Source organism: Trichosurus vulpecula, chromosome 1 (genome assembly GCF_011100635.1).
Source record: "Trichosurus vulpecula isolate mTriVul1 chromosome 1, mTriVul1.pri, whole genome shotgun sequence".
NCBI classification, from domain to species: Eukaryota; Metazoa; Chordata; class Mammalia; order Diprotodontia; family Phalangeridae; genus Trichosurus; species Trichosurus vulpecula.
Window position 1 is genome coordinate 415,834,736 of NC_050573.1, and position 247,211 is coordinate 416,081,946.

General features: G+C 38.4%; 3 protein-coding genes across 3 annotated transcripts; all 3 read left to right on the forward strand.

Annotated features, from left to right (window-relative positions):
* The first annotated feature begins 5,916 nt into the window (after window positions 1–5,916).
* Window positions 5,917–205,319, forward strand: ITGA1 (integrin subunit alpha 1). The gene is made up of 29 exons (XM_036760530.1): window positions 5,917–6,430; window positions 70,483–70,603; window positions 95,309–95,421; window positions 97,945–98,033; window positions 98,124–98,238; window positions 98,796–98,923; window positions 114,217–114,365; window positions 118,887–119,037; window positions 127,056–127,221; window positions 133,129–133,202; window positions 134,734–134,878; window positions 142,078–142,220; window positions 145,432–145,575; window positions 147,618–147,875; window positions 151,903–152,033; window positions 157,596–157,762; window positions 161,824–161,960; window positions 165,757–165,867; window positions 169,299–169,508; window positions 173,649–173,729; window positions 175,172–175,248; window positions 179,379–179,468; window positions 181,146–181,248; window positions 183,111–183,224; window positions 188,323–188,424; window positions 188,618–188,722; window positions 191,179–191,271; window positions 195,434–195,550; window positions 202,123–205,319. Exons 1-29 carry the CDS (start codon window positions 6,373–6,375, stop codon window positions 202,165–202,167), a joined length of 3,537 nt encoding a protein of 1,178 aa, XP_036616425.1. The 5' UTR covers window positions 5,917–6,372; the 3' UTR covers window positions 202,168–205,319.
* PELO (pelota mRNA surveillance and ribosome rescue factor) lies at window positions 24,645–29,467 on the forward strand. The gene is made up of 2 exons (XM_036760532.1): window positions 24,645–25,810; window positions 26,265–29,467. The coding sequence occupies exons 1-2, from the start codon at window positions 25,085–25,087 to the stop codon at window positions 26,694–26,696; spliced, it is 1,158 nt and encodes a 385-aa protein (XP_036616427.1). The 5' UTR covers window positions 24,645–25,084; the 3' UTR covers window positions 26,697–29,467.
* A 12,990-nt stretch (window positions 205,320–218,309) lies between the features above and the next one.
* Window positions 218,310–218,657, forward strand: LOC118834949 (macrophage migration inhibitory factor-like). Its single transcript, XM_036742383.1, has one exon. It carries the CDS (start codon window positions 218,310–218,312, stop codon window positions 218,643–218,645), a length of 336 nt encoding a protein of 111 aa, XP_036598278.1. The 3' UTR covers window positions 218,646–218,657.
* The last annotated feature ends 28,554 nt before the right edge of the window (window positions 218,658–247,211 follow it).

Sequence of the window (247,211 nt, forward strand, 5' to 3'; positions counted from 1 at the left end):
AGATCTCTAGTCTTATGTATCCAATTGTTTATTATACATCTCAAATCGGATGTCCCAGAGACATCTTAAACTCAACATGTCCAAAACTGAAGTAACTTCCCCCCAAAATCTTCTTCCCCTCTTCCTAACTTCCTTATTACTCTTAAGGGTACCACTATCCTCCCAGGCACCCAGGGAGGACAGCATCAGTTGCCAAGTCTTGCTTCTAACCTTTGTAACATCCCTTATATACATATATGACACTTTCTCTCCTCTGGGAGAATAGGGAACATCTGGCAACCATCCTGATGCAGGTCTTCATCACCTCACACCTGGACTATTGCAGTATTCTTCTGGTGGTCTCCCTGCCTCAAGCCTCTCCCCACTTCTGTCCATAGGCCATTCAGCTCTCAAATTGATCTTCTTTAAGCATAAATCTGACCATATTACTCCTCTCCCACCTTCAGTAAACTTCAATAGTTGCTTATTACATTCAGAATAAGTATAAAATCCTCATAATCTGATCCCTTCCTAACTTTCTAGTTTCTTATACCTTCTTCACATCCACATTTTCTTCAGGCTAGCGACACTGGCCTCCTTGCTATTTCTTAAATGAGATACTTCATCTCCTGACTCTGTGTATTTTCACCAACTGTTTACCAAGAAACATATAAACATGTGGTTTTCTAAGTCAATATGTGGCCCACAGAGATCCTTACGTATAGTTTAGTGGCTTTTCTACTTGACACCACTGATCTAGATAAATTTTTTTTCCTCTTTATATAAGTATGTAGATTCATAAAGCATCTTTCTGTTCCCCTAATATCCTGTTACATTTTTTTTAAAACAAAAGTAGGAGATAAACTTAATAATATAACCTGGTACATTGAAATTAGCATCGTAATAGGAAAAAAGGAAGACTCGGGAAGAGGACATCTAAAGGATTTGCTGTCAAGCTGTCAGTTTCTTTGACTCATTGAAACAACAATGTTGCTAGCAGCTGCTGTGGAGGTGAAAAACCAACAACGAGACCAACAACAAGAGCATACAGGAAGGTTGCTAGCACAGGTCCTTGATCTACTTTTCTAAGGAAAGCAACTTTAAGGGGTTAACAAACCTACTTCAATTAAACATACATATACTATTCACTTAGTTCAGGGGGAAAAGTCAGCATCCTGAACTTCAGAACAAATAAAAACAGAAATTACAAACAGATCAACAAACAGGCTTTTATCTGTCTGACCAAATCACAATACATACATAGTTACCAGAGAGAAGCACCAATATCTGGGTTTTCAAAGCCAGGGGTGGGGCTGCTTCAGTGGCTACCTAGAGTCTCATCACCAACACTCTTTCAATGAGTGTAACCCTGTAAGGCCAATCAGTAAGTGAAAGATCTTTTCTGCCCATTGAATAGGCCTAAGGTGGCACCAACAAAGGGAGGTCTGATTAGAGGCAAGCCCACATCCTTTCACTAACTAGGTGTGAGGCCCACATCTTTTGTTAGTTAAGCCAATGTGGGCATGAAGCCCTCAGGGCCCTAAGGGGAGTTGCTAAGGCCAGAGCCAATGGTATGTGCACTGAGTCCAAAAGAGAACCCAGAATTGAGAGCAGCAGAACTGGGAGTAGCGGAACTGAGAGTGTGAGGATTCAGAAGCAGACGTCGAGAAGACACTGAGGCAGCAGACATTGAGGGAGAGCCAGCATCGAGAGAGACTGAAGATGGGAGAGTGCAGAAGAAGAGAGAGTTGCAGAGATCAAGGAACTTGGGGTCAGCAGAGCTGCAGGAGAGAGTGCTGAGCAGAGAGTTAGGATTCATGAGTGGTTATTTACAGGAAGGCCCTAACAAGGGGTGGGGGGGTGGGCAAAGAGGTTACAGGATGTCGTGGCTTCTTGCTATAATACTGTGTTATAATTTCCTTGTTGCTACATTGAAGTGGACTTACTGGTTTTGGAATATCATTGCTACTATATAGAATTGGAATTATTGGTCCTAGGATTGGATTCTCATGTGTCTAAATAAATATTGTACTTCCTCTGCCTTCTACCTAGAGAATTTCTTATACTTTGTGATTCCAGACCATTCAGGCATGTTCATGGTCATTCTTGAGGTCATGAATCTTGTCTTACTGAATAGCCCCCAAAACAAAATGCCAACCTAGAGTTTATATATATTTCTTCAGGGTCATGGGGTGTCACAACCATGTCACTCAAACCCATGTGAACTAGGCCTTCCGTTGAGGTAAGCAGGTCATCAAAGAGTCCCAATTCAATCAAAGATTCCTTAGTGATGAGAAGCACTCCAAAACAAAGACAACAAAAAATCCACTTTGCTTTTCATTACATTTGAAGGGCAAAATTCATCAAAGGTTCTTGATTACCTCAGCATTCTAAAAGAGCAAACAGTAAAAAAAAAAAAAAAGTCCCACCCTAATTACCATAACAACCTCCCATTTTCTGTGGCTTCCTTCAGGTCCCAGATAAAATCCTATCTTCTACAAGAAGCCTTACCTGATCCCCCTTAAAGTTAGTCACTTCCTTCTGTTGATTATCTCCAATTTGCCCTGCACACATGTTATTTGTGTGCTATTTATACATTGTTTGCATGCTGTCTATCCCATTAGACTGTGAGGTCCTTGAGACCAGAGACTGTTTTTGTTTGTTAGTTGATTGTTTTTTGCCTTTCTTTGCATCCCAGCACTTAGCACCATGCCTGACGCATAGTAGAAGCTTAATGAAAGCCTATTCACTTGATTTGTGTTGTTTTTCCAGAACTAGAAACAATGGGTAGAAATTGAAAATAAGTAACTTTAAACTCAATATAAGGAGCAATTTTCTAATAGTTAGCATAGTGTAAAAGGGAACAGGCTGATTCATTAGGTAGTAAGTTCCACTTAACTGGAAATCTTCAGGTGGAGGCTGAATGATCCAACTGGTCATTAATACAGAAGAGATTCCTATTCAAGTACAAGTTAAATTAAATGACCTCTAATGTCTCTTTTAAGTCTGAGGTGCTATGATGTTATTATTGACTGGTTTGGCTGAAACAATATACTCAAATAAGGGAAAAGTTGAGGATAAGGTTAAAAAGATTATAGTGGTTTTTGAATGTCAGGCTGAAGAACATAAATAATGATTATTAGACTGAGTTGGAATGTGATATCATGTAATATGATTTTTGCTGGAATTTACTTCTAAAAATCCAGAAGGTAGAGAAGGATCTGAAAAGCTATGGATAGAGTTTTTCATACATCTAAAAACTGTCATCCCAAGCTAAATGAAATATATTTTAAAAAATTATTTCCCTTACAGAATAGATAATCCAGATTTAAATCTGTGATTCAATGATCCTGTATGGTCCACAGGAAGAAAACCCCTGGGTATAGTGGTGTACCCTTGCCTATAAATCCTACTATTGGGAAGACTAAGACTAGTGGAACTCTTGAAGGAGTTTTAAGCTTCATTAGGGCTAAAAAACCATTTGGGTGTCCACACTAAGTCTGGTACTATTATAATTAACAGCTGGATGGGAAGGCAGGGGCTAGGCTCAAGGAGGGACAAACCAGCCCAATCTGAAAATAAACAGGTCCAAGTATCCACATGGATTAGCAGTGGGAAAAGGCTCTGGAGCCATTGTACTTCCAATCTAGGAGAGAAAAGCAAGCAAGAAAGAAAGAAGAGAAAGAAAGCGGGGGGAGGAAGGAAGGAAGGAAGGAAGGAAGGAAGGAAGGAAGGAAGGAAGGAAGGAAGGAAGGAAGGAAGGAAGGAAGGAAGGAAGGAAAGAAGGAAGGAAGGAAGGAAAGAAGGAAGGAAGGAAGGAAGGAAAGAAGGAAGGAAGGAAGGAAGGAAAGAAGGAAACCTTCCCTGTTCATCCATCTGTAAGTCAACAATTTTCCTTTATTAACTAGCTTCATGATTCCCCAGGTGATTCTTTTCCCAGTATTCATATAAAGTCTGGGGTGTGCTGCTAAATGTTTAACAACCAGCTTGGGGCGGGGGGAGGGAGGATGTACTCCCATAGCACACTTCCAAGTTTCATCTGCATTATTAACATTTTTTAAAGTCTAGACAATCAACAAAACAATAAATCAAGCCCTGATTTATAGTAATTGCCAATTTCCAAGGTGCAAATGCTCACACTGAAAATGTAATAATCAGCTCAAGTTAGTTCCAGTTCACCCCTGCATAAAAGTGAATCTTGAGCTGGAAATAAGCTTTCTTACACAAATGTGTACATACAGGTACACACACACACACACACACACACACACACACACACACACACACACACACCTGTCTAATCCATGGCTCAAGTCCCCAGTTGGAGATCTGGTTTATCTCATCTAGCCAGAGCTCCAAGTAATCGAAACATTTTTGAGCACCCTTCAGAGGCAACAAATGTTTTGGACCAGCAGTAATGCGCAACTACCTTAGGCTCATTTATTTGATTCTGCAGCAACATATCTTGTGCCTTATATCTTCCAAGCCAACCTCACATGCTTATTTCATTTCCCCTCTTTGAAAGAAAACAGACCAAATAAAGGATCTAGTGCCCATTTGACCACTATACAGAAATAATAAAAGTGATGTAGAAGCAAAGCTCTGTATTGCCCTCAGAAATCATCCATAAAATCTTTAACAAAGTTCATCATGCCAATGATCCAATGCAAAACTTTCCCTAGCTTCCATCCTTTAAAACTCCAATTCAGTAGACTAGGAGACAATCTATCATGGCTAGAATGTTGGAATCTCAAATGCTTCTTAGCTGTGTGACCACAATTAAGTCACTAAACCTCCTCAGTTTCCTCATCTGCAGAACAAGAATGATTCTTGCAGTCCTTATCTCATAGATTTATTGTGAGAATCTAATACAATAAAATATGTAAAGCACTTTACAAACCTTAAAGTGCCATGAAAATGCCAGCAATTATTTTTTTTAATATCTTTCCTCTCTTTGAGAATCTCCAGTCTATTTTGACACAATGGCTGTAAAAAATGAGGTCTAAGAAAATTCACTGCATCATTCACTGAATAAGCAACAAACAAGTTGGTGTCTTGAGTTCCGGAGTTTCTAACCCAAGTTTAATACCTAAATTCTTGTTCCCCAATCTTCGGCTGATTTGGTCAAAGCTATATAGTCTTGGACTTGTCAGTTGAATTTCCTCGGGCTTCAGTTCCTCAAAGGGAGGCTGTGAGGACTCTACTAAAGCCCGTTTAAAGTACTTTGCATTTATAAAGTTTTATAGAAAAGCCCTTAGTACATTTCTTCAGAAAGGTTAAGTAAGTACCTTAAGATTTAGAACAGATACAGTTCCAGTATACAAACTGGGCAACGTATCTTAAACAAAAAAGCCCACACACATTCTTCTTCTAAGGAATTTGTTTTCCTTTCTTCCTTCCCTTTTGCCTTCCTCTTTCTTTACTCTTTCTCCTTTCCTCGAACACACTCTTCCTACTCTTCTGTTTTTCCTTTCGCCCCTTCCCTCTTTGTCTTCCTTTCTAAAGAAAAATATGTCTTGAGCACCCACTCACCTCCCTTTCTCTTTAACCACCACTGCGTAAGCAAACTCATAAAAACAAAGAAAATCACTCTTTGGGGAATCAGCAGCCAGGGCAGGAAGCCTCCATTTGGGGGAGACAAGAGGGGATTTGCTTTACAATTTACCCTACATAGAGACAGTGACGAAAATGATTCGGGGGAGAGTGGCAAAATGTTATTTACTTTGCCGATGCGAAGAGTGCTTCTGATCTCTTTGACAGCAGCGACCAGAAGTGAGTCTCACCTCTAAGAGTGAGACTGCGAAAAAACGGACTTTCAAAGAAAGTCTCACTGTAATTGTCCTGAATAGGAGAGGCTGTGAAGGCGGAGCTAGATAGTAAACCCGCGTCACCCTGAAGTTTCAGTGAGTTTCCTCAACTTCTAGCTCTCACTAGCGTTTGTACGACCCTGGGGAGGTGGGTGGCACGGGGAGAGGGATCGCCCATTCAATGGAATGCAGATGTCCCTTTAAGGTTTGCCTCTCTCTCTGTGGACTTTAGCCTAAACACGGACTGGAAGCTTGCTTTATTTGTACATGAGCACAGACTCTGGGAATCAGCCAGTTGCAATTTCAAAGACCGAGAAGGGAGGGGCGATGTGGCAATTCATCTTGGATGTGAAAAGCGTGGAGAAGACTTAGAGGCATTTGCCGAAAACACAGGAAATCACCCCTCGGCTGCTGCTGCCGCTGCCGCCGCTGCTGCTGCCACTGCTGCTGCCTCCGCTGCTGCAAGAGCTCAAGGGCAGCGAGCGCTCCGGCCACAGTTTGTTCTGGGCAGCCTGCAGTGTGTCCCAGCTGAGACTCCGAGCCCTAGGGAGCCTGCCCTGCCTCTCCTGCCAGTGCCAGGCTGGTCATGGCCCGCCAGCGCTGCACCAGCCCAGGTGTCGCTGTCGCATGCTGGTTGCTTACCGGTGAGAAATCCCATCTTCTTTTAAGCATCGTCCCCCCAGCTTTTGCTTAAGTATTGAAGTAAAGAATAAAGGTGTGAGGCTAGGATTCAGGATAAATAAAACTGTAGAGAAAAAAAAGGGACAGAAGAGCAATAAAAACGCTTTAGGTTTTGGAGCCAGTATGGGCAGGTTAGAGGGCAAAAGGAGTGTTTTGTGTTTGGTTTGACTAAGAATTTGTTCTGATTTTTCACCCTGGGGTTAGAGGATAAGGGAGGACTGTTTGGAATTATAAACAGTAGGTGAAAATAGGATTTTAAATTAAAGCCCTCTCACGATGGAAAATAACTTAGTGTTTCTATGTTAGGAGTTTAGCGGCTGACTTCTGTTTGCGGGTGGAGGGACTGTGCTGAGCTGGGGGAGGAAGGTGGGCAGCAGCAATCTATGCCAAATTCAAATCTCTATACTCAGGTTGCTCATGAATCGAAATATTGTATGTCTTTGGCATCCGGGTTTCAAAACTATCTCTGCTTCAGGACTAGGGAAAGAGACATATGCAAATGTTTTCCTGATACTGAGGTGATGTTTTCGGGTCAGTCTGGTGAGGGGAATGTTGTGGAAGGGGCGGAGGACACAGGAAAAGTTTGAAAGTGAGAAGGAGCTGTGAACGTTTAACTCTGTTAACTCCAAAAAGGAATTAGGCAAATAAGCAATAAGTTATCTATAGTATTTTTTACTTTGTTTTCTCCAACACTTCCCCAGAAAGTGATATATAAGAATCTACATATGAAGTGCCAGGGACGTAGAAGAGTTGGGAGGGGGGTGGCTCTCATAGACTATTCTACTAGAGTTACTAAAGGCTTACATATATAGTATTTTCTAAGATGTATCACCAAAATTGTCTAACTTATTAGTATATAGTCTATTTTTAGATTTTTATTAAAGCTGCTATTCTGTGAGCACATTTCCTTTTGATGGAAAAGGAAAGAGACATTGCCAACTTTTAAAAAGAGACTATATAGATGAATGAAATTATTAATAAGCAGATAACTTGGCTTTTCATGAGGTGGTTGAAAGGGGGAAGGAAAAGACTCTTATGGAACTATTGTGGCGGGCCCTTCACGCTCACACTTAACAACTCACAGGCAGTTTCCAGTAATATAAACAGTGGTCACACAAGAACAGCATTGCAAGTCAGTGAGCTCTTTAATTTACCAGCTACTGTCATTACACACAGACACATATTTGGAAATACTTAGCTGGATCTGAGTTGCTTAAGACCAGGATAATCTTTAACACTGACAAAATTGTTCCTTATCATTTTGTAAAATGAATCACAGCGGCCAAGAACCACTTTACTATTACCTACATGATAGGTAAAGTTGAAATTTAAAAGAATAGAAAAAGTAGAAAGGTGATATTATTCTTATAAAATGTCAAAGGCCTATAATATCTTCAAGATCAATAATTCTATTTTCCTTATATTTAAGTTACCATTTGGTTGTAAAGAAGTCATTTAAGAGAATACATTAACTCTTTCATGACCAATGAACCCAGACACAGCAGAGATGGCAGTCTGGGTAGGAAGTTAACTTTCTTTACAAATATACACATGCCCACATATATATACATGTGCATATATATACATATATTAGGGTACATATATTGTGTATATACAATAGCTGAATTAAAATAAGAATGACAGATCATAGGACCATAGATTTAGATCTGGAAGGGAACTCAAAGGCCATCTAGGCCAACCCCCTCGTTTTATAGATGGGGTAACCTTTTCTCCATATTCAAACAAGTACAAAAGGAAAATATTTGTTAGACCTAATTCTTTCCCTAAGAAGTTTTGTACATTTAATTAAAGCTTTTAAAATTGCTATAATCAAGGCAATAATATTATGCCTAATCCTATGATAAGCCAAGATACAAAAATACTTGGTCGTCGACAGGTTCCCTAAATGAAGACACAACAATTATTTTGAATCCCCAAAGGTTTAGTTCATTTCATTCCTCATCTGACTTCTCCATTTTCTTCATCCCCTACACCTAATCAGTCACTAAATTTCATCAATTCTTCCTCAGCCATATCTAATTCATTCCTTCCTCTCCACTGCAATGATTATTTCTCTAGCATAGACTCTCATCAATATACATCTATATTAGTACAGTAATTTATTTCTGCCTCTAAATTGTACACTCACTTCTACTCTATCCTGCATGCTTTTGTCAGGCAAATCTTCCTAAAAATTACTCTCATCATAATAGGTCCTTACCCAAGAACCTATAATAGTTCCCTATTGCTATTAGAGGGAGCTCAAATTGTTCATTATAACATTCCAGGCCCTGTGTGGTCTTATCTCACATTATCTATCTCACATTTCTCTCTCTCGTATATAGAAAGTTCATAGAATTCGGAGCTGGAAAGAATTTTAGAAATCCCTTATTCCTAATCCTCGCATTTTAAAGAAGGCAAAACCAAGGCACAGTGATTTTGTCTTGGTTTGCCTCATTTCGCACAAGGTAATAAACCCCCATGCCAGTTAGGCCGATAATCTTATCTTCCTCTCCCCCCATCCTCCTGAAAGCATCATTCTCTTTTCTTCCACCATGTAGGTACTTTATATTCTATTCATCTCCTTCCTGCCTCTTCACCTCTCAACAGGTTGGCTATCCTTCAGAGTCTAAAAGCTTTCCCTAGGATCTTCAGTTCCCATTCTTCTCTTCTTTTTATGAATTATCATTGTTATTATTTTCATACTCGTAGTTTATTATATAGACTCTTAATTCATTTGGTTTCTCACTAAGTCATATCCCATCCTCAACAAGACAGCCAACTCATTGAGAGCAGGTGCTATACTTTATATTTCTTTTGTATTGAGTTGCGTCAAACTCAAAAAGTGGGTTCCCTATGTGGTATATTGACTTAAAAACCACAAATTAACATTAGCTATACTATATTGTATTTTTATTTATTTTTTAAAACATTTCCAATGACATTTTAATGTGGTTGGGCAACCTTCTGGAGTCTTGTCGGCCACTTGCAGCCCTGGGCTCTGAGCCTAGTATGAAGCACTCAAAGACTCAAGAGATCATCTGATGTAAGAAGAAAGGAGAATGATTAAATCTTACTGGAGAGTTTTATTTGCTGTTCTAGTACAGTGGAGAGAGGACTAGGCTTTTGCTACTTACTATCTAAATGATCTTGGAAAAGTCACCTACCTTCATGGGCCTAGGATTTCTCATCTGTAAAATGAAGGGTTCCATTAAGCCCTGCACAGCAAACCTATTGTGACTACCTTCAGAGAATTGTAGATTTAGAGCTGGAAGGGACCCTGGAAGTCAACAAGAAGTTCTAGATCCATTATCTATGATCTTATCATTTGAGTTTTGCAACCACTACAAGTTTTCTTAATAGCCTAATCTACTGTTAATCATTTTGTTGCTCAAGAAGTTATTCCTTATATTCCACACAACTATTTTCCACTTTAACTCACTCTTTCCATGAAGACCTCTAGATATGAAGCACTACCAAGTTAGATACTCTACTTTCATAATTTTGTGACCAGTGAAGAATCATTTCAATGGTCGATTATATCTTTGCCTAATATTGTCAAAATATAAAGGGGGGCATCTGACTTTTAAAAATGTGAATATAGTTTTAACATCAAATCATTCTATATATAGCTCACAGATATGTCTTAGGCAAGGTTTTAAGTAAGTTCTACACACAAGATTTCCTGTTCAAAATGAAGCTGGCAGGTAGTCAAGATACTTCCTCAAAATGATACAGGAGCCAAAATGATAGAGGGGCTGATAAAAATGGCAAAAAAAATGTAAATGCTTTAATATCCTTATTCAAAAAGTGTGTATTAATCGAGTGTTATTAACTTGGAGGGAGAGGGGAGCCTCTGTCTGTCCAGAGACCTCTTCTATTCTAAGAGCATTATCAGTAATTCTGGCGAACGCAAAAATAGCAACCTTAGTAAATTTGTAGATAATTGAAAGACGGGAGAATTTTCTAATGCACTGATTGATACAACTAGAATTGCAGAAGATAATCACAGGCTGGAAGGAAGGGCTGCAAACAAACAAAAAGCCATAAAATTTAATAGGAATAAATGTGAATTCCTACACTTAGGCTCAAAAAATGTTGTGTAAAGGTACAGGATGAGGATGAATATCCAGAAAGTAGGTAAAGTGAAAAAGATCTGGATGTTTTAGTTGGCTACAATCTTAAAAGAAGCAGGCAGCATAATGTGGCTGCCCCTCCCCCTCCAGATTAATGCAAACTTGTTGAGTAGTTTCTCACTCTCTATGACCGCATTTGGGGTTTTCTTGGCAAAGATACTAGAGTGGTTTGCCGTTTCCTTCTCCAGCTTACAGAAGAGGAAACTGAGGCAAACAGGGTTAAGTGACTTGCCCAGAGTCACACAGCTAGTAAGTGTCTGAGACTGAATTTGAATATAGGTCCTCCTGATTCCGGGGCCAGTGCTCTATCCACTTAGATGAAGTACTCTGTGCTGGTCAAATTACATCTGAAGTACTGGGTTTAGTATTGGACACTACCTTTTAACAGAGACATTGATAAACTAGAGCATGTCTAGAAAAAGGCAATCAGGATGGTCAAATGATCCTGAACAATGTGAGAATCAGTTGAATAAACAACAAAAAATATATAAATATATATGTAAAAATATGTGTGTATGTATGTGTGTATATGTATACATATGTGTATGTGTGTGCATATAGACATACATCTATATGGATATTTGAAAGGTTGTCTGGAAGAGTAATTATATTTACTTGACTCTAAGGTACGAAGTAGAAGGAGGCAAATTTCAGTTTAATGGGAAGTGTTCAAAAACGGAATGGGCTAGCTCTTGAAATAATGAATTCCCCGTCATTGATAGCATTCAGGGACAGACTGAATGTCAGCTTGTCTGAGATTTTATAGAAGGGTTATTCATTCAAGTTTGGCTAAATGGTCTCCAACTTCACTTCCTAAGATCCCATTCCTAAAATCTTCACTCCAAGATCGCACGGTTCTATGAAATTTAACGCTTCAAATAATTTATCAGGAGAAGCAATTAGAATGGTCTCAATCAAGTGGTAGATTCACAAAATGTTCAGTGCAGAGGCAAGAAGAATAACAGAGACAAAACAACCAACTTTACTTTGTTTCCTGCCTAACAACATTACAAATAAAGCTATTTCTGGTACCCCACAAATGCTCATGAAAGCTCATCATTGTCCATCTCTCTTGCCTCTTCTATGATTTCTTTCCAATTGGCCAAATCTTTAGCTCTTCCCTCCTCCTCCCACTTGTTTTTCTTTGCCATAAGTAATTCTGTTTTCAGGTTTACAACTTGTCAAATTTTAATGTAATTTTGTGAAATTAAGTCAAAGTCAAAAAATGGCTAGGTGACTGGTTTGAAATCTTTGTCAAAACCAAAACAGTATTATTTAGTTCCTTGTGAAGAAATTGAATTTAACAATATTTTGGAAATCAACATTGCAGTTCTAAAATCAGAATAGATTGTCTATTCATTATAATGTGTGACTAGGAAAACTGTAGTCACTGTCAAAGAAAGTTCAATAGGGAATTAAGAAATGTCAATGAATTTAACTGGTTCATCACAGTTCCTGGGGAAAAAAATAGTACAGACTTTCAGAGAAACTTAGGAGTTACTCATCTCTACATCCTTGTAATCATTGTGCCATCGTCCTTTTATATTTTTTAAATCTATTATCAGAGCAATTTTGATGCTGATAATCTGGGATATAGAGGTTGGAAGATTATATCTCTAACTCCCTCATAGATTTCCAGAGCCAAACTTATAATTGACTCAAGGAGATAATTGTTTCTTTTACTAGTAGCCCATCCAAAACCTGTTTCCTTTAAAAGTAGCATATGAAATTTTCCAGAAAGGCTCATGCAATGATGACTTCCATGGAGCATGATCCCAACTTTAGTATAGCCTGGCCGCATCTGAGGCTTACTGTCCACTAGGGCTATTTATGTATCAGTTAATTAATTCATCATCCAACTTGGCTTATCTTTCTAACAAATTTGTAGAGAGTCTAAATTGGAATTTGTACTTTATTTAGTAGGCAATGGGGAGCTATGAATGGTTTGTGAGGATCAGAACTATATACTGGGAAACCATTCACTCAGTATAATGTATAAGCAGATCATGTTTCTCTTTAGGTTCATCCTCTAGTCCCTTGGTGCTCACGTGCAGGAATTACATGCTTCCAACTTATACAATATGATCATAGCTAGCATTTATTTAGGATTTACTATTGCCAGGAACTTTCTAAGTACTTTTCAAATTTTATCTCATTTGATCCTTACTATGACCCTGGGAAGTAGGTATTATTAATCTCTTCATTTTACAGTTGAGGAAATAGAGGCAATCAGAGGTTAAGTGACTTGCCCAAGGTCACATAGTTAAGTATCTGAGAATTAATTTGAACTTAGGTCTTCCAGGCTCAACCAGGCCTTTATTTATTGCACCCCCTAGCTGCAAATTAAGAAACCTAGTGCCTCAGAAGTTTCTTTTTATCAGGAAGCTAGCTGGCATAATGGACATAGTAATAGACAAGTAGCTGAGAAGACCTGATTTCAAATCCAGCCTCAGACACTTATTAGCTGATGTGACCCCAGGCTAGTCACTTAATCTTGGCCTGCACCAGTTCCCTTATCTGTAAAACAGGAATAATAATAGCACCTTCCACCCAGGGTGGCTGTAAGGAAAAAATTATATTAACATTTGTTAAAAGCTTCACAATCTTTAGGAAGGCATATAAACACTAGCTATTATTATTTCAAAACAATATTTGTCATCTGTTCCTTAAAAACTTGTGCTTAAGTTGATTGTTTCTTGTCCAACTACCCCTAACACCTTAAAACAGGCTTCTAAATAACAATGGGGGAAGCTATGTGGCACAGTGGATAGTGTCCTGGATCTGAGGTCAGGAAAACTCATCTTTCTGAGTTCAAATCTGACGTCAGACACTTACTAGATGTGTGACCCTGGGCAGGGACCCTGTTTGTCCCAGTTTCCACATCTGAAAAATGAGCTGGAGAAGGAAATGGCAAACCACTACAGTATCTTTGCCAAGAAAACCCCAAATGGGGTCATGGAGAGTCAGACACAACTGAACAACAACAAGAGGTAACATTCATACAGTGCCTACCGTGTACCAGGCTCTGTGCTAAGCGCTTTACAGGCATTATCTCATTTAATTGTCACAACAGCCCTTCCAGGGAGGTCCTGTTATTATGCCCATTTACAGATGAAGCAAACAGAGGTTGAGGGACTTGCCCAGGGTCACACAGTGTCTAAGACTGCATTTGAGTTGAGGTCTTCCTGACTCCAGCACAGACACTCTATCTAATGTGCCACCTAGCTGACCCCCCTAACTAGAGATTTTTAGATTCATCTATTCTGTTTGGTTTTAATAACTAATAGACCAGCATATTGTGATTTTCTAGTGTTTTGGTGGCCATGATAGACAAACCCAAGTCTCTCTCTGAACTCAAAAGGAGCCAATTTATGCATAGGTATGCATAAAAACTCCTACAATATCCTTACAGCAGGAAAGATTGTTCCTCTACAGAATAAGCACAGTAGTAGATGGACTATTATACTTGGACTTGGAAAAACCTGAGTTAGAATCATGCCTCAGACACCATGATGGGGTTTGGATTTGATGACCTCTAAAATCCATTCCACCTCTAACTCTCTGATCCTATACTCATATGAACATATTAGCTGTAGGACCCTGGACAAGTCATGTAACCTCTCAGTCTCAGTTCCCTCACCTTTAAAGGGAGGGGATTAGACTCAATGGTCTCTAAGGTCCCTTCCAATAATTTATCATTCTATGAATACTAAGTGACAGTGCTCCACTCTATATACCCAGTGAAGCCCAGAAAAGGGCAATGAAGAGAGAAGCCAGGAACAGATTAGCTGTCAAGACTCTTTCCTTCAATCAGCCACACCAGCGGCAACTTTTTCAAAGAATAACCAGGATTATTTCAAAGTGACCAATTTGGCTGGTTGCCATAGCTGCTCCAACATTCTGACTCCCAGCCAAGAATACATACATATGTAAACTTTCTATTTCTAGAGCGTTTTATATGTTTACAAAGCACTTTCAGATATATTAGTTTCCTTTGTCCTTCACAACAATCCCATGAAGCAGGCATTAAAGGTATTATAATACCCATGTTTACACAAGAGAAACTGAGGCACAGTTGCTTAAAGTTACACAGCTAGTAAATGGCAAGCCCAGAACTACACTAGGTCTGGTCCAGTGCTTAATCCTCAAGTTGAATATCATGGCATTTTAGAACTGAAAAGAATTTTGGAAATTATCTAATCTAACTTATTTTCTCTTTTAATCATATTTTATTGGTAGCTTTTGTCTTTATATTGTCTTTATCTCATAATATTTCCCTTGCCTAACCATCAGCCATCCCTTGAAAGAAACATTTAAAAAATACAGAAAAAGCAGTTTGACAAAACCAACCAAAATATCAACTGTGTCTGACAATAGATGTAGAATTCCACCCCCTAAGTCTCCCATTGCTACAAAAGGGGAGGATGGTGCATTTTCTCAACTCTCCTCCAGTGCCAAATTTGGTCATGTTAATTAATTAATCAACCAAGCTATCAACAAACAGTTACTAAAAGCCCTGTGCTCGGAGCTGGGCATATACATATATACATACATTCATACATACATATACATACATATATGTATAAAGCTTTACTCAGGAGCTGATATTCTATTGGTGGAAATAACACAAATGAGAATATATGCATATATATATATGTATAGAATAAATGCAAAATGAACTAGAGGTAGTACGTGAAGGAGGACTCTAGCGATTGGTGAGATCAGGAAAGACTTTGTGTAGAAAGTCATGCTTGAGTTATGTCCTGAAAGAAGAGAGGGATTCTATGAGGCAGAGGTGAGGAGCAAATGCATTCCAGGTGTAAAGGATAGCCAGTGCAAAAGCACAGCGATGGGAGATGAAGGACCACATGAGAAGACTAGAGAAAGGGCCAGTTTGTCTGGAACCTATAATGTGGGAAAGGAAGTAATGTATAATGAGGCTGCAAAGATATGTTTGGCCAACTTGTTTGTTTGTTTGTTCTTAAACAGTGTAGTTTTTAAAAACCTGGAGAGGAGATTATACTTTATCTGAGAGAAAATAGAGAGCCACTGAAGTTTATTGAATAGGACAGTGACATGGTCATATATTGGTCAGATTGATACAGCATTTTGTTTGAGTTTTTTGTTCTTTCCATGTTCATTCTAACCCCCTTATCATAGTAAAGTATCTGCCGACATGGGACTAGGACCTTGAGTTTCCTAACTCCTAGTGCATTGCTCCTTATGCTACATCAGTGTCAGTTTTGAATGTTGTGTAATGGAAATTCCTAGAGGTTACATCACAAAACTTTTTATAGTCAGCTTTCATGCAGATAAAACTCCAAAATAAGATTGATTTTAGAATAAGCAACAGATATAATTAAAATTACTGGCAAGAAAAAAGGACTAGGTTGACAAAAGACTGAATCAGAATCCAATTTAAATTTAAACAACAAAACGGAGACCTGGTGTTTCTCAAATTTTTTATTTTAAGAAAGTATACGGGCAGCTAGGTGGCACAGTGAGTAGAGCACTGGCCCTGGACTCAGGAGGACCTGAGTTCAAATCCTGACTCAGACACGTGACACATTTACTAGCTGTGTGACCTTGGGCAAGTCACTTAACCCCAATTGCCCTGCCTTCCCCTGTGCCCCCCCCCAAAAAAAAACAGAAAAGAAAGTACAAAAATGCATCTATGTTAAATAGAGCTATTTTTAAAGTAATAAACTTAAGGAATCTCACAATTAACAATCTTAATAAAATTATCAATAGGTTCATTAACAAAGTCTATATATGGCAACCTTGACATATTTTTCACTAGAATAACACTTCAAGAATTAAGCTTAGTTGAATTTTAAAACAAATAACATGATGCGGATTCTCTTACATCCTCTATAGCAAGTGTTAAACTCCTAGAAAGAATATGTTCCAAATTGTTGCAGATATTTTAGATCAAATGATATTTCTAAAGGAAATTTGTATAGGATGTTTAACTGACGAACCAGTTAATCTAAAGAGACAGTTCAATGGGTTTGCATCATTTAAAGAAAAAGATCTGTGTGATATAGTATATGCATGGTGTTTTCACATGTTTCTAAATATTTAGTTATATATTTTTCTAAAGCAGCATTTTAGATCATTCTCAAAGATACTACTGGTCTGTACAGCTGGATGGAGAGCTAACAGGAGGAGGGGACCTTGAAGGGCGTTATAAAGTTAATGGAACTATGGGCAGGGGCATTAGCCTTTCAAGTTCTCCAAATATACTACCATTTACTAAGAAAATGTTTGATCCTCTGGCTCATTAGCTAAAGAACTTATCTCTAAACAGATTATAGCATTATACTAGAATAAACTATTTTCATGCCCCTAGCTTGTCTCCTGGCTGCATTCCATAAGTAGGCAGTATGAAACGTTATTCAGAAAAAGTTTCTTGCTTAGTTCCTAAACCCTGAGACCACGGGGCCTGAAAGTATTAACTTTGACAAGTGAAGGGAGTGCAGGACTTCCCTGTGCACATCTGAAAACAAATCTGCTGTAGCTATGAGGCCTTGCATCTGTTCAAAGTCATTTTTAAATACAAATACTCAAAATTGCCAATGACATAGCTTCAGGACCCTAGTCCCACACTGTGTGATGGAATAGCATACCCTTGTCAGTAAGTCAATCCAAAAATATTTATGAAGCACATACTATCTGCCTTCCCTATGATAAAGTGCTGCTAGATTACATATGTGCATACATAGGTATGCATAAATTATGCGTGTATGTGACAAATATGTGCATATAAATAGATACAAAATAAACACCATGGAATGTTGGTAGGGGAGAGCACTATTGGGTGAGGAGGAGGGTCAGGAAAGGTCGCACAAAGAAGATGGTGCTTAAGGTGAGTACTGAAGGAAATTTGAGATTTTAAGAATTGGAGGTGAGGAGGAAGGACTTTTTAGAAATGGGGGACAACTAATGCAAAATCACAGAGATAGAAGGTAAAGGGTCATGCATGAAAAATACTAAGAAGGGAAGTACTGCTGAACAATGAAGTATATGAAGGGTAGTAATGTATAATAAGGCTGGAAAAGTAGGATTAGACTAAGTTTCAGAAGAGCTTCATTTTTACAAAAATTTATTTATTTTATTCTGAACTTAAGAAATAAAGCAAGCATTTCCAGAACAAAATGGGATAGAAAAACAGAGGATTGTACCTGAAATTGCAGATCCATTATGTGCAACTTGCTATTCCCTTCAAATATACAACAAAATTAAAATCATGTAACTTTCTTTTTCTTCCCCTTCCCCTCACCCCAAACTTTGAGATAGCAACCATTAGAAATAAATCTTTATGTATATAAATGTAAAACATGTATACCAACATATATATGTGTGTGTGTGTGTGTGTGTGTGTGTGCGCGTATACATATGTCAGTTCTTCTTCTGGATTCAAACAGTTATCTTCCTTCATAGGATCTTTCTGGTTAATCTGAATCTTTATAACAGAATGACTTGGTTTCTCAAAGTTGTTGTTAAACAATACTTCTGTTACTGTATACAGTGTTCTCTTGGTTCTGCTCATTCTGTTCTTCATTATTTCATGGAGGTCTCTCCATGCTTTTCTAAAGTCATTGAGCTCATCATTTCTTATAACAGAGTAATATTCCATCAGAACATGTAGCACAATGTGTTTAGCCATTCCCTAATTGATGGACATCTTCACAATTTCCAGTTCTTTGCCACCACAAAGAGAACTGCTACAAATATTTTAGAACATGTAGGCTCTTTTCCATTTTCCCTAATCATCTTGAGAAACAGACCTAAGAATGGTATTGCTAGGTCAAAGTGTATAGGCAATTTAATAAGTCTTTGGACACAATTCCAAATCTCTCTCCAAAATGGATCAGTTTACAGGTCTACCAACAATGAATTAAGGTCCTAATTTTTCCACACCCCCTCCAACATTTGTCACTTTCTCCTATCATTTTAGCCAATCTAGTAGGTATAAAATGATATCTCAAGGTTGTTTTAATTTTCATTTTTCTTATCAATATTGATTTAGAGCATTTTTTCACATGACTATAAATTGTTTTGATTTCTTCATCAAAAAATTGCCTGTTCATATCCTTTGACCATTTATCAATTGGGGAATGACTCACATTCTTTTGTAGATTTAACAAAGTTCTTTATATATATTGAGATATGAGACCTTTATCTGAGGAACTGTCTATAAAATTTTTTTCCCCAGTTTTCTGCTTTCTTCTGATTTTGGCTACATTTGTTTTATTTGTACAAAACCTTTTTAATTTAATGTAATCAAAATTTTCTATTTTACATCTTACAACACTATCTCTTGTTTTTTCATAAATTGTTCACCTATCCATGAGTCTTATAGGTAATATGGCCCATATTCTTCAAATTTTATTGTAATATTTCCCTTTGTGTCTAGGTCATATATCCATTTTGCCCTTATTTGGCAAATGGTGTAAGATACTAGTCTATACCCAATTTCTGCCAGGCTGTTTTCCAGCTTTCTCAACAATTTTTACCAAATAATGAATTCTTATCCCAAAAACTTAAGTTATCACACTTGTCAAGTACTGGGTTACTATATTCATTTGCTTCTGTAGATTGTATGTCTACTCTGTTCCACTGATCCACTTTTCTATTTCTTAGCCAGTACCAGACAGTTACTGTCTCGTGATATAGCTTAAGATCTATTACTGCTAAACCTCTTTCCTTTACCTTTTCCATTAGTTCCTTTTATATTCTTGACCTTTTGTTCTTCCAAATGAGTTTTGTTAGTATTTTTCCTAGCTCCATAAAATACTTTTTTGGTAATTTAATTGGCATGGCATTGAATATATAAATTTTGGTAAAATTGTCATTTTTATTATATTGATCCTGCCTACCCCATGAACAATTCATATTTCTTTATTTATTTAAATCTGATTTTATTTGTGTACTAAGTTTTTTATGGGTTTGTTCATATAGATCCTGAGTTTATTTTAGTAGGTGTATTCCCAGTTTGTTTTAGTAGGTGTTATCTCTAGCTATCTCTTCCTCCAGGACCCTGCTGGTGATATATAGGAATGCTGATGATTTATGTGGGTTTACTTTATATTCTGCTACTTTGCTGAAATTATTATTTCAATTAACTTTTTAATTGAATCTTTAGGATTTTCCAAGTATATCATCATATCTTCTGCAAAGAGATAAGTTTTATTATCTCATTCCATATTCTGATTCCTTCTATGTCTTTTTCTTCTCTTATTACTATTGCTAGGATTTCCAATACTGAATAATATTGGTGACAGTGGGCATCCTTGTTTCATGCCTTATCTTACTAGGAAGGCTTCTAACTTAGCCCATTACAAATAATGCTTGCTAATGGTTTTAGGTAAATGCTTCTTATCAATTTAAGGAATAGTCCATTTATGCCTATACGTTCAAGTATTTTTAATAGAAATTGGTGGTGTACTTTCTGCATCTAGTGATAATATCATATGATTTCTGTTACTTTTATTATCAATATAATCAATTATGTTAATAGTTTTCCTTACATTCCTGGTATGAATCCTGCATTGCCATAATGTATAATCTTTGTAACATATTATTGTAATCTTTTAGCTAGTATTTCATTTAGGATTTGTGCATCCATATTCATTAATGAAATTAGTCTATAATTTTCTTTGTTTTTACTTTTCCTGTTTTAGGAATCAATATCATGTTTGTTTCATAAACAGAGTTTGGTACGACCCCTTCTTTGCCTATTATCAGAAGAACTTTAAATGTCAAACAAGGGTGTTTATAGTTCATCTTAGAGGTCATAAGGAGACATAAGGGTTTACTGAGAAGGGGACTGATGCGTTCAGATCTGTGCTTTAAGAAAATCCCTTTGGCTACTGTTCAAGGGTGGATTGGACCTTTAGGCAAGAAGACCAATTAGGAGGCTACTGCAATAGTCAAGGTAAGACTGATAAGGACCTGGGGTTACTGGGTGAGTAGAAAGGAGACTTACATGAGAGGTGTGGAGATTTAAAAAATAAAAGCAAGATTTAAGAACAGATGAAATATGTGGTTGTGAAAGAATGAGGGGTTACTGTGGAAACTGAGGTTAAGAACCTGTCTAGACCGAAAGTAGTGCAGTGGGTAGAAACAGTGAAATTGGGAGGAGAGTGAGTTTGGATGTGCTGAGTCAGTTTGATGTTTGTTGTGATAGCACAGCTCTATCCCTAATTATTAACTCACTGTAATACTGAGATCTGTGGGATGGGATGAGGGGACACAGAAGAACCATGTAACTGCATTTCATATTGTATTACCTTAGGATTGAAGTAGGGAAAAAGGAATTAGTTTAGGAAGAGTAAGAGTAGATAAGGAACACTTAAAGACTCCCTAGTTCAAAAATGTGTCTATCCCTTCGTTATGAGGCACTGGCACATGCAGAGAGCCTAGGGAGGCTGATTGTGGGAGAGTCACAATGACATGTAATGGAAATGCCTCAAAGAGATCTTGGAATGCATTTAGACATTCTATAACTGGTTCTGCTAAATTTCTCTACCAAAGAGTATTATGCAAAAGTTCCAGGCTTTAGACCTGAGTTACAACTAGTTGTTGTTGAATCATGTCTGACTCTTCATGACCCCATTTGGGGTTTTCTTGGCAGAGATACTGGAGTGGTTTGCCCTTTCCTTCTCCAGCTCATTTTACAGATGACGAACTGAGGCAAACAGAGTTAAGTGACTTGCCCAGGGTCACACAGCTAGTAAGTGTCTGAGACCAAATTTGAACTCAGGAAGATGAGTCTTCTGACTCCAGGCTCAGCACTCTATCCACTCTACCGCCTAGTTGCTCCAGGTTACAACACATTTACCAATTAGAAACTTTTTTGGGGGGGGGAGAGGGGGAAGGAAATCAAATCATAGCTGGAAAATATTGTTTCACACCTTAGAAGAAATTACTTTAGTCAGATATTTAGACTAACACCTGGACCAGATTTCGTAACCTTTTTTAAAGTCACGGACACATCTGACCATCTGGTAAAACCTATGGACCCCTCATCATTAAATAAAATACACAGGATTACAAAGGAAATCAACTATACATGTAACACAGCAGCCCTGACCCCTACCACCTGAAAGCCAGGTGTGTTAGATTTTAACCATTTCACCCCTTCCTCAGGGGTCTCTGGTATCCTTAAAAGGACTGAGGTGTGTGGGCTCTTTGCTACTGGCTCCAGCTCCCACTGTTGGTATTCCCTCATACATAGGGGGTGTGGTTCCCTGCACCCTAGTTCCCATTAGCCAGTAACAGCCATATTAGTTTTTACACAGAAATCTTTACTTCAAAAGGTAGAATCACAAACACACAAATTTACTCCCCCATCATGTAGGAGACATACTCTTCCTCTTCTTTGCACCACCTCAGTCCCTGCAGAGGGGAAAGGGATTAGGTTCACAGCTTAGCTCAGTTACTATAGAGCATACATAGTCTCAGTTCCAAGTCCAAAATCCTTCTAGGGCTGGAGTCCCCATGCACCCTGGTTTCTCCCACTTTCCACGCCATGCTGGCTGGATGCACTACCCTGCCTGCAATCCTGGCCCCATGTTTGCCAGGGTTCAAACTCCCAAGTCTAGGGGGATCATTTGTGAAGCTGAGGAAAAACAACATAGAGCAAAAAACAAGTACCACCAAGCCCATTTCTCATGGTCAAAGGGAGAGGAAATAGTCCTTTCCCTTTCACCAGTTCAGTTACAGGAACCCCCTACTGTGGGTAAACTGGGTAGATGCAGCACATAAGGGTTGCCAAAGAGATAATAACAGAAAGAGATCAACCCACTCAGTCTCACCAGTTTTAAAGATACAGGTAGCCTTGTGGTAGGGGAACTAGTGGACTCCAGGTTAGGCAAACTGGGCATGACCCAACAAATTCGAGTCATAGACAAATATAACTATCAAAATATTTTTTTTAAAAAACAAGTTTATATACTCCAGTTTATATGGATGAATGTTGCTGGGCATTTAGAGTGAGACTTTTGAATGGGAAAAAGTAGAGAAGAAGAAGTATTCTTGGCAAGAAAAGGGAATTTGGATAGTCAAAGTCACTGTTATTACCTTAACTTAGAGACTAATGTGCAATAAGCCATTTTCTGATGAAACCAGGTAGTGTAAGCAGTTGATCTGGATAATTCACGGCCAAAACAATCTTGGTTGAAAACTTTTTTGCCTGATTTATCCAATTTCTCCCCCTCTTTTTTTTCTTGATTTTGGCCAGTAACATTTGGCCGCAGTCTACTGTGAAGAGAACTGTCTCCAAATCCAGCATTATACAAAGGCTACTGATCTGCAGAAAGTGCACATTGAGAGCTTTGGATTCTGCAATTCCCAGGACACTGGGTCAAGTAACTGCAAGGCTTTCTAAATGGTGAATTCCACAAATACTTTCTGGCTCTGGAATCAGTGCTTTGTAACTATTAGTTGAAACTAGGTCATGCAAGGACAGTTAGAAAGATCAGAAAGACAACCTGGTTGGTTGGGCATGCAAAGCTGTAATCCCACTTATTTTGGAAACCTATGACACACAAACCCCACATGTATGCCCAGCTCAAAGTGGTAATCTGCTGAGTATGTACATGGGAGCCTAGGGAAATGGTGGGTCGTAGTGGTCTGTCAGGGCTAATGTCACCCAGCCTCCTGACAGCAATGGCTTTTGCGCTTGGTCCTTTCTATGTTAAGAGCTCTGGATGTGGAGTCAAAGGGTCCCAGTTTGAAACCCGCCACTTACTACCTCCCTGACCTTGGGCAAGTCACTTAACCTCATTGGGCCCAATTCCTCATGTCTAAAAAGAAGGAAAGCAGGGGGAGGGGAAAAAGGATGGACTCCATAGTAAATTACTAAAATCACTGACCCTTTAGACCAGAGATTCTTTTTTTTTTTTGTGTATCATGGAGTATGCGGGTAAATGTTTAGCACCCAGCTTTCTGAAGACAAAAAAATATTCACAATACACTTTAAAGCTTAACCTGCATTATTAACATTTTAACATCAGTAAATTTAACACTCACATTTTAACATTATGTCACTTTCTTTAGTAGAGACAATCAATCAAACAATAAATCATGCCCTGATTTGCAGTTTGCCAATTGGAGGTGTAAATGCTCGCACTGAAAATTTAACAGTTTACCACTGTCTCCAGCAAGCCCCTGCACGTACCCCTTTGCCAATCTAGGGAAATCTATGGACTCTTCTCAGAATAACGTTTTTAAATGCATAAAAATAAAATTCACAGGATTACAAAGGAATCAATAATCAATCAGTAAGCATTTATCAAGCACCTACTATGTGCCAGGTACTGTGCCAACTACTGGGGATACAAAATAATAGCTAACACTGAACACTTATATGGCACTTATTATGTACCAGGTATCATACAATTATCTCCTTTGATCCTCACATTCCTGGAGGTGGTGTGTGTGTGTGTGTGTGTGTGTGTGTGTGTGTGTACATATATACACATATATACCCATTTTACAGATGAGAAAACTGAAGCAGAGGTTAGGTGACTTGTCTAGGATCACACAGCTAGTTAAGTGTCTGAGGCCACATTTGAACTCTGGTTTCTTCCTGATTCCAGGCCCAGAACTATCAACCTCCTGACCTAACTGTAAAAAAATAAATAAAAAATAAAAAGAAAATAAATTACACTTACATAGACATATACAAAAATTTTAAGACATATGTACAGATCCCTCTCTGCCTTAGATCTAATAGACTATTAGCTCTCTGTGTACATGATCTGTTTCAGTTTTATGGGTTATCTCCTGAGATTGGTACACAGTGGGCGTCTAATAAATGTCTGTTGAATGTTAAACAAATGAATGAATCCCTTCCAGTTCGAAGGCAATGAGGCTCCGTGTGCTGCTGCTGTTGCTGGTACAGGAGAAGCAGAGCAGGCGCCGCTGAGAGGCTTCTGGGCCGCCCCTGGGCTCCTCCTGGGCCTCGCCCGCCCCGAGAAGCCCACACAGCTGCAGTCCCAGGAGAAGAGCCGTAGCGGACCCATTGCCTCTTACGGATACAGCCAGCATCAGGGAACTCAAGTTTAGCGCTCAGTGAGCCTGCGCATGCCGCATGCGCCGTCCACCGCTTCCGTAGCTTTACGTACGCCAGTAGAGACGTGGCTAGGGAGGCGGTGTCTGTTGCGCAGGCGCACTAAGTCGCCGCCGTTGAGTCCGTGTTGCCGGCCGGCCTGAGAAAGGGGCGCGCGGGGCTGAGAGGCTCCGGGTCTTGATCGCGGCTCCCTCCCACCCGGGGTGGCGGGGTCCTGAGCGCCGCGCGCGGCCGGAGAGAGGTTCTCCGGGCCATTCTTTTCCCCCTTCCACGAGGCAAGTACCCGCCCGGCGGGGCGGCGGCGGCGGCGGCTGCGGCCGGAGCCAGGCCGGAGGCTGCGGAGCCCGGCCCCTTTCCCCCTCTCCGGCCTTCCCCCTCCCCGGCCGTCCCCCGCCGCCAGCATGAAGCTGGTGAGGAAGGATATCGAGAAGGACAACGCGGGCCAGGTGACCCTGGTGCCCGAGGAGCCCGAAGACATGTGGCACACGTACAACCTGGTGCAGGTGGGCGACAGTCTGCGCGCCTCCACCATCCGCAAGGTGCAGACCGAGTCGTCCACGGGCAGCGTGGGCAGCAACCGCGTGCGCACCACGCTCACCCTGTGCGTGGAGACCATCGACTTCGACTCTCAGGCATGCCAGCTGCGGGTCAAGGGCACCAACATCCAGGAGAACGAGTACGTCAAGATGGGCGCCTACCACACCATCGAGCTGGAGCCCAACCGCCAGTTCACGCTGGCCAAGAAGCAGTGGGACAGCGTGGTCCTGGAGCGCATCGAGCAGGCGTGCGACCCGGCGTGGAGCGCCGACGTGGCCGCCGTGGTCATGCAGGAGGGCCTGGCCCACATCTGCCTCGTCACGCCCAGCATGACCCTCACCCGCGCCAAGGTGGAGGTGAACATCCCCCGCAAGCGCCGGGGCAACTGCACGCAGCACGACCGGGCCCTGGAGCGCTTCTACGAGCAGGTGGTGCAGGCCATCCAGCGCCACATCCACTTCGACGTGGTCAAGTGCGTCCTGGTGGCCAGCCCCGGCTTTGTCCGGGAGCAGTTCTGCGACTACATGTTCCAGCAGGCCGTGAAGACGGACAACAAGCTGCTGCTAGAAAACCGGTCGAAATTCCTTCAGGTACAGTAATCGATCCAGCTAAAGGGAGGACCCAAATTAGAGCTGAGGGGTTGGCATAAATTTTAATAAATAGAGTAGGGGTGAGGATGGGGAAGTGGCTTCCTTCTTAATCATATCCAGTTATCCTTAAAATGTAAGCTTGGCATTAAGAGAAAATTAGTCTCCTTTTTTCCATATTCACGTTCCTTATTCACTTTTAGGGCAAAAAGTGGTTTAGATATACTTCACAATAGGCATTTTGATGCTAAGAGAGTTAAAAGTCTGATAAATCTGTAACATGAACTCCTTATGAAACATTTCTGCATAAGTAAAGCAAGGTTAATGCTGAGCATGTTTTGACCCTTCTGTTAGGGTTGACCTATTTAACATTAATTGGACAAGTGTGAGTTAACTTTGTAAAGGTAGAATATGTGCTCTAAAAGATTTCATCTAACTTCTGTAATTGTGATTCCAGGTACACGCCTCTTCTGGGCACAAATACTCATTGAAAGAGGCCCTTTGTGATCCTACTGTGGCCAGTCGCCTCTCCGACACCAAGGCTGCTGGTGAAGTAAAAGCCCTAGATGACTTCTATAAGATGCTACAACATGAACCTGACCGAGCTTTCTACGGACTGAAGCAGGTGGAGAAGGCCAATGAGGCCTTGGCAATTGACACACTGCTCATTAGTGATGAGCTCTTCAGACACCAGGATGTAGCCACCCGTAGCAGATATGTGAAACTGGTGGACAGTGTCAGAGAGAACGCAGGCACAGTTCGGATATTTTCTAGTCTGCATGTATCTGGGGAGCAGCTTAGCCAGTTGACTGGAGTTGCTGCCATTCTACGCTTCCCTGTCCCTGATCTTTCTGACCAGGAGTCTGATTCAAGTTCTGAAGAGGATTAATGATTGGCACTTGTAAAAAGACACCATTTACTGCCCAACTCCTTCACCTACATAAACTAATATATAAAACAGATGTTCTCAGATCCAGTATGAAAGCTGCTAGGGAGATTCAGTTTCATTTACATGAGTGGGTGTTACTTATCAGGCTAGTCTCTTTCTGTTGGAAGACCTATACAACTAGAAAATAAATTAAGAGAAAAGTAATGTCTAATTTATCCTTATTCACGTTGGCATTTACGTTTAGGAAAAAATTGTTTAGAGATACTTATAATAATCAATTTGATACTTGGAAAAATAGTTGTTACATCAGCTGCATTCAGTGTGTACTGTACTAGGGATAAACTACTGTTTTTATTTCTTCTTTGTATTTTCATAGTGCATTGCAGTAATTTTACTTAGTCCTTACAGATGGCTAAACTGACAGTGTTTTTTGGAAGCTGGATAGAAAATTCACCAAAGAAAACCTAAAAACTGACATTGTTAAGGAAATTACAGGAATTGAATTAGATCCTTTCTAACATGACAAGAAGCCATTGTACTTATCCTTAAAAGTTAACCTCATGCTATACTGTACACTACTTAGTCTGCTATCCATGGAGTTTTAGAGCAGGAAAGAACCTTTGTAAATATAACACTTTTATTTTACAAATGATAAACTCGGGTCCAGAGAGGTTCAAGTGACTTCCCTGAGGTCAAGCAGCTAATTATTAGCAAAGGTCACAGAGGAATCCAACTTTGACTTCATGTACAGTGGTCGTTCTTTTTATACCATGTACTTATTTTGAATTGTCAGATTTATTAATAGTTGTATTATTAGGATTTCAAGTTGTCTGGGAGCTTTAAAGCAATATTCTCTATATTCTAAACAATTTTGATTTAGTCATTCAAGTGCATCATGATTGAATTGAGCCCATATGCAGCAAAATAAGACATGTTTGACTTGTTTTATAATTGAAAAAGGTTGCTAGGTAATTCTCTAGTTCACTACAGTGTCAAAAAAACAGTATCCCTGTTTGAAGTGGTAGGTTATATTTTGCTCATGGTCTGTGGCTATCAAGTGGAAAGTTTTAGACATTCATTAACTCCTTATCAATCGGAAATGATATAATTTATTTCCTGTTCTGACAGCTGACACGTGTAAATGAAGTCTACTGATAATCCTAACCACCATTTTAGCCAGTATTTTACATGTGCCTTCCCAGCAAATCTCTTATTTCTAAATCCAGGCCTCTCCTCCACCCTGAAATGTTTCCTCCACGAACACTTTAAATAAGCTTATATCATATTTGACAAAATGAATAACATTAAGCTGTATAACAAATGGGATGATACATTAATCTCTAGAACACTTCATTTTCAAATGCAGCAAAGCAATAGGATGCTACCTGTGTCATTACCTCATGCTAACTAACTGAATATGGCAGATCATTAACATAGATTTGATAGTTTGACATTGCGCACATATTAATCATTTTCAGTTTTGTAGACCTTGATTTGAACTTCGTTTATAGTGAAAAATCCAAAAATTTTGACCATTGTTTCATACTTCCCAAGAAGACGTCCCGTAGTCCAGAAAATTCCGCCTTAAGCCAAAATATTTTCTGTTGCCAAATGGCCAACAATGTGCTCACATGTAGGCCATGCTTTGTACAAAATTAAATCTTTTAAAGATCCCCATAACAATATTAAGATAATTTACATCATTGTAATTATGAGGAGCCACCTGGAAGTCAGAAAGACTTGGGTTCAAGTGCGGTTTCTGATGTGGAGTTCTGAGCCTGTCATTTCATCTCTGGCAACTATTTCAGACTAAGTTGCTGATGAGTTTCCAGTCTGCTTTTGTCCACAGAATTTCCTCTCTAAGAATTCTCTATATCTAGCTGTGTGACCTTGGGCAAGTCACTTAACCCCAATTGCCCTGCCTTCCCCCCTCCAAAAAAAAAAATTATATCAGTGAAATAACAGATCAATAAGGCCTGCTTGTGTTCAGATTTTAATTCTTTTCTCCTCATAGTAATCCAATAACATCTGAAAAAGTTCTCTAATATTTAATAACTTCCGTACCAGATAATAAAATTAGTGTAAAGATCTTTATTTCCAAATCTCCCTTTAAAAACAGCAGTGTTTTAGGAGTGACCTAATTTTCTTTTAAATCTGAGCAAACAAGACTATTAAATGTTTTGTGTGAATAGCGTCTGTGGAATTTGCAGGATTCCAAAAAGGAGGGGGATTCTGCGAATAGCTTAGTGGAAGATCTCTTTGGGAGCCTTGAATTTAAACACACCATTAGTTAAGAATAAAATATTTCAAGTAATACAATGGTTCCTTGTATGCTCTTAAAATTCTTGCTGCCTTTAATAACTTAAAAACGTGCCATGGCTTATACCTTTCAGGAATATACTGGTGTACAAATATTTATTATTTTTCAGTTGGAACAGTTTGAAACTTGTTTTGGTTTGCCTTATCTTGGATATCTGCAGTGCAATGGTGCTTTACTTCAGTATACTCAATTTGAAAAAAAAAAGACAAATTTAGGAAAGTTTTTGAAATAAAAATATTTTTAGCCCTTAAAATGCTTAATCTTAGACTCTTAAAAAGTATGTTGGAGTATCTTCTCCTTTCAGTACTACTTGTTGTTCAGTTATTTCTGACCTTGTGGGCCATGCTGTGCATGGGGTTTTCTTGGCAAAGACTGAAGTGGTTTGCCATTTCCTTCTGCAGTGGATTATGTCAGTCAAAGATTAAGTGACTTGTCCAAGGTCTCAAAGCTAATATGTATCTGAGGTCGTATCTGAACTCAGATCTTCCTGACTCCAGGCCCACTGCTTTATCCGCTGAGCCATCTTGCTGCCTCCTTTGATACTAAGTAGTCTTTAAGGATCTTTTTCTGTAAAATTATCCTTCATCTGTACCCTTTAATATCATCAGTTCTGATTGACTCCGCTGTTGAGACAGCTTAGTGCTTATTTTTTAATCATTCGGAAATCTTTTGGATAGAATTTTTTTTCTGGACAATGAAAAAACTTTTAATTACATCTAAATGAAAAATGGCAATGTGGATGTAGTTCACTTCCTCCAGTAGTGTATCAATTTGTTGGTACAGTAATTGGATAAAAATTACTCATTTAGACCGTTTATTATAATCTGGAAGCCATGATTATTAGTGCCTTTGATTGTGTTTCTCGCCCTCTGCCCTGTTGCTGCAGAAGGGGCTTTACAGTACTGAAAACCATCTTCTATTTTCCTCTAACAGGTAACTGTGGCCAAAGAATTTGTCACTTCTAGCTATAAGGTGCTAAGTATGATGAGTAACTTTTGACTGGTCCTTGTTTAGCTGATCATCTGTACCATGACTATATTTGAAACATTTCCTTCATGATAGCACCTGCCAAGAGTTTACTCTGCTGATACCATCTTTAATAACCCATTGTCCCCTCCTATGCCATGAAGAAGCATCAACATTGGAATGTTTTTTAATTGCTCCTTAAAGGAATCTGTGCATGTGCCTGTTTTATGTAAGGGTGCCACCCTTGTCCTATTGCATTGAAAAAATGTCATGATTTACATAAAATTTTACAGGAACATAGGCATTATGGCATTGTTACTATTTGTCTAAACTCAGAACTAAAATGACATCACGATGTCCAGCTGTGACTGATCATACTGATAGGTCAGACATAAATAGTGTATATGACCATTTGGGAGGGAGATGTCTCTAAATTTCTGTTATTTTACATATACGCATATGTGTATGTATACACATACATATACACATACAGAAATCTACAAAACGCAGTTTTTTATATGTGTTCCTGAGAAATGAGACTCTTACAGTTTACTATTTGTTTTTGGAAGGTTTTGTCCCCCAGTTATTTTGAATGTGTAATCACAACACATGCTGCACAACAAATAGTTGTGTGATCGCAATACATTTACAAAGTAAAGTACGAATATATTCTTTTCATTTGATCTTCACAAAAAACCCTGTATTCCTACTTTTCAGGTGAGAAAACTGATAGGTTAGGAGACTTCCCCATAGTCAAAATTAGTTTAGGTAGTGGGATTCAAACCCAGATCTCTTGACTCTAGGTTCAGGGACCTTACCATCCTGACTCACAGCTCTAACTGAAATGGAAAAAATATTCCTTCATATAAATTTCAGTGGCTCTGAACCTAGTTCTATGTCTTAAATGACAGTGTTTTAGCATTTAAAAAATGTAGGTTTCAGATAACGGAAATTAAATCAGCATTTTCAGAATCAGATACCAGGAATGATTAATTTTATATTAAATATTATAATTCATGTATAGCATCTTTGTATATTAAGGATGTAAGTCATTATTTGAAAGATTCAGAGGAGAGCTAGACAATTACAAAATGTTCTGTAAGAATAGGATCTATAAGAAAAAGTTTAAAGGATTTAGAATTAACACGTAAAAAGGTTTAATTGTTTTTTATTTATACAAAGGATTCACACAACCTATAAAACCACAGTCTAAAATTGGCAAAGAAAACCTAAAAAAAGAAAATGTTATTGAAAAAAAAAAGTTTAAGGGCTAGCACACTGTTTTGCCTATATTGTTACTCATTAGATTTATTGGATAAATGAATGAATATGTAAGGAGGGAAGGACTGAATCATAAATTCAAAACCACAACCCTTTAATTACCCTCAAGAGCCCTGAAGGGAGAAGTGGTGGAACGAGTAGTACAAATGAATGAGCGATGGTTGTTAAATTAGAGTTAAAACAATCTACTTAACTATAGTTCTTCATTTGTTAGGTTATGTATATACTGGACAGGATGGGTGGCTTAGTGAGAGCTGACTTTGGGGCCAGGAAGACCTAGGTTACAGTCCCATCACCACACATACTGCCGAGGTGACCCTGGGAAAGTCAACCTCTCCTAGAACTCCCTCTCCTCTCTCCTCTCTTCATTTCACCTTACTCATGTCTCCCCGCTGCTGTCTTCTTCAACCCTTCACCTCACCCATGAGAGAACATGATAAGATGGCCCGTCACCTTAGCAAGGCAAACCTTTCTTTGTACACCCTTCACCCCATTCCTTTCTTCTCCAGCACATTGCCCCTTCTGTTATGCCCACTCTTTCACTAATCTTCACTTTTATCCTCTCTTGACTGCTTTCCTTCTTCCTGCAAATGTGGCCATGTCTTTCCCAGCCCTAAAAAACCCTTACTTATCCAACCATCCTTGTTAGTTATCATTTGTTGTTGTTTCACCACTTTGTAACTAAACTTGAGAAAGTGGTCTGTGTTAGAGTGGCTTCACTTCTCTTCTGAACCCTCTGTAGTCTTTCTTCTGACCTTATTATTCAACTGAAACTGCCCTCTCCAAAGCTGCGCGTGTTATCGTGATTGCCAGATCAAATAGCCATTTCTCAATTCTTATCCTTGACCTCTTGCAGGCTCTAACACCATTCTCTCCTTGCTTAAGTTTTCATATCTGATGTTCGATGATTCAGGAAGAGAGAGTGAGGCTGACAGCTTTACACAATTCTGCCTCAACTTCAATTCATCCACAAGTCAAGACATCACTCATGATAACATTAGTCCTCTTTAGAAATGAAGGACCAACAACAACAACACAAGTTTTCCTAACTGCTCATTTCTGCTTCTATATAACTTTCTATTTCTTCTCATTCTCCTTTACCAGATCTTCATCCCAGTTGCATCCAATAACGATGCATGTTTCCAAAGGATCTATACTGGACTTGCTTTCCCTCTATACTTTCTCACTTGTCATCTCATCACCTCAGTTATCAGATGATTCCAGATCTACACATCCATCCCTACAAAACCTTTCTTCTGAGTTTGTCTCATATCACCAACTGCTTTTTGGATATTCAAACTTAGACATTTGAAACTCAATACTTCCCAAACAGATTTCATTATCTTTACTCCCTCAACCCTTGCCTCTGTCTAACTTCCTTCTTACATCAAAGGCACCACCATCCTTTCCATCATCTAGGCTTGCAAACTAGGTATCATCCTCAATTCCTTACCTACCCCACATATCTGTCCTATGGTCAAGTCTTGTTTTATGGTTCTCATATGTGTCTCTTCTCACTCTATCAGCTGCTGCCTTTGTACCCGCCCTCATCACTTCACACTGGAACAATAGCTTTTTGGTTGGTCCTCCTGCTCCCAGGCCCTCCCTATTCCAATCCATCCTCTGCTCATCTGTCAAAGTGATTTTCCTAAAGCTAAGGTTTGACCATGCTATCACCCTACTTAATAAATTCCAATGGCTTCCTGTTATCTCTCAGATAAAATATATAATTATCCGTATGGCTTTTAAAGCCATCTGGCCCCTTCTTACCTTTCTAGTCTATTTGCTCTTTGCTCTCCTCCATGTACTCTACCATCCAGGGAAACTGACATCTTTTGCCGTTCCTCACACAAGAAGTTCCGTTTCCAGACTCCAGACTCTGAACCTTTTCACAGGGTGTCTGTTCCCCATTCCTAAAATGCTTTCTTTCCTCATTTTCATCCAGCCTCCCCAACTTCCTCTAAGACAGCTTAAATTCCACCTTCTTCAAAAGGCCTCTCCTACTCCCAATTCCCTAGTGTCTTCCTTCTGAGATTGCCTTCAATCTACATAGTATGTATCTTATCTTTATCTAATAATTAATTCACTGCCACATTAGAATGTGAGCTCCTTAATAGCAGGAATAATGTTTTGTTTTATTTTTTGATTTTTTTTTCTATCCCTATTGCTTAGCACAGTGCCTGCCCGGTACATTGTGCTAATAAGTGTTTATTGACTGACTCATTATCAGAAAAACATTCCCCCTGGGGAATTCTGTATACCAATGAAATCATAGTTCTGTCCCTAACCTTGTTTCTTTTGGGGAACCTTTAGATAAAGTAGCCATCATCATCATCAAAACTACTTGATACTCTCTTCTCTACTGTGATGCTTTTGTTAGTGCAAAAGCTTCTCAATTTCATCTAACCTAAATGCTGTGGTCTTTTGTGGTAATCTCCATCCCTTCTGTAATGTTAATGGAATAGGAAGATCTTCCCTGCCCATTAGTGGAGCCCATTGGTGGAGGGACTTGCCTAAGGAGGAGCTTGGTTAGGGCAAGGGTTGCTTGTAGGTACTAAATTAATTAGGCACTGAGTCATGAGGGTTGTGATGCCTTCTGGCTCTGAGAAGTGTATATATGCTCTGAGTTGGTATTTTGCTTTGGGGGTTTGCTTATGAGAAGGACCTTTTGATTCTCTGGTCAAGACTCTGAGTAGCCTAATGTTTAGGATCCCCGCCCCCAACACTGCTCCCCTCAGATGTAAAGGCTCTCTAGATCCAGTGGTGTATGTAAATTGTATAGCAATATTGCTTTGATTCAGGCAGTCAGAGCCTTGTCTGTTGGTCTAATTTCTCTGCTTATATTTTCTCTGACATTCAGGGGGCTGACATTTTTCCCCTGAACTAGTGAATGTAATTAAAGAAGATTGTTGACCTCTTTAAAGTTGCTTTCCTTTAAAAGCAGATCGAAGAACCTTGTTGCTACATCTTCCAACCCCTTCATTTTACAAATAAGGAAAATGAAGACCAGAAAGAATGTGGGATTCGCCTATGTTGCTATAGGCAGGTAGTAGCATAGTCCTCCTAGACCATGAGTCTCTGGAAATACACCTCATGCTTTTCCCAGCTTAAAGATGCTGAGATTATTTGCATTAGATGTGAATTACTGTGTATTGATAGTTTTGATTATTATTTTGATCAAGCTTTTAGTTTCAAAGAAATTTTTAAATATTTCACCAGGGCTTTTCTAATTTGAGGATTGAATTTAATCTTTTTTTTTTGTTTTGTTTTGTTTTTTTTTTGCTTTTTGGCAGGGCAATTGGGGTTAAGTGACTTGCCCAAGGTCACACAGCTAGTACAAGTGTCAAGTGTCTGAGGCCGGATTTGAACTCAGGTCCTCCTGACTCCAGGGCCGGTGCTCTACTCACTGCGCCACCTAGCTGCCCCTAATCTTTTTTTTTTTTAAAGATCTGCAGTATATTCACTTTTCTCTGTGGGCTATGTTCATTAAAATTCTCTTAACCTAAAGAAATTACTTAAAAATTGACCTGTACTCTTAAATTTGTTCATATCATAATAATCACAAAGTCTTAAAAAATTATTTTGTATTTCACAGGAGTGTAACCCTTTTAGGAAAGCTAATAGGTATAATTATTGTAATGCAGTAAACACAGCTGTTCTTTAGAGTATTTACTGCTACTGGAATAGTTGTTTGTTTCCTGCATTAGACCTTGTAGGCCACAGCTGACTAAAGGAAGTTAAAGAGCTTCCTGTTTTAAAAAGTAATTAATCCTTGATTTAATTTTTTAATGGAAGTTTCTTCTGTTGCTTTTTTTTAATCTTAAAAAGAAATGGGTTTCCCTGCTAATGACCCTCCAGACCATTCCAGAAAACCTATAATATAAATAAATTATGATCAATATTGTATTTATTGGACTTAACTCTAACTCATGTGATCCTTCACATTAGTAGGAATGAGTAAAATCTCTTAAGTGAAGTAAAATTATTTTTAAAAGTATATATTTCAGCCTTTTGTTCTTAGTAATGCCAATTAAATTCTGAGTCAGTCAGTCTATAAACAATTATTAAGCATCTATCATGTGCCAAGAACTGTACAAGCACTTGGGATGCAGAGAAAGACAAATGATAATCCTTGCTGTCAAGGAACTCTCGGTCTGATGGAGGAAACAATATGCAAACAACTAATGTATGAACAAGATATAGACAGGATCAATTAGGGATGCTTAACAGAGAGAAAACACAAGAATTAAGGAGAATCAGAAAAAGATGGGATTTTAGCTGTGACTTGAAGGAACCCAGGGAAACTAGAAAGCAAAGATGAGGAAGGAGAAAATTTCAGAATGCCAAAATTCCAAATTTCTAAAATTCTGGGAAAGTCAAAATTCCAAAAATCCAAAAAGCCAGAAAAAATGCCGGGAGATGGAGATAAGAATGTCTTGTACAAGAAGTGTCTAAGAGTAAAGGGAAAATAAGGTGTAAGAAGACAGTAGAGGTGGAAATGAGTGGGGAAGATAGGTGATGGAGGACTCTGAATGCCAGAGGATTTTATATTTGATTCTGGAAGGGATAGGGAACCACTGAAGTTTATTGAATAGGGAGTGACATGGTCAGACCTGCCTTTTTGGAAGATCACTTTGGTAGCTGACTAGAAAGAACATAGTCTGGGGTGGGGAGAGACTTGTAGCAGGCAGACAAACCAGCAAGTTGTTGCAATAGCCCATGTGTAAGGTAATGAGAGCCTTCTCCAAAGTGGTGACAGTGTCAAAAAAAAGGGGGGGGCATATATGAGAGACAAAATTAAATTTTCTTGTGACAAAATTAAAAAAGAAGCATTTTGGAGAATTGTTTTGAAAAGAAACAGTTCTTCAGGCTAGTGTATAAATTGTATGTTAAGACTTTTTGAGGAAATAAAATCAGATGTGGAAATGAACATATTTGTCTTCTTGGTTTTAAAATAGGTGTTTCTGTTATCTCCTGTGCATATCTGTTCAAGGGGAGAGGGTTCCCTCAGAATAGAAACAGGTATTTTTATTTCTATTCAAATTCATTATTTTAAAAATTTTTATTAACCTAACTATATATTATTACTTAAACTAAATAATAGTGCTTAAAAAAACAGAAAAGGATACAGATGCCATTTTTGTTGTCTAAATCTTGACATCTGTGAAAAAAATCATTTTTTTAAGTGTAGGTGTATTTTTTTAAAGCTGTCTTACAATTAGCTAACATTTGGAAACCAAGAATAAGTAGTTTATGAACATGTCGCCCATTAGAAATATGAAATTTGAGAATGATGGAGTTGAACAACCTAGTTAGAAAAATTCATACTCATAATTAAATACTGTTACAGTAGCTTGAAAATAGCCATGCAAGTGGTGTCATGAACCATCATTAGCCATGGTAATTGGGCGAGTGTGGTAATGAAATGTAACTATAATGAGGCTATTCCAACCGTATGTGAAAATCAATTCTTTTTAAGAACCATGACCCATATTATAAAATCAAGCATGTGGCCAGCAACAGAAATTTCATGTGGTAAACCTGAACTTATTCAGGCCAAGTTGATTCAGTTGTATAGTACGTTTTTAATAATTTGCCAGCCCAGTGATGTATAGTAACACAGCACCTATCTGGAATTCAGCTACCCAGCAACTTCCTTTATCTGAAATATACTTATGAACCTAAAAAAAGGCAAAAAATACCACCAAGCAGCCAAAGCAGATATTGCAAAGCCCAAACACTAAAATCTTTGCACTTTACTCATAGGAGAATGCCTTGATGACATTGCTTATGTTTTGTATACAGTTATAACAAATTATCTGATATGCAAATCTACAATAAGTTAAAGATAGCAAATCAAGAAAGGAAGCTCATACTGTCAGGCATACTAACATCACTGAGAAATGACAACTGACATCTTGACAATAAGGACTGAAAAAATGTTATTCAAAAAATATGTACTTCTGAGAGAAGAAGAAAGAAGGAAGGAAGGAAGAATTCTAAGAGTCTGGGACCATTTAGTGGAATGAGAAATAGCCACCTCAATAGCATCTATGGGCAGTGTTATAGCACAGAACATCACTGATGTTCACCGTGATGATCCTGAGTCATCTAGAATAGGCTGACTTATGTTTAATGTTGTTTGAAACGACAAAGAATTATGCAGTATATTTTAGACGTATGTCCATACAAAATAGTCAAGATTTAAAAAGTAACGTACGGATGTTTAAAGGTGGTAAATGTATTCTTAAAACTCAACTATCCAGAATACTTTCTGAAGTTCTAATTAAAGAAACATGCACAATAAATCATAATGAATGAATTCTTGCTAAAGGAAAAAATTCCCAAATTAATTGTACTTGTAGAGGGTTGGGGTTTTTTGTTTTTTTAAAGAAATGCTAAGCCAAAAACTGTAGGTCCTCTGAGTTCTTCATGCAAATCATGTTCCAGAATTTTTATGTCTGGAATTTTTCAGCAAGGCTAAGTGTAAACATTGACTAGAACTTTTTGTTTGACACTTTCCTGATAAATTACTCTATGAATGTAAAATGTACTTTAACCCCATCCTTCGGCTCATTTGATCCAAAGAGGTCAGTTTATATTCTGTTCTTCCTTACCAAGTATGTTGCTGACAGAAAACTACTAGGAGTCTGTTGAAAATAAGGTCAAGTATCTTATAGCATGGGTCATTTAGATCATCTAAGAATCCTCATGAAATTACAGAATCTCAGAGCTGGAAGGAGGTATCTCTGAAGGCATCTAGTCTAACCTGTACATAACCAAAAACTTACTGCTACATTGCCGACAATTACTCTTCCAGCATCCACTTGAGAGTCTCCAGTGAATGGGAACCTGGGACCTTCAGAAGCAACTCGTTTCACTTTTTAAGCTCTAATTATTAAGAAGTTTCTCTCTACTTTCCACCAGTTGCTTCTGGTGGTACCTCATTGAGCCAAGCCAAACAATCCTTTTTTTTTTTCCATTTTGTTTCTTCCTCTATTTAGAATCCTGCTTCTGTAACTGGTTTGTTTGGGGATAAGGACTGGGGGGCAGGGCAGGGAGAGAGAAAGGGCAAAAAATACTTTAAGGCAATTTGTTCATCACTTCCATGTTCATTGTTCTGTTAATTTATTATTCTTCCAAGTATAGGAAGACTGTCTTCCAGAATCCGCTTCAAACCTGCTCCCTGGCTCTGGAGTCTTCCTGCCTCTTTGTTCATCATTTCATTTTCCATTTCGTCCCTCAGGAGCTTGTCCTCAACAAATCATGAGAACTTCTGTCCCCTATGATTCAATGATATTTGTAATGAAATTACCAGTGGGGCTTAGGATGTGGTGGGAGGAAAGGCGAGTTTATGTAAAAGTTAGAGAGGAAATACACAGGATCTTGTGGTGAGGAAAGTACTGTGGGAACAAGCTTCCGATCCTCAGCATCTAAATGGCATCCTTAGTAAGAAAGGGAAGGAAAGAGAGGCAACGGGGCTGCGAGAAGATATGAGGTAAAATGAAGGGCACGTTCAAGGACATGTTGTTATTTGTCCTTCGTTCTCAAAGAGGACCATGACATCAGGAAGGTGATGCCATGACTTGCAAGTGAATTGGATTTAAGTGAGGAGGGCTGTACAAAGTCACCAGCCTCACTTTCTCCTCTGTAGCCTTCTGGATCCAGTGGCCAGATACGCATCAGGATGACTGTGGCCTTTTAAAGATAGGATCAGGACAACTAGAGATGGTTCCAGATGCAGTGAGAGACCTTGACCTTTTTAACCTAAGGTCTTTCCCAGGTCTCAGTTTGACTGAGGCAATTGCCATTCAGTGATGAAGGCTAAGTAAGAAATGAGGCAAAGAATATCCTCTCTTACCCAGCCGGAAAAAAAAATCAATCTGGGAGCAGAAGACCCTCAAGGTTTTTGGCCAGAACAAAAATAGTTGTTATTTACGTTCATTGTGGGCCATCAAGGTCCATCAGGTGGGGCTTGGACTGGGACCTATTGTTGGCCAGTCAATGAGAGCCAGAGTGATTTCAGTTTAGCGCATGGTCCTTAAGAAAGAAATCTAGCTCATAAACCCCAAGATATCTTGCCAGGTTTCAGGGATCAAAATTTACATTCCTTTGGGCAGAGCATCCTCAGGTGAGGGTATTATACCTTCTGTGGACAGAGGGAGGAGGAGGAAAGAGAAAGGAAGGAAGAACGCGTAGTTTTATGGTGAAAATGCCATAGTAACATTAAGCCAAAATCATCTTTCGTGCTGCGCCATCTGTGCTCTAGGCAGGAGCAGCATCACCTGTGCCTTCACCCTCCTGCTTATTGGACATTGTATAATGAACCTGCTGGGGATGCTTGGGAAGTTTGGGGGTATTTTTGGTTGTTGTTTTTTCAGTTTCTTTAATGAATCTGTAATTTTATCCTCCAGTGGTGCAAATCACGGTTGGGAGGCAGCATACTGCAGCAGAAAATATACTCGGTTTACAGTCAGAGGCCCTTGTCAGATCTTTTCCCCCTTAGTACCTATGTGACTGTAAGGAAGTGACAACATTTCTGGATGTCATGCTCCTCAGCTGTAAAAATGAGGGAGCTAATCTAGATGGACTCCTATATTTCCCTCTGAGGCTCTCTGATATGCTATCTCATCCTAGACTATTTCCATCCAAAGATTTTAATAAGTCTTCCATAAAGGATACACTGAACAGCAGAGGCCTTCTAATCACTTTATTGGGAGGAAGGGATTGGGAGGCATCCAAACTTGTGATTTCATCCATAGGGAGCTTTAATCGAGAAAACACCCTCTACCATTACAAATTAGCAACTATTCTGTCCCTTTATAATTTCAGAGAGTTACCTGGGGCACTGAGAAATAAATTGACTTACCCAGGCTAACCCAGTCGGTATATACCAGAGGTGGAAGCTGGAGATGTATCTTCCTGGCTGAGGATGGTTCTCTATACACTATTCTCTGCTGCCTCTCATGATTCTTTTACTGTCAGGACCATTTCAGACAACCATTACATTGTGTCTCATTCTTGCTACATGTCCCTTTCTGGACATACATAGTTAATCAATAACATACTTTATGCCACATCTCATTAATCATTGGTGACGTGCTATAGCCTCCTTCTAACACTGTAGTGTTACAGGATTTGCAGCTGTATCACCATGATTCCTGGGAGACTATGGAAATCACTTATTTAAAACTAAATGAAGCTACTTGTTTTAAGATTTCCAATTAAATTAGTATTATGATCACTGACCTTACAACTTGCCTCTACTGATAAATTTTTAAAACTTTTTTTAACTTAAAAAAATGACAGAACAAGAAATTTCATGGGCATCATAAATACCTAAGAAGTTACACACAAAAGCAAGTCAATCAACAAGCAGTTACTAGGCACCTACTTTGTGCTAGGCATTTGGTTATGTGCTAGGAATACAAATGTCTCCCTTCTATTGGGAGAGACAAGATGTATATAAATAGTTGTATAGATAAGATATGCAAAATAAATCTGAGGTCATTTTGGGAGAATTAAATTATTTTTAAAATTGGGTAACAAATCTACTTGGAAAATAATTCCCTTATTATTTTCCCTTATTATTATTATTTATTGTTCCATTATTATATAAATTTGCAGAAGTTTTCAAGTCCAAGAATATACAGGAATGTTGAAATTAGCAATAGCCAGATATCATAAAATCTGGCCACAGAATAAACTGTTCTCTTTCATATTTTTGCACCACTGCCTGTTTGTTTTTTTTTTAGGCCTATCTTTCCGACATAGTAAATCAGTAATGACTGCTACATTAAAAAAAAAATAGTGATTTGTACCATGTTCCAAAAAGCTGCCAGGTTCTGGTTTTGGCAGACAGACTATAGGAAAGAGCAGACTGCTGGAGGGAGCAGATTCCAGAGCAGAAGGTCATTTGTTTTGAATGTTTTGCCCTCTAGGGCCAGGTTTTTAAAGTTGTTAGGAGGCTTTCAGCTTGCAGCATTAGGGAAAAGATGATATTTAAACAGCTTTGCTGGTAGGTGCAAAAAAACATCTCTAGGCTTGCAAATATTTTCATTAGCTTGCCAACTTTCACTTGGTCTGCCAAATTGCATACTCCTACCTCATTTGTCTTCATTATTAGAGGCAGGTCACATGGTGGGTAGGATGCTGGGCCTAGAGTTAGGAAGACCTGAGTTCAAATATGATCTCAGATACTTACTAGCTGAGTGACCCTGAGAAAGTCATTTAACCTCAGTTTCCTCCGCTCTAAAACAGGGATAATAATAGCACCTATCTCCCAGAATGATTGTGAGCATCAAATGAGAAAAATATTTGTAAAGCACGAGTGATTTTAAGGATATTACAAATGCTATTGGTGCCTGGCATATAGTAGTAGGTACTTAATAAATATTCTCCTTCTCCACCCTTCTAATTCCCTTACCACCACCACCACCAACTTGCCTACCCTTAGTCTTGCTGACTTACTAGTCCCAGTGTTATCCACAGACTCTTGGAAAGTAAGTGCTGAAAGGGACCACTTCTAACCTGGCTCAGTGGGAAATATGCTGAACATAAGCTCTCTTCAATTTTGTTTTCCCATATTAGAATGTAAAGTCCTCGCACGGTGGTAGTGATTATGTTGTTTTCTTATATTTCTGTTCCCATAGCTTAATGCAGTGTGTGTCATAGAGTAAATGCTTAATAAATGTTTTATCTATTTGAATTTAGAGTCTGAAGACCTAGATTCAAATCCTAGCTTTACTGCATGCTCTCAGTTTAATCTTGGGCAAGCCATATGACCTCTTTTAGGCTTCAGTTTCAGCTTCTGTAGAATAAGGGAAGTGAACTAGGTGACTACTGGGTTAAATTTAAGCCCTAATCTATGATCCAGGGAGCATCCCCTATTTTATAGATGAGATGATGGAGGCTCCAAGAAAACAACTATCTGGAGCAGCTCAGTAATGCAGTGGATAGAGCACTGGTCCTGAGGCCAGATGTGGCCTCAGACACTTACTAGCTGTGTGACCCTGAGCAAGTCACTTAACCCCCTACTGCTTCCAGAAAAAAAGAAAAAGAAAACAACTATCTACCTACAGTAGTTAGATACTTGCTAGCTCATTTGGCTAATGAAATGAAGATAACCTAGGACTGTTATTGTTCTTTGCTTAGACTTCAGACTGTGCCTCCAACCTCAGTCAACTGGATTCCTCTGATCACAAGGGAAATTCTGAGACCACCCCCAATGCTTCCTGTATGTCCAAACATAATTGTTTGCATAGTGTCTCCCCCATTAGACTGAGCTCCTTAAGGACAGGGCTTGCTTTTTGTTTGTTTTGTTTTGCTCTCTCTTGCTTTGTATCCCTAGTGCTTAGCACGGTGACTGGCACATAGTAAGCATTTAATAAATGCTTGTTCAATGATTGATTGAATGAGTGTGGAAGGATCAACAAATTAGAAGCAAGCAATTCAGGAGCATAACAGTGGAAGAGTAACCTCAACTTTTTATACAAAGGACAACATATTATCATTAAATATACACAGGTTTCCCCCCCGACACAAATTCCTAATAATGACCATCAAAAAAGAGGTGGAGTTTATGTGCACTTAAAATATTCTCCAGATATTCATAAAACAGGGTAATCGTAATCAATCAAAAAACATTTATTAAATGCCTATTATTTGCACACAGCACTAGATAGCTTGAGTGATACAAAGAAACACAGGACTCAACACCAACCCTCAAGAAGCTTGTAGTAGCATTTGAAAGATGGAATAACTAATTGCTGACACTGATATAGTTTATAGTTTATGAAGGAGTCTTTATCCCATAATGGAGAGAAAGCCGGCCTCTGCCTTAGGAAGAAACAGGTTCCGGAACCATCTCTGACACATCCTGGCAATACCCTGGGCATGTTATTAGTTCCTTAGTGTTCCAGGTGACTAAGATCCAAGCTGCAGAAGGTTTACCGATCTGCATAGGTGGAAGGATCTTCCACACGTGGGTTTCCCTACATCAATGAAATCAAAGGTTCCTTCTGGTTCCATGATGGCTTGCAAAGGGCTTTACATTTGTCATGTCATTTGACCTCCCTGATAGCCTACAAGGTAGACAATGCAAGTGTTATTATGTTCCTAAGACCTATAGAAAGCAGGGAACAAGATTGCTAAACAGGATATGTGCAACATTGTGTCCTGTTGAGTGTATTGGATTTGGAGTCAGAGGCTGTAGTTTCAAATCCCAGCTCTGTCACTAACTGTGAAGCTAGGGCAAGTCACTTTCTCCTTTGGGCTCAGTTTCCTCACCTACAAAGGGAATTCGAGTAGATGGCCTCTAAGGCCCCTTCTGACTCTAAATATGGGATCCTATGAATGGTAGCCTCCCTTCCCCCTCAAGATGCTATAATGAAATTCTTTGTGTGTCAGTGAATCAATAAGCATTTATTAAGTGCCTGACATGTGTCATATTGTCTGCTAGGCTCTGGAGATACAAAGACCAAAATGAAACATCTCCAGCCCTCAAGGAGTTTATACTCTATTGAACGAAATGACAGAGGAAACTTGGCTTAGTGCAAATGGTACTGGACTTAGAAGTAGAATGACTTGGGTTCAGATCCAGACTACAATACTTACTTGCTCTGTAACCTTGGGCAAATTACTTAACATGCCTGAGACTCAGTTTCCTCATCTGTAAAGTGAGAGGGTTGGAATAGATGGCATCTAAGAATCCTTATAGTTCTAAATCTATGATCTTTTATCAACATAAAGAAATGTATATAAGGTAATTTCAGGAAGAAGAGCACTAGGAGCTTTAGGATCAGGGAAGGCTTCATGTAGAAAATGGTACATTAGCTGAGTTTTAAAGGGTACAAAGGATTCTAATAGGCTGAAGTAGGAAGGGAGTGCATTTGAGGAATGGATGCCATATACCACCTGGAAATACCTGTTAATCTTCATGTACAAAGAAAGGGGATCCTAGCTTAACCTGGAAGGTCTCTCACCAAGAGTTTCAAGTACACTCAAGACCTCAATACTTGAAAATCGTACATATTAGCACCCCCTGCCACTCTCAAGGTCTCCCTAGAGCCCTTACCTTGTTCACCCGTGCTTCTTTCCAATCAGTCTTTGATCTTGATCTATGAGTGAGAAAGAGGAGGTCAGTGCTAACCTGCTTCTCCTTGGAACTATATTTGTCTCCAGGTCTAGACCTAGAACTCCAGGCATAAATTTGGAGAGGTTCCTGTTTGGAAAGCACTGATACTTTTCCAGGAAATACACCAAGGGCATTTGTCAGTTGTCAACTACTCAACACTCAAATGGATTTATGAGCTCGTCAATTTGGGAATCCCATCCAATCATATTTGTTATAATAAGCTTGCCCATTCTGGGTGATTCTTGTCCAAAAGTTCATCATAAGGAGTCAATCCAATGTACTAGAGGCCTTTCTCAATTCTTCCTGGCATTTTGAGGGTATTAGTAGACCACTCTGTCTATCACTCTAATTATTGCCACTTAACCAGCCCGTCTCTTACCATCATACAATTTTTTCATGATACCTTTTACTTCTGTTTTTGCAGTGTTTTTTGAGAGGGGAAATTCTTTGTTAGTTATATGTTATGGCCTGCTCACATATAGCACAGATCTATCCTTTGCTCTCTGCATTATACTCATTTTTAATTCTTAAGAGTCAGTTGAATTCCAGGTCTCTCTGACATCTACCATCACCAGTACAATATTACTATTGAAAAGATGGGCTTTTGCTTTCATGGGAAGCTTGGAGTCAATAGAGAAGCAATTTCCTAAAAGCAATCCAGGCCACTCTCCTCCTCCTCCCCAGCTCTTGAGTCCATCTCATTGTCCATCTGTATGGTCTGTCCCAGACACACAAGCTCAATATGGTGTCTGTCCAAATGCATGTTGGAATCTGGGAAATAGACATTCTTCATCCACTTTGTCTTTTCTGTACAGCTGGACAGGCCAAATTCTTTTGAGGGATTACAGATCCTTTCTAGGAGAATCTGCAGTATTCAAGACTTGATGTAATCAGTGCATCATCCATAAATAGGACCATCTGGAGGACCTCAGTGTTCTTTGACCTAGTCTATGCATTAGATCTTCTCTGTATCTATAATGGTGTTTCTGGATTAAGATGCTATCTGTCTGGGCTCTTTTGGTCTTCTTTTGTGGCAATTAGTTTACATCTGTTAAATTCCTGGGTACAACTATTATATTCCATGTCAATGTCATTTCTGTTGTCCAGTCTCGACTTTTGATATTGACTTGTTTAAATAGCTCATGATTGCGGTTTTTCATTTGTAAGCTATATCTTTTCTTAAATTTTTTTTACTCATTTTCCTCTTAATTCCAATGTATTGATCATCTGCACATAAACAGATGATTCAGGGATAACACCCAAATCAATAATCTTTTGCTTCCCATTAAAATGCAACATATTTCATGCTTTATAGTGTTATTTTGTACATGCTATGTCCATTTTACTACCAATAGTTCTTTTTTTTTCAAAGAAAGGTTCATGATATAAATGTCTGAGGCTTCTGTATAATCTACAAGTCCTTGCTCTCTCCCATTCCTTCTTCTTTGGCCATGCTATCCCACATATTTCTCCCCACCCTCACATTTTCCTGTCTTTATAATGCAGTCACCAAGGGTAGGTAGGGGGTATAGTGGATAGAAAGCCAAGGCTGGAGTCAGGAAGATTCCTTTTCCTGAGTTCAAATCTGTCCTCAGACACTTACTAAATGTGTGACCCTCAGCAAATCACTTAATTTTGTTTGCCTCAGTTTCCTCATCTGTAAAATGAACTGGAGAAAGAAATGGCAAACTAAACTCCAAATGGGGTCAAAAAAGTTGGACACAACTCAGTAACATTATCTAAAGTTAATGTAACAGCTGACACTTTAAGGTTTGCAAAGTCCCTTCTATACATTAGCTCAATTCATCTTACACAGCAACTCTGTGAGTAGGGTATAAAGAAGATGAAATCGAGACAAGAAAGGTTTATCGACATGCCTGTCATCACACAGCTAGTAAGTATCTGAGGAGTTCTTAACACCAAGATGAACACTCTTGCCACTACACTACCCCAGAATGCCTTTCCTTATAGGCAACCCAAACCAGAGTAAAAATATCATGACCAAACATAGGCTGATAGCAATTTTTTAAGTTTGCCCACATAACATTTGTCTCCCAATTTTAGGATGCTTCAGATTCTGCCATATGTATGGAAGGAATAGGTTTAGAGCTACACCAAGAGAAGAGACGGATTGCATTCCTCCTTATAATTTGACCAGCATTTTGTTCTGGTGATAGCTATAGGACTGATATTAGGACATATGTGGGATGGGACTATTTCTCATCTATTCCGTTTCTAATGGTTCAAAGCCAGCAATCTAAACCTTGCAATAATAACTCTACATATAAATAAGAAAAATCTGTCAACCTGTCCATTAAAGATATGATATATGAGTCCAAATGAATTAAATTATCATTGCTTAATACTCACCATTGTTTCCTTAGGGGAGGTGTTAGTTGCAAAGATTCTTTATGGTGCTATTTTGGGATGTAGTTTGAGGCACAAATTCAATTCTGGTTAAAGTCAATTCTTTTACAAAATAAAATGGGGGTTCCTAAGGATAACTGAGATTTCAGGTGGTGTTAGGAGCTTGATGCAGCAGAGTATCCTCACTGATATTTGTCATCAAGCATGTTTTATAATTTAGAAAAAATTAAGTAGCAAAGCTCCTTAAAGGCAGAGCCCATGTGTTATCTATGCTATACAATATTCTCTTGATGCTCAATAAGTAGTTATGGATTCTGAGTACATTTGCTATTGTGAAAAGAAAACCAAGCTGATGACAAAACCAGAATACCCTTCATATTCTGTACCAGTAATGACTCTCTTCATTTTAATGATTGAAAATACAAAAAATGCCATGTCAATTGCTTTGAACAGCCAGCTGCTAGAACTATTGGGGCAGGTGATTGCCAAATCATCTGGATTGACTCTGTAACCCAAACTAAAAAATGAACTTCGTAAACAGGTGAAGGTAAAGTATGATGAGTCCGATTCATGTTAATGTTCTGATAGCCATGTGCCTAGGCCACCAATGCCCATCTGCTAATATTTCTGGGCATTCAAAGAAGTGAAATTTACTCTTGTGATGGCCAGCTGGAGGTGGAGGTTTTCTTTTGAATAGAAAAATGTCCATGAAAAATATCTCTTAGCAGCTTGATTCCTTTGCCAGGAAGAAATAGAGACCTAAAATCAGAGAAGCAGTAGCATTAATGTTGACAAACTTGTGTCAATTTACAATCAATTTAGAAGAGTTCTAAACCCTTCAAACTTGATGCTTTCTTAATTCCAAGAGGTTTATATGTTTTCCATTAAGAAATTATAGCAAAGGTACTTTCACTTTAAAATTTTAGAACTTTGGTTTAAACTTAATGATGCTTATCTTTAAAAAAAAATGTTTTTCATTGTGAGCCGTAGTGGTTTCTCTTTATAAAGGTCAGTGAGAGTTTAATATTACAAAACCTTTTATGGCTTCCCTCTTTCTTTAGTGAGCAAATATATATTGAAAGGCAATGTTAGGCTTCTAATTCCCTGACATGGCATTACAGAGACCATCTCTTTCCTAAAGAAACTAAAACATGTTAAAAGTAAATATCTTTGGTTTTAAGTTAAGTGGTGAAATTTGCAGGAGTAAACAGAGCTGGGTTTAGCACCTAAAGCTAAAAACAGTATGACAGGTTTGCATGTTTATCTTCTCTGCCAGAACTTTCCCCTCTAGTCCTTATGTTTCATATTTTAAAATACAGGCTTTTAAGACTTTCCTATAAAGATCCTCAGCTATTTGCCTCTACACCTGTAAGAATTGCAATGCATATATTATTTTGTACAGTATAATAACAGCTAGCATCTATATGGTACTTCGAAGTTTGCAAAGTGCTTTACAAATATTTCATTTGATCCTCACAACCTTGGGAGGTAGGTGTTATTTATCTCTATTTCATAAATGAGGAAACTGAGGCAGACAAAAGTTAAAGTGATTTGCCAAGGGTCACATAGCTGCTAAATATCTGAGATCAACTCCAGATCCAAAGATCTCTCTCTTGTGCCATCTTGACACCTCTGTTTCATTTCTGGTGCCATGCTGAGCACTGTTGTTGTTGTTTGATTGTTTTCAGTCGTGTCCAACTCTTCATGACCCCATTTTGGGGTTTTCTTGGCAAAGATACTAGAGTGGTTTGCCATTCCCTTCTCCAGCTCATTTTACAGATGAGGAAACTGAAGCAGATAGGGTTAAGCGACTTGCCCTGGGTCTCACAGCTAGGAAGTATCTGAGGCTGGATTTGAACACTCAAAGATGAGTCTTCCTGACTCCAGCCCTAGCTCTCTATCCTCTGCACTCTGTAGCACTAGCTAGACCCTGTTGGAGGCTTAGGAAGAGGAAACGGAGATTGAGACTCTGCTTATCTATCTGCAGTAGTTACTTAATAATATATTGGAGCTGAGAAGAAAAAATGTGGACATATAATTTCATAAGCAGCCTGGTTGCTCCTTGCTCCTGGGGACTCTCCATATTGGTGTCAGACTTAGTGCAGACAACCAGTAAGATTTAGCTTTACTTCAGTTGTATAATAATGTTCCTTACAATCATATCCTCTCTCATTCTGGATGACCAATGATAAAAGTAATTAGTCTGACTCTTTCATTAAACTTTTACAGAGCAACCATGTAAATCTTACACCATAATGGGCCTGCCTTTAATCACAGGTTTGCCAGGACATCTTGGACTTCTAGGCCAAGCCCACATTTGTTTGTCTGTTCCTCTGAGCTCTTCCTTCCGTGTTTGGCATGTATCAGAACTCAACAAAGTCCTGTTTGGTGAACATTCAAGGGAGGATTTCCTCCTGCTCCCCCAAAGAATCCTTTACAAAACCCTGGGGTAATACACCCAAGGGATATCTCATTTGGCAGAATCTGAGCCATTGTCTTGTGTGGGATTTGTCAGTGTGAGCATGCCTTTTGTACTGAGACCTGTGTTCTCAATTGACTTAAATCATGCCTTTCAAGAATTTGTTAGATGACTCTTTTTTTCCGGGAAGAACTTTTAAGCAATGAAATGCCTAGCATTCTGTGTGCTGGTACATCATTTTCCTGCTATATTAGTGCAGGGGCTAACTTTTAAAGTCCATGGTCTCCTGCCAAAGTATTCAGCATCCATGTTGACATTAGAATGGCTGGACTGTTTGGCATTACTCTTGCCTTTTTGGTCATGCTCATAGTACTCTTACAAGTTTAAAATACTTGGAAATATGGGGGCCTAAAAAAGGCCGGGGTGTTTTGTTTTGTTTTGAGACTGAGTCTCCCTATCCATCCCACGCTGGAAGTGCAGAAGCCTCTATTGGATGATCTCACTGCCGAGACCCAACTTTCCAACTTGGGCCAGTTTGCCCTTTTTTAGGCCCTTTTTAGCTTGATGGTTCTCTGCTCTTAGGGGCTCACCGTATTGGTGCAGACATCTAATCAGCTTAACACACAGCAGTTCAGAAGTCCCAATCTTAAGGGCCCCACCAGCCTCAGCCTCTGCTTGTAGAATGAATCAAAGGACTACAGAGCACCACATCCAGCTAACGAAGCTATCACAGAGAATATGAAGCTGCTAGTTCATGAGTACAAGGCCCCAGAAAGAACCAGAAAGAACTGGTTGTTAGTATTATTTCTCTTCATTATTTATTGTTATTTCTCTTTTCCCTAATGTTGGTTGAGTTTTGCAAGCATCTGTACTGGTGGAAAGCTCCAAGTATATTTTCTTCAAACCCATAATATTTATTAGAGGGGTAGCTAAGTGGCATAGTGGCTAAAGCCTGGGCCTTGAGCCAGGAAGACCTAAGTTCAAACTTCTCCTTGGGCTGTGTGACCCTGGGCAAATCATTTAACCTCTATTTGCCTCATTTTCTCCATCTGTAAAAAGGGGATAATAATAGCACCAACCTCACACAATTGTTATAAAAGATCAAATTTGTCAAGTGCTTAGCACAGTGCCTGACACATAGTAAGCTCTACTATATCATACTCTACTATATAGAGTTGGCTCTATTATTATTATTTTTATTTTTCTAGTGGTAAACTGAACTTGTCTACAATATTTAATCCTGAGCCTTTTACTAAGGGCAGTTTCTCCTATACATACAATATACAGTTATCTCTCCTTGACTATACTTATTATTATCTGTATTACTAATCTGCCAAGTATATCTTGCTTCCCAAACTAGATTATAAGCTCCTTGAGAGTAATGACTGGGGTTCTACTTCTTTGTATCCTCTGTATAATGATCACAATTTGTGGACCATTCTTTTAAAATTATCATTTTATCAACAAGCATTTATTAGGTGCCTGCTGTGTGATAGGACCTGGGAATACACAGGCAAAAATGAAGTGGTCAGTCCTTGCCTTGGAGGAATTACATTCTAACAGGAGAACAGCTAGTTAGTACATTGGATAGAGCACTGGGCCTGAATTCAGGAAGATTCATCATCTTCCTGAGTTCAAATCTGGCCTCAGACAATTACTAGCTGTGTGACGCTGGGCAAGTCACTGAACCCTGTCTGCCTCGATTTCCGTCATCTGTAAAATGATCTTGAGAAGGAAATGGAAATCCACTCCAATATCTTTGACAAGAAAACCCCAAAAGGGGCCCTGAAGAGTCAGACTTGACTGAACAACAACAAAAGAGATACAAAATGAATACAGCATAATTTCTGTATAAATCATATATGAAAGCAAATTATTTCCCAAAGCACAATAAAGCAAGTCATTTTAAAATGCCATTTATTAAAATACAACAATCTGTCACCAGACGAGGCAGGAATTATTTGATTAAGGATTTAAGCAGCACACATAAAACATAAGTTTGCCTCTATTGATGGTGACTGAATTTAAAGACTGCCTTATTCAGATATCCTTCATTCCCTTATTCTTTTCTGCTTTGGTAATATGGAGATTAGAAAACCCTAACCACCTTCCAAGCTGTGGTTTGGCTGCATGATCCTGCTGTATTCTGAAACTACCCTCCGTTAAATGTTTACTTATTTGGTCAATGTTTAGCTTTTGGTTGGGCATTGAAACATCCCCAGTGTGACTGGAAAGAATTCTGTGTGGTGGAAGGGAAGGGAGGAGAGAAGAAGAAACAACTGGAAATTTGGAGAAAAAAGATAGAGAGAGGGGAACTTTAATTCCTCTGCCAATTCTGTGTTTGCTTCCATGTGCTTGCAATATAGAAGATGTGTGGATTCATCAGCCTTCTGAATAGATTCAACATGCCCTCATGACTGGAAAGTCATTTTTTTACCAGTATGCAAATTTCTTAGTGGCCCTTTCCACCACATTAATTGACGGGGTATCAGAGGGCTCTGAACAATAGCAATTAGAAAATGCAAGCCAAGTCATGGGTATTTTACATGAAACGTCTTAATTGTTTATAGTCAGATTTCCTGCAGACTCTAAACCTATGTTTCTTTGCTTTTCTACTTAATGGATGAAGTGGCTTTCTATCCCTGACCAACCTAAACAACTATATAAATTGAGTATTCATGATTTCATCAGTGTCGGCAACCCAACAGATTACAATCCTTCCACACAACTTACTAGACTGTTTCATGAGCTGCTGTGGCCAAAACAATCTGTCACCTGGTGGCCAACCCTCTGCTGACCAATGAATCTCTTCTGGGCTGGTTTCTGGACCGCAGACATATGGGTCCATACTCTGGTGGTATTACCTTCATGGTCCCAATGATTAAAATTTAGAAAATAAATTTAAATTAAATTTTAATTTAAACACTGAAGTTTAGAAAATAAATTGGAATCTGTAAGTTAAGGCTTCAGAACTCTAATGCTTCTTTGTTTAGATTCCTTTTGTCTCCCATGAAATACAACCAGCTTGAGAGAATGTTCTTTACTAGCAGGGCTGATAAGTAACCAAGTAAAACATACTGTACTTTTACCCAATGTCAGTGGCAAGAGGCCCAACTTGCACAAGGGCCCAGTTACACAATCCTATATCAGGCATAAAAGTTAAAGGTATTTTCTCCAACTTCATCTTAGCATTTTAATCAAGCCAAAAACAAAACACTGCAAGGTCTTGTGATACATAAAAGTATGTTAATTAACACAAAGGCAGCCAATTTGCATTGTTTTCCTTGTCTAGAACAGATAGAAAGAATTGTGAAAGGACAAGCAAGTCTAGTATTTGCAGAGTAAGAAGTTCAATGATTTGAAAGAGATGGAGTAGACCAGCATGCATGAGAACTGCCGTTTTCACCCTGCAGGTACCCAAGAGAGCTGTGGAGTTCTTGCAAAGGGCCCACAAATCCATAAATAAGGAATTATGCCTCATGTAGACTGAATGATTTGCTTGACTCCTTTTTCAAATGTGAATAGATGTTGTGCTTAATAAAATGCAAAATTAATTTTAAAACATTACTAAATTCATAATTAACTTTTGTCATATCTTTTCTCCAACAATCTACACAAATAATATGACTACCATTGTGTGAAGGTCTGAGAAGTTTTTTGAGATTAAAAAAGGTCCTCATGCAAAAATTAGAATAAAAAGCAAGAGTATTGTTTTTTACACTTACCGATGGGGGGTTTTGTATATATTAGACCAGGCATGGGGAACCTGCAGCCTTGAGGCTACATGTGGCCTTCTAGGTCCTTGGGTGCTATCTTTTGACTGAGTCCAAGTTTTACAGAACAAATTCTTTTATGAAGGGGATTTGTTCTGTGAAGTTTGGATTCAGTCAAAGGGCCGCACTTGAGGACCTAAAGGGTCACATGTGGCCTTGAGGCCACAGGTTCCCCACCCTTATATTAAACTCTACCCATTATAACTGTCAAATGATACACTTTATAGTTACCATTGTGTTCTTTTATAAGCTACGATAAATTATTTGTAATAGATTTATGTAGTGCTTGGTGGTTTATGAAGGGCTTTCTTTACAGTGCCCTTGTGAGGGCCACAGTGCCAATATTTTTATTCCCATTTTAAAGATGAGGAAGCTGAGGGTCTTCAAGGTAGAATTGAACTCTTTGTACTAACAGCCAGAAGTGTGTTGGAGTAGAAGCCAGGTCTCTTATCTCCAAGTCCAACATTCTTTCTACTCTTTCAAGTTGAATTCTCACTCTGACTTGTTCTTCTCCTTTAGATTTTTCCCATAAATCACCACTTCTCATGGGTCATATGCACTCTGACGTGTAGCTCAGTAGCTAACCACAAGTCTGGCTTAGCTCAAGGTGTCAGCAAATATAAATGACAAAAGGATGGGTTATAATTAGATGCTTGCCTTCAGTAAGTGTTGGCACCCATATGTATTACAACGTGACATGGCACAGATTTTTAATTTCTCTGAGGCTTGCTTCACACCCAGTAATCCATCTATTGACTTCCAAAGATAACACATTAATTTCCTATCTGAGAATTAACTTTGAGTTCTTGTGGGTAAGGAAAAGCTATTTGAATACCAATAGTAGACATACATAGTGCTAACTACATACCAGGCACTATGCTAAGTGCTTTATGATAATTATCTCGTTTGATCCTCACAACAACACTGGGAGGTAGGTACTATTACTGTCCACATTTTACAGATGAGGAAACTGAGTCAAATAGAGACTAGGCAATTTGCCCAGAGTATCTGAGTTCAGATTTGAACTCAGGCCTAGCACTCTATCCACTGTACGGCCTAGCTGCCCTAGAATAAAAAATAGTATTGTTAGGTTCAGTATGAGAATATACAAATTTAATGATTAGGAATCAATGATCTCATTCAGAAGACTGAAGTCCAGTAAGGGATGTTCTGGAAGTCTAGTGCTATTTTAGAATAGGTTTCCCTCGTAGGCTGTGTAATCCATTCAGAGACAGATGACAAAGCCTTCATTCACAGCCTCCTCAGGGTCCCTCTTGTAACAAGACGATGTTCTTCTATGAACACAAGTTTAGAATGCTTTCATATGCTATTCATAGTCTGGGTTGTATGGGGGTTTTGAACAAGTAAGTCTTGATTTTTTTTTTCACCAGAGACTGCTCTCAAGAAGCTCAGCCTTGCTTTATTTGACAATTAGATATGTTAAAAAAAATAATGAACAGTTATTTCTCAGTAGATTGGACTTTATCCAGAAAGCCAGTTTCTTGTTGGCGAAAGGTTAAAGGTTAGGGGAGACCAATTTCTGACAACAATTCACAAAGCTCCTTTTGTACCTTCAAAGAAATAAAAGACCTGTTAGGTTTTAAGCAGAAAAAAGAATGTTTTTAACTGAAATGTTTTATAGTGTTGACACAACTACTGTTGCTGTTCTTTGATCATTGCATCCAGTAGGTAGAACACAAAGCAGCGGAATGAAAAAAATGCCATGTGGCTTAGCCGGGACGTGACTGAAGTGAAGACACATCACTCAGTTGTGCATTTTAAATGTCCATGGCATCAACGAGCAAGGCAGAAAATATGTGACTGACTATGCTGTTCTCTCCCAGGCAGACCAGTCTGACAACACAATGCCATACTTCTTCAGTGGCATCACCATCATTCTTGACTGGAATTTAGGCTACAGCATTCTTACATAGTGCCCAGAGCTTGGCACAGAATCTAGTCCATGAAGATGCTTAATAAATGATGATTGGATTAATTGAATTGAATCACAGTGCAGAATGGAAGTATCTACATTCTTCCTCAGGGAGGTGGTATGGTATGGTAGAAAGAATGGTGACTCTAGAATCAGAGGACCTGTGTTCAAATCTCAGCTTTAACAGTAGGAGGACTAGGTACATCGATTCATGTAATTTTCAAAAAAGATATTTTATTGCATTGTACTCTAACTTTTCCTCTTTGGGAACATGTATTTTAAATACAAATAATCATAAGTAGATATTATAACTTTACTTTAAAATAAAAATTTACATCCTTCTTTCTCTACTTTCTTTGTCTCATGAATTTCAGGCAAGGTAAAGCAGAGGAGAGAGATGATACCTTAGCCTATGGGTGGGGAACCTGTGGCCCCAAAGCCACATGTGGCCCTCTGGGTCCTCAAGTGCAGCCCTTTTACTGAATCCAAACTTCACAGTCTTAGGCCAACCAAGGGCATTTGTGCTTCAGACTTAAAATATATAAAGAAATGCAAAGTTGACTGAGTTACAATGGATAGAGGTCACTGTGGCTAGAAGTCTGAAAATTAAGGTAATTGAGGTAAAATGAGATAATCTTTTGAATAAAAAAGTGAAAATGACTTACTTGACCAATAAATTTGTCACAAAGAAGATATGCACCAGTGATAGTTACAGTGACTTCCTTGCATGTGATAGATGCTTAATACACAATTGTTGATTTTGGTTATTCCAGAAACTACCAAAATTACATCCTATTAACTTTTCTGAAAGCATTTTTCCACAGGTAGGGCTTGGAAGAAGAGGAGGTTATTGTCTATTTTAGGCAAATTGCCCAAAGCTTTGAATATGTCTTTTTCCTGTATCAGTAATGGAAAAGGCCATCTTTTGCAAAGCAGTAACCTGGTCCCTTTAGTGTTATAAAATCACTACGTAGAGCACTCAGGATCTGGATTATTGCCTCATAAAGTAATGCATCCAGCCTGATGCCACTTAATTATCAGCACATTTTTAAAAGACACACTCTTTCTGTAACTCCATGGATCTTAAAAATACCCATATAGCATGCTGTGATGTATTATTTGCTCTGAAACGCATTAAGTGTATATCTTTTCTGGGAAAAGGTTTCAAAGTGAACATGCATATTCTCAGCAACATTTTTACCTTTGTCGTAAATTATCTTCATCTTCTTTTATTACCAACAACTCTTGGATATAGTTAAGTTTTCTGACTATTCCTTCAGTATCTACTAACGCTACTTTTCATTTTTTTGTGTGTATGTGTCTAGTGTGTTAAGGATTTTTATGTGATTGTAGAATTAACATTTTTGGTTAAAGTCACTTGTTTCTATGTCTTTGGGACTTTTAATTTGGATGGGAAAAGCTAAAATTGTTTATTGAAACTAAAGTATGACTTGAACCTAAATGAACATAAAATGACAGTTAAGAAGGTAGGTACAAATCAACTTCAGGACAGAACTATCCTATTCTCTAGGATTTTCCTTACTTTTGAACTAAAATGCAGCCTTAATACCAAAACTATCTGTATTATATTTTCCTTCTCTCCTTGGACTCCTTCGATGCCCTCCCCCACCCCTACCTGCTTAAGATATAACTAAAACTTGAATTATTGTTCTTGACTAGGAAACACTAACAAGAGATGGATGTTTCAGAAAGGCATATTTGGGCTCCAAAAAAAACTTCCTAACATTTAGAACAATAAAAAGTAAAAGGAGCTGTTTCTGGGGGATCATAGGTCCAACCCATTCCTTTTTCAGATGAGGAAACTGAGAGATTCAGTGATTAATCCAAGGTTACACAAAAGGAATTTATCAGAGGCAGGATCTAAGTGCACACCCTCTGACTTCAGAGCCATAGCTCATTCCACTGGACCATGCACAAAATTCCAATCTGAACTGAAATATTTAAAGAATATTATCTTAATCAAGATTTTGATATGCAGAATATTATGTAATGCATCAAACTATGATGGTGCTAGAAACACATTTTCAAAAGGAATTTCCAGGTATTAGGTGGGTTGTGACAAAATGTGGTAAAGCAATGCCCACACCAATGCACACTTAGGCAAAAGAAATATTATTTTTTGGTGTGCTATATGGCTTTGACAATTTCAGTTTCCTGAAGGACATTAAGTGATGAATACCCTTTCACAAAAAGTGTTCAATCAGTGATCAGATGACCACTTATTGGGACAACGTAAGAAGGATTTATTCTTCAGGTGTGACAAGTTCTTCTAAAGCCCCTTTAGTTTACAACTTTGTGTGCTGTTGTTTGGTCCTTCATTCTCTTTTTTTATTTTTTTAATTCTTTTTTTTTGAGGGGAGAAGGCAAGGCAATTGGGGTTAAGTGACTTGCCCAAGGTCACACAGCTAGTAAGTGTGTCAAGTGTCTGAGGCCGGATTTGAACTCAGGTCCTCCTGACTCCAGGGCCAGTGCTCTACTCACTGCACCACCCAGTTGCTCCCAGTCCTTCATTCTCAAAGAGAACCAATGACATCAGGATGGTGATTTCTTGACTTGCAAGTGAATTGGATTGAATTGAGGCAGAGCTGCAAGTCATCAGCCTCACTGTCCCTTCCAGGGACATCAGGGTCCAATGGCAAGACATAGGTCAAGATGTCTCTGGATGCAGTGGGAGACTATCATGTAGCAAGGAAGATTGCTAGAAATCCATAATTAAAGAGGTAAAGGGAGAGACTGTCAACTAAAATTAGCATTTTCTAGTCAAGAACAATAATTCAAGTTTCAGTATATCCTAATCTGAGAGAAGTATCAAAGGAGTTCATGGTAAAGTATAATAGAAAAAGGTAGCTTTAGTGTTAAGTTCAGCGTTTTAGTTTAAAAGCAGCTAGCTCATTAAAGAAAATCTTAAAGAACAGTCTTCTTCCATTTGAATAGGTTCAAATGCAAAAGGGTAGCTCAGGATTTTGATCAAAGTATACAGAAAATATTGGGCTTGGCATTAAGAAATAGGGGTTTTCCTCTTAGCATCCTTATCTCTTAATAGCTTTAAACTTTCGCGAAACATTTGGAACACTATTGAGACAGATACCAAACAAATAGCTAATTGTAAATCTAAGCAAACCTTAGAACATAGTAACAACAGCAGCAGAACCTGAATGGACAACCCAAGAAAATCATCTCCTCCCCTCTTTCTTTAGATTATCTGTTGTTGGTGATAGTTTGTTGTGGAATTGAATGGATTCAAGATAATTGTTTGAAGAAAGGAGAATGGACCAATTAACTTCCCAAGTCTTTCCAGGCCTTTGATTTAATATAGAAGTGCCCACTTCAAATGTATGAAGTATAAAAATGAGACTATAAAGGAATCTTGAAAAGGTCATAATAATTTATAGTCCCCAATCTTCCCTCTGGGAGACAAGGATAAAGTAAGCCTGAGAAGTATATTAACCCATGCTGAGACCCTAAGCTTAGGTAAGACTTAGAGACTCCTACTTTTATCTCTGACATATTAAGGGGACCCTCTTCATGTGAAGTTTTAAACTGTAGCTTAGTTAGCTGGTCCTTAAATCTGGTCCTGCCTAGCAGAAGTTAATAAATTTGTGTTGCATATTCATGGCATTTCCAACTCAGAACTTCACTTTGGCTAGAAATTTAAGTATACTAAAAGCCAAAGTCACGTTTGATTTATTTATAAGTTCCTACCACATCCACCAAAAAGCTATAACAGATTTGAAAGTGTCTTAATTTCAGTAAGAAGTGAGCAGCTCAAAACAAGAACAATCCAAATGAAGAGTGCTGGATTTGGAATCCTAGCCCCTGAGCTCCAACCTCTTCTCTGCCTCTTATGACCTGTGACATTGGACAGGTTACCACCCCTCTCAGAGGGGAGAGTTAAAATGAGGAGGTTTGGCTTGATGGCATTTGAGGTCTTTTCCAACTTTAAGTCTGTGATCTGATGATCTTATGACCTCAAGGACATTGTAAGATAATTAAAAACCTCTAGCATGATAATTGGGAAATTATCACACATTATTCTTGGGAATATTAGCAATTGTTGTCCACACTGGGCAAGACAATGGATTTGTTTGTGCTTTATTTTTTTTTTTTAGGTTTCAGAAACAAAAGCAACATATACGTCTATTTGAGGAAGGAAATTGTGATGTCATGCTTGTAAGACAAAAGTTAAAATAATCATGAATTTAATTGTTTAAAAGTTCAATCTTCTTTTGTTATTTGGACTCAGCTATAAATGTAACCAATAAATTATTTCTGTGAAAAGACTAAGTGGAATAGGAAAGCGAAATCTATTAATTGTCATTAGTCAGCTTTCTCTTTGCGCCTCTCTCTTCCTCTCTCTCTCTCTCTCTCTCTCTCTCTCACACACACACACACACACACACACACACACACACACACACACACATTTTTAAACTACTACATTCATGGGAACAATTTTCAAATCTTTATCTCCAAACCCAGCCTTTCACCAATAATGCCAGCTATCATCATTATCAGTCACCCAGTTTAGATGCCACCTCCTCCATGAAGTTTTCCCTCTTCCCTCTGCTCTTCCACTCTGTCTTCCATCCTCCTAACTTCCACTGTACTTTCTCTGTATCTTTCTTATACATGTCTTCTCATTCTACCTATTTGACGATGACTGGTGTATAGGTTTTTTGTCATTGTTGTTGGGTTTTATTTTTATTTTTTTTAACTCCTCTATTAGGTTGTAAGCCCTTAAGGGTAAAATGCAGATATAAATAATGCAGATAAAATACCCAGCAAATCATCATTGCTCCATACAAATTTGTCAAGTGAACATTGCCCTTTGTAACTATGAAATAATAAGAATGGAGATAGCACTACTACTTTCAAAATCCTTTTGGGTATACACAATCTACATATGGATGGCTAGCATTATAATTCTAAGTAGCAGAGTACTTCCTTTTAAGGAAAAGTCAAACCAGTTAGTACTAGTAGACATTGACTATAACAATTGTATTTTCTCCAACTCTAAGATGCTCAAGATAAGTGGAAAGAATTTAAAAGATCATGATGATAACGAGAAATCATGCACTTGAGTTCCAAGGATATTACTGTTCAATTAATGTTCTGAGTGTGAAAAGATATTCATGGTCTTAGCCATGACAACAACAAAAAACAAACCAAATTTAGACTTTTTCTAATGGTGCAGGAAGCCCACTGAATTAAATTTTTCCCTTAAAAAAGTATTCTTTGTGACATTTGTTTTCTAGGTTATTTCAACAACATTCCATACTACAAAGATTGTTGCTTCTCTCTCTCTCTCTCTCCCCTCCTCTCTCTCTCCCCCCTCCCTCCCTCCTTCTCTCCCTCTCTCTGTTTGTCTGTGTCTCTCTCCTATTTATTTTCTGTCTCCCTTTTGCTTCTCTTTCTTTCTTAGCATTCCACCCCCTCCCCACCCCACCCCACCCCCACCCCCATGGAAAATAAAAAGCAATGACCTTAAAATTCTAATTTATTGAAGATATCATTTCAGATGACTACCAAATTGCATTTCTTTGACCTATTCAAATTATTTCCTTTGGATAAATTAGATGATTTTGAGATGAAGAAAGATACCTTAAAAAGCTGTGCAAGTGGAATGAAGTTGTTTAGTTGTAAATGAGACAATGGAAAATAGCTTTAGTGAGTGGCTAAAGAAGGAAGAAAAATGATACACCATCAAGCGTTGGTTTAAATGGTAGTATATTATTAACGGCAAAACAAAGTCATCCAGAAAAATTAGTCTACTGGGATTATGGGAGAAACAATGAGGACAGCTTTTAATATTTGGAATTTAGAATTGCTTAGAAAAAGCTAGCTAGCAGAATTAGGTAACTCTGGGGTATGATGGATTATTTTGTTTGTTCAGTTTTCAAAATAGCCTGGCATTTCTTCTAAGCCTATACAGTATTTGACTTTGCCAGTTAGCTTCATGAAGCACTAAATTCATTAAAGTAAATGATGAATTGCTTGTGTGGTGAGCCAGAAGCTATTTACACTATTTCATTCCACTGAAAAAGACATGCTACTAACCTATCTGCATTCTCTTTCTGAGCAATGAGGCAAATGGAAAGGAAAACTCAACAGGAGTTAAATTTGTTTTTGTCCTCTACTCAAATGCCTCATCACAGGGTGAATGTAACCCTGACTTCCTGAAGGCTATATGAGCAGGCATTCTGGCAAGTGCTACCAAGCTGGATAGGCTTCGAGTAGAAGCTCAGGCCATCACAAGAAGTCTGGCACTAGACGATACATTTTTTTTTGACCACAGCAATTCATGAAGACTGACAATTAAGGCGTGGAAGGGTCATGATCTGCATCAAGAGGAGAGAATAGCCACACCTATGCAATATTTTGAAGTGTTGAGGAATTAGACATCATAACAATATGTGCAGGCATACTTCACTTTATGTAACAGATGTGTTCCTGTAAATTGAACTGCATGATGAACAGAACCAACCCCAAGGTTGTTGTAAGCACAAAACCAGAAAATGTATATAGAGCACTTGTAATGATAAACCACTTTATAAGTGTGGGATACCATAGTAATGATAATGATAGTATTACATAGCTAGAGAAACTTGCTCTTTCACGTAATATTGTAGTTAACATTTCCATAATGTGAATAAGTAACCACTCCCTAAGTTATTTGTCTGATATGTTTTGATATCAACAAGTTTTCACCCAGTATAGTACCTTATGGACTAATATGACAGATTATAGTATTAGTAATCACAAGAGTTTGGAAACTTCAGTCTTTAGAGCATATGCTATGTAAAATTTGATTAGGTTAAATAAATTAGATGTACTGATGTATTACTATATATGTTCAAATAAATAAAATAAAGGCTTATTATCTCTGATTACCTTTTCTATTTTCCATCATATCAAGTTACATTTTTCTTTTTATATCTTTTAATAATAGCTTAATAATAACCACTTATTTTTACATGGCATGTTATAGTTTTCAATGTACTTTAAACACATTATCTTATTTAATGCTCATGAAACACTTTAAAGTAGGTACTATATGTTCTGTTATCCCATTTGATAGATGAGATATGGTATAATAGGAAGAGCACAGGCTCTGGAATTAGAAGACCTGGATTCAAATCCAGATTCTGATGTTTACTAACCTGTATGACTTAGACTATGTCACTTGAGCTCTCTCTGCATCGATTTCTGCATCTGGAGCAGATGTCCTCTCAGGTCCTTTCCACCTCAAAATCTATTATGTTCTAGTGTTCTAACCTCTCCAAGAACACACAGAAAAGAGAAATGTAAACCTTACTCTTTGACTCCAAGTTCAGTGTGCCTTTCACTGTTTGCTAATTCATTCAATATTTATTAATCACTTTAAAGAAGCCAGTGTAGTGCAGTAGTTAGAGTGTTAGACTTGGAGACAGGAAGACCTGGGTTCAAATCTTACTTTTGGTCATTTCTAGCTGTGTGACCATGGGCAAATTCTTTGTGAGACTGGTGTCTTTATCTGTAAGACAGGGTTAATAATACCTGTGATAGCTAGATAAATGTATGTAAAGATCTTTACAAACTTTAAAGTGATCCACAAATGTCAGTAGTTATTATTATCATTACTATATGCAGAACACTGTGTTAAGATTAAAAAAAACCATTTAGATAAGCAACGGCTGCTGCCCTTAGGAAAGCTTACAATTTCCTGTGCAGCTAGGTGAAATAGTGGACAGAGCCCAAGACTTGTGATCAGAAGACCTGAGTTCAGACCTGATCTCAGACGCTTACTAGCTGTGCAGTGCTGGGCAAATTACTTAACCTCTCTGTACACAGATTTCTTCATCTATAAGATGGGAAATGATAGTACCTGCCTCTAGTTGTGAATATCAAGTATGTTCACTTATGTAAAGTATTTTGCAGCCCTTAAAGTGTGATATAAGTTCTAGATACTACTATTATTATTAAACTATTTATCATAAAACCTATTAAGTCAGTAATAAATAACTCATAGTAAAAATCGATATTTATTATCAATTGAGGCATCTCAGAAATACTATGTAATTGACTTGACTCCTCTAAGGTTGATGACAGAAGTCATCATAGGTCAGGGAAGGGACTCTTTTACGTCTCATATCTACTGCAACAAAAGCTTTTGCCCATAATCTCAGCATCATGACATTCATCCACTACCACTACCTTGAAAAGTTTGAAAGGAAGTAAGAAAACAGATTAAAATTTTTCCTTTGCTAAACTGGTTCTCCTCAATAAATTTCATTGAACCATTTATAATTTTTGTCTCTGTACCACCTCCTAAGCTAAAGTCATTATTTTTATTGTTATTGTTCAGTTGTGTGCAACTTTTCATGACCCCATGGATCATAGCACATCAATACTGTCTGTGGGATTTTCTTGATTTACCATTTTCTTCTTCAGTGGATTAAGGCAAACAGAAGTGCCCAGGTTCGCACAGCTACTAAGTGTCTGAGATGACATTTGAACTCAGGTTTTCCTGACTCCAGGCCCAGCACTCTGTCCACTGAGTCACCTAGCTGCCTCATTTTTATTGTTAGCCAAGCACACACAATAAGGTCTTCAAGCTAGGGAAAGGAAAGAAAGCCATCTCTGGCCATCCTTACTCATTATGAGAGTTTTAGTTTCCATGAGCCCTGGAGTAAGGGGTAGAAAAATTCAAAAGTCCTAGTAAAGAAGTGGCAAGTGTCTGGCCTCACCGCGCCCCCAACTACTGCTGACATTCTTACCCACACATTTGCAAACTTAACCTTCACTAGGCAGAGCTCTGTGCCAAGCCCTGTTAGGCATTGGGGATACAAAGATAATAATGACACGGAGATCTTTCTCTGAAGGAGCCTATGGTCTAATTGTGTGATAAGAGATATGTGTTAATATTGATCATCATCTCAGAACATGAAAAGTGCAAAGAAGTCTGGATGAAATGCACTGAAAAATCCAAACAGAGAGATGGGGATGGGGAAGGGATGGGTGCAGAGATCAGGGAATACTTTGTGGAAATGATTGAAGGTCAGTTAGGTGTTGATAAAGTGTGTACGTGGGGAGGGGGAGGAGTCACCAGGCAGAGATGGGAATGAGGCGGCCAGTCAGGTATTTTTTATTGTTGAATACCTTAAGTCATGTCTAATTCTTCATGAGTCCATTTGGGCTTTTCTTACCAAAGATGCTGAAGTGGTTTGCCATATCCTTCTCCAGTGTTTCTATTTTACAGATGAGAAATTGAGCAAACGGTTTAGTGAATTGCCTAGGGACACACAGTTAGTAAGTATCTGAGGCTGCTTTGAACTCATGAAGATGAGTCTTCCTGATCCAAGCCCAGTGATCTAACTCTTGAGCTACCTAGCGACCCTAGCCAATCAGGTATGCAGGACCACAAAAGCAGAGGCTTGAAAGTGAGAGAAAGTAGGACGAGAATTCCAACTCTTTTTGTTGGTTTTTTTTTCTTTCCATTCCCTGCTTCCAAGAATTGTCATCAAGAACTCTCAGACATTCCATTTGTTTTTCTCTCTATTTATAGACATTATCTGGTTCTGACTATAATCAATGCACTTGTGAAATAGCTTTGCAACTATCTGTTGGACTGTTACTCTCCTGGTAGTCCAATTTTATTTAACAAACATCGATTGTGAGCAAAGCACTGTGCCAGGTGCTAAAGATATAGTAGGCACTTAATAAATGTTGTGTTGAACTGAATTGAAAAAGCAATGCAATCTCTACCCTCCGGGAGCTTCCGGTCCACTAGAAGGGATGTGAGATATGCACATTTAAATAATAATTCAAGGTAGAGTGTGATAGAGTCTGGGAGAAATCCAGATAAAGTAAACTAGGGAAATTTAAGGTGGAGAGATCACTTTCAGTGACCTCAGGGACAGGGATATATCCTTTTTGAATTCATAGTGGAGGGAAGGCAGAATAAAATCAGGATTTGCAACCAGAAAGTGTGTTGAAACCAAATTGTGGAGATTTTGAATTCTAGATAGGATCATAGGTTTGTATTTTATTCAGCAGATGACTGGGAAGCCACTGAAGGTTTTGGACAGAAAAGCAATATGGTCAAGATGGTATATTATAACATGGACTTTGAAAAGCTTCTGGGTGTCCAGACTTCAGCTGCCTAACTTTCTGGTAAATACTGAATAGAGTGGTAACTCAATTGGAGTTTAATGCTGACTATGCCTTTAAGAATGAAGAATTCCAAACTGAGCATTCACATAACCTAATGAGTCCCTCTCTCAGGATATGCCAGGGCAGCTGTGTAGTGCAGTCCTGTTTGCATGCTGTTTTCACAAATACTAGGTCAGCGATTCCCACAGTGGGAGTGAGGGACCCCTGTTGTTCCATCTTTGTTTAAATGTATGTGATACATACATCCAGAAGATGTTGGGGGAGGGGTAGCTGGGAAGAGAATACTGTATAGACTAAATTCAAGGACTAGACGATTTGGGAGTAAGGATATTCTGAGGGGAGTCTGAGAGCAGGCAATTATTTGTGGTGGGAGGATATGGGAAAAGATCAGATGCCTGTAGATACTGAAAGTCAAATAAACACTGTAGAAGAGCAAACTTACAGAGAAAAAAATGTTTAAAAGGTTCACAAAATACCAAGGTTGTTATCGTTGTTTTAAAAAACGGGAAACACTAAGCTTTACTTTAGCAATCTGATAGCGTATATGTGTGTATGCATAGTATATATGGGTGTGTATGTGTATTCAGATATATGTTTGTGTATATTTTTGTTGTTCCATTGTTTTCAGTTGTGTCTGATTCTTCAAGTTTGGGAATTTCTTGTCAAAGATATTAGAGTGGTTTGCTATTTCCTTTTCTAGCTCATTTTGCAGATGAGAAAACTGAGACAAACAGGGTTAAGTGACTTGCTCAGGGTTACACAGCTAGTAAGTATCTGAGGCAGGATTTGAACTCATGAAGATGAATGTTCCTGACTCCAGGCCCAGTGCTCTATCCACTCTGCCCCCAGCAGTGTGTATGTGTATATGTGTGTGTGTGTGTGTGTGTGTGTTTGTGTGTGTGAGTACATATATATATGTGTGTGTGTGTGTGTGTGTGTGTGTGTATGTATGCACATACATATACATAAATGTATGTATGTATTTGTGTGTATATGGAGGTGTGGGGTTGGATGAGTGGGCTTTACAAGCCAAATCATACATTATAGGAAACCTCTCTATTGTTCTATACTTTCCTCAATGTGTGGGTGTCTCACAATATAGGATAATGTGTATTATATCTGGAAAGCCTCCAGAAAGATTAGTGTTAAAAGAAAAACCTTCATGGTTCCCAGAGCAGGCTGAGGTTGAGAGTCCTTTCCCATGCCAAAATGAATCCAGTACTATATACAGAGTGTCCCAAAAGTATTACTGTAGTTTACACCTTGTAGAGATACTCAAAAATGGAGGCGTTTATTAAATTGGCTTTCCTGAATGTACTGATGGAAGAGGTCTTTGTGAAAACTGGCATCATCTTTGACAAAAAAAAATCTGAATGGTGAAAATTACCAATTCTCTTCTTACACAGCTTTGAGAAAGTGCTAGGAGCTTGAAGGAGAGACAGCCAGGAGGAATAAGATGTTTCTTTTCGAATAAATGGAGATTTACCTTTTTTCAGAATATTTAATCCCTCCTCCAAATAAGTGGTGATTTATAACCTATTCTTCGTGAAATTGTTAGCTTGAAATGAGCGTGAAATCCTTGACAGTTAATACTTTATCCTAATTATCCTCTTCTATTTCCTCATCTTTATTCCCTGCTTAATTCCAATTTATTTTTCTCTTCCTCCCAACCCCAGTCTCTGCAAACCCTACCACTGTTCCAGGTGCTCTTGTCTCTTGCTTGCTATAAAAGTAGATGCAGTAAAAGGAAAGATTTCACTTTTTAAAAACACCTGAGCCCCATAAAATAATGTGGCTTGGCCACAACACATCATAACCCAGACTGAGACATACTCATGAGCCTCCCAGACAACTGAAAATCTGTAGTAAAAGCTGAATCCAATATGGATAGCCCATAAAATAGGTTTTAATTCAATCCCAAGACACCAATTATATAATGTTCCACTGTGTATCTGTATCATAGTTTCAGTTTGGAAAAAAATACTTCCAATTTCCTCCTGCTGTGGTGAACACCACTTGTTCTCCTAATCTTTCAAGTGAGCCTCTAGGTAGAATACATATTACCAGAATTGTAGGTTGGTGAGAAGGTAAGTAGAGCATTTTGATAAATTGGAAGGAGTGAAGAAGAGAAATCTTGAAGCTCTGATTAAACCAGGGTTAATGATAATGACACCCTCCTATACCATGGCCCAATAAATTCAGGTCCAGGCCTGGCCTGGATCCTGGACCAATGCTCCAGGCAAGTTGGAGCTTCCTATGGCGATATTTTCCATCATCTCAATGGATCAGAATCACGTTTCAGCTTCCAGGTGTAGTCCTAGACAGGAGGAACCTAGCTTTAGATAATGGCCCACCAAATACATTCTTGGATTTGTTTAAATGAGGGATAGTGGAAGTACCACTAAGATTAAGGAATACCTCTCTTCGGACCCCATAATCAATGGACACAATGTATTCACATGTTGAAATGTTCATACACCTGACTTCGATATCACTACCCGAAGTAACTAAAACCAGAACACAAGAGATCCAATATAATATGACAATGTATATTAATCTATAGGCATTTATTAAGCACCTACCATATGATAGATGGGCAGCGAGTTGGATAGAGTGCTGGGCCTGGAATCAGGAAGACCTGAGTTTAAATCTAGCCTCAGACACTAGCTGTGTGAACCTGAGCAAGTCACTTAACCCTGTTTCCTCAGTTTCCCCATCTGCAAATGAGCTGCAGAAGGAAATGGCAAACGATCACCATCTTTGCCAAGAAAATCCCAAATGGGGTCGCAAAGAAATGCTAGAACAACATGAGAAGTATTAGGCTCTGCCCTAGGGTGGTCGTGAATAAGTAGATACAAAGGGACAGATGGGGGAAATGTTTAGTATTTAGAATAAACAAGGTCTGGTAACTGATTGGATGTGAGGAGTGAGGGAGAATGAAATATCAGGGATGATTCCTAGGTTGCAAAACCAGCTGACTGGAAGAATGACAGCAATAGGAAAGTGACAAGAAGAGGCAGATATAGAAGAAAAGATGATGAGTTCTGTTTTGGAAATGTTGAGTTTGAGCTGCAGGCAGTGGAAGAGATGGAATTAGCATAGGATTTGTGGTTAAAGGATCTGGGTGTGAATCCTGGCTCTCCCTGTCACTACTTGTGTGACCTTAAGCAAGTCATCCTTCTGGGCTTTATTGTCCTCATCTGTAAAATGATAGGGTTGAGGTAGATGACCCCCAAGTTCCCTTGAAACTCTAAATCCTTGATTCCACAGTCCTATAATTTGTCTAGGACCTGTCCTGACCACGAAGTTCCCTTCGCCACACACACAACACTGCTTCAGCTCCATCAGAGCCTAGTGCCCATTTGGGGATTTCCCATCTTAAGAACAGTGTGGGAGGGAGTAGATAACAGCAATAAAAAAAATGATCAAAGGGAACTGGAACCTCTGAGGAAAGGGTGAAGGAACTGTTCTTATTTAGTTTGGAGAAGAGAGAAAGAGGAGTGTCTTTAAACTGTCTTATAATATAGGAAGGGTTATAATACAGAAGATGGTAAGCAGCTGTTCCCCATCTCTTTTGAGGACTGCACAGGAAATGCTTCCATGGGTCTACACTACCCGTCCACTTGATCTGTACCCTCACCTCCCACCAGGCAAAACTCCTGATGGTCTGCCAAATGTAGTTCTTCCTTCCTCTGCTTTATATTTACACAGACACTCCCAAATACTTGGGAGAGCATTTTTTTCTCACCTGACATATGCACGTTCCTTCTGTCCCTTCAAAACTAACTCTAAACTCACCTCTTCTGTATGGCATTCCCTGGCTAGGCAGAACTAGGTGATGATGCTTTATCTGTAATTGACACCTCCTTTTGTGTGTGTTTGTTCATTCATTCATTCATTCAGTTAATATTTTCTGATTGTTGTTTGTCCTTCATTCTTAAAGAGGACCAATGACATCAGGAAGATGATGTCATGACTTTCAAGTGCATGGGATTTCAGCGAGGGAGGGATGTGCAAAGTCACCAGTCTCACTCTCTCCTCCAGAGCCATCTAGGTCCAGTGGCGAGATATAGATAAGGACAACTGGACCAAGGCCAAGGTCTCCCATTGCATCGGAGGCCATCTCCAGTTACCCTGATTTACCCTGATTTTACCCTGATATTATGTAAAATCTTGCCAAGCATTTAATAAATGTTAATTGCTTTTTATAATAATGAATTACAATAATCTGGCTTCGAGTTCCATTTAAGGAACTTGTAAGCTGCAAAGGTTACAAACTGTGTGCATTAGTCAGCCTCTGAAACCCTTTCCTTAGACATCTTTAATAACTGGGAAAAGAAACTGACAGGGTTGGTTTAGCCATAGCTTGGTTGAGATAGGTGGGGTGAGGGAGTAAAAGGGGGCATCATTCAAGGGTCAGAGGGACAATACAATGCCACATGTATTAAATACTTACTATACACAATGCACTATACCAAGCACTGAGGATAAAAACCTCTGAAAATACATAACTTTCCAATTGCTTAATCAGTACTTTTTGAGGAAGCAAAATGCAGTACTCACTTTAAAAAAAAAAAGATAATTTTGAAATGTTGCTATTATGGCATAGAACATTAGGAAAACAGTGGAAAGTCAAAATAAGGCTGTTTCTATTTGGATACAATGCCAATCTTGGGAATTACTCTGGAACCAAAAGTACCTCAGTCATTATGAGACCTACATAGGGTTTCTTTGTCATGAACCCCAAGATAGCTCACAATTTTTGTTCATCTTTACTAATTGCCAAAGTACTAGCTTCATAGCCTGACTCTTCCATCTAAAAAGTTGATCATAAGAAAGGCATAGACCTGCATGAAGAAATCTCCCATTAGTTCACACAAGACTGGGAGCAAGTAGCAACTTTCTACAAGAACAGATGGAAAGCTCTCCCTCCTGCCAGAAACTTTGGAAGACAATATTCTCCCATATGATATACTTGAAATGGGAAAAGCTGGATGTTTACATTCCATTCGTGGCTATAATTTGTTGGAGGAGTCCCCAGTGCAAAATTAATCTCCTACCATTGTTTCAGTCTTGGGGTCATATTAGCTTCCACCAACTAGTTCTCATATCTTTTAAAATCTATATATTAGGAATGGTATAGATGCCAAGTTACTATGGTTTCTACTTAGAATATGAATCCTTCATTTGTATTCAGTAAAAAGCTTTGCATTGACTTTGAGTTAATATAAAAGGGAGCCAAAGCCAAGTTCACATAGACTGCCTTTCTTGGAGTTGTCAGATTTTAAGTGTCAAAATTGCCCTTTTTAACAAAAACAATATTTTCAGTTGCAACCACAAGAACACTATGTTTAATTCAAAACACGAGGAAAACGTGTTGTTCATTTTGTCACTGAATCTTTCATTTTTCTTCTTAAAGTGGTCTTGGACTTCTGTGTATCCTTCAATGTGGATGTGAAAAATGCAATGACTTTTAGTGGCCCAGTGGAGGACATGTTTGGATACACAGTTCAGCAATATGAAAATGAAGAAGGCAAATGGTAAGTTTGTGGGCTGTTGTTTTCTGTTTTTGTATCTATTAATTTAAAAAAAAAACCATTCACTGAAATTGTACTGTTTCCTGCCTTTTAAATACATTGCTTTGGAATGAACCATTTCTGAGCAGAACATACTTTCTAATAAATTCTGTTGTGGAGAGATAGATTTAAAGTCTTTTTTAAAAAATTCCCTGGCAGTAGGCCTTAAAGGATGTGGTCAGTGATTTCTGTTGTAGTCTGGCTTCACCTCAAAGGCCCCTGACTAAAACCGTTTAGCAATTAAGCTGCTGTGGGGAGAGTTCAACATTTAAGAAACATTTATTAAGTTCCTGCTGTGCTGTGTGAAATAGTATGAAGAAGAGATACAGAGTTAATTAAAGTTGTCTCTCTACAACATATTTGACAAAGCTGTCTAAATTTTTTCTGGCAGTGTGATTAGTGCCTATGTGAATCACCTCAAAGTCAGATCCTGGTCTCCTTGGAGTTAGGATATGCCCCAATTTTGGATATTACTGAACTATAGCATGCTGCCTTCTATGAAGGAACACAAGTCATGGTAAGGGTACAGAGTAGTTTAGTGTGAATGAGAGGATAGATAAGGTGGAAGAACAGAGGTTGTGGTCAGAGTCAAATTGTCAAATTTCAGACCCTTGACCATGGTATAATCTTGAAAGATAGTGAGGTTAAAAGTGTTGGCGTGTTGGTATATGGCTAAAGTAGGGGTCAGAAGGAGGTCAGTGGTGTTGAAGAATTAGAGGAACTCTATAGGTGTGGTGGGAGGGGTGTCAGATGGTCAGTGAAGTCATTGAAGATGATGAACAGGGTTGCCAAGGGAGAAGACCTTAAACCTGGTGCTAAAATTATTGAAAAAATTAGGTGAATGGCTTCAAGAGTTCTATAGTTGTTCTTATTTTTTAATTTGAATGAGAAAGTGAGGGGCTAGGTGAGATCATTCTTTAAAATAGCTAATTCTTAGATTGGATCTCTGATTTCATTGGTCACAGGAACTCTCAATGAGGAAACTTTCTACCAACGAACATCCGTTGATAGCCTTAGAAATTTGCCACCTGTACTGGGAGATTAAGTTACTTGCCCAGGGTCACACAGCCTCTTAAATCTTGAACTTAAACCTTGGTCCTCCTGACTTCCATTTTAGTCCATTAGCCCTGCCTGCTGCCTCTCAAAAGTGTCAACATACCTTCCATGATTTCCCCTCAACCACCCAAGGAATGCTTTGTTCATCTCTTAGGTTTGGCTTCTAAATGTTTCCTAATTTAGAAAAACAGCACTAGAAATCAGAACCTGGCCCTGAAGAATTTATTAGAGTGAGTGAGTGAGTGTGTGTGTGTGTGTGTGTGTGTGTTTCTCCAGTGGTTTCTTGACTTTTTGAACAAATAACATATACTGGGTGTAAAATTTTTATGGATGTGTAAACACTCCATTGATTAGTATTCAATATAGTTAATACAAAGCATAGGGTTTTGTAGGGAAAAGGGCAGAAGTTTTATTGAACTATACTTCAGTTTGAATACCCAAACTAAGCAAACCTTTTTCTCAGGTAATGACACTAATAAACAAAGCAGAGGCAGTAACATCTATTTGCATAAAAGAGTTCCATTAATCTACCATTATCCTCTCCTAGAGGAGAAGGGCCACTGAGTGCTTCTCTATTGCACTATGAACTTTAACCTTGATTAACATAGTAGGTGACAGCTGTCAGAGCATACAAAGAGCCTGAGGACCTGAGTTCTAAATATGGAAGACATTTTTGCATCTACACCTGCTCCAAATGCTGGTAATATGGCAGATATATATCCCAAATATTGATGAAGGGCATCCATTTTCCCTAATGTTTTCTTGAATGAATGAATGCATGATTAATGAATAAAAAAAGCATTTAAATGCCCACTATGTGCTAGGCACTATACTAGGCTTTGGGGGATACAAATACAATTTTTACCTTCGAGACCTCATAATTGGAGATCTAGGGCAGTAGTGGCCAGGGAAGAGGGCATGGGAGAGGATACAGAGAGCCAGGGGCTAAGATGGACAATGGCTTGCCAAATTCGTGTCAGAGAACTCACACTGTGTATATAATTTAAATTTCCTCATTTCTCCCCCTTTCTTGTAACTTTTGACACCACTTTTTAAGTTGCTAGATCCCAGCATCTTGTTTTTTTTCCTTCTATCTACAATGTCTCTTTTCTCCTGCACACCATCTGGCAGATAGTAGCCAGTTAATAACCATCTGTTGAATTGAATTATGCCTGAAATTCAAGAAGCTGACACCAGGTAAATAGGTTATGGAAAAGAAGAGGAAAACTCAAGAGAAATCTGGAAAAATTGACAGGACTTGATCATAGCTGGGATGTAAAGGTTGAAGTTATCAGAGAAAATTGAGCAGAACACAAGTTTGGTTTGTCAGAAGGGAGGAGGGGCCTCCCATCCCTGGTATAAGCAGACACTACAGCAGCCCCTCCGAAAGAAAGGGGTCAGTCTGTTCCTGCCCCTGCTCCAATCCCACTAGCTTTCCTAGAGCCCAGCTTCTACCCACACCTTGGCTTTTACTCCTAGATCTGCCCTAGACTGCAGTCACCTCACTACAATCAGTTTTCCTGCTGTTGAGGTTGATAGAGGCCTGGGCTTGGAGTTGGGAAGACCGAAGTTCAAATCTTGCCTAAGATACTGATTGGCTAAGTGTGTGAACCTGGACAAGGCACTCAAACCCTTTCAGACTCAGTTTCATAATGGGGATAATATGAGCATTTACTTCCCAAGATTGTTATAAGGATCAACATAATAGATATGATAATAGCTATAGAGATAATAATCAATATTCAATAATTATTACCTAGAAAATATTTATCTATATCCTATATATAGGCATGTATCTTCATATGCCAAAACATAATATATATTTATCTGCAATATGATCTATAATAATATGGTAATAGATATAGACATAATAATAGAAAATAGATATAAAATGCTTTGCAAATCTTAAAGCAGTCAGTCAATAAGTGTTTATTAAGTGCTTGCTATTTTCCAGGCACTGTGCTAAGCACTAGCAATACAAGGAAAGGTAAAAAATAGCCCCTGTCCTCAAGGAGCTCACGATCTAATCGAGGAGACAAGATGAAAACAACTATGCACAAACAAACTATATACAGAATAAATTGGAAATAATCAACAGATAGAAAACACTGGAGTTGGAAAGGGCTTCTCGGAGATCAGTTTTTAACTGGACTTGAAGGAAGCCAAGAGATAGAAATGAGGAGGAAGAGCATTCCAGGCATAGAAGACAGCCAATGGAAATTCCCAGAGTTCAGAGATGGAGTATCTTGTTCTAAAAACAGCCAAGAGGCTAATGTCATTACATCACAGAGTACATGGTGGAGAGCAAAGTGTTAGAACGCTGGAAAGTTGTGTTTTTGTTTTTGTTTTGTTTTGTTTTGGGGGCAAGTTATAAAGGACTTTGAACACCAAACAGAAGATTTTATATTTGATTCTGGAAGTGATTGGGAACCATCGGAGTTAAATCACTATATAAATGTTGGTTATCATCATTAAGAATGAAAATAAAGTATCCAGAGACCTAAAGTCCTACCTATTTACCTATCCTCATCCAAGACCATCTCATTGTGCCTCTAAAAGTCCCAGGATCTGACCTTCTTCTCCACCATAATACTACAATTGAAACTTGCTCCCCTTCTCTGTCTTTCTTGTTTCTTAGATGCTTCTTCACCCAAATTGGGGCTTACAGTCTTCTGAATGCTAGAGCTAGAACCACACTAATGCCTCCTCTCAGGACCACCCTGAGAGAAGGGATCTGGGCAGAAAAGGTCAAAGATTTGTGGAACGATGCTAAGGGTGCTGGAGCTGTATTCAGAGGACCTGGAGTCGAATCCTTGTTCTACCACTTAATACCTGAATGACCTTGGGCCCCTGAAATGGGGCCTCAGTTGCCTCATCTATAAGCTAAGGAAACAAAACTAATTGATCTCTAACTATCCTTACAACTTCTAACTCTAAATCTGTGACCTTAAACTGCCATGACTCCAAAGGTTTTGGCCTGGGTGGTTGGAAAAAAACAATAGTTGTCTGCACTTGTTTTCTTAAATATTTCCCAATTATATTTTAATCTAGTTCAGGCCATACTCAGAAGTGTTGTGTGTTTGACATCTCTGTTATAGGTAACCGAAAAAAGCTCCCCTTTCTCCTCTCAATTTCCAAGCCAAGGTGCATGTATGGTAGCAGCATATAGTATTTAGACTGGTAACAAAAAAGAAAACGGAGAAACATTTTTTAATATGCTATAAATGTTTATAAAACTAGAAAAGCAGCAAAATGACCTAAAGGGACATTTGTTTTCTAGGGAGCTTTTCAGGGGTCTGTTTGGCACAATGCTAATTACTTACTTCCTCAATTAATGTTAAACAGTATTAGTTTTTAAAGTTTGTCAGCAAGTGAGATTGGCTTCCCTTCATCATTCTGTAGTGGAAGGAGTGCTGGGTGAGAAGCCAGAGGCCCTGGGTTCTAATGCTGGCTCTGCCTCTTATTTGGATGAGTCACTCTTTCTGGATCTCAATTTCTTCATCTGTAAAAATTATACTGATCTGTCCAGAGGTCAGGTGACCTACTATGTGCCTGGGTTCTGCCTCTAACTAGTGCTATAACTTTGAGCAAGTTATTTAACCTGGATTAGATGACCCCAGAGGTTCCTTTTAGGTCTTAAATCTATGATCCTGTGTGATGCAGGCAAGATCTAAATCCAAATCCCTAAATCTCGCTGATGTCTCCCTGAATGACCTCAGGGGCCGTTTAGTCTGTTGCCCTCATTTCTACAATTGAGGAAACCAAAGCCTCACTGACTTGCCTAAGGTCACACAATTAGCTAGGGACAGAGCAAAAATATGAACCTAGAGCTTTTGAGTCCCTATTCAGTTCTCTCTGAATCTTCAAGGGACCTCACACTTTCTAATTTATCATTTAGTGAATATCTAACTTACTAATAGCTAATTGGGCATATCTATCTTCTGCTAAAACCACTGTGGTTTGCCTACAGAAGATGAACTTAAAAAACGTGAGACAGTCCATAAGGTTGAGAGAGGCACTTGTCCCTGTCATTTTTAAAAAACTGAAAGTGATTAGAAAGGGAGCACTTGGCTGTGTAGTTTCCAGCATTTCACTCTGTAGCTTCCTTTACATAGAATCTCTGACTCCAAAATCACATGGTTTCTCAGTAGCAAGATACAGTCTATTTCTGATTAAGGTCAGCTGTTTTTCATTGGGTTTACCATGAGCTAAAGTACTCAGAGCTTTCACTATGGGGCTCAGGAAGATTTTGAAACAATAAAATTTAAGTAATCACTTTTATTTAAAGAGAAGATATAATATGTTCTACATCATCCAGATCCCTTGAATCTAGGGGTAATTATTAGCAGGGCTGACCCTAGGAAAAACTTTGAAGGTAGGTGAGGCTTGCCCTGGGCTTTCCTACTTCTTAGGACTGCTCCCTTCAGCCTATATTGCACCTGTCAACTTCAAGCAGCGTCCTGTGCCCTAATGCTTTTCCAGCTCAAAACCTAGTGGTCCTGTATCCTATCCTCAGAAAGTCCTGTTTTACACTAAAGAAATGCTAATCAATCTGGTTAATTTATTTGCTCTCTCTTTTCCTGAATAGTCTTCTCAGGTAACCTGTGTACATTATTATGGTGGATTTCTCAAGGCAGTTATTTAACTCACAGGTTAGAGTTATACCATAGGGACCTTTGGACACAAAGGAAGCATAGGCAGCTGGGGGCTCAGTGGATAGAGGTCTGGGCCAGGACTCAAGAAGACCTGAGGTCAAATCTGGCCTCAAACACTTTCTAGCTGTGTAACACTGGGCAAGTCATTTAACCTCAGTTTGCTTTTAATCCACTGGAGAAGGAAATGGTAAACCACTATAGTATCTTTGCCAAGAAAACCCCATGGACAGTATTGGTGTGCTGTTGTCTATGGGGTTACGAAGAGTTAGACAGGACTGAACAATGAGAGACTTCGGAAGGCCTCTCAAATTAAGCTGCGTATGCTTATTTAACTGCTAATCCATATATTGCTAGAAACTAACTGGCTCCGGCTCCTATTCATCAGAAAGGATCTGGCCCTGGAAAGCCTCCTGCTCACCCTGCTGGTTTTGCTCTCCACCCTAGGAAATGCACAATTAACGATCATAATCCTGAATGTGAATAGGATGAACTGACCCATAAGTAAGTCAAATGAACAAGCATTTATTTGGTACCTACTATGAGTTTAGTACTGACTGACGCTAAGTAGAAAGACTTAGAATGGATTAGGAAAGAGAATCCAACAATAGATTGTTTATAACTAACACACTTGGGGGCAGAGCCAACATGGCTGCTGGAAAGCAGGGTCTTGCGTGAACTCCCTGCCAAGTCCCTCTAAAAACCTATAAAAAATGGCTCTGAACAAATTCTAGAACTGCAGAACCCACAAAACAGCAGAGGGAGGCAGGGCTCCAGCCTAGGACAGCCTGGATGGTCGCTGGGTGAGGTCTTTCGCGAATGGAGCTGGGAGCAGAGGGGAGCAGAGCCCAGTGTGGGCCGCGCGGATCAACCAGACCGGGAGCCGGGTGGAGCAGGCCCTATCGCCCTGAATCAGTGAGCTGTGGCAGTTACCAGACTTCTCAACCCAAAAACCAAAGACAACAGAGAAGGTTAGTGGGAAAAGCTGTAGGAGACAGAGATGGGAGTTCACGGTTCAGCCACTGCCCCGAGGACAACGGAGGTGGTGTAGCTACAGAACTACAGCTACAGTTGCTTCTGGCCCCAGGCCCACCTGGTGGGAGGAATTAAGTGGCAATCAGAGCAGGAGTGCAGAGCCTGCTTAAGATCTGAGTCCAGTCCTGGTTGGGGGTTCTTGGGGAAGGAGGAGTGCTGGTGTGGCAGAGCTGGCTGTAACAGCTCTGAAAACAACAGTGCATCCCCTCAAGCTTGGAACAAAGTACTCTTTACTCTATAAGCAGTCATACCCCAATGAAAAACTCAAGAGTCAAGTAAGTTGACTGGGAACATGGCCAGGCAGCGAAAACACACTCAGATTCAGTCTCAGACTTTGGAATCCTTCTTTGGTGACAAAGAAGACCAAAACATACAGCCAAAAGAAGTTAACAAAGTCAAAGCCTCTAAGAAAAACATGAACTGGTCTCAGGCCATGGAAGAGCTCAAAAAGGAGTTGTAAAAGCAAGTTAGAGAAGTAGAGGAAAAATTGGGATGAGAAATGAGAATGATGCAAGAAAACCATGAAAAACAAATCAATGACTTGTTAAAGGAGACCCAAAAAATACTGAAGAAAACAACACCTTAAAAAATAGACTAACTCAAATGTCAAAAGAGCCCCAAAAAGCCAATGAGGAGAAGAATGCCTTGAAAGGCAAAATTAGCCAAATGGAAAAGGAGGTCCAAAAGACCACTGAAGAAAATACTACCTTAAAAATTAAATTGGAGCAAGTGGAAGCTAGTGACTTTATGAGAAATCAAGATATTATAAAACAGAACCAGAGGAATGAAAAAGTGGAAGACAATGTGAAATATCTCATTAGAAAAACCACTGACCTGGAAAATAGATCCAGGAGAGATAATTTAAAAATTATTGAACTACCTGAAAGCCATGATCAAAAAAAGAACCTAGGCCAAGATGGCAGCTGGTAAGCACGGACTAGAGTGAGCTCCGTACCCGAGTCCCTCCAAAAACCTATAAAAAATGGCTCTGAACCAATTCTAGAACGGCAGAACCCACAGAACACCAGAGGGAAGCAGGGCTCCAGCCCAGGACAGCCTGGATCGTCTCTGGGTGAGGTCTATTCCACACGGAGCTGGGAGCTGGGAACGGAGTGGAGCAGAGCCCAGCCTGAGAGGCGTGGACGATCCAGACCAGAAGCCGGGCGGAGGGGGACCTAGCGCCCTGAATATGTGAGCTGCGGCAGTTACCAGACCCCTCGACCCACAAACACCAAAGACTGCGGAGAAGGTTAGTGAGAAAAGCTGTGGGAGTGGAAGGAGTTCACGGTTTGGCTTCCAGCCCCGGGGGCAGCGGAGGTGGGGCAGCTACAGCTGTTGTTACTTCCGGCTCCAGGCCCACCTGGTGGGAGGAATTAAGTGGCGGATCAGAGCAGGAGTGCAACAGCCTGCTGAAGATCTAAGCCCAGCCTGGACTGGGGGTCCTTGGGGAAGGAGGACTGCGGCACTGACAGAGCTGGCACCTCCCCCCCAAACGTAGAACATAGAACTTGTTAGTCTACAAGCAGTCATACCCCACTGAAAAACTCAAGGGTCAAGTTAGTTGGTTGGGAATATGGCCAGGCAGCGAAAACGCGCCCAGATTCAGTCTCAGACTTTGGATTCTTTCTTTGGTGACAAAGAAGACCAAAACATACAGCCTAAAGAAGACAACAAAGTCATAGAGCCTACAACCAAAGCCTCCAAGAAAAACATGAACTGGCCCCAGGCCATAGAAGAACTCAAAAAGGATTTGGAAAAGCAAGTTAGAGAAGTAGAGGAAAAATTGGGAAGAGAAATGAGAAGGATGCGAGAAAACCATGAAAAACAAGTCAATGACTTGCTAAAGGAGACCCAAAAAAATACTGAAAAATACACTGAAGAAAACAACACCTTAAAAAACAGACTAACTCAAATGGCAAAAGAGCTCCAAAAAGCCAATGAGGAGAAGAATGCCTTGAAAGGCAGAATTAGCCAAATGGAAAAGGAGGTCCAAAAGACCACTGAAGAAAATACTACTTTAAAAATTAGATTGGAGCAAGTGGAAGCTAGTGACTTTATGAGAAATCAGGATATTATAAAACAGAACCAGAGGAATGAAAAAATGGAAGACAATGTGAAATATCTCCTTGGAAAAACCACTGACCTGGAAAATAGATCCAGGAGAGATAATTTAAAAATTATTGAACTACCTGAAAGCCATGATCAAAAAAAGAGCCTAGATACCATCTTTCAGGAAATTATCAAGGAGAACTGCCCTGCTATTCTAGAGCCACAGGGCAAAATAGAAATTGAAAGAATCCATCGATCACCTCCTCAAATAGATCCCAAAAAGAAATCTCCTAGGAATATTGTTGCCAAATTCCAGAGCTCCCAGATCAAGGAGAGAATACTGCAAGCAGCCAGAAAGAAACAATTTGAGTATTGTGGAAACCCAATCAGAATAACCCAAGATCTGGCAGCTTCTACATTAAGAGATCGAAGGGCTTAGAATGCGATATTCTGGAGGTCAATGGAGCTAGGATTAAAACTTAGAATCACCTACCCAGCAAAACTGAGTATCATGTTCCAAGGCAAAATATGGATTTTCAATAAAATAGAGGAATTTCAAGCTTTCTCAGTGAAAAGACCAGAACTGAATAGAAAATTTGACTTTCAAACACAAGAATCAAGAGAAGCATGAAAAAGTAATCAAGAAACGGAAATTGCAAGGGACTTACTAAAGTTGAACTGTTTTGTTTACATTCCTACATGGAAAGATGATGAGTATGATTCATGAGACCTCAGTATTAGGGTAGTTGAAGGGAATATCCATATATATATATATATATATATATATATATATATATATATATATATATATATATATATATGTTTATGTATATATATAAGTGAATGTGTATGTATGTATATATCTATGTGTATATGTATGTATGTGTGTATATATATATGTGTTTATATATATATATATATATATATATATGTAAAAGAGAGAGAGCAGACACAGGGTGAGTTGAAGATGAAGGGAAGATATCTAAAAGAAATAAAATGAAATTAAGGGATGAGAGAGTAACATACTGAGAGAGGGAGATAGGGAGAGATAGAATGGGGTGGATTATCTCGCATAAAGGTGGCAAGAGGAAGCAGTTCTATGGGAGGAGGGGAGAGGGCAGGTGAGGGGGGAATGAGTGAACCTTGCTCTCATCAGATTTGGCCCGAGGGGGAATACCATACATACTCAGATGGGTATCTTACCCCACAGGAAAGAAGAGGGAGGAAGATTAAAAAAAAAAATAAAAGGCGGGGAGATGACGGAGGGGAGGGCAGATGGGGGTGGAGGTAATCAAAACAAACACTTTGGAAAGGGGACAGGGTCAAGGGAGAAAATTCAATAAAGCGGGATGGGTTGGGAAGGAGCAAAATGTAGTTAGCCTTTCACAACATGAGTATTGTGGAAGGGTTATACATAATAATACATGTGTGGCCTAGGTTGAATTGCTCAACTTCTTAGGGAGGGTGGGTGGGAAGGGAAGAGGGAAGAGAATTTGGAACTCAAAGTTTTAAAATCAGATGTTCAAAAACAAAAAAAGTTTTTGTATGCAACTAAAAAATAAGATACACAGGCAATGGGGCGTAGAAATTTATCTTGCCCTACAAGAAAGGAAGGGAAAAGGGGATGAGAGGGGAGGGAGATGATAAAGAGGAGGGCTGACTGGGGAACAGGGCAACCAGAATATATGCCATCTTGGAGTGGGGGGGAGGGTAGAAATGGGGAGAAAATTTGTAATTCAAAATGTTGTGAAAATCAATGCTGAAAACCAAATATGTTAAATAAATAAATTGCATTTAAAAAAAAAAAGAACCTAGATATCATCTTTCAAGAAATTATCAAGGAGAACTGCCCTGATATTCTAGAAGCAGAAGGTAAAATAGAAATTGAAAGAATCCACAGATCGCCTCCTCAAATAGATCCCAAAAAGAAAACTCTAGGAATATTGTCGCCAAATTCCGGAGCTCCCAGATCAAGGAGAAAATATTGCCAGCAGCCAGAAAGAAACAATTTGAGCATTGTGGAAACACAATCATAATAATCCAAGATCTAGCAGCTTCTACATTAAGAGATCGAAGTGCTTGGAATACAATATTCCAGAGATCAGTGGAGCTAGGATTAAAACCAAGAATCACCTACCCAGCAAAACTGAGTATCATGCTCTAAGGCAAAATATGGATTTTCAATAAAATAGAGGACTTTTAACCTTTCTCAGTGAAAAGACCAGAGCTGAATAGAAAATTTGACTTTCGAACACAAGAATCAAGAGATGCATGAAAAGGTAATCAAGAAAAAGAACAAGAAAAAGAAATCGCAAGGGACTTACTAAAGTTGAACTGTTTTGTTTACATTCCTACATGGAAAGATGATGTGTATGATTCATGAGACCTCAGTATTAGGGCAGCTGAAGGGAATATGCATATAGATAGATAGATAGATAGATAGATAGATAGATAGATAGATAGATATGTGTATGTATATATATATATATATGTGAGTGCATGTATATATATGTATGTGTGTGTATATATATATATATATATGTATGTATATATATATATAGACAGAGGTCACAGGGTGAGTTGAATATGAAGGGATGATATCTAAAAAAAATAAAATCAAATTAAGGGATGAGAGAGGAATATATTGAGAGAGGGAGAAAGAGAGAGATAGAATGGGGTAAATTATCTCACATAAAAGTGGCAAGAAAAAGCAGTTCTGTAGGAAGGGAAAAGGAGGCAGGTGAGGGGGAATGAGTGAATCTTGCTCTCCTCAGATTTGACCCAAGGAGGGACTACCATACACACTCAATTGGGTATCTTACTCCATAGGTAAGAAGGAGGAAGAAGATAAAAAAAGGGGTGATGATAGAAGGGAGGGCAGATGGGGGAGGAGGTAATCAAAAACAAACACTTTCAAAAAGGGACAGAGTCAAGGAAGAAAACTGGATAAAGGTGGATAGGTTAGGAAGGAGCAAAATATAGTTAGTCTTTCACAACATGAGTATTGTGGAAGGGTTTTACATAATGATACATATGTAGCCTATGTTGAATTGCTTGACTTCTTAGGGAGGGTGGGTGGGAAGGGAAGAGGGGAGAGAATTTGGAATTCAAAATTTTAAAAACTGATGTTCAAAAACAAAAAAAAAAAAGTTTTTGAATGCAACTAGAAAATAAGATACACAGGCAATGGGGCATAGACATTTATCTTGCCCTACAAGAAAGGAAGGGAAAAGGGGATGGGAGGGGAGTGGGGTGACAGAAGGATAGGCTGACTGGGGAATGGGGCAACCAGAATATATGCCATCTTGGAGTGGGTGGGAGGGTAGAAATGGGGAGAAAATTTGTAATTCAAACTCTTGTGAAAATCAATGTTGAAAACTAAATATATTAAATAAATAAAATAAAAAAATAACTAACACACTTGAAACATAAATATTCATACATAATTAAAGTGAGAGGCTAAAGCAGAATCTATTGTGCTTCAACTAAACCCAAAAAAAGCAGAGGTAGCACTCTTGATTTCAGATAAAGCTAGAGTAAATACAGATGTGATTAAGAAGAGAGAGAAGCAGGAAAATTACTTTATGCTTAAAGGCACATAGCACCACAGGAAGAGGCCTACTCACTGAATGGTCATTACCTCACTCAAAATGTGAACCTGAAAAGTCTTTAGCCTAAAAGGGCCAGGGCTTCCCATTGCATCCTGGATCATCTCCAGTCATCCTGACAAATATCAGGCCACTGGACCCAGATGGCTCTGGAGGAGAAAGTGAGGCTGGTGACTCTGCACAGCCCTCCCTCACTCAAATCAAAGTCAACTGTAAGTCATGTCGTCATTTACCTGATGTCATGGTTTTCTACGAAAACGAAGAACAAACACACAACATAGCACCATAGATATCGATACTTAATATGTATGCACAAAATAGCATGGTATCTAATTAATTAAAGGAAAAGCTAATGGAATTGGAGGGAGAAATAGTAAAACTATAATCGGGGTGGAGATGGTCCACCCCTTATGGATCTAGATAAAGATAAACAAGGAATAAATTAGGTATTTGAATAGAATTTTAGAAAAATTAGAGATGATAGATCTTTGGTATTAACTGAATGAGTATAATAAGGAACTTGGAGGCAGCTAGTGGCTCAGTAGGTAGAGCACTGGGTCTGGAGTCAGGAAAACCTGAGTTCAAATCTAGCCTTACACACTTCTTAGCTGTGAGATCCGGGGCAAGGCACTTAACTTCTGATTGCCTGACAAAGTGGATCCACTGGAGAACGAAATGGCAAGCCACTCCAGTATCTTTTCCAAGAAAACCCCAAAGGGGTTGGACACAACTGAAATAGCTGAACAACAATAACAATAACAATAAGGAGCTTGTGTATTTCCACACTGAATATAGCAACTTTGGAAAAATTCACCACGTATTGGGGCATAAAGACCTCACCAAAAATGTAGAAAAGGAAAAATATTAAACATATCATTTACTCATCACAATGCAATAAAAATATATTTAATAAAGTTCCCTTGAAGAAAGTTAGAGGGTGCAGCTAGCTGGTGCAGTGAGTAGAGCACTGGCCCTGGAGTCAGGAGGACCTGAGTTCAAATCCAGTCTCAGACCCTTGACACACTTACTAGCTGTGTGACCTTGGGCAAGTCACTTAACCCCAAATGCCCTGCCTTCTCCCCTCCAAAAAAATTAAGAAAAAAAAAGGTTGGGATTAGGATGCAGGGAAATACACAGTTATCTAACCTAACTAGGATTGCAAATACCACAAATTAACCTATGAAACCAAAGAGGAAAACAAAATGGATTAGAAAGGAGAGTGCAACAATATGTTCTTTACAAGAAACTACTTGAAACAAAGATTCACACAGAATAAAAATAAGTAAATTCAAATTAAAGCAACTTGAGGTTCCACCTTACACCATCAGATTAGCAAAGTTGTCAAAATGGAAAATGACAGCTGTTGGGGGCTATTGGAAAACTAGCATATTAATATACTGCTAATGGAAACGTGAATTAGTCCAACCATTTTAGAAAGCAATTTGGAATTATGCCTCCAAAAAAAGTTGTTAAATTATGCAAACCCTTTGACCTAGCATTCAAATTCTACTGCAGAGAGTGCAACTCTGATGGGCAAGCCATGTTATTCGAATGCAAAACATATGCTTACCTAAAAGAATATTTTATGGAGAACTCACACAAGGTTTACATGGTGATCAGAAGAAGCAATACCAGGACACTCTGAAGGTCTCTCTTAAGAACTTTGGAATTGATTTGTGACAAGAGAGACAGTAGCACAGGACCATCCACCATGGCGTGCCCATGTCAGAGAAGGTGCTATGCTCTATGAGCGAAGCAGAATTGAAGTAGCTCAAAAGAAACATGAGATACACAAATTTAGAGTATTCAACCCAAATTTTTGCATGGATTATTTGTGCTTGACCTGTGGTCGAGCATTCCAATCTCTTATTGGTCTGATCAGCCACAGTTGGACGCACTGTAACTTGACTTTCACATAGTGATGTCATCTTGGTCCTCTTCAAGAATGAAGGATAACAACCAACCACTAGTAGATCTACACCCCAAAGAAACCAAAGAAAAAGGAAAAAGAAGCATATGAACAAAAACATCTATAGCAACTCTTTGTGTGGTGGCAAAGAACTGGAAACTAAATGGGTGACCATCAATTGGGAAACAGCTGAACAAATTATCATATATAAATGTAATGGGTTACTACTGTGCCATGCAAAATGATGAAAGATAGTTTTGGGGAATCCTTGGAACACTTACATGAACTGATGCAGAATGAAGAGAGCAGAATATGGAGAAAAATTAATACATCAACAACACTGTGAAAACAAAAACCTCAAAAGCCTTATGGCCTCAGGGTACAGAATGGGACATATTTTTTTTTAGCATAGCCAATGCAGGAATTTGTTTTACTTGACTCTGAGTATTCATTAAAAGGGTTTTTCACCCCTTTTTGTTTTTGATGGGGGTGGATGGGAGAGAAAGAAAAGAGTTTTTTTGTTCATTAAAAAAAAGAAAATTAAAAAACAACATAGTTTCTGACTGGTGCTTAACTCAATATCCAAGCAAAATTGCTAGATGAATAAGCAAGGAATTCTTTATCTTCTTGCTGTGCCAGGGATATTGACTTGTGAGAAGGTAGATGTTCCTGCTGCCAGTGCTTTTCCTCCCTTGAAAGCAGGGACTGATTCATTTCTGGTTTTGTGTCCCCAACACCTGGCCCAGTGCCTGGTACATATTAAGTACCTAATAAATGTCTGTTGATTGATTTACATGTCCTGTCCCTGGAAAGACAGACACCTTCATCTGCCTCTTCCTGTGGCTGGTTTGTCACTAAGTAGAATGGATTTAAAAGAAAGGCCAGATGTAGAGACCAAACTGACCCCCTTACTTCTTCTTTCCTTCTGAATCCTTCACTTGTCCATGGCACTTCCTTCTTGACTGAAAGATTTCCTCTCTTCCGGTACTCTTTTCTTACTCCTCACTGGGCAACCAAAGCCAAGTCCCTATAAAGAAGGAGAGGGGACCAAAATATGAGCATGGTGGTACATAGGGATAGTAGGGATAGTCCTAACAACTGTTTTCTTTCATGCTGTAGCTAGAGAGTTTATTTGTAAAGCTATAAATAAGCAGGTGTTTAGGCTAACAAAAACTGGGAAAAGTTGAGTTGTTTATGATGATTAAATCCCTGAATAGTCTGAGTCAATTTTTATCAGTCTGTTTAGATAACTGGATTAAGTTCTTATCCCGTGAATTTCCACCTTCAGCACCACACCTTTCCCAGGCCTTCGGAATCTCATGGTCTTCCCTCTGAGATTGTCCTCAATTTATCTTGTGTGTATATCTTATTTGTGCATAGTTGTTTGTATGTTGTCTCACCTATTAGACTGTGAACTCTTTGAGGGCAGGGTCCTTTTTTTTTTTTGTCTTTGTTTGCATCCTCAGCATTTAGCACAGTGTCTGGCATATGCTGTTGTTATTGTTGAGTTGTTTCAGTCCTGCCTGACTCTTCATGACCCCATTTGGGATTTTGTTGGCAAAGATACTGGAGTGGTTTGCCATTTCCTTCTCCAGTTCATTTTACAGATGAGGGACTGAGGCAAACAGGGTTGAGTGACTTTCCCAGGGATACACAGCTAGTAAGAGTCTGAGACATACCCTAAACACTTGAGCCTAAAAAAATCAGTGGAAAAAAAAGATAGACATTCGATAAAAGAAAGACATTTAAAATATTCCTGAGGAGGGGAAAAAGATGTGAACAGATTATTTGACCTGCCAACAGTCCAAACAATAGTCTGAATCAGGTCTTCCTAACTCCAGACCTGGTGCTCTATCCAGTGTGCCACCTAGCTGCCCCACAGAGGCATACATGTTGTTAATTTTGCAACCCAGAGTTTACAGATGAGGAAACTGAGGCAAGCAGTGACTTTCCCAGGGTCACACAGCTAGTAAGTATCTGAGGTCTGATTTGAATTTAGGTCTTCCTGACTATAGGTCCAGTGCTTTATGCGCTGTACCACCTAGCTGCCCAAGCTGGCGTATAGTAAGCGCTTAATAAATACTGACTTGGCTTGACTATGCAACTCTAGAGGCATTCATTCTTCTCTAAAGTTATGGAGAAAAAGAGGATGATATATTTAAGGAGCAGATCTAACTTCCCTTGGGTTTGCAGTCATTGTAAAGTAATTGGGTTTGTGTACTTAAAAAACCAACAGCACCCTATTTCAACAAGGGGGAAGGTTTTTTTTTTTAAATCTGGGTCAAATCTTCTTTTCCCAATTTTAATATGATGTTTATTTTGTATTGTTTTTGATGTTCTCTTTGAAGTCTAAATTCCTCCTTTGGCAAATTGTCATTTCTTTGACTTCTCATTTCTACCCACATCCCCTCGCCTGGCATTTTCCATGGTCCTTCAGTTTGTGGGGCTGCTATATTCATTTCTCTTCTAAAAGGGACACTGGTTGATGCTTATACATTTATATAGCATAATATAAGAGGTTTTGCACGTGGGTAGTGAGTTTGATTTTAACTACAGATTCAAAAGCAGAAAAGGTAGAGAGTAGATTGGAAAATATTAAAGAATACAAGTGTGGAACACCATGCCAGGGAAAGCTACCAAATGGACAAGGCTGTAATAAACAGCTCTTTAAACAAGTCAGATCAAGTCATCAAACATCTACTAAGCATTTACTCCGTGTAAGGCACAATGTTAGGTTGCTGGGGCTATACAGACAAAAATGAAACATCCCTAGCTTTCAAGGAGCTCACAATCATTGATGGGAGGAAGTTAGCCAAAGTATAGGAGACTAAAAAGTCTCAGAATCATAGTATCGGGAGGGAACGATAATCTTCTGCAACTTACACAGTATATTTTAGTGGAAAGAATAACAGATTTTGAATCAGAAATTTGGATTCGATTCCTGATTTCTTCCACTTTCAAACAGTGTGACTTTGGGCAAGTCACTTATATTCTCTGAGCCTCAGATGCAAAATGTGAGATTGGACTAGGTGACCTTGAATATCCCTTGGATCTCAAAATCTATGATCCTATACCTGAACACAAATCCCACTTCTAGCCACCCAGCCTCTGCTTAAAGAGTGTGGGAAACCTACCAGTTTCCAACATAGCCCATTCCACTTCAGGATGGTTAATTATTAGTAAGACTTTCTTCATCTTGAATCATATTTACAAATATAGACAGTTCTGGCTTGATGTAAATGGACTGCTCTGTAGGCATCTATGTAAAGAGATTTTTATGTAATATGAATTTGCTCATGACATGGGAAAGGGAAGGAGGGAGGGAGACAGGAAGGGGGCCACATGCCACGGAAGAGGAGGCCAAAATACCATTCAAGGATTTGTAGGGGTCAGAAGGGGAGAATGGTAGGGGGGAGAGTGGGGCAAAGGTCTTTTCTATCAGTGCCAAAGGTCTCAAGCCAAGTCTCCAATCTGGTGGCTATCAAGGTCTCTTCACTCATCCACTCTTCTGTTCTACTTTAATTTGGAGGGTTTTTTTTATGGGGGATGAGATTTAGGGTTTTGTTTTTGTTTTGTTTTGGTAGGAGGGACAAGAGTGGAGACAGAGGGTACAGTACTGTGTTGTAAAGTTAGCATAGGTTTTTGGGGGGAATGAAAATTTCTTTCAGAATTCTTTACAGAAAATCAAATTTGTGTAATGCAAATTTACATAAAATGAGAACTACTTATATATTTTTTCACCATCCTCTTCTATGCTCACCTTCATATTAAAATCATTAGGTACTAAGGTTAGGTAGTCCTCAATTGACATTTAATGAGCATCGTAGTATGGTTCCAGCCTACTTTCAAATCTTATTTCATATCACTCCCCTTCACACCTAAAATATTTTAGCTAAACTGGTTTACTTTCTGATACTCAAATTTGACAATCGACCTCCTGTATTTGTGCCTTTGCACACACTATCTGGCATATCTGGCTTGAGCTCACTCCTCTTCTCGTCTCCTGGAATCCTCAGCTTCTTTCAGGACTCAGTTCATGTGCCCCCCACCCCCACCCATGGGAAGCCTTTATTCCTCTAGCTGTCAGTGCTCCTTCTCAACTTACCTTTCATTTATTTATATGTAAACATGTTTTATCCCTTAAGTGGAATGTGAGTTCCTTGAGAGAAGATCTGTTCATTTTTTTCTTTGTACTCCCAGCACCCAGCACATAGTGGACATTTAATCAATTAATGAACCAATGGTTGATTAATAAATACTTGTTGAATTAAAAATGGAATTGAATATTGACTTCCTTTGAAGGATTTTTGTTAATTTCTTCATCTAACTTCTGTACTCCTTCATCATTGCAATAGAAGTTGGCATGTATGAAGTTAGGTCTACATGTTGGTCTTTCTGTTTAAATTATTTTTCTTTTTGTTCTTGACTTCAAAACAAAACTCTCACATCCTAAAACATGGATCTGATTAAGCCATTCCTCTCAGGAAGTTTTACTGTCTCATTGTCTCCTCCAGGATAAAATACAAAGTTCTCAATCTATCATTTAAAGACCTTCAATGTGTGGCTTCAACCTTTCTTTCTGGAATTGTATGTAACTTCTTCTCACATAGCCTAGGTTCTAAGAAACTGCCCTAGTATGTAACATTCTATTTCTCACCTCCAGGCCTTCGTATGGCTTGTCCCCCTCCAATATCCCCTCCAAGAATCTTTTGATTTCCTCACATCTGCCTCTTACAACACCCCCCTCCATTTATACTATGCGTTTCCTAATCTCCCTAATTGATAGAGCTCACTCCCTCCTCAGATTATTTTGTACTTACTTCTCTGTATATGTAGTGCATTCCTTAGGGACCATATGAGGCAGCTGAGCCCCAGCATCCCATTAAATTATAGTGTTTAGGACTAGAATAGTCCTTAGAGATTATCTAGTCCAACTGCATTCTAAGGAAACCCTAAAAGGTTCTGCATTTAGAACTCTGTAGCCCAAACCTTGAAGATCAAGTCACAGTCACATAGCTTCTAAGTGACTGAACTACATTCAAATTTAAATTCTCTGACTTCATATCCCCCATTCATTCCTCTATAGCACATTTCCCTCCTAGGACTTTAAATCAGGGATTCTTAATCTGGAAGGAGTCCATGGATAACTTTCAAAGGGTCTGAGTACTTGGATGGAAAAAAAATCACATCTTAATTTTTACTAATTGAAATTTAAAATTTCTTTCAATTATTTAAAAACATCATTCAGAGAAAGGCCTCATAGACTTCATCAGACTTCCAGAATCCATGACACAAAAAAAGGTTAAGAACTCCTGATACATAAACACACACAATCTATATATAAGCACGTACACATACATACATACATACATACATACATACATACATACACTATCATTCTACAGTGCTCTCTAGGGTGGCACTACCATTTTTTTGTAGCCATACCACACTATTTACCCATATTGAATTTGTGGTGAAATAAAGCTCCCAAAGCTTTTTCATTTGAACTGCCATTAAATCTGTTCTCTCACATCCTGTACTTATGCAGGATTTTTTTTTAACCAAACTAGAGATTTTTCCACCACAAAAGTCTTACTTCAGTTGTATGCTGACCTTGAATTCTCAAAAGCTGTAGCGGGAAAGCTTAAATTCTGGCAGGTTTTATGATGTTAGAAAGGGTTTGATTACAGACTGGTGACGGACTATGGCCTATTGTACAAGAGTTAAGTACAGAGAGGTTACCCACAAGAAGTTGGCCACTGGAGAATTTCTTTGCCTGCTTCCATAGTGAAAGTAACAGAATGGTGGAAAGGGGTTGCATGATTCACTCAGTGTTAAGATTATTTAGAAATATTCATTTAATTTTTGGTACTGTTAGTGCTATGTTATGTTACCCATCAAAAAGTTGATACACTGAGGGGCAGCTAGGTGGTGCAGTGGATAGAGCACTGCTCCTTGGGTCAGGAAGACTGGAGTCCAAATTTGCCTTCAGACACTAGTTGTGAGACCCTTGGTAAGTCACTTTACCCTGATTGCCTCAAAAAATCCAAATAACCAAACAAAAAGTTGATACACAGAGTTCAAATTCCAGCTCTACCACATGGTACCTGTTGATCACCTTGCTATGTCTCCATTTCCTCATCTATAAAACAGCAACATTAGACACAATCATCTGTAAGGTCTCTTCTGACTCTAAATCTGTCTCAGTTTATTGAGGAACTGAAGCACTTCCATGTTGATTTTTGTTTTTCTAAAAATGAAAACAGAAGATAAAGAAAGAACATCTAGATGGAAGAATGCTTTATAGGTTTGCCTCAGAGGAATGGGTGAAAGAATTGGCACCCCAATTTGTCAGTGCTTCACATGGCTTCACATTTAGGCCAGCTTTAGTAATGACTCATTTTATTCCTGACTCATCTTCCCATACCATTCACCCTACTCTCTCATCCTCCCACTTTCCAGTTCTGGAACTATAATTAAATCAAAACTAGAATTACTACCAGAAAAGTTGTGTCAATCTAGTCCCCTACATTCACCATTCCAATAATTCAAGCCAAAATAACCCTACCTGGTCACCATTCTTTATGTGTTGTTTCTCCCATTAGAATATCAGTCAGTCATTATCATTACTAATTGGTAAACATTTGTTAAGCATCCACTATGTGCCAGGCATTGTGCCAAGTGCTGAGGATACAAAGAAAAGCAAATGAGAGTCCCTACCCTTGAGGAGTTTGAGGAGAGGGAGAGAGTTTCTTAAGGAATATGTACAAACAAGTTTTATACTGGATAAATTGGAGATAGTTGAAGATAATACTTGGAGATAACAGAAAGAAGGTGATGGAATTAAGAGGGATTGGGAACCTGTCAAAAAATGTAGGCTCCTTCAAGGGAGAGGCTAGCCCTACCTTTTATTTACAAATAAATTTATTACATATTATAAATTACATAAATTTACCATTATCAAATTTATTTGTAAAAGTCTTATCATAATAGTACTTAATAAATGCTAAATGCTTATTTTTTTTCATTTAAATGGTGGAATTGGGTTCATCACAATCCCCAAAGTAATAAGAAAAATCATTTTAAGGAATACCTAGTGAGCTAGCCATGCAGGAGGAAGACAAACAAATAGAGAAACATGAAGGTAATTGCAGTCTTCTTTGAAAAATCTATTACAGTATTTGAAGTAGAGAAATTTTGTGAAGGATTTGGCGAGATACTCCAAAACATGTCCACATATACATAAATCCTTGGTGACTTCAATGTGAAAGTGGGAATGGAAGAACAGTGAAAATGACACATGAAAATTTGGTTCAGGATCAAGAAATTAAAGAGACCGAAGATCTGCAGAAGGCATGTTCCTGTACAACACAAATATAGTCTTCAGAAAAAGTCGAATAGTGCTGTAGTGGTGATCTTCAAACATTAAAAAGAGAACTTGCTTATATTTCAATAGACAAGGAATAATAGAGAAGTCACTTCAGAATTGGTTCTCCATGTTCAGTTGGATCAACTAATTGGTGAAAAGGTCAAGGCAAACATTAAATTAGAAGAAAGAAAAAAAGATTAGAAGATAAGAATGAGACTATAACAATAAAAATAAACAAAAGGCATCCTACCAAATGCCTTTCACAAGACAAGTATAATACCAATGTCCATTTTAGGAAGAGATAAAGTAAAGTGTAGGTCTAATGAATGCCAAACCAAAAATATTAAACAAAATATTAGCAAAAAGGCTATATTTAACATATTTAAAAGAGAATGCATTATGACCAAGTTAAATTTTCACCAAGAATTCAAGGTTAGTTCTGCATGAGAAAAACCATAAACATAATAGATCATACTAATAATAAAATGAAAATATGATTGTACCAATAGATTGAGAAAAGGCTTTTCACAAAATATAACATTTATTTATCTTAAAAAATATATAAGAAAACATAGAAATAATGAACCTAAAATGATAAGCAGTATTACCCAAAATCAAGAGTTTGAATTAGCTATAACGGAGAAACACTAGAGCCCCCTTCCAATATAAGCAGGGATAAAGCAAAGATGTCCATTGTTACTATTATTATTTTATATAGTTCTAAAAATTCTAGCTACTAGGCTAATACAAATTAAGGGAATTGAGTGAATAAGCATAGGCCAAGAAGAAACAAAATTATTGTTATTTGCCGATGATATGATAGTTTACTTAAAGAACTCTGGAGATGAAAATAAAAATTAATTGAAATATTTACCTCAACAGAATAGCAGGCTATAAATAAGCCCACAAAATGGCATCAGCCTTTCTGTATATTTTCTTTCTATATATTATCTTGGTTTTACTGAGTCATCTCACTCCCAGGGAGGGAACTCCTTCACTCTGTATTGTCTTGTATCTATGTTCTTTGTATAATTTCTCTGATTTCTGTTTTGCTCTGATTTGGATAAATTAGTTTCTTTTCTATTTGCTACATGTGTTCATTCTGGGACTGGCATTAGGTGAGAAAAGAAGTCAAGGCTTGGATATAGAGCTTGGGGTTCCGCTACTGTGCAAAAATGATAAAGTTATCAGAATTTAGTTGGAACCAGATCATATGCCCTAGATGATCAGAATGGAAAAGAGTGGGTGTTTATATATATATATATACCCCCCACACACATATCTATCTACATGTGTATGTGCGTATATATGTATGTGTGTATGTATGTATATATGTGTACATGTATGTATATATGCATACACACATACATAAACACACATATACACACGTGTATATGTACATGTACAAAAATATACATATACATATAGCAGTACCCCATCTCTTTGAGGAAAGCAGAGTAGCCTTTGGCCCCAACTTCCTGAATGAACAGTCTCTGTTGGAGAAGGGTCAGGGAAGAAGAGTCTAGAGATGTCTGTTCTGCCTCCCTTTGAGCCACACACAAAGACAGCTCTCTTCCTTACTTCCTTACAAATAAAAATTCCCTAAATTAATTTGCAGATTTAGTGCCTTAAACTACCAAGCAGTTATTTATAAGACTAGAAAAAATAACAAAATTCATATATAGAAATAAAAATGTTCAAGAATATCAAGAGAAATAATGAAAAAGTAGGAATAAATAGAACCTAATAGCATGAGATCTCACATTATCCTATAATGCAGAAATCATTAAAACTATCTGGTACCAGTTTAAAAATTAGAAAAGTTGATCAACTGAGCAATTAAGTGAAGATCTAGAAGCAACCAAACATTGCAGCATAATGTCAGCTAACACAAGGATACTAGCTATTAGGATGAGTACTTCTTCAACAAAAACTGCTGGGAAAACTGGAAAGTAGACTGTCAGAAATCAGATACAGGCCAACATATCATACAGATAGCACAGTAACCTTGAATCTAGTCATTCATCATAACTTCACTTTTATAAAGTGTCATTTAGGAATGAATACATGACTTAAATAGAAAAGGTCATATCATAAACAGTTTAGAAGTGAATGGAAGGGGGTGCCTTTCACAACTATGGCTAGGGGGAGAATTCTTAACCAAATAAGACAGAAGTAGTCACTAAAAAAATGGAGAGTTTCAGTTACAAAAAAAAAAAATGAAAACCAAAAAAGCTTTGCTGGCAGCAAAGTTAATTTAGTTAGAATAAGAAAAAAGACTGTTAACTGGGAAAAATCTTTGCAGCACATTTCTCTGATAAAAGGCTGACAGTCAAAATATGCAGGAAATTGAAACAAATATATAAGAGAAAGAGAAATTACCTTATAGATAAGTTGTCAAAGAATATGAACATCTAATTTTCAAATGAATAAACGCAAGCTATCACCAATCATGTTTATGCTGGTCCCACTATTTGTATCTCTTGCTTTACCCATGAAGTTTTAAATTCCATGTGTACAGAACCTGCTCATAAATACAAGAATCCCAAGCACCAAGTACATTGTCATGCTTCCTATAGTTCCCTGATTAGTGTTTGATTAACTTATTATCTCAGATATTACACTTGAGACTCTGGAGAAATTAAAAACACCATCCGGTTGAAGAATGGAAGTGAAAATAAGTATACTAACTCCTATTATAGGGCAAAAATATGGTTTTTATTTATTTTTCTACATTTTTTATCATTTATCTTTTGATGTGTGTGGAAGTTTTGGGTGAATTTTTTTGTGTGGGAGGTATTTTAAGTCATTTTTCATTTGAGAGAATATTCTCTGCCTTAATCAGATGCCTTTAGAATACTGACCATTGACTGAACTTGTCTGTGGGAAACAATTTGGTTGTTGTTAATATTCTTAAGATTAGCCATGAACTAACTAAAATAAAGGACTCTTTATTACTTTAAATACTGATTCATATTATTTAATTTTCAGGGTGCTCATTGGTTCTCCACTGGTTGGCCAACCCAAGAACAGAACTGGTGATGTTTATAAGTGTCCAGTAGGGCGAGGAGAGTCATCACCGTGCATAAAATTGGATCTCCCAGGTAAGGTAAAAGAGAGAATTCTATTCCTACAATACATTCAGGGCACTCAGAAAATGAATCTGTAACAGTAATATAGACAGTAATTTTTAGGTCTGAAGGGATCAAATTCTGAGAGTGGAAGGACATTTTTAAGTCCTGGATCCCCACTTTGTTGCTCTCACATAGGTATTTGTACTGCAGAATTTAAACAACTCAGAACTACCTGGGATTTTTAATACAATGTACTAGTAGTGTAGGGACAGCTTTAACTTCCTCCTTCATCCAGTAGTTCTTGGAATTTCACAGGAGTAGCATGAAATAGCCTCCGCAGACCAGTTCCTATTCTCCCACTCAAAGCAACAAAAAGAAGGGGACCAGTTCAACAAATGATCTACCCACAGTTTGAATTTTTTTCATAATTTATATTAAATTAACAAACATTGACAAAAACACATACGTACATACGTGTGTATATATATGTACACACACACACACACACATTACACTTCCAGGATCAAATATGCATTCTTGTTTGTCATTCAAAGCCCTTCATAACCTCCTCCAACCCTACCTTTCTAGTCTTCTTACGCCTTACTTCTCCTTCCCCCTACCCACCTATGTATTCTATAATCAGATGACACCGGCCTCCTTTCTATTCCTTGAACAAGACGCTCCATCTCCAGACTCTGGGCATTTTCACTGTCTGTCCTCCATGCTTGCAATGCTTTCTGCCCTCACCTCTACCTTCTAGCTTCCCTGGCTTCCTTCAAGTCCCAGCTAAAATCCTACTTTCTGAAGCAACGTCCATTCAGTGATTAAGACTAGTGACAACAACAACAACAACAAAATCCTACCTTCTACTAGAAGCTTTTCCTGATCCCCCTTACTACAAGTCTGGGGATTATCTCTATATTATCCTGAATTTATCTTATGTGTGCATAGTTGTTTCCCTGTTGTCTCCTCTTTTAGACTGTGAACTCCTTAAGAGTAGGGACTGGCTTTTTGCCTTTTTTTACATCATCGGCACTTAGCACAGTGCCTGGCACATAGTAGGTGCTTAACAAATACTCATTAACTCACACACACACACACACACACATACACACATCCATCCATCTATATGTATATACATTGACATGTACATATGTGTGTGTATATATTATATATATGCATCTTTGTATCTCTTAGAAATTTCAAGAAGTATCATATGTACTAAAAATAAGAGTATATTATATATACGCATCTTTGTATCTTATAAATTTCAAGCAGTATCATAACATGTACTAAAAATAAGAGTAAGGTTCACTGACAGCTACTAAAAAGAGATGCACTAAATACAATGAAATAGAATCCTTTGGTTCACTGAGGTTTGAAGAAGTCTCCAAATAGAATTTCCTCTGAAACCCTAGGGGGATGGAACATCGAATTGGAATTATTCAGTGATGCAACAAGCACAATGAAAAATGCTACTTTTCCCCAGTAGTGGGAAGGGCCAAGAGTAACTGTCTCCAGTGTGACATGGTCCTATGGGATCTTGTCTGACCCTGAGTCATCCCCAAGCCAAAGGGTCTCTGGGAGTTCAGGGCCATTCCAGGACTAATTGAAGGCCAAAACAGACCAGTTGTTTAGGGGGAAACCTAACCCCTTGGATTAGGAAAGCATCTAGGTTTCCTAGGTTAAGAAACAAACTATCCAGGAATCCAAACTCCTTGTTGGGATGTCAGACCACTGAAAGAATGTCAGGCTGACAGCTGGCAACAGCGATGCCCCATCTCCCCTTGTGAGAGGTACAGATTAACTGGGCAGCAGCAGCATCTGCTTCCAAATCCTGCTCACCCAAGTGTCACCATGATGGGAATTGGTATAATTCATGCCCAGAGAAAGATTTGTCTCTGCTCTGATGGCAGTTAGTCCAGTCCTAAGTGGTCTGATGTTCTGGAATCAGCTTGAGACCAAAACACTTATATCAAATATGTCCTAATCACTACACTTCTTTCACTAAAATTTCATGCCTACTGCTCTAATCCTGTGCCACATTTTTCTTAGTAAGCCCAACTATATTCATCAGGATATTGACATAGAGATAAAGAACTTGCATTTGAGTTTCCCATTCCGGTTTCCCACCCAATTTTAGCACATATCTTGTTAGAAATTTTTGACACATTCCTGACCATGTTGTGAAGCATACAAAGCTACTTTATATATACATAAAAATTTCATATGAAGCCGAATATTTTATCTGTTTCTATTAGCAAAACTGTGTGAGAGGCAGCAGTTCCACACTCTCACTGCCTTGCTATTTCTGCACTTTTTTTCAGTTCAGTAAAACTATTTGAGACAGTGACCCGGACAAAGATTCTGGGACCTAAGCCAGTTTTTCAACTTTAACTGCTTCATTTTATTCCTAATAGTAATTTGAAGAACACTTGGTTGCGCCCCGCCCCCCGCCTCCCACCCCCCGCTGCAGTACAAGGACTAGAATATTTCAAACTTATAGACACTGCATTCTGTTTCTACCAATTTACATTTTTCTTCTATTTTTAGTTTACACATCAATTCCCAATGTCACGGAAGTAAAGGAGAACATGACGTTTGGATCCACTTTAGTCACTAACCCAAAAGGCGGGTTTCTGGTAAGAAAGGAAAGAGCAATATTTTTAATGACCCTAGGAAAGTGATCATTGTAAATCTTCAAGGTTTTTAATTCTTTCTTTCTTTTCAAGGCTTGTGGGCCTTTGTATGCTTACAGATGTGGACACTCACATTATACAACTGGCATCTGTTCGGATGTTGATTCCAAATTTCAGGTTGTGAACTCCATTGCACCATCTGTTCAAGGTATGCGTACCCTTGGAATATTTTGGTGTGTTTGAAAAGTAGGCAGCAATGAATGAGGAAATATATACACGGAGGCATGCCAAAAGCATGAAGCATTTATCTCAGCTACCAGCATTTCCAATTTAGGTCAATGTTTGCTTTGCTGGTATAAAACCAAACGTTGGTGCTATTTGGAGAATTGATCTTAGTGTAAACAATTTTTAGAAAGGCATGAAGCACCCCATTGGAAAAATGTCAAGTCACTTTTATTCCAACAACGGAAACCTCTTTAGATAAAGAAGCCATGTATTCTAAGATACAAAGTAAAAAAGAAATTTACAACTGTCCTTTAAAATACTCATTGAAGAAAAGTGAGAGCAGTTCTACAACATGAGAAGTTGAGGAGAAATGTTTCTCCTTGATGGGATATAAAAAGTAATTTTATTGGTTGCCATCAATGTCTCATAATGGTTAAGAACTGATTTTTTTAATGAGCCTTTCAGAAGGCATTTCAATTGTCTACAAAAAGAGGGTAACTGCAGAGTCCATGGTTGCCAATTTGCCTCTTTGTGTTGTAGGATGCAGTACCCAACTGGACATTGTCATCGTGCTGGATGGTTCTAACAGTATCTACCCGTGGACAAGTGTTATAGATTTTTTAAATAGTTTACTTGGGAAAATGGATATTGGTCCCAAGCAGACACAGGTAAGGGAGTTCTGCATTTTTGTTCTTGCTTTTTTGGATCAGAAAAAAAATATAGCAAACAATGGAAATGTGTTCATTAATGAAGCTAAATATCAGAAGTGAATTTATAACCCACCTCTCTGTGCTCATTCCTAGCAAAGATGACATGTCTTCCTTTTTGAAGTTTTTTAAGCAGAAAATATTGCATGGCCACCATTTAAAAAGTTGTCTTGATATCTTTTGTTTTTATATCACGTTCATTTGTGAATATATTCTTCCCCTGCTCCTCCAACCAGCCTGTTAGCAAATAATAAAAAGAAAAAGAAATAAAACAAACAGTTCAGCAAAAAAAAAAAAAAAAAAAAACTCATATCCACTGTGATTGACATCACATGCAAATCTTCACACTTTAATCTCCTACCTCTTCAAACAAGGGACAGAGGTACATTTTTCTCTCCTCTTCTCTGGGGTCAAACTTGGTCATTTTAATTATGCAGCATTCAACTTTTGTTTTGTTGTTGTTGTTTACATTTATGTTGCTGTAGACATAGTACGTATTGCTCTCTTGATACTTCAATCTACATCGGATCCTATAAGTCTTCTCTTACTTCTATGAATTCTTCATATTTACTATTTCTTGTGGCAAAGCAATGTTCCATATTATTCATTATTCAATGTTATTCCATATTATTCCATACTACAATTTACTTAGCCATTCTCCAATTAATGGGCACCTGCTTTGTTTACAATTCTTTGCTGCCACAAAAAGGACTACTATGAATATTCTGGTAGATTTAGAATTTTTCTTTCAATTGGGGTATACACATTAGGATCTCTGAGTCAAAGATTATGAACATTTTAATCAGTTGTTTGTTTGGATTTGTGGTTTTTTTTTAACATAATTCTAAAATTGTCTTTCAAATTCTTTGTACCAGTTCAAAACTCCATTGTATTTGTATATCTTTCATTTTACTGCCTTCCCCATTTACTTTTTTTTCTGTCACCATTTTTGCCAATTTGCGAGCTACCATTTTCAAGGACAGTGAGGAACATCCTTTATAAATGTGGAGGACCTATCATTTAATAGCAAGTTTAATATAAACTTGGCCATCCCTGCTCACAACAAATCTGTCTCAATGTGCTTAGAAACTGTGATATGACCTCCCCAGAGCACTATATTTACATTGTGGTTTCCGTTCTCATGTTGCATAAATGAAAGGGTAATGAAATACAGGATATTGCTGCAAAAATCTGTTTTCCCTTATTGTTTAATGATTTTTTCCCCTTCAGTAGTAAGTGCCCCAGGGTTGAGCTGCAAAAAGTCACTGTCCAGAGCATTTTTATCCCAAGAGCATCCATTTCTCAGCAGATCCCCCTGTTGGCCCCTAAAGAGAGCAAAGCCTACACATAGTCTAAATTTCTGGTAAACTTTACTTCAGACACTAGATTTATGCTTCCTTCCTTCATTTTTAATCTACTTAATTCCCAGTAGGTATCTGACATACTGGGTTTGTACACTAGATTTGACATGATCTATGGATTCAGACAATTTATATGGGAAAGACAGGACAGATGGCTAAAGTGGTAGTATCTGAAGTAAACTTACAAAATAAAGGCAATCCCTCAAGGAGAGAGAGTAATCTTATAAGTATTATCTATCCCTCAAGCTAAGACTGGTGGACTTCCCCTGTAGGAAGGGGTATTCATGGATAGAGGAGGGCTATCTTGTATGTTCTGGTGCTCCTATGAGTCCTTTCTATGTATTGCATACTTGTGGGGAAAAAAATAAAGATTATTCTATATCAGATATATTGTTAGTGTATAAGCTTGAGAATCAGTATAGTATGGTAGATAGAGAGGTAGAAGAATTGGCCTTGAAGGCAGGAAGACCTGGTTTCAGGTATGTTTCTGACTCATCTATAGACTGTATGACCTTGGGCTAGTCACTTAACCAACCACTCACTGCTTTAGGCAACTCTTTAAGATTATAAGTTGGGGAAGCAGTAGCTGATATACATTGGTGGAAAGAACTTCCTCGTTTGGGAGTTCCATAAATTGCTAAAATCACAGGCCCAGTCACTAATTCATTCAATAGCCATTCATTAGACATCTGTAAGGTGTAGGAATTGCTGTTTATGTGATTTTTTTTTTCCATGCTGTAGTTCAAGAGAAAAAAAGAATGAAAAAATCTGGTTTACTTTGTGATATCAAGAGAACCATAGAATGTTTGGGCTAGGCAGGACCTTAAAGATCACTTTATCCAACCCCTACAGATGAGAACCAAAGGGTAAGTGATTTGGGCACGTTACACTGGTAGCTAGCAGGAGCAGACCTGGGGTTAGAATTCAGTACTTCTCTGGTTAAATCCAGGACTCTTTACATTATAGTACTAAACTACCTAGAATCTAGAGAGGAAAAATAAATTTGTACTTTTCTACCAAAGCAATGATCAGAAGAAAATGTACAAATAATTGACTAATGAGCTTCATTCTACCATTCATTTTCTAGAGGTCAAAGTGCCTGCCTGAAATGCTGAGGGAAAAGTACTTTCTTTTTTCCCTTTCCACAAAATTAATCGCTTGGCTGCTGCTATTGCTTTGTTCTGGGTTCTGTCGCCAACTAAGATGCCCTTTCTACAAACTTCATTATGTAAAAAGTTCAGTGTCTGGAAAGGATGACTCAGGTTTAATGAATACCCCCTACTTCTTGTGTCAGGGATCCATGTGATCAGCCCCTTCCCCTTTGGCAGGGCCTCAGATTACCAATAAGCCTTCAGATCACTTACAAACATATGGTCTCTCCCCATTCCAATCCCTCTTCCATTCAGCCACTAACATGATATTCCAAAAGCACAGGTCTGATCATATCACACCTCTACTAAATAAACTCCAGGGCTCTCTATTGCTCCAAGGATCAAATACAAAATGCTCTGTCTGGCCTTCAAAGTCCTTCATAACCTAGCACCCTCCTACCTTTCAAGCCCTCTTACAAGTTACTCCCTACCATGTACTCCTCAGTCTGGTGACCCTAGCCTTCTGGCTGTTCCATGAACAATATACTCCATCTCTCAGCTTCTAGCATTTTCTCTGGTATCCCCCAGGCCTATAATGTTCCCCCTTCTCTGCTCTGACTACTGACTTCTCTGGTTTCCTCTAAATCCCAACCCCTCTTAATTCCAGTACCTTCCCTCTGTTAATTATCTCTTATTATCCTATTTTATCCTTGCTTTGTATACATTTATTAGCATGTTGTCTCCCCATTAGACTGTAAGCTCCTTGAGGTCAGGGACTGTTTTTTGCCTCTCTTTATCTCCCCAATGCTTAGCACAGTGCCTGCCACATAACAGGCCCTTAATAAATTTTTATTGATTGATATATGGACTACGGAACCAGGAAACCTACAAAAATAAAGTTTTGCCTCTGCCACTTGCTACTTAACTTCGGTGGGCCCCACTTTCCTCATCATGAAGGTGATGTATTAGAAGAGTCTTTGCAGCAATAGAACTATAATCCAAGAGATACGTTTGTACTTTTATTGTAAAAGGAATTCTTATGGTGATTTTCTTTGAAGAGAGGCATAATAGGATCAGAGTTTCCCCTTCTTACCCCACCTCCCTCAGCCCTTTTTCCCTGAACAGTGACAAAGCTGTACACAGGAATTGATTGGACATCAGGATATCTATCAGGATAACTTCCTGATAGCCTCTGGATATTTTGAGATGGTTTCCTAGTTACCTAAGGACAGACAAAGATCCATCCTGATGGAGTTCAGGCCCTTCAGAATTGTCTGATTTCTCAAGATTCTGCAAATTACCCTGCCTCTGCAGACTAGACAGGGCTATGTCTACCCTAGCTAAGTGCTGGAATGGCCCTATTGAATATCCTTTCTATGCTATGACTAAGTAAACCTCACTTTGTTAACTATCAGATTACCTACCAATGGGTGCCTCATTTCAGCTCAACAATGAATCTGAACTGCTAGGGACAGGCCTCATTCAAGCCTGTCTTTAACAAATGATAGATTTTCCTATCTTTCTTAATTTTTTGAAAAATTTTCATCAAGGACTGGTTTTAAAAATCCTTTCTTGATAGAAAAATGATTTGAAGAACCTGGCTCATTATTCTCTAAATCCTTACTTTTAAAAATAAATCCATGATTCCACTTTAAAAATAGGTGACATAGACAGAATAATAACAAATACTCTAATTTGTCTTCCTTCTGTGCTTCAGGAAAGAAATTCATTCATAGGAAATATGAACGTACACATACTCTAGAAAAAAAAAGGTACAAAAATGAGCATAGTTGTAAAGGGCATAGTTTTCTTTCATGTGGGCTCGCATTGCTTCTTTCCAAGAACACTGCCTGCTTGTTTGTGTTGACAACCGTTTTGATCTCAGTGGTTGCTAACAGGATTTAAGTACAGTATTTTTTAATAAAAGAGCCAAAAACTACCCACAAGTTGGCAGTCGTCTTCTGAAAAATGCTCAAAAGCAGTCTTCATCTCTTTTACATCTTTGGTGCCCAATTTATAAGAGGTTTCTAAAAACATCTGCATTTACTGGATCATGGATTTAGAGCTATGAGAAATCTTAGAGGCCATGTCACCCCCTCATATTACAGATGAGACCATAAGACCTAGAGAGATTAAGTGAGGAAGCACCCTAAGGGGACCTATGAGGTTTAAACTTCACTTACTATTAGCCTTTTCATAAAGACACGTAACTAAAATTTTCAGTTCCTGCTCATCTCATCATTAAAAATTGGAGGAGATAACATAGCTCCCCTGCATTTCAAATTATGAGGTCAGATTTCAATCAAGGGCTACCTGCCCGTTAACAAACAGAAAACTACTACTACAATCCAGTGATGTGACTTCACAGATGAGGAAGGATTTTCCTGATGATATTATTGTTTTGGCCTAAAACTCGGGGAAAATGTGTGTGTTGGGTGTCAGGGCTAACTTTGTCCTACATGGAGGAGGTAATGAGATGTCATTTGATAGCATGATATTGACAAGGATGCACATTTCTAATAGCATGAAACTCTGAGGAATAAGTGACCTCCCCTTCACCGAAGGTCTTTCAGCAGAGGCTGAGTCCATTTATTATATATGGTGTATTGAGGTTTCTTTTTCAGGTTTGGCTGGACTATGTCCACTAAGATCCCTTCCAACAACTCTGAAACTTTGTGATTTTCTTATCCTGTGAAACCCAACAAGTGAGGCACCAAGCAAAAAACTGTCATTCGGGAAACTGAGGGACAAGAAAAGAAACTTAGTCACTGAAGAAGTGGGTTATGTGAAGAAATACAATCACTGAAGAACAGGAGCAGCAGAAAGGCCAGTTGATTTGATATTAGAGGACCTGGGTCAGAATCCTACCTTTGGCATTTACTTTGTCATTTCATTCTGGATATGCAGTTAGCACCACAAACTCAATAGAACCAAAAGGAAACTTATTTAATCCCTTCAAAACCTTTTTTTATAAACGTTCTATTTCTGTTGAGGTCACTACTCTCCTTATCTTCAAAATTTGTAATCTCATTGTCTTCCTAAACTTCTCACTCACCCCACCTATCCAATCAATTGTCAAATCTTGTCATTTCTACCTGCAGATCTCTCACAAAGGTCCTTTCACATCTCCCTAATTAACTTCCTAATTAACTCACTTCATGGGAACACTACTAAACTTTTTAATTCCTTCTCAAAATTCCCCTGACTTCCCTCCCTTGCATTCTCAGCTGAGAACTTTGTATCATATTTTATCGGAAAAAATTGAGGCCATTTGCCAAGAGCTCCCTCTTCTCCCCTCTGCCTTATCTCACAGCACCCAGAAGCCTTCTGCCATTATCTCCTCCTTCACCTCTGTGTCACATGAAGAGGTGGGTCACCTCTTACCAAGGCAAACCCCTCTACACGCACAATTCATCACATTATTGTGTCTTCTGCAGCAGGTTGTCCTCTCCATCATCCCCAAGCTCTACCTTATCATCAATATCTTCTTCTCTATTGGTTACTTCTTTGCTGGCTACAAACATGTCCATATCTCCCCCATCCTCAAAAAAGCCTCACTTGATCTGTCCATGCCTACTAGCTATCATCCTATATCTCTTCTCCCTTTTGTGGCTAAACTCCTAGAGAAAGGTCTCCATAATGGATTCCTCTTCTACCTTTCCTCTTACTTTCTTTTTTAACTATACAGTTAACATTTGCTTCCTACCTCATCGTTCAACTGAAACTGCTCTCTCCAAGGTTACGAATGATTTCTTAACTGCCAGATCAAATGGTGTTTTTTCAATCATTACACTTCTTGACCTCTCTGCAGCTTTTCATGCTATCAATCACCCTCTTCTCCTTAAAATTCTCTTCTCTCCAGGTTTCCATAACTTTGTTCTATGCTTGTTCTCTTTCTTCTTGTCTGACTGCTTCTAAGTCTTCTTTGCTGGGTCATGACCAGGAAAGGTGAGTGATTCCCTAAGCTCTGTACTCCCTCTCTACTATTTCACTTGGTGATCTCATCAGGTCCCATGGTCTTGATTTTCATCTCTATGCCAATGATTCTCAGATTTGGTAAATTGGATGAGTTATTCATCTCTAACCTCTCGGCTGACCTCCAGTCTCACATCTCTAATTATCTCACATCTTAAACTCAACACATCCAAAACTGGATTCATTATCTTCCCTGCTCCAAACTTTCCTTTCTTCCAGACTTCCTTATTACTGTTGAGGGCACTACCCTCCTTCCAATCACCTAGGCTCACAATCTGGTGTTATCCTTCCATGTACAATTGGTTGCCAAATCCTGTTGATTTTACCTTCATAACCTGAGTAACATTTTTTCATATATGCCGTCTTCTATCCTATGACACTGACCCTACCCAGATAAAGACCCTCCTCACCTTACTCCTGGCCTACTGTGATAGCTGCTCGTTGGTCTCTCTGTCACAAGCCCCTTCCCATTCCAGTCTGTCCTCCACATAGCTATCAAATTAATCTTCTTAAAGCTAGATCTGACCATGTCACCCTCCCCACCCCCATTCAATAAACTCTAGTGGCTCCCTATCACCTCCAGGATCAAAAATAAATTTCTCTGACATTTTAAATCCTTTACCGACTAGTTTCTTCTTCCTTTCCAGCTTTATTACACTTTACTCCCTCCATGTACTCTGTCATTCAGAGACCCTGGCTTCCTTGCTTTCCTTGAACAAGACATTTCATCTCTAGACTTCAGGCTTTTTTTGTTGACTGTCCTCCCTACCTAGACTCCTCTCCTTTCTCACCTCTGCCTCCTGAGTTCCCTTCACTTCCCAGCTAAAATCCCACCTACTATAGAAGCTTTTTTCTAATCTCCCTTAATGTCAACGACTTCCCTCTGTTGAATATTTACATCTTATCCTGTGTCTATCTTGTTTGCACATACTTATTTTCATATTGTCTCACCTATTCGATGGAGCTCATTCACAGCAGAGATTATCTTTTGTCTTTCTTTGTATTCCCGGTGCTTATAAACACAGTAGCCAGCACAAAGTAGGTACTTAATAAATGCCTATGGACTGACTGTCCCCTTCCTTTGGTTCACACAGCTACCACCTTAGTTTGGGCCCTCATCACCCTATCCTATATTGTTATAATAGCCTCCTAATTGGTCTACTTGTCTCAGTTTTCTCCCCAATCTAATTCATCTTCCGCACAGCTGCTAAAGTGATTTTCCTAAAACATGGGCCTGGCCATATCACTTCCTACTCAGTAATCTCCAGGGACTCATCCACTACTTCTATGATCAAATATAAACTCTTCTGTTTGTTGTTTAAATCTCTTCACAGTGTGGTTTATTAGTCTTCTTGACGTTAGCCTTCACACCATCTCCCATTCCCATGTCTTTCTTTACGTTGGCTATTCCCCATTCCCAGAATGTACTTCCTCCTCACTTCTCATCTTAGCATCTCTGGCTTCTTTCATTATTCAAGTCAAGCCCCACTTTCTGCATAAGTCTTTGCTTGGTCATCCCAGCTACTATTGCCTTCTTCTTCTCTAAGGTTACCTTGTATTTGACTTATATATGTACAATATAAGGAGATAGAAAATATAAGGAGATAAAAAGGGAATGTTTCTTCCTATGGATGAAGTCAGGGTCCATTCAACCCCACTGACTCAAAAAAAGTAAAATCATATCATATGTCAGGATAGGAGAAAAGAGTTTTCAAAAATGAAAAAAAAATTGAAATAAATAATAAACTCATATATTTATATACATGTATATACATAAAGGGAATGTTTCTTCCTATGGATGAAGTCAGGGTCCATTCAACCCCACTGACTCAAAAAAAGTAAAATCATATCATATGTCAGGATAGGAGAAAAGAGTTTTCAAAAATGAAAAAAAAATTGAAATAAATAATAAACTCATATATGTATATACATGTATTTATATATAGATATATACACACACATACACACATATGTAAAAATCATGACTCTGAAGTATGTTGCTAAAAGTTTCCAGTCTTTACATAACAAAGCAATCACATCTTGAAATTCAGCTTTAACAAAGGTGTCAGAAAGACAGTACTCAATATTGTCACATTGATGAGCCATCACAAAAGGATTCATAAAATCAACAGTCTTTGTGGTTGAATAAACTATCTTTGTCACTGAAATAAAGGCAAGTTAAAGAAATAGCAATACTCAATCTTCCATACTTATCAGTTGATTGACCAATAAGTATTTATTGAATACTTATTATATTCAGAATCATACTAAACTCCAGATAAAATAGAAAGATAAAACCTACCTACCCTTTAGAAACCTATAATCTATTTAGAGAGTTAAAAGTTAGCACATATGAGGTGATAGGAGAAAAATTTTAATGAAAGCTTTGGCTACTATTTAACTAGTTTATAGAAGGAAGAGATGAATGTAAACTGGGTTTCACCTGGACCTTGAAGGATGAAGATTCTTTAAATAAATGGAGAGTGTAGTGGGAGCTAAAAGTAGAGGTTTTCAAATATAGCTGTCTTTTGTTTTCTCAACTTCAAAAAAGGTAACCTCAATGCTCTTAAACTGTCTTTGCAATAAATACAACCCTGCCTGTGTGAGGGGCAGAGTTGGTCTAAGAGATTTCAATAGAAAAACACCTGTGGCCCTAGACTCTCTTTAGGAATGACTTCAGAGAGGAGAAAGAGAGATTCTTGTAGACATGTAGGGGAAGCGGGCTTCTTAATATGCCCCTGATTTCCAGTCTGCCTCTCTTGAAAGAGAGGACTCATTCTCACCCAAGGAGAAATTCCCCAAAATCTCAGAGTTGCAATAACATTCTCTCTACCAATTAAGAGATTCTCATTCAAAATATTCCAGGCTTAACTGGAAACCTGGGTTTCAGTAGTTATATAGGTGTATCCATGCACACAACAAATATTCAGTGTTCATTTGTTGAATGTTGAATTAACTTGTTGAATGAATAAATGAATCAAATCCATGACTAGGGTGGGGTGATAGGGTTTTGCCATCGGGAGGAAGACATCAAGGGAGCACACTTCTCCCTGTGCTAGTCTTACAGCTCAGGGCTGTCCAACCTTACGTTTTTACTGAAACAATAGACAATATATTTTGTTTTTCCATTTTAGTGAGAGCTCTGTGGTAGCTCGGCTTCATTTACTAAAGCATTTATGTAAATTTCTATGCTTGTAGGAGGCCACATAAATCACATGCTGCCCATGGCCCTGTTCTAGTTCACCATGCCTTTGTCTTAGTAACACTGTAACTACTCCTGTTCCTTTACCTGACCTGCTCTAGCACCTTAAAGTACGTGGGAGGATGATCATCTGTATGAGGTCAAGGCAGTCATACCAAAAGAAGGGTCCTGCACTTGACTGTGGTGCAATATTGGCAATCCTCACCCTCTTCCTCACTCCCAGGTTCCACTCTCCTAAAACCTGATTTGCTCCAGGCATCACAATTCCTAGTTACTGCTCTGACTATTTGGTGTACCATTGTGTGAGCTTACTACCCGTTTTACAAAAATTGCATTGCATCTGAAAGAACCTATACAAACACTAGGAAGATTTGTAAGAGCTTTTGGTCTTCTAAAAATGAGTGAACAAAGGCCACATTCACCTTAAGTATTCCCTCTGTCATTATGTAAAACTTTAATCACATCCCACTACAACTTTGTCTTTCTGGTTTGAAACAGTTTAATTTTTTTTAAAGAAGAGATTCTAGCACTTCCATTGTGTTAGTTGCCTTACTTTGAGCTTCCAGTTTTCTTACATATATTTTTTTAATTTGTTCATGCTGCATTTTGGTGCTATAATATGTGATCAAGGAGGTGTTCTCTGTTTCCTTGGCAATCTTCTTCTTGGCTGTGTCCAGCATGTTTTTGGCCCTCTTGGCCACAGGAAGACACAGGACTAACATATTCAGAGAAAAGTTTACAGCGAGCCCTGGCTCGCTGTCTTGGGTCATAACAGATTTGTTAGAAGATTAGATCCAGTGGTGTTTACTGTGCTGTCCTAAATATTAATTCAGAAGCCTGATATTTGCAATATCCTAGGACTATTGGACGCTACCAACAAGAAGTAACATTTCCAGAGAAATTCTTTTCATTGAAACATGCCTAAACAGATCTGCAGCAGGCCTTCTGTCTTGGAAAAACAAAAGTACAAAAACCATAGCTTACAATGGTATCTACTTGAGATAACCTAGATGGAAACTAAAAATCATTTCACTAAGTTTTTTTTAATTAAAGTCTGCTTTAGTGCCTTATCTCGGGCCCGGTTACGTTCCTGTCATTGTTGTCAAGGAATATCAACAAACCAGCTTTTGCACAAGATGGAGAAAAAGCCATAAAACTGCCTTCAAAAAAGCACCTATAAAGTAAACCTGAAAAACACTTTGAGCCCGCAATAAAAGATATGACAGTATAAACATTATGGAGGCCTTATTGATCCTCAATACCTAAACATTACATTGCTTTTAATAATAAATGAGAAGGATATAAATATGCCAAATAACAGTACATTACCCTAAATAACACCAGTAAATTGTGAGACTTGGTATAAAAGTGAAATACACTAATGGAACATTGTGTATATTGTTTGCACCATGATCCATCAAGAATGTAGCATGATGTTAAACCAAGGCTAAGTTGAAAGAGAGAAATTAATTAATTTTTAGGAAAATTATTTATCTCCATTTTTACCACACATTTTTACAACATTTCCCTTCAGGCATTTTGAGTACTGAGCCTGATTCATTGTTTCAAGGCCTGAACAAAAGACGATGACTAGTCTGTGCAACCTTACCTCTGCTCAGGCAATTTTTCTTCGGTGAGGACAAGACAATGTGCTAGGCCTTCCTAGTTTCCCATTTTAGAGGCTAGCATAGTGAATTGAATATGGTAAGCTCTATAGGGAAGGGAATTGGTCCCCATTCTGAACATGTTTGTTACCAACCTACCGAAAGCCATGGATTTGATAATACATTAGCATGGCACAATGCAGTTGAATGGAAATCTAACATTCACATATGACAATTCTGCCCTAATCATAAGGTAATAATTCCACCAACTCCTTCCAACTGACTACTTAGTACAGGATTCCCATTGGTGATTTCAAACTTGGTGCTCGTTCCTAAGGTTCCTACCCCACTAGACTTTGTAGCAGTTGATAACAATGTGGTAGTAGATGAATTTAAATTCTGGGCAAAATTTCACAATTGTCTCCCCATTGCTTTTGTTAATTTAAGTTAAGCTGATCTTCAACAGAGGCAGTCTACTCCTTTTATGAGTGCAGCATTTTCCCTCCTTCATCTCCAGAAATAGACTAATTTCTCCATGTAGACGACAGCTTGATTTTTTTTGTTATTTTTGTTTCTTGGTTTTATGATCTGACCCTTTCCCTAGACTGAAAATTAATCTTTGGTCCTCTTTCCTTGGAGAAGAACCAAAGCAGGCCTTTTCCTTATCTGTGCCAAAGGCAACAGCAAGTAGAATAATTATTCAGGCTTGGAGACTGTATGCCATTCACCAGGGAATTGATTTTCTATTTCCCACTCTTCTTATTTTCTCATACTCCTTTATTTCTGTTTTTTTTTTCAGTTTTAATTCTCTATCTCTGCTGTCATTTTTTTGCTTCTGTTGTGTTCAATGTTCCTATTTCTCCAATTATGGAATTTTTTGTTGTTATTCAGTCATCTTCAGTTGTGTCCAACCCTTCGTGACCTCATTTGGGATTTTCTTGGCAAAGATCCTGGAACAGTTTTTGCCATTTCCTTCTCCAATGGATCCAGTGGATCTGTTTTGCCAGACAAATGACTTGCCCAGGGTTACACATCTAGAAAGTTTCTAAGGCTGGATTTGAACTCAGGTCTTCCTGACTCCAGGCCCAGTGTTGTATCCACTGAACCACCAGCTACTTCTTATTATGGAACTAGGGGGATTACAAAAGAACAATGACATCATCCACTCTGTCTCTTACCTGCCTTCCAGGTAAAGGCAGAACATGTAGAAAAGTGTGAAATATATGATTCTTGACCTTGAGTTTATAGGGAAATGAGGCTATACTGTGTATCTGTGTCTATAAACATGAAAACAACTACAGAACATTAGCAACTGCAACATAACATAGTAAAAATTGTAGGATTTGGTTGTAGGTTTAATTCCTAAATGTACTTATTCATCTATCCATTGATTCATTCATTTAATTAAGAAAGAATGCCAGGCTAACTATCAATAAGAACCCATCTTGGAGGGAATAGCAAATTCTAAAGGAGAAAAACAGTCTAGGAATATCTCCTGGGGGAAGTGAGATTTGAGATAAACTTCAAAGGGTGAATGTGATTTGAACAGATGAAGGAGACAGAAGGGTGTTCTAGGTGAGCAAAGTATATAGTTTGAGGTAAGGTTAAGAGATTTCCCTGGCAAGACCAGAGCTGGGGGATGGTGGAAGATACCATAGAATAGGTTAGAAGGAACCAGATGTTGAGGATCTTGAACATCTGATAGAGAAACTTAGATTTTGTCATGTAATCAGTGAAAAACTATTGAAGAGAAGTAACATGATGAACTCAGTATTGCAGAAATATTAATTGTGCAGTAGTATATAGGATGGATGGGAAGGGAGGGAGGAGGTATTAAGTGTAATTTAGAGAGGACCTATTGAATATGAAGGTATTTATTAAAACTTCAATGGGTGTGAGGGTGATGTCTTCAATGGGAAACATGTTGAGCAAAAGCAATAGATTAGCAGTATGTCTTACTGAGATCTGTGTGCTTGTAGGTAAGAATCTTAAGGACCACATAGATAAGTAGTGCTGACTTATTGTCTAGAGACCCACTTTAGCCAAAGAAATTGGACCTTAAAACTATAGTACATATTTGCTAAAAGAGACAAAGAATACAAGAGAGAGAAAATATTGGATGACTTCCCAAGAAGAGCAAGAAGAAAAAGAGACTTTAGAGGCTCTCAGTATAGATATTTCCAGGCCAAAAGTCAGATTCTTCTGTTAACGATGACCAATGGGCAGACACGAAAAAGTCATATGCCCCCTAAGTAGCAGATCATGAAAAGGTCACGAGAGGAGAGAAGTTTAGAGTTTGGATGTTTGTGGGAAGTACCTAAGAATATATGACATTCTGACTGTAACCAAAGTTAAACTGAACTTAGAGCATGTTAACCCATTCTCTCAATGGTTCACATACATATGCTTATACCAAGTGATTATATCATAAAGGATGTGTTACTCTTGCTTGTAGGGTCATGACGACAGAGGAAGGATATAATAGGAAGATTAGTTAAGGAGACCTGAGGCTAAGGGGTAGGCAACCACCCAATGGCATAATATTATATCTTTATCTATATATACATCTATATTTATATACGCACACATACATCATTTGAGATTCCTGTGTTTGGCAGCAGCAACACCAGCAATGGTGTCTTAAATTAAATGATGGCTTCAAAGGTGGGTGACTTCAGGTATGAACCACCACAGACTGTCAGTCTTGAATGATGTGTGGGTTCATTTTGCTAAATTGCTCTCCCCCCTCCCCTTTCCTTCTCATCATTTGTTTCAAGGTATTGATTACTGAATGGAGGAATGGGGAGGCACTATTCAGAAATAAAGATTTCAAAATAGAAGGTTTCAATAATACTTTAGATATTATCACTGTTGCTGTGAGAAAAACACAAGAAAATTCCTCCCAAGGGAGTATAAAATAGAGAAATTGTAAAGCAGGGCTGAGAGCCAAGTTTGCAGGTAAGCTGAGTGAGCAGTTTTGAAAGGACCAGAGAAGCTCCTCCATCCCCCAAAATCTCCTCCATCCAGATGTTATTGTGACTGAAAGGCCTACATTCATTTCCTTGGGAAATATAATGCTGTGGCCAGGTATCCCACTTTAAGAGGTGTAGTGCTTCTTAACGGCAGCTAGGTAGCTCAGTGAATAGAGTGCCAGGCTAAAGTCCAAAAGACTCATCTTCCTAAGTTCAAATCTGGCTTCAGACATTTACTAGTTATGTGGCCCAGGGTAAGTCACTTAACCCCGTTTACTTCAGTTATTTGTCTGTAAAATGAGCTGGAGAAGGAAATGGCAAACCATTCTAAACCATTCAGACACAACTGAAATGTGGTAAAAAATAACAAAAGTGCTCCTTAAAGTTGTCAAGGAACAATGCAGACACAAATATCTATGTGCATAGTGAAGTAGGGCCTGGGGAGGTAACAGCAAGAAAGAAGGCAATTGCTAATCTGATTACTTTTAAGCTGATAAAGCAGGGTCAGGAAGAGGATTAAGAAACCTGAAACCTGGAATTTTTAGAGAGAGAGAGAGAATGCTCTAAGCAGGGGAAAAGACACAAAAAGAGACTCAAGCATAAATGAAACAATCTTTGAAAATATAACCCACAGGTAGCACTGCTAGGTTATGTCTTCAGGCTACTGATATCTACTGCGTGGTCACCCATGGCATCCTGGGACATAGCTAGTCATCTTGACTTTTGTCCTGTCACAGAATTTGATGTTGCTGGAAAAGAGAATGAAGCTGATGAGTTTGCACAACTCTATCTCACTTAAATCCAATTCACAAACAAGTCAAGACATCACCCTTGTGATATCATTGGTCCTCTGAAAATGAAGGACAAACAACAATCCACTGGATCAAACAGACAAATGTCGATAGTAGTAGGAAAACCAACAGATTTTCAAAAATCTGTCCGCAAAATTGCTAAGTCTTGTATTGATGCTATTTGCTCAGATTAAGGAAAATTGAAATTGACATTTCCATTGGATGGATTATGTATCTAATAGTGGCTTGTTCTTTTAGGTTGGAATTGTACAGTATAGTGAAAATGTGACCCATGAATTTAACCTCAATAAATATACAACAACTGAAGAAGTACTCATTGCAGCTAACCAGATAGAGCAGAGACAGGGGCGCCAAACGATGACGGCTCTGGGAATAGATACAGCAAGGTACGTACATCAAAAATTATCCACCAAATTAGAAGTCTCTCCAAGGTGTATGATTTTGTTTTAGTTCATAGTTAACTGGTTGTAATGTTCTCTAAACTGATCAAATCATCTTAAAAGATCTGAAGTTATTAATTAGTATGATTATAGGATGATGGATTCAGAGGTGGAAGGAGTGTTATGAGCCAACATCTCTCTCTCTCCTTTTCATAGATGGGGAAACTGAGGGAAAGAACACTGGCCTGATGACCAGCAGATTTAATTAAAAGGCACTAATTTTTAATTATTCTGAATTTTTTTTGCAATGTTTAAAATTATTTAATGTTAAAGAAGCTTTACTGATAGATGCCTCTATGGGATCAATTAAATATAATCTTATTCTAATTTGTTCTCATGTTAAGATTTTTAAATATGTTGCTTTAAATTCAAAACATGAAGGGAATAAAGTTATTCAATTAATAAAAATTTTCTTTCATCCTCTTTATTTTTTCCCTTTTCTCCAAAGAGATTATTTCAAAGACCTAGAATATTTCATAGAATTTTAGAGCTGGAAGGAATGGACCTTAGAGATCATATGATCTAATCTCCAAATTTCAAAAATGGAGAAAATTAGGGCCAATGAAGGGTAAGTGACTAATAGCTAGTGTCAGAGGTGGGACTGGAATCAGAGGCTGGCGGTTGTCAGTCCCATGTTTTTTACAGCACACTATTCCCTTTTAAGCTACAAAACAGCTATCTTTTTCACCATCTCAGTGATTTTCCTTCATTACATGAAAAACGATCACATCCCTGTCATTTATAATATAATTTTTTTCCTGCCTCATTCAGATCTTGTCTTCGATGTTAGTGCCCTTGACCAGAACCTAAACTTGAAAGCATGTTGAAAGGAAATCTGTTGCTGATTTTGAAAGGACCACTGTCTTGCTCGTGTTTTGCTTCTGCTCCCAAGCTCAGTATGTTAGTGCTGTCAACAGAATTTTATGCAAATTAGCCCTGCTGACTGAGAACACTCTTCAAGAGACGAAAATTCAAAACAACCCATACAGTTGTTAGACCCATAAGATTTAGGCTAGTGTATGGTATGGTACCAGTTCTGTAAGCCACAGAAGAAAAGAATCCCTTACAGAAGGGGTCTGTCATTTCACATTCACCTGCCCACTAGAGCACCAATTTGCATGGCTGAAAAAGAGGACAGAGAGAACATATGTCCTTCTGTGGGTGTGCTTCTTGCATACTTTAAATAAGAGAAGAGGACTGCACATTCACCCTCAGTGAAATCGGTTTTGGGAGCCAGGCCTTTTCTGAGTGGTCACTTTGTGATTCTCCAGCCCTGAAACACACCTAAAGCAATGGGTCTGGCTGCTGATATTAGCAATAGCCTTTGCTAAATATCTCTTCGGATACCAGGGCTTAGATGCAAGCTCTGTTTCCATATATCACTGAGAGCCTACGGAGGGATTCTTTGAGTAGATATATACAGGCCTTAAGGCTCTGAAGAAACAGTTTCCTTTACTTTTTTTTTAACTCCACTGTTTTCTTCTATTTCTTTCCCTCAGGGTTAGCTCTTTGTATAACTTTGATGTACATTCTCTGTGCTTTGTATTCCCTACCTCATTTTTTTCTGTACCTCAAATGAGACAATATTTGAAAAGTGCACGTACTTAATTAATGTTTGTTCCTTTCCCTCCCAGCCACCCACCCTTTCTCCCACAGGTGCCACCGCAGGAAGAGAGCAATGAAATGGGAAGGGAATAAGCATTTATTAAGTACCTACTATGTGCTGTGCTAAGTGCTTTAGAAATATTTTATTTTCTCAATCCCTATTTTACAAATGAGGAAATTGAGGAAGACAAAGGTGGCTACACCTCAGGTCATACAGGAGTTTCTGAGGCTAAATTTGAACTCATGTCTTCTAGACTCCAGACCCAATTCTCTATCTACTGTGCTTCTTAGCTCCTGGAGCTCTAAAGGTGAAATTTCAGGCACAGTGGCAACCGGGATGGTGAGGATATTCTGTGCAAAGGAAAAGCCTTTCCCAAAACCTCCAGAAAAGCACCATGCATACATATAAGCCTATTCTGCCTGTAAGTGAGGCTAACCCTGATTTCAGTGCAGCCAAATTTATTGTAAAGAAATATGGCGGTCAAACTTTTCTGATACTATCCCTTTGCTTTTGTCAATTCACTTCTACCCCATTCTGATAGTGAGATAGAAAGCACTGATATTCTTTAGTAACCAGGCAGCTGGGTAGGATGGTATGGAGGGTAGAGGGCTGACCTAGGAGGCAAACCTAGGCTCAGATCCTGGCTCTGACACATACTAGCTGTGTGATCATGAGTAAGCTTACTTAACCTCCGGGTATCTGAGGGAACCAGGAAACTGTATCAAAGGAGGATATGATTTTAAGGAATTGAGATTATCTAACAATAACTGACATCACATAGCACTTTAGAGTTTGCAGAGCCCTTTATGTATATCATTTCATTTGCATATCACAAGCACTTTGTGAAATAGATGCTCCACCTATTATCTCATTAACTCCAATTTATTGATTGGAGATTAGTGATTTCAGCCCATATCAACATAGCTATCGTCAGAGGTGAGAGTTGAACCCACGCTTTTCCTGACTCCTAGTCCAATACTCCACTCACTATAACAAAGATAACTCACATTTATATGGTGTTTGATATGTTTACACTGTGTTAAGCTCTTTACAATTATTAGCTCACTTGATCCTCACAACCCTAGGAAGCAGGTACTGTAATTATCCTCATTTTCAGATGGGGAAACTGAGTCAAACAGAAGTTAAGTGACTTGCCTGGGGTCACAAAAGCTTGTAAGTATTTGAACTCAAATCTTCCTAATTCCAGGACTGGTTCTCTTATCTACTGTGCCACCTAGCTATCCCCCTCTCCTCCCTCAGTAGTAATACATTGGCATGCTGTAAGTGGTCTGCAAAACTCTAGAGACAGGAACCAGATTAAAGTATGATCTGGAAATGTTTGACAAAATAAATAAAAACACAATACAGCACATATAATGTTAATTTGTGGCTTACTAAATCAATATATACCCTGGCACATCTCTATTTCAATCTGACACCACATTTCTCAGGTTAAGGAAAGTTAAATAGTACAAGATGCCAATTTCTAGGCCTTTTAAAAAGCATCTTTTTCAAAAAAAATAATTTTTAAAAAGAAACATGTTCTTTCTTTAAGAATTCTTGACTTTTAGGTGTATGAAGAGTAGAAATCATAAAAATGTACCTTTGATGGAAGTGGGAATAAGTTAAATAGTCATCTTAGGTGCTTTTTTGGAGATGGGAGGGGTATAGAAAAGGAACATCATTACCCCCCAAGATATAAATGATTCATCTTTCCAGTTAAGGTCACAGATGTTCCAGGGAATCATTCAGTCTGTGAATAGTCATATCTCTCTATCCCAAAGTTTGAAAATGTATGTAAATGCAGTTGTATGTAAGATGCCCTCTTCATTCCCAAATCTTCAGAGAGAAGAACAAGAGAAAGAAGTGAAACAGCAATGAACACACCCATACAAATAGACCCCCCACCACCACATGCATACAAACACACACTGCAGGTTTTCAATAAATCTTTGTTAAATTCAACTGAAATTTCTTTCTCATCCTGTGAATATTTCTGCCTGACTTCTTTCTTGTTGTCTCTTGACCCATCCCCCTCCAATAGTCTGTGTCCTAGATCACACTAAGCATTCTTTAGACATCATCATCCCAAAGTCTATCTCATTTCATCTTGCCATCTAAAGCCATTTTTAACAATTATAAACTGAGCATTCTCAGGAAATATTAATAAACAAATTATCGAACCAAATTTGGAATACATCAAAATTCAAACTATTTGCTTTCCTTTTTTTAATGTCTGATTTATTTTCCCTCTTATCCAAAGCTGACATTCAAGAGCTGGCTGTAAGGGGAGGCTGCAGGCTGTCTGGGGCCCAACAAATACTATCCTCCCTTGTCTCTCCTCCTCATCTCTTCTCTGCGGCAGAGGTCAAATTGGTGAGACTGTTCTGTGAACATCAGAGTAGGGGGTGAAGGAAGGTGAGAAACAAAGCAGATGCTTCTGCCAAAAGGAGAGAGGAAGAAGCCTTGCTGATATGGAAAGAAAAATACATTCCCAAGGGAAAGGGGAAGGTTGTTTACAAAGCAAGGATTGGGTGTGGAAAACTAATCTCCTCTGAATCTTATGGTGAGCTTGGGACCCACCTTCCCTTTGATACCTCCAGGAGTACAAAGTCTCCTCTGGCTTTGGTATGCGAAAACAAGTAGTGATTAAGCAAAATGGCAACCTCTCTACCATCTGGGATAAATCAGAAAATGCTACAAATAGTGGTCATCATGCTGCCCAGCGTGCCTGGTAGGTGCTGCTGTTGCTCTTGGCTCCAAGGCTAGGAACTACCTACAGCAGTGTTTTGCTAAGCTTTTGCATAATCTTGGGAATGGTGTCTTATTTGTCTCTTTTTTTATATATAAATATGTTTCAGAAAAGAGGCTTTCACTAAAGCCAGGGGTGCCCGAAGTGGGGTTAAGAAAGTCATGGTGATAGTGACCGATGGAGAGTCCCACGACAATCATCGGCTGAATAAAGTCATCCAGGACTGTGAAGATGAAGACATCCAAAGATTCGCCATAGCTGTAAGTGAAATGTTAGTTCATAGAGCTGGAAGGGAACTCAGAGGTCATCTGTTCACTCCCTCATTTTATAGATGAGGAAATTGAGGCCCAGTGAATTTGCCAAGATCACATAGGTAGAAAGTAGCAGTGTTGGGATTTGAACTCAGATCTTTTGACTCCAGATCTTGCATTCTTTTCTCTATACCATAGTATGTGTCTCCCATATAGTGGCTCTCTACCCCAATTTGCAGGATAGGTCTTTCAGACAGCTGTTATATCAAGTTCAAGATCTTCTTTGAGACTGCACTGCTACACTATAGCTCACAAACCCCCACTGATGTGTTTACCTTGAATAGTCAGCCAGATGACATAATTAGCTTGAAGTAAAGGAATTTACTGAGATGGCATAGTAAGGAAAGCAGCAACAAGATATTTCATGAACTTGAGATGGATTCCATTAATGAGACAGCAGTATGTGTTAAGTATATTCATGATCATGTGATGAGGGCAAGACACAACTGGAAGAAAGAAAAGCCTGCAGAGCCCTGCTTAATAATTAGAAGCTGGCAGAAATATCCATTAATCCTTAATTGTCAATAATGAGATTCCCTCTATCAGTCTCAGCATTGCTTACAACTATACCAACAATTTTGATGTCAGGGGCAATTGGTGGAGAATATATCTGCCCTGCAATCAGTCATGGTGAGAGGAAACTCCAGCATACTGCTTCCCTCTCTTCCTCCTCTCCCCCCCATCCCTAGACCCTGGGAAACCTGAGGACCACTTCTAGAAAGGTTTCCAATGGGGAAGAGGCTCAGAATGGTGTAGGGCGCTCACCCTGTATAAATGTTTGTGCCTCTTAAATTTTGGCCAAAGCCCCAGTTGCCCCATCCTGTTTGAGATTTTGGCAGCACTGTGAGACTGGATAAGGTAATGAGCCCAATTCTTTGGAGCTGTTTAGGAATGAGCAGCTAGGTGGCACAGTGGATAGAGTTCCTGGCCTGGAGTCAGAAAGACCTGAGTTCAAATTCAGCCTCAGAGATTTACTGTTTGCCTCAGTTTCCTCATCTGTAAAATGAGCTGGAGGAGAAAATGGGGGTCTTAAAGAGTTAGATTAGACTGAACAACAAAGGCAATATAGAGGCAATAAGGAAAGCCTTCATTAGCTTCATTTTGGGAGGGTGGAGGTGCTGGGGCATTGAGCTCCACCTCGGTCTTCAGGATTTCTTGGTTACCATATATTTCCTGGGTCAGAGAGCATTGAATCAGAGCAGAGTGAAGAAGAGAGAAACCTGAGGATCTTTATCTGTCATGCAAAGAACTTTCCCTTTCCCTCAACTCTACAATCCAAATTCAGCTTCTCAAAATTGCCAAGATAGCCATCCTTTGACAAGCATGAGGTAGGCTGGAGAGAAAAAATAGAAATTGTTCAGTCAACATTTATAAAGCACCAGACATTGTGCTAAGCACTGGGGATACAAAGAAAGGGGGGGAAAAAGCAGTCCCTGCTCTCAAGATAACATGCAAATAACTATGTACAAAAAGATGTACACTGGGTAAAATGAGATCAGGCTCAAGGCACTCAGATTAGGGACTGAGAACAGCTTCTGGAGAAAGGTACTTCAAAGCAGATGGAGGTTCTTAGTTCCAAATGGAGGTCCCAGCTTCATCTAAGGGACAAAGGCTACATAATACACAATGTACTCTATGCTCCTTTCAAGAGCAACCATGTAAATACACAGCAGTATGCTTATTGTTATTAACAATAATATTTAAACACGCATTGGCTCAAAGCAAGCTGCCTGTACAAAAACAAAAGACATCTGTCTGCCTACAGACCTCATTATAGAGATTCTATCAGCAACCAACTCCTAGGAATATGCTGGCCAAATTTTCCTGATGCTATTCCACAGAGGGGGCATTCCAAGCTCTGGAGGGGAAGGGGTGACAATGGAAATTCTGCTGCTCAGAATTTAAATAAAGTTTGAAGCAAGGCCTCTGTCCCCGGACAGCTCACTGCACCTGACTGCCCTAAAGTTTGGACATTCTCCTGGCCCTTCCCTTAGGGGAGCACTATTCCTCTCACTGTCTTAGCCTACCCCAGTGCTCTGACTATGCAGCGTATGTGTTCTGAGCAAGAGGAGGAAGAGGTGGGGCTAGAGGCAGACAATTCATGGTTTCCACACACTGCCTGGAAGTATTGGATAGATGCAGAAGGAGAGAAATAAGCTTAAGGCAGTGCCTGTCATCACCCTCTGTTCCAAAAGACCCAAGGGATGATCCAACCCTGGCTACAGAGATAATGTCTCAAATCCTTCCTGAGTTATCTCATCCAGTCTTTCCCTACCCCACCTCCTCAATCCATCCCACACACTGCCTCCAGGTTAATCTTCATCAAATACCACTTTCATTATGCCTTCACTCATTCATTCAAGAAATATTTAAAGCATGACCACTATGGCAAGCCTCTGTACTAGGCACTATCATCAGGTGTGGCAGGTTATCTTCAGTAGGGGGAGCAGAGGAAGAAGTTATGAAATAAATGAGACACCTCTTCCCTCTAGAAATTTACAATCACAGAGTGATAGTAGTTTGGAGCTTGGAAAGGACCTTCCAGAAGAGGAATCATGCCATTCTCCCTCTCACATCCTCTCTTTAAAGTCTGTGACTGATATAATAGTGGTAGTGCTGCCAGCCCAAGGAGATTTCAGAGAGGCAAAGATTTCAGGGAATCATTGCCTCCCCCCTCACCCATATATATACCTTCAATATTACAGTCTAAATTCCTTAACCTGGCATTATAGACCCTCAACAATCTGGTCCAATCCACTTTTCCAACCTTATTCCCCATCATGGAACCTCTTCTATAGTCAGGCTAGACTGGACACCACCTTCAAAAGAGAGACTTTGCTCATTCTTGCCTGCATGCCTTGATTAGTTCAGCTTTCCTGTCCCTGACATTTCCTCCCTCTCTCTTCTCTCCACTTATTCCAAATGCTTTTTATTTTCGAAGGCCTGGTTCTTACCTTGCATCTTTCCTAAAGCCTCTATTCTCACAGTCAATGATCTTTCTCTCCCCTGAACTCCTAAAGTTCATTGTCACTTAATCATATACAACCTCGTTTAATTCTTCCTGGGTATGCTTTGTTTATGATGTCATGTTATAAGATCTTTGAGGGCAGGGACCATAACATAAACTTCCTGGTCATCCTCTCATTTTCCAGATGCCCTCAATAAAAATCTCTGAACAAATGAATTTTAGAGGAGCTTGGCCTTCTTAATCATTTCCTTTTCTCCATTCATATCTCTTTATTTTTTTGGATTCTATGAATAGTAAATTCAAATTAATGCGTAGGCTTTAAAAAAAAGACTGTACCCTTTACGGAAGAAAAAAAATCCTTTTGTGCGGTTATGGAAATAAAAATGTCAGAACTGAGGTTATATTAACAAGCTCACTAGTAAAATGAGAGAAATAGAGAGGATATAATTCTCATTGGGAAAAAATGCAGAGTAAAATACTTAGGTAATGAAAATGGACTATTTGAATATTGTGTGGACAAGGAAGAAATAATAATAATAGCTAACATTTACACAGAGCCTATTAGGTGTCCGGCACTGTGCTAAGGGTTGTACAATCATTACCTCATTTGATCCTTACAATGTCCTTGGGAGGTAGATGTTATTATTATCTTCAATTTACAGATGAGGTAACTGAGGCAAACAGAGGTTAAAGGACTTGCCCAGGGTCACACAGCTAGTAAGTATCTTAGGCCACATTTGAACTTGGGTCTTTCCGACTCCAGGCCTAGCACTGTACCCACTATATTACTCACTATAGCCATGGCATCATGGTGGCCCACATGCTTTTGGGGATAAGTCTGTAGCAATGAAAGAAAAATGGTAGGAAGAGATGTATCAGGCAGAGTCTTCATCAAAGTGCTTGTGTGCCCCTTATTTAATCCATTTTGTCAGGAAAAATTGACTAAGAAGGAAACATTACAAAATAACACATAAATTATGTATTCTGTTTCAGTCAATAGAAATGCGACAGGCTCAAATGCTTGGCATTCTGCTAATGTTCACCTGAGCTAGACATTGCAAAGCTGCATTTCCCTTGGGCCAGGCATGTCAAATGTAAAATGTTTAATCCATTTACACTTAATATACTGTCTGCCGTCTGAAAGCAACCAAAAAAGATTTGAAAACATGCTGTAATTGCTTTACTTCAATTTGAAGATTGTAGGTTTAAGCTAAAAATTAGGTGGATTTTAAAGGTAGCACTGACCGGTGATGGATTCACTAGATGTATTCTTTATACTAAAATCAAAGATCATGCACGATCTAAAAGAAAAATCTCCAAGTTTTTTTCCTCAAGTGTGCTTTCAACTCTATCAATTTGTGAATAGACTCAAAATTCAAATAGTAAGGCAATAGAGGATCTGGGGGAAAAAAGTTAAATGTGGAGACCACTTTAAGTGGTCAAAATGTTTTCTATGTAGTGCCCCTCTTAGGAAATGCTCAGTGTGATACTTCTATAAATTGTCTTTATTTTTCTTAAAGGTCAAAGGGCCATACATGAATTAGGAAAAGCAAGTGATGGCATCTGAAGGACTGGGGAACATAACTCACAGGGATGCAGGCAGGGCTGTGCTGGTAAATATTTAACAGTTGGCTCTCCAGGAAAAAAAAAAAGGTAGCACGACATAAATTCTAAGTTTAACTCCATATGCAAGAAAGTCTTATCTTGCCCTGCATGATAGCTCATGCATGCAAATCCTCCTTTTAAGGAAGGTGAGGCTGGTGGATTGCTTAAATTCTGGAGTTCTGAACTACATCAGCCTAAAGGGGACCAGGTCTCCATACTAAGTCTGGCACTAAATTGGCGAGCTCCTGGAAGGGGGCAGGGGAGACTCACAAGGCTGCCTAAGGAGGGGGAACCAGCCTAGGTCAGAAATGGAGCAGATTAAAGCTCCTAAGCCAATCAATATTGGGGTTGAACCTGTGAGAGGCTGCTGGGAGGGAGGGAGGGAGGAAGGAAGGAAGGAAAGAAGGAAAGAAGTGTCTTATCTAGAAATAAAACTTCCAGACACTTCTTGCCTCTGTCTTTATCTTCTTTTTTCTCATCACTCAATTCAACTGAATTTACCAAGAATATTCTAAGTGCCTATTCCATGCAAGAAACTGTGCTAGGCATTGAGGATGCCAAAAGGTAATGAAAAGCAGGCCTTACCCTTGACGATCTTTTATCCTAAAAGGCAGTGGCAACATTTTCAAGAATAAATAAGTGAAAGATAATTTGAGGAAGCTAAGAGCACTAAAACCTAAGAGGACTGGAAAAAGCTTCCCCTAGGTTGCAGTGCTTTACTTGAAGTTCAAAGCAAGTTAGGGATTCTTAGAAGCAGAGGAGAGAAACAAATGTACTTCAGGGAGACACAACAGGCTTGCAAAGGTACAGGGACATGGAATGCCGAATTCAAAAATCAGCCAATGGGCCAGTTTGAATAGAACATAGAGTGTGTGAAGGGAAGTGATGGGAAAGAAACCTTGAAGGATATGCAATAGTCAGACTGGGAAGGCCTTCAGGGGCCCAGCCAAGGAAGAATAACACTGTCAGCTTTATGCTTTAGGAAGACTCTTTTGGCAAGGTTGGGGCAAATGGATTAGACAGAAGAGTCTGAAAACAGGGTGCCAACTTGGAGACTACTACAATAGTCCAGTGGAGAGACAATGAGGGCTTGAATTAGGATGCTGTCCATGTGTGCAGGGGAGCAGGGTGTGGATGTGGAAGAAGTTATGGAGGTTCCTTCTATATGCATCTTGGTTCTTCGCTGTCCCTACCCTTTATTTTTCTTATTTCACAGTTGAAGAAACTGAGGATCTGAATAGCAAAACAATTTGCTCAAGGTCTCGGAGCCAAGAACCAGGAATGGGTTGTTCTGGAGCCAGCTCAAACCATCTCATGAGAGACGATTGTTAAATTTTCTGTGTCAGCATTTATACCTCACAAATTGGCAAATGCTAGAAATCAGGGTGTGATTTGCTTTTTCTTTATTGTCTAGCCTTAAGAAAATGATGAAGAAAATATTAATAATGCAGATTGAATTTAAAAATATGTCCTTCATATAATTTTCCCCCAGAAAAGCAGTTGTTAAACATTTACCAGCACACCTCTGCTAGCCTCTTGTTTCTTAATCTATCTCTTTCTACTATGTATTGCATTATATATCTTACTACTACAGATTCCTAGAGTCCTGCTGCTTTCCCCCTTCTGATAATTCCCTTTCCCGTTCCTTCTCCAACCCTTTCACTTACCAGAACTGGGAAGCGGATGGCCGCAGTCACTGTTAACATATAAGTAAAAAGCCTTGAAGGTCTGACCCTTTTCACTTCTCGGGGAAGGAAGCAGGCAACTATATTTTTTCTGACTAGTGTAATTTGTACAATCACCCACTGCCTCCATATCTTCCACAAGTGAAAAACTAGACATCTTAACATTAAATAAATTCGATGACCTGAAAGACATCCAAATGATCTCCCCATTACTATGTTGTCTGGTCCATTTGTCTTTTGTAGAACATTTCTTCCAAACAGCTCAGAGTACTTTGCAGACATTATCTCATTATTCCTAGCAACATAAATGGCATTTTACAAATGAAGAAATGAGTGAGCAGAGTAAGTACTGGAATCATTCACCTGAGGTCAGAGATGATGTCAGTGAAGGCATCCCCTAAGTTTCAGCCTGACTCTGGCTCTGCTCTCCCTTAGGCTATCATAGGCTTGTCCCTGCAGGCTTGGGTAAGAAGGGTAAGAAGCTATTCAATGATGAGAAATAACTACCTGATGAGTATTCTGAACTAAGGAAAGGTTTGAGTCCCACTGCCCTAGACTATATCACCTGCCTAGAAGGCCCATGGCTTCTTTTTTCTCTTTAAAAAAAAAGACTGATTATAAAGAACATTGAATAGCAATACAATCAGCTAAACTTGTTTTGTAATTATTTCCATTTGAACAAATGAATAATTCAACCCATAAAAGGTCACCACACTTTTAATCACTTCAAGTCTCCATCAAGATTCTTTGAATGAATAAATGAGTGAGTGAATGAATAAATGAAAGAAGCATGTCATAGCTGTGTTAAGTACCAGGGATACAAATACAAAGGCAAAGGCAGTATCTGCACTCAAGGAACTTTAATTCTAATGGAAGAAAGAAAACAGGAAGAGAAGTGGTGGCCAGTAAGAGGCTCTTTGGGTTCAAAACTTGCTACTAGCTTTCTGAGTGACTTTAGGGGAGGCGTTTAACCTCTCTGGGCCTTAGTGTACTCGTCTGTACGATGAAGAGATTGGATCAAGTGATTTCCAAGGAAACTTCCAGCTCTAAATCCTACAAACTTATTTTTCAGAAAATGCTCATGTACTTGTGAATGATACAGGTTACATCTCATAAATAGCATCTGTTTTGTTCCTCTTGGTATAGCATTTGCCCATCTCCAAGATCTGTATAGTAACAGGAGCAACCAATAGTTAAGCTCCCAGATCAGCTGTGCCAATTACCACTCAATCCTAAAGCTGCCTAAATAACAAATAGGTCCAACATCCCCTTACCTTTCCTCAGTAAGCAGTGTTTTCAGGAAGACTGGCCACTTCCAGATCAAGCAGTTCAATTGATGCTAATTGGTTTCTCAACAGATGCTGGTGTCACCAGCTGGAAAGGCACCCAGAGACTCCCTACTTTCAAACCACCAGATTCAAAAGATACAGCTGTTCAGAAACAGCAGGGAGCAGCCATGGTTAGGAGCAGAAATACAGTACAGTGAACAAGGTTGTCCTTTGTCTGCTCTAGACCAACTGCTATGTTTCTGCAGCAGCTCTTATGAAGTAATATACACACTCTGGAAAGTCCCCTTCCAAGAACATAGGAGTGCATAAAAATCACATTATGTTAAGTTACTCTGTTCTCCTGTTTACTGACAATCTGTCTGAGACCTTTATTTAACACTGAAAAAAAATAAATTCTTGACTTTCTTTGTTGTGCCTTAGATTCTTGGCCACTATAACCGAGGGAATTTGAGCACTGAGAAATTTGTGGAAGAAATAAAATCAATTGCAAGTGAGCCTACTGAAAAGCATTTCTTCAATGTCTCTGATGAATTTGCACTGGTCACTATCGCTGAAGGCCTGGGAGAAAGAATATTTGCCTTGGAAGGTATGAAAATTTTTAAAAATGAGAATGCTAAATCCATAACTCAAATCCTCAAGAATGCATTTTCTGTAGTTCAAAGCCTTCCTTATTCTGAATGTCTTTTTTTACCCACCATGACACTAGACGTCTCTCATTCAGACAGATATTTCACAATGCGTCAGAGTTGCTGGAAGATATTTTCTTAAGGGCACAGCACAGGTAGTGTAGGTGTTAAGGAGGACAGTGATGGAAGGTGAAGTGTTTTTCACTTCTTTTTGGTGTTTTGGAGAGATAGGCAGTAGATAGAGATACAAGCAGAGGAAAGACTAAGTCTCAAGACTTAGAATTTGGCTTGGACTTTTTTCAGTGTAGTCTTTTAAAGGTCTCCTGAAAATGGAACTTTTTCTATCAGTACATTAAACATCGTCTCACTCACTGCTTAGCAGTAGAAGTTGCTGGTCTCTGCTTACTATTTGTACTTGATGCTTTCCATTCTATGATTTTAAATGGGCCTGGGTTATAAATGATGATGAACGTGGGTGTTTTGCTCCAATGTACTTCTTAGGTTAACAAGCTACTTTGGAACTAAAAAGTTATAAACCTTTCCTTGTCAAAATGTCCTAGAACAGGGATGGGGAACCTGCAGCCTCGAGGCCACATGTGGCCTTCTAGGTCCTCAACTGTGGCCCTTTGACAGAATCCAATTTGGATTCAGGGCCATACTTGAGGACCTAGAGGGCCACATGTGGCCTTGAGGCCACAAGTTCCCCACCCCTTTTAGAATAAGTGAAGATACTTGGTACAGAATCTAGAGCCCTTTTAAAAGAATATTCACCTCTTCTTGTATTACTACTGTAGAAGAGGTGGCATAGAGAAAGCTATGGGCCTCTTGCTCCAGTAAAGGCCCTACTGCTCCTTGCTACTAGACAAAAATGAAGACAGCCTGAAGGGTCTTTGCCTCCTATGTACGTTGCCTAACCTAGACCCGTAGACTGCTTTAGCCAGAAGGAGAGGGAGGTATGCTGGTAAATGTTTAACAACCAGCTGAATTATTGGCATTTTCTTAATAAACAAAACTATAAATCAAGTCCAAATATGTAATATTTGCCAATTTCTGAGGCATAAATTCTCACAATGAAAATTTAACAATCGGTTCTTGGAAGCCAGCCACTTCAGTCAGCTCTAGCACACTACTGGCTTAAAAGGACCTTAGGCTATCATAGGATCAGAGCTGTAGAGTTAAAAGGAACCTCAGAGACCTTGTAATAGAAACTTTCCTCAATTTTTGGATGAGGAAACTGAAACTCAAAGAAATATACAATTTTGTTGTTATTTAGTCATTTTTCAGTCATGTCTGACTTTTCATGACCCCATTTGGGGTTTTCTTGGCAAAGATACTGGAGCGGTTTGCCATTTCCTTCTCCTGCTCATTTTAAAGATGAGGAAACTGAGGCAAACAGGGTGAAGTGACTCGCCCAGGGTCACACAGCTAGTAAGTGTCTGAGCCTGGATTTATACTCACAAAGATGAGTCTTCCAGACTCCAGGCTGAGCTCTCTATCCATTATGCTGCCCAGCTGCCTCTATGCTGTGATTTACCCAGTCTATAAATTGCAACTATTAATTGAATCAATTTCCCTAATCTTGCCATATCAACTTTATCATATCAACTTTATTACTGAGGAAGAGAGAAGAAAAGAAAGAAAACTTCATTTCCAAAACAGACTATGGTACGGTGGAAAGGAAATTAACTCTAGAATCGGAGGACCTGGGTTCAAGTCCTACCTCAGATGCTTACTGCCTATGTGACCTCAGGCAAATGACTTTAGCCATGCTGGGCTTCTAATTCCTCATCTATAAAAGGAGGAAGCTGGATTAGATGGCCTTAGAACTCCCTTCCAGCTCTCTGCCTATGATCCTTTCATCATAGGATCACAGGAATATAATCTAATTATAAGGAAAGAGGTGAGAAAGTGGAGAAAGAAATGTAATTAAGGCACTTGAGTCAGGTAAGACCTGGGTTTGAATCCCTTCTCTGACCACTGATAACTCTGTGACTCTGGCCAAGTCATTTAAGATCTCTGAACCTGAGGATCCTCATGTATAAAACAGGAATAACCAAATACATCCTACCCACCTTACAGAATCATTGTGAGAATTGAATGAGATAACGTATGGAAAAGTACTTTGTAAGCCTTTTAAAGCAATATATAAATGTTATTATTGAAAAGAAGCCAAACACTTTCCCAGAACACATAGGTTCTAAGAAAGTCTGGGGAACAAACAAAATGGGAGGGGACCAGGAAAAAGGGAGAACTTGCTTGAAGAGGTTGGTGACTTCCACAGGCCTGACCCAGTGCATTTTGTGCATCACTTTCACTCTGCTTGTAGAAGCAGGACAACTCCAGTGATTTATCAATTGGAAGTTCGACCCTCTCCTGAAGGACCCTACCACTGAAAGAGATACTTCTAACCTTTATTTTCCTTAGTTGGTAGTATTATTTATGGTTGGCCTAAAGGGCACCGCTAAAAGGCATTCGGGGGGAAAATAGTATAATGTTTTCATAAAGCCCTCATACACGTTAAAATTCTAATAACCCAGGCTGTAGGCCTGAGAGAAACAACTTGGAAGTGGCATTTAAAAGCAAATTTATTATAGTTTACAGGACACCATTATCCACTAGATATTTTTATTTAAGTTCCTGTGGCAAAAGGAAAATAGGTACTATAGGGGAGAAGGTAAACTGTGCCCTATGGAAAGCAGAACTGAAGTCTCTATCAGCTGTGAGAAGAAAATTCAATTTGCTTTTAAATGCCGTGTGACTATATGCTATGTACGTCTATCATGCTTACCACTGAAGTTAAAGCTTCCAAGTTTAAAAGCTGTGCAAAAACCTTAGGAAGACGCTACACTTTAAAATAAATTGTCTTCACACGAGCCTCATTGACCAAAATTTTCCAAAAATCTTTGTTGGTTTTTTTAAATTAAATTTTATTTTTTTAGTTAATAGAAATCAATTTTATCTTCCCCTCGCCCTAACTCCACTTAAAAAAAAAAAAAGAAAAAGGAAAACAAATTCCTTACCAAAAAATGTGCTTAGTCAAGTAAAACAAGTTCCTTCATTGGCTGTGTAAAAAAAAAAAAAATGTGTCACAAATAAATGCCCCCTGAACCTATTAGGAATCTGTCAGGAGATGGGTAGCATGCTTCATCAGAGATGCTCTCAAATTCTGGGTGGTCAAGCGTTTTTGTCAATTGTACTAGCTAAAGTGTTTCTGAATTTTACAGAATCAGATTAGAAAGGCCTATATTTCCCTGCCATTTGGAAATTCTCCATTTCCCATAAATCTTTACCCTTTGTGAGGGCAACTGCCAGCTAATGTGAAGGCTGCATTGTTCTTCCCTTTTGGCACTAGTTCAGCCTGGTGAATAGCCAGTGCCAGTGACTTGCTTTGGGATATCAGGAAGTCATTTAACATTTCCATTTCCCTTATGAACAGCAAAGATAAGAGCGCAATCCCTCTCTAGAGGTATGGGCTGTAGTAATGGTTGCTGTGGACTTGTCCGAGAAGAAGCTAGAGGAGAGGTCTTGAGTAGGGTAAGCCAGGGCTATTCTTTTCCTCTGCTCTCTACTCAGCAGTCACTTGAAGACAGAACCCAGAAGCAGGGGGAGGCTTGGAAAGAGTCAGGGTTCCCCAGATTAGAGGAGGTGGTTTTTATTGGCACTTTGGCACAGTTTCTACCTGCCTGTTAAGGAGACTGTAAAGATAAATTTGATAATAAGTGTAAAGTGCCTTGAGCTCTCAGAGTAAAATGTTTTAAAATAAAGCTTATTTTAGTTGCCTAAATGAAAGGGCTATTCCAACGCGTGATTGAAATGTAATATGTGACTCTTGACTGTTTCCCCTATAAAATTTAGCCCTATAAAAGCCATTTGCAAAACTATTCACCGGCAATTTATTCCAGGTAAGTAGTAAAGAAGCTTGGAGCTTGATTTCATTCATTTGACTACCCAATATTCCCCTGCTGGGAGAGCAGGTCAATTTTTTTTAATATAAATTTTGGATTACTTGAGGGTTTTTTTTCTCATCTGCAAAGTAACATTAATAAATGACCCATTGATTAGAGGAAAATAAATGGATATTTTCCAACTTCCTCAGTATTATGTGACTGCTAAGTTTGGAATACTGAATGTTTTCAAGTGTATTTCTATGGATAGATATATAGATATATATGCACTCACTACATATGTGCATAAATATGCAAGTATATATGAGCATATAAAGGGTGGCCCAGAACTCTTAGTGGAATTTAAAGCTTTAATATCATAAAACTGCACTAAGATTTTTGGAACACCCTGTACCATGTAGCAAAGTAGATAGAGATCTGGCTTCTGAGTTAGGAAGACCTGGGTTTAAGTCCTACTTTTGCCTCATACAGGGTATGTGGTCAAGCCATTTAACCTCTCAAGGTCCCAGACAACTTTCTGAGACCAAATTCTAGACAACATGCCAGTCAGTGTTGGAAGGGAATGTTTCTCTCCAGGAGATACCTAATACCAATGTTTTGGTCAATATGACAGGATTCACTTATGATGACTTGGGTGACACTGGAGAAGAGGCCGCTTGTGTAGCCAAATGACAATACTAGTGTTTGCTCTAGTAATGTGTGCCCTGTGTGTGATTTGGTGCACATATTAATGACTATATTTCTGAGTCATGCTACAACTTCATAATATTGGGTTTTTTATATATTTGCTAGTTTATGCTAAGATTATACATATAGTATAATTACATTTATCTTTCACTTATTCATTGTGGTGGGGCAGTTAGGTGGTGAAGTGAATAAAATGCCAGGCCTGGAGTCTGGAACACTCCTCTTCCTGAGTTCAAATCTGACCTCAGACATTTACTAGCTAAGTGACTCTGGCCAAATCACTTAACCCTGTTTGCCTCAGTTTCCTAATGTGTAAAATGAGATGGAGAAGGAAATGGCAAACCACTCTAATATCTTTGCCAAGAAAACTGAGAATGACATCATGAAGATTGGACATGACTGAAAACAACTGAAATATCCATTGTGGTATTTTATGCAAGTTCCCAAGTTTTGGGGGTCTGCTATGTGAATGGCCAAAGGCAAGTTACATATATAGCCTGAGTTACACTTAAAGTGATGCTGTGACTTGGAAGCAGCTAGGTGGCACAGTGGATAGAATGTTACAGTTGGATTCAGGAAGAAGAAAGCTGCATTGAGAGATAAACACAGGAAAAAGGAGAAGCTGTTCTCATAATCTTCTGCCATATGAGGGTTAGTTAAAGGAGTGTTTAGTGTGGAAAAGAGCAGTCTCATGGACAACACCAGAGATGCCTTCAAGTATTTGGAGAGTTGCCATGTGAAAAAGGGATTAGACATTATTATAATTTTTTTTTAATCTAAAAGAACAGAACTAGGAGTAATGAGTAAGAGAAACAGTGAAGCATATATAAGCTTGATGTATAGAAAACCTTTCTAATAACTAGAAGTATTCAAGAGTAGAATGGATTACCTTGGCCTCATTGGTAGTCTTCAAGCAGATGCTGGCTGGTCACTTCCAACTCTGAAATCCTGAGGTCCAAGATCTGCCGTTGACTTATTGGGGAAATTAGATTTTAGAGACCACATGTCTGAGAGCTTCTTAGTGGAAGCCAATTATTTGACTAGTCAGAACCACCGAGTCTCAGCCCATAGGAAAGAATGCCATTGGGCTACAAAACACTGCAGTCCTCCTATGTTTTGCTGAGAAAAAATACAATGATTTCCATCAAATGAATATGTTATAATTTTATCAAAATGTTTGTGTCTTTTTGATGATTTTTAAGTTTGCCAAAAAAGAGTCAATTAGAAAAAAAAATACACTGTAATTCTTAAAGATGACTATTTCTTATTTTACAGCCACAACTGATTTGTCAGCAGCCTCATTTGAGATGGAAATGTCCCAGACTGGATTCAGTGCTCATTATTCACAGGTGAATTGATCACTTGGTGGTAGGAACTACAACTTTAGCTTTGTCTCTCTGCTTAGATGGCATAGTGGAGAGAGTGCTGGTCCTGAAGTCAGGAAAACCTGAGTTCAAATCCAGCCTCAGATGTTTACTGGTTGTGTGACCCTGGACAAGTCACTTAACTTATGTTTGTCTCAGTTTCCCCATCTATAAAATGCAAATAATAACATCTTTGTCCCAGGGTTTTTGTGGGGATCAAATGAGATAATAATTTTAAAAGCACTTAGCACAGTGCCCAGCAAATAGTAACTACTATATAAATGTTAGCAATTATTATTTTCCCACAAAATTATCTTTTTACTTGATATTCAATATTGCAAGTGTTCGACGTTTCTGACATGAGGATTGTCTTGACTAAATCCTAATGTTTTCCAGTCCAAATTTGAAAACAGCATTCCTTAGGACTCCTATTAGAACTGTATGTGAATTTATTATGTATTTAACAAGAAAAGCGAGTTGTACATAATAGAGATTTACGATTTCGGGTACAATCTTCTGCTGTTTTAAATATCCCTTTCTGTTCTGTTCTACTATGCATATGCAAATGCCTATACCATTGGGTGTTCAATAAGTTCTGAATTTTAAAAATTGAAATAATCACAATAGCTAACATTTATATATATAGCACTTTAGAGTTTGCAAATGCTTTACTCATTATCTCGTTCTGTCCTCACAACAACCTTGAGAGGTAGATGGTATTATTGTTCTCATTTTATAGATAAAGGAAACTGAGGCAGACCAAAAAAAAAAAAAAGAAACATGTTATCCTGCACAGCTCACTACAGAATGTGAAGAATTGTTCATCCGGCACATTTGACTGATCATATTCCAGCCCTGCAAGGAACAATTGTGAATGCCATTCATTCAGAAGTGCTATTTACACATAGAGTTCAATGAGAAAATTCACTCTTAGTATTTTGTCCAGTATAAACACAATTTCTTTTTCTCAATGGGAGACAAAGCAACATGGTAGAAAACAGAACTGACTTTCAAGTAGGAGAACCTGAGTTCGAATCCCACCTTTGGCAACTGCAACTTATGTGACCCTGGTCATTTAATTTCTCTTGGCTTCATTTTTCCCACCTGTCAAATAAGGGGTTTGGGCTAGATGGTCACTAATGGCCTTTCCATCTCTAGAGCTATGATCCTACAATAAGTGTCAACATATTCCATAACAATATTAGAACCTGAGTTCTTAAGGGGATCAGAGACCCCGGTCCCCTCCTAAGTACCGTATATGTGAAAGGGTAATAAAGGCAACTGTAGTGATCAGAAAAACATATCTATCGTTTTTCACTGTAAAGGTCTTATGGGGTCCATAAAGAAGTACTGACCTTTCAGTGTATGTATTAACATATAAGATCCTTAAGAGCAATTGTTCCATTCTTCATATTCATATCCCCAATACTTAGCACAGTGCCTGGACACATAATAGGTGGAGAATGAATGTCCATCAATTGATTGGTTGATATTTATCTTTCTATTTAAATATAAGGACTGGGTTATGCTTGGAGCTGTAGGAGCCTATGACTGGAATGGAACAGTTGTCATGCAGAAAGACAGCCAAATTATAACACCGTCAAATAATTCCTTTAATGTTGAGTCTACTAAGAAAAATGAACCACTTGCTTCCTATTTAGGTAAGTATATTTAGATTCTTTAATTATTGGTTATCAACGTTCCTTCTTTTAGGGATTTGACTTCACCAGAGTCCTAGGTTTCAATGTCATTAAGATTGTCATCTGACCATGTCATTCCTGTGCTCCATAAGCTCCATTGGCTCCCAGTTAGCCCTAGGATCAAATACAAACTCCTCTGCTTAGCATTTAAAGCCTTTTGCCATCTTGCTTCAACCTACCTTTATAGTCTCATTATACATTAGTATCCTTCGCTCTCCCTATAATCCAGGCAACCTGGTTTTCCTGCTATTCCTCACACTTCACATCCTATCTCTTGACTATCTTTACACCAGTTTTCCCCTATACCTAGAATGTATTCCCTCCTCACCTCCACTTCTTGGAATCCCTACCTTCCTTCATAGCTCAGCTCAGGCATTGCCTCCTACATGAGGCCTTTCTTTATCCTTATTCCACTCCCCTTCCCACCAGGCTCCATCTGCTGGTATTGTGCTTCCCCCACCTCTGGAGAAATTACCTTATATTTACTTTGCATATGCTTTGTGCATTGATACATTTGCACATATACATTGATACAGTATAATATGTATAATATATCATATATAATATATATAATGTAATATATCTATATGCAATGTATATATTTCCCTAACAGAATGTAAACTCTTTGAAGGCACTATTCTTTCATATTGTCTTTGAATTTCCAGTGACTAGCAGAGCACATAGTAGGTGATTAAAAAATATTTGTTGATTGATATGCTTCTCTCTTGGCCAGCCAGATAGGAAAGCCTGGAATAAAATTATGTCAGAGAATTAACTAGGTCCTTTGAGATGGTCACTAAGTGTATCAGAACTCAGCCCATATCTGAAGCATTGTGCTTAGAATTCTAAATGCCACATTTTGTGAAAGACCAATCATACCCCCAATGTGAGGATTGGTTTAAAGGAATGTACATCTTTGTCAAGAAAACCTCAAAAGGAGTCATGAAGAGTAGGACCAAACAAAGGGGTGTTTAGCTTGAGGAAGATAAGACTTGGTGGGGGAAGGTGAAGGATGGGAAGGAAAGACACTGTTAGAAAGAACTAGAAGCAACAAGTAGAAGGTGCTTATTCTGAATAACAATAAGCTTAATAACAACACAAACTCTCCAGCTTGGGAAGGGAACAGATTTCAGCATCAACTTGTGCACTCATTACTGACCGCATTTTAAGCAGTCTACATGGATACCTGTTTTTGATAGGAGATTAAGCTTGATATAATTTCTAAAATTTCTTCCAAGTCATAGATTCTATTTTATATAAAACATGGTGAGCTCACAGACTGACTTATATGTGTGAATTATACTCCTGTCATATAAAAAGGAGGAAACAGGCAGAACAATGATGCTAGTTGGAATATACGCCAATGCAATCATTGCTTGATCCAACCCAAATGAAACAGCTATTTGTTGAGCTCTTATCATGCACAAGGTATTATACTACGTTCCATGAGACATCAAAAGTTGTATAAGCTGCTGTCCCTGCCCTTTGTGATCACCCACATTTTAGCTACCAGTGGCCATGCAGGTGTTGGAAGCAGGTGCTGTGAAGCGCTTAGAGCTTGGTCAGACATCAGAGATGCCAAGGTCATCCACTGCATCCCAAGCCATCACTAGTCATCCTGGTTTTTATCTTGCCACTGGATTTTGATGACTGTGGAAGACAAAGTGAGACTAGAGACTTTCTACAACTCTGCCTCGTTTAATCCAATTCATGCGCAAGTCAACATATCACCTCATGATGTCGTTGCTCCTCTTCATAAACAAAGGACAAACAACAACAGCTACCTACATTACATACGGATGAAGTCTGTTGCTGATGAGCCTTTTAAGCAAAAATTTCCTCCAATCCCTACCTCTGTTCAGGGTTATTTCAGCAGAGTCAGAGATCTGGATCATAAGATATTGGCACAGAATAAATAACAGCGTCTTCATTCCTGGCTATACAGGCTAGAATTTATGATTCTTCTCTTTCCAGGAAAGGAAAACTATGAATGTGCTGTCTACAATGTACAGGAACGATGAGGTTTTCGTCTGTTGCAGCAGTCACTCAATTAACTCAGTCACAAATGAGACCATGATACCCTTTGCCAAAATAAAGTCTAACTTATATAAGGAAATTTCTTTCCAGGAAGAAAAGTGCTCAGAAATCCCAGAAAAAGAAAACTACCCAGCGCTTTTAAACTGGTCTCTCAATCCATAGAGAGATTTTACAAAGTTCATTGGGAAATTTACAAGCTAAGAAGAATTTGAATTTGTGAGCCTAACACCTGCCTAGGTTACAAGCTGTTATTATATTAAAAATCTTTTGCATAGGCCCTAGAAAAATATCTTATGTTAATCCATAATCCCCTGAGAGCAGCACACATTCCAATAACATGTACCTCTATAGACAGACATGCTCGAAGAAGATCCTCATCCCATGTTCCATGCAGACAGATCTTCACTTCACAAATGGCTGGGGTTTGGTGGTGCTAATAGGAACTAGGCCATAGTCTTCAGGTTTATTGATTACTAGACCACATTAGGCAGAAGCAAAAGTAAAGATACATGGAGTGGAACCATTAAATCAAGACCAATGAAAACAACTTTCCCCCTACCTATTAGATCTTGTCATTTTATCAAAGAAGAAAATTCAAATAATATCAAGATTCATTTCTCGTAAGGATTGTAGTTACTTTAGTTTCCTCCTAATTTCCCACCATTTTCACATGTGAGAATAATATTTTATTTTGCCTTGGGTAGTGTTCTGGATTTCTTTATGTTTTATACATTGTTCTCATTCAGTCTTTTTAACTCTAAACCTTAAGAATATTTTTTAAGCTCATTAGATCTCTCTTTAATATAAGCCCATGTCTCTGGAAGTAACAACAAATAAATTAATTTTTTTTCTTTCCAACTACTACAACCACCCAAAGTTCAGGAAGTGACAAAGATTCCCTAATATGTAGAGTACACTGTCATGACCTAGATAGTCTCTGGTCTTTACATTAAGCTCTTTGAGGTATTTTTTGTTTGTTTTTAACATTCAGTTATCACCTAATTGTTGGTAATTGCTCTGCCTAGCCAAAAACTTTTCCATCCTCCAAGGGTCAGACCAAATGCTGTCCTCTCTGTGGAACCAAAGACCTTCCCTAATATCTCCCTCCTCTGTACTGTTATAACACTTTGTACCTCCCTTATTCTATTATTATTATTATATTACATTTCTTATAGCACTTTAGCATTACATAGTCATTATATCAAAGTTATTTCAATACATAGCATTACTCATTTTTACATTCCTTTTCTCCACAGCACCTGACAAACTAAATAAATATAAATTTTACAAAATGAGTATTCCAGAAAAGTCCTGTTTTGTTGCCTCATAGTGGCTTGCATTTTCAAAGTCTGTGTTACTAGAGCTCTTACAAGTTGTTTTGTTTTAATCAAACTGGAAAGGCTTTGAGTAGGGACTCAGTGACAAAGAATGTGTTGGCTTCCCAAGAATCCCAGTTACTAACAGAGAAGCACGTCACTAGAAGGTTTGATATTAAATGATGAATAAGGCAAAAGTCAGTTCCTGGAGCCATTAGGCTTAATCCATATTAACATTCTAACTATAAATGAAATAAAATACATAAAAAATGACTAAATGAAAGAATAGCTCATAAGAGACAGCCCCCCCTGCCCCCGCACCATTGAGATATAGTAGCATAAGTGCCAATAGCCACTACAAGAATAAGGCGAAGACATTCATTCCATGACAAAGATTTTACAAAGTTTCTCAAACTAAGCCAACATCTCTCTGATGCTTGGTAATTTCAAGGCAAAAGTGATTACTGAGGAACATATTAGAAACTGTTTAGGAAAATTTGGTACAAGATTAAAAAACATGAAAGAAGCCAACGTCTTTAAAATCTATTCCAAAGTCTTTTTTCCTCTGTACATTATGAATACTTTCTTTAAGAAATGTTGGAAGCAGTAGACATGGAGAAAAAAAAAATCAGCCAAGAAAGAAAATGAAATTATCTTCTCAGGCAGAAAAGGCTGGTTGTAAGTTAGAGCAGCTATATCGGAATAAACTGCTGGCATTCAAATTGTTTATTGTCATCCTTTCTCGGAGAAGTTTAACCAATACAAAAGAATCACCTGATAGCAAACTCCAAAAGGCCTAAAACCACCTCAGCCAGCAAACACTTTAACTTTGCCAAGTGAAGAGACATGACAGCCACAGGCAGGGGTGCTTTAGTACACAAGAAAACTTTCAAAACATTCCAGAAGAGGAGAATGGAAAATCAGAAGCAGCATTATCTCAAAACAAAATAAAAATAGCCAAAAGCAATTGAGAAGAAAACAAATCTTTAGAGAACTTGGTATGAGCTTTAATTAGCAGTAAGACAACAAATTGGGAAGAAATGGAATAGCGCTGAAAGCATTCTCTAATGATCTATTCTGCTCAGTGGCTACAGTAAAGCCATCATATTTGGAGTTCACCATCACGGTATCCCAGAATTATGTGAAAAAATCGAAATGGCACTGAAGAAAATAAATTTAGGGTATTTTTGAGACCAAAAGCAGTGTTTTTAATGATCCCAAATAGCTTGATGCTGCAAAAACACTTAGCTTTCACACTAGCTCCTCTTGATAATACTTTGTGATTGTAAATTATGGATCATCCAAATATCAGAAGAATTAAAATTACGAGTATCCCAAAGGAAAATGGGAAGATGCGTGGGTGGCAGGGAGGATGTAAACCAGGCTATAGCACAGTCTAGCCTAGATCAAATACATAGTAGTCATATATTCACCAAGAAGTATTTTTCTACCAGAAGAAAGAATATAAGAATGCATCAAAAACTACTGCCACAGATGCCTGGTTTTAATCTATAAAATATAAGAATCAACTTTGCACAAATTGAGGTAAACCCTGATGAAAATATGAAGGAAAATTTTGATGGACATTTTTCTACAGTAGACTACATCTTTATCATTGTACAAGTAACTGACATCTGGCAGGAGGGAGAGAAGAGGCACAAGATCAAATGGTTTCTATTGTTTCTTGATTACAAAAAACCAAGCAAACAATTTTTGACCCAGTGGACCAAAAATGCACTTTAAAGACCTTCCTCCACAAGATATCTTCAATAAGACATGTTAAATCTTACATGCTTCTATGAGAGATATGACTATAAAGGTAAATTTATGAAAGGGCACAGAATTTGGAATAAGAGTACTTAAGGATCAGATCTGAGCTCTGTTGCTTGCTGCCTAATATCTAACTTCTCTAGGCCTCATGTTCTTCATAAATAATGAAGCAGCTAGATGATGATCTGGTCGCAGCATGGTATAGGACCATGCTAGGTCCCACTCTGGAGACCAAAAGCAGTGTTTTTAATGATCCCATAACTTGATGCTGCAAAAACACTTAGCTTTCACACTAGCTCTTCTCAGTAATACTTTGTGGTTGTAAATTATGGACCATCCAAATATCAGAAGAATTAAAATTGCAAGTATCCCAAAGGAAAAGGGGAAGATGTATGGGTGGCAGGGTGGGTGTAAGCCAGGCTATATAGCATAGTACATTATGTATTCTCTACAAGTAATGTAAGAATGGGAGCAGCTAGGTGGCACAGTGATTAGAGTGCTGGGCAGTCTAATATCTTCCTGAATTCAAATCTGGCCTCAAATACTTGCTAGCTATGTGACTCTGGGCAAGTCACTTAACCCTGTTTGCCTCAGTTCCTCACCTGTAAAATGAGATAGAGAAAGAAATGTCAAACCATTCCAGTGTCTTTGCTAAGAAAACCCAAAATCTGGTCGGGGAGACATGACTGAAAGAACTGAACAACAGCAACAATGTAAGAATAGATCATCAAGGCCATGAACGCCTATAAATGAAGGTAATTTAGTCATGTAGCAAAAAGGAGACTCAACAGATGCAGAGTCCAGTGCTACAATCATACTCCCAAGACATTACAAGGAAGCAGAGGAAGACTTCTAGTAGCCTCCAGGCCTCTAGATTGAGGTTGGTCTTCTTTGAGGGTTTTACAATAAAGTCATATACAACAATTATAGAGAATGAGAAGGTGTAGGAAGCTTGGGACCTACACCAGTGAAGCTGCAAGCATGTCTAAATATCTAAATTAGTAGTTCTCAAAGAGTGTGTCCTTTGACACAAAGGTTTCATGAATTGAACTTAAACTTTTAATTGCATGAGCATGTGTGAGTTTTCTGATTCCTCAAGGCAAAAGATAACACTGTGATGACTGCGGAAAGAAAGTTCGAAAGCTGTAGGTCTAAATAACGATAAAAAGATGAATGAAAGAAATGTGGTTTTTAATCTTATTAAAATTTTGTAATACTCTTCATAATTAGACATTATAAGGAGATCTACTTTTGAAAAGAAAGTGTTTTATCTTATTTTTTTAAAGCAGAACCTAAATTGAGATCAGAGAAAAAAAGAAAAATGGAAAGCACAAACCAAATATTTTTATAGGAAACCAAGCCTGAGTAGTTGCTTACTCAATAATTAGAAATCCCAACGATTTGCAGAGTAGTATTTATAAGAATGAAAGATATTTTAATACTAAAGACCTCGATGTCTTTTCTTATTTGTCTGTGAATTTAATACAGTGAATACTGTGTGAATTAACTTATGGTAAAATATTTGAATACATAAATTAGCATGTATGGTCTAATCTTTCTCAGGTAATGCTATTCTCATGAATTTGTTTTCATTTGTGTACCTTAACATTTATAATTAAAACAAGTTAAAAGACATTGGAGTCCATTAAACAGAGGGTAAGAATTTATTTACATCAAATCTCATGTAAGTTAATGGTCCCTGCTCTCTGCATGAAGTTTTATGCCAAAAAAAGTCTAACATGTACAAATACAATTTCTGTCCAAAAATTGTGTATAAATGGGCCCAGCTATGTAAAATTTAAGTCAATAAACATTTATTCAGCTCCAGCTTTTTGAGGGCCCTGAGTTATAATAAGGTCTGAGTGGAAAATAAGGATGAATAATAAGCTCCAAACTCAAGGAGCTTAGAATCAAGAAGAGTAAAAACTGATCTAAGTTGATTTCACATAGAGCCTTTGGTAACAAAACATATGAGATCTTGCCTCAAGCCACAGGACAATTCGGAAACCCTCATGTCTGCAATTATTCTCTTTCTAGGTTATATGGTCAACTCTGCCACTATTCCTGGAGACGTGATCTACATTGCTGGGCAGCCCCGCTATAATCACACGGGTCAAGTCATTACCTATAGGATGGAAGGCCAAGAAATCAAGATTCTCCAAACCCTCAGTGGAGAACAAGTAAATTTGCAAGTTACTATTAATAAAAATCTAAGTGTACCTAGTTAACTTTGCAATTTTTAAAATTTTTTTTACAAACTTAGGTCTGTCAGTTGCTTAACATTCTTTTAAAATTTTCTTTTCCACTAAAATAAATCTTCCTTCAATGGGTGGCTCTTTGTGATTGGAAGGTAACGCTGGGTTTTTGAAGACTAGACAGCAGAACACAAACTCTGGCAGGTTCTTCCAAGCTGGAAAAAAGTTTAGTACAGGCTGACAGTGGATTATTTTAGCTAGGTGGTACAGTGGATAGTGTGGCCTGGAGTCAGAAAGACCTGAGTTCAAATCCAGCCTCAAACACTTACTAGCTGTATGACCCTGGGCAAGTCATTTAACCTCTGTCTGCCTCAATTTCTTCATCTGTACAAAATAACGATAGTAATAGCACCCTCCTCCCAGGGTTGTTACAAGGATCAAATGAGGTAATAAACATTAAGTGTTCACCACAGCGCCTGACACAAAATGGTTGTTGTCCTCCGTTCTGGAAGAGGACCAAAATGACATCACTATGCTTGAGTCAAGATTCAATGTGTCCGACTGTGGCTGATCGGGCCAATACGAGCTCGGAATGCTCTACCACAGGCTGGCCACAAATAATCCCTGTGAACATTTGGGGTGGTTACTCCAAACTTGTGCATCCTGCATTTCCTTTGAGCTGTTTCAATTCTGCTTTGCTCATAGAGCACAGCACCTTCTCTGATGTGAGCAAGCCTTACTGAGCAGTCCTGTGCCAACGTTTCCCATATCACACAACCAATTCCAAAGTTCTTGAGAGAGACCTTGAGAGTGTCCTTGTATCACTTCTTCTGACCACCATGTGAACACTTGCCCTGTGTGAGTTCTCCATAAAATAGTCTTTTTGGCAAGCATACATTTTGCATTCTAACAATGTGTTAATTATTATTAATTATTGTCATTGCTATGTATCTATTTAGCTAGTGTTAAAAAATGTTCAAGGAAGAACCTACCTGTGTTCAGAGAAACTCATCAGAAGAATGTTAGCTGCCTAAAAATAAATTATTTTAGCAATAGCAACTCAGGAAAACAACTATTTCCTTGGAAAGAATTACATGTCAGATGTGGCATTCATATTGATGAAATCATGGACCGAGTATTGAAGTACTGTGCCCTTACTTATTATTTGTGAGGTGCTGCTCTAGGCACTGTAGAAAATACAATTTAGCATAAGATCCAATTTTCCAAATCTAATTCAAGAGATGAAACATAAAGACTCGAGATAACTTTCAGTATCAAGCAGACAGAAAATGGTTCCAGCCCCCACAAAAAGTGCTTTGAACAGTAAATTCTTAAGGATCTCAGAGAAGAAATAAGTCCTTGCTGGCTAGACTTAATCAGTCATGGAAAGACAAGAGCTGATACTTAAAGCATGGGTGTCACTAATATAGGTGGAAAAGAAAAGGGAAGGATATTCCAGAAAGCAAGAAGGAAAAACATAAATGTGCAAGATGGAATTAGGAGACAGTGAAATAGATGCACTATAGCAAGAAGAAATAAAGGGTTCATGTAGGAGAGTAGTGGGAGACAAATCTGGAAAGGAAAGTGAGGCTAAATGGTATAGGATTTTGAGGGAAGCTGGTAAAAGTTAAGAAACTGTGCAGACTGGGACCGGTACAAATTTGTGTTATTTAACCTCAACTGAGCACTATGGCAAGGCAAGACTTTTACACCTCCCTATTTATCACTGTTCCACTAAACCTGGAGGAAAGATGCAAAAAGATGCAGCTGCCCCTGTAGGAATCCAACTTTCCCCTGTGAGTTAGGGTTGAGAAAGTAGCCCCAGAGCACATGCTACAAAAATAAATATGCATTTGGACCTTTACAGAACACATGACCTTCTTTGTCTCTATCATCTCTTAGGAATATGTATATATATATATATACATATATATATATATATATATATATATATATATATATACACACACACACACACTCTCCTAAATATAGAAGGTACATGAACTTTTCTATAAAACAATCTCCCTCTCCCCCCAAAAAACTTTTTTCTTCTTGGCCAAGATCATTCTATACAACTACTGGACAAATCTTTTTCACTTTTGCCCTACTTTGGAGCAACACAAAATCATTTGGTGGCAAGAGACTTCCAGGTCAGTCTGGTTCCCTATTGAGTTTTAATTTCACTTTACTACTTCTAAGTATGTGAATATGCCTTCTGTTTTGTTCTGTTGATAAACAGATCTCTGGGGCACTGCATTAGGGATCTAACTCCTGGTAAACAGCAACCCATTCTTGGGGTCTGATCTTTGAACTACTGCTTCATCCAGATAAATGAACACTCATGTGAGCCTCATGTCTCCACCTTGACCATAAGGATTAATGAGAGATTATATACAACATTCCCCTGTCCTCAGTCTCATAATCTTGTGGACTTCATAAGGATTTATGGATTTCATAAGAGCTATAATTTCATAAGACTATTCAAGTTGTCCCTTAGGGCAGTTTAAAGCTATCAAGGCTTCAAAATGCCCTAAGAGTTTGGAAATACCTTGAATTTAGTTTACCTTAAACTCCAATTCAGAATAACCATGGGGGGGGGGTAATAGAAACATTTGTAGAGTGTTCTACTCCTCTTCCTCCTCCTATTCCTCCTATTCCTCCTCCTCCTCCTCCTCTTCTTCTTTTTCTTCTTCTTCTTTTCTTCTTCTTCTTCTTCTTCTTCTTCTTCTTCTTCTTCTTCTTCTTCTTCTTCTTCTTCTTCTTCTTCTTCCTTCCTTCCTTTCTTCCTTCCTTCCTCCCTCTTCCTTCTTCTCATCCTCCTCCTCTTCTTCTCTTTTCATATGAGAAGGAACATTAGACTGGGAATCACACATCCTGAGCTTTAGTTCTAGTTATGTCATTTACTACCTAGGTGATATTGAGAAAGGTACTTAACCTTTCAGTTCTATCATGTATGAAATGAACATGATAATACCAGTCATACCACATGTTCCTCCCTCAAGTTGCTGTGAGTAACAAATGAGGTCAGAAATGTGAAAGCAGTTTTAAAATTGTAAAGTATAATATAAGGAGTCATAAATGCTAATTAATTATAATAATAATTTTCCACATGTTAATATAGGTATAAGAAATAATTTAATGTTGAGCTTCCCAGGGAATTTTAATAATCACTGGAACTTCCCTTTATATTTCCTAGATTGGTTCCTACTTTGGCAGTGTTTTAACAACAATCGACGTTGATAAAGACTCCTTCACTGACATCCTTCTGGTTGGTGCTCCCATGTATATGGGAACAGAGAAAGAAGAACAAGGAAAAGTGTATGTGTATGCTTTGAATCAGGTAATAATGACACTAATATTTGAATGGGGTCATCTCCTCTTTTCGTGCCATGTTAATTAATGAATTTCTCCACTCTACATTATTCATAGAAGAAAAAAGCTTAGGAAGGAAATTTCCAGGGCCCATCAGTATTTTTTAAAAGAAGAATTTAAACTCTTAATATGGGGGTACAAATATCACAATGTCTTCTGTTTGGTAATTAGTAGTTTCTACGATGAATAAAGAATATGTAGGAGATACAGCATGCCATAGACCAGGTTTGGAATAAGGAAGATCTGGTTTCAGGACCTACCTCTCACACATACCTGCTGGATAGCCATGGGCAAGTCACTTAAGCTCTCAGTGTCCCAAATAACTTTGCTAACTCTTTAAGTTATGGGTGAGGTGCAAAGCCATAGAGGCAGAGAGAGTTTTCATACTGAAATTTCCTCACAGGCCAGGCCCCACCCCACTCCAAGAGAGAGACAGGAACAGACAGAGAGAAAAGAGAGACAGAGACAGGAAGAGAGATTGAGAGAGACAAAGAGAGAAGAGAGAGACAGAGGCAGACAGAGAGAAAAGAGACAGGAAGAGAGATTGAGAGAGACAAAGAGAGAAAGGAGAGACAGGGACAGAGAGAAAAGAGAGAGAAAGAGATAAGAAGAGAGGTTGAGGGAGACAAAGAGAAGAGAGACAGAGACAGAAAAGAGAGAGACAGGAAGAGAGATAGAGAGACAAAGAGAAGGGAGAGACAGAGACAGACGGCTGGGCATGCAGACAGACAGAGACAGAGAGTGACAGTGATTTTCCCAAGGTCACTTAGCTAGTGTAGCAGATACAACATTATACAACATCCAGAAAATTTTGCATAGCATCACCATAAGATTGGTATTCTGCCTAGAGCTCTAAAATTTATTTGATGAGTAAATTTGGCTTCAGTTTCTCTACCTGTAGAAAGGAGCATAAATATTATTAATTCTGTGTATATTATCATTAACATCACAGATTTAGAGCTGGAAGGGACCATCTATGAGAAAGAACATCTATGATATTAATAGCATATAATATTAATAATATTTAATGATGATAAAATAATACCCTCCCCCTCATTTCTACTTGTACTAATATTAGTTGCTAAATATTATATCAAATATAATTTTTAGAATAGACCCATCATTCCATCACTGTAGGGACCTCCCAGGGAGGAAGCTCCTTCTACCAATGCCTGCTTTGCAATTTGTAGTCTTAGAGAATGTCTGGGGGCACTGAGCTGTTAAGTGACTTGCCCAGGGTCACACAGACACTTTGTGTCAGAGGCAGCTGTGTAAGAGATACTGCATAGCATTGTGGGTAGAGAATCAGCTTTGGTGAGTCTTGAACCCAGGTGTTTCTAATCAGAGAGCTATTCTCTATTCACTATAGAACACTGATCGCCCCTCAACACATATAAATATTATTATTACTGTAATTGCATTGTAATTAATGTTTTAAATTTTAATGTATCTAAAAGTCTCAGCATCTCCTGATTAAACATACTATGCAATTGTTATTTTATATGATTAAGTGACCCCATTTCTCCTTTTTTGGCCATCTTCCTTTTTCCCTCTCTTTTATACTACTTTTCATTTCTTTCCATTTGTTTATATTTTCTTCCACCTCCTACTTCCAGAGTAATTTTTATCTTGGTTCCTTAGAAGAGAATCTGTTATCATATTTCTGAGGGACTTTTCCAAGGAGTGTGGGATTGAGTAGAAAAAGATCACAAGATGAATGAGGATGCCTTTGAAACATCAATTTATTGATTTTATCAAGATGTTATGAGGTGCCCACTGGCTCAGCCCCACTGATGAAAAGCTAGTGATCTATTTTCAACTTAACTTCTTTTCACAGCCCTATGATCCAGTGTGTGGAATCCTTAACTTGCCCACAAAGAGTTATTTCACAAACTTTTTGCAGTTATTGTGGTCATTACTAGCACAGATTTTACTATGTACTCGAAAAAAGTCTACTCAAATGCAGTAATGAGAGATATCCATAAATATCCTTTTTCCTCTTTTTCACAGACTAGGTTTGAATACAAGATGAGCCTGGAGCCCATTAAGCAAACTTGCTGTTCATCCCTCAAGCATGACTCCTGCAAAAAGAAAAACAAAAATGAGCCTTGTGGGGCTCGTTTTGGAACAGCTATTGCTTCTGTGAAGGACCTCAACCTTGATGGATTTAATGATATAGTGATTGGCGCTCCCTTAGAAGATGATCATGGAGGGGCCGTTTATATTTATCATGGAAGTGGCAAGACCATAAGGAAAGAATATGCACAAGTAAGAAATCAAACCTTGGGATGACACCCGGCTGTTGAGCTTCCGATCTGCATAAGTTGGGTTGCTTGCACTGATTCATGATTGTGATTCTTTATTGGAAAAACCAGATTCATGCTCTTGCCAATTTGGGTGTTGATGTTGTTTTTTTACCAAAAGAAACCACACTGTGACTTTTTCTTTTATCTAAGTCCCATTCTAGTTTGGTTTACTCATGTCTCCATGACCTAGCCTTTTCTAAACAATAACCATAAGAACAAAAGAAATGTTCAAATGATGCCATTTCACATCTGTAATGCATTTGGTCTCTCAGGGTGCTGCTTTCTGGAGGAAAAAAAAAACAGAACAGTAACTAACTGACTTAATAAAGGAAGCTAAATTATTATTTAATATGTAATAACCAGGCCATTTTAGTAAAATTATGCCAAATTTATAGTTGTGTATCCTAGAGTCATAATTTTCTTATTAAGGTCTATTTGCAAAACCTCATGATTTACCTTTAAGGAATCCCTGTTGCAAAAAGAGGAAAAAAACCAGCTCAAAAACAGAGCCTGGCCTTCAGGGGGGATTAACATTTAAAAATTTTTAAAGTAAAATTTTATAGACAATTAACAACTCATAATCAGTAAACATAAAGTGCCTTTTCTGCCTGAAAAAAGTAAACCGCCACCACAATGGTCTTTTACAGCAGTGTTTACTACACAATAAACACTGGAGACCTTTAAAAGAACATTATAATTTAATGTTTGCTAAGTGCCAGAGCTGTCTGGGTATTGAACAACTACACAGAACATAAATACAATACAGTTCACTAACATAACATGAATACAAGATTGACACTGACTATTTGTTTCTCTTTTTAAAAATTAACTTTTCTATAATTTTAATGTCATCATTGAATTTACAGAATGTATTCTATATTGAGAAGTTGATTTTAATTAGATACTGGACTCTTTCACTTCTTCAGAAGCCCCAATAATATTCTTTGAAATATGACTTGACTCAGACACAAGTAGAGAATTTCAAAAGCAATCTATTCACTCCATTTAGTAAATGAGTGGTTTCTTTTAAGTTCCTAATGGCATTATTTACAAAATAATGTTTAAGTAGAAACAGGCAGGATGTCAGAGGATAATATAATTAAGGAATTTTTAGCACATGGAATAAGAATCTCTTTCATATGTTCTGCTACTTTGTTACTTCAAAATTAACTCAATAAATCTAAAAGAGATGCATTTGAGAAGCCAACATGTATTGTTTGACAATAAAAAGGAATCTCCAAAAATCAGCAGTGTTGGCAGTTATGAGGCATTGTTCAGTTGTTTCATTTGTGTTCAAATCTTTGTGACCCCATTTGGGGATTTTTTGGCAAAGATACTGGAGTGATTTGCCACTTCCTTCTCCAGCTTATTTTTACAAATGAGGAAACTGAGGCAGACAGAGCTAAGTGACTTGCCTAGGGTCACACAGTTAGTAAGTATTTGAGACCAGATTTAAACTCAGGCCATCCTGACTCCAGGTCCAGTGCCACATAGCTGCCCCACATGGGGCATACATGTTGTTAATTTTGCAACCCAGAATTTACAGCTTAAACTCAAATTTCATTTGGGTCAGAGTAATGATCAACATTTTTAACATGTACCATGAATGTTTGCTTTCCATTCTGGGTAGGTGTGGTTAATGAACCATATTTAGATTAGTTTGGCGTGCAGTGTCTGGTTCTGGGCCGCATTTTTTTAGAAGAATATTGACAAACCAGACTGTTCAGAGGAAGTTAATCAGGATTGTGTGGATACTCAAGACCAAGATGAGTAATGAAGAATGTAGAAATTTATTAGGTGGTATTGTAGGAATAGAAGAGACGGCCCAAGATCCCTCAAAACTGTATCATATAATGATCACCGAAGGAACTGGTAATTCTTAGCCTATAAAAGAGAAGACTTAGGGAGACACGTGTTTGAAGTCTGTCATGTGGAAGAGATATTAGACCATTGGTGCTCTTCTCCAGAGGATAGACATAGAATTATGCTATAGAGCATAATTTCTTACATAGGTAAGAAAAACTCTGCTGACAATTAGAACTTGCAAAAAAAAAAGAATAGATCGATCTAAGAATTAATGGGCTCCCGCTCATTAGATTTCTCTAAGGTAAAATTGGCTCACTTTTAGAGACATCATGGCAGAGATTGGTAGTCATGTATGGTTTAGATTGCCAACTGCTACAGCTTTTCTGATCTCTGAAATCTCTATCAACTTTTTTGATTCCGTGATTCTGGTTCTGTGAAATAATTGGATATGGGATAAAAAGCTCTAGATTAAAAATCCTGATTCTGCTGCTTATCACCTACAGAATCCTACACAAGTCATTACCTCTTTCTGGAATTCGTAGACTGTTCATAGCATCATAAAGCTAGAGCTCTACGGGACTTCTACTCTAACCCCTTTATTTTTTAGATTAGAAACTGTGGCCAGAGAAGTTAAGTGACTTGCCCAATGTCACATAGGTAGGAAATAGCAGAACAGGGATTTTGACCCCAGTCCTCTGACTCCAAATCTAGTAGTTTCCTAATCTGTAAAATGAGGGCATAGGACCACATGATCACCACTATCCCCACTAACACTTGCTAGCTGTGTGACCCGAGGCAAGTAACTAACTTCTGTTTGCCTCAGTTTTCTCATCTGTATGATGGGGATAATAATGATAGCACCTACCTCCCAGAGGGGTATTGTGAGGATCAAATGAGACAGTAATTGTAAAGTACCTAGCACAATGCCTGGCACAGTGCTTCATTATTATAATTTTAATTATTATTAATTATTATTATATGCTACTTATATTTGAAAGGGCCTAAAATCAAACTGGATCTGCTTCATTTCAGTTCAAATGTCAACCAGAGGTCATTGACAACCTCTTCAACATCCATGATGGGAAAAAATATCATTAATTTTGCTGGCAAAAAAAAGAAAGCACAATTCAATAAACCACAAATTATAAGTCAAGGGAAAATAATCTCTTTGTTTCTGATTTGCTTTTTTTTGTTACTTGGCTTCCTTGAGCAGCCTCATTCTCACCGTGTAGCTGAGGGCTCCCTAAGTTTAGGAAAGGTCCCTAACCTTCTGGTTCCATTCTCTTATATTTGTCATCAAACAGAACACTAGCCAAGCCAAATGTCCTGCAACTCTTAATTGTCAGCATGGTATCCCAGTGTCTATTAAGCATTTGTGGCTGCTGAAGGCAGTGGCCACATCTCAACATCAAGTGATTTGTTGTGCCTGTACACACTAAAAAATAAAAGTTCTGTTTCCAGGACAGAAAAGGAAATAATCTGTATGAAAATGCCCACGATTAGAGGTGAAACGCCTTAGATCCCTCAAGACTCCCCTTAATTGGCCTCCCTGTATAACTTCCTATTACTTCACCTGCTCTGAAATACCCCTACAAAGTGCTCAGGACTTGTCAGTGTCTCCGTAGAATGAGACTAGGCAGACGGAGGAACTATAATCAATCAGTGGGAATGCTTTTCATGAGGTTCAGCCAGGGTGAGGTGAGAGCATTTTTTCCTCTCTGGTCTTAGTGACTCTGAAATGATTTTGTCTAGAATTATAAAAAGCAAAAGGTCCTTTAGTAATAACAGAGTGTTTCCTCTGTGCTTCCACACAAGAGTTTATTTGAGCACAGTTCCAAATAAAACTTTCTCCCTTTCCTTCTCTTTGTCTCTTTCTTTCTTTTTTCTTTCTTTCTTTCTTTCTTCTTTCTTTCTTTCTTCCTCCCTCCCTCCCTTCCTTCCATTCTTCCTTCCTTCTTTCCTTCCTTTCTTTCTTTCTTCCTCCCTCCCCCTCTCTCTTTTTCTTTCTTTCTTCTTTCCTTCCTTCCTTCTTTGTTTTCCTCCTTATTTTCCTTCCTTCCTTCCTCTATCTATTTGTTAGTTCATTCACTTGCAAGTCAGCTAAAGTGTAATTTAGATTTATATTGAAAGTGCTTCTAGCATCCAGTTCTCCCATGGATAATACTGTTTGGGTATTCTCACAGCGTATTCCATCAGGTGGAGATGGAGAGACACTGAAGTTTTTTGGCCAGTCCATACATGGAGAAATGGATTTAAACGGAGATGGACTGACTGATGTGACCATTGGAGGCCTTGGTGGTGCTGCCCTCTTCTGGTGTGTATTTTAACAGCACCTAGCTCAATTTATTTCTTTTCAAGTTCTTAACCTCATGTTTAAGTATGAATGTTTTGATTTTCTTTTGATAATAGTTTAGGAACAAAGAGAACTGTGTGATATGTTAGCATGCCAAGTGTCACATTCTCTTATATACCCAATTATGTAATACATACCCATGTATATAAGTAAGCAAGAAGAGTCAATAAATCTGATGAATGAAGGGAAAAACATAAAAGTGAAGCAAGTATAAAACTTTTTTTTAATTCTAAATAGTTGCCTATGAGTAGGGTCAATCTTGTTTGGATGGACACATTATTATGGGGCAAAATATAAAATATTTGTGTTTGTGTGTGTGTTCCAGTGTATGTTTAAAAGAAGGAAACTATTTAGAGGAAAAAAATAAAATCAACTGACAGTTAAGCATCCATCATGTATCTGACATTGTCTTAGCACCACAAGGGTGTATAAGAACAGTTTAAGACAAGGCACCTGCCTTCAAGTAGCTTACAATACAATATCATTCTTCTGTATATGCTCTCAAGAAGAGCAAAGGTCTTTCCCTATCCCCCTCCAGCTAGTGATCACTGGCGTTTAATATTTTGTATTCCTTTGTACATATTGTGTTTTCTTGTGTGTATATTTTATCACTCCTTAGGATGCAATACTTTTAAGGGTAGAAGCTATTTGGGAATGCTTAGTAGCAATGTGCCCATGGGAAATTACCTTAATCTCTCTGAATCTCACTTCCTTCATCTGTACAAAGAGGTTAGACCTCTAGCGTCCCTTCTAGGTCTAAATCTATGAGCTTATGGTTTTTGTCTTTATATTTCCCAGAAATATAAGCATAATGCAATACACATGTGGGACTGGAACCCAGATCTTCTTGAAACCAGTTCGTGTATGTGTCTGTGTCTGTGTCTGTGTCTTTGTGTGCGTCTGTGTGTATGTGCGCAGATATAGAACTCTAGAGATAATTATATCTATCTCTATTACACAGGCACATATATCTATATATAGATCTCTCTACATATGTATCTATATGTATACATACAGTCTCTGTACACAAACATGCACATATACAACCTTTCAGATGGTTTCTGTATCTGGGGAGGTGAGAAGGATTGGGTTCATAGCTTAGTTTGGTTCCTAGAGCACAGTCTTATTTCCAAGTCCAAACTTTTCCCTCACCCTACCTTGAGTTCCAGGCACCCTGGCTTCTCAGGGCTTCCATGCCTGGATGACTGTCTATAAAAAACTTGCCTGCAATCCTGGCTCCAAGGTCTCCATGGCTTGAAATCCCAGGTCTCTGGGGATTATCTCTGGCTCCTGAAACTGAGGCAAGTAATACAAAACAGAAACAAATATCCTCAGGCCCATTTCTTGGAGCTGGAGTAAAAAGTAAGGCAAGTCCTTCCCCTCTCACTAGTTCAGTTCATGGTGTCCATGCTGGGTGCAACAGATAGGAGTCCCAGAAAAGAGTACATCAAGAAGAGGTGGTGGAAAAGAGTATAGGCAAAAAGAGAGCAAAGAGCTTAGTCTCACCAGTTTTAAAGATGCAGGTAGCCAATCAAAGAAGGCTACCCCCAACCATCCATATGGTAGGAGGCACAATAAGTTCCATGTCAGGCAAACTGGGAATGTTCAAAAGACTCCTCAAAGATGTCTACATGTTAGAACTGGGCATGCTAAGAGAAGCCTGTGTGTGTGTGTGTGTGTGCGCGTGTGTGTGTGTGTGTGTGTGTGTGTGTGTGTGTGTGAGAGAGAGAGAGAGAGAGAGAGAGAGAGACAGAGAGACAGAGACAGAGAGACAAAGACAGACAGAGATAGAGACACAGACACAGACAGACAAAAAAGACACAGAGAGAGAGAGATATGGATGAATAGGATAACAGAGAGATAACTGTATATAGAAATAGCTATAGGATAGAGATAGCTATATGTAGATATAGCTATCCTATCCATCCATCCATCCATCTATCAGTAATATGCAATCTGGCTTCCACACATACCACTATATGAAGAAAAGATTCTCAGTGGTCACAAGAAACCTCCTGGTTACCAAATCCAAGGGTCTTTTTTTTAGTCCTGACCCTCTTGACATCTCTGAAGATTTGGAAATAGCAAGTCATTTCTTTATAGATATTCTTTCAATCCTTGACTTCAGGAACAGCATAGCTCTTGATTTTCCTCCTAACTCTAGCTATTCCTTCTGCCTCTCCTTCACCGGCTCCTCGTCCTCTTCGCAACCCATTAAAATGAGAGTTTCCCAAGGTTCTCTCATTGGTGCCCCTCTTTCTACACTCAGCAATATCAATATCTTCAACTATTATATTTACATAGATGACTGGTCTATATCTCTACTTTTCACCCAAGCTCCAGATTTTTTCAAACCATCTTCTCCATACCTTCTTGAGTACTTCACCTCACCCCTTACTACAAAAACAGTGTGTATTTGCAGTGGACATCATCTTCTCCCTTTCTGCTCCTCTCACAAACCTTTGACATCACTCCTACATTATTCTCTCTTCCATTACACCTGTCTCTAATGAAAAGTGGCCTTTCTCCTTGTCAAGTCCACCTTAATACCATCCATTCCCTTCTTCTCCAACAGACTGATCCACAAGCATCCCCTATTCTTCTAATCTTCGGTCTCTCCCTATCTACTGCTGCCTACAGACAGACTCAGATTTCCCCCAGCCTTAAAAAGTCTACTCAATTTATTATTCTTTATTCCCCCTTTCTTTCCCAAGAAAACTCAAAGAAAAACAAAAAAACCCACCTACATTTGGTGTTTTCACATCATTTCACATCATTTCCGTTCATTCATTTCTTATTCCCTTGCAGTTAGGCTTCCAACCTTGTTTCTCAAGCAAAAGTGTTCTTTCTAAAGTAATTCTCAGTAATCTCTTAATTGCCACATCTGATGGCTTTTCCCAATCCCCATCCTTCTGGACCTCTCCACAGCTTTTGACACTGTTCAACACTATTTCCTCCTTTATAGTTTCTCCTTTCTGAGTTTTTATGACAATGTTTTCCCTTGATTCTCCTTAGTCTCCTGTGTTGGGGTTTAAGCAAGCCTTGGTGTTCCTTAACTGTAGGTGTTCCCAAGCCCTCTATTCTGGGCTCTCTTCACTCTCAGCACTCTCTCATTTGATAACCACATCAGCTCCCATAAATTCAATAATATCTCCACATAGTGATGTCGAGGTCTACATATTCAATTCTAGTTTCTCTCCTGAGTTCCCATCTCACAGCACCAATTGCCTATTAAACATTCCTGGATTTATGTCCCAAAGGCATCTCAACATTGAATACATCCAAAACCAAACTTATTTACTTTTGCCCAAAAAACCCACTGCTTTTGAAAACTTGGTCACTTCTGTTAAAAACACCACAATTCCACAAACTTCCCCATTTCCTTTGAGGACATCAGTACCCTTCTGGTCACCCAGGCTTACAACTTAACTCTTCACTCTCATTCACCCAACATATCCAATCACTTGCCAAATTTTATTGCCACAATATCCCACAATATCCACTCCCACCACCCCCACCTTAAATAAGGTCCTAATCACCTCTTGCCTGGACTAGTGCTACAATTTCCTATTTGGTCTTTCACTACTCCAGTCTGTCCTCTACTCTTGTATGGTTCTCTATTACCTTTTGGAACAAATATAAATTCTCTTTGGTCCTTAATGCTTTATACAACCTGGCCTCAAATACCTTTCTAAGCTTGTTCCACATCACTGGACTTCATGCATTCCACAGTCTAGGCAAACTGGCTTTCTGGCTGGACATGTCATCTCTCACCCCCCTCAGTGCCTTTCCATTAGCTGTACCCCATGCATAGAAGGCACTCCCTCCCTGCTACCTCCCCCACCCCTACCAGGAGCCTTGGTCTTATTCAAGATTCAACTTAAGTATTACCTTCTACACAAAGGTTGGCCTAATCCCCACAGCTGCTAATGCCACGCCCCCCCCCCCCGCCCAAAAAATGATTACTCTGTGTGTGTGTAATATTAGACACACACACACACACACACACACACACACATATGTCCATGTTCTTTCCTCTAATAGAGCATAAACCTTCTTGAGTTCAGGATTTCCTTTTGTCTCTATATTCTCAGAGCCTAATATATATTACACAATGGGGGCTTAATTAATGCTTGTTGACTCATAGATCTATTGCCTTTTCACTTGCCTGCAGGCTACGTCCATCAGAATGTTACATTAGTACATCAAACTTGACATCTCTCCAAATCAAGTTTATTTTTCTCCAAGAGTTCCTCTACTTTACAACCACTATTTACATCAGCAGTACCACCAACTCACTTAATATCCCCTGCTCTGAAAACCTTGGCATTAGATCTTTGATTCTCCTTTCTCCCTAAATCTCATATATATAATCAGTTCCTAAGTCCTGTTGCTTTTTTGCTCTATAATCTCCCTCACATCCATTCTCTCCTTTCTGTTCCCACACTCACCACTTGGTATATCATTATGGATGCTCTGTACACACGGACTATTCAGTAGCCTAGTAACAAATCTTCCTCCTCCGTTTTCTCCTTCACTCAAACCATTCTTCACATAGCTTATATTTATATTGACTTATGTTGATTATCTTCAGATCTAGCCATGTCACTTGGTTCAAAATCTTCAAGGGGCCATTGAGGTCTGGAAGAGGCCTTAGAAATCATTTATTCTAACCAACCACCACTTTATTTTACAGATTAAGTGGATTGCCCAAAGTCAGACAGACAGTAGGGTGCAAAGCTGGGTTTTAAGCCAAGGTCTTCCACCTCCAAATCCAGCATCCTTTCCATTGTAGCCCCCAAAACTACACACTTAGTTATGACCCTATCTTTCCAGACTTATCTCATAACATTTCTCTCTTTGTACTCTATGCTCTAGTTGTATAAGATTAGCACATGGATGCCTTATATTTAACCACCTCCTTGACTTTGTTCTGTATACCTAGAATGTTACCATGACCCCTAGAATTACATTCCATAAATTTAGAGCCAGGACAAAACCTCAGAAGGCATCTAGTCCAGCCCCTCAATTTCTCAGATGAGGAAGCTAGGGACCAGAGAGATTTAATGACCTAAATCTAATGTCACAGATCACCAATGGCAAAGCAAGGTTTGAAACTCAGGTTTTGTCACTCTAAATCCAACTCTCTTTTCCAACTCAACTTTTCCCCATGCTGACTCTCAATTTCCTACTTATTAAATTCTCCTTCATCCTTTAAGGCCCAAGTAAGATGCCACCTACTCCAGGAAACTTGGTCATCTTGGTTGGTAGTGAGCTTGGACTTCATGTAGCACTTTGCAGTTTTTCATGTGCCTATTTCCTTCTTTTTGTGCTTATTTTGTATGATAATCTTTGCATATGTATTATATTCGCCCACTAAGCCACATGAGGGATGAAACTAAGTCTTCTCTGAACTTTGTTTCTTAGTCAGAACCTAGCCCAATGCCAAAAACACAACAAATACTTGCTGAGTTGAATTAAATTTTGTCGAAATCAAATGTCTATTGGCTTTCATGCTTATAGGTCTCGAGATGTAGCTGAAGTTAAAGTTAAGATGACTTTTGCACCTAATAAAGTGAACATTCAAAAGAAAAACTGTAAGATGGAGGGGAAGGAAACAGTATGCATAAATGCTACCATGTGTTTTGATGTCAAACTGAAGTCAAAGGAAGACACAATTTATGAAGCTGGTAAGTTTCCTCTACAAAGGACATTTAGGTTATAACTCAGTGCCTTTGTTCTTGGATTTTGCTGTACTCCACTACCTGCCTCTGGTGTGGGACCTACCTGTGGAATGGAATTTACTAAAAGAATCTGATTATGTCATAAGGGGAGCCAGAAAGAAACAGGCAGAGTCTATTAGAGTCTATTTGCCCAATAGATAATGCAGAAGAAATTGGAAAATAATTGACATCAAATATACATGTGGTGATAACATTCATCCGCTCAGAAAATCTTCAGTGGATTCCTATGACCTTCTAAATAAAGTCTAGACTCCTTTGCCTGACATTCGAGACCCTCTCCAACCTGGAACAACCTTTCCAATCTCATCTCATAGTACTCTCCAATTATGTATACAGATGTAATGTGGTATAGTGTCTGGAGTGCTTGAAGTGGATTCCTGAAGGGCTGGGTTTGAATCCTTCCTCTGATACTTATAAGCTAAGTGATTCATGGAAGAGTCATAACCTTTTTTGTGCCTCAGTCTCTGATTCTGTAAAATGGGAATAATAGCTATACCTATTTCTTAAGTATACTTGAGTACTTCTTAAGTACCTACTTCGAAGTAGCTCAAATAAAATGACTTTGCAAACTCTTGTCAGTTGTTATTATGAATTCTAATGCTCCAGGCCATGAGCAGTGAGATGACAATGGATAGAGTTCAAGGCCTGGAACCTGAGTTCAAATGTGGCCTTGGATATTTACTAGTTATATGACCCTGGACAAGTCACTTAACCCTGTTTTCCTCAGTTTCCTCATCTGTAAAATGAGCTGGAGAAGGAAATGGCCAACCCCTCTAGGATCTTTGCCAAGAAAACTCCAAATGGGGTCACAAATAATCAGACACAACTAAAATGACTGAACAGCAATGCTCCAGGCAAACTGGATTATTCTCTATCCTTCAAACATTCTTTATCTTACTTTCTGCATGCCTTTATCTACACCATTCTTTATGCCTGAAATGTTCTCCGATCTTTTTACCTGATGAATTCCTGTCTATCTTTTAATGTTTTACTAAAGCACTATCCCCTCCAGATTAATAACAATAAGTAACCTTTACATAGTACCTACTATATTCTAGATACCGTGCTAAGATCTTTAAAATTTTTATCTCATTTGATCCTCATAACATACCTGGGAGGTAGCTGCTATTATTATCCCTCTTTTACAAATGAGGAAACTGAGGCAGATGGTGGTTCAGGGATTAGCCCAGGTTCACACAGCTCATAAGTATCTGGGGCTGGATTGAATTCAGGTCTTCCAGACTCCACATCCAACACTCTATCCACTGTGCCATCTAGCTGTCCCAAACTGATTTTCTCCATGAAGCATCATCTTCTTCCCTTATTCAGTAATAACCTTTCCCCACAGATCACATGCAGTAATTTGTAAAATATGCATTTAATACCCTTATTATAAAATAATCATGCTTGCAGTCAGCTCCATTTGTATTTTGTCCCTTCACACAGCAGGTATTTAGTAAACGTTTGTAAAATTTTGGAGTTGAAGTTCAGGACACCAAGACTCCATGGTTCTCTGGACCCTCCACTTATGATGAGGAACTCAGGGGACAATTCTGCTGTCAAAAATGGTAAACCTGACAAGCAAGCATAAAGAGATTTTGAGTATAAATGAACACAGTTCTTTGTGGGTTTACCCAGAAAAGGGACTTTTTTTTTTACTCTTATCTCCCCAGCAAATGGGCAAAACACAGGGCTGTTTTGTTTTGCTTCTCCCAGCACCCCTCTAATCAAACATCTCTACTGGGATGAGTAGTCTGCAATAGAGAAGGTCAGATAAGTAATTTTTTTCATATATACTATGTATTCTCTGTGAAACTTTTTAATGCTACCTTTAAAGCATCATAGAGAAATATGCTAGCTATATATTGGAGTTAACAGTTACTCAGGACAGAGGAGGCAGAAGGGCAATGCTTTCTTCAAGTCAGATATAAGCTAAATGAATAATTTTCAACGTCTTAAAATTTCTTTTTCTGTGTTTCTATAACACAACTCCAATAATATCCTTCCCTGATATTTCATCATCATATGGAGATAACCGTGAGCTCATAAGGGTTATGCCAATGGACCACAGACTCCAGCAGATCCTATTAATATGGAAAGGTTCTGAGTGCAGGACCCAAACAGTATCATATGTCTACCAACTGAAGACATAACTAGCTAAATTCAGAGAAGCTCATTACCATAGGATTGGCTACCAGGTGATTAATTTTTTGGAGGGGCCACAGCAGGTCATTAAGAGTTGGGATTTACATCTGTGGGGAGTGTATCCACAATGATAAAATCATAGATCTTTCCAAGAATTGAAGTAAGTCTCCAACATATATGCTTGTCTATGCTTTTCAAATATTCTACAAAGTCAGCTGTTTTTGTTCAACTCTTTTTGTTTTGTTATGAGAAGGTATCAGGGGTAGAGGATTATGTAGAGAGAGTATAGAGGTGAGTAGATCACAAAATAATTGGCTTAGAACACAAATAAATAAATAAAGGTATCAATCACACCTTTTAAAAAAAGTTTTAGATGTTCCACTAAAGAAAGTGAGGGAGCTAGATAGTACAGTGGATGGAGGCCCCAGGCCCACAATCAAGAAGGCCTGAGTTCACATGTGACCTAAGACACTTACTAACTGTGACTCTGGGCAAGACACTTAACTTCTTTTTGTCTCAATTTCTTTATCTGTAAAATAGGGATAAGAATAGCACCTACTTCCCAGGATTTCTTAGAGAATCAAATGATAATTGTAAAGCATTTAGTACAGTGTCTGGCACATAGTAAGTACTATGTAAATGTTAGCTATCGTTATCATTATTATAATTATTATTATTAGGTTTTAACATTTATTTATGATTTGTGGAATCCATAGCCTTACCAAATAAATGGCCAAAGATGAAATAGTATGATTTATATAGGATATAAATCTATTTTAATTACTTTAAATACAAATAAACTTTATTACCTTTAGAAGTAATTTAATTAATTTCAAATAATTTGTAAACATTTTAATTTAATTAATTTAATTACATAGAATGAATTATTCTAATCTTCCTATGCAAATATATGTATTTGCATTTTGATAAGCTTGGCAATACTTCAGTTTTACAGTGTAATAGAGGCTGGACAAATGTTTGTTGATGATGAGTGCAATCTAAAAAGAGGCCTTTTTATAATCCAGCTGAAGCCCTAATACCAATGTGCATTCTTGGCTATTTTGTGTCCCAATACTTAGCACAAAGGCTTTTGCATAGCAGGTACTTATTAAAAGTTTGTAGGATTGATTATAATGTAGACCCATGTGCCAAGCAATGGTCTAATATTTCTAATTTATTGCAATGGAAAAGATGATAGTCAGTAAACTCCGTAATCTGATGTGGCCTGGGAATGAACCGAGAGTGCCAGTCCCTATTTATTTGTTTAGTAGAACAAAGTATGTACCATATAAGGCTTAAGGATTTGGATTCAATCCAAAAAATACACAATGTTAAAACCATTTGGTCCATAACTTAATCTCCCTTTGATCCTTTACAAGCTCATTCAGCTTGGATTAAGTGCAATGACTAGTCTTGGTCCCACAAAACAGATAGTAAAATGTGCCTCACTCTTCTCAGCAACAAGACAGGTGACCAATGACAGGGACACCATGTCGCATATGTCATCAGAATCAATCACTTTATCCAATGTTTTTGTTTAACCGTTTTTCTTTGTTACAAGGAAAGATTCCATTCCAGTACAGGTCAGGGAAGGGAAGAGCAATGTATCCAGACACAACTGTGATGTACAAGCAAAAAGCATCAATAAAACATATTTTATAGAGAAGAAGCCAGTTCAGGACCATGTTTCAGAGTCATCCTCATGAACATTAATTATCTCAAGTCCATACATTTCTAAGAGTTCCAGTTAATGGAAATCTCTGATTATTTGAATAATCAATAAGTGTGTCTTACTGTAATCCTCAATTACTTTACTAGGCCATGATAATAACTATGGACAAATATTTGAATTTTTTTAATAGATCTGCAATACCGAGTTACATTAGACTCAGTAAGACAGATATCACGAAGTTTCTTCTCTGGAACGCAAGAAAGAAAGATTCAAAAAAACATCACAGTCCGTGGATCAGAATGTACTAAGCATTACTTCTACATGTTGGCAAGTAAATCATATATTATAGCTGCCTTTTTATAAAGCTTAATTAAAATAAACATTTTTCAGTCCTCTTTTCTTTGTCAGGAAATCAAGGGGGTAGGTTCTTTCATTATTAAATGTTATCTGTATTATCATGTATGTCACTATAGCCTTGTTTCTAAAATAATTTTGGATTTACCTTACACCTTGGTTCATATATTGGGGCTTCTCCTTAATGAATTGCCTATCTGGTTCTTTTTTTTTTTTTTTTTTTTGCTCCCACCCATATAACTCTGAGAACTTCTGAAGTTAATTTAAATCCAGGTATTCAATGGCTCACCATTCAAGCAGAACCATACTAGGAAAATCATTGAAACAAAATGGTAAAGCAATAAACATTACCCACATTCCTAGTTAGAATGGTCTTGTTCTCTTTCCTCTTCCCCACCCACAGAAATTGGGGTCTCACCAAATCCTCCAAAAGCTCCTGACTTTGACAGGCAGAGCAAGAAGTTGGAAATATCAGATATCCCAGCCAGTTTCAGCATCTCTCCACAACCAGGAAGTCTCCTCTCTTTGTTCCGAGGAGCCTCAAGCAGATTCCTGAACTCTTGAATTACTAGATGCTTCCATAGCTCTCCCAGACACCTCTTTCTTTCTAGAAGTCCTTTTTTTGCCCCTTGCAAGCAACAGCTGTGCCATGGACAGGCACAGGAGAAGTGGTATTCTCGCTGGCCTTCAATGAATGTTTATACATTGGGCTCAGGCATCTTAAGTAATGTAACCCTTTTCCTATCATATGCATCTGTTAAAATACATTAGCTAACAAAATATATTAGGTTAAAATATATTAGGTATAAAATAATTAGGTATCTACCTGTTGTAATAAATTGTTATGGAAAGAGTGATAAGAATTTGGGAGACCTTAATTCTAGTTTTCCATCTGCCAGTCACTAGCAGAGTTAACTTGGCAAAGTCACTTACACCCTTTGAGTAATTTAACTTCTGTCTGCTTCAGTATCTTCACCTGTAAAATGTGGATAATAATAGCACCCATCTTCCAGGATTATCCAGGTGAGGATCAAGTGAGATGATATTTTTAAAGCTCTTAGCACAGTGCCTGGTCCCTAGAGGGTGCTAAATAAATGCTTGTTTCCTTTTCTTCTTTCCTCTTCTATTTTTTTTTCCAAACTGAAGTGAAAATACACTATCTACCTTAAGGCAGAGGATTAGCTGAAATGATTTCTTGAATTTTCTTGCAACTCTAAGATCTATAATTATAAGATAGATTGTTTCTATTTACTGTTTCTCTGTACATAGACCGAAACCATGAAAATTATGCTACCTTGATCACCAATTTATAAAATTGTAACTAAGATTGGACTCTATACTGTTTCATTTCACTTTTCCAGTAACATAAGCAAATCATTTTTCCCCATTGGGGTGAAATTTATAACCAATTTGAAAGATGTTGGACTTTACCATTCCATTTCCTAACCATTTTCTTTCAGTGTGGTAATGCAACATTAAAAAAGTCTCATGACACATTTGTAAATCAGTGTTTTGTGGTTACACTGAGGGATTAGATTGATTTGTTATAGTCAAGTTTCTATTTTCTTAAGTTTGTGCATGCGTTATACTACAAAATAATTTTCTTAAAATCATTCATAAAATTGAAAAAGGCTAAAAACAATCATAGAGTTATTGTAGAGGTACAGATTCAGAATATAGACATTTAACACAACAAACTGTTTTTCTCTGGCTTATTTTTATGTTTCTGATTATTCATGTTTCATTTTTTGAAAATTATAGTTCTCAGTAAGACAGTTAACTAAAAAAAAAAGAAATAGATTCTACTGTTTATAGAAGAAGATCATAGATCTAGGGTTAGAAGAGATTTTAAATACTATCTAATCCTCCCCAGCCCCTTCCCATTTTGCAGACAAGAAAACTGAGGTTCAAGGAAGTTCAATGCCTTGGACAAGATCACACAGTAGGAAGCATCAGAAGTGCAATTTAATCTTTCCCACGCCTTCGATATCAGTTTTTCAGTTGTCCAGTCATTTTTCAGTCATGTCTGACTGTTTGTGACCCCATTTAGGGTTTTCTTGGCAAAGATACTAGAGTGGTTTGCCATTTTCTTCTCTAGTTCACTTTACAGATGAGGAAACTGAGGCAAACAGGGTTAAGTGACTTACCCAGGGTCAGTGAGTTACAATTAGTAAGAATCTGAGGTCTAACTCCAGGTTCAGTACTATCTAGTGTGCCACCTAGCTGCCCTACATGGGGCATACGTGTTGTTAAACCCAGAGTCTATAGATGAGGAAACTGAGGCAGTGACATGTCCAAGATCACAATTATTAAGTGTCTGAGGCCGGATTTGAACTCATGAAGGATGAGTCTTCCTGATTCCAAGCCCAGTGCCCTAACCACTGTGTCACCTAACTGCCCAAATATCAGTTTTACTTATATATAAAACATAATATTAATCCATCAATACTCTATTGATAACATTTTTCTAGTGTGTTAAAGCTTACAAAGTCTTTTTTTTCCTCACAACACTCCTATAATGCACATGTCTACATTTGCCATTGAGCAAACAGAGGTAAATGGACTTGCCCAAGCCTACACAGTAAGTTTCAGAGGCAAGATCTGAACTCTGGACTTTGGACTCCAAGACCACAGCTCTTTCCACTGTACCTCTCCTAGAATCATTCTATTTGGGGCACAGTTTGAGGGTGAGGAGTAAAACTATGGAATGTCCTCCTTTTTAGTTCATCAGAATTCAAAACTTGAGAGCCAGAATTTAGCTCAGAGGTGAGGTAGTGTGCTACTACAGCCCAAAGGGCAGAGGCTTTGAAGCCAGAGGACCTGGATCCCAGGTCCTACCCATCTCTCTCACTTACTGACTGTGACACCTTGGCCAAATCAAGGGACTTGCTCTCTGGGCCTCAGTTTTCTCATCTGTAAAATTAAGGGTCTGGACTTGAAGTCCTCGCAAGTCTCTTCCTGCTCTAAATCTATGGAGCTTCTGTCTGATTTTTTGCAGCAAGGTTTGGCCTTATACATAAATTCACTGTCTTTACTATGTCTGAAGAATGGGAACTGAGTGACTTGGAGAAAGTTATTAAACCTCTCTGGGTTTTGATTTCTTCATCTACGAAAGGAGAAGATGGACTAGTTGACCTCTCGAATCCTTCCCAGCTTTAAATCTATAATCCTATCATCTAACTTTTTTAAAAAAAATTCAAAAATTCTTTTTAGACCACGATTACCATTTTCATCATTCACCAGACGTTAACCTTTCATCGCACAAAGACTCAGTCCTTCTTTGTATCCTTAGGTATGATATTAAATTAATGAATGCCAGGTTAGTCTAAACCTGTCTGAAATTGAAAAGATTTCCTAAATTTTTTATTCCTATATTTTTAGTTTAATGAAACTTTAAGGTATAAAATAGCTCCATTCTTCTTGCCTCAGATATTATGTTGTTACATTATGCCTAGCACCGCAAAGCGGGTAAGCTGAGGATGGCCTGGGATGAATTCAGCTCTAACAGAGCTATCAAATTATGTCATGAGTCCAGTTGGATCGTCTGTTCCTTTTATGCCCCATTTGTTTCTCCCTACTTACCTCCCTCCCTGTCCCCCTGCCACCAAAGGCATAAGGCAAGAAGGAAGGGCAAATGTTAAGGCATCTAGATACCTTGGAAAAATTATGTAAGCATCCAATGGGGCACGTGCAGAAAGATAAAATCCAAAAAGGACAAGGTATAGAATATAAGAAATACAAGTAATGTGTTTCTCGCTTTCTCTTCTAGGACAAGCATGACTTTCGGGATTCGGTGAAGGTATCATTGGATTTTAATCTTTCAGATCCAGAAAATGGCCCTGTTCTTGATGGTGATCTACCTAACTCGGTGCATGAATATGTAAGTCAAAAATATTTTTAACAACAACTCTTGATATCTAGTTACTAATAAGATGCTAGGAACTAAAGTTGGTATGTAAAAGGGTAGCTGTAGAAAAAGAAATCCTGAATCTCCTATTAACAAAGCTTTGCTCCTCCGGGCTTTCCCCACTTTTAAGTCCATTTTCTCAGTCTTTTTGCTAACTACTTTAAATTATTCAGAGTTCTCTTCTACGGGCAAAGTAACACCCTCTGGAGGAATGGTTCACAGGACCAGCAAATCTTCTCTCTGCTCCACAAAAACAAAGTCATTCATTTGTGCATATTACAGCAAACAAAGAGACAACCAATGGTATAATGGGGCCAGGTTGTAAAGACTTTTAAATGATGAAAGAGGAGTTTATATTGAACCTAGAGGCAATAGAGAGCCACTGGAGCAAATGATTGTTATTAACCTGTAGTCCAAGAAACTTCATGGGGTCAGTGATCTTCTTTGCGAAAAATTATATCTTTTACTTTCACTAAATTCTAACTGAAATTTAGCAGTTCCTTCTATTATGGTTTTTAAAAAGCTATCCTGAGCATGGGTCCATAAGACTCACCAGACTATCAAAGGGGTCCAAAACACACATGCGCACACATATGCACACTCAGATTAAGAAGCCCTGCACTGGAGTTTCCTGAGTGCTGGGAGTGAGGGGTAGGGGCAGGGAAGGGGGAGAGGAATAACACACCTGTGTTTTAGGAAAACTGCTTTGGTTGCTGAATGGAAGATGGGCTGGAGTGAAAAGAGATTTGAAACAGGGAAATCCATTAAGGGACCTTTGCAGTAGCTTAGGCCACTGGTGATGAGGGCCAGAACTAGGGTGGTAGCTATGTGAGTGAGGAAAAGGGAACTTAGATGAGAGATATTATGAAGATAGATATAACAAGATTTGGAGACCAATTAGATATATGGGGTGAATGAGAGTGACAGGTTGAGGATGACAACAAAATTGAGAACTTAGGTGTCTGGAAGGATAGTGGTACCCTTGACGACAGCAGGGAAATTCAGAAGATGGATTTGGAAGAGGAAAAAAAATCTTCTTTTGGAAATATGGAGCTTGAGATACCTACTAGATATCCAGTTCAAAATGTCTAATAGACAGTTGGTAATGTGATACTGGAGCTCAATAAAGAGACTAGGGCTAGATATAGTTCTGGAAGTCATCTACTTATAGAAATAAAAATTGAAGCCATGGAAGATGCTGAGTCTACCATGTGAGATAATGTGGAGAGAAAAGACAAGAGGCCTGCTGACAGAGCTGTATGGGGCACCTACAGTTGGGTGGCATGATATAAATGGAAATCCAGCAAGAATGACCGAGAAAGAGTAATCAGATAGACAGGGAGAAGAGCAAGAAAGATAGGCAGGGAGAAAAACACTATGAAAATCCAGAGAAAAGATGTGGGAGTTACTTGAATATACAAATTACTTTACTTGAAAGTTTTGTAAAGAGTCTGTGCCCATTCCAAAGAAATCAGAGATTTAATTCTTGTTCAAGAATCAGATATTGGACTCTGCCCTCCTGAACAAAATGAGTGGAAATCAGTAGATCATATGTGATGATAAAGATGTTGCCTAACCATTTGGTAGAGTCCATCTTTCAAAATAACAAAAATGATTTTGCAAATATTGAAAGATTTTTAGGAATAAGACAGAAATGAGGACTGGACCTGTGATATCATTGGTATAGGGAACTCCTGGATGGTGATACTCCCTCTACCAATGTAGGTTGGCATCTTCTCTGTACCATACTTTCTTCGCACCAAGGGTGCATCAGTCCCTGTCTCTGGGAGTGGCTGAGTATGTGGAACTCTTGCCTCAAGAAGTAAGGAGTTTTCAGTGAGCCTAAGTCAGCCTGTATAGACACAGAACTTTTTACACAACGAGACATGGCAATAAAAGCCCTGGACAAAATAATAGTAGCAATCAATCAAATAATTTTGTGGATGAGAAGAACTTTATTTTTCCTTATGCAATTCAAGCAGACACTTTGCCTCCTGCAGAATGAATGGAAGAATAGAGCTTATTAGTCAATTACTTGTAGTCTTTCTTATGGTCATTGCTAGGGAGCATAGTAGCAGAATGGAAAAAATAGTGCATTTACATTCTTATCCCAGGTCGTCTACTTGCTACCTCAGTTTCCTCATCTGTAAAATGAAGAGGCTGGACTAGGTGATCTTTAAGATTCTTTCCAGTCCTAACATTCTATGGGCCTCCTGATATCACAAAGTAAACCAAACATTTTTATTCTCTATTTTTTCTGTTCTTGAACTTTGGCATTAAAAAAATACTGTTTTGTACCTAGTAAGTGTCTGATAAGCAATTGTGACATGAATGAATTAGTGATGAACCTGTAATTACAGTGCTATAGGGAAATTCTAGATGAAGTAACTTCCTCTACCAATGCAGGTCAGCATCTTTTCTGCAACTAATAGTCTTAGAGAGTTTCCTAGAGCACTGAGATGTTAATTGACTTGCCCAAGGTCACGCAGCCAGCCTGCGTGAGAGACAGGACTTGAACATAGATCTCCTCGTTCTAAGTGCAGCTCTCTATCCATTCTGCCATGGCTCAAGATAATAAAGAATTCATCAATATTTTAGCTAAACTACTTTAAAAAATCTTTTCTTTTTCTTTGTTACAAGGGATAGCTTACTGGGGAGGGGAGAGACAGGGGATGTATTTTGAAATGGATATGATGTTATGCAAAGACAAAAGACATCTAAATATTTTTTAAAGAATTTTAATTGTGTCTAATAGCAGCCATCTCTGTGGTGCAGGGTGAGGGGAAGGGAAGAGAAAAAAGAAAAAAAAAGAAATTTACATGATAACTTTATTATATATTTAAAAGGAATAGCAAGTTGTACCTAATAGATCTGCAGTTTCATGCGCAATCATCTTTTTTATTATACTATGTTATAGAAATGCTTGTTTTGTTCCATAAATTAAAATAAAAATAAATAAAAATTTTAAAAAGAATTTTAAAAGAATTAATCAAATAAAAATATAGGAGCATATTTAAGCAATCTGTTTAGAGTAATCTAAATGGATTCTGGCTACAAGCAACTGTAGTTTTACTCATCTATACAGGTCAATGTCTGTGTTCTTCCCCAAGACATTACTTATGAGTAGTCTTCTGGGTGAATGTAAGGCGACAAACAGTCACTAGGTATGAATGCAGATAGAGAACTTAAAATAAACAGATTTTTAAAAGGGATGAGGAAGAGAGAGGAAGGCATCTATAGTTGAAACAACTTATACTGAGCAAGATGGTCCTGTTATCCCTTTAATAACAGCAGAATAAGAATTCACATTAGTTCAAGCTGGTAATATATGGGTTGTTATATGAATTATTGATAATTTTGAATAATGGTAAATTAATTAAAATATTTTGTTCTGAATGCTACAGATTCCCTTTGCAAAAGATTGTGGAAATAAGGAAAAATGCATCTCAGATTTGGCCCTGACTGCAACAACCACAGGAAAAGACTTACTAATTGTTAAGTCCCACAGTGATAAATTCAACGTGAGCCTGACCATTAAGAATAAAAATGACAGTGCCTACAATACCAGAGCCATTGTCCAGGCCTCTCCCAATGTCATTTTTTCAGGAATTGAGGTAACTGTTCATTTATTCATTTAAACAGCCCTTACTTAACCCCTACTGCACCCACTATACCAGCCTGGATGTGGTTTTAAAAAGAAGTAGAGAGCTTCACTTATTGTGATGCTTTAAAGGGAGGCAGATTAACCTCTTCTCTCTCCACCCTTCTCCAAAGGAGACTTTTATTCCTGCCTGGAGGGGAAATTGGAGAGGGAGAGTACAGGGTTAGAAATATATCTGTTTACTCCCTTAAATATTATTAGTCTAGAGGATATGATCAGGTTCAATTTAACTTCTGATCTCTGTTATTATTGAGGGGAAAGAGGACCCCAAGCTCTATATCCAAAGCTTGACCCTTTCCCACCACATACCAGTGCCACAATGAATACACGTAGTGAGTAGCAAAGAAGACCATTTATCTAAATCATAGCAAAAGAGAAATCTGAGAAGATATAATAAGACAATATATACCAGAAAATACAGAGTGAAGGAGCTCTCCCGTTAAGAGTGAGATAAACCAACTCAACCAAGAGAAAGAGTTCTAGATCTCATCCAAGGAGAAGTTGCCCAAAGTCTCTAGAATAACAAGGTATGACTAGGAACACGATGGAGACTGCCATCTCCTCTCATGCCTTCCCAGATCCTTTCCTGAAGTGGGGTTGGCTTCCTCTATCTTCCTTCTTGAAATCAGAAGCTCCCAAAGTGACTCAAAGCTTGAAGAAGGTCTGAAGAAAACTCAAAGACACCTGGAGAGACTGATGGTCTCTCCCCCTCTTGATAACTCTGCCCTGTCCCTCACACAGGGCAGAGCCTTCATGTTCACCAATAAGGAGAGCATTTTGCACCAATAGACTTTTGGATAGGGATTACATAGGGTTGGGCAGGGATTACTTAGGGGACTCTGTCAACATGGTTGGGTAACTTCCTCCAGCTGTTCAGCAGTATATGAGTAATAAAGGAGATAGATGAGAGAAGTAATCCAGGGTTGGCTGGTGATAAGACAAGGAGGCAAGGGATTGGAGTGTAGAGAATAGTGTACAGTTGTACTGATTCATTAATGGGTCAAGATTTAGAAGGAAGGAGAGGATAGCCAGAACAGAAGTGATGACCTGGCAAAATAATGAAGGGCAGAAAGATTTTTGTAGCAGTGAAGGCAAAGAGTTGTTTAGGAGGAGTAAGGTATAGGGAGAGATGGAGAGATAAGGGATTGTGATCAAATAAAGGTCAGAGTTTTTGATTGTGCAAGTGGAATACTTATGGGAGATGGCAAGATCAAGATGTTAGTTAAAGTCCTTGACCATCCCTATGTGTATCTGAGGTGAAATAGAGTAGTATGTCATGGGGCTTAAGTAGATTGAGAAACTGGGAAATTAGAGTAACTGGAGAAACATCAGTATATATGCTGAATTCCCCTAGTATGAAACCAGGAGTTGGGGTAATGCCACATACTGAACTCATAGAGAAAGGAGGGAAAGTGTCTTGGGGGTAGATGATATTGACCAGGCTCTGGATTGGGTAATCTAAGCAGAAGCTTCGGGGATATTCACGGTTAAGGGGCTAGATATGGATAATAATTCTGCAGGAGAGACTGAGAAACAGCCGTCAGGCAGGAGAGGAACCAAAAGAGAAGGGTAATCCCTAACACCCTCAATTCAGCACCCTCTCCTGCACCACTTATCAAGCTCAGACAGGACTGAATAAGCCAACCCACATTTTTGCAAGAGAACTCAACTTTGCAATTCCCTTCTCCCTATGCCTCAGAAAACCAAAAGGCAGAAACTTGCTGTGGCTGGGACAGCAGTACAATGGTGCTCTATTCTGCATCAGAATTCAGCCAGAGAATTGAAGACCAAAGGAAGCTGAAACAGAAAGCCAATGTATATAGATATGTGGTCCTCCACTAAGTGTAAAGGAAAGAACCCAGCAACCAGCTGGGATGAAATCTCTTTCTCTATATGTCACTTGAGACAGAGACTGTGGCTGGTGAAATGTTAATTGCCCAGTGTGGGAGGAAGCTGAGATGGTTTTGTGGTCTAGCACCCCCAGGTAAACTGCTATCAAAGGACAATGAGTCAGAAAGTGAGCAATAGAGAAATATACGGGAAAATGACTGAAATTACCAAAGATATGGGGAGGAAAAAAGACCTTGAGTCTAAGTAGATAAACCAACAGGGAGCACAATAACAACAAGAGAATTAGCTAAATAAGTCTAGACATCTATGAATAATTACTTCAAGACAAAGGAAAATAAATCAACAGGAAATGAAGGAGGGGACCTTATGGATTCCCAACAGCAAAATATTCTTGAATGACTTAAAAGAGAAATAAGAATTTTGAATGTGGATAATGAAATGTGCATAATGAAAACCATTGGCAGAATAGGAAAACTTGGATGTATAGTGACAAGCTTCTCCAAATAAACAAAAGAGAGAATAATTGATTAAGAACACAAATACACAGAAATAAAAGATGATCTGGAAGAAGAGAAGCAAAAAGTTAAAAAAAAGAAAGATCTCCATCAAGCAAAATATATGGAAAGAGGCAATTTAGGGATTATGGATCTCCCAGAACACAAGCCAAAAGAAACCTAAATACCCTAATGCAAGAAGTAATACAGAGGAAGCACCCAGAACTTACAAACACAGAAAACAAAGTGCCAATCAAAGAATACACAGAACGCCTCCAGAAAAAAAAAAAAAACACTGCTGCAAACTTCAAGACATAAAGTGGCTAAATTTAACAAGTCCCATGACAAGCAACAAGTACTATGACTGACCAGGAGACAGACTTTCAAATATAAAGGAAAAGAAATTCTAATAACATAAAACTATTCTGCACCCACCAGAAACCACAGAAGAGGATGGAATATGTTCCTAAGAGCAAATGAGATCAAGATGCAACACAAAATGGTATATCCTGCAAATTTGAACCTAAATATTAATGAAAAATAATGAACATTCAATAAAAGAGAGGCATTCAAAGTATTCCTTGAAAGAAAACCTGACCTGAACACATAATTTGTTTTTCAAACATCTCAGAAAACAGAAATACAAAAAAAGATAAGTAAATAGAGCAACCAGGGACAATGAAAACAAAGTAATAATAAAGAGACTAATAAGAGATTTCTTTCTAAATGTACACAAAGAAAGAAGGATGAAAGAAAGGAAATTGAAGTGATAGTGGAAAAACAGGCCTGAAACGTCATGGACTAAACCTTGCAACCCATCTTCACATGAATAATTCAGTGTTTTTGTGGGACTAAATTATGGAGTGGAAGGACACATAAAAGAGAGAAGGTAAGAAAAAATATAGAGGGGAAAGTGTGATATACCCTAATGAAGTCAAAGGTTAAGAATGAAGGGAAAAGAACTCCTGTAGTCTCTCATTAAAAAAAAATCTGTAGGAGAATGGGTAGGGAGGCGAAGGGAAAGATTGACATGGGAGTAAGAAAAGAAGAAATGCTGTTTCAGGGGTGCCATTAATCAACACTCCCCTGGGGGAAGAGAGACATTCCCTAAAGGGATGTAGGGACCTTACAACAGGTACAATCTGCAGGGAAGAAATCTATTGTCTGTTTTCATCAGCTAATTCAAATTTTCAGTGATATTTTTCTCAATTTACTATAGAATATAACAGTGGTAGAACCAAGACAGCTTGGAAAAAAATGTTACAAGTTATTATTTATTTTGGATTCAGTTAAGAATTTGAATTACAAATGGACATGGAAATATATTGAGGAGTAAAAAAAAATCACTGGTTTTCTCATTCCTAGGGGTAAAATGAATATATACATATATTATATATGTGTATTATACATACATTTTATTTTGATTTTCTTTAGAAGTGGCAACATTTATAAAATTATTCTTTATGTTCTCTTTTAGTACATTCTTGATTGAGGCAAAAGTATGAACTTAGTTAAAGACTTAGTTTGTTATTGTTGCTTTAAATTAAAACAGTAGTCAGGAGAGAAAGAGAGATGTTTTGTTTTATTTCCCCATATGGTCCTTCACAATGAATTTGATTTTTATTTGTTGTGGGATGACATTGACCCAAGAGAAAGCTGTGACATTACCAAACAAGGGCAATGATTGAGTCTGAGAATGGCTATCAGTCAGCTGGCTTATTTTTTGGTAACATGTGCTCTCTTTCTAGGGTATTCAAAAAGACAGCTGCGAATCCAATCAGAACATCACATGTAAAGTTGGCTATCCTTTCCTGAAAAGAGGAGAAGAGGTGAGCAGATTAGTGAAGTTTTGTCTAACAATCTTTATGTGAAAGTTGGCATGTTCCATGTCATTTGTGTGATTGTGCTTGACAGTCCAAATGTAATGGTAGAAAGAAGGAAAAGGAATTCGCAGACAGGTTTGCTTAGACAACTTGAAACCCTAAATATTTTATCTCAAAAATTAATCACTAAGACTCAGAATCAGGTTCTTTCAAATGAGCATTTGATTAAAGATTACTACTGTATAAAATTTTCAGAATAAATGGGATGCCATTGGCAAGCATTAGCTATAAAAAAAAGAGAGCCTCAGATGAAGCCCATTGGCCTAGACTGTGGAAAGAAACAAATGGGTTTGCCTGGAACTTTGGCCCTAGAGATAAACTCTAGATCCAGATGGAATGGAGGTGGTCTTTTTTCTGTTTCTGGAGATAATTCACATTCAAAAGAGAAACATGGGATAAATCTTTTACATAAAAGAAAATTGTCTTGTCTTTCCAACATAATCTGTAGATATTATTTGTAAAAAATAAAATGTAAATAGAATCACGAATAGCTTTTTTTCAATTTTGCATGTATGTTCTTGTTCAAACTTGCATTTAATTCTAAAATATTTGCTCAGGTCATCTACTGACTACAGAGTTAAAGAGGGAAATGTTTAACTAATCAAAATGCCATCCATGATTAATAAAAAATGTTACCTGACTTGAACTGGAAAAAAAAGTGTGGGGGTGGGGGTAAGGATACCACCCTATTGGTTCCATCCCATGTCTTCTTTCCCTATACATTACTTTTTTTAGAACAAGACAACAAGATGTCAAAACAGATTCATGTTGTCATGAAACATTCAGTCTAAACAGGCAATAAACTAATGGCCTGATAGACCAATGGCCAAAGAAAAGAACTGTGGAATGGGCAAAGCCGCAAAGCTTTGGTGAAGGCTTTCAGCTAACTGACTAATACTGCAAGTAAGAACTCAGCCTGAGGCCTTTTCCGAGCTCACATGTGGCAAAGTGAAAAGGGAGTCATCAGACTGATAAAAATGTCCTTCTTTTAGCTATCCCAAAAAATGTACAAAAAGACTACCCCATCCTATTCTTTAGCATATACTCTTTAGCTTATGTATATTTACATATACACGATGTTTCATTTCAAGTCCACCCTTTTCACTATACCTCATGTGATCTTGGGAAGGAATGTCAAATGGGGTATAGCCATTCAGAGTATCAGTATCTATTATATGCTTATACCCAAAAGTACCACAGTGCTTTTACTTTCAATCTATACAACAACTATTTTTAAATATAGTGGTTTTATGATATGAAATGATAATTTTTAAACTTCCCCCATTTTTGGTTTGAATGTATTAATTTATGCAAAGTGAATATTGTCGCCAGAAGTCAACTTTTTGTTATTCATGTGTTTGAACTAAAAATATCTTTTTATTGCACAGATATCTTTCAAAATACTGTTTCAGTTCAATACATCCTATCTTATGGAAAATGTGGTCATTCACGTAAGTGTAACAAGGTTAGTTTATTTTTTTTTCCACATTAATACTTGGGTACAGAGAAATAATTTAGTTTTTTGTCCATATTTGTCATTTCACTGGTGTGGGGAAATCTCTTTAACCAATGCACATGAGATATTTTTATAATTTACAGTCTTGAAGAGCTGCATGAGGCAATCAAAACTGAAGTGACTTGCCCAGGGCAACAAAGCTAGTTGGTATATCAAAGGCAGGATTTGAACCCTGGTCTTTTTAATGCTGGGGCTGACTTTTTACCCACTATATTCCACAATCTCTAAAAACCTTTTGTTTTAGAAAACCAAGTCATGCCTTAAAATCCCTTATTATCTGTGTGGTATCAACACAAGTAGAAAGCACTGAACCCACTGTTTTCTTAGAAGTGGGATGGTATATTTGAAATGATTGTTCAGTCATTTTCAGTTCTGTCTGACTCTTTATGAAGTTATTTGGGGTCTTCTTGGCAAAGATACTGGAGTGGTTGCCATTCCTTCTCCAGCTCATTTTATAGATGAGGAAACTGAGGCAGACAGGGTTAAGTGACTTGCCCAGGGTCATGCAGCTAGTAAGAGTCTGAGGCCAGATTTGAACTCAGGAAGTTGAGTTTTCCTGACTACAGACCCAGCATTCTATCCACTGTGCCACCTAGCTGCTTGAAATGATACATATGAACAGACTAAAGTAGTGATGAGGAGAGATTAGAAAAGAAGAGGAGGGAAGGGGAGTGCAAAAGAGGGGAAATAAAAACCACCTTATCTATATAAGATCTAGTAACAAAACCCACTATGAAACTACAACTAGTAAAATGACAGGATTTAAGGGTAAGCTATACTCAGTTCCCCAGCAACAGTGAGGCAAAGGAGAAGAGAAAGTAAAGAAGGGATAAATTCACCTGGTCCCAGTATGGGAGCAAATTCTCTACAAGCAGGACATTCCATGAGCCTGTCAGAGAGCCAGACAAGGCTACATCTGCTCCTGATTAAATTCTACTCAGAGTAGACACACCCTTCCTTTCAATTAGCTGGCTTCTGGTCCTGGCATGCTCTTGCATACCCCTGGACCCCTTTCATCTTCTTGGGGTCCAAAAATTCTCTGAGAATCTGCTCTACCCTCCTCCTGCCTCCCTGTGATGCTTTGATCCCTCCTATCAACTAAAAAAATCCCTCTAAACTTTGTGTTTGTACCCTTGCTGATAAGGGGCTATATACAAAAGCTATCTCTGCAACCTCTGCAATACCAACTTTCACTTAAGTCCCTTAAAAATTCCAAAACTTGTTATCACTTTATTTCAAGATAGTAGACTGAATCACAACTTCAATTGCCGGTGTTTCTGATACTCTTTAACAGTAATTTTCATCCATCAGTCAACTCCTTTGACCCTTATCATGGAACAAAGACAGGAAAATTTTAAATGGTCTGTTCCCCCATGACTTCACTCTGCCCTACACAAAAGCATTTATCACCCAATCCACACTGATGTCTCCTTATGCCTCCCCTGGGTCCAGGTCCCTTCCCATCTGTGTGGAAATTGAAGTCACAACAGTTCAGTTCTTGCCTGGCTCCTCATCCATCGAGCAATCAACCAATTAGTGAATATTTATTGAGTGCCTACTCCATATAAAACACTATTTTGGTCATTGAGGGTGACATACTGTACTAACTATAAGGCATTGCCTCCTGCTTTCAAGAGGCTTGCATTTTAGATGGGGATAAGACACATAGAATGAGATGAAAACTTACTGAAGATTAAAGTGAATGAGTGAATAAATGGTCAGTGATGCATTCATAGGAGGTAACTAAGGCATGGTTGAGGGAGAGTTCTACTAGGCATCGGAACACCAGGGGAAAAGTCCAAGGTTCACCATTAATTTGCTGTGTAACCTCAGGAAAATGGCCTATGCTTTGTATTAGTCCAAATAAATGTGCCTCCAGAATCCTTATCTCCCTTCAAGATTCTGTTCAAACTTCACCTCCTACATGAAGCCTTCTTGAGTTCCCAGTTATTAGTGATTCCCCTCCCATCAGATGCCTAGAGGCAACTTGGTGGCACAGTGGATAGGGTGCTGGTCCTCCAGTCAGGAAGATTTGAGTTCAAATCCGACTTCAGGCACTTGCTAGCTGTATGACCCTAAGCAAGTCATTTAATACATATTTGACTCAGTTTTCTCAACTGTAAAGTAGGATTAATAATAGCACCTACCTCCCAGGGATATTGTAAAGATCAAATGAGATAATCATTGTAAAGCCATTGGCCCATTGTAAGCACTATATAAGTGTTAGCTATATTACATATTTATGTGTTTATTTGTTTCTTCCTCCAGAAGGATAAAAGGCCCTTTAGGGCAGATATAGTCTTTATTTTTGTCTTTTTATCCCCAGTGCCTAACACATTGTCTGGCCAGAGTAGGTGCTTAGTAAATACTTCTTAATTAGTGAATCAAAATATTGTCCACATTTTCCTCAAAAAAATAATGGCTTGTTCAAAATTTTAACTCAGCTTAAAATCACATTCTTAGTAAGGAAAAAAAACAAGTAACAAAGACAAAGAGAGCAATAATGATAAAAATGAGTAAAACAATTTTATTTGAATTGAAAGAAATATAAAAAGAATTTCATTGTAAAAATATTTTATACAGAAAACTTATCCAGTTGTTTTTCAATGAATACATTTATAAGGATGAGGACGGGTCCTGGGATTTCATTGGTGATGGGAACTCCCGGGTGAGGATTCTCCCTCTGTCAGTGCAGGTTTTCATCATATGTCACTTCATCTTAAAGACAGTGACTTACCCAGGATCATACATCCAGTATGTGCGTCAGAGATGGGACTTGGATCCAAATCTTTATAATTTCACATCCAACTCACTATCCACTATGATGTGTGTATATGTATATATATATATATGTGTGTATATATATATATGTAATACACACACACACATATATGTACATGTACATCTACACATACACACATACATTTGAGGATTATGACCTAGACTGGAGAGCAGTCTATATTTGATCCATATGATAAAATGAGAAAATTGGGCGGTACAACCTCTAAGCTCCTTTCTAGTTCTTACATTCTTTAACTTTATTCTGGCCAAGGAATTGACACAGGTGTGGTTTGAACTGAGTCTTAAAGGATGGATGGGATTTGACTAAATAGAGAAGAAAGAAGAGAGTATTTCAGGACGGCATCAGCAAAGATATACAGGCATGGCAAATAGCCTAGTTAAACAGAATAAAAGGTTCATCCAGAAAAGCAGTATGGTGTAAGGCCAGAAAGGCAAGCTGGGTCAGATATTAAATACCAGGATAGGAAGGTTAGACTTTATCCTCATTCATTATTAAATGCTCCTATCCCACACCCAGTCTTCCCTTCTACATGTCCTTCCTCCCCTCAGTTATATCAGTGCTATTATATGAAAGGAGGGATGAGAGTTCATGCCTATTTATTTAGCTTTCTTTTCTAAAAGAATGACTAAAAATTGAGTCACAGTGTGTTCTGTGATCTTGACCTAGTTTTTCTTTAAAAAAGGTGTGTGTCAGGTATAATTAATGTCACATTTCTTGCCTTCTCCATGGGTGGGGGAGGGTTGAAAAGAAGAGAGAGAATTTGGAACTCAAAAAAAATTTTAATGAATTCTAAAAATAAATAAATAAATAATGAAATTGGGGAAAGAAATAAAAAAACTAGATAAGGTGAGTGGCAGGGAGAGAAGTAGGACAAGAACTGCAGGGGGCCAAACCTCTTGAGGAGAGGCCTTGCTAAATAAATAGAACCCTAGGGCTGAAATGAAATAGTCTGGGGAAAAGAGTATAGTGTCAGTCAATGCCAGGGTTGTTCAATAAAACTACAGAAAACATGGAGTTTTGTTGCCCTAGCCCGTGAAGGAAAGAGCTGGTAGAAGTCTCTATTTTTTAGCCTAGCATTCTCAAAAACGTGTTTTTATTTTTAGAAATTTTGGAATCTTTCTCAAATGTGTAGCAGTATCTCTAAATGGCTATTGTCTGCAACAGAAGCACTGTTCTTAAAAAAAAATCAAAACAAAATAAAATACCAGATGCCAATAGAGATACTATGCAAGATATCTTAGTACTATCTAACATGAACATGTTGGTTGTTTTCTAGTGACAGTGAAGAACCTTCAGAGACGCTTTTTGACAATGAAGTAGATATTTCTATTCCAGTAAAATATGAAGCTGGACTCCAGTTTTCCAGGTAGATAAGCATCTACTTTTTACTGTTTTGTAAGGGAAAGGGTTTCTGAAATCTAAAAAATAGTAATGACTACCTTTTATAGATTTACAAAGTACATCACCTGCAACAACCCCAAAGAGATATGTAGGACAATTATTTTCTTCATTTTACAAATGAGGAAACTGAGGCATAGAGATGGTGATGTGTTGGTACTATAACTCATGAGTCTTAGTCCTTATTCTGTGCACTCAAGTGCTGACCATGCTGTTATTCTGGACAAAATAAAAAGATGAAATCAAGTTTCATTGAAAACTGTTATTTGGTGATGAGCAGGATGCTCTCAGAAAAACATGGAAAGACTTACATGAACTGATGCAAAGTGAAAGGAGCAGAACCAGGAGAACACTGTACACAGTAAGAACAATATTGTATGATGATCTACTATGAATAACTTAGCTATTCTCAGCAATACAATGATCCAAGACAGTTCCGTAGGACTTATGATGAAAGGTGTTGTCCAGCTCCAAAGAAAGAACTGGGAGAGCCTGAATGCAGATCACAGAATGACTTATACGGAAATGCGTTTTGCATGATTACACATGTATAACCTATCTCAAATTGCTTGCCTTCTTAATGAAGGAGGGGAGAGGAAGAAGAGAGAGAATTTGGAACTCAAAATTTGAAAAAAAGAGTTTAAATTGTTTTTATATATAATTGGGAAAAATAAAACATTAAGTAAATTTTTTAAAAGTAAACTATTATTTGGGTTTCTTTCAATTATTTTAAAACTATCTTTCATTCCAGACTTTTATTTATATTTATCCTTTCAAATATAAGTTTTTAATAAAATTTTATCCCTAATGAAACTCCCTAAGCAAAAGAGAGTGCTAGAATCATGCTAAGAATAAATATCAGGAACAGGAAAATTCTAAGAATCAATGTCAAGCAAAATTAGGAAGTCATAAAAGGAAAAGAAGTCAAAATTGTAAGACACACAAGTCTATCTTTATTCATGTTTTTTTTCCTTTTTGTGAATTTTTTTCCAATCCTGTTGTATCCACTTTTCCTAATACTTTGGCTTTCTGCAAGAATTCCTTCCATTCCATTTATTGAAAGACAAATTCCGGTAAAACATTTTCAAAGAGTTTCTTTTATTCATTTTTCCTTGACTTTCTTCTGGAATTCTGCTTAAGAAAACTATCAAAATTCAGTTGACACCACCAGAATGAATGGATAAGTTGAATAGTGAAGTTACAATTATGAGCTTAGAGTTTTAAACTTTAAAAAATGTGCAAGTTAAAAAAAATCCTTATTACAGGAAAATACTGCCTTTTTGTGAACGTTAATTCGTTAGCCACAAATGAAACCGCAGAATCCATATAAGTTTTTCATTATTGTATGTCATTGTGCCATGATTTATTTTTTAAATTATATTTATTAAAATACAGAGATGCCAAATAAGTGTCAACACTAATCGAGTTGTATTCTCTGGCTCTTCTCAATTTCCTGAAGCCCTGACTGTGTTTCATTCAATATAAGGATTTAGGCTTTCTGACCCTAAGTAGAAGGAACAGAAGAATTCATCCTAGTCTATATGTATACATATTTTTTGGAATTACATGGCTTAGAGAAAGAATCAAACTGAATAAAAACAAAACTTTTCTTTTTCTTTTTTTCTTTTTATCAATATCTTTTAAGCTCTGCAAGTGAATATCACATTTCAATTTCGGCCAACGATACAGTTCCTGACGTAATTAATTCTACCAATGACATCGGAAATGAAATCAATGTTTTCTACTTGGTGAGAAATAAATACTAAAATTGTATCTTAATGGATTTAGTTGTAAGCTTCTAAGTTATGTCATATGTCATAACATGTATAGAAATTGTTTGTCGTGACACATTAATCTTTCTGCTCCAATTCCTTAGAGCATACTACAGCTTCAAAAGTTCAACTGCTTAAAAGTATTTTTTTAAAAAAATCACTGATGATATTTACATTATGAGTAAGTGACAGAGTCAGGGGGCCATTTCCAGTAGCCCTGATCTATATCTTGCCACTGGACCCAGATGGCTCTGGAGGGAAAAGTGAAGCTGGTGACCTTGCACAGCCCTCCCTCACTCAAAATAAAGTCAACTGCAAGTTATATCATCATTTCCCTGATGTCATGGTCCTCTTTGAGAATGAAGGACAAACAATAGCGACAACAACAAATGACAGGGTCAGAAAAATCTCTAACATCCTACAGTAGAAGGACAATGAATGCAAGGGACCCTGTATAAAAGCAAAGCAGGAAGCTATTCCACATTTTGTTGGGCTTTACATCAATTATTTACTCAATATGCCTAAAATGATGGTCATATGTTGTGAATATTTAAGGTGAGAATTCCAAAACAATCTTGGCATCATTTCTTTCTCTGTACATGTACATATCAGCACCTGAACAAAGAAAAAAGGAAAATTCTTATACAGTGAAAAAATGGCACCCTCCGGATCTGTAGCGTAAATGTCTTGTTGTTGTCTGTTCTTGTTGTTGTCGTTGCATTGCACTGGGTGGACCACATGATTCTATGCCCATGGGCAATCTGACGAATCATTATGACTATGTATGTAAAAGAAGCTATCTATATAAAACACATAACATTCACCTATCACCTGTCATGTCAGGATAAAGTGCAGACTGACTTCAAAGAATAAATTAAACTTCATGTATAAGATTCAGTGGGCAAATACAGTGTTTTCACTTCCATGCCGTAGGACTCTGAAGTGGCTGTGGAATTCAGTGTTGTTAGGTTGCCCTGTCTACATTCCCCTTTCCTGAACAAAATGCCAGACTCAAAGAAGGTGAGGGAATATGAATACTCAAAGATGTTTTGTCAAAGTATTCAGATAATTTGTTTCTTCCACCCATCAATCAACAAGGGTCGGAGTACCCCAAGTATAAAAAGCAAGAAGCAAAATCAGAAGTCCCAGAAATACTCTGACAGGTGATTCTAGGCTTTTAGAACTAGAAGCCCTGACCTAATCTGAAGCCAACAGATGTTAGCCCCAGATGTGCTGAGAAGTCCTACCAGAAGACCTAGCCAGGTAGATCCATTTCAGTGCACCCAAGTGAAAATAGCCCAGATCTCTTGGTATTCTCTCAAGTCGATCAGAACTACAAAGGAAGATACCTCACCTGGAATTCAAATAACCTCAAAGAAATCCACAGAGTTCCTAGAAACTGGCCTTAGGTATGTGAATAATACCTAAAGTGATAAGGTAAAGGTAAGTGAAGCAGGACTTTGGTTTCCCATTAGATAATTTTACTTTATGTTGGCCACTTCTGGGTAGACAGATATCTTTAGTTAAACGAATTCATTCTTCCTTTCCTCTTATCATTCATTCTTTCATGCCAACCAAACTCCATATTTCATAAGTCTAGATTGCCTCAGTCAGTGTTGTCCTTGGATAAGACTATGGCCCCTTTCGGTTCTAAGATTCCACTGGAGGCATCTACCTGCTTCTAATTTTCTTGAGTGGGAAATTTTCCTGGCTGTGAAAATTAAGAGGTGGTGACCAGAACAAGAACATGAATGTAGGTAAGAACAGCCAAGATTAGAAATAGCAAACATGGATTAAGCACCACGTGCTTAATCAGGCTTTTCTTTTCTTTGGTACAGATCCGAAAAAGTGGACACATCCCCATACCAGAGCTTAAGCTGAATATTTCATTCCCCAACTTAACATCAGATGAATACCCTGTACTCTACCTAATTGGATGGTCATCTTCTGATGTAAGTCATGTTCCTTTACCATCTTTCTCTTACTTTAAGACTATTTTTAAGTTTTCACGAATTGTTAAACTCTGCAGATGTGTTAGCTGGTTTTGCTGAACTTTTTTGTTTTTGTTACAAGGGATGACTTGACGGACTGGGAAAGGAGAAAAATATTTTCAGAAACGAAGGTGATTTAAATAACCAAAAGAGATCCATAATATTTATTTATCCATTCTTTTATTTATTTTGGAGGCAATTGGGGATAAGTGACTTGCCCAGAGTCACACAGCTAGTAAGTATCTGAGGTCACATTTGAACTCAAGTCCTCTTGACTCCAGGGCTAGTGCTCTATCCACTTGGCCACCTCCCTGCCCAAGATCCATAATATTTTTAATACAATCTATTACTACAGCTTAGTTTTATTTTCTATCATATGAGAAAATTGGTGCTGAAACAAACTCAGTGTCCTTCACTTTGCCTGTCAAGTGCTTTGCCAAAGCAGTAATGGCAAAGCAAATAGTAGAAATATAGGGCAGCTAGGTGGTGGACTAGATAGAGCCCTGGGCTTGCAAATAGGAAGACTCCTCTTCATGAGTTCAAATCCAGCCTCAGATATTTACTAGCTGTGCAAGTCACTTACCTCCTGTTTGCCTCATCAGTTAAATGAGCTGGAGAAGGAAATAGCAAACCACTCTAGTATCTTTGCCAAGAAAACCCCAAAATGAGGTCACGAAGAGTCAGCCATGACTGAAATGACTCAGTCAAAACAAAAGAAGTCCTCCCAATTAAAAAAAATTCAACTGACTGTTGATTAGTAGACTTAAATCAATTAAAACAAATAATAATTTAGCATTATGCATATCACACTGATTGTCAATTAGCTAGGTTTCATCCATTAAGGTCCTGCTCTAATGGCTGGTCCTGTTTTGGAGGTGCCCTTGGAATCTCAAAGCCTATTCATGGCAAGTTATACCAAGCCAGATGGGCTTTAGGTTTGGTCTGAGGGGTAGTTTGTGTGTTTCCCTTTCCAGGATCCATCTAGCAACATTTGGAGAGGATCATCATCAATTTATTACAGGGTGATGATTTATTTTTGGCCACAGAACTTCTCAAAAGACTTTGGCTGAGTCATAAGGGAGTTACAGTCTGTGTCAATGAAGGGAGTAAGCCCCACTGACATAATCACAGGTCACTAAAATTCTAAACTAAATAAGTGAATAGGTTTGCAGTTGTAAGGTAAGCCTTAAGGTGGTTTCTCCTGGGAACTTGGGGTAACTCTTGTATAGGCCTTGTAGTAAAGTGATCCTTAACTAATGTCATAGGCAACTCAAAAAAGTAGGTATATAAAATATACTCTCTTCACTCTTGCATTTTATTTCAGAAAACAACAGAATTATTAAAACAGACCCCGAACAGCCATGAAGAAGAATATATTGATTTTTCTCTCATTTTTATTTTTTAAAAAAAGATGACATGATTGAAATAACTGAAAAACAACTACAGCATGGGCCCAGAATGATATCTATAGTACTGCTGGATTCCTATTCCTTCTTGCCTTATATCTGAGTTTGCATGAGTCCTGCATGCTCTTCTCATAAGAAAGGAATCACAACCACTCAATCCTTCCATATCAATTAAGTGTTTTAGATGCACTAGACACTCAGGATACTATGAAGACAGAAGTGAAAGAGTCCCAACTTTCAAGGACCAGACTTGTCTGTGTCTGTTTAAGATTAAAGAATTCTGAGATGATTCAAAAAAAAAGATAGCATGCATGTTAGAGCAAGGCTTGAAACAAAACACGTATCCAGACATAATCATGGCTTGCGCTTTTATAGGTCTTTAAGGTTTGCAAAGACTTTCACAAACATCTCATCCCTACAACCACCCTGTGTGATAGGCGCTATTATTATCCCCATTTTTCACATGAGGAAACTGAGACACAGAGAGATCAAATAACTTGACCAGAATCACACAGCTAGTAAGTGTCCAAGCCTGGATTTGAACTCAGGTCTTTCTGACTCCAACTCCAGCCAGTTTGAACACCTAGTGGCTCCATGAATTTTGTAACTAAACAACTAGGACAGTTATGTGATGCAGTGGATAGAGTGCTGCGCCTGGAGTCAGGAAGAGTCATCCTCCTAAGTTTAAATCTGGCCTCAGACACTTATTACTTATGTGAACCTGGGCAAGTCACTAAACCCTGTCTGTCTCAGTTTCCTCAGCTGTAAAATGAGCTGGAGAAGGAAATGCAAACCACTCCTGTATTTTTGCCAAAAAAACCCAAAATAGGGTCATGGAAAGTCGGACATGACTGAACAACAACAAACCATTATCAAATAACACTGACTGATCTTTGACTTAATCTTACCCAAGTGTTGTCTAAGATTTTTTTTTCATTTGTTTTTCACAGTTCCTGACCAATAATGTCTGTTTCACTCTAATCTCACTTTTCATTCCCCGAAGCAAAAGTTTGTTCTGAGTCCTCAAGCCCTAAATTGTATCTGTCCTGTGGATCAGCAGAAAGGTCTCCCGGATGGAGGGACTTGACCCATCCATAGTGTCTCTCATTTCCTCTAAAACCTTCATGCAGATATTTAATGTGTTTATAGCCTAACTTTTATTTATTTAGCCTTATACAATCTGATCTATTTCCAAAGATATCTTAAAGGGGTGGAACTCTTTTCTTCTCTACTCTTGCCTCTTTTTTTAAGTCTTATTTCAATTTTTTTTAACTTATTTTCAATTCATGGAACAAAACTAGTGTTGAAATAAAGATACGTGAAACTACAAATCTACCATGTACAACTTGCTATCTTGCTATTCCCTCCAAATATACAACAAAGTTGTAATGTAAAGTTCTTCTTTTTCCTTCCCCCTCCCACTCTCCCCTTACCCTAGAGATGGCTCCCATTAGATACGAATAGGCATATGTGTGTGTGTGTGTGTGTGTGTGTGTGTAGAATTATCCTATATATTCTTCTATTTGTCACTTCTTTCTCTGGATGCAAATAGCATCTTTCTTCATATGTCCTTTATTTTTAATGTGGGTATTTATAATAATCAAAATGACTTAGTCTCTCAAAATCATTCTTAAAACAATATTGCTGTTGCTGTATTCAATGTTCTCTTGGTTCTGCTTACTTCATTTTCACTTTTCTTTTTTCTTTTCATTCTTTTCTAAGATCATTGAGATCATCATTTCTTATAGCACAGTAGGGTTCCATCACAACCACACACCATAACTTGTTCAGCCATTCCTCGATAGATGGGATCCCTGCAATTTTCAGTTCTTTGCTGCCACAAAGAGAGATGCTATGAGTATCCCATTCACAAAGTTATAATTACTATTTGTGAATTTCCCTCCATCTTATTTTCACTCACTATTTTCTTTCTTAGCCTCTCTTTTTGCCCTCCCTATCCCTGTCACCTTAGACCTCCATAACTTCTTCATTCATAATTCTTGTATAAAATGACTTTTATCAGAAAGCAGGAGCTAGAACAGAAGACAGACATAATCAAAAGTAGCTAAGACCCCTTCAAGCACTCTCTTCCTCTATCGCTTGCTGAGAAAAATGTGATTCAACTGCTCATTGTGTCACAAAATAGACTTTTAACAGTTTCCCATTGTCCCAGAAAATAAATTTGTGAGACCCTAAGACCTCAGCAGATAAGCAGGGGGGTAGTTAGGAAGGGATATTAAGTCAATTAATCAATCAGTAGGCATTTATTAAGTTCCTATTTTGTGCCAGGTGCTGGGCTAGGTTAGCTTTGGAAATTCAAGGACAAAAGTGAAGTGGTTCTTGCCCATGAAGAGCCTATAATCTAGTATATGGTCTAACATGTACATATGTAGGTATTTGCAAGAAACAAAAACATATAAGGTAAACCTAGAGGAGAAACTAGCAACTCGGGGAACCAGGAAAGGTCTTATGCAGAAGGTGGTGTTTGAGTTCAGAGAATCCAATAAATGGAGGTGAAGATGGAGTGTAGTCCAGGCATGGGGCACAGCTAACGCAAACACACAGTGCAGGGAAATGATGTTTCATGTTTGAGGAACCAGAAAGCCAGACCGGCTTTCTGTGTGCAGATGGTAATAATATTGAATAAGACTGAAAAAGTAGGAAGAAACAAGGTTGTGAAGAGTTTTAAATGACAAAAAGAGGAATTTGCCTGTAATCCTCTGCAGGGAGTCAGCAAACTACGGCTGGAGGACCAAATCTGTCCTATTGCCTGCTTTTGTACCTAAGAATGGTTTTTACATTTAACTTTGAGACCATACAAAAGTAGTCAGTGGGCCAGCCCCATCCTGTGGTTTGCCAGTCCCAGCAATCTAGGTAATTAGGAACCACTACAGTTTATTGGGGGGTGGGGGAGGAAGAGGAGGGCTTGTGTGACACCATCGAATGGTTTAAGAAATTCACTTTGTCAGTTGTATGGAGAATGGAGTAGAGCTGCAGAAGGTGCTGGGAATTATTTTGTAATTGTTTATGTTTCAGAAATGTCTGCCCACAATCTCATGTCCTTTGATTAAAGACAAGAAGCTAAAGGGGTACTTTGGGGGCAGTTGGCAGTCTGCATATCTTGTGATCTTGGCATCCAACATCGAAACCCCTTGCTTCTAAACTCTTAGTGGGTTTTTCTATTAGCAATCCATATATGAGCCACTATTTAAAAATTAAACTGTTATTAAACATTCTACTTTTGGAGCAACTTTACATTTTCCATTTATCTTTCAATATCCTAGGAATTTAAAATGTATGTACTTCTTATGCTGTCATATTTCATAAATCTTAATAAGAGTCAAGAAGCTCATGAGTATGAACTCAAATTGATTTTGTGCATGGTAATATTATAGCATCCCTTACATCCTCTCAAAACATTGTGGTCATGCTTAGCAACTAATGGATGCTATCACAATGATTACTACTTCCATATAGGTATAGCTATAGCTAATGATACTACACATTGAAACTAATATGTGGCCAAGGCCAGTGTTCACAATTAGTGCCTTTCTAGAAGATCTTTTCTTCCCTTTTTTTTTGTTTTCTTTTGGTGGAGGGATGAGGGACAGGACCCCAATGTCTGATAAAGCAACATTTTTGTCTCCTAACAGAACATAAACTGCAGACCAACTAGCCTTCAAGATCCCTTCGAGATCAACTTTGGAAAGAAAATTATACCAAAATCTGGAGAACTCAAGCGAGGCACCATTTCGGTAAATTTCAACAATTAAGAGACAAGTGCTAATTTTAACAATAATCATTATTTCATATTTTCTGTTCAGTCTTGCCAGCTTCCATATCCCAAGTGCATAAATCTGACATTAAAGTGAAGTGAACTGTTTTTATTCCAGTATCTGACTTAAAGTAGCAATGATTGCTAATCGGTTTTCTTGTACTCTCAAACAGAACTGCGATACCTGCAAATCTGCAACCATTATGTGTAATCTGATCCCTTCTGATGTAAGTCAAGTAAATGTTACATTCTTCTTGTGGAAGTCAACATTTATAAAAGTAAGTGACCTTCCTGACTTAGAGAGTTAATAATGCAAAGTAAATCAACAAATGCATAGTGATGATAATAATAATAATCACATTTATATAGTGCTTTACATTTTGCAAAGATTCTATTACTTCCTTTGTTCATTGAGGAATTGTGGGGGATATTGAAAATCCCTAATAGTTTTTTTTAATTTATGAGATAAAACAAGTGTTTCCATAATATAGAATAACAAAAAAAATGATTGCACAGGAAACTGCAAATCTATCATGTACAACTTGCTATTCCTTTTAAATATATAATAAATTTACCATTTAAATTTATTTTTCTTTTTTCATTGCTCCTCCTTGCCCTAGAGATGCTACCATTAGATGCAGATATGTAGATGGATGGATAGATAGACAGACAGACAGATAGATAGATAGACAGACAGACAGATGTAAAATCATTCTATACATACTTCTGTTTATTAGTTCTTTTTCTGGATACAGATAGTATCTTCCTTCATATGTCCTATGTAGTTAGTTTGGCTGTTTATAATAATTAAAATGACCTAGTTGTCTAAACTAGTATTTATGGAAACATTAAAAAAAGAACCACTAAGATTTGGGTTCTATTGCCAGCTCTACTGCTAAACGGTTCTGTGACTTTGAGCATTCTCTCTGAGGTGGGGAAAATAAAGAGTAGATGTCTGGCCTCCAGACAAACTTGTATTCAAATCCCACCTCTGAGAGATTCTAGCTGGGCAAGGCACTTAACCTCTGAGTTCCTCCGATGACTTATTAAAACTATAATTGAAAAACAGTTACCCATCTGCATTGGTAGAAAGGGTTTCCTTGCCAAAGAGTTCCTGGACCTATGAAATCACAGGTACACTGCTTCCCACATGACATTGTCTGAAGGGAAATGCTTTGTAGACTGGAAAGAGCTGAGTAATAATGGGGGTTATCATTAAAAGCTGTCAGATTTCTTTGTTAGAATCAGAGACTACACTAGCTAGAAGGTATTTCAGAAATCATTTAGTCCAAACCTCTCATTTTGTTTTTTTTAAATTTTCTACTTTATTATGCACTTAGTCATCTAGAAACACAAACATTTGAATATACAGAAAAGAAGAAAAAGAGGGTTATATATGAAACTGAACTCACACTATGGATAATTATTAAGTGTATATTAAATTTAATAAGTTAGTAACAACTTTTTATTTATTTATATCTCCTTTAAATGTTTTGTTAATGTTTTGTTGACACCTTTTTTGCATATCTATTATTACCTACAACTTCATTTTTGCAGATGTAACATAGTGACCACCCAAGGTTATAGAGTGATAACAATTTCTTTTTTTCTGTCTTTGAATAATATCAAAAGATTTAGAAACCTATATCAAGAATAAGCAATTGATACATAGTGAAACTCCTATCTGATATTCATATCAGTGGACATCTGTGTTAAAATCCCACTCCACCAGGCATGGAGACAATCCTGGGATTTTGAAGGTTATTCTGGTAATCTCTATGCTTTCACAATTTCTTCCAAACTTGAAAAGATTCCAGGTCAAGTCTGCATGTCTGCATGTTCAAGAACCAGTCTAGCTAAGTTCAAAAAGAAATATGAGCAATAGAATTCAGTCACTACCCAATAATTTTCCCAGTATAGAAATTCACAAAGACCATATACTAAGGTCAATAGAGGTTCCTATCTGCATCAGTGAAAGGACCATCCAGAAAGGTGAAACTACAGATCCTTGAAGTATTGAAATTGTAATAATATTATTAAGACTAATAGTTGGGGCAGCTAGGTGGCACAGTGGATAGAGCATCACCCCTAGAGTCCAGAGAATCTAAGTTCAAATCTGGTCTCACACACTTGACATTTACTAGCTGTGTGACTCTGGGCAAGTCACTTAACCTCTATTGCCTTGGGGGAAAAAAGACTGATACCCATATTACTACTATGAAATATCAGATTTTCAGTGTCTATTTTGGTGGATATGATTTGACTCTTGCTTCAGCCAAATGTGTATGATAACAAGTTCTACTATCAATCAATTGATAAGCATTTATTATGTATATGATGTATATATATGTTATTAAGCATCTATTGTAAGTCAGTCACTTCAAGCACCGGAGATAAAAATGCAAAATTGAAATGTCTCGTCTTTGACTTCAAGGAGCTCAGTAAATGTCTCCACCTTATTAGGTACAGTTTTTACCCTAATTGCTGAAAAACTGTTGCTTTCTTTTTTCCAAAGATAATTCTAATCAGGCTTATTTTCTAATTTTTTTCTTTATTTCTGCTCAAGTCCTGTTTTCTTTAGAAGAGTGAAAGAAATGTCAGTGACCCAAGAGAGGAAAAAGACAAGAGAATGAAAACTCCCACACTTAAATATGAAGGCTATGACTTAAATATGACTTGGGTTTAGTATAGTTGCAATAAATGGTAACAGAAATCCCACCTATTTTTTTTGCAGGCAACTTTTTCCAGTTTAAACCTGACTATAAAGGCAGAACTTCATAGTGAAAACTCATCACTCGTGTTAAGTAGTAGTAATCAGAAAAGAGAGGTAAGGAGGTATCAATTCTGAAAACATTCTAAGTTTCACTCTGCATTTTATGACATGAGATTAATAATTATATATTTCACCTAAAACAGTGGAAGAAAGGTACTGTTCCAGGTAAGTGTTAGGCACTTTTCTCCCCTTCTTGAAATTGGAATTCACTAGCCTAGCATATGATTTTAGTTTGATTCTGAAGTATAATAAACTGGTACAGCCATGCTATTTACCTATTTACCTTTGACCTCAGGCAAATCAACTTCCTTGGTCACAATCCTATTAAATCTATTAACATACTCTGCATACTATTTGTCTTTATAGCCTCTAACCATTGCAATAAACTCATGTTTTTACTATTCACATTGATTATCAATGATACATTTAGAATTACCCATTCTTAAAAGAGACATATGGAACTGCAATTGACATCTGAAGAACATCCTTGAAAAGCATATTGTTTAGAAATATTTGAGTACTACACAGACACATATATAGTTTATAAGAAAATTGAGTTCTATTTTCAGAGGAAGAAATTACAGATATCTATAGGCATATGAAAAAATGCTCTAAATCACTACTGATTAGAGAAATGCAAATCAAAACAACTCTTAGGTACCACATCTCTCCTGTCAGATTGGCTAAAATGACAAAACAGGAAAATGACAAATGCTGGAGAGGATGTGGGAAAATTGGAACATTGTTACATTGCTGGCAGAGTTGTGAACTGATCCAGCCATTCTGGAGAGCAATTTGGAACTATGCCCAAAGCGCTAAAAAAATGTTCATACCCTTTGACTCAGCAATACCACTTTTAGGGTTGTATCCCAAAGACATCACACAAGTGGGAAAAGGACCCATATGTACAAAAATATTTATAGCGGCTCTTTTTGTAGTAGCTAAGAATTGGAAATCAAGGGGATGCCCATCAATTGGGGAACAGTTGAACAAGTTGTGGTATATGAAGGTAATGGAATACTATTGTGCTATAAGAAATGGGGATGATATGGACTTCATAACAACCTGGAAAAACCTACACGACAAAATGCTGAGTGAGTGGAGCAGAGCCAGGAGAACATTATACACAACCATAGATATATGGATTCTGTGAGGACTAACCCTGATAGACTTTGTTCATCTCAGCAACACAAGGTGCAAAGACAACTCCAAAGGATTCATGATGGAGAATGCTATCTACATCCAGAGAAAGAACTATGAAGTATGAATGCAGATTGAGGCACACTTTATGCTTGCCTTTTTTTTCTCTTTTTTTCACTCTTTTGTTTTTGTTTTTGGGGTTTTTTTGGTTCTGTTTCTTCTTTCTCATGATTCATTCCATTGGTCATAATTCTTCTTCACAACTTGACTAGTGTGTAAATAAGTTCAATACGAAGTTATACGTAGAAAATATATCAGATACCATGCCGTCTTGGGGAGGGGGGGAGGGAGGGAAGAAAATCTGGAACTCAAAATTATGTAGAACCGAGTGTTGTAAACTAAAAATAACAATAATAATAATAATAATAAAAAGAAGAAAATTGAGTTATAGAAGGTTGACTTTCCAAGGTCAAAAGGTGGTAAGTATCAGTGGTAGTATTTGAACCCAGGTTTGACTCATTTGATCTTAAAGGGAACTATTTCCAAAGCTCATAACACTGGTACAAATAGTATTTAAAGGTTGGCCATGAGGAAAAGAGATTAGATTTGTTATTTTTATCCTGGAGGGCAGGGCCAAAGGAAGGCAGATTTTAATACACCATAAGAAAAAACTCCCTAACAATTGATGTTTTCCAAAAGCTGAAAGGGCTGCTTCAGGAACACGCAGTCAAGTGGCCATTGCAAAGAAAATAAATATTGCTTAAAGGATTTATAACATATTGGAGGACAGACAGGAAACCTGTACTCTAATAACAGTTCTGATACTTAACACCTGCATGACCACGATGTGTTCAATGTTCATTGTGGCTCAGTGCAAACATGGCTTGATTCGTAGTTGGTGAATGTTGAAACCAAAGCCCAGGTTTGAATCATTGCCTTGCCACTTGCTACCAGCGTGACCTCAAGCAAATGATTTAAACTCTCAAGGCCTTGTTTTTTTCATCTGGTAAATGAGAGGCTTGGAATAAGATGAACTCTAAGGTCTCTCCCAACAAGTCACTCACTTCCTTTATCTCAGACGAAATTTCCTCACCTGTAAAATTAAGGTGTTGAATTACCTCAAATCATATTATTCTGCCTACAGAATCTGCTTACACTGTATATTACTTTGATCACTGGTATGGTATCATATAGGCAGTAGTCTACATTGGAGGTATCAAATACTCTGTTGTAACACACCTGAGTATAGCCTGAACCAGATTAAAATATTATTGGGAAATATTTAATAAAATAAATGAACATGCTATAGAATACAGATAATGTTAATGTGTGGTTTTCTAAATCACTGTATGGCCCCTGCTTATCCATGGCTTAGTGGCCCCCATTTCTATTTCGGTTTGACATCACTTATCTACATGCTACAAGTAAAGATCAGTGTCTTCTACACAAATGTGTGTCTGCCTACTGATCTGACATAAGTCTAGAATGCTCATCATTAGCTCTCCCTTTGAATCATTAAAATGAAATCCCTCATGAAAATATAATCAAAGGAGAAGTAATGTTAAGCTATTGCCAGTTTTTAACAAGGGCAGCTAGGTGCCTCAGTGGATGGAGTACTGGGCCTGGAGTCAAGAAGACTCATCTTCTTGAGTTCGAATCTGGCCTCGGACACTTACTACTTTTATAACCCTGAGCAAGTCACTTCACCCTTTTGCCTCAGTTCCTTATCTGTAAAATGAGCTGGAGTAGGAAATGACAAACTCCTCCAGTGTTGTTGCCAAGAAAACCCCAAGTGGGGTCACAAAGGGTTGGAAACAGCTGAAAAATGACTGAACGGCAATGACAGCAGCAAACTTCTCAGCTCCTAGTGTCTTCTCCCAATATACCTTGTTGTTATTTTGTTTATGCTGAAGTACAATGGGGTGCAGGCTTTTGTCTTCTAATACACAGAGCCTGGAATATAATGAACGCTCCCCCAATAAATGTTCATTGACTGATACATCCTTCATTTGCTCCTCCCCATGCCCTGGACTCCTTGGGATCTCCCTACCTATCTAGCAAACCAGGCTTCATATCAGCAAGACAGGGATTCAGATCCTTCCTCGGAAGCTTTCTATCTGTGTGATCCCTGATTTCTTGACCCGAATATTAAAAACATTAGATCTCTCAGGTTCCTTCCAGACCTAATATCCTATTAGTTTATGTTTTCTATTCTTGATTTTTCAATGACAAAGTTTGAAACAAAGATTTTCTGGTTAGTGTTAAGTCAACCAGAAAACCAATTAACTGAAATAACCCTTGCATATTAGTTACTTGAAGTTTTGCTGCATATTAATATTATGAAGGATGAGATTGTGAATATAATCATAATTATTCAGTCATTTCAGTCATATCCAATTCCTCATGTCCCCATTTGGGGTTTTCTTGGAAAAGATACTGCAGTGATTTGCCATTTCCTTCTCCTGCTCATTTTTAAAGATGAAGCAAACAGGGTAAAGTGACTTGCCCAGGGTCACACATCTAGTAAGTGTCTGAGACCAGATTTGAACTCAAGAAGATGAGTCTTCTTGATTCCAAGCCCACATATAGAGTGCTTAAAATTTGCAAAATGCTTTTCATACATTATGTCATTTGATTCCCACAATTAACCTGTGACACACAGTAATACAGGATATAAATATTACCTGTATCAGGAATACAAATAAGGTAATACAGATATCATCCCCTTTTTACAGATGAGAAAGTAAGGGCTCAGAGAAGTTGAGTTGTTTAAGGTTACACAGTTAATGTTAGAGGCACGATTCGAACCCAGGTCTTCCTCTAGAGTCCAGCACTCTAGTTATACTACAAATATCTTTTCATTAAGAGTAGATTTTATATAAATTTGGGAATATGGAAATGTATTTAACTTAATAACGTACACTTACATATTGGAAATACTCTCTGGACACTGTTTAGAATACTTATGTTGTTAATTAGGCATTGTTATACTGCTATAATAATATCAAAATTACTCTGTTTTAATGGCTCAAAAAGACATTTCATGCTTTTGACTGTCTGCCTTTATTATTTTCAGCTGGCTATTCAAATATCCAAAGATCTTCTACCTGGCCGAGTGCCATTATGGGTGATCCTTCTGAGTGCCTTCGCAGGATTTCTGCTATTGATGCTCCTTATATTGGCACTATGGAAGGTGAGCGCTCTTTCCACTTATTTTTCTATTATAGTTGAAGAAATCATCACCAACAGACACGTGGTTAGGAAGTGTCCTGCATTAATTGGGTGTCACTATACGTACCTTCAAAATCAGATCTTGCTCTTGCTTCTGTGTGGGCATATATGTGTACAAGTATATATGTGTATAACACATATACACACAGAGGTCTCTATAACTTACCTCATTCAGAAGAAACATGTTCCTGAAAAGTAGTTTGTAAATGGAATTTTTTTGAATGAACCGAAAGCCAAGGAGACCTCTTATTTTGCAACATTTAATTCTGTCTCATTTTCTAGCCCTTAATTAATTTTTTTGTATAAATCTGGTTTTTCAAACCTAAGGCTCCATTACAGTAAAGGTATAGGGGATATTTCGCACATTTCTTTGAGTCATACTACTAGCATATTAAAGGAGAATTAAAACCATTGTACTTAGTGAATGAAGAATGAACAAAAATCTTTTGAAAACTATCCTACATTGGTTTCCCAATTATATAGAACATTAAGGGGGTAGATAGGTGGTATTGTGGATAGAGCACTGGGCTTAGAGTCAGAAAGACTCTTCTTCCTGAGTTCAAATCCGGCCTCAGGCACTTACTAGCCATGTGACCCTGGGCAAGTCATTTAACCTTATTTGCTTCAGTTTCTTCATCTGTAACATGAGCTGAAGGAGATGGAAAACTACTCCAGTATATTTGCCAAGAAAACCCCAACAGAAACGACTGAACAGTAACAAATAGAACATTGAGACATGGGTGGGAACAGAGACCACTGATGTCACTGGTAGAGAGAATTCCCAAATGAAATTCCTTTTACCAATGTGGCTCGTCCCTTCTGTAACTGATAATCTAAGAGAGTTGCTTACATCACCAAGAGATTGTGACTCAACCTGAGTCACACAGCCAGAACATGTATCTGGCATGATTTGAATTCAGGTTTTGCTGGCTCTCTCCTCTATATCGTGGGGCTTCTCCATATCAAGTTTATGTTACCTCATATTTTACCTCCTAAAATAATGAAAACACAACCACAAAAGCCAAACCCTAATACATTAAAATATAAATTGTTGATACTTGTTAATTTGGGCACTTTCCCAATAATTAATCCAACCATATCATCCTTTTACCCTAGTACACATATTCCCAAGAAGATGTCACCATATTTAATCATGATAAAGCTGACTAAAAGGATATTGGGCCTTTAGGAAATATCAGGCTCAATATGAATCAACAATTTGAGATGGCAGCCCCCAAAGTTAATGTTAGAGATGGATTTTTCATCTTTTTTGGGGGTGGTGAACCCCTTTGGCAATCTGAAGAAGACCAGACGTATCAAACAGACTGTGTTTGCAGCCTACAACACTCCCAAGTAGGGCGTGAAGAAGATTAAAATGTAATTGAGAAATATTTAACAAAATAAGTAAAAATTAATTAATGTCAATATGAGGTTTTCTAAGTGGTATGCTGCCACAGGGATCCTTATGCATGGTTTAGTGGCTCCAATTTCTATCTGAGTTTGACACCACTAGTGAAAACTGGAATCTTTCTCAGAATAATGTTTAAAAAAAAAAGAAACCAATTATGTTGAAAGTTACCAAAATATATGCTTTTTAAAAATCAGAGTTCACGTATGTTATGTTAAGAACCCCCAGTCATGAAAGGGTCTCCGAGGTCCATTCTCATTCTGAAATTCTGCAAGTCTGTGGGGTGCTACTGTTTCTATAAAAGAATATCATTCTTTCTCTGTCCTCTGCAATTCAAATTATTTCTCATGTGGTACACAGCTTCCCTTTTGGGAGTGGTGGAGAAGGAGGAAAAGGATCTCCAAAACCATTCAAATCCTGTTTAGCAAGTAGATGCAATCTCTGGTCTTTTTCCAACAAACCCAGGGAATGAGTTTTTTTCACCCCTTCTTACCAGAACTGTTCTTACTTTGCCTCAATAGCAACTTTCTGCAATACCTCTGTCAGCCACAGTGTGGCACACAAATCCTGGCTTACTGTTGGTGTGATGGGGCTTAATTTCAGGATAATCTTGTACCCTGTTTCAATAGGTCTGTATATTTTCAACTGAGGTAGTGGCCACTGTATATTTAAGTTTGACCATTCATAACATAGTCTGCTACTCACGAGTTAAAATGATTCCTTGGCCTTCACTGCCTATTACTAAGAATGCCACTTTAAAAAGAGCACATTGGAGCTGAAATCTGGATAAGCTATGAGAAGTTTGTTTCTGTGACTTCTTGGAGTTTTTAGTGGGAATTTCCTAAATTTCCCTCCCCCATTTTATGTTACCAGGCTACAAGAATACAATGTATAGCTAAGAATACTCAGTCCCTTATAGGATATCCTGCTGAATACATATGATGAGTTCTTCAGATGTTTCCTGACTGCCTCTGTAAGGGGAATGCTAACATACCAGAGATACAGCATGTGGGACAGGGTAAACAGAATTATATTTGGACCCAGAGAAACTAGGTTTATATCTAGGGTCTAGGACTCACTATCTGTGTTTCCTTGGTCACAATTTCCTCATCTGAAAAATAAGTGTTGAACTAGATGACTTTTAAAGTCCCTTCCAGATCTCTGCCTTTCCTCCTTAGTAAGAATTTGATTATGTTCAAAAGGGAAATGGTGTGATGGAAGACAGAGTAATCAGAGCATTATCTTTAGTCTTCCCACCTGGTAGACACTGACCCTTACTCAAGGAAGGCACTAGGTGAACCTTAGGGCCTCGATGACCTGTGGGCTTAGTCTGGAGCAAGCACAGGGTATCTGTACTGATCTATGGCCATGATAGCCCTTAAAATTTATCCAGGACCAATCTTTGACATCCTGGTTCTCTAAATTTCCCTAAAGCAGAAATTCAGACAGACCAGCAGTGATTCTTCTGTGATTGTAACTAGTTTCCAAAAGTCTTGTGGAGATGGACTAATAGAGCATTCATGGAGTTTCATTGTCCTAGCAAGTTTCCCTCCAGAATGAAATTATCATGGATGCTAGTGCCGGGCTGAGGGACAAGCTCAATCAGGATGTGCCACACCTCAAAAGACCCTCTTACGTCCCTCAAAAATCTTTTCTTTTAACTATTTCAATAGCAACAATAACAACATTTTATGATTATTTCAGATGCAGAGGCCTCAAATCCACCACCGATTACACATTCCTTTGATTTAATGCCATGCTCTCCACTAATATGCAAATCCTCCTAGGAGGGTATTATGCCTATAATCTTATCAGTCTTTTACATCTCTCCATGAATGATTTAATTTCTGAAAATAAGTTTTCGCGGAGGGACGAGAAGAACTTCAAGTCACCTGGGAGGGAGGGTGATAGTGGGGGAGAATGAACGATGCAAAGAGAGGCTAAGGACCTAAAGAAAGTCTGATTCACAACCTTGCCTAGAGTCCATAGGATCATTTGATTTCGAGTTGAAAGGGATGTTCGAGATCAGTTCCTTTATTTTATAGTTGAAGAAACCAAGTCTCAGAAAAACGATGTAACATAGGTAGGATATGAATCCAGGTGCCCAACACTAAAGTGGGTCTTTTCAGCTACGTTACACTTTCCAGTCTACCTGGAAAAGTAAAGAATAAAATGAAGACTATTTACTATCTGACTTCTCTGAGGTCATGATACAAATACTGTCATATTGGACCATGTGGCATAGCTATGTATGTTGTATGTAAACAGGGGAGTGTTGGAAGCCAGCTCAGCTCTCACAAGTGGAGTGTTAAATGTTCGGTGTAATTTCACTTTGAAAGTTGGCAAATGCTACAAATCATAGCTTGTTTGATTTATTATTTTATTGATTTTCTAGACTTAAGAAAGTGTAATAATGTAGCTTAAACTTAAAAATATATTGTAGATATATTATTTTTTTCACAGAGAAGCAGTTGTTAAAAAATTTACCAAAAAACCAACCCCTATCTGTAAAGGTTGTTATGAGATTGAGACTTTTAATTGATGGAGAAAAGCACACTCTTAGGTGCCTCAGCTTTGAGCTTAGTAGGCCCAAGATTCTCCTGCTAGAATCCAGCTGCTGGTGATAGGCTTGGAGAAGTGAAGATGGATTTCACAGTAACTCTAGGACAAGCATTTAGGGGGAAAAATGATACTAAACTTCTCTTTCAAGTTAGTTACAAGTACACATCCCAGAAATTCTTCTCAAAGCCAGGTGCAGAAGGTGTTAGATTGCAAAAGCATCAAGCATCTTAGCATGTGCCTACATGCAAACAAATAGAAAACAGCTAGGCAAAGGCCTGGGAAGAGGGACCTGGGGATGGCAGCTGCCAGGGAAAGTGTACCCCTTAAATTAGAAGTATGCCACCTCTCTCAAGATGTTGCTGCCAATCTAGGGCATAGCCCTTAGGAGCCCCCACTAGTTACAACTGAGTCAGGCTCATCTAGCTTAAAAAATGCTTGTTGAGAAATTGATTGATCCAATAAAATGGAAATTGGCACTTGTCGAGCTCTACTTGAAATGTAATTATTGGTAGGACAGCTTTGTACAGCGATTTTCTAGGGTCGTGTTTCTAACAAAAAGCCATGTTTCAAAGAGGAGAAATGTTTGACAAATGGAAACTCTGTCTCTGATGCCCAGGTAGCTAGATTATACTGTCGATCAAATCACCAAAGGCTTTAGGAGCGTCATACAGTTTGAAATGCATGTTCGCCTCAGAGCAGATAGGTTCATTCTGGCCCCCCACTGCCCAGATGACTCCGAGATGGTGTGTGGAGTTTAGTGAGGGGTTAGGGGAAATCTAAATATCCTTATAAAGATGGTAAAAACTATTTCAGAATTTTCCATGTCCCATAAGCCTCTGTAGATTATTACCTTTTCTCCCCAGGGGATTCTGGTACACTCCTAGCAACCCAGAATATATCCAATCCTGTATAGTTCACTCAGGTCTGGAGAGGACTCCATAAACCAGCACCTACAGCATGGACTGAACCTCCTGAAGCTGCACTTGGATTTAGGGATATGCAAAGAGGTTGTAAAAATATCTAGTATGTATATACATATATATATACATATATATACATATATATGTGTGTGTATGTATGTATGTATGTATATACACAAAATATCCGCACAACAACCTTATATTTTACAGATAAAGAAACTGAGTCTGAGGAAGGTGACTTATCCAGGGTCACCTTACCAGTATGTTTCTGAGGCAGGATTCAAACTTAGGTCTTCTTGACTCCCAGACCAGAATTGTATCTGCTTGCTGCAGAGTAGCTAGTTACTAGTTATGTAACTTAGGAAAATCTGACACTAGAAAAATTGTTCCAGGTGCTTATCAAGTTCTACCTACCATGGCTGTTGCTAGAGCCAGCTAGCATATCCTTAGCTAGCCTTGTCTTATGCCCATCAGATAGTTGCTGGGGAATTTATCTTCTACTTGGAGAAAAAGAACAATGGAAAAGGAGGAGAAACTACCAGTTGCGGGGTGTGCCTCATAAAACACTTATCCATGTTAGTTAGTACAAGGCTTATTTTGTCATTTTGCTGGGAAAGAAATGTCTTTCATCAACCAAAAGTTTCTAAGTATGATGGTAATTTGACAGATATTGCAAGTATACTAGCATGAAGTAAAAGTGATAATTAACCTTTTGTGAATTACTATACCAGAAATTTCTAATAAATGACTAAAGCAAAATTTTCAGACTTCGCCTGTGATCTCACTAGTAGTGTAAAGAACTCCCTGTGTGGAAAAGCCCTATATGAAGGCTGATCAGCATTTGCCTTGTTTGTTGTTGTTGGTTACTCATTTTTTTAGTCATGTCAGACTCTTCATGACCCCATTTAGGGTTTTCTTGGCAAAGATTCTAGAGTGATTTGCCATTTCCTTCTCCAGCTCATTTTCTGGGTTAAATGACTTGCCCAGGGTCCCACAGATAATATCTGAGGCCAGATTTGAACTCAGGAAGAAGAGTCTTCCTGACTCCAGGCCTGCCTGGCACTCTATCCACTGTGCTACTTATCTGCTCAATTTGCTCTGTTATTCAGTCTTAAAGAGTTGCCTAGGGCACTAAGTGGTTGAGTGATTTACCCAGGATGACAAAGAAGTATGTGTGAGAGGAGGGATTTATCAGAGGAGATTTATGGGACATAGAAAATTCCAGAACAGTTTTCTATCATCTTTGTAAGGATTCATAACTTCCACTCTCCATTCACCAAAAAACCCCCACCCACCATCTCAGAGTCTTTTCTGGGTTGGGAACTACCCTGAGACAAATACACCTTTCAAAGTATTTGAAAGAGTTTGTTGATTTAATCAACAAAGGCCTAGAGCTACCATGAGTATCATACCTAAGAGGTTTCATTTATCAGATTTTTCCTTTTTTTGAAATGTGGCTGTTTTTCAGTTCTCTGTTCAGTACACCACTCTGCCTTATTAATGATAATGCTAATAATACATTATAATCATAATGTTATCGATTGTAACCATAATGCAGTCAATTATTACAGTAATATCATTATTAACATTTCCTCGCCAAATCTTGATACCAAATTATATTTATATTTTATGTTTTCTTCACAGATTGGATTCTTCAAAAGGCCACTAAAGAAGAAGATGGAAAAATGAAATTCCATGCCAGAGGGAAAAAACAGCAATTTTCAACGATCTGTCCTCAAGCTTGTTTCAAATCTGTGACCAGAAAGTAATTATCATCTACAGGGTCACTTACCTTTGTTCTATCAAGGAATTAATCACCTAGGGGGGAAAGGACAGATCAAGAATGATCCCAAAAGACAACCATAAATTCCTATTTGTAAATTATCAGGAAGCATTTTAAAACAATTACTCATTTTTGCTGAGTAATTGAATTTATGATTACAAAGTGTTTTGAATAGGAAGGACAACCTATTCAAATGTGCTTTAGGAATGAAGGAAGAGATGTTGTCAGGCTCATGGAAACATTTTTGTTTTTTCCTCCAGAAAAATACAAGTTAGACTTTCTTTCTCTGACCCCAATGGAAATCTAGACTTTCAGAGTTTGAACATGCATGTACATGCCAGGAAAGGGCTTGCTTGCTAGGGTCACTTCCCATCATGCACAACTGATCTCAAGGGAATGGACTTTCTGTAACGTGGACTCGTGACACAGAGGAGACAAAACGTACAATGAAGCAGGGTCATACAGCAGGTAGCCTCTGGGTCAACTTCTGTGCATGGAAAAGTTCATTTCCCAGGGTGTCTAGAAAGCAAGGTCTCTCCGGCTGAAATTCTATCCCAGGTTGAGAATGAAGCACTGCTAGAAGACAAGCACACTGAATGGCTGGGGTTAAAAGCTTTTACAGGGCACACTGAACTGGCATTTTTGAGCTTTCAGAATCAACGTCAAACTTCATGGTAGCAAAAAAAAAGCACTTAAAAACAATTTTTAATTTTATGTGTACCTTTAAAAATGTGATGTGATTTGTTCCCAAAGAATGCAGTGTGAGAGATATGATGAAATGAGTTTCCGAAAATGGGATGTCGTTGGTAAATGACTATGAAGTGCCTATTGCACCTTTGAGAATCAGCATTGAGTTTTGAGGGACCCAGAATTCCCGTTTTCTAAGGTAGCCCAAAGAAGGAGTTCTCTTAGGTCCTTGGTACAGGGTTGGTCCAAAGCAAAAACTAAGACAGGGTTTTTATTTTATTTTATTTTGTGTTTTTTATTTTGTTTCTTGAGGATTATTTTTGAATACATTTCTTTTATTCTGTAAAAGACAAAATTCCATTTTAGAATAAGACTTCACCAAAAAATGTTTCCAGTGTATGAGCTACATATATATATATATATATATATATATATACACATGTATATGCATATGTATACATATATATCAAGTAAATAGATCACTAGAAACATATTTAAAGCATTTTGTGTTTGAAAGCTGGCAACAACAAGAAGTCACCCCTCCACATTTATCTTTTCTTTTGAAGTAATTTTCCTAAGGAAAATAGAGTTAACCAGAACACCAGCTGCCATGGACAATCCATTTATTTTCTGTGGCAGTAACACCAAATAAATGAGCGTACAGTAGTTCTATCAGTCAGTAAACATTCAGTAAGTGCCTACTGTGTGCCAGGCACTGTGCTAAGTGCTAAGACTACAAAGGAGGGCAAAGGATAGCTCCAACTATCAAGGGGCTCACAGTAAATATGAAAACAACTGTATACAAGAAGATACATTACAGGATAAACAGGAGAGAATCAGTAGAGAAAAGGCACCAGTATTAAGAAGGATCAGGAGAGGTTTCTAGCAGAAAATGAGATTTTAGTTAGAACTTGAAGGAAGCCAGGAAGTGGAGATAAGAAGGGTGAGTCTTCCAAGCATGGGAAAATATCCAGAGTCTGGAGATGGCATGTCTTGTGCAGGAACAGCAAGGAGGCCATTGTCATTGGACCACAGAGTATGTGGGGAGGAGGGAGGACTAAGGTGTAAAAAGACTGGAAAGGTAGGAGACCAGTTGTGAAGGTCTTTGAATGTCAAGGATCATTGTATATTTGATTCTGGTGATGAGAGCACTGGTGTTCATCGAATAAGGAGGTGACCTGGTCAGAGCTGTGCTTTATGTGTGAACTACTGCTATAAAGTACATTCAAATTTTAAAACAGCTTTCCAATTGTTACCACATCCAATCCAGTATGATTTACTATAGTAAAAACTCAATTGACCAGAACCTAGTAAAGAAAAGCTTCAGTTAACCAGAATTTTTCTATGGTAATTTCTAGGGAAAAATAAAGTGAATAACAAGAAAACAAGTCAATAGCAGATATTACTGCAAAGCCCCAACTTCAGGGTATTCCAATTCAAAGTCAGCCCAGTGTTCTAACATTTCCATATCTATACCCATACTATGATTAATACTAAGATTAATCATGCCTTCCCATCTTCCCTTTCTCACCCCCTATATACTTACTGACACCTTCTCACTCCTGTTGCCCATAGACACAGTCTTTTAATGGTACCTGGTAACTACTCCCAAATCTCCACCTTGTCATTCCTTTCACATGCCATCCTTTTACTCCAAGATTACCACTTCCTTTTGATGCCCCTTGCTTATCAAAATTCATATTCCCTCAGTGTTCTGATCTCAGCTAGTTCTTAGGCAGAAATCAAACTGAATAGGATAATTAACCTCTCAGCCTCAATTTCCTCAATTATAAAATGAGGTGGTTGAACTAGAAGACTTCCAAGGTCCCTGTCTAGCACTATATCTATGATCCTAATTCAGCCTGAGATGATGCTTTAACTTTCCCATAGAGTGTTTGTGTTTTAAAAGAGAATGCTTATTGATCCAATGAAAGAAAGTTTCAGTGGCAGGAATTCAAATAATGTGAAAAATAGTAAGAGAAATATTTAGGATTTAGGCAACTTCCTATTGCCCCTCAAGGCACACAAAGCATGTGATTACCAGCTCTTTCTACCCAGAAATCTATACAACCCCATTTTCAACCAAAGGAGTGGAAACAAAAAGGAACATCTATATATTAATAAGAATTTCTATTTTCCCATTTTACTTCATTAAACTTTATTATATATGGGATAGGCCTAGAGACTAGTCCTGTGACTTCATTGGTAGAGAGAATTCCCATGTACACAAACTCCTCCTACCAATGCAGGGCAACAGGCAGCACCTTTTCTGGAACTTAGAGTTTTAAGAGAGTTGCTTTGAGCTTCAAGAGTTGAAGTAACTTGCCCAACATTTATACACACACATATATAAATACTTGTACACACATATGCATGCATATATATATATATATATATGCATGCATATGTGTGTGTGTGTGTGCATACATTCAGAGGTGAGACAGGAACTCAGCTCTTCCTGGCTTCAAGGCCAAGCTTTTTCCACTATTAAAGCAAATAAACCAGTATCAATTCTATATGAAGTTTTCATATTTAAATACAGAAAAAGTAAAAATGAAAGAAAGCTTTCCATGCTCACTTTGCATATGATCATCAGTCTTTTGATTTACCTTACAATATGGCAATTACCTAAACAACATTAATTCAATGATTACACTTTGAAGTATGACTAAAAATTAAGTAAACAGCAAAAGTAGATTCCTAAAATGATTTCCACATAGTCTGTTTAGCCACACATTATGTATGTATATATAGGAATATATGTATATGTGTGTGTTTGTGTATGTGTATATATTATATATACATATATGTGTGTATACATACATCTATATGCATTAAACTAAAGGAGTAAGCATATTAAAAGTTGTGTGGGCAGATTAGCAAACAGAATATTTTATTTTAAAATGTTGTTAGTGTTTTTATTCAACTAGTTGCCTTAGTTCTATCTGTGATTTGCTTTTCAGTTCCTTCAGTTCCTTGTACAATAAATTTTAAAGACACTTAAGATTTAATTGTATTGTACAATACCAGTAATATTGTGCAGGGGGGAAATATTGCCAGAATAAAGAGCTCAAGTACCATAGCCCCCAGGTTATGAACTTAACTTTGTATTAATAAAATTTCTGCACTCAATAAGAAAAAGAAGAGATTGAAAATGTATCTGTGCAGTGTGACACAGCTCAATAAAATCATAGCTTTCTAGAATCTACATGACATCAGAGCCATAACTAGGCATCTTTGTGCCGTGCTTAAGTGGCATGAAACATAGATAAGAAACATAGATTATGTGTTCTTGGAAAACCAGCGAGTATGGAAGGAGTTCACATAGAGGAGAAAGAAACGCCATGAAAAGTATTTATTAGGTGCTTACTATATTTTAAGCACTGGAGATACAAATAGAAAAAAGCAAGATATCCCCTCTCTCATGGAACTCACATTCTAATAGGAGGAAGGCACACAGAAGTTTTCAGCTGCAAGTCAGATGGTAACTTCCTATTCTGATGAACTATTTTTGCTAGATTGGTTACATGCTTGTTTTGATTTTTTTTCTAGCTACTGATGGACTACTGCAGGTGCCCCTCATTCCCTATAGATTTTAGTGTGCAGGGCCAAAGTCCAGTCTCCTTGCCCTAGTTTTGGTTCTAATAGCTACCAAGATGGAAAACCATTTGCATGCCATATTAGTAGTTAGTTTTGACTTCTTTCTTAGTGTCCAAAATTATCAGACAATTTCATTCAGCACAGTAGTTTCATGGAAAATACCAAATGTTCAATTTTGTTGTGGATGTAAATGAAGCAGAAAGATGCAGGAGATGCAATGAATTTTCAAAAAAAAATTATATTTGAGCTTAAGGAGGAAAAAAGAACTAATTTCTTTTGCCTAAATTTAGGGTTAGGCTTAGGAGGAAGAAAGAAATGATTGATTGAAAAGGAAAAAAAAAACAACCAAGTCGTGATTTAGTGAATTTGAGGTGGCTGCAAGGGTGTTGAGCAGGCCTGCTTACAGTATTCACTCCTCAATGTTTCTGAGGCCCACATACCATCTATAGGACTCCTCCAATAAGATTCCTCACAGTTCTATCTAGTGCCAGCCAGGCTTTGTCCTTTCTTTGTCTAATACACTGTAATCTGCTGCATTTGAATTTCATGTGCAAATTTAGCCTAAGTTAAGAAACTAGTAATGGCCAGACAGCAGATCTAGTCTGTATATCTTCATGATTTTAAAATATGCTCTGAAATATGCACACTGTTTAAGGGGGGTGGGAGAGGGGGAATGGGAAGGGCTTATTCTGACAGAGATGTTTTTATAATATTTTATACATTGTCCTTGTATTTGTAACTGTTCCTCATCCTATACCCTCCCTGGAACACTTCTTCATTGTCCCTTTTCCTCCACACCTCACCCCTCAAAGAGGTTTTCAAGGACTTGTGTTATAATAAATCTAGGTCTATTGAATTTCAATAAAATGTGTATTTTATTTAAATTAAGAAGGCTTGAGTCAATGGGTGAGTCATTTTGGTAATACCTCAGCTTTCTGTGCAATCGCTATTATAATGCTGGACAGACAGCTCATTCATCTATAAGTTTTCACAAGCATATCTCAGTGGGATGGAAACCTCATAGATAATTAGAACTCAGTAGGGGAGTTATGATACAGAATGTCATTTAGTAAGGAACTCTAAGAACATCAAACATACTATACTTTAGGGAGAGCTACCAGGGACACTAAATAATAATAAAGATTAAATAGATCTCAGCAGAAAGTATCTATTTTTCGTTCAGCAGAATTCCCCCCAAAACTCTCCTGCAATAGTCATTTACTATCAGGCCTGGAGTCAGGAAGACTCATCTTTGTGAGTTCGAATCTGGCCTCAGACACTTACTATCTGTGGGACTCTGGGCAAGTCACTTAACTCTGTTTGCCTCAGTTTCCTCATCTGTAAAGTGAGCTGGAGGAGGAAATGGCAAACCCCTCCAGTATCTTTGCCAAGAAAACCCCAAATGGAGTTGAGAACAGTTGGACACCACTGACTGAACAACAACAAAGTCATTTACTACACATAAATACGTAGATTGCTTTGTTTCAAAGACTTTGTTTCAAAATCTGCCTCAGGTATTTATTACCTATTTGACCTTAGATAAATCACCAGTTAGTAAACTTCCTTGGGCTACTATTTCCTCATCAGTAAAATGAGAAGGTTGGATGAGATCAGGGATGAGGAACCTGCGACCTCGAGTCCACATGTGGCCCTCAAGTGTGGCCCTTTGACTGAATTCCAACTTCACAGAATGAGGCCACAGGTTCTCTACCCCTGGACTAGATAAATGACTTCTCAAGTCTCTTCTATCTATATCCTATGGTTAATTCAAAATCTTTACCTCTGTTCCAGCTGCCTGACTTAAAATTTAATCAGAGAAGTTCAGAAGTAATTGGATCTTTAGCTGTCAGCCTTATTGTGAAGGATCTTACATGGGCAGCATTTCTGGCTTTGTGGGGTCCCCACTCCTAAGCTCATGGGAGAATGTCTGCCAGGACAAAGGTGTTAAGATTCTCTCACCAGAGATTCCCTGGGCCACAACCAGACAGCCTCACAATAGTATTCCTTGTTATAATCATCACTCAAAAAAACAGAAAAAAATGAAAAGGAGAATTGATGGCATTTCAAATACTTTACTGTCTATCCTCAGATCAGCTTTATATTCATTACAATTCAAAACATTGTCCAATAGCAGATAAATCGCCGGTTCAAGGCTCTGTAAGGAATTCTTTGCTTTATTTTCAAAAGCCAGCGGCTGGGAAATTTCAATGCCATGAGAACTGGGCAATGGCAATGAGAGGCCTGATTTGAATGAGAGGCACACATGATCTCATCGTGCTCCAATTGGTTTCTCCTCAGCCACTCCACAGTGGGAGGCTTTTGTTTTGGTCTGGGGCTTCCTTGGCAAGGCCATTATCTGCCAAGGCCTTGAATACCTTTTTGGCTGAAGGGAGCCTGTGAAATCCTGAGCCATCTGACACTGCAATAATAGGCTGAAGGCTGAGAGGTGCTCCTGGCTAAGAATGTGCTAGCGCCACATCGAGGCATTGGAAGTCACATCCTTGTGAGAGCTGAGAACTGGGGGGCTCTGCCTCTGCGTCACCAAACTCTAGGTGGAAAACCCACGTTTGCTATTCAAATTCAGACTGCTCTCCCCTGTGGATGTCAATTGGGAAGACGAGGTTGAGAAAAACTGTGAAAAGAATACACAATGACATGCAAAGTATCCTTGTGTAGTACTCCATTGTTCTGTTTCAACACACATGTGCACACACACTCACACACACACACCACACACATCACACACACCCGCACATGGAAGAAAAGTTTGTTATGGGAAAGCAGGAGAATTTAATTGCTCCTCTCTTCTATAGAACCACCTGGTGTCTGTAAACCTGGGAGTGTGTGACAGACATCCTTGGCAACCTTGGAAGAGGTTCCATTGTGTGAGGCCGAGAGCACACCAGTGCTTGAGCCTAGAGAGTCAGGAAATAAAACATGAGTCGTGTATCCTTTAAGCAGCTCCCCACCCCCACCCCAACTTCATCCCCTTCATCTATATGTATATATATGTGTGTATGTATATGTATGCATATACACATACACATATATAGTATGTATATGCCCATGTATATGTATATATGTATGTATGTGTATGTATATATGTATGTATATGTATGAGAGAATAAACTGGGTTTTAATATTAAAATCTGATTTTTAGCACACCATTTTGATGAGGCAACAGTATTTCTGCTCCCATATCTTCCCTCCCCCAGCTCAGATTTTGTCCTGTAAGGTTGTTTTACTTATAAAGAAGAAAAAGTTAATCATATGCCCAAACTCCCTCTTGACTTTAAAGTCCCTGAGAGCAGGGATTGTGTCTCAGTCCCATGGCACCTGTCACTCGGGGCCTTGCAAAATAGTAAGTATTCAAAATCAATTATTATTATAAAACTGTAAGGGACTTCAGAGATGATCAAGTCCACCCCCATTATTTTACAGATGAAGTAATTGCTTGCTCTCAAGGTAATAACTAATGTGGGATTTGAACCCAAGTCCTCTAGACTCCAGAGTCCGTGCTCTTTCTACGTTACTACATGTCAGTAGATTGATTAACTGCTTAATCAGGCAGAGATCTAATTCCCACTTTTGTCCACAGCCTGGCAGAACAGAAGTCTGTCTACTAAGGGTGTTGTTGTTGTTCAGTCATTTCAGTCGTGTCTGACTCTTTGTGAGCCCATTTGGGATTTTTCTTGGCAAAGAAACCACAATAGTTTCTTTCTATAGCTCATTTTTATTGTTGTTTAGTCATTTTAGTCATTGACTCTTTGTGACTCCATTTGGGGTTTTATTTTGCAAAGATACTGTGGTTTGCCATTTCCTTTTGTAGCTCATTTTACAGATAAAGATACTGAGGCAGACAGCGTTAAGTGACTCACCCAGGGTCACGTAGCTAGTAAGTGTCTGAGGCCACATTTGAACTCAGGTCTTCCTGATTCCAGGCCTGATGCTCCATCTACTGTGCCACCTAGCTGCCCTGTGTTGTGTCGAACTCTTCATGATGCCATTTGGGGTTTTCTTGGCAAAGATACTGGAGTGGTTTGCCATTTCCTTCTCCAATTCATTCTACAGATGAAGAAACTGAGGCAAACTGGGTTAAGTGACTTACTGTCACACAGCTAGTAAGCATCTGAAGTCACATTTGAACTCAGGTCTTCCTGACTCTAAGCGTAACACTATTTACTGTACCACCTAGCTGCCTCACTAAGGCAGATAGATATAGCTTGGTTTAGTGAAGGAAACTCAGAGAGCCATACAGTCTCACATATCTGAAAATAGTAAAGTTTACAAAAGTATCCAGAAGACAATTGCAAACAATGGTATTTAGCATTTCACTCTTGAAAAGTACCCCCCTTCCCCTCCATGTACTCAAGATACAATGGAAACAGCTATGACTCTTGTTAGGAAACACAGCTGCAGGAAGAATAGAAACTTGTATATTTATACTGTGAGGTTTTCTAATCTTCAACAGAAAGTATTTTGTGTCTTTTTTAAAAATTATATTCATTTTATCTCACTAAATATTTAATAACCACTTTCCTGAAACAATAAACATCACATGTAGCTGTCATATTTACTCCAAAGAGTCTCTCTGTAATGTATGACATAAGCTCTATTTTTGTTTATTTTTGCCACAGAAAATTTTCATTGAAAGAAATGGTATAGGTCAGGGGCTTATTAATTTCAATGAAACAAACTTATTAGAAGGAAATGTTTTGTTTTGGTTTTTCTTGCTTGCAACCATTTACAAAAGAACAATGAATTTAAAGATAGAAGGGACTGCAGAGACCATCCCATCCAATCCCTTCATTTTATAAATCAGGAAACTAATACTCAAACAAATAAAGAGAATTGTCCAAGGTTACACAGGTTACTGTGAGATCCCGAGAATTTCAGGCTTTGATCCTGGGTTTCCTGATTCCAAATCCAGTATTCTTTTCTCCAACAAAAATTTAATCTTATTCTATATTGATTATTAAATAATTCTGCTTAATAAATGCTAATGTGTTATTTTAAAAATAGTTATTTTGGAAAAGAGATATTAAGTAAGCAACTTGTGTTTGGATGCTGACGTAGGTGGACATAACTGAGAAATCTGGAAAAACTCTTGGAGTGTCTCAAAAATTGAATATCCTGTATGCTGATTTGGAGGTCAAAGGTTTTGTGCTTTGGTATGATTCTATTTTATCTTATGCATCAGCTGTTGGTTTTACGTCAACTAAATTAGCATCCTGCCTTAAATGTTGAATAAAAGTGACTCTTTAAAAGAATGTGATTTCAGCATTTCTTTGGAAGCACATGAATTTATCCAAAATTAAAATGAGCTTTCAAACTTTTAACTTTTTTTGGCTTTAGAATTTTTTTCTTATTGTTTAAAAAGGAAATTTAAAAAAAGTCTGTCTGTGGTGTTTCCTGGACATGGCATATCAATATAATGACACTTTATCAAACAAAAGACAAAATCAGAAATATCTTTCCTTGTAAAGTGTTCCTGAGCTAACCATTGAAAAACAGATTGGGATACCTGCTGAGAAACTTAAAAAAAATCTTATCAAAGATGGGAAGGTGAAAATGTTTATTTTTCCATTCTTCCTGAAACTTAAGGGAAAGGGGAGAAGAAAGAAAGTTCATATAGCATGTGAATGATGGCTTAAGGGAAGAAGCTTTAATGCTAATGTCTTTTTATACTTAAAAAAATCACACCCACTCTCTTCCTTTCATCTTCAGACATCCCTGTGAATATAAGCAAGGCTGGTATTATCTCCTCTTCACAAATGAGGAAGCTGAGGCACAGAGAGGTATTTAGACATGTTGGCAATGTGTCTGCTATGTATGACTTCCATAGCAATAATTGAACTAGTGCATCTCATTGATACCAACTGCTTAATAGTCTTCTGTAAGATGCAGCCTGACTTCTCAGGGAGGATGTGAGGCAGTGTAGCTAGACTGGAGAAGAGGCCCTGCCTGAACTCTGCTTGTCATATCCAGGTACTTCAAAGCGAAGGGTGATGAGACCCCAAGTCCAACATGGACCAAGGGATAGCATCATCTCTCATTTTTGAGGTGGAAAGTACCAGCCATAAGAACACTTTAGTTTTATTGATTTTTTTTTTTGGTTTTATATCACCTATGTCTCCTCATCTCAGTGAGCTATCCTTTATAACAAAGAATAAAAAAGAGAGAGAAAAAGCTTAACAAAACTAATGAAAACATCAAAAAAAAGCATGACAGAGCCAAGATGGTGGCTGGAAAGCAGTGAGCTCCCTGCCAAATCCCTCCAAAAACCTATACAAAATGGCTCTGAACCGATTCTAGAACTGCAGAACCCACAGAACAGCAGGGGGAAGCAGGGCTCCAGACCAGGACAGCCTGGATGGTCTCTGGGTGAAGTCTATCCCACATGGAGCTGGGAGCTGGGAGCTGGGAGCGGAGCAGAGCAGAGCCCAGTGTGAGCTGCTTGGACCAACCAGACCAGGAGCCGGGCGGAGTGGGCCCTAGCGCCCTGAATCAGTGAGCTGCGGCAGTTACCAGACTTCTCAACCCACAAACACCAAAGACAGTGGAGAAGGTTAGTGGGAAAAGCTTCGGGAGTGGAAGGAGTTCACTGTTAGGCCACCGCCCCCGGGGGCAGCGGAGATGGGGCAGCTACAGCTGCTGTTGCTTCTGGCCTCAGGCCCACCTGGTGGGAGGAATTAAGTGGCGGATCAGAGCAAGAGTGCACAGTCTGCTGAAGATCTAAGCCCAGTCCAGCTTGGGGGTTCTTGGGGAAGGAGGGGTGCTGGTGTGGCAGAGCTGGCACATGCCCCCCAAACATGGAACATAGAACTCTTTAGTCTACAAGCAGTCATACCCCACTGAAAAACTCGAGGGTCAAGTTAGTTGGTTGGGAATATGGCCAGGCAGTGAAAACAAACCCAGATTCAGTCTCAGACTTTGGATTATTTCTTTGGTGACAAAGAAGACCAAAACATACAGCCTAAAGAAGTCAACAAAGTGCAAGAGCCTACACCAAAAGCCTCCAAGAAAAACATGAACTGGTCCCAGGCCATGCAAGAGCTCAAAAAGGATTTGGAAAAGCAAGTTAGAGAAGTAGAGGAAAAATTGGGAAGAGAAATGAGAAGGATGAGAGAAAACCATGAAAAACAAGTCAATGACTTGCTAAAGGAGACCCAAAAAAATACTGAAAAATACACTGAAGAAACAACACCTTAAAAAATAGACTAACTCAAATGGCAAAAGAGCTCCAAAAAGCCAATGAGGAGAAGAATGCCTTGAAAGGCTGAATTAGCCAAATGGAAAAGGAGGTCCAATAGACCACTGAAGAAAATACTGCCTTAAAAATTAGATTGGAGCAAGTGGAAGCTAGCGACTTTATGAGAAATCAAGATATTATAAAACAGAACCAAAGGAATGAAAAAATGGAAGACAATGTGAAATATCTCATTGGAAAAACCACTGACCTGGAAAATAGATCTAGGAGAGAGAATTTAAAAATTATTGGACTACCTGAAAGCCATGATCAAAAAAAGAGCCTAGATATCATCTTTCAAGAAATTATCAAGGAGAACTGCCCTGATATTCTAGAGCCACAGGGCAAAATAGAAATTGAAAGAATCCACCGATCGCCTCCTCAAATAGATCCCAAAAAGAAATCTCCTAGGAATATTGTCACCAAATTCCAGAGCTCCCAGATCAAGGAGAAAATACTGCAAGCAGCCAGAGAGAAACAATTTGAGTATTGTGGAAACATAATCAGAATAATCCAAGATCTGGCAGCTTCTACATTAAGAGATTGAAGGGCTTGGAATACAATATTCCAGAGGTCAATGGAGCTAGGATTAAAACCTAGAATCACCTACCCAGCAAAACTGAGTATCATGCTCCAAGGCAAAATATGGATTTTCAATAAAATAGAGGACTTTCAAGCTTTCTCAGTGAAAAGACCAGAACTGAATAGAAAATTTGACTTTCAAACACAAGAATCAAGAGAAGCATGAAAAGGTAAACAAGAAAGAGAAATCATAAGGGACTTACTAAAGTTGAACTGTTTTGTTTACATTCCTACATAGAAAGATGATGTGTATGACTCATGAGACCTCAATATCATAGTATCTGAAAGGAATATGCATATAAATATATGTTTATATATATATATATATATATATATATATATATATATATATATATAAGTGAATGTGCATGTATGTATATATGTATGTGTGTATATATAGAGGGAGAGAGCGGACACAGGGTGAGTTGAAAATGAAGGCAAGATATCTAAAAGAAATAAAATCAAATTAAGGGATGAAAGAGGAATATGTTTAGAGAGGGTGATAGGGAGAGATAGAATGGGGTGGATTATCTCGCATAAAGGTGGCAAGAGGAAGCAGTTCTGTGGGAGGAGTGGAGACGTCAGGTGAGGGGGGAATGAGTGAATCTTGCTCTCATCAAATTTGGCCTGAGGAGGGAATACCATACATACTCAATTGGGTATCTTACCCCACAGTAAAGAGGAGGGAAGAAGATAAAAAAGGGGGGGATGATGGAGGGGAGGGCAGATGGGGGTGGAGGTAATCAAAAACAAACACTTTGAAAAGGGGACAGGGTCAAGGGAGAAAATTCAATAAAGGGGGATGGGTTGGGAAGGAGCAAAATATAGTTAGTCTTTCACAACATGAGTATTGTAGAAGGGTTACACATAATGATACACATGTGGCCTATGTTGAATTGCTTGACTTCTTAGGGAGAGTAAGTGGGAAGGGAAGAGGGGAGAGAATTTGGAACTCAAAGTTGTAAAAACAGATGTTCAAAAACAAAAAAAAAAGTTTTTGCATGCAACTAGAAGACAAGATACACAGGCAATGGGGCATAGAATTTATCTTGCCCTACAAGAAAGGAAGGGAAAAGGGGATGGGAGGGGAGTGGGGTGACAGAAGGGAGGGCTGACTGGGGAACAGGGCAACCAGAATATACGTCATCTTGGAGTGGGGGGGAGGGTAGAAATGGGGAGAAAATTTGTAATTCAAACTCTTGTGAAAATCAATGCTGAAAACTAAATATGTTAAATAAATACATTTTTAAAAAATTTTTAAAAAAAAAGGAAAAAAAAGCATGACAAATGCAGGAGGACCATCGAATTTCAAAGCCAGGATGCATGAGTTTCGACATTGAAAACGCTGGCCTGGAAGCTAACAGGGGACACATTTCAACTTCTGCCAGAAATCATCAAAAATTTGTTTTGGGGGGTAAGAAATAGTATTTGGGTACAGGTTCCTTTACCACATGTGGGTCCTCCTTCCCCAGGTCTACTCGGCCATATATCAGCTTTATCTTCGAAAAGTCTAAGAGAAAGATGGCAAGGGGGGGGAACCTAATTAGTCTCACAGCTCACTTTTATGCTTTTGTAAACCACAGAGAAAGGTAGTTCCAATAAGAGTCTACTTCCCTAAGTCTCAGCCAACCAGTCATTTTATATTCCTTTTGTCCTATCATTAGGTAGACCCATAGTTCATGAGGAGGTGGTTCCTCAGATACATCCAAAGAAAAACCAATACTCTGTAATCTCATCAGTTAGATTGCAGAATGTATATTGTTTGGGGACTGCTCTGTTCAACCTCTATTGCATCTTCAATAAATATGCCTCTTATTTCCAGAAGAAAATCTCTGTGATTAATTATGGGATAATCTATGAAAGATGCTAATGACTATGAAAAATCCCAACTTTAAAAGACTAGTAGAAGTTTTAAAAGTTTCATTTTTGGTAATGATATCAAATCCAATATTCAGGATGCTCTGCAGCATAGTGGATAGAGAATTGGTCTTGAAGACAAGAAGACATAGGTTCCTATCCCACCTCTGAAACATATGGTCTATGTAACCCTAATTAAGGTATCACTTAATCTCTTGGGGTTGTAGGCAATTCTCCAAGACTATAAGTTAGAGAAAAAGTGCTGACATACATTGGTAGAAGGAGTTTGCTCACCCAGAAGTTTCTTATACAAATGAAATCAGTCCCATTCTTATCAAACACTCCCATCAGAAATGATCGGTATTTATAACAGTGACTTTACCTAAGGATACACACAGCTAGAAAGTCACAAACAGGACAAGAACCAACCCACTTGATGTATCCATTAAGCCAGATGACACAGAGAGAAGCAGGTATGACATCGGAAGAAGCATAACAGTAGAAAAGAAGCCTTATCTAAGAAGAGGGGCAATGATGATCAGTAACAGTAACAGGTATAGTCTTAGATATCCATGAGTAAATGCAGAGAACATAAGTAATGAAATCAGTGTATGGTTGATTTAGGGAGATAAATTCGTTGTTTTGGTTGTAAATGAAATTTGGTGGCTTGTGACTAATGACTAGAAAGGACCATGCTATGGTCCATGGGGCCACAAAGAATCGGACATGACTCAACAACAACACAGCTGGTAAGTTTCTCTAATAAAGATTTCATTTGCAAGATATATATAAAGAACTGATTCAATTTTATAACAGGAGTCATTCCCAACTGATAAATGGTCTAAGGATATGAAGAGACAGTTATTTAAGGAAGAAATCCAAGCTACCAATAGCCATACGAAAAAAGCCCCAAAATCATTAATAATAAGCAAAATGCAAATTAAGACAACTCTGAGATTCTAAGATTTCTGCTACCTTTCCCTGATAGAAAGGTGAAGGATTCAGAATCCAGAATATGACACTTTTTTTTTTTAACACAGCCAATGTAGAAATTTGTTTTGCTTGTTTTGTAACCAGGGCTTTGTTTTCCTTTCATTCTCAGCTGGGAGTGAGGGCTGAGGCAGGAGGGAGAGAAGACCAATTTTCAATTATTGAAAAAAATTATACATATATAATTAATATATTATATAATGTATGATATATACCATAATATATAATGATATTTATACTAATATGCTAAACAAATATTATGCATATTTTTTTTTGAAAAGAAAAGACATGGAGGAGGGAGATAGAATGTCATGTTCATTCAGATTGAGCTTCCAATTCACTGACTACAAGCTCTTAGTCACAGTAACTTCTGGATAGCCACACTTCTTTCACCATGTATTTGGAAAGTTGATTTTTTAAAAATCCAATTGTAGAACTTTAAATTTATACACATTAAACTTCATCTTTGTCAATCCAGCACATCATTCTACTATTTAGAGACCTTTTGGGACCCTTGTATACAATGTGTTAATTATCCCACTAAGTTTCATATTATCTGCAAAGTTCACAAACATACCTTTTATTCTTTCACACGATTCTTTGATAAGAAGCCTTGAAAACATGAGACTGAAAACAGATTTCTGCAATAATCTGTTCAAGACTTCCATCCAAATTAATCTTGAGCCATTGGTATCTATTTGAATCTGGATCCAGAAAATCAATATGGAGTCCACTTAGCTATCCTATCGTCTAGAGTCCACACGGCTCCAATTTAACCACAAAGATAGTACGAGACTCTATCAAATTCTTCGTTGAAATCTAAATATAAATTACCTCTTTATTTAGAGATTTTCAATCAAGTTTTTCAAGTGTGTGCATATGGCAACAAAAGCTGTTTTTAAATGTCTTACTAATTGTGATGACTTCATATGGTTATGATTGAAAAGTCTCATGGACGCGGTGCTCGGTGGGTGAGGACATGCTGTGGCTCACTTGGCATAGACCGGCCCGGTTGCTGTCTCCTGCTCGGCCCAGGCCCGCTCCCGCCTCCCCGCGCCGCCGCCTGTCGGAGCCGCCGCCAGCATGCCGATGTTAGTGGTTCAGACCAATGTCCCGCGCTCCGCGGCGCCCGACTCCCTGCTGTGCGAGCTCACCACGCAGCTGGCCAAGGCCACGGGCAAGCCAGCCCAGTACGTCGCAGTGCACATCTCCGCGAAGCAGCTGATATCCTTCGGGGGCTCCTCGGACCCGTGCGCTCTGTGCAGCCTGCACAGCATCGGCAAGATCGGCGAGCCCCAGAACAAGGCGTACAGCAAGCAGCTCACCAAGCACCTCAAAATTCCCGGTGGCAGGATTTATATCAATTACTACGACATGAATGCAGCCAATGTGGGCTGGAATGGGTCCACCTTCGCCTGAGCTCCCTTGCTGTGTGCATACCCTGGGCCCAAGCTTGTCCTTTGTGGTCTGGTAGCTCCGTGGTTCTTGTGTAGTTGAGAAACAATAAAATGCTCTTAGGTGTGAAAAAAAAAGTCTCCATAACAATATACAGTCAATGAGAGGTTCACTGTTAAAAATAGTGGGCAGAAACCCACATTTAAAATAATTTTCTTAATAATTAAATTTTTTTGACAGACCTTTTGAAGATCTGATTAGATTTGTCTCTATCTGATAATGTGCCTGGTGAGGACTCCTGATCTAGGTAGAAGTGGTATTTCTGTTTCCTTGTTTGCTTTTGCTCACATTGTTGATATGATCTTCAAGGCATGATTTCCATGAATGAATCTTTTGTAAGCCTTTTGTAAGGCTTAGTTTAGTTAAAAATTAGATAATATCATCCATAAATCTTAACTGGACACACACACATACGTAAACTGCAATATGTCAAAATACACAGTGAAAGGGAACAAACAAGTAAGGATGCCAATGTCAACCAACACTTCAGGGATTTTTTTTTAATGTTTTATTGATTTTTTGTGTTTTTGTTATGCTATGGTTATTTTTCTGGTACCCTACCCTCACTATTGAACCTTCCTTCTCAACAGAGAAAAATAGTTAGGCAAAACTATAGTATAAACAATCAAATTGGATAGTGAATGAAACATTCCATACCTGAAGTCCCCCACCCTCAGGTATGGAGGGAAGTATGTTTCTTTGTAACTCATTCTTTTGTTTGTTTGTTTTTGGCAGGGCAATGGGGGTTAAGTGACTTGCCCAAGGTCACACAGCTAGTACATGTGTCAAGTGTCTGAGGCTGGATTCAAACTCAGGTCCTCCTGACTCCAGGGCTGGTGTTCTACTCACTGTGCCACCTAGTTGCCCCCTTTTAACTCATTCTTGCCCAATGATACCCTATAAAGCCTCTGTGACACATGATCATATGACCAAATGGGAATGCTAATATAAAATATTGTAAACAAAATATTAGACTTCAGTTATTATTAAAATAAAAAACTATAACTAGGAGATCTAATATTTTATTGTTACACCCCAATAGATGGTCTTGTTTACCCCACTTGGGAGACCATGGCTATATAGTACTAGTTTTGTTATGTCTTTGCTAGTATTTTTCTCTATCCCCTTATATTTTATACTTTAAAACCCTCTGATCAATCAATCAGTTGATAAACATTTATTAAGTACCTACTATGTGCCAGGCACTATGTTAAATCCTGTAGATAAAAAGGAAGGCATTTACCTTTAAAAAAATAAACTGTGCAAGTATCAAATGAAGGCTCTGGATAATAATTTGTACATAATGTCGTTATTTTAAGAAACCTCAAATTCAATATGAGTCAATAGTCAACATGGAAGGCAGAGAAGTTAATGGAACCTTCAGCTGCATTATTAGAGGTGACTTGAATTAGTCTGGCTCTGCCATGGTTAATTCACATTTGGAATATTGTATTCAAGACATTCCGTATGTCTCTGGATACAAGGGGATAAATGCTTAGTAGCAGCTGGATGGCACAGCGGACAGAGTGCCGGGCCTGGAGTCAGGAAGACTTGAGTTTGAATCTGGCCTCAGACTCTACTAACTATATGACGCTGGGCAAGTTACTTAACAGACAAAGATCTGCCTCAGTTTCCTCAACCGTAAAATGGGAACAATAATAGCCTCTATCTCCCAGGATTATTGTGTGGATCAAATGAGATATTTGCAAAATGCTTAAAGTAACACCTTGCACACAGTAGGTACTTAATAAATGCTTCTTTCTTCCTTCTTCCAAAATGGAAATAACTTGGAGTCATAAGAGATCTGGCCTTCTTCTCCTGGCACTTCACAGTTCACATGGTTCACAGCACCAGTGAAGGGAAACATCTAGGGTGCTTCTCCACATCGTGACTCTATGTCTCATTATTAATTAACTTAGTCCAAGAACTCCACTAGTCCTAGAACTTTGCTGCTTGATCCAAGAAGTTCTCCATTTTAGTCCAAGGTCTGCTTCTCTTTTTACATCCTTCTTTAACCTTCGGGAGGTTTGCTAGGTTCTTTGAAGTTTTCTGTGGTCCTTTTAAAAGGAGAGACAGACAGACTCACAGAGAAACAGAGACAGAGACAGAGAAAGACAGACAGAGATCATTACACACATAACGGGAAAGTTAGTCACTGAGAATGATGTATTTACTTGAAACAAGATTTAGAGCAGCCTTCAAATAGCCACAATTCCCTCTGCCCCTCCAAGACAAAAAGAAATGGTTTTAAACATTTCCCCGCAATACCACCAAACATGTTGATTTAAAAGAATCTTCAAGCATTCTGCAATTATATTTACACAGGCCTCTCTTTGGGGAACTCAGTTCACACCTGCAATTGTTCCCTTTCTCTTTGTGTATATCTGTTTGCAGCAACCCAGCTTTTAGAGAAAATCCCTTCTGTAGGCCCTTTTTAAAGACCAAGACCCAGAACATGGGCATATGAACTATCCATGAACCATCCATCATCATCCACATGGCATTACTGTACGAGTAGTTCCTAGGGCAAGGCGAGTGCCCACCTTTTTCAGGAGACATTATCAGTGCTAGAACAAAGACCTCCTCAGTAGGGCAGAAAGGCTTGGGACAAAGGGGATTTAGGTCTTGTCAAAGAGGCATCATGGGATTTCCCTTCAAAACACCACGTAACAGGAGCAAGAAAGATTGAGGACAATACCTAGGCACAAGGGTATATGAAGAGAATTGATGACTTCAAAGAACTAAGCTAAAGGCAAAAAAAAAAGGAGGGATCGAATATTCTAAGCATTCATGTAAAACCTTCCCTATTGTTTGCAAGTGCCTTCTTTTTCCTCAAAGTATCATGTATTATAATTATTTGCATACACATTGTATTTCTTGAGCAAAGTATAAATTACTTGAAGGCAAGGGTTATTTACATTCTCCTGGCAAAGTCTTCCAATTCTCTGCAATTAACATAGTCCCTGAACAATTAATAAATATTTGCTGAATCGATTAGATTAATTTTGTTTGGCCCTAGGAAGTAGACTGGCGGCTTCAGAGGGGTTAATTTCAGGGTCATTGCTGATAGTGGATATGGAGGCAGAGGAGATAATTTGTAAGCCACAGATGAGCAATTGGGTATTAGGAAGAAATGCAGAGATGAAGGAGCTTGGTGAGGGTCATGAATTAGAGCTAAGCTTCATCCATATCCATTAGAGCAAGAACATGTATTTTTGTAGCCTCATAAAGTCAAGGAAACTAATGGAAAATGTAGTTTTTCTCATATGGAAAGAGGGAGTAAAGGATCATGGGAGATGGAAGTTGCATAGGGCAGGAGGTAGAAGGAAACCCAGGAACTTTTGAGGCCTGATATGTTGATAGAGACCGAAGGGTATCTGGATGAACGCTAACACCAGTTGCCAGTCAACTGTGAGGGAAGGATGCTGCTACCCCAGACTGAATGTAATTATGGACAGTTGGAGCCCTGACTGATCCTTCTTAAGGACTGACCCTGGAAGAATAGAATTTGCTTCCTCACTGAGACTGAGTGAATTTATTCTCTCCCATTCTTCCTGCCTCCTTTACCTCAGTGCTTCCTGGCAAGCTGGCACTGCTTACCCTTAAATTGTACTTATTTGCTGTTTACACTTTTAAAATGGGTTTTGTGTCTATATAAAGATAAGGTAATTTTCATTATTATATAGGGGAAGAGCACTATGGGGAAAGACAAGGGGAGGGAACCTCTGGACAAATAGCCCTAGACTTCACTGTGAGACACGATATTATTATAGAAATGCTCTCTGTCTCTGTCTCTGTCTCTGTCTGTCTCTCTCTCTCTGTCTGTCTCTCTCTCTCTCTCTCTCTCTCCCTCTGTTTTTTCTCACAGACCAAACATTAACCCATTTCACTCTGAAGCTCATAGATTGGACCACAATAGGTCCTAGCCCAAGCTTCAATTAATGGCTATATTTTGGGCCCTCCTGGTTCAAAGTGAATGTCAATAGTAACTGTTTCTCTTTTGACCAGCAACTCTGAGGGTCTACCTCTTCCAGTTTGACTTTTTTTCTTTTTCTAATTAAAGGGGCCATCCTTTGACTCATTTCTTAAAGAGGCCTATTCACTGAATGGGTGTTACCTCACTCAAAGTGAGTACATGAAAAGACCTGGGCCTAAAAGGGCCAGGGTCTCCCAATTCATCCTGGGTCATCTCCAGTCATCCTGATGAATATCAGGTCACTGGGCCAAGATGGCTCTGGAGGAGAAAGTGAGGCTGGTAACTTTGCACAGCCCTTCCTCCCTCAAATCAAAGTCAACTGCAAGTCATGTCATCATTTTCCTGATGTCATGGTCCTCTTTGAAAAAGAAGGACAAACAATTTATTTTAGTCCTGAGCCTGAACCACCAGACCAACCTAAATCAGACCTGGCCTTGAAGAATCAACCAATTAATCAATCATACATTTATTATGTCAATCAATAAATAAACATTTATTAAGGGCTTACTATGTTTCAAGCACCATACTAAGCGGGAGATAAAAAAGAGGCAAAAGATAGTCCTTGTTCTGAAGGAGCTTATGATCTAATTGGGGAGACAACATGCAAACAAATACATACAAAGCAAGCTATATAGAGGATACATAGGACATGATAATGGAGGGAAGGCACTATAAAGGAGAGGTGTTGGTAAAGGATCCCTATAAAAGATGGGATTTTGGTTGGTACTTACAGGAAGACAGGGAATTCAGAAGGTTTAGATGAGAAAAGAGGACATTGTAGGCATGGGGGATAGCCAGAGAAAATGCCCGGAGCTGAGAAGTAGAGTATTGTACTTGTGGAATGAATAGCCAGGAGGCCAGTATCACTGAACCTAAGAGTACGTGGTAGAGAGTAAAATGTAAGAAGACTGGAAAGGTAGGAGAAGAGTAGGTTATAAAGCCTAACCCAGGACAGATATGAATGGGGAAATACTTGGGGCATGCAGACCTACCAGCAGACTATTGCAACAGTCCAATGAACCAGAGTAGTAGCAACAGTAGAGGAGAGAAGGGGGCATATTGGAGATATATTGAAAAGGTGAAACAGACAAGTCTTGACTACAAATTGGATATGGGGGTGAGGGATAGTGAGGAATCCAGGATGACTCCTAGGTTAGGAGCCTAAGAGACTGGGAGGATGATATTGCACTCTACAGTGATAGGGAAGGTAGGAGGGTGAGGGTAGGGGGAAAGACAACAAGTTCTATTTTGGACATGTTGAACTTAAATATCCACTGGATATCCCATTCAAGATGTCTGAAAGGCAATTAGAGAATCCATACTAAAGGTCAGAAGAGAGATTGGGGCAGGATTGGTAGATTTTAAGAGTCATCACCATAGAAATGGTAATTAAACCTATAGGAACTGATGAGATTACCAGAAGAACTTAATATTGGTGGAAGGGTGGGGTGTGTGTTAAAATAAGAACTTAGTGTTTTTTACTTTTGTTTTGTTTTTTGTTTTGAAACAGGGTCTTTCTAATTCTCCAGGCTGAAAAGGCAGCAGCCACTCACTCAAGGCCTAACTTTACTCTCAATCATCATGGAAGTTTCAAACCTGGACCAGTTTGCCACACCCTGGATTCACCACATTGGTTCTGGACACAGTGCCTGATTAGATTTAGTCCTACTTCAGCTCAGAATTCCCAAATTCAAGCAATCTGTCATTCTTTTCTCTGAAAAGAAAATTAGTGGCTTGACTCTTTTTAGTTTTTTGTTTGTTTATTAAGGCAATGTTGGAAAACTAAAATAACAAAAGATATCTGTGATGTTATGCATTTTTATGGTCTTTTTCAATGATACCTATAGCCACCTAGACATGCCTGCCCTTCCTCTGCAAATTTTGTCCATATCCTACAAAAAATTAACTGTGAGAAGGGCTGACCAATAACCTAGAAGCTGTCATAATGTTCTCCTGACATCATAAGGATGGCAATTAAGCACTTGGCGGGATCCACTTTGCCCTCTCCATGTGACCAGTCCATCTTTTTCCTTTATTATACATTTCCCAAATGATATTCTTTGTTCCTGTTCTTTGTATTTCTTCATTGATCATATGTTGCGGCCTGCTCTCACATCCATCATGTTCTTCTCCTTTGCCCTCTGGATGGCAATCATTTTTAATGTTTGGATGTTGTCTTCTATGCATCGCTGTGATCCAGAAACTCTGGTAGAATGAATTTATTAGAGGACATGGACAAAAAGTGCACCAGGCTTGGGCTGCCATGAATAAATTTCGATCTGCACCTCTGCACATTGTTTCACTCCATGAGTGTGCACCACTTAACTAACAATGGTGGCGAGAAGTATACCTAGTAGGAGAACATTTTTCCATGTATAATCATGTCATAGATTTGGAGTTAGAGTTCATCTTGTCCAAGTTTTTCATTTTACAGATGAAGAAACAGGTTCAGAGAGATTAAGCAGCTTGTCCATGGTTACACAGATACTAAGTGTAAAATGGATTGTAATCCAACTTTTTTCTGGTTCCAATCCTAATAAAGCTGCCCCCAGCCCCAACATTCTAACTTCCTTATGGGCCCCATTGAACAGCAGACATGTCGGGATTTAACCACACAATCTGACTTTAACCACACCTCAGGCCCCCAGACTCAATACAGCCACTGCCCCTAGTGAGTCACTGCCCTCAAACTCAATATAGCCACTACCCCTAAATCCAATTGACATATTTGAAAAGGTGTATTCTTGTACTCAACCACAATCACATCATCCATTTAGCCCAAGACAGGACCACAATATCTAGCCAACCAGAAAGCACAACCAGGATGTTTGACCACTGAACCACAGAAGGGGCCCCTCCCTATTACCTAATCCCTTGTCTTTTAATGTCTTTTTAATATTCCTAATTTCTGTTGTGTAATCAACATCATTACAATATAAATTTGCCTGTGTTATCATACTAAGTTGCTGGTTCCTCTTGGAACCTAGCTGGCTTCTGAGGGGCATCAATTCTCAATAAATGCCTGTACTTGGGTTAGAAGTGGTCTGACTCTGAATTCTTTGAGACAGTGCCACCACAACACGAGACCACAACATGAGTTCAGCATTCTATACACTGTACCATGCTGTCTCTTATCTACACGATGGCTCATCCCCATATAGATATGAGTTAACCAACACTTGCTGACTATCTAGCTTGTGCCTAGCACGTGGTAGATATTTGATAAATGCTAGTTGCTTGAACAAATTCATATAATTTAAAATTAGTGTGGCTCATACTCACCAAAGATATTTTTAACTGTCAAGGATGTCCAGCACAGATTCCAAACAGAAGAAAAAAATCCTGTATATCGTAAGTTCCTCTAAAAGTTCCTGTTTGTGAAAGACATTGGGATGATTGTATCACCCCATTCAGGAGACTTTTTATTGGAAAAAGAGGTGAGCTTGACAATTAAAAGGAAAAAGATAATAGATGAAAAGTCTAAGTAAGTACTACATTGGTACTCAAACAATTTTTAATTTTTCATTTCTTTTTTATTCCTATGAACTTAAAAATATCAAAAATATGAATATTCCCTATAAAAAGAAAAGGAAAGGGAAAAAAGGAAAAGGTATGAAGCTGCAGATCTTTACTACATAGAGCTTGGGAGGGCTTTTTTCATGTATTCAAATTTAATATAACAGTTCTAACACCGCCCTTGCTATGGTGTCCATTTCAATTTCCTTGTACATTATGTGTGTATGTTTGCATGTACATATATATATATATTTCTTCACAGGATTCTCTGAATCCATCTCATTTTGCCATTTCTTATGGTAAAATAATATTCAACAGATTCAACGGAATATACACTCATAGACCATAGTTTGCTCATTTCCATTTCATTGATAAAATGAAAATGCTGCTTCAAATATTTTTGTACACGTAGGTCCTGCTCCTCTTTCTTGAATCTCTTCAAAGTAGGAACATAATAATGGTGTTATTGGATCAAAGAGTTTATGTTAAGTTTAGTGCATCTGCGGGGATATAATTCCAAACTGCTTTCCAGACTAGTTGAACAATCTCATAGATCCACCAACAGTATCAAAGTGATCTGTCCTTCTACAGCTCCTGATACAATAGTCATTTTACTTTTCTGTCATACTTATCAACATGGTGGGAATGAGATGAAGGCTCTGCAGCATTTTTCACATGGTTTTTGATTGCTTGCCTTTCTTATTTTAAAACTTGCCTATTCTTTGAAAGCTACAAGTTGTTTTATTATATACTTAGGAAAGGTAGACAAGGGTCACTCAATGGAAGGCATTGATCTTCACCATTGGAGGGAATAACGACATCAGTCAGACACCAGATCCAATGAAGTCTTCAAAAATAGCTTATAATGTACAATGTTTCTGGAAAACAACGAACTGCAGAACAAGCCATAGTCTGAAGCTGTCATACAAACATCAAGAGAATAAATTTTTCGAGTTTTGATCCAGTTTTGAGATAGGATATGCATTAACTTACCACACACACCCCATCTTGTGGTGTGCAAGCTCCCAAGCTCAATCAGGACACTCATAACAATAACTATATAGGTGCCACTGGGAAGTTCCTCCCTCTCACTTGCCCTCCCACATTGTTCTCTGACCTTCAGATCACCTCATGGCCACAACTGGTTGTCCCTCAGCTGGCACTGTTGCCCTTGCCTGGCTCTGTACTCTGGGTCCATGGCTCTCCCCATCCCTCAATTCTTACCCATTTTCAATGAGACAGAGTCTTGGAGGATAAGTAGGGATGAATGGGCTTCCATTTGCATCCCTTCCCCAAACCTTTCTCCCTTCTGAACATTACCGTTCTTCTGGTTGCCCAAGTTCAGAACTTCCTTGTCATCTTCAACTCTTCACTTTTTATTCAGCACCCCCCAATGTTTAATCAGTCAGTCAGTCAACGAGACTTTATTAAGTTCTCATGACATGCCAGGCCCCATGCTGAGAGCTGTGCAGGCAAAGAAGTATAAAAACCCAGGCTCTGCCTTCAAGGAGCTCACATTCTAGTGGGGGTGGGGGTAGGGATATTGCCATCGTTAGCTCCACAACATCTCCCAAACATGTCTCCTTCTCTAGACTCAGTCATTAACCTAGCTCAGGCATTCATGGCCCCCTCTCTTCAAATCTCACAATGGCATCCCTGCCTTAATATTTCTCTACTCCACTCCTTCCTCCAAAAAGCTGACAAAACAATTTTCCTAAAGACTTATCACCCCCTCTAACTCAATAAACTCCAGTGCCCCCCTTGTGACTCTAGAGTCAAACATTATTTGATCTTTATCTTACCCTTTCTAATTTCTATTTTTGCACTTTTTTTTAAGTAACAAAGTATTTGGTTTCAAAAATTTGGATGCCATTTAATTAGATTGTCTAGTGATTCCTAACCCATCTCTAAGTCCAGGGGTGTATTGGCAAAGGGCATCTTATGGCCTGGCAATTTGGACCAAGCCAAATACCATTGCTCTTGGCAACAAAGCAGCCAACTGCTTCGCCAGTGTATCTGCTGTTTGTTAGAAGTCCAAGCTTATAGTCAGCACATGAGCTGCAAGAACTGGCTTAAATAATGAAATATCTAAAGGTTTATCTTTTAATTTCCAATTAACTCAGTTAACAAGTACTTTTTGTTTTTGAACTCTCATCCAGAGACCTCCAGCATAGATTCACCCCAATACAGCAATTTTAAAGGCAATAGAATTAGATACCCTAACATATGAAGTAAAGAACACTGTCTACAAGTGGCCACTAGACTAATTAGTGTTCCTGGAAATAGTCCAAAGCAGAGAATCTTTTTGCCAACATGCCCTCAGCAGTTTAATTTCACACACTGAATCACTAACATCTATTCCTTTTTTCCTTTTTCTTTTCAGATTCTGCTATTCTTTTTTCTCTTTACTTTGTAAGCACTACCTTCCTTGATTTCTTTTCATACCCTTTCATACCTTTCTCTCATTATTTTCCATTCTTCATGCCTGATCATGAAAAGATACTTAATTCACAGAAAATTCCAATCCACGCATGGGAGGCTTGCCAGACAACTAATTATGCCTACCTTCTGAGAAGGACAACTCAGTGAATAGGGAAAAGTGAACAGGCTTATGTCCCAACCATCTGGTCAGAGTTTATTAAATTCAGATACACTGTAGTCTAGGATAAAGTTATTCTCAAGGACTTTATATCTTTCTCTGCATATCATGTGAGTATAACTTTGTACCTCTGAAAGTAGATATATCTGTAGGTAATAGTTTTGGAGAGAAAGATTTAAATAGGGATTTGTAGATATACAGGGAGTAGCTCAGGAGTACAGCAAACATGGCATAAGGTAGCTGTATACATGAATAGAAACCTAGATATATAAATATATATAAACAAAATGAGGAAAGGAAGGAAGAAGGAAGGAGGGAGGGAGGAAGAGAGGGAGGAAAAAAGAAAAAAATGAAGAAAGCACATGTTTATTAAGCACCTACTATATATTGCATACTGTGTTAAGTACTTACAAATGTTATTTTATTTGATTCTTGTAACAACCGCGGGAGGTAGGAACAATTAAGTAACTTGCCCAGGGTCACATAGCTAATAAATGTCTAAGTCTGAATTTGAATTCAGGTCTTCCTGACCCTTAACACTCTATCCACTGCACCATCTAGACAGGAGAGAGATCTGCAAGTAGGTCAGCTTTGCTGGAGTGTGTGTGTGTGTGTTGTGTGTGTGTGTGTGTGTGTGTGTGTGTGTGTGTATAAAAGAGTAAAGTATGACTGAAAATGTAAGAAGGGACCAGGTTACAAAAAGCTTTAAATGCCAAACAAAGGAGTTTAAATTCTATCTTGAGGTAATAGGGAGCCACTGGAGCTCAAAGGGCTCAAGGGAAGGGTATGCGTGACATGGTCAGACCTACTTTAGAAAAATCACCTTGGCAGCCTAGTGGAGGATAGACTGGAGTGGGAGAGACTTGAGGCAGGGAGAGATCAACTAGAAGGCTATTGAAGTACTCCAGGTGTGAGGTGATTAGCCTTGTACCAGAATGGTAGCTATCCGTGTGGAGATAAGGTGACATATAGGAAAAATATTGTGAAGGTAGAACCAACAAGATAGCATCAGATCAGCTATGTCTGGTGAGTTCAAGTGAGGAATTGAAAATGACAGTAATTACACATTACATCCCCCTCTTGTGCCCTATATTCCAGGTAAACGGGCCTATAAGCTATTCTGCTTATTAACATTTCCTTCCATCTCCTTCATTTCTTTACACAGATTGTGTGTTAAAAAAAAAGCCGCACTTGTATCTAGAAAGGAAAAGAATTAGTATGTAGTCAAGGGCAGGAAGGATCACTCCTTTTGAATTCACACTCAGTTCAGGCTCAGCAGCCTGTCAGTCATCAGTCTTTCTGCTTTCCAACCAGAAGTCACCACCACAATAGCAGCCCCTCAATCATCCGTGTCAAGAAGTAACTCACCAGGCCTCCATGTACTAGACTGGAACAAGGAAGAGGTTATCTGCACATGTTCTACATAAACCACCAAGAAGAGAATATCCAACATACATGAAGGCCTTCGCTGGCCAGTGCTTCCATTAGTAAACATGAAGCGAAATGGAAAGATGTGGGATAGATCCATTCACTCAACCAATTCTCATATATCCTGGACTAACTCCGTTTTGCTTAATGCTTAATACATCATTTATGAGATATTTTCTGCTTTGCCTATTTATTCATTCAACTATTTTATTCACTCTTTTAAGATGTGCCTATTGTTTACCTACAATTGTTTACATTCAGTATTATGAACCTCTTGATTTAAATTCCATTCTATTCATTCCTTTCCACCATATTGCCAAACTTCAACATAAAAGAATAGTAGTTTTCTAATCTGATTCATTCTTCAATTCCTAACCTTTGGCTTTATGTCATTTTTACTTGGTGAGATTTTCTTTCTTTCCTACTGGCTAATTTTATCCCTTGCTAAGTTTTTATGATATGTCCTTCATTTGACATTCTCACAAATTCACCACTCTAGCAAAGAAAAAAGATGAAGTTTATTGTCCAGTTTTTACAAGAAAGGAAACAAAGGCACAGAATGACCGAGTGACTTACCTAAGCTTTCCAAAGAAGTTTATCTAGAGAGTCCTGGATCCTTTTCCCTATTCCAGTTCTATACCGATAAAAATAGTCATTAATCTTCCTGATTTCCATTTGTTAATAATCAAAATCAGATATTAAAATTGGTATTATTATTATTACATTTGGAAATGATGATTTATTTCCTCATAGAAAGTATTTCCAGGGAGAGGTCAAAAATGAAAATATAATTATAATGATACACTATAGAGACAGAGTTATAACACTAAAATGGATTGAACCAGAGTGGGAAAAACCTAGACTTTCAAATTATGTGTCAGCATTATTAAGCATGGTAATGGGAGTCAGAAGAATTGGATAAGAATAGGTGCATTTTTCCACTCATGTCTTCCAGGAAGAGAGAAAATTATAACTTTTCTTTCATTGAAATATGTCATATGAAGAATGATATATACTCCTTGCTCACTTATGCATTTGAGAAAGCTACAGAATGCTCACAATAATAATAAAATTGCTAATATTTATATAGTCCTTTAACTTTTACAAAGTACTTACACATACACTCATTTGAATCTGGTGCAGCCCTTGTAAGCTCATAGCTGGACTAATGCAAATAGCCTGCTGGTTGGTCTCCCTGCCTCAAGTGAACTCTCATTCCAGTTCATCTTCCACTCGTTATCAAAATGATCTTCCTAAAGTACAAAAGTCTGACCATCTCTGTCTCTGTCTGACTGTCTCTCTATACATGTGTGTCTATACATCTCTGTCTCTGTCTGCCTACCTCTCTCTCTCTCTCCTCTCTCTCTCTCTCTCTCTCTCTCTCTCTCCTCTCTCTCTCTCTCTCTCTCTCCCTCTCTCTCTCTCTCCCTCCCTCTCTCTCTCTCTCTCTCTCTCTCTCTCTCTCTCTCTCTCTCTCTCTCTCCCCCCACACACACACACACACACACACATTCAATAAACTCCAATGTCTTCTTATTATTTCCAGGATCAAATATAAAATCCTCTCATTTTTAAAGTCCTTCATATCCTGGCTCCTTCCTCCCCTTCTAGATTTTCACCTTCCTCCCCTACACAACTCTACTATCACATTGGCCTCTTTGCTATTCCTGAACAAAACCCTCCGTCTCTAAACTGGGCATTTTCCCTGGCTGTCTCCATACCTGGTATCCTCTTCCTCCTCATCTCCCCCTCCTGCCTTTTCTGGCTTCCTTAAGTCTCGAGTCAAACCCCATCTTTTCCAATAAGCTTTTCCTGATCCTTTTAATGCTAGTGCTTTCCTTCTGTGATTATCTCTAGTGTATCCTGTGTGTATCTTTTCTGACCATGATGTATCCTCCTCTCCATTAGACTATGAGTTCCCTGAGAGCAGTGCCTATATTTGCCTTTCTTTGTGTCCTCAGTCTTAATATAGGGCCTGGCAGAAAGTAAGTGCTACATAAAGATGCATTAATTTGACTTTATCTTTATAATAACCTTAAGAGGTAGTTGCTAAGAACATTCAAACCTTTTGAAGTAAATCATACACTCAAACTCAAATGGTGAACTACATTGGAATATCATGGAAAGATAGGGCAGCAAGGTGGCACAGTAGATGGAGTGGCTGGCCTAGAGTCAGGAAGATTCATCTTCCTGAGTTCAAATCTGGCCTCCGACACTTAGCAGCTGTGTGACCCCGGGGAAATTCACTTAGCCCTGTTTGCCTCAGTTTCTTCATCTGTAAAATGAACTGGAAAAGGAAATGGCAAACCATCCTGGTATTTTTGCCAAGAAAATTCCAAATTGTCTCATGAAGAGTCAGACATGACTGAAGCAATTGGACAACAACAAATCATGGAAAAAGTGTCAGATTTGGAGCTGGAGGCCCTAGGTTTGGATCCTAGTTCTGCCACTGTGAGATTCTGGGAAAGTCACTTTCCTTTATGGGCCTCAGTATTGTCCTCTGTAAGATAAAGGGAATGGATTAGATGAACTCTAAATTTCTTTTCAGCTCTGTGACCTGTAAAATACAAGAAAAAAATTAAATCTGAGCCCTGAATCTCACAAATTTCTGAGTCCAAATTTTACAAAATGTAGTTGTCACATCACGAGGAGATGCCTGTTTCTATAATGGGCAACAGGCAGGCATTGGGCATACTTTGTGCCAAGCATTGTGCTTAGTGCTGGGGATACGAAGACAAGAAAAAAGAAAGACAGTCCCTTCCTTCAAGCGGCTTACATTTGAAATGTAGGAAGATAACATATGAAAAAGGAGTTAAAAGGGGGTTGGTATGTATGGGAAGAAAAGGTACCTGGGCAAGGGTATGGAGCCATAGAATCAGCACACCCACACCATGAAGAGACTGAAGCACAGTGGGCCTGGGCCAGTTCCCAAAATGAAGGCCCCTAGAAAGAATTCACCTTTGTGAGAAGGGGGCCGGCGTGGTGGAGGTTACAAAAAGTGTATTTTAAATATGCTACATTCTATTAAATATAGTGAGGGCCATCTCACAGTACATGTTCAATGATGGCACTGTACCACATGTGCTCTGGACATGTGCTCAAGGATACATGCAAACAATTTCTGGTAGTCTATTTTTCCCTGGGAAAGAGGGCTATGCCAAAGATGATTGACAACTAAACCAGGAAGAGCTGCTCATTTAACAGGCTTTTAAAAAATTTATATTTGTAAGTCTTCATATTAGTACAGAGAAATTCAATTTTAGAAACACTAAATATCAGCGACTAGGTGGCACAGTGACCCTGGAGTCAAGAAGACCAAAGTTCAAATCAGGCCTTAGATACTTGCTATGTGACCTTGGACAAGTCACTTAATCTCAGTTTCCTCAACTTTAAGGTGGTGATAATAATAGCACCTCCCTCCTAGAGTTGTTTTGAGAGTCAAATGAGTTAATATTTATAGAGCATTTAGCACAGTGCTTGGCACAGAGTAGGTATTTGACAAAAATTTGTTTCTTTCCTTCCTTCCTTTTAAAAACAAGAAACCTGGAAATGATTAACATTCAGAAACATAGAGTTCAGAATTTCTATCAAATGTTGCCATTTCAATAGTGACTTTGTTCCATCAATTTACCGGATTTTCTAAGACTACTAAGGTGTCACCATATTCTGGAAGACCCTTTTTTCCAGTTTTCACTTTAGTTAGGTGCATCTCTCTACCCTTTCTAAAATCTCTTTTTTTAAATTCAAATCTAACAGCTAAAAGATTACTTGTAATATGTTTCCTTGAGACTTGATAATGGTCTCAGCTAACAACAACAACAACAATAATAATAATATTATTATTTAATATTATATGTAATAGTATATTTAATATATTATGTAATAATATTTTAATATCATTATTATATTGTTAATAATAATATTATAACAATAACTTACATTTATGTAGCACTTTATGGTTTGCAAAGGACTTTACATATAACATCTGTTTTGGTCCTCACAACATCCCCATAAGACTTGTTGTTATCCTTATCCTACAGAAGAGGACATTGACTCACAAAGAATAAGTGATTTGATAATAAGTGTCTGAGCCAGGATTCAAATTCACATCTTGCTGACTCCAAATCCACCACTCCAACGTTGTGCCACCTAGCTGCCAATTATAATCCTTCCAACCAAAATTTGAACAGAGGAGAAAAAAAACCTTTTTTTTTTCATTCAACAAATATTTTTTGCATACATGGTTCATACAAAGCACTGTGCTAGGCAATGTGGGGGACAGAAGGATTAATATGGGTTTCTCATGGATCTTATAATTAAGTTGAAGAAATAGCATATGCTCACTTTACATGTATCTTAAATGGAATTTTAATCTCACTGGTGTTGACACTGTTTACTCATGCAAATCATAACCTATCCCCATCCTTCCATAAATCATAAAACCAAGGTGCTAGCATAGCATTCAGCTGCCTGTTGTTTTTCATTTTTTTGCTGCATGGCTATTCTATCTCCTATTCCAGTCATATACATCCTTGAAGGTATCTGTCATGCCATTTCTTTGGTACAAGTATGGTAAAAAGCGTGCCTTTCTATGTCTCAACTTGCTACTCGTGCTTTGTCTGTGCCATCTATAAATACCCCATTCAGTAAGATTTAAAAGGAGAGGGCAAATCTCTGCATTCCTCCCTCCTCCACCCTTCTTTCTTTTTTTCCTCTCTCTCTCTCTGTCTCTGTCTCTCTCTCTCTGTCTCTGTCTCTTTGTCTCTGTCTCTGTCTCTCTCTCTCTCTCCTTTTTTGGAAGTGTGGTCTGAGAGTCTTCTCTTTCTTCCTTCAACTTCCAGTGAGGGGAGAGAGGAGATTTCTCTTCTTTCCCTCTCCCTAGAAGTAACTATGAAGCCTATATTAATGTGGAAGTGAGAACATATGTTTGGCTAGGTCATCCTGAGGCAGTATCTCAAGTCCCTGGCTTACTCTTATTCTTTGTGTTTCTTTCCCTAGGAAAGGTCACTAAACACTGATGCTGAGAAGGCCTTTAAACAGTAAACCTGAGAAATGAACATTTCCAGACTTGGTAAATTCCTGTGTTTGCGAAGTTATGAGTCATGGAATTGGGTGCCGTTTGACTAACAAGAGGTGTTCCCTGCAATTATACTGTTTTGGAGATGATGTTTGCTACCAGGAACATAAACCTTATATGCCTAGGGGGCAAAAAATCTGAACCTTTGGTTGCTGCTCAGGGAAAGCAAACAGAGAGGAAAGTGAAATTTATCAGCAATCCCACAAATCTCCAAGGTGTCTTTCCCATCTCCCAGGAAATAAAAATAGAGATAATGGGTTATAGTTTATGTTTTATGCCTGAGTTAATGCATACTTATAAGTCTTTTGTATTTTAAGCATTTCTTTGTGATGGAGGGAAGAAACTGATACCTAAGATTTAATATTTCGTGTGGTAAGTACCTTCCAATAAGGGACCTTGTTAATCACTTTTTTGGAAGATCCTGCATAAAATTCATAACTAAGCTTTAATTAAAGTGATATTCTCTGAGGGGAGGGAGCATAATAAGCCATCAAGTGTAAGAAAATATTTATTTCTTATCTTTGGAGACAAAATCCCCCAGAGTTCAGAGTTGGGACTCCTTATGGGAAGGGATAGTCCCACTGGGCCTTAGGTAACATAAGAGTAGAAAAATGTAGTTAATCTAGGTGAATAGGGTAGTATCTTAATGGCTATATAATGAATAGAAGTGATTATTTAAATTTTCTTTCCATTTGGGTCAAGGAACCAAATTAAATACTCCTTTGGGCCAGCAAATTGCTGATCTATTAAGACCTTAGATTCTTCTTTTTTAAACTATTAACTTAAGTATCATAAAAATGTAGAAAAAGCAATATATAGTGAACAAGCCATAGGATGGGATATAAGGCTGAACTTCTCTTATGTATGTTTTTTTTTATTTTTTCAAGGTGTAAATTACATTGAAAAAGGGAGTAAATATATCATCTTATTTGTTTGTGTCCCACAAGACGCTGGATATTTAATCCATAGCTCTCAACTCCCTTCAAAGGAATGATGTCTCTCAAGATATTTCAATGCCAAAAAAATGCAGGAGAAAGAGCTATTAAGTTACTTATGAATAGCAAGACTCTTAAGCTTTTAAGCCAAATCAAACCCTCTCAAGCATGAAAATTTTGTTGTCTTTAAGAAAAATATAAACTTAAAAGACATGACTGCTTTAAAAAAAGTCACTTTTCCAAATGTAAGAAGCACTGGGAACACCAGAGGTTCTCATCTTGGAAGTTCTTGGAAGGAGATGCATGCTTTAGATGCAATGTTCTCAGTGAAAGATTAGGAAACTGATGAATAGAGTCTTTAATTTGCCATGTCTTCTTCCATGAAAGCATTGCAGACTGTACCAGTCAGCAAATAAGCACTTATTAAGTGTCAATTAAGTGCAAACCACTGTGCTAAATGCTCCAGATTCAAGGAAAGATAAAAGACAGCCCCTGCTCTCAAGGAGCTCACAGCCCAGTGGAGATCAGACGCAGACAACTTGTAGAAACAAACTATATACAGGATAAATTGGAAATAATCAACAGAGGGAAGGTCCTAGAATTAAGTAGAATCTGAAAAGGCTTCCAACAAAAGGTGAGCTTTCAGCTGGAACTTCATAGAAGCCAGTGAAGCCAGGGAAACCAGGGAGAAGATATGAAGAGGGAGAGCATTTCAAGCATGGGGAGAAGGCAGTGAAAATGTCCAGAGTCCAAAGACAGAGTGTCTTATTTGAGGCAAAGCAAGGAAAACAGTATTATTAGATTGCAGGGTATTTAAAGAGAAGTAAGTTATAAGAAGGGGAAACTAGATTGGCTCAGTGAATAAAACTCTGAGCAGGAAGATCTGAGTTCAAAGCTAGCTTCAGACATTTACTAGATGTGTGACCTTGGGCAAGTCACTTAACCTCTGCTTTAATCCTTTGCCTTAATAACAGAAGGAAATAGCAAAACACTCCAGTACCTTTGCTCAGAAAACCCAAGGACAGTATTGTCCACAGGGTCCCAAAGAGTCAGACAAGACTGAACAACAACAAAGGTATGAGATGACTGGAAAGGTGTGTGTGGGGTGGGAGTGGGGGGTGAACAGATTATAAGGGCTTTAAAGGCCAAACAGAGGGTTTCATATTTGATCCTAGAGGTAACAGGGGGCCACTGGAGTTTATAGGATAGAGGGGGTCACCTATGCTTTGGGAAGATTACTTTGGCAGCTAGAATGGAGAAAGACATGGCAATAAGACCCACCAGCAGGCTACTGCAACAGTCCAGGTATGAGGTGATGAAGATCTTCACTAGAGTGGTGGCATGGTCAGAGGAGAAAAGGGAGCATAAATGAGGACATGAACAAGCAGTTTTCAAAGGAAAGAATCCATGTCCCCATTTCTCTGCCAAAACAGACTAGCAAATGTTTTGGCAGAAAAAGAGAGCTCCAGGAGATATCTAGGTGTTCGAAAGTTCCCCACCCCCCTTCACTACTCATGCCTCTGAACCTGGCTTGGAATCTGTTTCCCAAACTCCTCTTGGTCCATTTCTGTGCAATTGTTCTGTATTATGCTCTAATGATACAATCTCATTTCCCTCCAATTACCTTCAGTCTAATACTCTCCACCATGTTCTCTAGTTCCTGGATTTCCTCACATAAATACACCTTCTTCATAGACAATCTTACACATTCTTCCCCAGACCCCATTCTCTTTTTACTTATCTTATACTTTTCACCCAACTATCACCTGTGGCTCCAAGAAGCTGCACAATAGCCACACCCTGGTAAACCTGCTTCCCAGATGGGCTAAAACAGGCTGAGGGTAACCAACAGGCCATATACCTTCAGTGAGTTAGGGAGATATCTACCCCAAGAAGACTTCCCCTGATGAAATGGATAGATAAGAACAGTTTGTTCCAAAGACCGTGAAGGTGGCTGAAGCAGGCATTATAAAGTGCCTAGAGCTTGGTAAGGCATTGAAGATGCCAAGGTCATCTACTGCATCCCAGGCCATCACCAGTTGTCTTGACTTTTGTCCTCAGACTTTGATGACTCAGGAAGAGAGTGTAAGGCTGATGACTTTGTGCAACTTTGCCTCGCTGAAATCTAATTCAGGCACAAGTCACAAGTCACCATCTTTGATGGCACTGGTCTTCTTTGAAAATGAAGGACAAAATGACAACAACAACAACAAACCTTTTCAATAAGTTATACCCATCAAGAGCTATATTCCAATAGTATGTTTTATTCAGGATGCTGGTAAATGTTTAACAACCAGCTTTCCAGGGGAAAAAAAGTATACACAACACACTTTTAATTTAATATGCATTAAATTTTTTTTTCATCATTTTCTTAAGTCTAGACCAGGGCTTTCTTAAACTTTTTCTCCTTGTGCTCTCTTGAGTGCTTCTTAAACTGTGAGACAGGACCCGGTATGGGGTCAGTTTAAGAACTAGACCGGTAGCATCAGACTCACATGCAAAGGGAGCCACTCAACAGAACATCCCTGCAGGCTACATATTGACTTAGAAAACCACATACTAACATTGTCTCTGTTCTATTGTATTTTTATTTATTTTGTTAAATATTTCCCAATTATATTTTAATCAACTTGAACAATAAATCTAACCATGATTTGTAGAGTTTTCCAGTTTCTGAGGTGTAAATGTTCACATTGAAAATTGAGAGCTAGAAGAAGCTAGCTCTAGCATACCCCTGGACTTACATCCCACCAGGTTTGGTGATACTTATGAATTCAAATTTGACTCCTTATGTTAAAATCTCTAGTTTCACTTGTAGACTTCATTCCTCATATGATAAATGTCAATGCATGAGTTGCAGATGAATAATTTTCCCTCTTAGTGGAAGGCATGAATGGAAAAATACATTCATTCTTAACAGAGTTTGCCGCGGCCTGAGAAGTATCTACTTCTGCTTACTGAGTGAAGATACTATCTTTTCTTTCTGTTTTAAGCTGGTCTGGATTCTCCTATCCTAGGGCAGTGGTTTCATATTTCTTTTTGTTCTCCCCAATACCCACACCCACCCAAGCATATGATTGAATCTACATTTATGGTAAGTTAGGATTGAAGGCTTCATAGACTGTTTTGTCATGGATTCGTTGGGCAACACTGGAATAATTATTTGGTTATCGGGTTTAAGTTTTTCCAAGATTTGTGAAGGACAGAATATTCATTACTCTTTGTTAGTTGGGGGAAGTTTCTCTCCCCTAACATCAGAAGGAAAAAAACATTGAACTTCCTCTCGCCTCTACCTCTCTCTCTCTCTCTCCCTCTCTCTCTCTCTCTCTCTCTCTCTCTCTCTCTCTCTCTCTCTCTCTCTCTCTCTCTCTCTCCCCTCCCTCCCTCTCTCTTTCCTCTGACTCTCACTCTCTGTTTCTCTCTGTCTCTCTCTGTCTCTCTCTCTCTGTTTCTGTCTCTCTCTCCCCCCTCCCCTGTCTCTGTCTGTCTTTCTGTCTGTCTGTCTCCCGCCCCACCCCCCTCTCTCTCCCAGTAAAACTTTTACTGCCTGGCAACTATTAACAAATAACAATATTATATAGATGTTAAATTATGAAAATGAAAAATGTCTTTTGAAAGATGCCTCATTAAGATTTTGCCTCTAATATTGTTGCCATTTCCATTCAAAGATTGACCCAAAGATCCTAACCTCTAGTCTTGCTTCCCACATTTATGCTTTCCTGGGCAGTTGTGACTTCTATTTACAGACTTTGGTTCTTTGCTCTCTACAATGTTCTCCCTAAGTCTCAAAAGACAAAGTTCATCTCTTCCAGAAGGTTTTGTTTTGTTTTTCCAGATACTGAGGCACTTCAATTCTTGATTAGTCTCCACCTTAACCTTAACTCACTTGTGTGTGTATGTGTGTGTATGGAGAGTGTTTCTCCCTCCTCCAATCTCCTTTATTGTTTATTTTGTATATCCTTTATTTAACCGTAAATGACAGGGTGCCAGTAAGTCTAAGGCTTCTCCAAACCCTTACTGACTTTATGACTTTTGGGCAACTCATTTTCTTCCCAGGGACTCAGTTTTATCATGTGCAAGCTGAGGGGATTGGACTAAATGATTGTTAAGGCCCCTTGCAGTTCTACATCTTCCACAATCCCATAAAACTGTATAATTTCAAGGACCTATAGAGGTGAAATCAAACTACAATGGATGCCATTCAAATAAAGGATTGACAGTACAAAGTAATTCTAGCATCCAAATGCATGACTCATAGTGGATATGGTTATTATATTATCTAGGACTTACAATCCCTAAATTGATCTTTGCCCTATAATAATAACCCTATTATTAATTTTATAGTTCTCTCATTCTACAATAAAAAGTCTTATCTAGACTATTGCCTCTTACTCGAAATTGGATTCAGCTTCCAGAGTCTCTCCTCTCCAATTCATCCTGCATAGACAGGTCAAAATAATCACCCTAAGTGGCCTTATTATCACTCAAAAAATACTTCATCAAAAGCTGACAGTCTTGTAGGAGCTAAAAGACAGAGATATTGAGATGTAAAATGGAAAGCTTACAGGTAGAGAATAGACATCCCTCAATCTAGAGAGGGTGGGAGGCTTAATATTTCATTTACACAAGAAGAGTCCAGTACCAGTGAACCTGTCTCCAGTACCTAGACTTCACAGAATCCCTTTGTCTGGAGCCAATCATTTACATAAGATTACCAATGAGTATAAGAGGTGATACTGACTAAACCGAAACTAATCACAATAAGGTAATGCCAAATGGCTTACTGAATGAGAAAGTCTTTTGAATCAGCAAGAATTTGTGCAATAAAGGAAGCAAGTCACCTCCCTTCTCTTCCAGGTGGTGACAAACAGATATTCTCAGGGAGTCAAAGAGAAGAAGAATCTGCTGTCCTTGTCCTGACTGATTGTTAAGGACAAAGCACAACACCCGGGTTCTTGGGCTAGTGGTTAGGAGGGTAGCCATTTATAGGACTACTCCCCTTAAAAGCAGCTACTCCTCTGGGACCCAACCTGTCAGGGGCAATGTGAGTCTAGCGCATGAGCCCAGAGTGGGATATTACACACTCACTATACAAAGTGCCTTGTAAGGCAAAAACTGAGATAGTCCCTGCTTTCAAATTGTTTCTCAAGAGCCTTCAGTGGTTCTCTGTTGTCACAAGGATAAAACACACACCAATCAATTTCCCTTTAGCTTATCTCTCTGGCTTTATTTCACTTTCTTATTACTTTGTGTACCCTATGTAATAACCAAATTATCATACTTGCTCTTCCCTAAACTCAACAATCCTCCCATCTCCATGCTTTTAGACAAGCTTGGAAGATATTTCCTTCTTGCCTCCACTTTTTACAATCTCTGGATTCTTGCAAATCTTAGCTCAGGCATCACTTCCTATAGAAAGTCTTCCCTGATTCTCTTAGACATTAGTGTTCTCTCCTTGAAACTATCTTGTATATCATTTGTCTGTTTATATGTTGAATGACTTCGACTGAATTTAGCTCTCTGAGGACAAGGGATGGTTTTTGTTGTTGTTCGTTTTGCCTTTGTTCCCTGTTCTTAAAGAGATGTTCTCTGGTAGGAAATAAAGAGGTAAGTTCAGGACCAGGAAATCCTAAATGAGTTCAAGCTGCACCTCTGACACATACTGGCTATATGACCCTAAGGACATCACTTCTCTGTATTCTAGGATCCTCTAAGACTCCAAGCTGCAGAGATGCTAACCTGCATGGGTAGAAAATGTTTCCTTATAACAACGAAATCATGGCTAGTTCCTATTCATGACCCTAGCACCTAGTACAGTGCCTTACACAGCATCCCTTTTTCCTTCTTATATGGTATGTCCCAAACAGTCCTTCAGAAGAAAAGAAAACATTTAAAGTTCCCCAAACATCTGCCAAAACAGAGCAATGACCAAAACAAACACTGATCCCCACCATCAACAAATACAAAGAAAGAGGGTAGAGATTGTAAAACCATACCACCGTATTTTTAAAGTATTTCTTTGGCTAATTCATGCAGAAATTAGAATTCCATCTTTTTTTTATCTTAAAACTCTGCAGTCTTGAAAAGTACTTTCTACCACAGGTCTATTACAATCTAACAACTTGGAAGTCCAAGGAATCAAGGTGTTCCAGAGGGAATTTAGCTCAGGTGGCAAGTCTAACCCAGGGGTGGGGAACCTGCAGACTCAAGGCTGCACGTGGCCCTCTAGGTGCTCAAGTGCAGCCCTTTGACTGAATCCAAACTTCACAGAACAAATCCCCTTAATAAAAGAATTTGTTCTGTAAAACTTGAACTCAGTCAAAAGGCCACACCCGACCTAGAAGCCCATGTGTGGCCTTGAGGCTGCAGGTTCCCTGCTGTGAGAAACACAGCTGTGGGAATCACAGGACTCCCTAGGCAGAGTCAAGAAATAAGCCAGGAGACAAGCATTCACAATTCATTGCTTTCCTGGTTGTATAATCTTGGGAAGATCCATGTGATAATCCATTCTCACCCAAAGAATACAGAAGCAGGAGTGATGTTAACCAGGTCTACCCTCCTTGCATGAATCAAGATTAGTTTATATTCTTCATTTCCCTACATTCCCTTCGTAATTTATGCAGATTATGCAGACAACATATGCAGATTACATAGGCATGGTAGTGAGGGTACTTGACCAGGGCATGACCCCTCAGGATTGAACTGGTTGTCCTAGTTTAGTCTTTCTGGTCCAACCAGTTTATCCCAGCCTATCCAGGATGGCCATTGTCTTAGTAAACCAGCTTCCTCACAGCTACTGATTATCTTCAAAAAACTTCTGTGGGAACAAAACAAGATACCATAATATCCCTTCTTATATCCACTCCTAGTATTAATCTATGCGTCCTTTCTTTTCAGGATGCCAGTGAAGAAGTGTGGCACAGTGGAAAGAACACTGATTTGGGGCCATGAAACTTGATTTTGAAATTGGGCTCTGAAAACCATCCATGTGACCATGGGCAACCCAGTTAATTTCTTTACACCATCCCCTTCTATAAATGGAGGGAGGTTGGACTAAATGATCTCTAAATGCCATGCTATGCTGATTTGTTTTATCCAGGTGGCATAAGCCAAGGTAGATACGTTTCTCCCTGCAGCACCCCAAGACAAAATAAAGAATTATAATAGCTGATATTTGTATTCTCCTTTAAAGTTTACAAATCGCATTACAAATATTATCTCAAATAATCCTCACAAAAACCCTGTGCTTTAAGCATTATATTTCATAGAATCACAGATTTAGAGTCTGAAGGGGCCTTAGAGGCCACCTAGTTCAACCTCTTCATTTTATAGATGAAGAAACTGAGGCTGGTGGGGAAAAGGTAGCTTGGCCAAGGCCACAGAGGCAGTAAATAGCAAATATTCATGACGTGGAAGGAGATACTGTGGCTGAAGACACTTAAGTGGCTGTCCGAGGTAGTGAGTGTCTGAGATGGGAATGGTCTTTCTGACCCCTGAGACCAGTGTTCTAATATAAATCTTCCACACACAGAGGAAACTGTCCCTTTTCCTGAGCAGGGATTTTTTCCAGACAGAACTGAATGAGTCAAAAGGAAAACATAATGACATTCAGTGTTCTGAAGTCTGACACCACAAGGTGTGGCAAGCCTTTATCAGAAGACCAGGATGTGTGTCAGTATTAGTGACCCACTATCTAAGGGCTCTGAGGCAATATATAGGAAGTGTTAGTAAGGGAGTGAGTATTCTAAGAAAGTCATAAGAAAGCACCATAAGGTCAGTCGGTGTATGTGTCAGAGTTAGTAAGCAAGTACTCAAATTGAACAGAGGCAAAGAGGAAGCTTATTGATTACATTTGTTGTATCCTTAGTAAAAGCTGGCAGCATTTACAGGTAAAACTGTCCCATCTAATAGTTTAAATTCAATTCAGGAAGCATTTTTAAGTACTTACTACTTATGAGTTAGTCATACTACTAGGTGTGGGGGATACAAAAGGAAAAAAAAGTAGTCCTTGCCTTCAAGGAGTTTACGTTTTCCTGGGGCAGAGGTTTCTAAATTTTCTCACTACACAGTGCCCTTAGGTCAAAAGAAATTCCTAACATTAAGTACTTAGGTATAAATAATCTTAAAAGGATTTATGTGCTAACAACACAGTAGCTGTTTTTTTTAAATACATATAACTGAAAGAAAAAAATAATATTTTATAACATTTATAAATTACCACATTTACTTACTAATGGGATGTGTGGGTATTGGTAGGGCAGTGCACAACTTTGCAAACTTTGCAGTCAGATCGGGCACTGATAACCTCATTTCCTGTTCTACATTGATTTTTGAGCCCTACTTGCTGAAAACTCAGTTTTGCAAAGATATGATTGCACAAACAGAATTAGGATTCAGTAAGCACTGTGTTTCTCTTGAAAATTTAAAATACCTACTTGGCACCCTGCAACTTCACTGCAACAACCCAGGGTGCATAGTTTGGGAACCCCTGTACCGGGGGAAAACAATATGAACTCAGTTAAGCAAATACTATGTATCTATATACACACATGTAGAGGGAGAGAGACAGAGAGACACACACAGGGAGAGACAGAGATAGAGACAGAGACAGAGACACAGAGAAAGAGACAGAGAGAAACAGAGAAAGAGAGAAAGAGATTGGGGGTGAGAACACTAACAACTAAGGGAGAGGGGGAAACCTGCAACCTTGAGGCCACATGTGGCCTTAAAGGTCCTCAAGTGTGGCCTTTTGAGTCCAAGTTTTACAGAACAAATCTTTTTATTAAGGGAATTCTTTCTATGAAGTTTGGATTCTGTCAAAGGGCTATGCTTGAGGACCTAGAGGGCCACATGTGGCCTTGAGGCTCAAGGATCCCTGCTCCTGAATCAAGTTTTGCAGCATTTTGTCCACATTATTCCATTTACCCTTCACAATAATCCCGAGGTAAAAACAAAATAGAATTTGATTTCACAAATTCTGCCAAATGAGGGATTTGGACTAATTTTGACATCTAAGAACTCCTTCCCCCTTGAGCATTCTATGATTTTGTGATTCCAGATTAACTAGACTATAAACTGCATCCATAACCTAGTACTTTATAACTATTGCTTTGTGTATAAATGTTTGCTGAACTGAATTCCGTTTCCAGTGTAAGAAGAAAGCAGCATGTGTTTATTGTTGTCAGAGATGATAATAATGCCTTTCCAACTACATTTCTTTAAAGATTTGGTTACCGCATTAGAACCATTGCTACTTGTGGGCAAATCATTTAACGTCTCTGGGCTTCGGTTTACTAATCTGCAAAATGACTAACTGGGCTAAATGACTTCTGAGGTCCCTTCCAACTTTAAATTTATGATCCTGTGAACCTGGAAAAATGATAATTGTTTCAACATGAATGAATTAATGAATGAAAGAACACTTATAAATCACTCACTGTGTGCAAATTGGGAGCCAACGCATGAAGGATGTTTCAGTTGCCAGTCATGGTCCATCGGTTTGGTTTAACAGTATCTCTTCTTACTGATGAACTAATATCTATTTCTGATATTGAACAACTTGACAGTGTCAAGGACTTTGGTAGGAAGAATATGCCTTTCCTAAAAATATGGGAGCTGAGGCCCCTTCAAAAGCAGGTGCCGAATCATATCTCCATAAAGATGATATCTCTGGATGATGGCTGCAGCGACTGTAAGCTGGTAGTCTGATGGGTGCTGCTATTCCTGAGGCTTCTGGGCCCATTTATCTGTCAGCAGCAGGTGGTCTGAAGTTGGTGTTGGTGGTATGAAAGTGGTGGTCACCTTGGACTGGAAGCAAGCCCCATTTTGTGAGGATTGGTGCTGTTCCAGGGTCCTAGAATGTCTCCACTGGGGTATGAGGAAATGAGGTGGTGGTAGTTTGATTCACCTGGCACACAATGCTTCATCTCTCTCTCTCTCTCTCTCTCTCTCTCTCTCTCTCTCTCTCTCTCACTCTCTCTCTTTTTCTCTCTCACTATCTCTCTGTGTGTGCCTCACTGCTTCAACTAGATTAGCTTACTTAAGGGGAAAAAAGATTTATAAAAGAAAGTTGAAAACATGGGAGGTATCAGATTTCTTAAGATGGAAATCAAAAACTTTTATACAATATAAAGTGTTGAATTGTAAACAATACAAAATACAAAATGTGAAACTGCATTAATTGAGAGCCAGTGATAGAAGCAGGACTTAATGGAAAGAGCTTTGTTTCTGGAGTCAGACTTAAGAGTATTGCTCTTTTGGTGTGTTTAAAGGGAGGAGATTGCCCTGGAAGGACTCAGATGAAGAAACCGAGGCCCAGATAGGTTAAGCACTTGGATGGTGTCACAAAACTGGTGAGCATCAGAGGCTGGATTCATAACAAGTGGGATTTGAACCCAGGTCCTCTGAACCATTTCTTAAAGAATAGATCAAGCTAAATAAATGCAGCATGAAATGTCTATCATGATTGGTGCTTGGTAAAAATCAATTAGTATGCGCTAGCCTAATAGGCACCTAAGTTTCTTTTCCAGCTTCTCTAAGGTTGTTGTGTTTGGCTTCTTAACCTGGTCATTGTATGTTTATTTCTGTCCTGTTTTCCACCCACTTCCCTGAAAAGGAGAGACAGGGATGGTGAAAGAAAAACTGTTTCTTCCCTCCTCTCCCCCACACACTTTGGTGTAGCAAGGTTAAGGGACAAGACTTTTTCCCTAAAAACTCAGTGCCCAAGTTGGGAGGAGTCTAGGGTCTGAGAGAAAAGAGAGTTGACAAGTAATTACTTCTGGCTTTTCCTGACCAGTTTTTTTCTCTGCACAAAGGGTTATCCAGAAAGGTGTCCCTGTCCTCACGAATAAAGGGAAGGCACCTACCCAGTAGCCCATGAAGGGGTGTGGAAGAGTTCGAAACTCAGCTCCCCACTTCAGAGACTTGGGCAGGGTGTGAGGGGTGGGGAGGGAAGGGAGTGTTTGAACGATTGGTGGGAGGGGCCCCGGGTAGATCCGGC

Bases quoted from the DNA above. Each gene is read 5' to 3' on its own strand.
- ITGA1 (XM_036760530.1), top strand. From the start codon at position 6,373: ATGGCCCGCCAGCGCTGCACCAGCCCAGGTGTCGCTGTCGCATGCTGG. The intron at 98,239-98,795 runs GTATGCGTACCC...TTTGTGTTGTAG, and splicing joins CATTGCACCATCTGTTCAAG to GATGCAGTACCCAACTGGAC. The intron at 142,221-145,431 runs GTAAATTTGCAA...TATATTTCCTAG, and splicing joins AAACCCTCAGTGGAGAACAA to ATTGGTTCCTACTTTGGCAG.
- LOC118834949 (XM_036742383.1), top strand. From the start codon at position 218,310: ATGCCGATGTTAGTGGTTCAGACCAATGTCCCGCGCTCCGCGGCGCCC.
- PELO (XM_036760532.1), top strand. From the start codon at position 25,085: ATGAAGCTGGTGAGGAAGGATATCGAGAAGGACAACGCGGGCCAGGTG. The intron at 25,811-26,264 runs GTACAGTAATCG...TTGTGATTCCAG, and splicing joins ACCGGTCGAAATTCCTTCAG to GTACACGCCTCTTCTGGGCA.